Source organism: Pseudopipra pipra, chromosome 3 (assembly GCF_036250125.1).
Source record: "Pseudopipra pipra isolate bDixPip1 chromosome 3, bDixPip1.hap1, whole genome shotgun sequence".
Classification (NCBI taxonomy): Eukaryota; Metazoa; Chordata; class Aves; order Passeriformes; family Pipridae; genus Pseudopipra; species Pseudopipra pipra.
Window position 1 is genome coordinate 30038055 of NC_087551.1, and position 212954 is coordinate 30251008.

Below are 212954 nucleotides of genomic sequence, written 5' to 3' on the forward strand. Positions count from 1 at the left end.
CTCAGTGCACCCTGTCATAACAGCAGGGGCACAACAAGCTTAAACAGTACTAGCTGAGACACAAATCCAGCTGTCTCTACCTTTCCCTGTCCCTCCATACTGGCAATGCCATGTTTAGAAAACTTTCAGTTTAGCATCTCTATTTTTGCACTTATCCTCTTTGCTTCTTTGGGGAGTAGAGGGTACCCAAAATAGTAGCAGTGAAGTGCAGCTGAGTGCAAGTTCACCAGAAGGCATGGGATGGATGCTCTGAGACACTGCTGGGTTTTGCTCAAAGTGAAGCAGCACAACCAACCAGCCATTGCTCAGCTCCGTGTGCACAACCCAACACGCATGGCCATGGCCATCAGGCAAGCTGCCTACTGTCCCTGGCTCTCCATCCATCCACGCAACAGTTACTCCATGGAGCAAAGCTTCACAACTCATGATTGGTTTGCTTCCAGAACCCCAGATTAGCAGCAGAGACAATTGCTTCATCAATGACTCTGTCAACAGAGAGGGCATAATCTCAAATTCTGGAGAGCCTGCTCAAAATCAGAAACTCTCAGTACTACTAAACTCTTCCTGCATGAATTTAGTCTTTAAGCGCAACAGAAGCAGTCTCTTCTATACCCATAATATTTTCAGGGTGCCCAGCTGAAAGGACGCAAGGCCAGCAAAAGCAGCATTTGCATTTGCAAAGTCAAGAGCAGCTTGGCTGCAGTGTGACAGGAGGTAGGGGAGGAAGAGGAGGAGACAGCAGGAAGTCTAGGCAACTGTAAAGCTGTGTTAGTATTATGCTTGGAAAACAACACATGCTATCAGATGTATGCCGCTGCATTGGTAATGCCCTGGGCCAGTTACCTGCTGGTGCACGTTGTGGCAAAGCTGTCAACATCAGCAGAGCTGCACAGTGTCACACCGGCAGAGACTGGGCCAGCAGCATCTGCTGCTGGGGGCTGGCAGAGAGGGATTTCAGCTGCACAGTCTGACCTGCTGTTACTGCAGCCTTAATGAACTTAGGTTTCTTTATCAGGGTAATTTCGGCACTCAAAGGTCCCCATGTTCACGGTTCCAGCAAGGCTGGAATTGCTGTTGTTTGAGGCAGTGTGTGGAGCTACACCACCCGTTCCTCCTTCTCTCCTTCCATCCCCTCTCCAGCTGCCACCCACAGTCTCCACACTTCAGAGAGCTGCCCTTCCCCACCCTGTGCCTGACACTGAATGGAAATGTTTTAGCTCTATGTGGCTCACTTGGCTTCTGCAGATCAACCCCTGGGGCCATCCTCATCCCAGATCCAAGAAATGAGCTGAGGGAAGGGAATAATTTCTGCTGCCCCTGAAGCCTCATCTCTCCTATTGCAGCTGGCAGCTCAAAAGTCTCCATCCTGCCAAGACTGAATCTTAATTGAGATCAGTGGAAAAGACAAGCTGCTGCCAGGGCCGCCCTGATCCTGGGCTTATAGAGCACACTGGCAGAGCTCGCCCAGCCTCACATGAGAAGACCTTCACTAGGGTTTGCAAAAAATAAAATTCCTTCCAGTGCTGTGGTGGTATCAGTGGAAGCAGCAGGCTGAAGGCAAGGAGAGTAGATGGCTTAGCCAGGTAGTTTGCAGAGGAGGAGCAGGCAAAACCACATCACATGGAAAATCCTCCCATCCCTGCAGCCTGCTGGGAAGGGAAGCCACCAGCAAGGCTGAGGGGTAGCTGGAAATCCCCAGGCCCTGCAGTGAATTCAAATACTACAGCCAGCTCTGAACAAACATACAAAACTATCACAGTCTTACCCAGAAATGCTCTTGCCAAGGGCTATAGGAAAAAGGACAAGGTAAGTTTGCCATCTTAGGAGAGAAAGACTAGAGCAAAACCTCTTCAAGCATCCCATCTGCATGTGGCACCAGGATGCTACATGATGCTTTTTCCAAGCCACAGATGCTGACTTCAAGCCCACTTGGTTCAAAGACCCTGGCAGAGCTGACTCATACTTCTGTGATTAGGCACAGTCTAGCCATCCCTTTGGCTTTGAGGAGGCAACCAGAAGCAATACTGCCAACTCCTAATGCACCCAAGGTGGGTGCTCCTCACCCAACTTCCTTACGAACAGAGTCCTGTCATCTCACCACTGTCTTGTCCCAGCAGTAGCAGCAGCAATGCACAGCAGGAGCAGAGCAAAGCAAGTAGCCATAAGCCTGGGTGATTTTGACACCATTTGTTTCATCTTGCAGATTGAGGTGCATCTCCGAGTCCCTACATCAGAGCAAGGCCACAGTGGTAAGGTCTTGCTTGGACTGGGAGTTTAAGAGCTCCCCTTGCTGACTCAGGGTAACAGAGTTACCAGGAGCTTATGCAACAGATGCCATGTCAGAGCTGCTGGACCTGAGCAGTGAAAACAGTCTCTTGCTTTGGTAAAACATCTTTAATGGGATTTTCCAGCCAGCAAACACGCTTTGAGGGACACACCCAGGACATTCAGCCATCAGCAATACAACTGCATGCAGAAGGCTCTTGGCCAGCCAGACTGGGAGGGGTATTTAAACACAAGTTTCTTGCCTTCGTCTTTATAGCCTGCTATTTCTCTCCCAGCTCACTGAGGATGCCTCAGAGCACATCCCTCTGGACTGTCCCAGATGCAGCAGAGGCACAGCAAGTAACAGCCCATCACTGGTAAACCATAGCTTTTACAAACCTGTGCCAGAGAACTCTAGCTGAACCCCAGCAGCTGGAGGGGTTTTCATTTCCACTTCTCCAAAGCTGGTATTTCAAGGTGTTTTTATTTCTTTCTAATCAATGCACATGGCCAGCTCCAGAGGGGGCTGAACGAGGAGAGGGAGGCAGTGCAGCCACTGTATCTGTACAAAGTATTTCCACATGCAAGTGAAACAAGGCTCCACTCGCTTGGTGCGTGTTTTGCAGTGCGGTTACGGGCTGTCGTTCCGCCTCCACAAAGCTGTTATTTATTTACTTAAAGACTTGCATTCCATGGAAAAAGATGCCCCAAGATAGCACTGTGTTTCTAAAATTAAACCCAGCTGGATGGAGTGGGGAGCAAGCAAGTGAGCACTCCTGTGCTCCCACCAGCAGCACGAATGGCTCCCCATGTCCCAGAGTCCCCCACCCTCACTGAGCTGCAGTAGAGCCTGGCAAAATGCCTCCTGTGTCCTCAGTTGTGAGTGGAGGCAGCTCTCTGTGAAGCCGGGCTCAGACCAAGTGCCATACTCAACAACAGGTGTGCCACTGCTTCCCATGGCAGGGGATCAGGGCTCTGCAAAAGCCCCCACACTCCTGCAGGACAGCAGACACCCCACTATGTGCTTGACACAGATTTGAGTGTGGCCAGAAATCCTTTAACAGAATTTGTGAGGACAGACTGCATTCTTGAGGCTCATCTCCTATCTAATCCAGCCAAGATTTTCTAGTTTATGTGTCACTGGTAGCATCTTTCTCACACTAAAGCTCATTTAACCCTCGTTGTAACCTAAGTTAAGAAACCTGTTTTCACAAAAACCATTTATAGAGGGGAAGGAGAACACCCAAGTGTTCCTCCAACCTCACATGGCACCAGCAAGAAATCCCCCCCAGACACACTCTCGGCACCTGTTCCCCTGTCTGACACACACGCACAGGGGCCGCCTCTACTTCAGCAAGTGGCTCCACTCAGACACAAGTGCATCAGCATGTCAGAGCAGCTGGTGCTAGAGCTGCTACTCAGGGGTTTTACCAGGGCCTAGATTTAGCCTTATCCCTCAGACAAAATGTCTCCTCACACACACAGCTGAAGCTCTCCAAAGGACTGGTTGGATACTAGTGGAGCCCCCTGCACCCACTGGGGTTGGGAGCGCCTTAGAGGCGCTTGGGAAGCAAAGTTCCAGGGATGGCAGAGGTGGCTTTGCTGGGGAAATGGGGAGGAAGGTGGGGTTCAGCCTCAAACCTCACTGCTCTGCACAAATGTGGGACAAGGAAAGATGGCAAAGAAGTCTGAGCCAGACCCAGACCCAGCAGTGGAAGAAAGAGGGATGATGGCTGATGGGGATGGCTGAGCAACAAGAAAAATGGTGAAAACTTTGGTGAGGTCAGGGATGCAGCATGTGCAGCTGCTGCCCCCAGGTGCATGTGCCAGCTCCCCCATGGCTGAAGGATTATGCCCTCTCCTGAGCACAGGCAGGAGCTGCTGTTCCTTCAGCTATGAGCAGAGACAGTCTCTGGCATCATGAAGCCTGTTTCAACCAAGGCAGGAAGAAGAGGACAGTCCCACCACTACAGGCCTGGACTACGACCCAGGAGGATCCGACCACAGGGATGTGGGCCAGACCAACATGTCATGCTTGGTAAGTAATTCAAATTATTGTTTGCATATGGGGACACTAACATGACATTCCCATTGCTCTGTTCACTCAGCAGTGAGCACCTGGAGACAGATCTCCAAGCCTGAGTGCTCCTCATGCCTGACGTGCATCTGGAGAAAGTGATGTTTGCTACCAGACTGACAAGGCTGCTTTTAGCAAATGTGGCTTTTTCCCCTTGGTTTCTCCCAAATGTTCACAGAATATGCTGAGTTGCAAGGGACCCACAAGGATCACTGAGTCCAGCTCTTAGCCCTGCACAGGACCATTCCCAAGAGTCACACCATGTGCCTGAGAGCATTGTTCAAAACCTTCTGGAACTCTGTCAGGCTTGGTGCTGTGACCACTTCCCTAGGGAGCCTGTTTCAGTGCCCAGCCACCCTCTGGGTGAAGAGCCGCCTTCTAATATCCAGCCTACAACTCCCCTGACACAACTTCAGGCCCTTCCCTTGGGTTCTGTCACTGGTCACCACAAAGAAGAGATCAGTACCTGCCCCTCTTCTTCCCCTCACAAGGAAGTTGTAGACTGCAATGTTAGAGGAAGATTTCACCTCCCTGCCTCCCAAGGGAATACCTCCACATATACTGGTGATAACCCAGATCCTGTTCTAGTGACTGTGAGAGGTGCAGACATTCAGGGTGTCAAAGCTCATTGCAGAGCTGAGGGAAAGGGTGAGTAGGAGTAAGAAGGGAAGCAAGCTGGCCACCACTCCTGTGAGAAGCTCTCAGGAAAGAGCTTGTCCCTCATCAGAGCTCAGCTATTTCTGTGACTACGTTCATTTTCCCATAATTATACTGGTTCTGCTCTGTGCAGCACTAAGTCAGGTCTACTGATCCTTGTCCAAGCTCCTCCTGCCTTCCTGTTTGTATTAGGGCGCCAGCATGGGTTAAAAATTAGAGAGTAAGATTGACTCAGTATCTGATTTATCCCCTTCCTCTTCCCATCTCGATTTGGGATATGCTGGTCAGCATCCCCCAAGGAGAGGATTAATCAGGAACAGACAGAGAACTGGCAGCTGCCTGACAAGGACAAGATCACAGCTATAGGACAAGCTGCAATTTGGAATCTCTTTCTTTGACTCTGGTAGAAGTCCAAGACATGCTTGATGATGCACGCCAGCACTGACACCCCAGGAGTTGGCACAAGATCAGCACCCCCAAAGCCACAGCTAGCTCTGGTCCCAACGTCACATTGCCTCAGTGCTGGAGCAGCTTTTGCGGTGAAAGGCTGACCATCCCTGTGACTACAGAGGCAGCTGCAGCTCTCCAGCTGCAGAAGGTACCTCCTCTCCACTTACAGAGAAGCTATTATTTCAGGGACCAAAGCAAGGGAATATGTTACTGCCATTCTAAAAGGGCAACACAACATCTTTCACATTTGCTCCCTGGATGAACAAGAGCTGCACCACGAGGAGAACGACAGAACGTAGGACATGCTGTCCGATCTGCCTGCCAACTTCTTTCCCATTAGAGTGATGCCTGCATGTGAAGCCAGGCTGAGTGCAGAGCAACAGTGTTTGTACCACAGACAGTCCTCTGCCTGGGGCTTCACTTGGAGCCCAAGCTCCTGCAGCTGTTAATAGCACAGAGGTGGCAGATCCACAAGGTGGGCAAGCAAAGGATAATGGCAACAGAAAGGACTTGTGAGTACACAAGAGGAAGGTGAATTGGGCTCAGATGTTGAAGAAAACCAGGAACAGAAGCAAGGGTTACTTTACAACAGAGTGGGGCATGGTTCCGAAGAGTTATTTTCCTGCTTGGGAGCCCAGAAGGAAGGAAAAGCCTGGATTGGACAACCCTGGGCAAAATCAGCTTCTTCTACAAAGCAAGAGCAGATCCAGACTTGCTTGGGGCACAAACACAGTCTGTGTTACCCAAGGAAACTCTTGCCCAGTTTATAATACCCTGTGAGCTCAAGGGTAGCTCAGCAAGCACTTGGCTGATTCCTACTTTTCCCCCTGAAAACACCTTGTGACTATGCAGGGGCTAAAATGACACTTCCATCACACCCAAAGGCCTTCACATTCAAACAAGCTGCCAGCTAGGCACATCCTGCATCAGGCCCAATCACAGGAACACACAGTAGCAAAGAGATGCTTTAGAACACCATTTCTTACCTCTGGAATCCAGTGACCACCTAACCTTCTTGAGGTGGTGGGGAATCCATCTTTGTTTTTTTACAATATTGCCACAAGGCCATAACCAAATTAAAAATAGCTTAATCTTTAAGTAGATGGACATTCATTTTCCTCCTTTTTGTTTGATTCCTTCTGTGAGCAATGCAGCATGCAAAAGCTTTTGATCTTTTTTTTCATTCCTCAGTCACTTCCACAGACCACCTTCTGATACCTTTACAGACCACTGGCTTTCCAGGAACCACAAATTGCAAAACACTGACAGAGTATAATAATCAGAGCATGAGCTATGGATTCACAACAGCCAAGTTCTCAGGTAGTCTCTCATAGAGCATCCAAGCCAATTCTTACAATACTCCTGATATTTTAGAGGATGATGAAACATGAACTTTGTTCCTACAGACCTGCTGACAAGGGACATCCTTTACTTTCAAATAGACAAATAGCGAGTCCCTATTTTCCATGTCCCTCGGGCAGAATAATCCATTATATCAAGAAATATGAAAATTACAGTTCTCCCCCCGCCAATCTTTTAAAACCTCTGCAAGGAATATGGAGAGAAGGGAGCCCTCTTCCCTCCTCTCTGCAAGGACAGGCAGCAACATCACACAGTTCACAGCACACTCACCTCCCTGTCTGCCCCACAGGAACGAGTGTCCAGGGCTGATGTCAGCCCTGCTCCTCATGTCCCTGCAGCCTCCACATGACTGCTTTTGCTTTCCCTGGTTAGCAGCTGCCTCAGTCATTGGTGGAACTGCTCTGAATAGCCCTTCCATGAAGGGAAAGGATGACAAAGGTCTTGCTATAACACAACAGACCAAACCGCTACTAGTCATAGGCATTTCCACCAACAAAAGGCTTTTTCTACATCTCACACTGTGCAATAAATTAGGAAAGTCTTTCCCCCATTTCCTCCTCCTCCCATTTTCTGATTATTTCTTTTTTTTTTGAGCTAATGTGATTAGAGACAGGTTCTAGTTTCATGAGCACTGCAAGGAATTGGCTCAACACCACTGTACCCCACATCTAAAACAAGGTAAGCAAGGAACAATTCCTGGATTCCCATGCTAAACTATTCACAGTGTTTCAGACCCCTCTGGACACCCAGGGTTCAATGCTGTCATGGTAGGAAAGATGCAGCAGCTCAATCAAGGTAAGCCTCCATTTCACTGCAAACCCTCCACCTCACACAAAGATTCTCTGAGACCAAGTGGAAAGAAATGCTGGCTTGGAAGGAGAGAGAGGCAGGAGCACAACCAGAAAGAAAGAATAAAAAAAAGTCTACTAGTAACTACCTGATATGGTATCTCCAGGAGGAGACTGGTAAGCAGGCCATAAAAATGAGGCATACAAGAGCAAATGATTTGTATCTAGCCAAGCATTTTCTAAGCTCCAGCCCTGCAGTGATGTACAACAATCCTAGTCAACAGAGCAGGCAACATCTCATCTGCAGGAGACACTGTAGAGACTGAGGATGAGACTGGACACTGAGGTGCCCTGTTTCCATGGATAGGCCAGCTACTAGGGGACATTTGGCACCCCTTTCCTCACCCCAAGTAACCACATGCAGTGGGAAACCCCAGGAACCTTCCCATTCCAGAACTGGTTTCCTTAGCCCATGCACTGGGAGCTGTCACCCGCAGCCCCTGTGTCACCCCCACCTACCATCCAGCCCAGAGGCAGTAAATGAGCTGGAATTCCTCAATACAGTTGTGTCATTTTTCATGCTTTGATCATGGCTGTAAAGGCTTTTTTTAGCAGACAACTTCTCCTTGCTCATTAAGCATGAGAAGGATGAGGTGAGCTCAGCTTTGTGAGAAGAGACAAACACTTATCATTATAAAGCAAAGATTAACCCTTTGGGAGAATTGTATGTCCTTTCAAAGACACTTTGTTTTTTCTAAAAAAAACCCCAAACAATTAGAAACACACCTTGCCAGAAAACAAACAGAAAGATTAAACCAGGTACCCCAAGTGATGACCTACGCTGGTTTATTCCTCCTCTGCTTCATTCCCTCATCCAGGCACATAAGAGCTTTCTTAATCTATCTTTACATCACTATCTCATATTAAAGTTGAGTCTGCCAGGCTAGTGCTCCTACAGACCAGCATATTTCCAAAAATAGATAAAAAGCAACATGGCAGCAGTTACGTGGCTTCACAAGCACCATTGCGCTCATCTCCCCTAAGCAATCTGTGGTGAGCCTGGGGTGGGGAGAATTAGGGAAAAAATGGGAGAAGAAAAAGGCAAAAGGCACCAAAAAAAAAAAAAAAAAGTCAAAAATGGAAAAAAAGGACCTTATCTCCTGATGAGTGACCAAAGTAGACATACATAGCAACTATGTCTCAGAGAAAACAGCAAGAAGCTTATTAGCTACAGAAATATCAAACAAACAAACAAAATCTAACACAACAATGTTAAAAACCAAAACTTTTGGGCTTTGTGAGGGAAAAAAAAAGAAAAAGGCTTCAATTATTTTATTTCCTAGAGGTAGAAATCTAGGGCCAAGCAGTTTTCTCCCAGAAAGCTCCATGTCTGCTATGGCAGAGACAAAAGCCACCTTTGTTCAAACAGAAGTCAAAGGTTAAAGAAAGGGAAAACCAATGAATAACAGATTCTCAGCAAGAGCAGAGAGCTTCCCTTACACTCCAGTCTCAGTCATTCAGGGCAGCTAAATCCCAGCACTAGTTTTGCTCAGAAGAAGCCATGAGGCACTTACCTTGATTCTGTGCAGTGATAACAAGGACAAGGAGGTCCATGATCATGGGAAAGATGTCAACCAGGAAGATGGAAGGAGGCTTCTGTGCTGGACCCATGCTGCAGGGCAGAACACCAACTTCTAACTGTGTGCTCCAATCCCACCCAAAATATTAAAGAAGAGTCTTCTTGTTAGAATTCAGGCAGGATATCTCTCTTGTTCAAAACAGACAGAATTCAAATGCCACTGGGTTTTACCTCTAACAAGAGGAAAAGCAATGGTTTGACCTCTCTACCAAATGCCAGCTGCGAGGGAAGAGAATCCAGGGAGGTCCCTGCATTTTCATCCTGCCTCTTCCACTCACACAGTGCAAACGTTACAGAAACATCCCTAGATGCCTTTGCCCTGGCATCTGTAAAGCAAGAATCTCAGAGTCAGAAGTTTATCAAAGTGTGAACCAAACTGATCAAAACAGAGAAGCTGAGAGCCCTTTTAACAAATAAAACGCAAGAACTTTCCCACAAACCACTCAGACTCCCATCTGCTGCTTGTTGATCCTCAGCCTGTGCAAGCAATTACCCCCTGATTACTTTTGCTCATTTCCACAATTTTTCCCACCTGAGAGCCAGAACCAACAGCTGGGGCTTTGTCTGGGGTCCCTGTGTGCTGTAGGAATGTGCTGTACAGCCAGCAAGGCTCCCACTGGAAGCATGAACTTCTCAGGAGCTCATGGTCAAAGCATTGCCCTTTGATGGGCTGAAGATAAGCATGAAATGTTGTGGCTTAAGGATGAATTTTTGTCAGCAGCCTATTTCCGTTAACAGAAAAGAGGAGATCCATGTGTAAATGAAACAGCTGCACACATTGCGTCTATGATGAGAACAAGGTTCTGCCTCTGAGCTCCAAGGAATTCCTCAGCACATCCCTCAATTCAGCCACAAATTAGCTCTAGCCCTTGTGTGCATCTTGCTTGCCCTGCTGTCCTGTGTCTAACTTCCCTCCAGTCCCCCTACCCTGCTTTTCTGAAGTCTTCACTCCTCATGTTGGCTTTCCTGGCTTCTTTTCAGCTGGCCTTATTTAACTCCTTCCTTTGCAGCAATCCTCTCCTGCCCACTCTTTCTCTGAGTCAACGCTCTTGCTGTCAGGATGTTGTTCAGTTACATAAGGGAGCTTATGGCCAGCACTGCACTCTCTTCCTCACTTGGACTACTTATGTCCAGACACGGATTATGAACCCTTAGAGAGGTTCTGTTCTTTTTCCGTTTTAAGTGAACTCCTATGTACCACAGTCCTTTTAAGAGGACCCTTGGGTTTGGTAACCTGGTGGCTTCATTATCAGCTCTTCATCATTGCATGGTGTGGGGAAGATGTGCTTGTGTTTCACTGTGTTGCTTATTCCCCCAGAACAACTTGTGAAGTTTCTCACCAGCTCCGCAGTGACTGTGTCACCTAAAGAGCAGCATGCTCTTGATCAAAGAGAGAGACCCACAGTTAAACAAAAAAGTGCACTCAGACTCCAACTCACCTTTAAGACTTTTCAGCAAAATACACAGAAATTGAAACTACAAAGAAATTTACAGAGACGCAGTGGGGGCAATATATCTTTAATTTTTTTGCTTTTGTTTTTTTAGTATTACAGTATATTCTTATAAAAAGATACAGATAAAAAGGACACTACAGGATTTGTACATTTAATTCACTTATAGTCTTAAACTGACTAAGAATGAGGATACGCCAAGGCATTACAGCAGCACACAACCTCCCACTTCAATAAGCAGCACTGTACTTTCTAGCTGGGTGGGCAGGGGCACCTCCCAAAGACACCTGCGAGTTTCAAGCTGAGCAGGCTTGCAGGGGAGCAGAACAACTGAAGGTGGGGATGGTTTGGAAGGGAGGTGTTGAGCACAGAGCAACTCAGGTACCGAACATTCCCTTACAATTCTAAAAACTGTGAAGAATTTTAAAGAGCCTGTTTGAGGGCAAGCACGAAGCGGGAAAACAGCTTGTCATAGAGGCTTTTGTAAATCACTTGGGTTAGAGCTCCTAGAGGTGGAAGCTAAAAGGACCAAGCCTTTCATGAGCTGTGTAGAACATCTTGTAAACAGACAAAACTGCCTGAAGGAAAGTTTTAATCCAGATCCTACTTTGAATTACGCTGGTGTAAAACCAGAGCATCTTGCACTGTTTGCAATGGATCTATCCTACATTACCACCTGTAACCGAAAAATGGTTTGGAAGCATCCAGACTCTTTGATGAAATGAGGTGCCAAAACACCATGCTAGAGTCATGGCATCCTTCTCAACAGGCACAGTGAGCAAAATCTGGCCAACTTCAGGGAATACTGCTCATACAAACTACTATTTAGAGTAGGAGATAGCTTTTTTCATATATTATATATATATACGTTTTTTGGGGTTTTTTCAGTTGGCCAAATTGTGTTACCCAGGTTGTCCTTCTACCTTTATAACAGAAACTAGGGTGGCCAACAGAGACTACCTGTTTGGAACGAAGGCAACCAGAAATCTATGTCAAGTGCAGAAGCCAAGGAGCAATGGCCAAACACCTGGTGATTGCTGGAGACTCTACGGGTAGAAAACCAACTCGCAGAAAGATTTTTTTTTTACCCTGGATAATCTGGGGAGGTGGAGTGGAGGGGGAAAGAGAGGAAGTAGAGGAAATCCTTATTCTTTGGCTATGAGGACAGGAAGGAATATTAGCTCTGAGGAAGGAGAACTGTCCCAGTTTGTCTCACCAGCATGTTAACTCTGGTGAGAGGTTACAGGGCATGAACCACTTTTGGCCATCTATCCAAGCTTCTCTGGCATTATGGACAGAATTTGTGTGGAATGATGAAGTTTGAGCGAGCAACTGTGCACCTTAACTCTTCTCAATCTTCTCACCATGATTCATGATGAAAAATAAACAGCTTTTGTAGAAAGTGTTCTAAATTACCCAACCTCCATCAGTTCAGGATCACCAGGGGCAGTCATTATGACAAAAGCAATAGAGAAGGTTTCTTCCTTCCCTCCCTTCTCACTCCAAGGCTGCTCACGTGCATCCCCTCGCTGAGCTCAGCCTCAGTGGTGCAGCAGCCCAGCCAGCTGTCTCTAGCTGGTGTAATGCCCTGGCACGGTCTCAATAGTCCTTGCTGTAATGCAGTGTATACATACAAACATAGCAAACTAAAATAAGGCAAAATAAATAGAGGTGTCAGATTTACAGGTTCCCCTTAGAGATTCCTAAAACCTTTTTTAAAAAAATCATTTAACCCCCAAACAAACAAACAAACAAACCCCAAAACATCCAACCCAGAAACGAAACTGCATATATCATGTACATCATCTACTGTACAACAGATCTCTTTTCCCCTCACGGAAATTCCTGATACAAGCTTCTCCCATGCAACCCAGCTCAGAGTGTGAGCTTTCCTAAAGAAGAGGAAAGATTCAGTCAGTGGGGCTGATCATTATGGAAACACCTGCCCCACAGTCTCCCACCAGGATCCCTTGTGATTTCCCTTCCTCAGACATTCTGAACACATTACAAAATTTTTTCTGAAGGATATCCAGGTAGTTTCCCCTGTAAGGAAGTCCCTTAGCCCTGAACACAGGTCCTACTTCTGCTTTCCTAGGGAACCAGTGCCTGGACAATAGCTGTGCTGCAGAGTCTGGAAGGGCCTTGCTGCCCTGAAGTCACTTTACCTTGCAGCATTTCTAGAGACTTACCATCGACTGAGTAGAGTGACTCAGATCAAAGCAAGTGGGAGGGGGAGGGAGTCTTCTTCAGTCTTTTCTGGAATCATCCTAATGCAACCTAGTTAGCCACAATGCAGAGAAGCAGAGGTGAGTGAGTGAGCACTAGACCTCTAGGGACAAAGTCTGGATAGTTAAAAAGTACCTTCTCTTCTAGGTGTGAGGAACTTCATCATAAAGTTAGCAACGACTACATTTCTGCAGGAAGCAGAACAAGCCCGTGATTATACCCTTTCTTTCTCACATCTCCTCCTCCACTTACTTCCAAAACCAGAGTGGCTTCTCTTAGAATGCTGGTGCTAGGCACAGGTGCAAGGACAACAGCAGACCCCAGCTGTTCGCCAGCTCTCAATGCAATGTTAGACCTTGGACTGCTTGCTATACCTGCTCAGAGTCAGATTTTCCTTTCCTTCAGCACTCAGCAACTCAACCACAACTGCTGAAGAATAGAATATTAGATGTACTCAGAATACGCAAGAGATGAGAAGCAAGACAAACTTGGCTTCAGCAAGAATCTGACACTAGGCCCTACAGCAGAGCCAAATTTTTCCTTATCTTCTGCATGGGCAGCCTCATCTCATACAGTAATTAATGGGCCTCTCTGCTTGTCACCGCTTCCGTGAAATGAGTGCTTGACTCAGTGTGAAACTGAGCTTTTCCAAAACCTTATTTATGAACTTTCACCACGGAGTCAAGAGCCAGGGGGACTGTCCAGCACACTGAACAAAGCTTTCAGCCACCATCACAGATTCAAAACAGGAGTCTGGGGAACTGGAGTGCTGAGAAAGTTTTGCTGATGAATCAGGGACATGACTTCGAGCTTTCTGTCCATCCCTGTAAGTATCCCACAGCTGATTTACAGGAATTGCACAATCTCTCATTATTTATGTATGAGTCAAAGAGGTGGCAAAACTATAGTAGTTTTCTTGGGCTCTCAGTGCTGCTGGAGCACTGCTGCGTACCATCATAGAGGATCTCTTTAGATCAGGGTTGAACTGTACACAAAGGGACAGAGGGGCATATCACTCTCTGCTTTTGCTACATTTGTGGCTTGGCAAAGTGACTTCAGTTTCAAAAAGCACAGCACAAGCCTGGTTTGACAAATACAGAGTGGGGGGAATGCTGTATTTATATTCAAAGTGTTTGCCCTGAGGTGTTTCTTCTCTGACAGCACTGGCAGGCTGACAGTCTGCCTTATCAAACAAGTACCTGGGGAGCAAGCAAGCAGCTGTACTTGCACAGAGCTATGAGTCACATCATCTTGCACCAGGGCTGACCTTGGCACCACACCTGAATTTCTGGGTGAGTCCTAAACCCAGGGAGAACAAAGGCGGGGGGAAAAAACCCTACAATGTTCTAATCCCTAAAAGCATAATCTTTGGAATTCAGGGATTATCCAAATCTAAACTCAACTGTATACCAATTTGGCACATATTACCACCTCTCATATGGCTTACATGGCATAGGTTACATGGCATGCTTTAAAACAAGACAAACAAAAGGGCTGGGATATATAGCAAGTCTACTTCAGGGAGCAGCAAGGAGCTTGTTAATATAATTTACAAGAGACATTTCTAAAAATCCATTTTGTAATTTAAAATAAAAATGCTTAAAAAAGTGAGAGTTTTTCTTAAACTTTCAAAAACCTTTATGAAATACAGTCTTTCTTCTACAAGGTGCTTGTGTCCACTGCAATAGGCATTGCTGTTAATAGCTAATCCCAGAAGGGGAGTGGGGTGGTAAGGGAGGAGAATGCACCCAGCTCTTGTAAGATACCAGCTCTTTACGATGAGTATTATACAGAGGCGCGGCAGTCTGGAATGTCGTAAATAGGGAAGTTCTGGGGTGGGAGACTCAAAATTCAGTAAACAATGAAACATTAGGTTTCAAAGTGTTCAGAAAACCAACACAGTTTGCTTCTCCAAAATCGTAGTGTATAATACTGATCAGGCAGCGTGCATTGCAGAGGAAGGTCTGTTCTGCAGACTCAGTGCAGAGCCTGAGGTTAAGTGACATTCAGAGAAAAATCAAACCAAATTATTAAAGTGACAAATAGAGCTTTTTTCACTTCCCTGGGATTCCTTGACATTTTGTGCTGTTGACTAATGATGCATAGTTTGTAGATGGTGGGTCCCTCTTCTGAAATCTCCTCTTTCTTCCTATCTATGAGGAAGAATCCATCATCATTCTTTCTTTTCCTCTTTTTCTTCTCCAGGGAAGATAATAAAAAAGAAGACAAGATGAAAAACAAAAAAGTAAAAAGAAGTACAAAAAAAGCCCATAATAGCCCACACAGTCCAATCCCTTTCTTAGAGCCATGAAAACACACAGAATTCAGGCCTCTTCTTGGGTTCTTTGCTTTTCTGCTTTGTGCTTCATACATGTAGCCTACATACAAATTTATTTTTTTCCTCATGAACTAACCCATCTCTAAAGCCTGCTTGGCTTACACAATTCTAGGTCCCCCTGGAAAAACTTTCAGCCATAATTATGGGACTCTCCTTTGGTTTATTCCAAGTGATCTCTTCAAAATGAAAAAGTCCATGGGCTCGAAGGTTCATCTTTGACACCATTCATATCTTACTGAGTTAAGTGATTCCCCTTGGTAGGAGTGGGGCATGTACAGTGAAGGTCAGTCAGCCTGTTAGACAGAAAGACCAGTTCATGCCAACAGCAATCACAGCTAGCATCAAGTGGAAAAGAAATCTCATTTCTTGCAGGCAGTGACCCTGTTTGCTTTTGCTTGAGACCTGCGGATGATATGAGAGAGCTCCTGATTTCCATTGGGCTGCACTAAGAAATCTTGCACAAACAGGTAAGAAATTTTCCACTGATTCACTCCCAGCCTCCAGCAATGACAACAGGCTCCACAGTCATCTACTTGTAATCCCAGCCTGGCAGTGGCCTAGTTTTCTAAAGAAAAGCCAGAACTTCTTCCTGAGAAGATGCATTTCATAGCTTCAAGACTCAACCACCAAGAAATTCCAGAAAACTCCTTCTAGAAAAGCAGAATCCAAAAGACTTTTGCAAATTATTCCATGTTGATCCTGATTCTTGAATTTCAATTTGTTCCAGAATCTGAAGATTTCCTTCTAAGCATCACTTTGGACAGTGTAGGCCATACAAAAATACTATGCAGGACATGAGGTCAGAAGAATTTTTCAGGTGCTAATCAATGGCTTATAAAATCCAATTCTAGAAGGGAATTGTAAACTTCAAGAACCGCATCTCAACAAACCCCTGAAGGCCAGTCTAGATCCTGAAGAAGTGACAGGTTTTACAGAGCTGCTCTGAAATTAGTCTTCCTTGTTATCAGCAAGATGAAGATCATGACTATTTTTTACTTTGGCACACAGAAAATTATCTTGTTCCAGCTGTTAGGCCCTTTGCAAGGCCCAAGTACTTTCTGTCATCACCATGAGGCCTTTGATGACACAAAAAACTCCTAGAAGCAAATCTGTCAGCTCTGCATGGCCCAGTCACAGGCCCTGCTGGCTCCACAGAGGCACTTTTATAATGGTTTAAATTAGGAGCACAGAAGAGGGATGAGAGGAAAGCTGATCACGGAAAGGTAACGACTCTAGCCACAGTCCAAAGAAATCCTTTGGGGCAGCTGTCAGCCAGGCACCATCACACACATTCATCTTCCTTCTTTTGCACTTCTTCATCACCTTCTTTTGGTTGATTATTTTTCTTCCTCTTGTAGTTAATAATTTAGTTTTGTCACCACCCGCTCCCGGCTTGTCTCTAAGCCTTGGTTGCCCGAACGCTTGCGGTTACGCTTGAGCTTGGATAAGTCTTTGTCAAAGACTTCACCCGACCTTAATGCTGACACCAGGTCATCAAACTCCCCACTCTCTTCAGAGATGCTTCCAGCTTTTGCTTTCTTTTGTCGCCTCTCTTTTTCCCTCTGCTCTTTTAGCTGTGGAGAAAGACACAGAGCTTTAGGATTAGCTAACCAAGATGCCAGATCACTAGGTACACTGCCAAGAAGCAGCTAAAATTCATCAGCACAGATTAGGGAAAAAAGAAAGCAGGAGCTTATTTATAAGGCCATCGCCTGGTGCCAAGAGCAACAGGAGACAATGTGGGACTTCCCTTTTGCAGAAGGCAAGCAGAAGGTAGGAGAGATGAGGAATGAGTAGCACCGTGTGTCTACCTCACAAAGCACTATCACCCTGCAGCAAAGAGGACGCATGGGATCTATCTGTGCTGCTGCTGTTTTGCACTGATTTTACAGTAGGATAGTGCCAGTAAAGTACCTGTGCCAAATGACCAGCTACAGGTGATGCTGGCATAGGTAATTACCCAGCTTCTGGGACCTGGCTTGCAGTGACCTTAGTGTGCCAGCACCTACCATGCTGACTGCACCTAACCTAGTGAGTCTGAAATGAGTTGGGATGTGTCTGTACAAAACAGTCACAAACAACTTTGCACTTGGGGCATAGCTAGCTAAATTGACATGCAGAAAGGCTGAAGTCCTGCAAAAGGAGGAAAAGAAGAAAGGAAAAATCCTAGAAAGCTACAAGCTAGATATATTGGAGAATGAAAATTTTCTGAGATATCAAATTATTAATAGAAACCCTATGCACCAAACAGCTCATGTTTGCATGAAGGCAGCGTGTTGCACTGCTGGGAAGATGAAGACACATTGCCTCAACTCTGGAAAGAGAAACTGATTATAAACACAAAGAGCAGTGAAACAGAACTGCTGATTTTACAAATCATTGGATAAGTCCACCTGTCAGTGTGATGCCCTTGGTCTCCCAAGGGTAGCTCCAAGGAGCTAGGCTATCCCTTTCGCACTGCTCAGCTTCAAACTCAGTAGAAATGCCAAGGGATAGTCGTGACTGTCAGGAAGCAGATTGCTTGCTCTGCACACTAGCTCCACGTTGCAGGAAGACTCTTTCCATAAGCAAACTGCAGCCTTCCTCATGGTGTATTAGCTTATGAAACCACCCTAGTTTTTTAGCAGCGGGCTTCTGCACTTCCCAGGCTGACTGAGAGGAAACTTGAGCCTAAGCCCTGGCATTTTATCCTTGTGTCTAACAGTAAGGCTGCTGGCATCCTGGTGTTTTACCTCTCTCTTCTGAAAGGCATAAACCAGTGCTTTTGGCACAGCAAACTTTTAAATCATCAACTCCCCACAGCGAGGCCTGGGGCCATGGTGGCAGCAGGGTTACAGGGCTGGCAGAGGGGAAGGAGGCAGGGGACTGCCAAGCTTCTCAGGCATCACAGAGGCTGAGGTTAGAGGGGGAGGCTGGTTCACATGAACCCCTGGGGGAACACACGTCTGTCTCCCAGCAGCAAAATCCATGATGCACAAAAGCTCTCTTGCCACATCAAAGCTGGATGCAGCCCCAGTAATCAAGGCATTAAGGCTGCCAGAGAGAAATACTGCCAGTGTGGGCTGCAGCAGGTGCCAGGGCATTTGACGTGTCACTGTATATTGTCAGATGACAGGCACACAGCAGATGATGATGGATTCTCACTGGAATCTGACCAGCTTGGCAGGAGTGAGGGAAATCTGGCTTCTTCACTTTCAGCCCAAAAGCAGAATACTCTGGCATGGGGCAGGGGCAACACCATTCTGCAAAGTGCCAGGGCAGAACTACTTGGGCTAGATTTGGTATCTGAATACAAAAGAGGGTAATTTAGGAGCCAAACAGTATGTCCTTGAGAGTTGACAAGACAGATAGCAGGAAAATGTCATCATTTGAAAAGAGAAGGTAGTAGGGAGAAGAACATAAAATACTGACAGTGATGGCGCATGAGCATTGAAATTGGCTCTGTCAGCCTTTCTCTCAAGACATGAAAAGGCAACACTCTCCTGTGCCCAGATCCTCACCATAGCCTCCATGCGTGCCCTGCGCTCCTCCTCTTCCTTTTTCTTCCTCATATTCTCCAGATCTTGCTTGGCCTCTGCAAATGACTGTAAGAAAGTGTCGAAAATGCCAAAAAATTCATCTGGCTGCATCTTGCCCTCGCCCTCTCCAAAATGCTTCAGTGCCTTGGCATACTGTCAAGGGGGCAAAAAACAATAGAGCAAGAATTAGGCAGGCAGTTTGGTGAAGACAGCAAGGATAGCTTATGAGTAACCACACATGCAATTCAATACCCTCTGAACATTCATGTGGTGAGAGAAGAAACTACCCCCAGCAACAGAAGCACTTCTCCTTAAGGCAGGTGCCTCTATCCCTGAAGAATCTTCTCTCCCGGATATCCTTTGGGAGTCATGGGGCAATGGTGCTGGAGAGCACTAACTGTCCACTTATACAACGCCCTCCCCCATGTTTAGTGCCTGAGGGTAATAGAGTTAATTTCAGAGGACAGCCGTCTGGCCACATCTCAGCTGCAGCTGTGGGACAGCCAGGGCATGGAAGACAGTGAGCTAGGTGGGGAAACAAGAAGTTTTAGTCCATACTTTCCCCTTCCACCTTCCCTTCAAATCCACTTTTAAAATGTTTTGAGTTAAAGTGTTTTTTGCAATAAAGTTACAGTCTGTCCTCTCAGAAAACTTTTGCCATGTCATCCATCTCTCTGGAGTCCTATGAGTCAGGGTGTTGCCTGGGAGAGAGGAGACTATAGACAGACAAGGCATGAGAGAGGGGCAAGGAAAGCAGCCAGGGCTCCCGGGCAGACTTAAAAGACAGTGAATACATCACAAGTGGTTTTTATTTTAAAAGGCAAATGTTGAGGCTGCAGGATGCATTTTGAGGCAGCCAACTGGCAGAACTTCAGTCACAGGGCAGTTCTGATTGGGATAAATTCACAGCAACCCCTGGCTCTTGGGCATCAGTCCTGCAGGAGTTGTACTCTCTTCTTTGCACACTCACACTTAGAAGCATGCCTTGTTACTCACCAAAATGCACTCAAATCCATGCACATACAGTCTGTCAACAGCATGTACACACACGACCACTAAGCGCTACATAAGGACACACATCCAAAAGCTGTAACATTGTCCAGCTGCCTTCACTCACACACCTCTGTATTGCAACAGGCAGCACGAGAAATACATTCATGAAGGTACTTGTGTCCTGATGCACAGCTGTCCTACCTTGCACACCACCACTGAGCAGCTGAGCATCCTTACAGACCTCAACGTTCACCAAACCAAATCCAGACTCTCCCAGGCTATAGTCTGCCTTCAAACTCTCTCAAGGTCATACTAACACAGCCTAGTTTCCCTTTCCTTATGTGGATGCTCCTGCAGAATGAAAGACAGTAAGAACCGTTCACTCTCCAATCCCAAGCACAAAATGAGTTTGGAAGCAGGTTTCATAAACCCCTCTGGCCCTGTACCAGGTAAAGCATAAACAATGTCTCCCATTCAACTGGGAAGAAATCTCCAAGGAAAGCAGCTTCCTTCTGGCACGGCCTGAGAGATTCAGCATCTCTCCTTCTCTGCTTTCCCTGCCAGGCCCACAAAGTTTGAAGCAATAGCTTCTTTTTTATTTTAAACAGGCTGTGTTCTCAGCCAGAAACAAACAAAGAAAACCAAAGAATCTGGAAAAAAAAGTGTTGGAAGAAATGCAAGTTGCCTTGAGCTACCAAACATGGCAGAAGTTGAAGGAAACTCTACATGGAAACAGCAACAGATTACTTCTCTGTTTAACTCCTTTTCTCTGAAAGCCTCTGAAGGTACATACACAAGTATGCACACCTCTCCCCATCCCTCTGTGTAATTTTATCTGTATGTTATGTACACATAGGCTGTTTGAATATAGGAAAGTGCAGCAGTCTCACAGTAACCCACCCTGAAACAGTACCAGCTCTTCATAAAGAGAGAATATAGGCTGTAAATACCAGAGAAGGAGATAAAGCATCTCCATGTGCTCTACTTTCTTATCTTGTTTGCTCCAGTGTGACAATCAGTCAGGGAGGCAGAAGAGTGCCAGAGGAAGACTTCAGCACAGGCATTGCCCCTACTGCTTGAACACACAGAGCACCTGAAGCTCATTACTCACAGGGGATATGCTACCTGGAATCTCTTTCCACTTAATTTGTTGTTAACTCCTGTGAAAACTGGAAATAAGGCATAAATGAAGAGCAGTGACTAGAGCTGCTAGCTAGAAGGAAGGCCTGTCGAACTCCCGTGAAGCCTGAAGTCCATGGGCAGCCCAGAGGAGATGGCTGTTGCCCCTTGCAATGCATTGTGCCCCTCCCTTGTGTACCTCCTGTGCTCAGCAAAGGTGAGTGAAGGGGCACACAGAAACCGAGCTGATTTGAGTCCATAAATGTCCACTGGGGTTTCCTAGTCTCTTAAGGAATCTGGGGGTTGGAAAGGCAGGGGCCCTTGCCTCGAGGATCTTCGATCCTACACACGTGGAAGTCTCCATTAGAGGGTGGTGTTGTCTGCGAATGTCCTGCACGTGGCCTGTCACCCAACTACTAGCATCAGCTAGTTCATGTCACACTGGCAAGAGGAGCTTTTGCCACTGCCTCCCCACTGCCACCCAGAGAGGGAACAGTGTTGCTGTGCTGGAAAGACTGAGCTGCCTGAAGGCCTTCCAGAGACACTCTGGAGTATAAGGTGTTGTGGTCTCTAAGCAGCAGCGAGAAGTCTGAGAACAGCCTGTCTTTGGTGCCCTGTAACAGAGGGCTTAGTAAGTCACAATCACTTACTGTAAAGCAGTGAAAGACAAAAAAACCCAAAAAATCTGTGAGCTAGATGTACTAAAATAACTACAAAAGAAATATCTGCAGTTCACTGAAGTAAACATTTTCCTTCTTTCTCTACCCCCTCTGGAGAAAAAGCTGACTGAGCAGAGGCAAGCAAGTCAGGAGATCCAGCCTCTGTTGCCAGCTCTGCCCATGATGTGGCTTGGGAACTCATGCTTCCCTTCTGAGCCTTCCTTTCTCCATTCATTACAGAACAGAAAGCATTGCCCCACTAATCTGATATAGGAAATGGCAAAAAAATCAGTTGTTCATATCTGTAGGGCACTGCATCAAGAGAGACAAGCTGTCTTTTCACTGTTTAACAGACCCCTCTGGCTTCATTACTTCTATTTCTCTGTAAGTCTGGTTCTGCAACCATATATGCTTTTTCAAAGCACTGGTGCTGGGATGAGGAGCAACGAGCTGCTGGAAATGGCCTACCCAATGCTGTTATGAAGCCCAGGCTCCTGCCTGCCCACAATGGCTTAAACCACACTGCCTGCCTCACTTAGGGTCTAAGAGGCAGTGTGGCACAGACCAAGGTGCTCTGGACTCCAGGTCTCTCTTCTGCTCTCTGTCAGAGGATTTGTGTCACCCTGTACAAATCACCTGACTGCTCCATGGGCAGATTCTCTGCCAAACAGTACCTGCTGTCATGCACAGTTGTGAAATCTGCAGCTAAGTCTTCATGTGTCGAAAACACTTTCCAGAATTTTGTGATGTGCTGTAATATTGTGGAACAAGGGCTGAAACTTGCTTACTCCCGAAGTCATTTGGGGACAGATGAGATGGGCAATAGCAAGATGGAAAACTGTGTTTCAGCAGGTTTTCCACTGTAAAACAGGATGGTATATCTTTTTTTTCATTAAAAAGTTCATTTCCACACCATAAGGGCCCCCAAGCTCCATGATATAACAGGTCCACGAGCTCAGTGCCAGCTCTGCTTCCTCTGCCAAACTTTCCACTGAATTTATCCTCTTGCCAAAGCAAATCGTTTAGACAGTTGTTTATTTTAAAAAGCCATTTTAGCAAGGAGAGGGAAAGCGGGACAGCAGCACATACGAACTCTGCTGTGCTTGCCAACGAAATGTTAAACAGTGGCAGAAGAGCTCTGGAAATGGCAGGAATGGGGCTCTATGAGGAGGAGGAAAAACAGCCACGATAAAAATTTCCTGCTGTCTGTGCTGTCTGCTGTTGCAGAAGGAGCCAATGCATGAATGAATTATACCATGTAGCCTTGCAACATGAACTGTCTTTCACAGAAAAGTAATCTTGAGTCTGTTGTTATGAAGACACAATTTCTGTACTGAGGCAGTTCAAATAAATGTCTGTTCTCTTTATGGGACAGATTCAGATCAGTTTATGCAAAGAGCCCTGCCAATTTCAGGCAGGGCTGGGCCCAGCTCTGCTTGTGCTTAAATGATCTCAAAGGATTCTCCCAGGAGTTCAGCAGGACTCTGGCAGTCACAAAATTGAGATATAGGTGCTCTAAACATTTCTCATATGTTAGATGCTGACCTGCACTGCAGCATCTGAAGTTCTAAGTTACTGTACAACAGTTATGTGATTTATTTACCAATGGCTGTTTCTGAAAGCAGGCTGCAGTGCCTTTTGTAACACACCTCATCTTGACTTCCTCAGTCTCTGTCCTGACCCATTCCTTATTCATCACCCTCAGTGGCTGACAGAAAATACCAGTCCCCAAAATGTGCAACTGAAGTGCGCAGCCTGTAACTGGCACTTGGCTCTGTGCTTCAGAGTGTTCTGCTATTTTCTTAAATGGATTTTTGTTTTCAATGCCTTGCTGTTCTTCAAAACAGTTACTATAGCTGCTAAGCTTATTAAATGTATGTCCAGATTCTGAATGCCTTTCTTCATCATGATAAACACTTGTTTGAGAGGAACTGTCATCAGAAAGACTGGAAATGGACACTTTTCCTACCTACCTCATCACCCTTGCCCCAGCAGTGGCCTCTGCTGTGCCTCTATAGAGAGGCTTAAGTTTAACATTCAGTACAGGAACGGCAATATCTGACTAAGCAGACTTTGTTCTCCTAAGATGATCCAAAATGTTTTAAAAACAGGTTTTTTACAAACCAAGCACAAAGTAGAACAGCTAAGAAACAGTCTAGTGATCTAAGTTCATACTGTCAATACTTAAGTACACAGTAAAGCTTCATATAGGGCAAATGTCACCTTTTTCAAGTAGAAAAATAAAATTCATACCATGGGAGGTTACGGTGCCTCTGCGTGGGGATTTTCATTGCTTCTCCAAAGGAAACAGAGAAAAAATTTTCACAAACAATATTCAACCTCATCTTTTTTATGTAAAAAAGCCAATTTTTTGTCTGTTCAAACATGTAAAAACTGGTGAAGGATTCAAGGGCAGTTTCACTTTCTCCCGCCCCCACCTTAAAGTTTATGGGAAATGGCAGAAAACATTATCCCTTGATCTAATGTATATACTCCCTTATAAAGGGGTATTGAAAGTGAGAAAAACACAAAAAGAACAAGAACCAGCTGTGCTAGGGAGCTGGTTTAAAGAGTTGGTCTAAGTTTTCAATCAGTTCTTAACCAAGCCATCTGTTTACCGCATGAAGATACGTACAGTCACAAGGCTTCCCCTGCAAACAGGGATGCCTGCATCTGACAACCTGGCCCTTTAAATTTAAAATATCACTTCCTCTCCATGGCCACTGACCATGAATGGTTCTGTTTAAGAAAAAAGGCCAGAAAAAGTACTGCATGGGATTCTGAAAAATATCATCTGCCAAGAAGGTCAGCAACACACCTTGGTAATGGATTGTTTCCATAACTAAAGAAATTACTTCTGCTAATACTGAAGAAGTTTAAAAAAAACCAAAAAACTTCCTAGGTTTGAAAAGATAACTTATAGTGTTTTAAATCCCAGCTGAGGAAACATGGCTCTGATTAACTCAGGGTAATCAATTAGCCACATCTATATTTAGAAGGATATCCAATTCCAGCTGTGAAAACTAGGGCTTCATTATTAATAATAAATCTGTGAATCAGACCAGTTCTTCCTAGACTCATTTGGATATTTTTCAAAGTCCACCCTGTCCCACTGCTTTTTTTCCCCTCAATTTGCTTTGCGAAATCAAAAAAGAATAGGATAATCAGATGTCTTGGTCCCTCTCTTCCTTTAATTGGCTAGTAGGTTTCCATGGTAAGAAAAAAGCTTGTGATTCAACAAGCACAGAGAGCCCATTGAGGTTGGAAGATGTTATAGGCTTTGCAAAGCACATCTGGTTTGTTGAAAATTTCCAGCTTTCTTTTTCCTTTTTTTTTTCTTTTTTTTAAGAAAAAAGAGGAAAAAGAGGAAGAAGAGAGGGCCAAAATAATATGAAGCAAACATGAGAAATAGCTCAACATCAGTAAGGACAGACAGTTCCCTTATAGAAGTCCAAAAGCAGCTTTTTGCCAGTGGAAGAACCAAAGCATAGGTTGAGCAAAAGCTGGAATGGCATGTGTTCAAACATAGTAAGGGTGTGTGAGGAGAAGGTAGAGTAACGTTTCCTAAGCATGTTATAGTCATTAAAATAAAACATTTCTTTATGTCAAGTGCTTTACATTGGCTATGTCTAAAAAAGCATGCAACAACTTCCAGACATATTGGTCCGTCTGTAGGGAGTTTCTCTGGTTATTTTTAAAGCAAAAGAATGGCATTTTTCCTTCAAGTGCCTGATCAGGAAAAGTTGCATTGCTGTGCTGGACATGTACCACTTGCTGGTTTTTAACCCTCAACTGAACCTGTAAAGAATCTACACTGGGCTTTTGTCCTAGTGTGCCAAAAAGGAACACCACCATCTATAACACCAAACAAAAAGTGTGCAATCTAAGCCACTGACATAGTGAATATCCTTCCAGAAATGTGTGCCTAACTATAATGAAATTGCAAAATTTACCCAGTCATAATACAGAAGCCCCCAAACCACAGGAAACTGAGCTTTTCTCAGTAAATTTAGTGGGGCCATGGAATGTAAAATATATTTTTTTGATTATAAAACTAGTATGTTGTGAACATTATTATACTTGAAGCAGTTTGAATCTTCTCAAGCAACATGACAACAATGAAAATGGATGTGTTCAAGGCCAGGCTGGATGGGTCTCTGAGCAATCTGGTCTAGCAGCCCATGGCTCGTGTCAGGGGGTTGGAACTACATAATCTTTCAGGTCTCTTTCAACACAAACCATTCTATGGTTCTATGAAAAAATTAGTCACATTATGCTCCACAGAAATTCTTAACAACGTTAGTAGTGTTAGACTGCCCAGCTTTGCTTTCCAAGTGTCCCAATACCTACTGCCCCACTGGCATTTGCCAGGGCAGCCCTTGCTGACAGTCAGTAGCTCCCAGTGTTTGCAGCTGCCAGTCACTATTACCAACTTTATCTCCACAGCAAGGAAATGCTTTTGAATCACAGAATGACATTACTGCAGAGGTACATGAGTGAGGAGTCTTACTGTTCAGATCCTCAGCCTATATAGTCAAAATCTAAGGCCTACTGATCCAATGGCACAGCTTTCATTAATAATGCAGTAGGTCCCTTAATGCTACAAGGACTGACACCAGAGTGGAAACAATTCAATCCAAAAGAAATAACACATTTGCTTTATAGAGCCAAGCACTTCTAACATGCCAGCCAACACGGGCAGATTTGCCATTACATATCGTTTACTTTAGAACTTGCTCTTCTCTAAACATTTTCATATGCCTATGATCTTTTCATATAAATTCTTCCTCATTCAGCTGAAAGACAGAGGGATTAGTGCCAGACTCCAGCCATCAGCAAAGAACAAGCATCTCCTTAGCTGTACAATTCTGGTAATGGAGATGCAGACAGTAAAAGTACAAAATGATCACAGCACCACCTGAAAAGTAACAAACACACACGACAGTGGCTGTGTAAGATGGATCCAAGAATGTCAGACAAACCACACATGTTTGGGATTTCTATCCTTGTACTGAAATGCATCCAATAACAGAGACGCATAAGTGGAAAAGATCAGGTATATCAGCTACAGCACTGCACCAGATACAAAGAAGAAAATTAGCTCTATCCCAGCTGAAACCAGGACACCAAACTACCCAGAGCACCTTACTGTCCTAGTTAGAACAGCTGGGACCAGTTCATCACTGGATGGGTGTAACCTAAAACTGTGTATTCTATAGCCTTCCATGCCATTTCCCAGAAACTGTTGTCAATAGATCATTTACACCCTCTGCCCAGAGCAGCCTGACTCCTCAGGCTATAAACTAGGTGTTAAGAGACCTGAGAGATAGGAGGGTGCTCTTGTCCTCACACCCACTGTGGAACTCCCCGCCCTGAGGGAAGTACTGGGCGTTCCTGCCTGAACTGGAGAACTTGGAGTCTTGGAACTTTTTTAACCACTCGTGGGATCCAGAGGAAAACTGCAGATCACCGCTCTCAACCAAACTGCAGACCACCACCCTCGACTGGACTGCAACCACCACTTCTCAACCGGACTGCAATCACCACTCTTGACCAGACTGCAACAGCACTCTCACCAACAGGTTTTCCCCTCTCCTTTTACTTTGGACTCAGGGGGCCCAAAGAACACCACTCTGTCCATGCCCCAGGGTGCTGGGTTATACATTTGGGTTTTGTGGGTTAAAACCAATTGTTTGCCTGTATAATCGTACTTATTGTATTATTTTATTAAATTTTTATTCTGATTTATAATCTCTCTTTTGAGTTGGGTTCATTTCCCCTGTCAGTTTACCTTTAAAACCAGCATACTTACCTTGTCTCTAGCCTCATTGAGAAGGTCTTCTAACTCTGAGAAGCTGAAACTTGCCACAGTGATGAAATCACTCATGACGGGAACAAACCTGTCCCCTGATTCCCGCATGCGTCTCTTCTGATAATCCAGTTCCTGAAAGAGAAACAAGGCAAGCATTAAAGATTCCTCACTGACAAGGAAAGGAGCAGGCAAGCCCATCTATTTCACTCACTGCAGAGCATCAGAGCATGCTCTGCTCCCACTCCACACACAGTCATCCAGAGCTGTAACTCAGAAACCACTTTCTCACTAAGTCAAAGGCTTTGCCTATTACATGTGAGAGAGGCGGTCAAGGTGGGATGAAGGAAGGTCTTAGTTACAGTTCCGTTTATCCTTAAACAACAACCACTCCCAAGAAAGCCATCAACATGTTGAGTTTTTAAAGCAACTTTTTAATTTAAATATCAAGTACATGAAGTGCTGCATTTTTTCCTACCCCAAATTACAAATAACAAAAAACTCTGTGTAGCAAGCAAATTTGGAATTTTTAATAGTGAGCTTCCCTCCATCCTCTCTTACCATGGTGACACAATATGCTGTATACTTGGGGAAATGTGCTCTACATCTCCCCTTCATTTCTCTGAAAAGCACTAAACAGCAAAAATTAGTTCTCCTGCTGAAGGACAAGCAGACAGACGTCATGTGCAAGATTTGCTAGCACCCTGCTAACCAATAAGCATTAGCTTGAATGTCATAAAATTCACAGAGTTATAAATGGAGGCTATTGCAATACAAAGAGTTACAGTAAAAGAAAAAGAAGACATAAAACCATAGAAAACTAAGTTCTATTTGTCTGCTACCTACAGAAAGAAAAAAAATTGTAAGATTCTTTCTTTCTGGCTAAAGATTTTTAGTTTTAAGCCAAGATCACCCATAGCTATCTCTTCCCTTACTCTATTCACCGTGCTTAAAGCACGGAGAGAGCTACAGAGCTCCTCAAACCTACTAAGTTATAGTGAGACTGGCAATCTCCCATGCCTGTGCTTGGCTTCTGTGCTGTTGACACTCTCATGGGGACAATGAAATCATAATCTGGGCCTCATCTTTATTCTCAGCTGAATAATCACTGGGAACGATAAAACATTACTTTCTCTGTAGGGAAAGCAGCGTGAAACAGCAGGTCAAGTTACGGTCTGACCCTCTGTTCCCTTTGGAAAAAAATATTTTTGTGCTGGCTGCAACTCCAGCTTGCATGGATGTTGGGTGCTCTCTGTTACTGGTCATCAAAATAGTAGTTCACCAAGCCAAATGGGTAGGTTTATAAGCATCTATGCTGAGAAACATCTTCAGATTTGCTCCACATGGTGCTGCTGAATGCCAAGAATTACTTTGGCCATCGACAATCTAAAATCAGACATGATATATGTTCTGGTCTGATGGGAGTTGGAAAGCGAATGTAACCACTACAAGAAAAGACCACAAGGCAGAAAAGGGGCAAGAAAAGCAATGAGCACGTGGCCAGAGGAAGTCCACTTTAAAGAAGTGCTACTTCCTGTGCTTTATATTACATCTCTTCTCCACTGGTTTTCCTACCACATCACAAGGGATGGTCCTGGGAGCACTGTGCTGTACAACACTTTGCAGTAACATAGTTTAGTAACATAGAATAGTTTCTATGTTACAATCACTTTGAATTGGACCTTACAAGTACAAGAACATGCTTCTAAGAATTACGCACATTTTTTTCAGCCACTCTCTACCATTCTAATTTTTAGGCTAATTTTAGCTGAAAGTTGGTCTACCCTCTCCTCCCCCCCTCCTCAGGCAGGCGAGTATAACAGTTCTGTCATTTTACTCCCTGTTGAAAGCTACAGCATTTGGGACTGTTACTGGAGAGCAATGTTTTTCAAAGTAAAATTAAGATTAGGAGGTCTGCTCTTCAATTTCAAATGCAGTTCTTCCCTGCAGAATAATTCTCCCAAAATGTACAAAAAAACTAAAATCCACACAATAAACCAGCATGACTATGTAATCAGCCAGAGAGCAATGCCACAGAATAACAGAACTCCTCCGTATCTTCTAAGAAATGGTCTCTACTAATCATAATAGCACAACAACAGAGGCCAGAACTGCCCCTGGTGGGCTGGGCTGCTGGTTCTCTAGAGGGATGAAATGATTCAACCATGGCAGCAGTTTCTCAAGCAGTGGTTATGATCTTCTTGCTGTGTGAGAGAAGGGCTGTGCTGACAGAATTTCCTTCCACTACTTAGCTGTCCTTCTGGGAGTGTCCTACACAAAGACAACATGAGCTGCATGAATGTCTCAAAAGTGAATATGTCTTATTTTTACAAAGAAGCTAGCTGCAAGTCTAGGAAGGCAGAATGTAAGTAGTACCTTTAAGAACATCTGACTGGGAAACTATTTTTAGCTTTCTATTCTTAAGGGGTCTTGAAGAAACACCAGTCACTGGAGCCAAGGCTGTGGTGAGAACACACTGGACTGGAATCAAGAATCGCACCTTCCCCTCCTCCCCCTTCCACCTGACAGTGATCTTCTATTGTTGCTATAGTGCTGCTTTTTACACACCAGAAAACCACAAATTGAGCAAGCAGACTGGGAGGTGCTGGCAGCCTCAGATGAAAAATACCATGGCAGGGAGAAGACTGAGGCTGGAAGATGATGATTGTATGGGAAGGAGAGGTTGCCCATGGAACCCACGTATGGCAAAGAGAAGAAAAAAAGGCTGTAAAGGCAAAAGGACAAAAAATACTTTTGAGAAAGCAAAACAGAATTAGCTACTTGCATTTCAATGGGGTGAATTGTCTGTCCCAGCCAAAAACTGGGCCCCTGTTCATGTCATGAAATCCAGCTCAGCCTTGCCTTTACAGGTACCCTTAATTCCAAAACACTGTACCCCATGTATGCAGTAGTATTCCTTTCCACTGCTTCATTATCCCTTACCCCAACAATCCAGAAATAAGGTTGGGAAAGTTGGGGGGGTTTTTGTTTTGTTTTGTTGGGGTTTTTGTTTGTTTGTTTTTTGATTTTTGGGGTGGTTTTTTTTTTTTAATGGGAGGATCACTGACTAGTTACATGATGAACTGCTGGTAACAACCAGACAGCCTGGGGGCTGCTGACAGGACAAAGATCCCCTCCTCTACACACAGAGGCAAAACAAACGAAGGAAAATAAACTTATTACTGTCTGTCTCATGGTGAATGAGGAGGACAGGAGGGTTCTGTGTTAGTTCCTTGTAGATAGGTAACCCTTGCACAGAAACCATTCAGTGCAATTTCCAACAACTGGCTTTCAGTAATAGCAGGAAAAAACCCTGCCATTGTTGCTTTGCTTGCCAGCTCAGCTGCTTCATCTTTAACTAGTCTCTGTCTTTTCCTCTGCTCAAGGAGTGCTCAGGATAGAGGTTAGGATTGCATGTAACAGTGCACTACCTGCTTACTACTACTCCAAGGGCCACGTGAAACACTCGCTCATCAGCCATCCATCCCCCAGTAAAGAAAGAGCAAGAATTTTATTTCTTCTTTCAGTCCATGCCATTTGTCAAACTGTCCTTTCACCTTCCAGGCAGAGATCAAACAAGCTTTTCATCAGGCTTAACTCTGCTAAGATCATCAGCAGTAGCTCCACATGAGAAGCTTTTATTTATTTTTCCTTGGTTAATGCATTCTGGAACGGAATGGAAAGGAATGAAAAAAGAAAGCCCACTTTCTCTTATCATAAAATATATAGTGCCCCTGATTCTGAGAGAGATATTTTAAGTATGGCATTTTGGAAACCTTCAGATACTTACAGCTTCAACAGCTTTCAATCCAGTCTTTATGTTGTTGACTTCCTTCTCCAGCTCTACCAGGCTGCACAGGACACAGACACAGAGCAGATAAAACAAAAAGAGCAGTGTTACACAGGGATACAGGAACTGTGCAGCAGAACAGGCCCATCAAGTCTGGTATCCGGCCTCTGGCACCAGCCACGCCAGATGATTAGAAATGAGGGGAAGAGGGTCTGCTAGTGCTCTGTGCTGCTTTTTCTATGAGATGTAAGATGAGGCAGACCCTGCTTGCCTGTGGTCAAACTAAAGACTGGGATCTTCCTGGGTAGAAGAGAGGGGTTGCCCTCAGAATATCCACCCTATGAGCTGGGCCTGACCCTTCAACAAGGAGCGCACACCACATGGCCAGCTTGCAGCAGTCAGCTGACACCAAGGATAACCAAGGATCCCAGCTTTAGAACACACATTACTGGAGTCTCAGATTATCACTATATATGATTCTTGAACCATATAACAACTAAATACCATTAGCAGTAAATTTACAAGTGATTTTTGTCTCACTCACAGTCCAAACATTGTTTTTTCCATCTGCACTTCTACCATATGGTAGTCTGGGCTAGTTTACACTGTAACTGAGAATATAACTGTACTGTTAACATTAATAAATTCTTCCCTAGACACAAGCAATACACTGAATTTCTGCTCATCACATACAAACAGGAGTTTCTTTTGTCTAGGACTTGTAAGCAAATAAAAAGACTTTAATTTCCAGATAACTAGTTAGTACCTATTTGTGAGTCAGCCTGCATCTCTTTCAAGTATTTGGTGAGTTACAGCTTGCATCTCAAAAACACCACTTAAGCTTTAAAAAATACTTTTAAGTGTGAAAATACATTTGTTTTTCACTTGTCTTTCATTAGTTGGACTAGTTCCTTATACAAAGAATCATGGCTGGGCAAATAATATGTAAAGGTATTTTTTGAGCAGTGCTTTGGAAAGAAAAAAAATGCTAGTATTTTGGGGGATGGCTTCTGTATTCATTTTTCACAAATTTCTCCAGAAACGGAAAAAAAATCATTGAAATTTTTGCAGAAACTATGATGCTTTCCCCATTTCTGTGTGAGACTGATTTGTGCAACAATGTTCCCGAAAAAGGCTTACTGTAGCCTCTGTGCCTAATTGACTCTGCTTTGGAAACAAACCTGCAATTACCCAGAAAAAATAGCATGACTTAGATGAATAACTATAGAATATGGTAAGTGAATTACAAACAACAGCCAGTCTAGTTACAATGTGTGATTCAGAAACAAAGTAGATATAGGCATATCTGAGTGAAGCTATCAATTTAGTTATCTACAACAAAGACATTTCAACTGTAAGGCTGGCCTTGACTTTAGAAGACAGAAATGAAAAAATTATGATAATTAAGCTAACAGAAATCACTGGGAACTCCAGCTCTGGGAACAAGCAATAGCACTGGACTTACTTGACTTTTGCTGCTTCTGGAAGATGCTGCAACTCGGACTGAATATCTAGGATATCTGGATAATTCTTTTCAAAGATCATAATTAAGTAGTGCAACAGTGTAATATTCCTAAGGAAAAAAAAAAAAGAAGGAGAAATGAGCAGGATGATGGTCATGAGAAGGAAAGGATGGTGGGAGGATTGTGACAAATCAGTGGAAAAGTAGGAAATGTGCTTGACTGAGCAAAAAAACCAATATATTAGCATTTAGGAGGTCTGTTCCTGAAAGAAAAGTACAACAGGCTAAAATAAATTAGTCCTTTATGAATCATCCTTCCTAAAACCTCAAGCAATAGATTGTATCTTCATTTGTTCTGGAAGCACCAGCATGCTTCCATCCAACTGGTAGATGGTATAACAGAAAAGAAAATTGCATAACACAGTATATTTGTCCCCTATACTTCAGAGAATAAACAAGTAATAGTACTAAAGTGACATTAACTTGCAAGGGAGAAGCAAGCTGTTCTCAGAGGCAATGTGGGAAAAAATTCCAAGAGTTAACTAAGAAGTGGAAAAGGTTACTGAAGACTGAAGAAGCTGCAAAGAAATCTCCTGCAGTAATGAAACAGCTTAGCTTATGAGTAGTGGCCAGTCTCGCTACCACAAAAGCAGTGGAAGCTCAAATAGGAGCAGATAGAATAGAGATGTATCAGGGATGCAGGAGAAGGTTTAACAAAATCTGTAAAGCAAACGATGAATTTTGCATGTAGAGAGAACCGCCAGCCGTAACAGCTACTTGAGGTGGGCGTTACATGATTAACTGGGAGGGAAGACAGCAGATGTCCACTGCTTCACACAGACTGGAGCCTGGGAGCTGGGAACTGGTGAGAGAACAGAATCTGCACAGGATGTTTAATATATGGAAAAACCAAGCCAAGCTACAGTAATGCAAAAAAAAAGTTCAACACTAGCTACACAAGTGTTAGCCTTGGAATACGGAAAGGACGTTGCAGTAGTCAAAACAGAACTCTGTTAGTTCAAACTCTATTATGTAGGGACGAATTTCCTATGTTTTTTCACTGCCATTATTTATTCTGTCACAGCCTGAAGTTATTTCACCACAACTATAGTCTCAGCAGGTCTCATAAGTCAAGGAAGCACCAGTGTAAGAGATTCCCAAGGAAAACTGTAGTGCTGCTAGAGTCCAAAATTCATATTCTCTCCCCAGTGACAAATGGATTGATTTCCAGATCAATCCAGATCATCCAGATGGGGATGTGGGGAAAAATATGGGGTAGCACTAAAGAGACCTGCAGTCTATGTCCATAAACAGTAAGCTCCACCTTCCTAAACCAGCTGTTTTCCTTATCTGCTCTAGATATAACCAGGATTAGCCTCTCTGAGCTATGCCTTGTGGTTCCATTACTGGTGTAGGTAGAGAGACAGTTTATGACAGTCCTGCATCAGAAACATATGCCATGTTTCACAGGAGACAAAACTGTGTTCAGAGTTTATTGTTTTCTTTTTTGCAAAACCATGGCCATAAAACTTTGGTAAAAAGGGCAAATTCCACAGAAATCCTCCTTCTCCTCAAATTTATTTCAGTCATTTGTGAAATACTGCATTTTGTCATCTTTGCATAGTGTTGCAGGAACACAATCCAACAACAGATGTGCATTATCCAGAGAAATAGCAGAATTTGAGTGCTGTGTTAATAGCCAGTCTTAATTGCTGCAGAATCCTTAAGAGAGAAAAGCTATACTTAAGTGCCAAATAAGACAATTTTCAGTTGCCTACAGAGCTAAAATCAAATGAAACTCTATTTTCATCACTATGATAAGAGATGCAGCAGCACATTAACAGATGCATTTACAGCATTCTACCTTACCTGTCTATGCTGGATTTGGTGTCTGCAATTTTGTTCAGGCTGGAGACTTTGAAGCCATAAGCACTTCCTCTTTGGCCCTTGTTCATGTAATTCCCAAAGGCCAGAACTACCTCCAGGAGTTGCCTCAAACGCTTGCTTCGGATGAGTTCTTTGGATGCCAGAAGAATGGCTTGAAAAGAGAGAGAAAAGCAGAAAATGTTATTTCTCAGTGGCTGTTTTTAACATGCTTGGGCCCATAATTTGAAGTACCCTTAAATGTCCATTTGACTATTGCACAACAAATGCTGCAACACCATCTCTGTGTGTACTGTCCTTCCTGCTCCCCCCCCCCCCCCCCCCCCCCAGAATCAAGACAACTGGAAGGAAAATACATCTAGCTTGTAAGAAGCTCTTCTGAACATAGGATCAAGGCTGTTCTCTCACACTTCACACTCTAAAAACAGAGCCAGTGAGAACAGGGGGGAAGGCTTGAGTTCATCTGGAAGATTACAATACACTCTTCTCTGCAGTAACTATGGATGTGGTACAGAAGCCATACACCTCCCCTACTTGTAAGTTAGACATTCCAAGAATATCAGTGTCCTGAGGCATCTATTCTAAGTGCTCTTTGGAGAGGGAAGGTACAAGGACTTGAGGGTGAGAAGGGAAGGCTGACCTGCACAGAAAGACCATGAAAGACGAAAGTTTTTGGCAGCTCAGCACAGCCTGATAGCACAGTCACATCTGTCAAGTCATATTTACAGAGTAACAATCATGAAACTGACTGTATTAAGTCAATGAGTGCAAGAAGACTGTCAGACAGAATTAACTACTTAGGATATGACATGTCTTGGGCACTGCCTCTACAAACATGGCACACATATAACAGCATCTCTTTTGAAAACAAGCCTTTCTTGACCTTCCGTGCCCCTCTACCCAACTCATAGCGAAAGCTTTATTAACCATACCTTCCACTTTTGGTTTTGCTTCTGCCAGCCTCTCTGGAAACTTCTTCTTAAAGAATAATGCCTGAAGCCGTTGCTGGTAGTGGTCAATCCTGCATGAAGGGTAGAGGAAAGCCAACATTGAACTGGAACTCTTAAAGCCCAGGGCAAGTATGCTGCCCACATAATCTAATGGTTGGATGTTCAGTCCCATGAGACCCAGGCATGGGATTACAGATATAGTTCAAACATATATATAACTGCATAATCAACCTTCTTATGAAAATGGAGGACCTCAAGTCATGTTTTGATCTCAGCTGAAAAGCAGCTGGAAGAATACCCATGACTCTCAAAATATGAGTCATGGGAGATGCCAGCTGCACCTCAATTAGCAGAACAAGATGTTAATCCCGATCATGGGTGTAGTAAAGCTGGAACAAGAAAGAGGGTCAGAGGATGAGGAAACAGGATAGCTGATTGGAAAAAGGGATCTATATGAAAACCTGACCCCTGGCTACACTACATGTATGTATCCATACTTGGATATGAATTCCTTTTTGTGAACAAGTTTAGGCAGAGGAGACAGATTTCTGCTTGCCATCAGAGGACTGGACCTTATACACAGAGACTGCTTATGCTTATCGTCAATAAAAAGTTTGTGTCATGAATGGAAATACTTGTAACGTTAGGGGGCTTCTGGCAAAAGCAGGGTGTAATGCTGGCCCAAAATCTCTTGCACATTCCCCCCAGCGCTGGATGATCCATTTTCAATAACAATTACAGCTGCTTCCAAGAAGTCCTGCGTGCACTTTCCCATAATGTATCAAACAGACCTGCTCATCTCAAAGAGGAAACGATCCGCACGGGCCATGCGCTCAATTTCATGTTTATGCTCCTCCAACAGGTCAGTATCGCTCTTTTCAGGAACGAACTTCAGTAGCTACAGTGAGAGACACAAATCAAACACTGAGATATAAGATCCAAGGAAAATGAGAACAGAACAGAGAGGCACAAACAAACCCTGATGGAGAGAAGGCCCTCAGATTTCTCCGCTACCATGGGGAAGAATTACATTGACTCAGCCGTGTGACCATAACTTCAAAAAAGTGCAGCTGTGTCTACAGAACTGACCTTTTCTAAACCTTTGCTTGCTGTTCTGTCTTTATCCTTCACTGACCCCATTAAGATTAATTTTTAATTCTACAGGGAATTTCCCAATTCAAAATCCTAAAGGCCAAGTGCTACTGCAACTTACCCAAGGGGAAGTACAGAAAGAACTTGATTCCCACAGCATTACTTGGAGTTTAGATTGGTGCAAACAAGAGCAGGATGTGTCCCACACACTGTGAAGTACCCATCATGCCTATCATAGAGTACACACAAAGCCTCATCTATCTCTCTCCTGGGTATGCCCTACACTGCTGAAACAATAAACAATAACTGAGCAACTGGATATGCCTCTGACACTGGCTGCTATTCATATGCTGACCTTAAAAGCCCATACTTTGACAGATTTTTGACATATCTCATTGTAGCTGTGCTTTAGTATGGTCATAAATACTGTCATGCACACAGCCTCACTGCACGCCCACAAAAACTGCTCACAAGGCGTATCAAGCACTTTGCTTTTTACCACTTCTTAATATTTTACTCCACTCTACAAAAATATGATATTCCAAGGTGTGGAGCATTAGGATCTTGCAGTTAGTTCTGGAGCAGCTGTGAGCATTCAGATAACATGACAAGTAGGCTATAAATTTCCAGAATGGAAAAGCCTTTTGTACGTGATTAAATACTATGTCTGCAAAGAAAGAAGAAATAATATTTGTTAGACAGTTCATAATTACAACATTTTGCACACTCCTAAGGAACTTTATCATCTTTGCATCTTTGGTCAAAGCATGATCTGTCACCATCTGCAAATGGGGCAAATAGGGCAATGGGAGTAAATAGGGCAGTGGTGGTTTAATTGTGGGGGGTTTTTTCTTCACAAGTTACATAGTCAACCAGGTGCCAGGGATGTAAGTCCCTCACTCCCTTTCTAACCATTCCAGTTCAAATGCAAGATCCTTTCTAGTCCTGGTTCTAACCATTGACCTACATGGCCTGGTTCCTGGCGTTTCCCAACAGAAAAGCTTCAGGCAAAGAAAGGAGATGAAGAACAGAGAAAAGAAGAAGAACAAAAAATGGGAAAAATTATGAGAAAAGAGAGACCATGAAAATAAACCTCATACCAACTGTAATCATGCATATTTTGCATCAAGAAGAGAAAACTCATGAAATCAACCTGATACAAATACAGTTACAGGACAGAGGTATACCCCAACAACACTGGGAAAAATACTTTTCTCATGGTCCCATGTGCAGCTCCACCGACATGGCAGGGCCAAGTTCAGATCTTCAGACAGCACAATCAGTATATATATCCACTTGGAAAAAGGCAATGAAGGACTTAAAAATAAGTTATATCCAAATGCAATCTTTCTCACCTGCTCAAGCATATCTTTTGCTAGGTCTTCTTGTTCATCCATTTTCAATATTGCTTGTCTGATTTCTTCATTAGACAGCTTCAGCCTTTCAAAAGTATCAACATTGTACCATTAGTTCAAAGCTTAAGTAACTCTGACAATTCAGAAAGCAGGAATCCTGAAATACTGCACTAAACAGGCATGAAACAACCCTGGCAAGCTCTGCTGTGAAGTTGCTACTCTAGAGTATTCAGTAAGATGAACAAATCAGTCCTAAAGACAGAGATTTTATAGATCACATGTTTTTATCCTCTTCAGCTAATCAAACACACATCAAAAAATCAGATGGTGATTAAGAACAATCAGTTCCTCATAGATTTAAAGTGCTTCCAGCTTCCCCCATACCGGATACCTCCCTCATCAAGTTCTTTTGCTATAGTAAAACTCAAATCCATGTGATTTATGACCGTGATCCCACGTAACAACCTAACCTGTGAATATTAAAGCATCTCACAGAGTAACAAATAATGGGACTGAACATTCCCTTACTGAGAACAGGGTTTCTTGTAAGAAGACTGGTTGTGCTAAGTTGACTCTTTCAGCAGCGACAGCTGACGAAGGGATAGACAGCATCTACATATCCATGTTTTATAGCCAATATGAAACAAGCTCTGAAAACAAGGGCTTATTAATGTTATCTAAGGTACTAAAATTACACTCTCCTTACCACCTACTCCTGTCCATCTGTGTGCAACGAGTAGGGGTCATCAGCTACAATTAAACACAGAATCAATTAAAAAAAGTCTTGAGATCTCCACTCAAAATCCAGGGCAGACTAGGAGGAGCCAAAATTTGTGATCACTGAGATGTTACTTGATGGATAAATGAAATTAACTTGGTGGTTCTCAGAGCAGATGTCAACAAAGAAATGCACACTTTCACCAGTCATTTCAAGACAGTAGAGGAGTTCCAAATGAACCATAAAGGAATGGCTGTCCACAAGAAAATCTCAATTTTGGGACTGAAACAGGACAGTGTGAAAATAAATATCTGAGGACCGAAGTCTACAGTCTCCATGGACCTTTTACAATCATCATAATTAATTAACAGCAGAAAGAGGAAATGCGAATACAAATAAGAGACAGGCTGATGCATGAGGCAAAATGTTTTTGTCTTCAGTGCTAAGAAATTCCTTGTTGAAATTTCACATTGCCATTGACATTTGGATAGAATCATATTTTTGGAATTAGGTAAAAGCAAAAGAAAAAGCTTTATTTTTATAACAGGAAATATTACTAAATCTAAGAAACTTAAAACATTTTAATATTGCCCAATATAACCAACAGTTGGAAACTAAAATATGAATCAACAGACATTTGAAAGCTTTTACATATTACATCTCTAAATTAATTGCTCTTATTCTTTTCCTAGATGGTCATCATGTCTTCTTTTGTCAAGGAGGGCAAACTGATACCAGCTAAGCAAGATTACATACCAAATTTCCAGAAAAGCTACATAATTGGACCATGCTTGGATGAGATATAAGCATTAAAAGTTTTACAATGAAAAGGCTGGAAACTTTTTACTTCAAGTTTGACTGCAGATCAAAGCAACAAACTTCAGTACATGGACTTCTGCATAAAGTTCTACAGCCTCAATCAGAAAATGGGTTACTTTTGGCTTAATAATGAATTGCTAAGTCCATGGCTGTGTGACCCTGAACTGACTGAACACCGTGACCAGATGAGGGCTGAAATTGGTGGCTGTGGGTCTGGTTCCTAGCAGACACATATTACACATCCCAAACAATTTGGCGCCTACATTTTTTAAAGTGTTACATTTTGTGAGTTATTTTTCCTTTAGAGAGCACCTTTGCATTTTTCAGAATCTGGAGTCTGAAGATTAGTGTGTCTCATAACACAGGCACACAGTCTGTGAGAGGGAATGCAATAAACCAGTCTAGTAACAGCAGCGTGAAGGGGTTTTTTGTTGCTGCTTTCATTGAGGTTAAAAAGAATGAGGGTGAGTTTCATGTTTTTTTCCATGCAAACAACTTGAGCAATTACTGCACTGACCACCCACTACACAGTGCAAGTACCTCTGTGTGTGTTTGGGGATGCAGTAAACAGGACCGAACAAGCAGATTTGAGGTACATCAACACAATGATGTTGTGCATATTATTGCTGATCTTGCTGTTCAGTTCAGGAGCCCGAGGACTTCAGACTCCAAGCTCCTCTGTTTGCTGCCATTCATCAGCACTAAATACACTTCAAAACATCTTCTGTTCAAAAATAATTGAAAGCCCCAAGGACAGACAGTTATACAAACACACTGATTTCTTGGATGATTCTGTGCCCTCTGCCATCAGCAGAAGAACATCTGGCTTGAATGGTTTAGCTTGCAGTAGAGAGAAGAAGAAAGCCTGCCAGTCCCCTGCCAAGAAGCAATTTAACTCAGTCACTTACAGGACTGTAACAGGGTCACAGTGCCTGCAGGTGTGCATTCTAGATTATTACCAATCTAATTACAAGTATGGAAGAATGTACAGCAGAACAATCTTACTTTTCTAAAATGGATTTGTTCTTTTTCTGGGACAGGATGCATTTCAAGAGCATCAATGGCACAAAATATAGATCTCCCCACTTAAAAACTGGCTGAATAACTGGCCAAAGAATTGTTAATCAAGTGATTCTTCTTGTATTTTCAAAACTCATGCCCAGCCATGCAGTAGATCTTAAAGATGGCCAGTACTAATGTGAAACAGATGTGCTGCTTTTAAACAGAAACAGGTGAACTGATTAAAGAAGAACCTAAAGCAGATGCGTAAAATCTTTCCATTTAAAACTGAATAGAGGCATCCCTCAGAGCCTAAAACTCATATGAGACAGACAGCAAATTAAAGTGGGATTATGGCCCAAAAATTTACACTACAGAAATTACATTTTGATATCTCTTGGAAAGTCTGCAATGACTTTCTTATAAGCTTTGCAGATCCAGGCACTCTTCCTCCAGTTCCTGGAGGTAACTCAATTTAGAACAGTGTACAATTCAAGCTATATTTCCTCTGCCTTACACTTCTCTAAATCATGTATCCTGGGATCATGATTCAGGAAGTAAATGTGACCAGAACAAAACACAGTGCCCCTTTCCTCAGCTGCAGCACATTCATTCATAGCACAGATATTGGCTGTTTTTTCCAAGAGCAGCCTGACACTGGTCAGATGACAAAAGGAAAGGATCTTCATGGAGAATACTCCCTCCTTCTTCCCTCACCCGTACATCTGGTGGCAGCATATGGAACTCCAACTGCTTGAGTCATCTTCAAGCAATGTTAAAGCTCAACAACTACCAAATAACTTCTGATATGGTACTTAGCCTGCCTCCCTCTATCCCCTCTGGCTTCATAAATACTCTCTATTGACTCTGTAGAGTAATTCATCACTAATCTCCCCAGGACACCTCGACTGATTTAACACCAGCTTCACTTGCAGACATCAAGTGGTTTATTGTTTCGTCCTCTTGGAGAACGCTGGCAGCCTGACTCAGAACATGCCTGGGAGACATGTTGCAGTTTTACATCAACTTCCCTTACAGACATCTAGTCCTCGCTCATTTTTCCTCCTTAAATATACCCATTGATTTAACTCACAGTAACCTCCCCCCTTCATTTCTCCCTCACATGAATCAAAGCAGAATACTTGTCACTCATTAACCATCTCCTCCTCTGAGGAAAAAGTGAGTTACATCATGGGCTTGTTCCTTGGATCTTGCTTAGCTTTTGAGAAAGAAGAATGCCTGCTCACTAACAGAGGACCTGCAGTTTTGTTGAACCTATGTTAAGCTCCCATACCACAGGGATCGCATTCCCACTCTTACCTTGGAGAAGGGGACTGATTATCATGTATCAAGGCCATTTTATAGCTCTTACTGAACTACAGTGCTTCCAAAAGATGCCAAAAATAGTAGCTGTGACAGTGAGAGGCACTGATTGATACTTAGCTACATCCTAAGGCCAGTTTGTATAGCTCACACAAATCTTTTTTGCTGACTGCAGAATTCTCCACCTCCACAAGTCATTTCACACAGGCTACTAGTTAATAATTCATTTCCAAACCTCGTGATTGAGACATAAGCTTTCTCTAACTCCTGAACTCTCCTAAGGCTCTGTACAACTGCCAAGCTACAGGCTGTTCAATATCTGTGTTTTGGGAATATTCATTGTCACTATCCCATGAAGGCCTCCTCTCAGAAGCAGCATTCAGGAGTCAGGCTGGTCTAACTGCAGACTCAGACAGAAGACAGAAAGATGCAGCCACTCTTCCCATATCCTCAGCTTGTCAATGAAGGCAACAGTGCTTTAACTTTTGCAGCACAACAGATGGGACATTTTACCAGGTACATCTTACACCATTATATCAACATGTTGGGAAAAAAATCCACCAGTGCCTTTTCAGCACTTCACTGTGAAAGTATTCTGGCAAGTGCATAAAGAAACAGGATTTTCTTTTCTTGTCTTCCTTCAGCAAAAGCTCATGAGTGACCAAGCCACTTTTTATCCAAATACTCTCCATTTCCTTCCAAGAAGGATCTGGGGATGACCATCTTTCTGAGCCAAAAGGAGCAAAGCAGGGCCAAACTTGGGACTCCCCAAATTACAGTGAGATATTGATGAGGGAGTGGTTCATCTTTTATCCCAACCCTACATCTTGGTTCCTAGTTGTGACCTAAGACAAGATGGTATTGACTAACATGCTCAGTTTGCCTTTGAGTATCATACTCAGGATAGCAGGTAAAGCCATTTATTGCAGACCTTCACTTAAAAGCAGGAAATCTCCTCAGGAACCCAGGAGGGTTTGTTGCCTAGTGTTTTTCAAGACAGCACATTGAGGAACTGAATTGCTGAGTCTGATTAGCTGTTTCTGTATCAAGACATGATCTGTATCCCAGAATATCATACTACTTCGAATCTACTTTGAAATAAGGGTGAACACTGTACTGTCACATGGCAGAAAGGCACACAGGGACTGGGGGCAGTGCAGAGGCAGTACATGGAGACTGACATTCGCTGAATAACTTGTCCTCTTAGTGTCTGAACTGAAAGGGTTTGAAAGCATGGAAAAGCTACAGTGATGTGAGAAAAATACTTGATCTCTCTAACATTCTCTTTGAAAATTCTGCCCAAGACCCTTTTCTTCTCCCTTATTGATGTTTGAATTGAAAATCAAGAAAGCCACAAACATTTGGTAAAGCTGTCTGCCAGTATCTATCTACTGTCATATTCATGTTTAAAATTACCATTGTGTAGTCAGATTCTGCCTTCTGCTACTATTGGTTTTATGACATTTTGCTAGCACTCCTACTGTTTCCAGTAACCTTTCTCTTTAGAAGGTTACTGCTGACTCACCGGGCCACAGGAATAACAAACACATCTCAGAAGAACACTGATATAATTTTTTTCTGGAATTCATGCAAAATAAGTTGCGGAAAAAAAGTTCCATAAGTACATGTTCAACTTTCTTCCAAACAAGATGTCTTATAGAACTGAATCTCTCCAGAGCGTTTCACAGAGCAAGACAGTAAGCAATATATAGTTTGGACATGTTCTGCATTTAAAGATATGGTACTTTACGCTCTACTTTTACAGTAGAGCAGTGAAAATATTACCCATTACTTAAGTAATGGAGGCAGGGAGAAGCCATACCAATGAGAGAGGTCAGAGAAATTTCCAGCTGCTAGGTGAAAGCAGGGAAACATGGGGATATGGGATGACTCTTTCAGACCACACAAGTCTGACAGTAAATCTCCAGCCTGGTGAAAACTGAAGACATCAGGAAGTTCATGAGAGATAGCAGATTTCCAGAGTGACAGAAGCAACTGTATGTTTGAAACACCATTAAGAAAGCTAAATTTGAGGTTGGTTGGGCACCTGAACTCACCACAAATAGATGGTTCCATGTCCTGGTTGAACTATGGCCTACTGGAAATACTGTGAAATAAACTCATCTTGTGTGTGTTCAAACCTTTAAAGTGGGCCTATGGAACAGAGCTTTGTTTTAGATCCATCAGGCTCTGTTAAACAAGGACAATTTAATTCTTCCTCTGCAGGAACACTGAAAGATCTACTACTATCAAGTAGTTGAAATAGAGCTTTTTTTATGGAAATAGAGATGGGAAGGGGGAGGAAGGCTTACGAATATGTTAACTGTCAGCAAAAATAAACAAGCAATTCAATTTTCGTCTCTTTTCAGTCTACCTTGCTGCAGTCTCTCTGCAAAAGAAAGCAAGAGACATCTATTTCTCATTCTTGCTAGATTTTGGCTTGTTGGACCATATGAAATATGAGCTCTGCCTGACCCCTTCTAACACAGTGTTAGTAAAACAAAAACATTTGAGTAGGGGAGGGAAAGAAAACCCAACCCATGCAGCTATTTTACTTTAAAGGACACGACAGTTTAGTGTAAACAAAGGGGGAATAAACTACGGGGATATATGCACAGTAATAGTCAATTGGAAACAGCTGTTGGCAGAGAGTGTGGCAACCTGAAAGCTCAGGGTTGCAGAAACTCTCTTTGTTTGTCCCCAGTTTAAAATCCCCTGCCATTGTACATGTGTGCACACCCCCATGCACATGTGTGTGAGGTGTGCTGCAGGACCAGCAAGGGCATGGCAGCAGACAGGAATGGTTTGGCTGGGAGTGTCTCTCCTTTAGGGTTTAACCTAAAGGAGGAAGAAGTGGGTAATGAAAAAAACTGCAAAGGGGTCATAAAACCCTTTCAATTAATGTCTGCAGCAAATCCTCCCAATTGCTGTCTTTAATAAAAGAACCATATAAGCACAAAGAGCAAAAAAAGCATGAATGTTGAGGTGTTATTTTAGTTCTCAAAGATTTTTGCTTCTCTGGTTGCATTTAAAAGGGAAATTTGGGGAGGAATACCAATCCTGGCGCAAGCTGTAAGATATTTCTGATATTCTAGGTATAACACTATCTGTTAAAAACTTTAAATGATCTAAGCCAGTGATAGCCCTGGAAACTGGTGTTTCCAATAGCACAGCACAGGAAAGTTAACAGGGCACAACACAAACTGGCAGGCTCCTTAGGGACAGCTCAGTCTCCAAATCTCTATCATCCATGTTAGGCCTGCTAACAATAAGGGCAAGATATTTCCTAGTGGAGAAGTTGACAGTGACAAAAAACAGTTTTTCACCTCTGATTTGAGTCCAGAGGAGCAGTTTGAGGTGGACTGAGTTCATGTCCCACCTGCAGTGAACACGTGCTATCTTGAAGTGCAAGTTCATGCTTAGTGACACTGCTGCTGGAGATACAGAGACTGTCCTTTCTCTCTCACTGTATAGAGAGGATTCTCCTCTGGTAAGAATTGCCCAGACTTGCATGGCAGAAAGAGGTAAATGTCGAAAAACACATATTGCTGCCATCCACACAGTTTTTGTTTTGGAGATTGAAGATTTTTGTAATAAATACCTAGTGCCATACCAAGTCATGGACCAACTTCCTGGATTATCCTCAGCCCAGCAAACTGCACACATTATATTACCACTTCTAGGAAATGTTCCACCTGCTTACATGAGCTAACCTGAACCCCAGACACAATTTAGTAGGTCCATCAAACAGCATGAAAATCCTGTTACCCTGGTGCCTCCCCATTCCTCTGCCCTCAGTCAGCTGCCAATACCAGCAAAGATATGAACTGGCAACTGCTGCAGAGAGAGAAATGTAAGCCTTCCCTCACTGAAGGTTTGGATGGTGGGGGTCCTGCTGACATGCAGGCTAATGCCCCATAAGTAGCATAATGAGAGCCTCCGTGGGTTTCACTAAGCAATGGAAAGAACTCATTTCAGTCCCGGTGGTTTGGCCGCAACTTTGCTTTTAACTGTTAGCTTGCTGGAGCAGAAAAGCATCACATCCATATGAACACTTATTTTCGACTGATCATTGAAACAGTTTTTCTGCTCAGTACTGCCACAGCTTTACTAGGTTCTACCTCCAGCCTCGCTGTCCCTCCTCTGGTAGGAAAAGCAGCTTTCTCAAATTGATCAGCATCTGCACAAATTTGATAGCTGGAGACAGACATCCAGGCCAGTGCTTATGTTGGTAGAAAGACATGAAAAGATATAAAGGGCCCTGATGTCACTACATTTGAACGCATTAGTCATTGCAGGAATATGCAAAGGGAATGCTGGCTTCCAACACCTAATTTACAAACAGAAGACCTAATTCTTGGATATGTCTGTCTATGTTTACATTGTGTCTCACCACAAGTCAAAATTGACAAAAATAAACATCATTCTCAGCTCTTCTGTATTCCAGGGAGATGCTCAGAGCAACATTTAGAAAGAAACACGCAAAACAGAGACAAGTGACAGACAGAGAACATGGGGGCACATCACCTAGAGCAAAGTGTCAAAGACCTGCTTTCATCTACCAGTGAGTTTTCTGATGATGAGTCTTCAGGTACATGCTGGTGTTCAGCTGTTTGATGCACAAAATGTGTCTGCACACATATTTTTATTAAGTGAGATAACATGTTGGACAGACGTGCTTTTATGAAACCATAAGAGAGGTTTATCTAAGGCCCTGCAGGTATTAGCAGGTCTAGCTGGAAAAAGAAACATGTCCACTTGTTTAATTCCCTCCCCTCTTACCCCTGCATTGACCATGGCATACCCTGTGAGCTAAAGGTTAGCACACTTACTTGGAAAGGAGAATGACACAATTCTGGGCCCTCCGGCCATCAATCACAGAGAGCTCTTTCACCTTTCGCGTGGAGAGGTAAAGGTCTTCTGTTGAGCCCATCTCTTTCTGCATGTATTTCAAAAGGAGGGAAGACAATCATTATTATGTTTCTCACCCAAGACTGATAGCTTTAGCTGAGTGTAATGAACAAACCCATCCCAACTTAGAAAAATCCACCCACATGGTAAGAAAAGGAGACAAGAAGGGTAGAAAGCATGTAGGTAGATCCTGTATTACTAGACAAACAGCAGTAATTCATTAACACCTATGAGATCATCTTTCATCCCAATACTGGACCTGATTCTAACCTATTGGACTCACTCTACCAATAGTTATGTTATTATACTAATGTGAAAAACTGGCATGACAGGAAAATCAGGCACATTATGATAAAGCCCACTGGTGTCACAGCACATCCTTCAGTGGATGCACCTCCTGCAGGGGTTACACAACAGTCTTGTAAGGCTGCAGCACAATCACTAAAAATCCTTCTGTCATCTCTTAAGGCTGCCATTGGACCTACCAATCCAGATTATATGAGAGATGAAAACAGTAGGGCATAATGGCATTTATATTACTAAATGGTCAAAATCTACATCTAAACTATCTTTTTTAAAAACTAATATATTTAATTGTACAGAAACATTTTCCAAAGTTCTCTGTAGTGAGCCACCACCAATACCAAGTGGCATTTATAAGCAGGTACAAAGCACAGCTGAAGCCATGCACACAGTAGTTCTGCTGGATGTGCCCAAAGTAACCAGCTTGGCAGGAAAAATATTGCAATGTTACTTGATACATCAAATAGTGTTTCCAAACAAAGGAAAAATTAGCTTTGGGCAAGTTCATTATTTCTGAGAGAATAACTAACAATGTCAATAAGCAGAGCACCCCCAGTATAACCTGGCATGTAGAGATTTAGAAGTTTTCCTGAGTTTTCTGAGTTTGTGGGGAGGAAGATGGGAAGGTGGAGATGGGCAGTTGTTGAAGGGAAGAATGGTACTTGTTGGTCAGTGCTCTTGGTTTCAAAGTTTCAGTGATCCTCACTAGTTAATGTTGGCACACAAGTGCACCTGGATAGTGACAACCAGCACCCATTCCAAGGGAAAAAAAAAGTTTCAGCATTTGGCTGTGTATGTGGGGTGGGGGTTTAGTCAGCTTCTCTTAAAGCCATGCAGCATGGATTGGTACAATAGTCTACATGCCATTTCCAATTCCCCAACCCACAAGGTTCAACAAATAACTGGAACTATTCAGACATGGCCTACTCCTTGGTCATAAGGATTGGGCTAGTCTCATCTAAAAATATATTCTCTTAAATTCATATTGAGGAGAGAGACATTTATAGTTACTTGGAGTTAGGTGTAAGCAAAAGCAGATGAAGCCTCAAGTTTTACCAAAGCCAGATTCTAAGCTTAGATGAAGGAAAACAGATTGAATATAGACTATCCACATTTTCTCAGAAACCCGAAAAGCTGAGCAAGAGGGCAGTAGTGACTAGCTTTTGTGAGAGAGGCCAAGACCTGAAAGCAAAAACAGTTGGAGCTATGGCCAACCTGACAGACAAGATGCCTAAATTTTATCCCATCATTCTTTATCAACTTTCCATCTGGAATAACATTATGTTATGTGCTTCAAAGAGTATTTCACAGTTGATATTTTAATTGCAAATTCAAAAATCAACTAAAATTTCAGTGCCAGAATGACTATACGTGTTCATCTTATTGCTGCCTTGTTTCAAACAGAGTTTGATTTTGGTAAGCTGAAGAACTTGTGGCCTGGTACCATGGCAGAACCCTAGATTCTAGTAATTATCAGTACTTTAGGGAACTATTTCAACCATATTGACTTGTTTCTTGGTGTGCTGCCATGGTAAAAGGCCCAAAGCCATGTATTAGCTTCCCCCAGTGGCAGAAATCCTGACTAGACTTTCTGAATACAGTTCCCTGAGCGCTCATGGTGAGAACTACTTTCTTCTGAAGCCACTAGAGACACTTGTGATATCTGAAAAATCCTCTTCCCATAGCATTGCTCTTACTAAAATTATTGCCAGAATCTTAAGTTAAGATGCTGAATAAATTGAGAGGTATCCAGTTTAAAGACATGTGGGCAATACAATATCTCTACTTATCTAAACACCATTTTAGTCTTGTGCTGAATTTCATTAGGGCTTCAGCAGTCTGAAATGCAGCTTTCCTCCATTCTAACCCTTCCACTCCTCAGATGGCACAAATCCTTCTGCCAACCCAAAGTGCCCAGTTCTACACAAAGAAATATTTCCTTTATCAGAGAGTCTGTGGCTAGTGGATGCATCTGAAGACTTCAGTAGTTCAAAGCAGATGGACCACAGATGGGAGCAGTGGGAGTGAAGGCTCCCTGAGAGCACCTTTTGTTCTCCACTAGAGAGACAATTACTTTGGTTAAGGAAGAGTTCACATTCACATTCTTCTTTGTCCCTGGCCTTTTTCCCTCAGGATCATCAAAAAGGGGGATACAGACACCAGCAGAAATGACAGTGGGATTATAACTAAGTGAAAGAACAGGAACTACTTCCTATTCTAGAGCTAATACAACTAAAGGAAGTTTTTGTACCACCTTCCCCACCCAGAAGACAGAGTGCAAGGATGTGTGAAGCAGTAGCATGAGAGGAGTCATGACCCCATAATGTCATGGTGTGGGACTTCACACACACTGCAAGAGGATCAGGAGGCAGACAATGATACTCACCTGCTTACAGGAGGAGGGGTTAGTTAGCAGGTCCTATGCAGGCAGCAGTCGCAAATAACGAAGAAGAAAACATGCCAAAAATTAGTCACAGGGAAAGATATCAAGTTTAACAAGGCAGCTGAATTTAGACACACACTGTTTTCTAAGAGCATAAAATGCTTAGCAAGTAATACTGGCCCAGATGGTTCAAAGGTATTTCAGCATTCCTTTGCATATTTTAAATCAGCAGATGTTGGGGACCTAAGAGTTCTAGGTCTTTTCTGAAAATAATAAATTTAGTCTCCAAAGCATAAATCTCTTAGGTCTTGAAATATTAACTAGGATAATGCATAAATACCTTTACAAATCTAGTCCAGAGCCTTACTTAAAGAACTGCCAAGGTTAAAACTTGAGGGTCAGTTCTCCTCTCCCGATGCACAGGCACAGTTTGCAGTTATTAACAAGTATGACAAGTAAAAACTTGTTTCAATGGCACTAACAACTTCTAGCCAAGTATTTTGAAAGGACTCTGCAACTGCCAAGGAAGCCTTACAGTACTGCTGGGTGACAAACACCAAATATTTCACAACATATTCCATACTCCAGGAAAACACCAGATATACTGAATCCAAAGGTCAGTATAGATTGGAGCAAGTCAAAAGACAAGAATTCTTGGTCCAGCATTCTATACACTGGACAATTCTGTTTTCCCTCATAGCCACCAAAAACAATACACTGGGCTTGAGAGAGGAGAAGAGACTCTTTGTCATTAAAAAAAAATGAAGAAAAAAAGAAAAGCCGTTTAATGTAAATGAAATTGGAAAAAAATACGAAGATCATGTTAATAACAGCAAAGAAAGAAATACTTTTATCTCTACTCATTCAATATTTCAGATGTAAAAGAGCAGGTCTTTGCACTGACATTTTTCTTTACAGACATTTGGATGAAGTTTAAAAGTCACAAACTCAGGGTAAACACTTGGTCATAGTGGAGTATTTCCAAAAGTAAAAGAGGAGAAAAGACTAAATGTGAACTGGAGAAATTCTTGTAAGTTTTTATTTCAAAAGCAATTCTGGTTGCCTGGTCTTTTTTTTAGAAAAAAAAAAAAAGAAAAATAAAAAAGAAAATTTATGAGGACTTGATGATTGGAAGCCAGTTCACACTGGAGTGAGTATGGATGAAAAAGAAAGCATTACAATGGAGTATTTAAGGGAAAAGAAAAACAAAACCACCAATGTAAAAGCCTTAACAAAAGCTGGAAGGGCAGCAATACATCTAACTACACAAAAATGTGAGTATGTTACATAACTGTTACTCTAGTGTCCAGAGCCACTATAATAAAGTGTGTTTAATGAGGATGGAAGGGTACTGTTCTGAGACCCATGGAGGTCGCTCTGAAATGATGGCTCCATTCCAGTGGGCAGGGGTAAGGGTCAGGTTAGTTTATAGTTGAATAGCTCAGACTGCTTTTCAGTGATTGGTAACATAGCCATAAATTTTATGATTCTAACTGAGACTCATCAGACCAGGACAGCTTTGGCTTTGGAGGCCAAAAGGAAGCAAAGCTTTGCAAGGTCACTTCTAGTGAGGAAGCTGCAATGTTTGCACCTGAAACATCGGAATGGAACTTTGATGCTGCAGCGGCTACTCATGTGCACAGAAGACAGTCTGGCTACTTGCGAATCAACTGAGAGCTCACCACCACAGCTAAGCTGTTGGCACAGGATCTAAATCCAGTCTTGTAGCAGCACTGAAGTTTCATGTGCCTTTCTTCCCCTCTATGAACTAAGATCTTTTTTCAAGGAATGGGATTCACAGAAAGAGAATCTACTGATCTACTGAAACAGCGACAGCTATTTGCAGGAGCAGAATGAGAAATGAAATCTCATCATGCAACAGGTAACATCACATTCTTCAGAGTTCAAGTGGGGATGCCTAACTATTTGGCTGTGAGCTAGTAAATTAGAAGAGTTATTCATTATGCTTATTGGATTAAACAGAAAAATGAAAGAGAGAAGGGAACAGATGGAAAGTCCAAAGACAAGGGTTTGTTAATTTTAAGGTACTGAATAAGTTAATGAAATCGTCATCATCACTGTAAGGCATAATCATAAAGGTTGTTTATGGCAATCAAGTCTGTGTCTTTTCCTAAAACTTCACAGCAATGATCCAGTTCTGCAGCGTACAAGGGAATGAACATATTCCAAACACAAAGAAAAGCTGGGGGAGTTGAGGGAGTGCAAGTACAATCTGTCTGCTGCTAAATCTCATTCAGTAGAGATAGACAGACTGCAGGTGACTTGCTTTCCAAGAAATAGAGGAGGGAAAAAAGACATCCTAATAAATGGCCACTTTTAAAGTACGCTGTTTGTGTTATAATCTGTTATTTGGACAGTTTCTGTCATCTAGCCAGTTGGGTCAGTTGGCTGTTTTAGAAGAAATAGACAAAACGAAATTTTGTCAGCTAATTCAGTCACCTTGCTCAGTACTCAGGCAACTACAGTCTTTTTCTCTAGATGAATGGGAGAAATAGAAAGATTGATATGTAAACATAAATATCAAGCTCAGGAGGCTTTGGAAGGCAGTGGCTATTGAGATTAAACAGAGATTAAATCTACTGGAGAGCTGACATTAGTGTGAAGTATGTCAATAACAGAAGGTTATACTCTGCCCTGTATGTCCCTCCCCACTTCTTTTGGTCTTGTGATTTTTTTGAACAGTGGCAAAGTATCAAATGATACAGCCTGACTGTAGGGAGACAAAGGCCCAGATGTGTCATGTGTTCTTTTCTCCTCCAAAAATTCAAGGAAGACAAGGCATAGAAGAGTTCACCCCTACCTGGTGTCTCTGATACGCGGAGAACATCTTTTCAAAATCTTCTAGATCCAGCACCTTGAATGCCTTTAAATCATCAATCTCATTCCAGATTGTGCCATGAATCCTCTCCTAAAAGAAAAGGTCATATTTTAATGAGATAGCAAAAACTTTTAGCTAAGAACATCCAGTCCCATTTGGATAGATCATACTCTTGTGTTCAGTGGTCATATTCCTATGTACTACTCCTGTCACTTTAGAGAGCACATTTTGTTTCAAGAGTCAAAGGAGAGGAAAAATAGTGGGGGTTTTTGTTTGTTTTTAAACATACTATTTTGTATTTTTCATCACAGCAAGCCTCTGATGGAAAGGCACATTCCAAGACTAGCAGACAACATCTCAAGCATTATCCATGATCCCACAGCATACTTCCTTTCAAGAGTGGCCATCTGTCTAACACAAGGATTGTGGTCATGCTGAAAGAAGTTTTACCATGAGGAGGAAAGAGCTTAGGAAAGCCACTGATGCATGACAATCCCCAGACACATCTTCCCTCTTGCAAACTTTGCCAGGTTCTGTTATAAAGCCCAAAGGGTGCATGGTTTTCATTCTGCCTGCCTGTGAAATTTTTATTTTATTTTATTTTACTTTTAAGGCTCTGAGTCTTTGAAGTCTAATTGTTTCCTATCACATAAACTCCCTTGTCTATATGGGGTCTCTGTCAACTCAGATAGACACAGACTATACTCAGATCTCTGAAACAGCATCATCCACACTAACTGGAAATGTTCACAACCCTTGTGATGACACATTATCCTGAATGCCAGGGAATCCTAGCTCTCTGGCAGAGGATTAGCATGGAGTGGGACAGGCACAGACTCCTCCTACTTTGCTGTCCACCAACCCCAGATCAAATAGGTTCTCACAGTACATGAATTGGCTAACCAGCAGTCATCCTAAACTAGATGAAGGTCTTGGGTCTCCTGCTGACATTCTCAGGACAGATACCCTTGCTGGCAGAGGACACAAAGATTGAACTACCTTCTTCTTCCTACTGACTCTTAAGGTGCATGTTGTGTGGGACAAGCTTTGGGCAATTGCCCATTTAGAAAAGGAAAGGAAAGCTTGCTCTTCACACCTGACAGCACTATCTTTCAGTTCATTTAGTTAATGAGGCATACATTTATTGTACTTTAATGAAAAATAAGGAACTCATTGATTAAAAGAAAAAAGAAATGGATAGAAGGGATTGTAAAAAAAACCTAAGCAAACCCCAGGAGATGAAGAGCCAGAAGAACACTGATGCAGAGAAAGCCACGAACAGCAAGCAACAGCAATGAAACCCTCACACAGGCTCCAGCTCAGAAGTACCTGACTTGTACCTCCACAGCAAAGTGCATTAACACTTAATTATCAGAACTAATTAGGAACAGGCTCTACTTCCCATTCAGAGTCATCAAAGGAATGAGGGAAATGTGGTAAGCCACAAGGCTCAAAGAGCAAGGAAAAAAACTGATGGGAGGATAAAATGAGGGGGAAATAAAAGTGTGAAGTGTTCTGGAGGAAATTCCTGGCAGGGCAGAGCTGTAGAGGAAAACCATCACCCTCTCTCCAGAGATGGCCTGTGAGTGCCTGAGGGCAAGGAGGGGTGTCTGCAGTGCTATTTACAATAAGAGCATATCCTAGGTGGGAGCAGCACCCATCCCTGAGCACGCTCACCAATATCATTGTATCATCCCTTGCAATCAGTGTGGCTCTTTTTTCCGTAGTGGGAAGAACATAATGACCCTGTGACTGTAACATGGCAAACAAGTTTGTGAGGCTCATCTCAGCTAAAGGAATAGGAGACAGAGTTAATTTTCATTTTATCCTAATCCTAAACTCTGCTGCCAATCTTAGCCAGAAGCATTCAGACGGAGTGATCATTCTCATTCAATTTCCAGGCTGGCTTCATAAACCATGAATTATAAGTCCTAAGGGATGTATTTGAACAGCAGAGCAGTTCTCCCAGTGCCTCACTGTTTCAGATTGCCCCACCAAGCACTGAAATGGAAGAACATTTCTTGACAGGAGCCAATGGACATGACTTCAGAAGCAGTCTTTAGAGTCATCATTGGGATAGAGCCCTGAGGAAGCCAAAACCTGTATTCTGTGTTTGGCACAGGTAGGATGTGACTCTAGAGACAGCTACTCATTAGAGTTTTGCACATCTACCTGTCCAGCTGCAAAACTCTCATGGGAGTGAAGTTTCCTCACTAATGGCAAGAACAGTGAAAATGTGCTACAGAACAGTCTAGTCTGAATGAACTGCAGAGGTGCCAGAACAGGAAGTTCTGAGACTCAGAAAGGGATTGCAGAGACTAGTTCTTGTCCATACTTTCTGAGGAAAACAACCCAGTGAAAATTATCCTAATTTGATTCAGATTCGTTTTAGGACCCAGGTTCAATCTGGTCCTCTGCAGGATGGTATGTATGCTACTTGTAGCAGAAAGAGAGATTCCAAAGCAGCACACATTGCAATGGCGTGCACAAACAGAACTTGGACCAAAGCAATACAATTTTAATGTTAATCCAGTCAAAGAAAACTCAAGGCAAGCAGAGGTATAAATAACCTTTGTTACACAAAACACTAGCAATGGGGGCATCCCTTCTATTTCTGCCATCAGCTCTGTCCTTGAAACCTTTCATATTGCTGCCAGATAATTTCCTACACTGTGCTCTTGATACGCAGTTACGGATTAACTGGCTGATAGTTCATTGTCATCAGTCAGAGAAGACTGAGCATTTTAAGAGAAACAGACCTGCATCATGCGGTTACTATGATAAATGATTCCTTCAGCACCATGAAAAATACTTATGGTCCCTAAATAACAATTTAAAAATAAATTCTTTATTCTTTCTTTCTTTTTCCTCTGTCCTTAAAAAGAAAAAATAGAAATTAAAAAAGAGAGCAGACACTTCATCTGTAACATGCTTTTCTTTCCATCTTTACTTATTTATTTATTCATTCATTCATTTATTCACTCTAAAAGTCTTCTAAGATCTGTGGTTCCTCTGCTTTGGAAAGTCTTGGCCTGCTTTGAGAAGCAAATCCTATGAAGCACACTTCCCAACATCCTCTAGCAAAATGGTTGTACATATAAAGGCAGGAAACATCTTATTATCAGAACAAGTATTGACAAGCCATTTGTTCCATCAAGCTAACTTTTTGGTATGTTGCATTTAACAATTCACTCACTGTAGCTGCAACAGTTACATCATTCCACCCTTATAATGAATCCCAGTTTGCTGAGACCAACCAAGATTAGAGAATGACAGCATTTCATGGAGCTACAAGTCATATCAAGTTGTCCTCTACTACATCTAACAGATGATTTTATTTACCCCGAAAGATATAAATAATGATATTCTGGAAGCCATCAAAGACCATCATGCCTCAATAACCTCACAGCATGAGTGAAAATTTACAGTAGTTTTGTTTGACCTGCAGGTTCAGAGAAGCCATGGAAATGATGAGTGTCTTGTGAATACTGGAGTAGGCAATCCTGCTTATTAATAGGTTAATATTTGGAGAATATTAACCAGAAAAGTGGAAGTAACTTAAAATTTTAATTCAGAAGTCCATTAGGAATTTGAAAAGGTGATATGAACACAGCACATTTTCCAAACTTCTCTCTTGATATCACATCCTTTCTTCAGTGTAAGAAAAATCCACTTTGAGCAAAAACTGTATTTCTGGCTTGTCTGTTAATTAAGAAAGCTGCTTTATCTCATTGTAGGACTAGGCACCACCACAGCTATTATGAGTAGCTTCACACTGAGATTTTGTAGAACTCTTTCCATTAATTTTGAATCTATGGCAGCAGTCCTGCATCACTGTTTGCTGCGATACTTTTAGGCTGCTTTTAGGAAGAAAGTTCCAGAAATTAGAATCATCAATGACATTACAGAAACATTTTAAAGAAAAAAAAAAAAGTAGTGTCAAAATGAACATTTCTGTTTCTGTGATTGGTTGTTTTAGGTTTTTGGGGGTTTGTGGGTTTTTAAAAAAGTCCTATATGCTATGTAGAACAAATATCTTTCTCCTGAGACTGTTGTAGTCAGGTCTATTTAGAGGTGGCTAAAGAAAGTCTCCCTGAGATCACTGACAGGAGTCATCACCAGCCTTACTCTTAATGGGAAGCTGCTTCTCCAGCCACAAGATAACAAACAAAGCAGTTGAAGGTTGACTAGGTTTGCTCTGAAAACTTCAAATCTATATGTTTATATTTAATAAATAGGGAATAATTAATCCATACTTCCAGTGTGCTTGAAACCAGTCCATCATTTGGATAAATCATAAATGTCTGGTCCCTGATTGACCTTGGGTGTTGTGTAAAATTCAGAGAGAGAGAGCATGGCTGCCCCAGAAACAAAGAAAGGAATCTTTCCAGGATATTACAGTGGTTACATTGCAATATCTTTTTCTGAAAAAACTGAGATCCTTGGCACTAGCACTATTGTAGTGCTGTATGAATGGAATTCACAGACGATGCTACAGTGCTGTATGAATGGAGCTGTGGTGTGGAAGAGCTTCATCGGAATTCAGCCAATCCACTCATCTAAATGGCTTTGCCACTGATCATCAGCTCACATCAAAGCTAGTAAAAAATCCTTAATTCTCAATGGAAATTAGGGGGTTGGTGAAGTTTCCTTGTTAGAAGCACGGATACTTTCCAGTCAAACCTTTTCTCGTGGTGCCCATGGGAACTGTGGACAATCTGTTATTGTCAACTGCTAAGAATTTGGCTATATTTGATCTTTCTCTTAACACCCAACAGCTCAGTTCTTTCCTTCCAAAGACAAAATCAGCATTGGGAAAAAAGGTGTCATATGACTTGCCCTGGAGAACTGCCTTGATTCTGCTACTGAGAAAGTATATTACAGACAAATCTCTCTCAGCCAGTCCTGTCCACATTGCTCTTGGCCTCTGTTGGCTTTCTCTCGCTCCCTTGAGGCAGGCTGCATGGATAGAGAGGAGTTTGCTCTCATGTGGGCTGCCTTAATCCTGGCATCATTTTCACACTTACTTGAGAAACCTTAGTAGAGAGACTCTGTACAACCTACTTTGAGAAGGGTGGTCTAAACAGTATGCAGAGATACCTAAGAGCTGAATAACATATTTGACCTTGTTGCAGCCCTAAATTTGTGTACAGCTCTTTCCAACACTGTGTCCCCTCACCTTGCTGTGTTCCATGGTGCCTGCGCTCTTTGCTAACTAGAGGGGTCTTTTAAAATACAGAAATGTAAACATAGTGTTAATGTATCCATTCTTTAAAGTCTGGCTACTCTGACAGTTCAGGAGAGCACCACAAAAGGGCTGCAAAGGTAAAAAAAGGCATGATGAGGGCATCCAACCTACCCATGGACATGGTTCAGAGGATTCATATCCCTGTGAACGGAAAGTAAGTGCCTGATAGGGAAGTAGGAAATCTAGGATAACTGATGAAGATGACCAAAATGTATGTGCTCCTGCAGCAGTCAGTCAGATTAAATGATCCCACAACAATGTGTAACCCAAGTAACAAGGTGAGCCACCTGTGTTGGCACCATAGCCTCTGCTGTTTGCAGAAACCTTACTAGGTCAAAACATAACACCGGTAGACACCCCAAAACTAAGGCCCCACCCTCTTATGCCCCATTTTCCAACTATTTTGCCTTCCTCAAAATAGCGTCTTTTAGCCACTCACCACGCAGGTCTTCAATTTTATTAGCACAGCTGCCTTCACTCTTATCCAGAGGGCAGGATAAGCCTACAGTTACTGTACACTAAACAGAAACACCTGTGACTCTCTCTTTTTCATACACATTCATATACATATATTAGTTATTATTTCTTTTCTTCAGAGCACTAAGTCCCATGTTCTGCAAAGGAAAATAAATCCTTGTCCTTACATTCTCTCCCACACCCCCCACGTGGCCTTGATAGACAAGCACAGACGGTGCAGCAAATATTTCACTTCACTTTATTTTAAAGAAAAGGAGAGAGGGGGAGAGAGAATACTTGTGGCATTCCAGAAGTCCCTGGACACTCATTCCAAATGCCAGAGTTGGGCCCTGGGTGAGTTTCAGTCTAAAAGAGAACCTGGGTTTCTAGGCAGCTATCCAAACTCAACACAGACACTTTTTTTCTTTCTAAATCAGTTAAAAAAATTAAGACCTAAAGAGAAGGGGAAGGGAAAAAAAAAAGGAGACTGAGAGAGAGAGAAAGAAGAGAGAGAAGTGAAGGGGAAGGAGACACAACCAAGGTAGAAGAAAATGAGTGCAACAGAAAGAATCAAAGTCCTCTGTTTGGTTTTTGTCAATTCAGAGTTTTATCCCCAAGAGACAGAGTTCTATCCATGCAAGGAGAAAGGCAGCTTCCCTCATGGGCATGAACAGATGGTGAAGTGAATCAGGTCGCCTTTCTCTCCTTGGTGATGGCTTCTGCCAGAGTAGAGGCAGTTGGTTTTGCAGCTGGTTCTCACCATGTTTTGCCCACATTGGCTCTGGTCGTCCTCTTCCCTGGTGCACAAGTGAGGGCAGCTCTGGCACAACAGTCCTGGAGATGTCCAGCTCTAGCTTATGTATTCAGCCCCACTCCAGCTTTGCTTAACCAATAGCATGGCCAGATCCACTGCAGCTCAATCTAACCAGCACCTTGGTCACCACAGGAGATACAATGCACTGCTGGAGAACTGGGCAGACTTCCTCAAGACAATTAATGACACCTACTGACCTCAGCCCACAGAAAGCCACAACATAACTTGGTTCTATGACTTGCATTCATGGCATTAATCAACAATGAGGTTTAATTAGAAAGTCAGTTAATTGCCGAGAGTACTGCAGTTTCTTACCTCACTCAGCTTAGCCCAGTTGAAGGATTTCAGTGGGTGTGAAGGCTGTGGGATAGATTTCTTCTTCAGACTGATGCCACTGGTGCTGAAAGTGGTTGTTGAAGGGGGTGGCACTCCCATGCTGAAGAAAGGTGGTGCTCCTGGTGGAGGAGGAGGTCCTCCTGGAGGAGGTGGTGGAGCAGGAGGAGGCGGACAGCTGGAGAAAGGCAAAGGAGGTGGCAGTGGTGGCAAATTCTCAGACATGTGAGAAGAGGACAAAGCTAATGGGCCGCCTGGAGGAGGGGGTGGTGGGGGTGGGAAGGAAATGCTGCCCCCTTGCTGGAAAATAAAAAAAAACAGAGAAAAAGAAAGCAGTTTAAAAGGCACAATAACTCCATGTTGCCAGCTGATGTGATTTTATTACGAGTCTCAAAATATTTGATGTTTTCTTTAAAGCCTCCTGCACTCAAAGCCATGCAATAAAGGGAAGAATCTCAGCTTTCATTTAAGAGAAAGTTTCAAGCCCTTGAAGTTGTGGAGAAGAGCTTGAAAAAAGGAACCATAAATGGCTCAGAAAAACAGAAAGCTAGAAAAAGAAGCCAAAATGTATTATTTTCTCCTTGTGTATGAAAAAGAGAAAAGTTCAATCTTATGAACTTATGAACTCCTGGGTTTAAAAGCTAAGGGTTTGAAATACTGAATACCTGTCATTAGGCCCCACTAATGGAAAGTGGGAGAGGGGAAGAGGGAATGAATCTGCTTTCTGCAGTGTCTAACTTCTCAGGGCTGTGTTCTGGTAAGTTGTGGCTCAGGCACACTGCTGGGATAGAAGGAGCAGCAAGCAGGAGGGAACAATTGCAAATGTCACTTTCACAGAGCTTCAGGGCAGTACAGATGGCTCTTGTACCATGATGAGTCCTGTTTCTTCACTAAATATACTTTCATATCTGGGAGGTTTCTCTCTATTCTACTGAAACAAAGCCAGGGCCACCCCACTCAACAGTAAAAATTATGGCTGGAGGAGGACACGTGTGCCTCAGAAGCTCCTACAAGGAAGGTGGCTGAGGAGGAGTGGAGCAGCCCATGCATTAACCATTCTATACCACCAGCTCAGGGATACTGGTCTTAGCTAAAAGCTGAGCAGCTTCTAAGTATTCTCTACAGTGACCATGGAAGTGTCTCAGCCACAATATGCTTTTGTTCATCATTCACTAGTTAGCAGGCTTTAAACAAGGGTGGGGAAGACTCCCAGTATCATACCGAGAACTCATTAAGCTGAGCCACCAGGTCATTCATCTGGTCTCGGGTCTGGCGCAGCTCCAAGGATTCCTTCTGCAGCTTGTCCTTCATTTTGTTCAGTGTCTTCATCATTTCATCTTTCTCCTGGGTCTTTGTTTCACATTCCCGCTCCTTCTTCTCTAGCCTGCTCATCAGCTCAGCATGGTCTAGGGGGAACACACAAGTGGGACTGATGAAATAAGCTCATGAACAGCCCCTGAAGATGTGCTGGTTATGATGAAATAAAGCTGACAAATCTGTCAGTTCAACTGGGATGTATAATGAAAGCAGGAAAAAGAAAATAGAATTTGATTGCCTTGACAATGACCTTCAGTGATCAAGACAGCAATGTTCAAGTTTCAGTTAGACTGTAAAACCAATACACGTGAGGACTAGGGGAACTCCCATCCTATGAAACACACAAACTGATCACCATAAGAAAAAATGTACACGAAGGAACAAAGCAGGGTTTGTCTGCAAAAGGAAAAGATGTGCCCAGCTCTGCTGCTTGCTGTTCTGCATATGGATTGGGATCAGTCTTGCCTCCTTTTTTTCCTACCCAAGCACAGAGGATGCACTCACCTTTCCGGAACTTCTCTGCCTGATCCCTCCACTGCTTGACTTCATTTTCGTTCACCAGCCTGAAAGATGAAATCAGATAATTTAAACTTGTTCTGAGCTACCTAAGACGAAAGGCAAGTGGCCATTATGTGTAGTGATCAGCAAAAAGCAACCTGGCGAATGTACATGTTTAGGCAGGATCATGCCAGTGGTCAGCCTGGATTCAGATTTTGATCCTTAGCCAACAGCTAATATAAATGTGATGGCTTGTTACTCCAAGTCATTAAAAGGGATAAAAGAATGCCTGGGGAAAAATCCCAATACATTCCTGTCTTCAGGTAATACCTTCAAAGTGCCAAGTCTACTTATTTTTAAAGAGAGAAGTCATCTAAAATAATCACAGCTGCTATGGGTCACAAATTACCACAACCTTAATATGAGACCACATTGCCATTGTTTTTTCTACTTTCTCTGGTTCTATTTTTTTCTTTCTTCCAAGGAGGGAGGATGCTTATCTATTGGGTAATATATCAGTAACAAGGCAATTCTCATATCTCATACTGGCACAACTATTTCCTATTACTGACAGAAAATATGCAGGGCATGCTGGGGATTGATTAGATATGCAGAATGAGGAGTAGCTATGAAAGTAGAATGGGAAGATCGGGCATGAGAACATTTGGAATGAAAAAAAGGCACATGAGGAAGCCTTGTTATGAAATTGTATTTTTTATTGCTCTTCTAACCAGCTTAATATTTAATAGAAATTAGAAGTCAAAGGTAAGGACTTTGCTAGAAAATACTGCCAAGTTAAGATGTCATTAGAAGGAAATTATCTAGAAGGCTAATGAGACAATGAGAAGCTGTAAGTTAAAATAAAAAGCTCCCCACGTATGATATTCTAATTATTAAGAATCTGCATACTTATCATATACTTATACCTGCATAACAGAAATAAACAATAATGCAGCTTACATTTTAATGATATTTTTGACATTGAAGTTTTCCAATGGAGCTATGTCTGGATCATCGCCTCGTTCATCCTGAAGAACAATTTGTTGGAGTATTCTGTCCAACAGCTGCCACTGCTGGAAGTTTCCTCCATTCCTCTTATCTGTATGGAAATAGACCAACCCATGAGAACTTCCAATTCCATGCCAAAGTGCACAGACCTGCCAAGAAACTGGCATTCTTTCCTTTCCACCTTCCATCTCAATCCTGTATGTAATAAATAACAGAACACAAAGCCTAACTCTGAACTGTCGCTAGCAGATTATTTACAAACACCTGGCATATTGTAACAGCACGTAACGGGCATGGGCGACTCGGTGCCTGATTTGCACATTCAGGCTGTGCAACCCTTTTGACAGATTAGCTCTAACTTGCACTTTAAACCTCTAGGAAAGTGATTTTTTTGTGATAGCCATTACTCGGTATTTTCTGGGGCTTGATGCTATTTTTTTTCTCTGGTAACTAGGTAACATCATGATCAGGCACTGTAAAAAACAATCAGATGTTCTATCTGCATGCTTGGTTATCTACAGGTCAGCAAAACTCAAATAGCATAAAAAATTCATACAAACATGACCAAACAGTGTGGAGATAAAGAACAGAAATTGAACTCAAGGGACTGATCCCATGAATATCAAAACAGCAGAGCCAGAGCAACATAGAGTTTACCTCAGCTTGCTAAGTTACATAACCTAGATATTTAGATTCTTTAAAACTGCACCAGCCTGGCCTAGCAGGATTTAGCCCTTCTGCCACCAAAAAATCCCATCAACATGTAAAGCTCAAGTGCTGTCTTAAGGAGTAATTATCAAAGAGACTACTGAGACAAAGAACTGCTTGAATTTGTGCATGGCAGTACCTGAATCTAATGAGAGCCTGAGAACATACCACTTTACTTTCTTAAAAGCACACAACAGTACATCTCCCTTATGTTCCCTTCTCAGTTTGACTGCTCAAATATGGAGAAAAGTAGTGGAAGACCAGCACAGGATCAAGGCAGGCAGTTCTTTAGTGATATTGCTATGCATTTGCTCCGTACAATCCTAAACATCCACTGGACTGATTACATGACTAATGCATCTGTTCTTGAACAGGCAGCAGTTACGAGTATTGAGGCCATGTTGCTGAGAACACAGCTGCGCTGGGCAGGACACGTCTCAAGGATGAAGGACCACCGCCTCCCTAAGATTGTGCTCTATGGAGAACTTGCCACTGGCTGCTGCAAGAGAGGAGCCCCAAAGAGGAGATACAAGGACTCTTGAAACAATATCTCAGCTTTGGCCATATTGATCATCATCATTGGTCTACTCTGGCCTCCAATCGGGAAACATGGAGACACACCATCTATAACGCTGCTGCTTCTTTTGAGAACGCACGCAGGATCACTCTTGAGGAGAAAAGACAACACAGAAAGAACTGTGTCTTGCCAATACTGCCTAAGGAGACATTCCACTGTGCCTTATGCAATCGGACTTGTCTATCTCGCATTGGCCTTTTTAGCCACCAGTGTGCTTGTAGCAAGCATGGATAGAATCCTTCTCAAATCTTCATTCGCAAAGCCTAGCCATGATGACGATGCATTTGCTCACTCTGCTACACTCTGGAAGCATAACTGAATTTTTTTATTACAGTTAACAAGAAGATTCCTATCACTTCTTTTGGAAAAAAGTGCCAATATTATTTTTCACTTTGAGTTCAGGAGCTCTCCACTGATGCATTGCCATGAGATAGCAGCCTGAAGACTTACTGTGGAATTTCCTAGTTACAGAACAGCTTTCAGTACCGTATTGTTCATCAGAAAAATTCCTCAGTGCATTTTTTTAGTATTCAAAATGCTATCTATTTCTGGGAATTTCCCCATCTAGAGCACAAGGACTCTTTTTTAAAACTTCTAATTTAAAATCATTGAAAGCTCTGTCAGTGACTAACTGGAATGTCTCAGCTACTTAATTTTATTTGCAAGTACCGAGGGGTCAAGCTGCAGCCTTAAATATTGCGACAAAAATCTGCTGGATGCAGTCAGTGTAAGATACCAAGTTCATTAGCCACAGCGAAGTTCTGAATAGAAGACAAGGGCAGTGTGTGCCCTGCTATCTGTGAGCTGGTACCTACCCCAAAGCTTCACCTAGTTCTCCAATACCCCCGCCTCTGGAAATTTATAAAGGTACTCACATGGCATCTGCAAACAGTGCTGGAGGATGGATAACAAATAGGGATAGGCATCTGTGTGCTTCAATCTCTTCTTGATCAACTCAAACATCTGAGAGGCACTTTTTGTATCAATGTGGATCTGAAGTGAGAGGAGAGAAAAACCTTCCACAGTGAAAGTCTGATTAACTGTGAAAGATCCAAACAACACAAAGACATGCAAAGTCTCCTGCCATGTCCAGCTGCAGGTTCCAGTGAGGAGCATATACATGGATCTTGGAGACCACCATTGTCGTCCCTACTCCAATATGGAGAAAGTCCCCGAAGTAAAGGGCTACAAAGGTAGGAGGCATGCAAAGCCACCAAGAGCTGCTCTGGAGCAAGCAAAACATTTGGGTCCTAGAAAGTGCTGGCACAAACAGTATAAGCTAATCAAGAAAGGGATAGTTGTTCTGTATCAGTATGCAGCAAGAGCTGTTCATGAAGAAAGAGGAGACTATAACTATTCTGGACCCTACAGCTTCTTACTGATGCTAAAGGTTGTGGAAACTGTCCTTGTTTTACACTCATCTTTAAAATCTGCCCATTATAAAATAACATTCCTCTCCACAGGCCCTTAGTTTCCTGCAATCTTGGGAAAACAGCCCAACTCTCACCCATACCCCCGTAAAGGGGATATCTGAGACTAGAATGCAGCTGGATCATCAGGACTGAGAACCTGAGTGCAGGCTTGAGAACCTCCTTCACTCCTGAACTTTCAGCCAAACAGAAGAAAGAAGTTTTTATCAAAGCTACTTGGCAGAAGTCCTGTGTGTGATCACTGTTTTCATTGTTCACACATCACAAACCTCCTCCCTGCTAACTGAGAAAGAGTGAAAACAAGAGCATCAGCCAGTCTCAGCAACAAGTAAAACATTATTTTCAGAGAGCACAAAGGGAAGTTGCACCAAACATCCAAATTGGATGTAAATTCAGCTTTGTTGATTTCAGGTACTCCAAAGAAAAACTTACCAGGTCAAACCGCTTGGCAAGTTCCAGGTCATCTTCATTTCTGACCATCTCAAAGAAATCTAAATGTCTAGGAGAAAACAGAACAACAAAAAATTTGCCAATGTTCATTGCATAATTCAGACTTAAACTAAGTGTGTCACTACAGAAGCAGCAAGACCTCATTTTCAGCTGGAACACTTGGACATTGGCAAGCCTTTCATATATGAAGTGCTTGCATAGGCATGCAAGGCAAGGGGGTCAGAGACAGGCCAAAAGAAATGGCTGGCACAGGTACACGTGCTGTGTAACTCCTATGCTAAGTCACTGTATTGAGGTAAGGTGCTAAAAATAAACATAAGATAGAAAAGAGATATTCTATTTGTGATGAATGCAATGCCTGCAGTGATAATACATTCCTAAGAAGTCCACACCACACTTGTTAACCAGATGATAGACTATTAACAAGTTGTTTCCTTCAAACAGTGAAGCAGAGACGCATTCAGTGGATCAGTTAAACAGCAGAGCTCATAACTATCTCTATATATGCCTATTGATAAGCACAGCAGCATGCCTATGTTTGGATCTGGTGGCCTGGTGAGTGATACATTTGACCATCTGGACTTCTCTCACACAGAGACCAGAGCACAGTACATCATAGAATCATAGAATCAACTGGGTTGGAAAAGACTTCTGAGACCATCAAGTCTGACCCTTGATCCAACACTGCTGTGGTTACCAGACCATGGCACTAAGTGCCACATCCAGTCTCATCTTAAAAATCTCCAGGGAGATTCTCCAAGGTGAATCCACCCTGGGCAGCCCATTTCAGTGTCTGATTACTCTCTCTGTAAAAAATTTCTTCCTAATATCCAACCTAAACCTCCCGTGGCACAGCATAAGACCATGCCCTCTTGTTCTAAATGATGTCCTAAATGTCCTAGATGATGTGGAAAAAGGCTGTGGCACATTCCCCTGTACAGATCTATTATATGGTCTATGTAATCCAGGCATCTGAGATCTTCCCAAACTTTTGTTATCATTCTCATGGCCAACCTGTAAATCTAAAAGTGCCCCTAAGCCCCTCCTAAACACTCCTGGTTAACTGTCCAAAGGAACACAGATTACCTGTAGGACAGATTCTCTTCTTGCTTATAAAGTTTTAGATCAAAAGTAACATTCCTGCTCCCAGCTCTGCAGCAAAGCACAGACATATGACTGTATGCACTCTTTCCCTGTGACATGAATACCCATGTATATGCCTCCACCTGCTCAAAGGTGTGAGGCCAGTGTGTATGACAGCAGCTGGTGCTAACTGGTGTTTATGCAGAGTCTCAGGCACATAACATATGCCCCCAGGGATAGTTCTATCACCCCACAGCAGTTCTGATTGGAAGTCTGAGAAAATGGTGCCTTGAAAGCTGCAGGCATAGGCCTGATCCACAGGTTTTTCACCATGTGCTTTGACAGACTTGACACTTCTATTTAGGAAATCCCAGATATCAGAGAAAAGAATTAGATCATTTTTTATATTTTTCATTTTGATTGACATCCCCAGAAGAAAAGCAGTTGAGGAACTCCTTGCCACAGCCTCTGCTAACTTTGTATGTATGTTTCCAACTTCATCTACTGATGTTAATTTTAAGGATAAATCTAAATTATTTTTTTTAAAGGGTGGCAGTTTCAGGAAGACACAGAGACAGCTGTCTCAGAGTAGAGTTTCTAAGAACTCTTTCTGTTCATCAGTAGCTGTTCTCAGAAAATATATTTTACCTGTCCAGTGTGGCATTCTCGTGTCCTCTTAGCTTGTCAATGACAGGTTGAATTCCCAGCATTAGAAACTCATATCGTAGGTGTAGTCGGAACTCCAAATTGTCCTTAAAAAGTGGGGGAAAACCAAGTTATTTGGTTTCAAAAGCTGTCATTCACATTTTTAAAAAATTTACTTAAAACCTCAGTTGTTCCCTTTTTAATATCCTCTATCCTGACACCAAATTCACAGGATGATTAATTCCAGTAAAGTAAGTAAAAGAGAAATTAATGCTTTTGTCTCTCTTTCACTTAAACTACAGCCCTTGCTTACCTACTATGAGTTCTGTATATGCAGTCATAAAGACAGCACACTCCATGTTGTTCCGTAAAGAACAGAAGTTATTCCTGCTAGTCCATTACAGGTTCATCTCCTTCTTACAGATGACCATTAACTGCAGTCTTCCTCCTAGTTTTTACATTTACTTATCATATAACCACTATATGCTCTTGACAAATTTTCTGACATCTATTCAGTGGGATGTTACAGGAATGCCAGAGATAAAGACAAATATATTGTCAGACAGCTCTCATGAGCTTGTTGTCTGTTGTGGTTTAATAAAAAAACCCCACAGAACAAAACTCAATGTAACAAAAGTAACACTTTTAATGAAATAAATCAGTTTTAACTATCTTCCAGACTCAAAAGGAAGTCTTGTTAATAAAAGAAAAACATCTGGGGTTTTTTTCTGAAATGTCTCCATTTGATATTTTTAAATTAAAATGCTTTGAGTTTGGCTTTGAGTCAAAACAACTTAACATTTCAAAACATTTATGAAGGTAAACCAAAACGTTTTCTAAAAGGCTGAAATAAGGAGGTAAATGCTTTGCACTTCTTAAAAAAAAACCCAAAACCAAACCAAACCCCAAACAAACTAACTAAAAAAGAAACAACCCAAAGTAATCACTTGAGTGTAAATAGTCTATGTTATATTGAAGAAGCTGGGAATGAAATAATATGGAAGACATTGTAAGACTGATCTTAACAGTTAAGCGTTATTTCCCACAAACTATATCCACTCAGTATGACAAGATTTGTGACTTAATCTACTAACCATTTCCAAGGTTAATTAATTCAAGCATAACATTTTAGAAGGAATTTCCAGGACAGTGACTCACCTCACCAGCACCTGCATTCAGAACAGCATTGATAAAGGACATGATGGCTGTTTTGAGGTTTACTTCATCTCTGTATCGCCCCATGCTTCGGTCTAGCTCATTTAACAATGACTGAAACAGAAAAGCAAGCTGAGTTAGAGGACATAATCTAATTTCTTGCACCACTGTGCATACTGTTGAAAGGATATGCACTTAGTCTTCTTTCAATTTGCTATATATCTGCTTAAAGAAATATTTATTTTTTCAGACAATGTTGTTAGAAATTTTGGACATTCACAATAAACAAATGAAGAATAGTAATTGGAATAAAATGCCCACCTGATCCTAATAAAAGTTTTGTTTTTTTTAATCAACCTATTATCTGAGAAAAAGCAGATGCTCTTTACAGTACTTGCCAACATGATCTAAGAAAGCAGCAGAATGATGACCTTCCTTCACTCTGTATGGTGAATATCACAGATTCATAGAATCATAGAACGTTTTAGGTTGGAAGGGACCTTAAAGATCATCTAGTTCCAACTCCCCTGCCACAAGCAGGGAACCTTCAACTAGACCAGGTTGCTCAGAGCCCCATTCAACTTGCCTTTATACACTTCCAGGAATGGGGCACCCAAAACTTCTCTGAGCAACCTGTTCCACTGCCTTACCATTCTCTCAGTGCAGAATTTTTTCCTAATATGTAATCTAAATCTTTTCTCTTTCAGTTTAAAGCCATTCTTCCTTGTCATGTCACTACATGATCTTGTAAAGACTCCCTCTCCATCTTCCTTGTAGGCTCCCTTCAGGTACTGGAAGGCCACTATATGACAGGGAGTTTATACACACAGAAAAACAGTATCGGATCCATACATCGTTTCTACTCACATCACTCAAGTAATTTTCATTATTTTCTTGGATCTCAGCAGGATAGATTGTACTTATGTATTCAGGGGAAGATAATTTTAAAAAGAAGCTGTCTTTTGAGAAATAAAGCCTATACCCAAACCGTGAAAGATTTCTCCTTGTTTTTCACTTACAACCATTTAGCATGAAACAGACAATTATTACCTCTTGGTAAGCTCCTTTTGGGGATTTGCTAATAACAGGAATACCCCCGTTCATACAGCTCCAAAGCTCAAAGGTGAGTTACACATCCTCATCGGAAACGCAGTTAAGCTCCAGTTTCCTTGTTACAGACTTACAGAATGGTTTTGGTTGAAAATGACCTTTAAAGTTCATGTAGTCCAACTCTCTTGCCATGGGCAGGGACATCTTTCCACTAGACCAGGTTGCTCATTCAGCCTGGCCTTGAATTATTCCAGGGATGAGGCATCTACAGCTTCTCTGGGCAACATGTTCCAGTGTTTCACCACCCTCAACATAAAAAACCCTCTTCCTTTTATCAAATCTAAATGTAGTCTCTTATACTTTAAACCCATTAGCCCCTGTCTTGTCACTACAGGTCCTGGTAAAAAGTCTTTCTCTGTCTTTCTTATAAGCTCCCTTTATATATTGCAAGGCTGCTGTAAGTTCTCCCCAGAGGTTGTATGTTCTCCTACTAACCAAATAGGGTGGGTATTTAGCATTCAGGGGGTATGTAGCACAGGAATGCTTTTGGTCTAATTTCTACATACATATAGATATTTCACTACAATCTTGTGAACATCAGGAGGCAGAAGAGAAAAGGACTAGACAAATAGCATTAGTAGCCTTTGTCTTATTTAGGATTAATTCCACTTGAATATTTACCAAAGAGGTTATATGCAGAAACTGATTAGCCATGAAAGCAACTCTACTTTTAGCTTTCTGCTGATCACCATTAATCTTCTCTCCAGGATCTTCTTTGATCAGTTCATAATTCCAAGGATGATTTTCCTTACTGGAAGAGTAACAAATTCCGCTTGAGATCTGGCAGTTCAACTGTATAAGACTCACTCCAGCATTAATAATAAATGCCACACACTCATATATTTGTTTTGCTGTTGCACTAAAAAAGAGAGAATTCTTTTACTCTTCCCAAGAAGTTTTGACCATAAAGGGATAATGAAGACAAAAATAGCTTTTTAGTGTTCAGCTCAGCAGACTATCTAAATAACATTTTTAAGCTATGATGCTGAGTAAGGAAGTCCATTTTCTTTTAGTCAGTCTTTTGTCCGTGGCTACTGAAAGTGTTAATTCATAGCAAAATCTTTTTTCTGGTAGTCATCAGTTTCATAGGTCTATCTTGTTTCCTGTAGAAATCCATGGAGATATATCTCAAGAAACAAGAGGAATATCCTCCTATGCACTCTTTGGGGGAAAGAATAACCTGGCTTCATGCTTGGTTTTGTGTAAAAATATTTTGACCTATCATACACTGCTACTGAAAGCTGTTTTTACATCTGAGTATAGTATGTTCACTATCAAACAAGCTTGATTTCATAAACTCCTTTTTCTTGCTACTTCTTAATTTCCCAGATGGAATTTGCAAATATCCCTAGTCCTGGCATTTGAACTTTGGTCACATCCAACTTCCCAACAGTTGTGTTATGACCAAATAATATTTTGTTAGAAATGGGAATGAGTCTTACATAAAAATATATGAAATGCCCTACTGAGGCAGACTGGCAGTCAGTTCAATCCAGCACCCTATCTCTAACAGTGACAATAGGAGACTATTTAAAAAGTCTTTAAATTCACCAACAAAACCAACTATCCAACTTGATAAATAAGCAGAAGTGAAATAAATGAGATAATTTAGTTCTGTTACTGTCAGATTTGACACTGAAATCCAATGTACATGTGTCTTCTTGGAATAATTTAAGCAGCCATCACTACAGAAGCATCAAAACCAGGAATGGTTTTGCTGGTTTTCTTCAGAGCCTTCATTCCTACCATATTTTCTCATAGACTTCTAGGAACATGCTAGAATATATGCAATAGCATATCAGATACTGCATCCAGACAGGTTGAAGGATGTCAACAAAAGTTTTCTACCCAGCATTTTAGAATGCTGAACTAGGAGCAGAATGCAGTGAGGGCCAAGCCAAATTCAGGGCAAGAGCAAACAAAACTCTGTGTTGCACGAAGCTAACTGAAAAGTAGCACATCTTCATGCAATTGTTCAGCTTGAGAAGGAAACACTGTAAGTTCACTCGATTCCTAAACATCAGACTCTACACCCGCATACCATGGCCAAACTCCAATATCTCCAATCCTTTGCAAATGGCTGGGGTTCAAGTCTTCACTTGAAAATTTCCTGTAAAAAAGATTTCACCACACCTCTTGGCAGACAGTTCTGTGGCCCAATTGATCTTATGGTTATAAAGGTTTTTCCTACTATTTTAGCAAAACTTTCCTCACTTAATCCCATTATTCCTCATCACTGACATACAGTAGGGTTTCATTCAGTCTGCCGGAAACCTCAAAAGGCTTTGGTTGAGCCCTAAAGGGAAGAAGCAAATCAAGAGGGAATACTGGATTTTAATTTGTTCCTTTTTAGCTCCTCTACTATAATTCCAAATTGATCAGATTTCTCCCTACAAATTATGGTCTGTACTGACAGTGTTTAACACAAACCAGGCAAGGGGGCTCTGGAAGGCATGCTCCTAATCTCCACCTTTTCAACTGACAATATCAAACTTCCTTTATTCCTTCGCCTCAAGCTTCAAAATTACTAGCAGCATTAAGGAGGGAAACAAGAGTGTTCTGCCCAAAGCAGCCTAGTTAACTTACCACCTGAAAGTGAAATCAGCTCCTTTCAGACAGTATCTAATACCTAGGTTCTCTCAAGACTAAAAGGAAAATTCTTTCTCTCCACAGGGATCCACAACTGGATGAATATTTTAAATAGCAGGCTAGGCTGGAAGAGCACTGGAACATCCTGATAAACTTTTCTGGGCCAATAGAGAATTATGACTTTGCAATGTTAGTTTGACTCAAAATACAGCATGTTAAAGAGCATTACATATTACAATGTCATAACATAGCATTGACTCCACAGGAAAAATGAAGGGAAGCAACAAGCATAACAATAATCAGAAACGCAATGGCTTAGGGAAGAGTAAGACTGTGCCCCTTTAACATGGGAAACCAGTCGTAAATAGGATAATGAGACATGAAAGTCTACGAAATCAGAGACTCTTCTTTCTCAGTTTTCATAGCATTCTATAAACCTGCATCTTCACAAGAAAAATACCTAAAAATTCAAGCAAAAGTAACATTTTCATGGTCACACAGTGAGCCAGTGACAGAATTACACTGATTTTCAATACATTACATGGAAAAAAATCCCAGCAAGGACACCAAGGACTCATCTTCCTAATTCCACATTTCTGCTTTGAGGGTTTATTGTCTGTTTTCTTTCATCTCTCTTCTTTAAGAGGCAGAGTGGGATTTTTAAGCAAAGAAGTCTATTTCAAACAATTGGATGAAGACAGAGCTTTTCCAGATTGCTTCAGGAAGGCATGCCTTTATACCATTGTGGTATTTGAGTAAAGATAGAATGCTACTCTGAAGAGGACATTCCTCTGAAGAGGACAGTTTTCAAAGAATATCTTAAGAGGAACTACAGGCTGCATGTTGGACATTAAAGGGAGAATTATTCTAGGAAGAAGGACATTACAAAAGAAGGCTCAACAATTAAAGCAAGCAAAGGGATAAGCTCAGGGAAGAAGATGTGGCAAATGTGAGACAATAGGAATAGCAACTATGTAAATTGAGACACAAACATGAAGTATAGAATCTTGTTGCAAGTGCCAAGACAAAGATGATCCTAATAGACCTATAAACACACTGAACATCAAAGATACAGGGTGAGGTTACAGTACGAAAAGGCACTTGAGTAAAGACTGAAGTCTCAACAAAGAAGAGTAAGTTCTGGAGAATCTCTCCATGGCTTTAAAGTGAACCCTAACTGAAGTTAAGGACTGATAATTGTAGTCAGTAGATGAAATGCTGGCAATTTAGAAATAATCAATATTTCACATCAAAGTTTCCATTCAGAGCAAAATATGGTTATTATGTTAAGGAAAGACTACTTCATATTCATAGAAGTTCTATCTATATTTTCCATTAACTCCAACTAAAAAAAAAAAATAAACAAACAAACATATCAAGAAGCAAGGACCTCCTTTCCAAAATATTTTAGTTTGATTAGTGGTCTTCACTTGGTGAAGCAATTTGATTCAATTTGATGCAATTTGGTTAAATTGAGATTGCAAGTGTTTATAATGCTCAGGGATCTCACCGTAATTTGAATGTTGACTTTAGCTACACTAGTATAAAACTGTATGTTTCTTATTCAAATAATAGGAGTTATTGCGGGAGAGAGCCAATGCAAGTTTAGTAAGAACCATATCTTAAGTCACAGCTTTCCTTCTCCACTAATTCACCCGTTGCTGAGTCCTCTGACAACTTTTGGCTAATTGTGCTTAGAAGGCTGACCAGCAAGAACTTCTTATATTCAATAAAACATGCCATGTTTTATGTTACCATGTTAAATACATGATCTCTATTCTACACCAGTCTCTAAACACAAGTATTAGAAAATGGAAACAAGAACACATCCCTTCTGCTAAATCATTTTGAGGTTTGTGTGGGGCTTTTGTTTGTTTGTTTAAGAAAGAAAAAAGAGCAAATATCCATTTATCTTTCATTTTTTTTCCCCAATGGAAAAGTATTTTGACAAGAGCAAGTTTTCATGCAAAGTACTTTTCATGAATGTAAGAGTTGGTAACCACCTGCAAATCAGTCAACCAGATTCCTCAAAAACTCAGCTGTACAAGACCTGTGCTACCACACTTCACCCAGCAATGACTTCTATCTCAGTAATTTGATGACTTTTAAACCAATATAAAAAAAGAGAGACAGAGAACAACCAAATAAGAGACACTGAGTAAACTCAGCATCTATCTCCCATATGGGCTTATTAGAGCAGAGTCAATTGGTCAAGTAAGGGCAAGTTAACACAGGACTGCAAGTGCTGTCAGGGCTCTAAGTTACCACTGTTTTTTGGCAAGCATCTAAAGTTATCCCCACGTCTCCCAGGTATATAACAATGTCAGATTAATTCAGGAAGGATTCTTTACTTCAGCTAATTTCTAGAGAACAAGCTGGTTTTAAAGTTTTTCCTTCTCTCTTCCACAGGCAGTCCACAATAAACTGCACATCATAACTCATGTACATGGCTTACTTTTCTGCATCTGCATCCTGCTCCTCTACTAAAGAATGATGACATATCCTTATGACTGTAGCTGCAATCTCATAATCTTCCAAGTTTTACTGTAATTACTATTTTCTCCATTGAAATAGCCTCAAGAGCTTTCAACTGAGACCAAAAGGCCCCCACTTCTGGAGTCACACATCATACATGTCATACCTGAGTACTGAAGACATGCATCAAGTTTGAATAGGCAAGAAATGCAAATGGGGCAGTGTCCATAGAGGTATGGACCTGACAATGCCAAATATACGTTAACAACAAACCAAGATCTCCTGCATCCCTGTCTCAGGTCTGAGTCACGGCCAGTGAATCCCATAGTGCCTTTAGTTCTAAGACAAACATTGGCAGCTACTATCCACCAGCACAGACTGTTTCCCCATTCACTTTTACAGCAATAAGCTCACTGTAGCCTAAAATCCACTGATGCATTAGCTGAGAAGGAGGTAGGAGATAATGACTGTCAGGCATCTGGATCCAGGGCCTGTTGGCTCAACATCACTCTAATCGTTTCACCTAAGAAAGAATAGTAAATGGGCGAGATTATCCCAAAGTTTAGAAGCCACAGCTTCACACAGAGCAACAGATTCTGTAATATCTTTTTCTAAAGATGATCAGTTCACTAGGAAGAGGGACATTATAATAGCAGCTAGTAGTATCCACAATAAAACTTGTCAATGATGTACTGACCTACTTCAAAGTCTCTGAGACGGCGTTTCCCTTCTATGATCTGAATGGGAGTTATTTGAGCCAACAATTGCTAAGTCGCAACAATTCACAAGTTGATTGCTAAGTGGCAAGTGAACTGCCTCCACTATATATTATTTAAGTCATTGTCTCCATTACTTAATCCATAACTCTTTTATTACTAAATTAAGGATTTAAAGTAGGGACAGAGGCTCCTAGAATTTAGTGGTTTCAGTTTCTAGGGCAGAACAAATCATTACCACTCCAGAAATGCCATCAAGTTAGAGTATGAATAGATTAGCAGCTCTCACTTAACATGGCAAACTTCCATTTTCAAGTAAAATATAGGAGATTTTAAGTTAGCATTAATGACAAGCAACAGGTCTTGAAATATATATATATATATATGCTGATAACCTATTTGAGGAAGTTCCCTTCTTAAAATAAAATGAGAAATATTGCCTTTTTAATACTTAGCACGTTTGCGGTATATGCACTGTAAAAATCACTCCCTGCAGACATTCATCATACTGGGTATTTATGTCAAGGTATCCTCCTTTTACCTGGAATCTTGTCCTTTCTGCAGCATAGACTTGGTAGTGAAGCATGGCTTGCAAGACTTTTTTGTGACCATCTGGTACCAAGCAGACAGCCCCTAGGATCTCCAGCACAGCAATCTTGGTCTTAATGTTCTCAGTCCGTAAGCTCTGGGAGATGATGTTGATGCTTTCTGGATGAGCCAGAACATGAGCCCGTCCTTGGGAGTTGTTCATCAGTGCCTTGATACACCCTATAACGGATGTGTGTATACGGCTCTCTGAGGTCTCATAGTCCATGCTCTTTAGGAAGTTCAGCAAACAGCTCAGGCCATCCAGCTCAATAAACCTGGTCACAAACCTGAAAAGAAAAAAAATCAACCAAAAAAAAAAAAGGTAGAAAAAATAAGGAAAGCAGATCAAAGGCAATTTATTCAAATGATAGCATATTATTCAGCCCTGCATCTTTAAAAGCTGGCTAGTTTTTAGCCTAAAATTCACAGAATAATTCCCAGGTATTTAAGAAAATCAAAACAAAACAAAACAAAACAAAACAAAAACGGGGGGGGGGGGGGGGGAAGAGAGAAAACAGATGATGTGTTACATAGTTTAGGGTAATTATACTATGTCACCTTACAACGCTACCGTTTGGTCTCTGTGCTCTTTGTTGCAGTTACCACCAAACACTGCTGTGGTTCACCTCAATATTGGCTGCATTTTCAACAGTGAATGGATTCTTTCCCATTTGCATTTAAAGTTCTCAAGCTCAGAAATGGGGATCGTTAGATACTTCCTAATGTACCATCTTTCTTTTTCTGTCCATAAGTGAGATGCTGCTACTAAATTCATTAGTAATAAAAGCACCATGCTGAAAGACTGAATTTCACTGGTCTCTGTTCATGTGTCTGTACCACCAAGACAAATCTGAGCCATACTTATATTTCTCTAGATAATATGGATTTAACATATGTATCATCTTCTGGTGGCTACACTCCACGCCACACAGGAATTTTCAGGGTCTACCTGAAAGTTACACTCACTATGCTGATAGATTTGTCAACTTTCAGCTTATTTGGGCCAGCAATTTGACCAAAAATATGGAAAAGCCTGGTGCTTTCAAAGTTTTGGTCTGAGGTTTGGGTTTTGTTTAAAATTGGGTTTCAAAGTGAATATCAGAGTGAGGGCAAGCACCCACAGGAACACATGCACATCAAAAATGAAAACAAGGTTTAGTTGAACCCTCCTATGACAATTTGCCAAGTTTCACACAGGTCTGATTGCACATTCTTTGGATGTATCATCTTGTCTACCCTAACAAATCATAGGAGCAAAAGCTTCTCTTTCTCTGGGCCAGAGAGCAGAATCAACATTGTGCACCAGGAATTTGGTAAGCTACCCAAAGCAGTTTGTTATTCAAACTGATTATAGAAAGATTAAGACTTAGTTCAGTTTCTGTAACACATTTAGCTGCTACCATGACAAAAAAGACTGAAACTACAGCATTCATGGCAAAAAGAGTTGCTGCTGGGGATGTGTTTGGAAACAAAATAAGAATAAACTCAACCTGTTACCAAATATGATGTCAATGAATTCTGATCAATTCCCTGAGCCTAAAAAGTGGAGTTGCTCTTTGTCTCTACTTACAGAGGCATTGTCTAAATTCTCCTTCTTCTCCTTACCTTCAAAGTTCTATTCTATACCTTAGCTATTCCCTCTGTCTTTTAGGGGAAGAGAAAAAAAGACTTTCTTTTTCCCCTGTTTTTCCAGTTCCAGGGCTGAGGGAAGACTTAAGGTTGATACAGTTCTGAAGATATGGAGCAATACTGATAGAAACATTCTGAAGAAACAGCAGAACAAGGGATCCCTTAAATGTACTTTTATATAGAACACATAGTGTTATGAGAAGACAAACAAGGCACTACAACCTTCACATATTTAAACCTGCTCTGATGACCACATGAAAAAAAATGGTAAAGGCACAAAAGTCACATTGTCCCGATTAAGCACAAACTCTCACTAAATTCACTGGCAGGGCAATTTTTCTAGGACTGTTAGGATGAGGTCATTCCAAAAAGGAGGCATGCGCTGAAAAGTGGTGTGTGTCACAAAACTTGATTAATGACATAATTTAAAACAATGTTGGGACTTTCCTATACTTTTCCTAGCCCAGAGAGCAAACAGTGAGCATTACTCAATAGCAAGCAAAGCCAAGTTCCCTTCCATTTCAGCTGCAATCAGAAGAAGGAATCAAATTAGGATTTTCATCCTCCTTTTTCTAAACACTTAGTTCCCTATTCTCTGGAAACACCAGAAATCATGCTGGGAGAGGTAAAGAAATGGCAAAAGCAGTTTCTGGGCCAACAGATACTCTCAGTATGAGGATTTGCTCAGTGTGGGGAGGTGTGTGTATAAATGTCTGTAGAGGAGAGAAGAAATGCGAGTTTATCTGACAGGCTGAAAGCCATAATCCTCACACTGTTTGGTGTTTGAGCCTCTAAGCAGGTGGGTATGTGGGGGTGTGTATGAGTTGGTGTGTGTGTATGTGCAAAAACAAACTCAACTTATACAAGTAAATTGCCTACTTCCTCACAGTATGCACATGTGTAACTCACTTCCATCTTATTCAGCCTCCATGCTGCAAAGTAAGGTCTTGTTCTAGACTGGAAGGTGTAAAGTTAAACATATTTGCCAATGCATTCTGGCTAACACATTCAAATACTCAAGTGTAAATAAAGTAGTGTTTTAATAGGTGCTAAACAAGCAAATTAAAACCTCAGACTCTCACTTGACCAGTTTAGCACACTTTAAAAGGCAGGGCACCTCTTTGCCTTTCAAGTTTTAGAGACTACTGATCAGAATGAATTATCTAGCTCTAATAATAAACCTTTCATCCAAACACAGGTGAGTTGGCCTAACAGGTACTGACTCACTGATGGATTCCAAGTGTAGGGGGTACAGCCGCCCTGTGAGACTCAATCCAAGTCAGGAAGGACAGAAAAATCATATGCTGTGGGTGTGCAGAGAGCAGGATGTTCCCACCCTGTTGACAGGCAAGGCTACACTTCCCTGCAGCATCAGTTTTTGAACCAGGGGGCACGCATAATCCTGACAACTACTGAACTGCTGAAAAACTCAGCATAATGGATTTTGCTTGCTGGATGCATAAATGATCATCTTCAGTATGCACCTGGATGCATCACTGCTAAATCAAACAAAATTAGCAGGAGGTAAATCTGAATAAAACAAAAGGAGAAAAGCAGACAGTAAAGGGGATTAGCGATGATTCAGACGAAAGGAATTATTTTTCTAGGGTTCCAAAAAGTTATTTTTTTCCCAGTCCCCTCTAAGTTTTTACTTCTGTTGCACTTTTGAATCTCCATTTTGGGGCACTAAAATAAAAGCTCTTCTCTTACAGCTTCTGTCCAACAGTTTGTCATCACACTTGTTTATAGTCATAAGCTTTTACAAACCTGACAGAAAATGTGTTTCTTGACAAGATGCAGATGTGGGGGTTTTGTTCTCTGAGGCTGGGATTGTTCCTCTGTGCTAGGACATAACCTGGCTTTATTATTTCAGGGCAGTTCCTAAATACAAGAACAAAATGCGCTTGCTCAAAGGGGGCCAACTAGCTGCCCCAGGGATGCTTCTATCATCTTCCTTGCAAAGAGGAAAGGAACTTGAGTTTGGGTAGGTCTACTTTACTTTTTATTGTTAGAACTGGTGGGTTGGAATAGAGACACAGATTAGTAACACTGCTGTGCATTATCTACTAGAAGAGGCACAGTCCTACAGTAAAATAAAACAGACAGCCAAAGACTTGCATTTTTCTTCTTTTGATTCCTCTAGATCAGAGAATTCAAACAGAAGAGCCTATTGGTAAGCTGTCAGAGCCCCTGTGTACCCTATCATCACAAATAGATTCCAGAGAGCTCATCCTGTGTGAATTTAGGTTTCTCTTTTCTTCAGAGGGCTGATGAACAGAAGTGGCAAAGAAAATAGGATTTGATATCCAAATTAAACTAGAAAGACTAGTATTTTGAAGGCTTGGGTATCATACTGCCGATGAGAGGGATTTGATGGAGCGGAGGGCCTCTCTCCTGCAACCTTTCCATCAAGAAGAAATTGGCTTGTTGATCAGGTATTGGCATGCAGCCCATTTGGCAGCTAACGAATTGAGTCGCTGGAAATTAGTTGAGACACAGGACTTAAGTCAAAATTTGGCTTGGCTTAACTGTTTTTTTTAAAAAAGCCCCACAACCATCGCCAGTGATTTAGAAGAGAACACTTTATAGGGCAGCCCATAGATGCTTGTACTGAAGCCTGTTAGGGTTATTATAAACAGATGAAGCAGCAGCCTGTTGTCAAGGGGATCCAGCAGATGCAATACAGGTTGGAGAAGGAAAACCTTGCAAGGCTTTAAGCAAGAGACATTTCTTTTTCTTCATCTCTATTGCTTTGTCCTGGAGGCTGGGCTGTCCTATTCAAAATGACAGAGCAGAACAACCAACAGTGGCCAGCAAAGTGTTTCAGCTGGACAAAGCAAAGAGGCTGTTGTGGCTACGCTCAACGAAAGCTACCACTTTCACAAAGTAAGCATCAAATCAGCTCCATATTTATGTAATAGAGTTGCTACATCAAGTCTCAACAGCACAGGACTTTAGTTTTTTAGTGTAAAAGCCTTGTGAGAGTTGGGAGGTTGGTAGTTGTCTTAGCTTCCATTTTAACATGAAACTAAGGCAGCTGCATTTTACTGTGTTCTCTGCTTTAGGACAGTGATAGGTGTCATCCCACATCCCCTTGGGTGAGGTCTCAATATAGGCCATGATTTCTCCACTGCCATGTTAAAAGCACTCACCCTACCCACATGTAAAGTTATCAAGGCCTGATAAATCTTTATGCCTGAGGAGCACCAGAAGCTGATTTTGTGCCCTCTTACAGCCCGTCACAACAGGAGGTAAACAAGAGGTAAAAAAATTAGGTTTAAGCTAATGTGTTCTACCTCACACGTGCTGTGAGGTGAGAAGCTGCACACAGTCAATTTTTTAAATATCGTGAAAGAAAGAAGCACAATCAGCACTTAGCTCTGCAAGAATTCCCAGAAATATCTTCACATCAAAGTAACTGCAATGCAAATTCTTTGAGATAACTTTCTGGATTGTTTTTATTTATTTACTTATTTATTTCATTGGTTTGGTTTGGTGAGGGTTCCTCCCAAAAAGAACCCTGTTTTGCTAGGCATTACCAAAGCTCTCTGAAACTATAACTTCAGCATGGGGTGGATGCAAAAGTATTTGGCCAGGATAAAAGAGATTCAGAAATTTTTTCATGTAGTGCTTCCTGAGATCGTATCAACTACAGTTACTGCTTCTGCACAATGCTCTTCTAAGTGCTAAATTGAAAAGGTTTCTGTGCTAGTTAGTTTGCTATTGTTCAGAGTTTTGTTCCCAGAAGAAGAAAGATGACTTTACCTTCAAAGACAAGTACACAATAAAGTCTCTTAATATTTTTCTATGCCACAGTTACACATAAAACAGGAAGAATGCCAAACCAGGTGATGTCAGATGGATTAGCTGCTTTGAACCAAACAGTTCACATTACTAAAGATAAGAGGAAGCTTAAATTCAAAGTTCAGAGTAGAGGCTGAGATTTTGCCCAACATGAATCAAATTACATGGGACGTTCAGAGGGCTGCGAAGACTAAAATCGGATCTTCATAGTCATTACCAGTGTTTGCGAATATCTGCCACAGATTTTTCACAGTAGACTTTGTCTTTTATTTTCCTGAAGCTACATGCTTCAGCGTTGGTGTGCCCTCCCAGCTAGGCAGGTTCAGACCAGGGACTGTAGGGCTCTCTGAGGATTGTCCAAAACATCAGAGAGGCTTGTGTGAGGTGAGACAATGAGGTTTCTGTCCTTACCACTCTTACCCATGTCACATCTGACCGTACAGACGCAGTGAATTGCGACGAAAGACGAACAACATTACCTCATGGGCTGAGTCCGCAGAGCTGTCTTCAAGTCTTCGACTATTTTATTTTTCATTTCTGTTTCTTCTTCGTCAAAAGCATACAAAGTCTGCATCTGTTCAGAAAATAAGATGACAATTAGGAAAGCTCGAGCTGCCTGAAAGGTAAGAGATAGGCCAAGAATTATGAAAAAGAACTCGCCCGTTAACACAGAGGTGTCTGCCGACCTCTCACCAGGAAAGCAATGCCTCAGCTACAAAACTGAATCCAGATGTGGCTGTTCATGTGGACTGGCAGCAGTGTATACCACTTTGCCACACTAGCTAAACTAGGCTTCTCGGATTACCCCAAAAAATCACAGTTGCCAGCATGCCCGCAGAAAACTGTACCTAATTTGGAACAGCAATCCGCTGTGGTGATCTACGGATGTGTGAAGCAAAGTTTGTAGGGAGAGGCAATATCTTTTATTAGACTGACATGACTGGAGGGATTTGGGGGAGAAAAAAGAAAAAAGAAACACAGCAAAACAGACTTATGTGTCAGGTTTCAAAGCATAAAATCTTTTTCTTCAAGTGACTACACAGCCTGCAAGTACCTTGAATTACATTTTGTGTACATACAAGTTTGGCTTTTCTTCCCCATGTAAGTATATCACCTGTTTTAAGATAGCGATGTTCCCTACAGACTTTGCCCTTGATAATGAGGAACATTTACTTCAAAAAGTGGAACATCATAAAATCCCTGACCCTGTTTTTTAACAAGTTAACTGAAGCACACAAAGACTAGATTTTCCCCCAGTATGCATCTTGAGATAACTAGAGCTTGCTGTCAACTGGAACTGAAGTTGCTGTGGTCACTGTAAATTAAGCTGGGAGACAATGAGTGGAATATACACAGAAAATATGATTCTCAAAGTCATACAAAGCCATTTAAAAAAGTGATATATCAAAAAATTAGGGTTCCAGATCTACACTCAGATCTACTACCTACTACAACCTTGTCATGTGAAGCAAAACTCTTCAGCACCCCTTCCCTTACATACATCATTCAGACTCACAAGTCCCATGTGTGGCTTTTTAAAAAGTCAAGACTTAATGGTCAAAATTCTTAGCCTATAGCTATATCTTCTTAGTCACTTGAACTGTAAAATGAGAGGATAAAGACTCTTTTTGGCAGGACTTCTTCTGGATATCATTCAGTGGTATCTGGAAAGCAGCTCTGAATCCCTTCTCAAATGAATAACCCAATTAAACTAGTATCATCTATCAGGGATCTAATATTATACCTCTCTGTGGTGGAATCTGAGTAGCTACAATTATGGCTCATTACAGCAAAATATTTCAGTCTTTATTTTACTGTTTAGCAAGCACCAAAGAAAACCTTCCTCTCACTGGAACTTCCTTTAACCTTCCCTGCCCCAGCCACCAGCCCAACACCTCACTTCTCTTGGAAGTGCTCCCACTTTGCTTGCTTTTGCAAGTCATGTGATGCCAACACATGTCAGATCCTGAGGGTGGTCATTTGGCTACATGCCGTTGCTGTCTTATGCTGAACAGCTGGCATAGGGAGATGTGTTTAACTCTAGGGGTCCTCTCTCTGATCCATGCTAAAGTCAAATTCACTCAGTAACAGAGCAAGCTATTTCCTGCCCTAATGGAATGACAGAGCGCTACTGATGGAAAATGAGCTGATGATGTTTTATCTTTTGCCAGCATCCCCCGACAGCCAGAAACATAAATTGAAATGCTTAAGCCAAGCCATATATGATCCCCCTCTTCAAAAAATAAACAAATCCTGAACAGGCCTTATGGAATCTCAATGGCAGAGTTCTCGGGTGTGATCTGGGGCTTGATTTGTATTTTCTTGGGTGACAGCCCATCTGGTCATCTTTCCTTTGGCCCATAAATGCTCCTTTGAAAAGCTCCCATTCCTCCAATGGCTTAATTTCTCCTCTGAGCCATAGTAGGGGAAAAGTAAATGGATGGTAGGAGGGTGCTCAACAGTATTTCATTCAGAGTGAAAAAGGCCCATTTCCAAATGAAACAAATACAAATAATCCTGCCTTTACAACAGAGGGTGATTATGGAAAACCCCTTTTCTAAAGCTGCAGGCAGCCAAGAGCCCTTCATTTTTCACTCCTGTGTATGGCCAGGAACTCAAATCTTCATGCCCTCTCTGAAGACAGACTGGTCATGCATTTGCATTGTGAAATAGCTTTTGCAGCAAGAGTTATAGAAAACATAACTGTCCCTGGGAGACAAAAGGGAGGGAACTGTCGTTATGTGATGTTGGATTTCGTTAATGTGGCTGACTGACAAATTGCTTTCCTGAAGTACAAACTGCACTCAAGGACTAATGTCTTCTGGGCTCAGGGTGCAGCTAGGTACCATCAGTTAACCAAACCTATCAGGAAGAGGAAGCAAATTAGTGCCAGGTCCTTATCTGGTCCCTAAAAAGTGGTATACATAAGGCTTTTTTTTTTTTACAAGCACATTTTGTATATTTAAAGTTTTCCGGATTAAGTGTATCACCTGGGAAAGTATAGCATCTAGTTACTTGATTTGCCAATTAAAAGGATCCAAGAATTCGTGAAAACAATAATTCATGTGGAATTTTAGGTGTAAAACTTCAGGTAGTGTAAGGAATTATTTTGAAATTTTGGCTCCATTTAAAATGAAACACTTAATTTTTTTTTAAAGCACATAATAATTTCCACACCTTATCATAATGGTTAACCATTCCCCAAAACTGCTGGAAAGGAAAATACAAGGACCATAACGACAGTATGTTGGAGAAAGAGAGAAAAAAAGGAAACAAAAAGGGCATAAACTAGCATCAGCAATACACTGTATGACAGACCTAGTTCTACTTAATACTCTCACACCTGTTAAAATAAAAAGGTAAGAAACAGACAAAATAAATAGTGAAAAGGCAACTTGGATGTTCTGATTTCTCATTATAGTCAGTTGAAATTCAAGGTGCAGCACATTTCTAACTACATTAAGGTTGAACTAAAAGAATATCTATAAATCACAAACTATATATAGATGTAATTTAAAAAAAACTTTTAAGCAAGTAAGTTTAAAGTAACACAGATGTCATCTAACTCAGATGGAAGAGACTGTTATCATCCACCTGCCAAATTCTGCTGAAAGATATATACTTTTAACCTCCTGTGAAGCTGCTCTGCTTTGAACAAATGCTTTCTGAGTCAAGGAAAAGGGCCTGGTTTCAGCTGTATTTATTAATCTTGACCCCTGTCTCACAGTCTTGACCGAACCATCTCTCCAGAAGAGCTGGATCTTCAACTACTGTTCACCTGAAAGTCTCTCTGTGGAAATGCATACACAGCCAAGATCATAAAAGCAACACAACGCTGTCAGAGCTTTTCCTCCCCAGTAAAGTGAGAGCTGTGTTTATTTGTGCTGCCAAGCAGACAGTTACATGGGGTGAGGAGGGTAGGAGGAGCACAGGGAGGATATTAACAGGGCAGCTGCACTATTCTCAAGAAAAAAAATTTTGCATGTTCATGAATCAGCAGAAGATGACAATGACATTGATAATGGAAACAGTCTTAATTGTGGGTGTGCAACCTGTGCACATCACCAGTAGTATTTATAGAATGTTGACATTAGAGGACTAGACAAATTTGGAGGGTCCTCTTTCTAAATTAGACATCATTAGCAGCTGCCTCTTTCTCTTAAGGACTGGTCTAGAAGACAATCTACCAATGTGCTACTCAGCCCCTTCCTTTCAGTCTGGAGGATGGGACAGTGCCTCCACAGGAATTTCACACTATGGACTAGTAAAAAGATACAGTTTTGCTGTCATACTCTCTTGAGAAAATTGAGTTTAAAAACTATTAAAATCTGAAAAGTCATAGTAAGAGAAACAATTGTGGGAACAGAACTGTGTCTAAAATGCATGGCTTTTTGAACTGGATCAGGACTCTGTGACCTAAAGCGCTTCCTAACACAGTGGTCTAAGGTTACAATTAGGGAACGTCAAACACGTCAGGAATCACCACACTCTCTCAGACATAATCTATGAGGGGCAGATATGACGGTAACACTGCAGCGGGTCTTCCAAGAAAATAATTCTCGAGCACAGGAGCTTTGGCCTGCTGAAATCCACAGAAAGATACCTAATGATACCAGCAGGATAAAGGAGCCATTTCCACACTATCAGCAAGTAGGAAGAACATTTTTGCCAAGCTAATATATAAAAAAAGAACTTCGTAATTAAACAAAAGGATAAAGAAAAAGATGTGAAAGCTGCATATAAAAAGATTCTTATGCAATGAATTCACAGGAGATGAAAGAATTCAATTTTATTAAAAGCAGGATTTAAGGCATTTGAAACTAACACTTCTGTGATTATTACTACCATTTCAACAATAATACTTCTTGTAATATTTCTAATTAAAATATTGCAATACCTGATAGTGCCCAAGAGATACAAACTGAAATAGACTAGACAGTGTCAGGAAGCAACATGAAACATAATTTTCTTTCGCCACTTCAAAGTCAACTCCACTTGGATGCAGTTTAAAAATAATAAGTTCAAAAAAACCCACCACTAAATTTAGAACTGAAATTATACGGGACCCAAAAATAACTGTTTGAAAGTTAAAAATCTCAGAGGTCTAAATAATAATGAACAGAACATGTCTTTTAAAGTGTGTTGGAGCTGGTTCTCAGCTGTATTACTCCAGTTTTCCGCTGATACAATTTCTGTGAAAGTCAACTAAGTTTCACGTGCCTAAAAGTGAAGCAACTAAGTAGTAAATCAGAAGTAAGGGTCATAACCTCAGTGTATCTTCTCAAGACTTCAAGCATAAGAGTAAAATGTGAGTCTTGAAGCCAAATAAAAGGTTATCAATAATTCAGCATTGGCATTCAGGCATGCAAACAACATTACCAGGGCTGGTGTTTATTGGTGCTCTTAAAACATGTTTAAAATTAGAAACATAGGCCAAAATATAGACTCATTCCATGGAACTGCTCCAGATTTACAACAGTGGTGTGTATACATATTCACTCCAGGTTTACATCAAGATCATTTAAAGACTAATCCAAAAGTCACTGAAATCAATGGAAAAACTTCAGTAGATTCAAGAGGCCTTGGATCAAGTCCTACCAGAAGTATTTGGCTCAGTGACATTGCAAGGTTTCAGACTAACTTTTTCACCTTAATGGCCCTTGTAGAGTAAATTTGTTCAGTCAGGAAGTCAAAGCACAGTGTCATGCCAGTCAGTAAAGCTCAATGTCTTTTCTCAAAACAAGTCCATGTTCTTTCTATTCCATTAATCTGTCCCATGAAAATACGGCATGAAGGTAAGGTTATAGTTTTGTTTATTCGTGACTCTCAGTAGAAAGCAGTGTTTCTTTTATCCTGTTACAGTGAGTGATTATAACTTGTAAACCTTAAGTTGTTTTACTGAGCAAGACATATTTCACCAAGAAAAACGCATCATTATTGACACATTCAGCATCCATTAAGACATTATTTTAATTGAATTATTTTATAGCTCAGAGCCACAATACAGAAGGTGCAAAGAAACCTTTAGAAATCAAAAATAAAAGCATAAGTTAACAAGCAAGATGTGCTACCCAGGATGCTAGGAACAGAATCCCATTATCATTTCTGCACAACTGCCAACTAAAGCTGAGTAGACTCTGTGCATAAGCAACTGGAGGCAAAATTTGACTACCAAAAATCAATAAAAAGATCAAATTTAAAAATGCAAAATCTACCATATCAAAGGATAATGGTGTATGCAGGTGTTCTGATTCTACTGGATGCTTCAGAGGAAGAGACATTCTATGCAGCTATTGAACAAGGACAAATAAACAAAGTTTACTTCAAATACCTTGCTGGTTTGTATCTAATGTCTGAGGTGTTACAGCCCTATGTTCCTCTATTTATATGCCCTTATATAAGTGGATAAACAACTACCTTTTCTTGAATTCTTCTACTAAACTAATAGCCCAAGTGTTATTTCGTAGACTAGTTACAAATCAATTTGAAACCATACAACAAAACTTTACCTAATTTTCAAATAGTTGCTTTTCTGATTCATCAAATAATCTCTTGAATTTTCATTCCAGACTCTAATTTGATTGCCTTCAGAGCTCAGTATTGGAGAAACAAAAACTGGAAATATTTATGGTTCTTTCTAATCTACTGTGCTGCTAGAGCAGGGCTGTTTCTGAATCCACATACTCATCTTCTTTTGAAGTCCTATTTTAAATCAGTTACACATTTGGAACAAAATTCTTCTCCTCTTGGGATTTCTTCCTAAAGAAACACATCTCTGTGGTAGGAAATCTTCCCTGCTTTGCAGGGGAGGTAACTTACTGCTGCCATGGAATTGATGCGGTCAATGTAGTAGTCTGGCCAGCTGGTAGCAAGCTTATTAGGATCTTCTTGTTCCTGAAAAGAAAGTTAAGCAAGGTTACACAAGTAGCCTCTACAGGATGAAATGCTACTCTAGAACCACCTGGGATTCTTCACTGCTCTGCTCTTTACTATGTTATCTCCCCCATATTCTTGTATAATGCACATAGATGTGTGGCATTTATTACAAACATTTCTGAGAGTGTAAAGTTAGCACTGTCACCATGGTGTGTCAGATAAAAAGAATCTCCTTCAGCTAAAATCATTAAACACAGAACAATAAAGTTTGAAGGAGAAACAGTTATCTTTGGCATCTAAGCAACAAACCTCAGTCCCTTAAACATATTATGTTTCCCAGTAGAAGGATAGCCCATTTACAGATAGCAGGTTTATATTTTTTAGCTTTACACTGACAGATCTTATAAATTATTTGGCTTCTTTACTGCTAGGGTGATGTTGGAATTCACCAGCAAAGGGGTTTAACATCTGCTATGGAGAAAAAAATCAAGTCATGGAACCTGAAAAGAAGCCAAAAGACTGCATTGTTTTGATGCGATAAACAAAAACAGGTCCAGACTGGACATTAGGAAGCATTTCTTTACCAAGTGTGTGGTCAAACATTGAACAGGCACCCTAGAGAGGTGGTTGATGCCTGTTGGTATTTAAAAGGCATTTGGACAATGCCCTTAACAATGTGCTTTAACTTGGTCAGCCCTGAATTGGTCAGGCAGTTGGACTAGATGAATATTGTAGGTGTCTTCCAACCAAAATAAGTCTATTCTATCCTATCCTATCAAGTTAAGCAAAATGTCAGAACATCCAAAGGAAAAAAACAACATCCCCTCAATTACAGTAGAGTCAATATTAATCCCTCCCTCCCTCCCTCACAAATAATCCACCTTAAATCCTCTTCACTAGACTAATCTCAATCAATCTTCTAAAAGAAGGACAGGAACCAGTTCTTTCTCATTCCTTGACTGCTCAATGGAAATGAGATTTCCTTCTACTAAGTCTATTTATCTGTAGATAGGTGTAACAGTCATGGGTAATATAAGGATTGGTTTCTAGGATTCTAATCTCCCATTCTAAACTGCCATCATAATAACTAATATTAAGCTTCCTAGCATATGATAAGAGATTGAACTACTTAACTCATCCTAAAGGTGTCCAAAGACGTATGAAGACCATGTGGATCTCACCAATGCTGTCTACGCATGAATGCTAGAAAAGCTACTCTGGAAGATATGCATAACAATACTAAAAGTGTAGGTCTATCAGATCACCTCAGCTATTCCAGAATATTTAATTTAGAGATGAGAAACTGCTCTACGTGCTATTAAGCCATGTTCAGAAAACACGTTGCTACCTGACAATTTCCTGCCAGGCTACACACCAAACAACACATGGCAGCAGTTCTGCACAACTCAAAATCTTCATATTTAGAACTAAAAATAAAGTCATGACTGATATTTTCATCTTTTCCTCTCTTTCTTCCACTGGTTTTTCAATATGTAAACTAAAGAAGCATCTCCATTCACCATACTGAGAAGCAACTTTGTTCTCATCTAGAAAATGACTGCAGAACAGACACATCAAGACAGGTCATATAACTCTTTTTCAAACCCTTGTATCTAACTGAACAATTAAGAAGAGCAGAAGATTGAAATCAAGCATCATACAGTAGAATACCTCTGTATAAAAAGTATGAAATGCTGGCAAAGTGGTAAGAGATACCAACTACATCCACAGTTGCTATGCCCCCACCACCTCCTTATAATAAATTAAGAACAAGGCAACATTTCTCAAATTAAGTGAGAAGTTCTGCTGATTTTCCTTACTTTTTTTCCCTTTCCTGACCACAACGATACCAGGAATCTGGTGGACTCAAATCTATATCAAATAGCACATTTCAGAAATATGCAAACCCTGCCAACAGCCAGTTGGAATTGCCACACTACATGTTATTGGTAGACTGCCTTTTGCTGCCCTTTTCTGTGCAGAATAATATCTAGTGGCAACCATAACCCTGACAACGGTTTCACACTTGGCAGACCTTAACCTTCCATGCAAAAATCAATATATGACCTTGATGATGGAAAAATAAATAAAAACCATACAATAAATAAATACAGCGTCATTTTTATATGATATTCTTATCACCCTCAAAGAGAACAATAGAGATGAGGAGCCAATCTAAAAGTAGTGAAGTAAGGTCACTCCTCAGGGAACCAGGGTGAGCCACTGATCTGAAGGGCAAGGAGTGCTCGTGTGCCCTTCTGAAATTTTTCTCTGCAGACAATTATAAAAGTCCTAGTGACAGCTATAATTGTTTGTAGACTACATGTGGCAAGAACATTGTCAGAACATGGAATACATGTATTCTCTATACTTCTGTCTCCATTCTGAATTCCAAGTAAAGAAACAAACATACATAAATCAAAGAATGCCTGAATTCATCCTTTGTATTCCAAAATAAGTTACAATACTTTTTCTCCTTAAAATTTGTTAGGGAGAAAAATGTATAAATGCTGGAATGGTACAGCTAACATTTCTAGATGTCTGTGTTAGATATACAGGCCAAAAAGCATCAGGATAGATACAACAAAAAAATCAGAATTCTGACTAATTTTCTACCTGAACCCAAACCACTAGAAATCTCACAATTAGAACCAAGGACAAGACGACTCTTGTCTCCTAAAGTATACCTGTATATCCAGTTAGCTTGACAATTAAGGCAGGGTCCTTGGTATATCCCATTTTTGACCATTCTCCACCCACTACAAACTGGTCTGAACTCTGAGTCTGCAAGTCCTATGGTTAGGATTTAATTAAAACTGGGAGAAAATTTGTTTCAGTGGAACACAGTAAGCGTAAGATTTTTTCCTGAATTAAAGCCCAGACTGGAGATGTACTGCAGATTCCTGAGGTTAAAAAAGTTTTAGCAGATACTTGACAATGCAATTCCTCACTTTCTGAGGTTGTTTTGGTCTAGAAGCACATTAAGCAGAAGAGTCCGTTCAATCTCAGTGTTATTCTACACCCCCTGCTCACACCAGAATTCTGTGGCTGTTAATGTGTGTTTCACTTCACTAGAATAAATGATTATGTACTTACAACCTGGCATTCTATTTCAAATATGAAATCCCAGAAAGCTCCTTATACTCAGGATGAGCACAGAGATTTTTAATCAGCCCCATGAAGTCCCTAGGTGGCAAAGTGTTATTTACAGCAGTCATCTGGGCAACATTTTGAAAAGAGAGTCAAGTTCACACATGTAGCATCAGAGCAGTTGGAAAAACAAAAACAAAAACAAAAAACCAAACTAATAACCCACATTTAACTGCCTAAATAATGTGAGTTTTGCCCTTGCTAAGAAATTGCTGTACTAGGCCTTCTCTCAGAGAGGGAAAGATAAGTCGAAAATAGAAAGCAATTCAGGGCGTAGTGTGGGGTGCAACAACAGGATGCTGGGGTTTCTGTGTTTTGTTTCTAATATATTCAGGGGTTTGACCCTCAAATAAAATCTCAGAGAAAACTGAAAAGCAAAATGATGATAATGGTAAAACCCTTCCCTTGCTGCAGGAGACACAGAGAAGGAAAAAAACCCAACCAAAGGAAAAATAATGAGGCTCTAATATATAAAGTCATATAGGTATCAAAAGCTGGAAACAATAACCCATCTGTATAAGGGAAAACATTAGCTGAAGGAATCTATTAAAGCAAAGCCTTCTTTTAGCTCCTTGAATAGTGTAAATATTACATTAAAAAACAGGCGTCAGCTTGTAGACTTTATAAGGGGCCATATCATTCTTCACTGGAGTAACAACTATGTAACTGCTGTGAAAACAGGATCTTGATACTATACAAGCCTGCAATATAGCCAAGGTATTATACAGGCTTTGACACTAATTTGGACAGGCTCCATGACTTGGTGGAAAGTGGAACTTATGACTTCATCCCAAATAGGACTTAATGGAGTTCTGCAAATATTTGGACCATCTGAACCAATCAAAATGAAAGAAAATAAAGCAAAGAATTGTGTGCACAGCTCAGCTGATCCCAAAAACCTTTTTGCAAATCCTGGGAGACCTGATCCATCAGGCAAGCTGTTTCTAGAAAGCAGAGACTTTTAGTGGATGCCATGTCAGTGGGACAAGCATTTGCAATAAGAGACTTAAGCAAGCATTGTGGACCACTGCCTTTGTTGCAAAACATTTTAACAAGAAGTACCAAACACTAGTGTTACAAAAATCATGTGGAAATGCCAGATATTCATGGCTGAGTGGATCAGAAAAATGCAAGATACTGTTCATATGGTGAGTGTTTCTTTCAAGATGGTTTCAGTCTTGAAAGAAACAGCACAGGAAAAGCCTGTATGGTAACTGCCTGCATTGAAGCTCTTCTGAGGTGAGCACTGGGTTTCAGTTTCCAGTGATGACACATTGCTGTTTTACTCTGCAGCAAAATGACTGCAAAAATGCTGAGAAGTTCTCTAGAGCATGTCCTGAAAATCTGAGCACATCAAAGCATTAATGAATACATTAACAAAATTAGCAAGACTTTACAGGTCTTCCTTCCTACAGGTGGAGACAAAGAGGCATATATGCTCACATGGCAATTAAAACTCATCCAAGAAAACAAACTGTCAGAGTTAAGAACACTGCTCTAACACTGAATCCAGCACTCTCTCATTTCCACCCTCATTCACACCAGGGTGCTTTTATTCAATGGAGACAACTACCAACTCCCTGAGATCAGCAGATGCTTGCCATCCCTGGGTGTCCAACCACTACATGGACTTTGCCACTACCTGCACACACGCCCATGTGATAAATTGCCAGGGATGATGACTCAAGAAGCCCTTCTAATGTGTATACTATAAAATAACACTTCCTCCCTGAACAGATGCATCAAGAAATGCATCATGTGTTATGGATGTCATAGGAAAAGCATGGGTGCTATTGTGATGACATCTGTTCATTGGCAACATGACTTCCTTCTCGAATCTGTCTCTTCAGAACAGCCAACAGCTGTTTTACACTGTTTAGAACAGAATGGGAACAAGCCACACACCTGATGCTGGGAAATGCGGTTTTAAAACCTTTCTTGGACAAGAAGCCATGATATTGTTCATTAGACTCCTCTCTATATCAATAAAAACAGTGTGCAAATACAGATGAAGAATAGGAAATGAGGCTACGGTAATATAAATTCCTGTTCAAGCTTGTTCACTGCATCGTGTCCAGACACTGCATGCTCAAGTTCATACTTAGGTCACAAAGAATTGCATTTTCTTGCAAAAGCTACATTAAGGTTAGTGTGACTCCTCCTATCAAAAGCCCTCATGCATCATTCTAGTACATCACAGAGCTGAAAGAAAGGTTATTTTCCCTGGTCTGAAGGGTCAGCATCATCACATACAGTTCAGAAAATACAAATCATAGAGTTCAAGTCATTACAAGAAATATATATGATTTAAGAAAAAGTAAAATATGTCATTTATCATACTGAGTAAGCCCCTGTAGTTATTTTTTTCATATTTCCCATTAAAAAGCAATAGTAATGGAAATCCTGATTATAAATAGCTGAGCATTTTTCAGTTTTTTTGTTTTGTTTTGCTTTGGTTTGTTTGGTTTGGTTTGATTTGGCTTTTTTAATGCCAGTTCACTCAAACTTTAACATGACTTTCATCAAATGAGATGAAAGCTTTGCTGGATAAAGATTCTCTATTTCTGGTTGAAGCCCTCCCATACTCTTCACAATAACAGCTTAGCTGGTAAAAGGTTCATCTGAGATGTTCAGGATTCAGACTTGTGTCCGTGTTCCATTTCAAAGTGACATGCATGACCCTTGCTCTTCACACGAATATTCTGTCCACCAAAAATAAGGTGGAGTTTTTGTTTGCTTGAAGGCTGGAAGATGGTTATCACTGGTGCTTGATTTCCCACAAGTGCTACTCTTTTCCCTTTAGAGACTTAAAAACTCAACTCCTACCATCATCTGTTATTAATGCCAAATACAATACGATCTTGTAACACCTGGCACTATGCACTGACAAAGGTCCTTAAAGAAATTAATGTATTGTGTTTTTTCAGCAACATCAGCAGAAACAGGGAAAACGGGATGCAGACAATTACACAGTTCCCAGTTACACAGGAAATCTGTAGCACAGCCCAGAATCAATCCACACTGAAATTGTACTGCACTCCCATCCAAATCAACATTTTCCCTTTTTTCATGACTGACCCCCCTTTTTTCATTACTGACTTTTCTTCACTTTAAGGAGTTCAGCTTTCAAAGAAACATTTACTTGTTCATTAACACACTGTCCATTCTACTGGCTATATCTCAGTTCTGAGCAGCCAAAGTTTTGCAAATAAAAAGTAGTTTTATTAAAAGACACAAAATGTGTTTGATCTGCTGTGGGATGAAATGTTAATCCAGAAGTGGAGCTAAAATACATCTAAGCTTTTCAGACAGTTTATGCCTCCAAAAAGTCAACCATGTCCCAAGAGATGCTAATTTTGAAACAGGACAGACCAAAGGACTGAGCCATTCACTGTGGTCACTGTTCCATTTCTCAGACTCCATGACTAGCATTTACACAAATATTCTCAGTTTGGGGAAGGATGCTATATCCAAGCCTTTTGAGCACAGTTTACCCATATTGAGAAAAACAAACATTACTTCTCTCCCTTGAATTAAGCTATTGATGTGCAGATAATAATCCTTATGCCACAAAAGCAGTCTACTGTATAACTTATTAAAAGAGAATATTCATTAATTACCAGCTGGAGCATGCAACTAAGTAGTTTCCAATTGCCTCTCACAATGGTCAGGTTATAGCCATACATGCTTCCAGTTCACTGCATTATGACACAGGGATATTTTACCTAACAGACCACAGGGTGTTTTCTGAGGTTTTTTTTAATTTTTTTGCCTCATTTTGCCTCAGCTCTGTCCTGCTGCCAGTAACGTGACAGACCTAATAATGACCTCTGATGCTGGTTACTAACCAGCCTTTCAGAAGAAGAATCAAAGGGTTCATATTATTATTTATATTACAAAATGCCTTAAAATGTTGAACTGTTGAACTCAGTGTCAAAAATATAATAAAGTTTAAAAGCACAAAAGTGAAAAAGGGATACATTTATGATAAATGAGGATTCTCTCTTAGAAGTAATTTCTTAATACTGAGAGAAGCTTCAGTGATGCTGAAATCCTTAGCCTTTAGAAATTAAAATGGACTATCAGTCATTTTTGAAAGATGGTTGGCTCTACCACAGCTGAAAAACTTTCCAGTTAAGTTAAACTTATGCTTTGTTTTGAATTGATTATGCCATCTCTCACTTTTTTTACTTACCAAGCACCCATAGATATAGAATCTCCAGAAGCTGTACATTGTATACACACACTGGGTGTCATTTTCAATCTCCTCTAACACTCAAAATCACTTCAAATTAATTATTTCTAATTAGTATCATTCTAAAGGAGATGAAGACCATGCTTTTATTTCTTATCCTCCAGAAAAAATGTGAGATCCATTGCATATACATACAGAGATAGTTTCTCACAGAAAATAGACTGGAATGACAAAACTGGCAGGCAAAAAGGTTGCCAGTACAGCATTATGAGTCAAAGAATTAATGTTTTCTGAAATCTCAGAAGTCTCAATTACTGATTTCAATGTATAACTGTAGTGTTTAAACCAAGAGTAACTTTTATAATAAATATGTCTGGCACAAGACTTACAATAGATTACTGATGAAGAAAGTCCCATTTTAAGGAACTTTCTATTTTAGCAGGATTGCATTGCACACTTTTGGTTTTAAGATCCTGTCTTCTCTTTTTTTGGCTTTTTATCATTTTCCTTAATATAGACACTTGTAAACTTGTTGCCAGCACTGACTGCAGCAGCCTCTTCTTACATTTTCAGATCATACAAGTCTGTTTGTCCCTCTTCAAATATATTTAGCCCTGCTATAGGATGGGAATCACACCATCAGCAGGCATTAATTTAGGAGTATAGTGTGTGCAGTGACCAAGAGGATAACTTGTCCCTATATTTACAGGACTACTTAATTGTACAGCTGAGACCACGCTGAATTATCCAGTGATTTTAGCCCTCAGGACAAAGCTTACTTGCCAAATTGAAGTCTACCATTATTACACATTGTTCCTCTGCTGAATGTTTAACTTCTGTCATGGTAGTTGGTCTCTTGTTGGGTAAGTTCTCCTGACCCTGTTGCTGCATAAAGATCATTCTGTCATATTAACTGAAGTTCATACTCATGTGTAATACCTTTTATGTGCTCTACTTTTCACAAGTCCCAAATCAACCAATATTTTGCAGTTGATAAGTGTGTAATCTAAATAATAAGCTGCCAAATAAGGTGATCCATGAATTCCCTGCACTTCCAATGAACAAGTTCTCAGAAGCCCAGCTGTCTTCAGCCCATTCTGTATGCTTCTTTGGAAGGTGAAGGGAAATCCCCACTATGGAGGATCCTACCAGTCAGAAGATTGATTCATAATCTTTCTACTCAGGGGGTCTTCAGAAGACAAAACATTTCTCATGGACATGGCTGGCTCTCCAAGTGTGTGGTTGTGGACTCAGACTGTATTCCTGAACCACAGCTCTGTCCCCACAAACCTGCAGCAAGCTTGAGGTCAGGGTCAAGGTTCTGCAGTCATTCCTGTGGCAGGTGAAGCCAACAATCTGTCACTATCCCAACAAATCCTAAGGAGCAGCAGTAAGACATACTCTATTGTCTCACTAACATCCAAGCTGTGCATTGTCCCTACTACTTTTCAGTCTGTGTTATATATAGTAGTGTGTGTACGTTTCCATGCTAGCATTAACCCTGTTCAGCTTACAATCAACATGCTGTGGATACAGCAGGGACAGAAAGGAACTTTTTCCTTACCCATCCGCTTTACCTTGACCCCTTTCCAACAGCACTATTTTCAGCTGTATCCCCCCCACATTAGAATGTTGCCACTTGGACTGTCTCCCTCCTCACTTCCTTTCCTCCTCCTCTGGGCATTCTTTAGGCAATGTGAAAAGCCACAGAAGAGCCCAGACTGTGTAACTGAGCCTCTTGTCTCCCACATGCCTGCGCTGCAAGTTTATCTTTTTCTCCTACTGTTTATCTCCAGCAAGCAATCACTTACGAACTTTTGTAAATAAAATGAAGTCACCTACCATTCATGGCAAACACCCTGCACGTTGCTTGATGATGGGAATGAAACATCACTATTTGTGCTCAAATACAAATGGAACTACCTAGGACACACCTATCTAGAGACAGCAGAGATATTTAGGACAAGTCCTTCTGGGAGCACATGGAGAATTTGTTAACACCAAACTCTAGAAGGTGTCTCTTCATTGTTCATAACATGTACATTGTCTGTTTTATCAGTGATGCACACTGCTTCTTGCTTTAGTTCACTTCTGCTCTGGGCCCTTTACCAAGTGTGATGACAGATGGTCAGAGCAGCCACATATTTTCCATTTTTCTTCATCATTTAACCCATCACTATTGAAAAAACAGCAAAGTTAGGAGTTGTTGGACAGGTGAACAAAGGAAATAAATACAGTCTGATAGGCACACAGCTTTTAAGCTGATAGCTCAATATTTGAGTGTATCACTCAGTTCCTTTGTCTACCTCTGCCCATTCTACAAACTCAGGTAAAACTGTTTCAATGACCCTTCATTTCTCTCTCCTATTACATCTGCAAAATGTTTGGGATGCCAGGTGCCTTTCAACAGATGACTGAATATCATGGAAAACAATGTGATTTTCACCTCAACTAAGGTGCGTAGCTGAAACTGTCACATGTGACTGCAATGAAAACTAAACAACTTTCCAGAACTGTAGAAGAAAACTTCTTTCTTTTTATTCATGACTGTCACTATATCCTGGCAACAATTCTTTACCGTGCTCATTTCTTAACTATTCACTGAAAAGAGAGGAATTCAGCAACTCTTCCTGCTCAGTATTCACTGGTTTTTTTAAGGGTGGTGGACACTCAGTGAAATTCAGAATATGGAGAAGAGTGAGCCCTGGTCTGTACCAAACTTGCTTCTCACATACCAGAGAAACAGGCAAGTTACTTATATATTCTTTGCTCTTGCTTATCGATGGAAGACTAATTTGAACAATGAAAACTGCATTGTATGGCATATATATTACTATTATTTTTGCACACCGTCAGCAGGACTGACTCATATTTGGGTTGTGGAGACACAGAACTTTTGCAAGAGGACAGACAGCACATCATCCAGTGGCAGCAACTAAATCACGCAATCAGCATTTACACGTACTTCCCATATAGCAGAATGGGATTGCTCACCATTATTTTGTTCTTAAGTACAGTAAATTACACCATGTTAGTAGGATGACAGCTGGATAAATGTTTTCTTTTTTTTGCCCCCCTCCCCTTTTTTTTTGGTTCCTTCTTTTTTTTTCCATGGTTAGGTCAAATCTGTGCCCACTGAGCTTTCCTAAACTCCCACTGAATGCAAGCCAAATGCAAAACACAGCATTAGGCATGATGATGACAATTTTCCAACTATTACTGTATAAACTCAGGACTATTTTGGACCTGATTTTTGGTATGTATTGAGTTCTAACTTCAACTGAAGCACCAGTAGCTCACCTAAAAAATGCAGAACTGCAAGATGGACACACAAATTCTACATACTCAGAACATCTATAGCAGATAACATGGCAAGTTTTGGCATTTATGTCTTCAGCAGTTTGAATTAATGAGCTGGGAAGACATTTTCTAAGCAACAACTAACCCTTCTTGTTGGAGAGAGAGAGGAGTGGGAGGAAGAAACTAAAAATATTCCATGCTGTTCCCATGGAGGGGGGAGGGCGTGGAAGAAAATTCTTTTCAATTATACATAAATAAATATATAATTTCAAGACCCTGACCCAAGGTAACCTCTTATACCAGGATAAATAAATGAATCTGTAATTGTTAGCATGGTAACATGGAAAACACAAACCAAGTAAAGCAGACAATTTGGAAAAACTTATCTCCCTTTATGCCTGTTAAAATGTGGTCTTCTAGATATCATGATTCCAAACTGTAATAATGGTATATAATCTGAATTGTGCATGCATTTTTGCCTCCTTGACATTAAACTTATACTTTAAACCATTAAAAGTATGACCTTAAGAAAAAAAATAATTAAGAGGAGTCTATCACATTATTAAGCCCACAGTATTGTTTCTTCAAATATGCACTTTGAGGTACTTGCTATAGAAGGGAAAATATCAAGGAAAAAACACAAAGAAAGAAATACAAGAACTTAATGATAAGCCATAAAAAATGGGCAATGATTCTTCTCAAGTATGCTGACCTACATGAGAAATAATAGGGCAACATCAACAAATTTATACTTATATGAGATGAGAAAAAAAAACTAAATTCATTATACGGAACTCTAAAAGAATGAGATGGTGTCTTACATGAATCTCAAGTTTTATTCTCCCAGTGAGAACACATTCTCTGCATTAAATGGTGTAGAAGGAAATGTATATCATTTTAGGCTTTACTTTACACTGTATTAATGATGTTGCCCAAATCTGGGAGCTCTTCCTTCAGTCTATGACACAGATTAACAAGTACCATCAATCAAACTGCTTTTTCACAGTGAGACACCCAAGTACACCACTAATGAGGAAATGAGTGTATTTGTTGCATTAGTGACACTCTTGCTGCATTTTGTTGTTTTCCATTACAGTGCTTGTCCTGTGGTTGTCATAGGCCAGAGCTTCTCAATTTACTGCTCTAAAGCCTACCTGCATTTATAACAAAGTAATTTTTGAAGCCATGTGCCTGTCTGCCATACCTAGACTAAAGATACTGAAATGACCCAATGTCAACATCAAGCTAACAAATCATCCCAAACATCTGAGCATGAAGTAATTTTGTTAACAGAAAAAGGAACAGATGCTGGTGGGAAAAAAGCAAGTTAACTCCACAGTTGCTGGCATTTTCCAAACATCCAGCTGAAGGAATGTCGTGGTTTGCAAAGGGCAACATCCTCCCACTGTGACTTACCAGTGTTATGAGATTTCCAGTGAGCCCTAGGCTAACTGAAAGCAAGTCTATTTTCAGAGAATTCATTTGAGAAATTCCACATTTCAGATTGTTTCACCAGCAGCCTTCTGAGCTAAGGAAGTCACGCAGTCTTTCAGACAAAAAGCAACCATGGATCCCAGGCACTGGGAGGGAACCAAATAACATCTGCTACAGCCTATTTCAAGGAGTTGGTCTCATAGCAGTAATATAGGACAGTGTACAGTAGAGTGCATAGAGCCTTAGTGTTGCCCCTTTTCTTTATAGGGCCAATCAGCTGCTTTCCTAATTTGATTTATGGTCAGTTCAGGGAACCACAAAACAATTTAGGATGGAAGGGTGCTTGGGAAGAAGGGACTGCCTCAGAGCTAATTTCAAAGTTAGATCAGGTTGTTCAGGTCATTTTCAAGGTTTGAATATTGAGTCAAATTAAAATGTTGACTAAAGAGCTGAACCTCTGCCACAAACTTCTAAAGTATCAGTAGGAAAAGAAACAACTTTCTGATGCACCAAAGACTTTATCAAAGTCTAATTCTACATCTCCAGTGGGGCTTTGCTGGCCTTTGCCCTGTGGTCATCAGACATACTCATTGTTTAGCCAGCAATACCCTCACATACTGCCCATTCTCTCATGGGCACTCAGCCTCCAACTGCTTTTACTTTTAGGCTCTTACACGTGCTGTGAGGGTTACTGTGCATTTTCCAGACTTCACAGTAAAGAGAAAGTAGAAGCACCCACCCCCACACCCATGCACACTCTCCCCCAATACTTCATGCTAAGCTGGGAGAAAAACTTCCATCAAGTCACATCCAAGCCTCATCAAACTGGCACTCATTACAAATGGATTCTCAAATACTGCAGCAAATAATCTGGTGTGTTCCTGTCTGCTCCCCAATACAGCATATGAAATAACAACTCTAAAGAAGAGAACTTATAAGAGACGCTTTAAATGCTCCTTAAAGCTACAACTCCATAACCAAAACAGTTTAATATTCCAAATCAATAACAGACTCTAAGAGTATTTCAAAGAGGAAAAAATACTGCAAGAAGATAGAATTGAAAACAATACAACTTCAAACCACCCACTTCATTTATTACGAGACAACCACGTGCTTGGCACTCTTCATACAGAAAGGATGAACTCCAAAGGCTTTTATAGCTGAAATCAGACAATACAAAACCAAAAACCCACACTCAGACAATACAGTGGTGTGATCTTCATCTGGCATATTGTGTCACTAAATGAGACCAGATGAAGATCCATTTTCTCTCTTCTTTAGGGAATATCTGTCTTCCTCTGAATATCTCAGAACTGGCTGAATGGCAGATCCCAGAGGGTCATGATCAGTGGCACAGGGTCTAGTTGGAGGCCTGTCAGTAATAGTGCCCCCCAAGGTTCAATACTGGTCCAGTATCATTTAACTCATTCATCGATGACTTGGATGAAGAGGCAGAGGTCTCCTCAGCAAGCTCAATGATGACACAAAGCTGGGAGGAGTGGCCGATACCCCAGAGGGCTGCACAGCCCTTCAGAAGGACCTTGACAGGCTGGACAGGTGGACAGAGAAGAACTGTTTGAAATCCAAAAAGGCAAATGCAGAGTCCTGCAACTGGGGGAGAATAACCCCCTGCACCAGTACAGGCTGGGAGGTGACCTGCTGGAAAGCAGCTCTGCAGAAGAGAACCTGGGAGTCCTGGTGGACAACAAGCTGTCCATGAACCAACAGTGTGCACTGGCACCAAGGAAGCCAGTGGGATCCTGGGGTGCATCGGGAAGAGCATTGCCAGTAGGTCAAGAGACATTGATGAGGTCCCCTCTCAGCCATAAGTATTTGAAGGAAGGGTGCCAAGAGGATGGATCAAGGCTCTTCTTGGTGGTGCCAAACAATAGGACAAGAGGCAAAAGGGAGAAACCGATGCAGATGAAGTTCTGCCTGAATACAAGGAAGAAATCCTGCGTCATGTGCTCTAGGAAGACCCTGCTTGAGCAGGGAGGCTGCAGCAGATGACCCCACCAGTAGTCCCTTACCAGTTCTGTGATTCTGTGGTTTCCATGTATATCTTCTACTTTAAAGCAGGAACCTAAAGAAATTAACTCCTATCTAAATACAATATCTAAATATCCCTGGTAGGCTAAGGTAAATACATCAAAAGCTACAAAAGCAGCTTAGATCCCTCCAGTAGATTATAAATATATATATCTATATTATAAACATTATTAAATTTTATATTTATAGTTTTAACAGGAGGATGAATACAAAGCATAGGGTAAATTGCACTGTCTGGAAGCTGGAACCCCAGCTTCAAGTTTCAAGCAGGGTTTATAGCCATAATACAGCCTGGGTTTTGACTGAAAATTTTAATCTGCAAGAATCTGAAGGCAGGCAGGGGGATGGGGATGGAGGACTTTTTATGGTGACGTTTTGCTGATGATTTAAACCTCAAGGGCAAAACTCAAAGCAAGACTCTCAAAGAAAGAAAAAAACAAAACTGGGCATGTAGACAATATTTTCAGTAATGTTAGATAGCCAGCATGGGACCAAAGTGGGAGTTTGTGAAAATGAGCTGCAAATGGTATAAAAAGATGGTGGTAAAACTACTAGAAGTTAGTCTGACTAATCCTAGAATTCTCCAGAGATTCTGAAGCCTATGAGGATGGAGCCCTCATTTTAGAAAATGGAACTGAATAAAAGGTAATGCTGCTTCTTTGTGGGAGAGATGTAAATCTTCTCCAGAAGGGCATCTGGGGCTGAGGCACTCTTCACCTGGACTGTAGCCTCAGTGGTTTCAGCACTGGCCTGTGACCTCAGTTGAAAGGGCTTGGACTCTTTGTGTAATGTAACATGTAGTGCACAAAAGTGCCTTCTACTCCATCCTTCCCGCTCCTTGCAGTGAGCTCATCCAAACCCAGAGATTTCACCACGAGAACATCTTAGAAGACAGATAAGTGCAGTGAAGAAAAAGAATGAACAGCATTTGAACTGAAAATATATTCAGATCTTTAAGACTGTATCTTAAAAAAATGAACAGGAAAAGTGGGAAAGGGGAAGGAAAAAAGAAAGGGAAATGGGAAAATGAAAAGGAATGTTGTATGCAGCCAAGGCACGTGTAAACAGTGAAAATATATGAGAGGATGGCACGGCCAGAACATTTCCAAAAAGTTTCCTAACTTTGCCACTCTTTCATTCAGGTAGAGAGAAATGCATTTATGTGTAAACATAAGAACGACTGTCATGGTTTGAGGTCTTTGTAATTATACAATAATTTAAATCAAACACTTTTGGAAACAAGGAGTTTCCTGACTCCTACTTGCATATTCAGTTTCCTAGTTCTTTTATTCATCAGGTAGATGAAAAATATAATTGACAGATATTCAAAAAAACAATTGCAGGGGATGGCATCATAAGGAAATTAATTTCTTTTCTGCCTATTGACTGCTACAGACTATGGTTTAGATAAATTTTTCTCAGCATTTTTATATATTATTTTGCTATTGTGGAGAAGCTTTTCTCTAGATCTCTTTCCCATAATAGAAAAAGGAGAATAAATTTAAGGATTATAAGCATGTACTCTTTTTCAGATGCTGTAAATGCCTAGTTCCAGAAAGTTTCAGTGTGCTGGTTATTACTTCAGTACTTGAGTTTGAATAATCTCACTTGAGTAGATAAAGCATAGTCAACCCTAAGCAGCTATTCTATGGTACAACTAAAATCCCAAGAATGCAAAATAACACTAAAATATCTAAGAGATGTCAACACAGTTATTAGGATTGAGACTTTTGTTGGGTTTATTTGTTCGATTGGAAAGAAACTGTAGGATACAGCTAGTCTAGCCTGACTGTACTTTGGAAAGAGATTTGCTACCAATTTTTTTCCTCAAAGAAAGACTGGAGTAAAAAAAAAAACACCTAACTTGTTTAACTCTGCAAATATGTGTGCTTACTACTAAAATCTGCTCAGCTGAAGGCTTACAAATTAGTCTCTGGAGGCAGGAAAGGCCATAAAAAGAAAACAACTTGACTTGCTTTCCAATAGCAAAAAGTCTAACAGCTTGTAGGATTATTCAGAAGGCAATAAGCTATTGCCCATACAATGAGGCCTCATTTTCAGAAACACAGACTGCATCCAAAGCAATGTGTACTGAAACAGTGGAATACCTGCATTTTCTACCCTCTTGAGGATCCCAGTAGAAGCTCACTTATGGATTAAGTAACTGAGCTCACAGCTTTTTCTCTCCATATAATTATTTGATCAGTATTTAATGAGATTATATACATCAGCATCAGCTTCTGGTAAAACAACACTGAAGAACAATGGTGTTCTAAATTTTTACATCTGAAATTAACAAATAAATACATCTGAAACCTCAATCTAGTGCTTGATCTAATTCCCGCAAAACTTATATCTTGTAGGAAATCTAGAGATAATTTTACAGAAAAGAGTTACACAAGTGCATTTATGTTTTATGAAAGTCTAAATTTCAGCTTATGGTGAGACATGAAAACTATTCTAAACAAAACCAGAATAAAGTACCTGAACTAAGGGAGAATGTCATAATTGGTATAGTCTACATATGGCTTTACTTAGTACTCAATATCAGGGGAAATTCATACTACAGAGGAAGAGGCAATCTAAAATATGTAGTACTGGTATTTTGGGTAGAATGTCAGGGTCCACCAGTGGTGACTAATGATTGTTCTGATGCAAATTAAGACAACTGCACCTCTCATTGTCCACCCTATACTGATTAATGGTAAGGTAGAGAACAGCTGAGATTGAGAACACACTGGTGTTTGCCAACAGAGCAGCCTTTATTCCTTGCAAGTAGGAATCAGAGCAAAATCAGAGCAAAGCATTCACTATAGTTGGAAGTTAAAGCTACTAGAGTTTCAGATAGGAATCCAGAATGGCCGGAAGCGACCAAAGCAAACATGGCTGTATAACACTGTGTGAATGCTCCTCTGTAGATATCACCCACAACTATGAAATCTCAGTCCAGAACCAAACCTTCTTTAAGTACTGAGGACTGTTGACTGGCAAGTTGTACCCCTGGCATATAACTTTCAAGGCACAGACATACCTGTCTTCCCTCACTTCTTCAGAAAGCCTTGGTATCAGAAACAGGTGGAATGAGTTTTTTAATACAACAGTGATTTTCTGCTAAGATATTGGGATCAGGTACCATAGAAGATGATATCTAAAGTCTATCTGCCAAGATAAATGTGTGTCTAAGGCAATGACTGATCTTCATTTTTGCAAGTGACATTTGGCAGCCCACTAATGTCGCCACCTTTAGAGCAAATCAGGAAGCTCCAACTTTCCATTACTTTTAAGCTAGGAAAGGCACCTGAGATTCATGATTGTGAACAATTGTCTCAATCTGCACTTGACCTTCTAGTTCATAGTGTTTTCAGTTGCCACCTTACAAAGCGTAAAGCCCACGCTTCCCAGAAAACTCAAAGAACCCAACATCAGCAAGACAGAGCTCTCTGGTGTCTTGTCCTGGATAGCTGGTAGTGTTCTGCAAAGTGAGAAATTGGACCCTTTGTGGCTAAAATTAGATTACAAATTCTTCAGTGAAAAGGCAGCCTTGCTTTAAAACAAAGCCCAGAATAAGCTTCTCTTTCACTGCAAAACACTGATGATAGGTGGATTAAGTAGTAGGCTAGAGAGAGATGTCACACCTATCATCTGAGTGCCTGTGAGGGAAACAGTGAATAACATTGGAAAGTTAAGGTTTCAAGTAATTGAAAGTATCTACAATGTAATGAATAGGCATCTGGCAATGGTATCCCGTTCCAGTTAGCACATGATTTTGGATAGCTGGAGTTCAGTTAAATGAGGTTGCACTATAAATGCATTATAAAGATTTTCCAGTACGCAGCTTCTTTAACTCTGGAGGTCTTTAAGATTCTTATATCAAATCCACTGCTTTAGAAAGAGGGGAAAAAAACCCAAACCAACAACAACAACACTCCCACTGTAATGAGTGAATCCAACTAACATATTAAATACATTAAAGCACAAATCTTCCTGCCAAGGCACACTGGTCTGGGAGGTGGAATGTGGGGTTCTCTAAGACAGCTACAAATAGATCCTCTCCCACCAGAGCTGAAAAATCCAGCTGAGCTGGCCAGCAAAAATGTAAAGCAGACATTAATCACAGCAGCCTGCAACTTCCCTCCGCTTGCAAGGTCTGTGTACCAGCAGGGAAAAAGAATGGAGAGAGCACTAAAGACAACTGAGCCTAGACTGCTCTTATGCACGTCTTGAGTTATCGCTAGCTCAGAGGCACTAATTAATTTATTTCTATTAACTTCCCTGTATGAAGTTAAAAACTAACCAAACAAAAACCCTAAATGCAAAACATCCATCTGGCTGGTCTGGTTTTCTTTAATTACATGGTAAGAAACCTCATTGTCCCACCTCGAGGAAAAAAGGCAGCAAACACAACCTCAGAAGGACCATGAGCAGAGTTTTAATCTGCCATGTTCAGTATTGGAATCTAAACTTCCTCTTTCACCTTCTGTTATGCAAACTTATGTATAAAGACTGATGCTCTCACAGCATGACTTGCACACTCAGGAAATAAAATTAACCAACAAACACACTACACCTTTTTTCCTCTAACATTAATGGCTAATAAATACATGCTATTGGGGCCATCTTTGTTTCCAATTGTCTGTTTTCCTAGAGCAGCAAAACCTTTCCACCACGTCATTATTGCAGAAGTTCCTCCTTTAGAAGTTTCACAACAGTGATACAACTTATCAATTCGTTTGGCCATCATTCTGCCAGCAACAAAATTGCCAGTATGATACATCAACCTCTGATTTACTGTTCCTTTATTGGTCTGTCAGAAATTTGAAGATCTTGAATGGAGAAGTATTTCATAGAAATTGAGAGGAGCAGGTCATCTTCACTTTCCAGTGCAATGGGGAACATTTTCTACAAGCTCTGGAAGACCTTGAACTACCAAGTTTTAAGACATCACTATTACACTGTACTTTTCAGATATTTGAAGACATCCTGAAAGAATTCAGCAATACTTTTTTTATTCTAAGCAGCCTATAAAAGTTTTAAAAAATTCCTTAAAACATTTTCATGATAGCTTTTCTTTCAGCTCAAAAAAAACCCCAAAACCAAACAACAAAACAAACAACCCTTAAACAAACAATAAAACAAAATAAAAACCCCAAACATGTAAAAAATTCAAAATGGGACATTAACTTTTTTTAAGCATACACTACTTATAAGAAAATTGTGCCATATCCATGCTGATAAAAATCCTTACATCACTTAATCATGTTCTTAGTAAAAGGTAAATAAACACATAGCTCAAATCAAGATGCAATTATGGACATGCACACAGAATTTATTGGTGAGCTACTCCAATCAGGACAACAGTAGTACCTTCTTTTTGCTGCAGTAAATCTGCCATTTCTTCTCTGGAGGGAGTGCAAACATAGCCTCTCTGTTCTTGTCTGTGAGATCCAATTCATCCTGGAGATTGTGAAAAAGAAAAACAGAAAAAAAAAAACAGTCAATAGCTGCATTGGTAACTGTTAGGAACCTTGAGTTCTCCCTGTCAGAGCAGAACCTATGAAGAGAGGCAGCCAGAACAACTCCCATTTCAAACTTCCATTATTAATGATCAGTCAAGAATGGGAAAGATCACATTAAAGTCATGAAGTGAGAAACTCAAAGCACTGGATTATGTGACACAGACATTCATTATGACACTAAAAGAAATGCTAAATTCCTAGCTGGCAGTACTAATTTGCTCTTCAACAGGAAAACATTTAAATTACTGCGTCTTTTAAGCAAAGTTCATGAGACAGTTGTCTAGTGCCAGTAATGCCATCAGCAACCTACAGGTTGAAATGTTTTTCCAGATGTTTGTCCTCTGAACCACATAGTCCCTATCAAAAGACAATCATCATTTCAACATAAAGAACATCTCTCCCCACAATGTCACATTAGGTTGATCAGAGCAGCAAATTCAGTGTCTGTTAAGAATAGCAAGTTCAGTAGAACATACCCTCTTAGAGCCAAGCCAACCTTACATTAGCGAAACGAAAGATAATGCTGTGATCTGGAACTGACTCCCAACTCTGTCAAGAGCACCCTCTGGATACACCACCAAATTCCCCAGCTTCAGTTTCTCCTCTGTAAAAGGTGGATAAAAATAGATTCTATTCCCATACAACATCTCTCAGAAACCATGAAAGCAGATATTGCTACTCCCTCTGTGTTTATGCAGCACTGACCAGAACAGGGCTACAATCACAGCTGCTAGTTTCAGGTGCTTATAATGGAATTGATCAAAAAAGAGTGGTGTTCAGAGCAAGCAGTCTGCATGAGTAGAGATGGATGAAGAGGTATAAATCAGAGTTTCATCAATATAAAGAAAATCTTCCAATAATATTTCAATAAATCGATTTTGGCAAGGCTTTGGTGTGTGTCCCCCCCCCATATATTTGAAATGTTTGGAGAAGGAAGAGCCCAGGGGTCCAACATCAAATGACATTGTAGCACAAAATCGCTGCACATGCAGATTCTGGCACCCACACTAACCTTGTCCAAGCAGAGACAATACCTCTTTAACTCAGCCCAACAATGGCTCATTTGGAAAGCATTCAGGGCTGGGAAACTTGTGAAAACAGTGAGCAAAATTGCACACTGAGCCTGGTAGCGGCTGCTGACAGATTTAAAAGCCCATAGAGATTTAAGCTGCAAAAAGGTACAAAAGAAATGCAAACAGTAACAAGGCGAGGTCAGTGCCAGCAGCCCAAGGTAGAAGAAGCTGGAGGGTTATTTTAAACAAGAAAAAGTTTAAAGGGAAAAAAAAAGTAGCTGTGCAAAAAGAGTGCAAACCATGTGGAAATGTTTAGGGTGAGTTTCCAAACAAGGGGGCAGCCAAGCAAGGCAAGGAGTTTTATCCCTGCTATACACAATTAGCAAGCTCAGTCCAGGATCACATTCTTGGGGGGAGAGGGAGAGTGAAACGACATGTAAGGCCTTAAGACAAGCGAAGGAATGCTGTTGGAGGTCAAGCATGCGGGAGGAAAAGGAGGGGCAGACAGGGAATCAGAAATGCCAGGTTTAGAAGAAGCACCAGAGGCCAGAAATATATCTGAAATGAGCTAGTTGGGCTCAACTAAATTCTTTGAAAAAATTATGATTTTATTGAACTGCTTAAAGATCTTAACACTTTTTTTTTCCTCTCTCTCTCTCTCTTTTTTTTTTTTTTTTTTTTTTTTTTAAATACAGGGTAGCTAACTTGATTGTCTAATCCATTGAGCCCTTTTCTGGAGTGCTCTTTCTGCTTCTGGTGGCAGGTCAGACAAGCAGCAGAAGCTCTAAACAGAAGCTGTGCACAAAACTGAATGACGTACCCAAACAATATAGTCCAAGACAACTATTTCATTAAAGGAATACTCCTATTGACTAAAACCACTCAGAGGGCAGGATTCTGACACTGCAGCTTCTAGACACTGCCTTGGACACTGGCAGTATCAAGGGCATAAAGAGCAATCTGCCTTTCCTGGGACAATGAGAATATGCAACTCCCAGCCATGAAATTAAGTATTCTGATACCATGACACGCTCTTCAGGACAGAGGCATAGAAAGTTAGTTTGAAAAGATGGAAGATCCAGTGGGGAAAAAAAGTGCATCCACACACTAATTTATTGTGACTCAAGAGGGTAGATTAGGTCAAAAGAAGTTTAGAAGCCATCACATTAGATCAGGTAACATAGTAGCAAGGAAACTGCTCAGGTATTGCAAGCAAAAGCATATTACCAAAGGTACACCCAAACATATCTGACTGGAAAATAGCACATGGAAGGAAAATAGCTTACCCTTAATTTTGAAAGTTAGTGTTTGTTAAGAGGTAAAATGCTGGGTTCTAACCTCCAGGTCAGATGGACAGGTAGCAAGCATGAATATTCAGCAGGGAAAGAAATATCTTCTCTAGAAGGCAAAGCAGCAGTCAAACTCTTCAACTTCATTTCCTGAAATTAGTCTTCAGCAAGTGTGCTCCTTCACTGAGAGGAAGAAAGGAGTGGGAAGAACTGAAGAGGCCTACATGCCCCATCACCATCAATCAAATCCTACCCTATAAAAAACCTGCAAAATACAGGAGACATGAAGCCTTCTTCTGGAACCCTCCAAATCATCTTACTTCTCCCATCCCTTTGCTCTTCCTATAAAAGATGAACAAAAGACCACTGTGACTGCACAGGAAAACTCGAGATCTATCTAAGAAAGAAGACCCTGGATTAGGCGGACCATTTTTCTATTCTCATTCAGGATCCTAACACAGATGGCACATAAGGAAACTTACTGCCTTGGAAAGAAGCAGGAGGAACAACAGAAAGAATTAATTTCAGAAGGACTGGTCCATGAACAGGTCATTCTGACCCAACAAGAGGCAGATCTGTCAGTATACAGAGATTTAGACCTTAGAGTTAGTTCAGTGACAGCAAGCAGCTATTGAAGGAGAAAGCAATTGCCAAGTTTGGCATGAAAGGTGAAGAACTAAACTCTGAATGCAGCCATCAAGACTGGGGTTGGAGCCAGACTAGGGAAGCCAACATGACCAAATGCCCTGGGTGCAAATGTAAAGGGCAAGAAAAAGGTATGGACAGAACAAAGCAGAGAGAACTCCCTCCTCCATCACCTGTTCCAGTTTCTCTGCGGAAATGTAGTAACTCTTCTATCCCTTGGAAAGGTGGCTCAGTTCCATTAATTCGTGCCAGCGTGACCCTGTACAATGGAGCTCAGCCTCCTGGCTCTTAAAAATACTTGAAGGTGGAAGTGTTCTCATGAAACGCAGATTAAAAGGACATTTGCCAGGCTGGGCTGAGGGAGATGTAAAGTATCTCCAGGTAATATTCCTTACATTTCTCTCCTTTATCTATTTCCTATTTTATTTTATATACTGAGAGTTAATTCAGTTAATTTCAGTTTCATGTGGACTTTTTTTTTTTACGTACACAGATTGAATTTCAATGATAAAACATTTAAAATGTACTGGAGCTGGATTTGAGGTTCGAATACTTCCAGTCCAGTTCTTAGGCCAAAAGGGAAGATGGCCCTCATTCAAAATGGCTACAACCCAAGGAAATAAGAGACAGAGAGAAAGAAAGGAAACAAGAAGGAGGAATGAATAGGAAACATAAAACCAGTACTTTGTGGGATTTAAAACCACATTATGTCCCTTTTTTGGGGGAACGTTTATCAAAGCATGAAAGCTGGATTTGATGCTGGGCAGCCATCAGCTCAATAATACTACTTGAAGCTCTAGAAAAGCTGAACGGAAAGGCATTTCTCAACTAGACTGGGCAGTACCTTTTTTAGTGACACAAAATTAAATTAATAAAGAGAAAAAGTAAGATTTTGGGGATGCAGAAGAGTGGTTCACTTGGAGAGAGACCCACTAAAGGAGAACTTTTAACACCTACCAACATGGCTGCCTCTCTAAAGGAGAAACCTCAAGGCCTTAAGTACACAGAGAATCCCAGCTTCTGGTCTCCAGCATCTCTTGACTTAAAGTCAGTGTTGGAGACCAAGAGCTCCAAAATTGGTCCTCCCTCCAGGGATGTTTGGACACTCATGGGAGGATTCCGTTCTACTTGTCCCAGGTCCACGGGCTGCTGGACTTACTGGTCACCGGGGAGTTTCACACTGGCTTAAGGTTAGACAGCTGCTTTGTTTTGTAAAAGGCAAAAATCAACAAATCAATCCTCACAAGCTGGTGGAGTTGGTTTTTTTGGGGAGTTGGGGTTTTCTTGTGGCTGTTGTTTTGTTTTGTTTTCCTAAACATATAATGAATCATGCATAGCATTTCCAGCATTATGAAACACAGAATTCTGACATGATATGTTTACTGCAGGCAATAATTTGATTAATATGGGCATAACAAATATGTTGCCAGAAAGGAGATTTTGTTTATTTTCTTATGTTTAGTTGGATAACTGTCTTGTTTTATCACTTTTTTATAATTTCAGCTACAGAGTTGAGTTACACTTTTAATTTTTACCTGTAGGTCACAGTCTCTCTTACTTAAAATGCTCTTGAAAGCATATCCTTCCCATAAGCATTCACCCCAGGCCTGTTTTTCACATTTAATGGCTTTTTTATGACTGAGAGATGCTAATAACATATAGAAGCAAATTCTGACTTTTTAGAAGTTTATTTCTGCCTACAAACATATTCAGACAATTAATAAAGAATTATTAAAAAATGAAATGCATTTACCATCCTCAAAGGATGAAATCAATCTTTATTTTTCACCACAGAATCCAACACTAAGACATAATACATAGGTAAATAGGCTTCAACACTTCTACTGTTTGGAGATGTCTATTGTGACAGTCTGATTACAGCTCTGTTGCACTGACTGGTTCTTTAACAGCGATGGGTACTCAAGCAAAAGGACAGCCAGGTCTTGGCATTAACAGGCTCCATGAGAACCAAATCTTCAGATGGCACAAACTGGCAAAGCTTCACAGGAAGTTTAAACTCTACTTTCCCTTGATAAACTCAAAATGGAAACTTGGGAATTTCCAGAACAGATGAAAGCAGCAGTTATCTGACCTGTGACCAGCACCAAAAGTTTCAGAGGGTTATGCAAAGCCCTGCAAAAGTACAAAACCACAGACCAAACCCCATAGATGGTCAAACACTTCCAAGTTCCCTGCCTCAAAAAACAGGCTGATTCTGTGATAGATCTGACTTAATGTCCCTTTCAAGATAGCAATGGTATTTGCAAAAATTTTTTTCGCAGCTGTGAAGTTTTTCTTTTGCTCAATCAAACCAGCATTATCTTAATGGTTCTTCATGAGTCATCCAAAAGGGAAAACTGAGAAGGCAGGAATTATATCTGGATGCCTTCACACACTCTAGAAAAAGCTCCAAAATTTGAAGACTTTTTATTTGAATAACTTGCTTGCATACTCACCTCAAAAATTTAGGTTCCAAGGGTACAATCATTTTTATGTTATACCTTGCATTGTATGAATTTTAGTTAAATGCACCACTCTTATCTTGCTTCCTGTTCATATTCCCATTCCTTCTTTTTTCCTTTTTCTTGCACACATCTTTTCTTTTTCCCCTCACTAATCATCTTCTCATTCCCCTTGACCCTTTTCACCTGTCATGTACAAATGCACTCTCCCTTATCCACCTCATCAATCATTCTCTCTCAGTCTCTAAACAGCTTCAAATCCACCCAAGTTACAAAATGAAGTACAATACACCGCTGCCAGTATAATAAATTCCCTGTACATTATGATACCTGTGCTTCAGGTTCCCCAAGGTGGTTTATAGAGATGTCTGTCACCATATCCCCAAAAAGGCCACATTCCAGTTACCACCGATGCTCCCAAGTGGCATAGCACAGCTGACAGCCTTATGCTCTGGATGAATTTATTTAAATCTTGTACGAGTAAACAGTGACTATGACACACCATGGGGTCCCATCCAGCAGCCACTGGCAGGCCCCAGAGAAGGTTCATGTTCATATGTAATGACTTAGACGGAATAAGCAGTGGGTTAACCAATGCTGAAGTACAACTCAAGCCACTTGACATGCCTGGGAGTTCAGAGGAAGAGGAAGCAGTGGAAAGAGATCAGGGAGAATGTTGTCAGCAGCGCACTACAAGCTTTTGCAACAGAGAATCCTGTCCAGCATAACTATTACAGCTTTAAAAAATGAACTGAGTAGGACCACATTGCTAAAACATGGCTTATATTGCGTGAAAGCTACGCTTTTACATTAGCAACAGCCACAAGAACCTTTATATTTCAGTTCCTGATGCCTATGCCAGGTCTTGTTGCCGAATAATGAGCAAGTTAGTCTGGCGGCTCACGTGCAAGTTTGCCTCTGCCCACCAGGGAGGGAAGTCAGGAAGGAGCAGAGACACTCTCATCATAAGTACAGAGGCGGTGGTCCAAAAAGCTGCTTCAGAGATAACTTCAGTGAATGAATAAAGAAACCAAAAAAACCTAACAAAAACCAACAGAAAACCCCAAAATAATGTTCTTCAAATCTCAGTCTCTTTGTGAAGAGCTTCAGATAGAAGAGATAAATCCTCCTTATTTAATCACTGTGTCCACCTCCAGGGGACAGTATTGGATTGTTCCCCTACAGTTTTCCTTCCATTGCTTTGTTCATCATAGCTCACCAGCCTGACATGTCAGAGGCAGCCTGCTGGAAGAGTGTGCATTTCCAATACTGAGGAGGTCGATGAGGCATTCTGAAAGACTGCCTGTCTGAATTGTCAGTGGATGAGACTCATTAGACTGCACAAACTGCCTACACCATTGTACAAACTGGAGCAATGAGCAGTGCAAAAGTCTTCAATCAGTCAACAGCACTACCACCCACACAGCTAAGCACAGGTCCGGATGGACATTGGTTAAAAGTTTCCACTTGGGCACCTGATACATGTGCTGAGTCTACTGATAACCCATGAAGAAAAGGCAAAACAACCCAAAACCAAATCAGTCCTGCCCCTCAAGCTCTTTCATTTTGTGCTAATCCTTGGAATTAAAAGCAGCCTTTGTAAAGCACATAGAAACAGCACACAGTGAGAAGCACGGGAGTAACATTTTGATCAGTTTTACATTTTATAAGAATTAGGTGGATCACAGCAAAACATCGTTGAGTTTCCAGGTATGTGTGTACGCCACTCCCACCGTACACACACAAGACATATCACGTAGCATCTACCCATACCACAGTGTTTTATCATTGCATTTGTGCACTATGAAACCACTATGCACACATGAGTTGCTAACACAGCCTGTTGGCATAGGAAGTAACGTTTACATTCCAGCTACTGCCACAGATATGACGGTAAAGCAGAGAAGCAGACAAACAAAAGGCTGCAATTCCCATTACACTCTTTTTTCCTCCTTGCTTTTTCAAAAAGTTGCAGCTTTAAAACCCCTTCAGTTCTAAGGTCCCAAATCTCTTGATCCTCAGTCATAACAGTACAAGACAGAAAGCACCTGATGTTTACATACTGGAAAATGTGTTTTTACTCTACCCTGCCAACACAGAAGTTACTCATTCTTAAGGCTTAGCAGCAGAGTAAGACTTTCATCCGTCAAGGGCACTGCTTTTTGATAGAGAAATTTATCTCACAGAAAGTCAACTAATAGGCCCCCCTCTTACCCTCAAACACACTCCTCATTATACTGCTTCTTTTTTCGCTTTTTTAATCATTGGTTAATTGCTTCCTTGTTTCCTGGAGAACAGCTAAGTCCTGTCCCTCTCCTACTCCTCAGAGCTGTCTGTGACTTGGCAGCACACGAGTACACACAACCAGCAAGACATATTGTGGCAATCCCCTCTCACAGGCCACTAGAACCAGCATCTGCTGTTCATCTTTCTGTCCTTCACAGGCAAAACACATGCATGACACAACAATCTGCTGGGCCAAATAGAAAGACTGAGGAAAAGCAGTACTTGTTTATGCAATAATACACACAGATGTTTAGAGAGAGAAAGAGATCAAGGCTTAGACGTGCACTTTCCCATGCAGGGCTACAATACAGGTAGAGCGAGACGGACATTCCATGGATATGGGTGGGCATATGAGGACAATAATGCAAAGAGCTGACTATTAGCACTGCTTTTTATGTTAAGGTGGGCTGCATGTCCATGTCAGTGAATTGAAATGAATCCAGTGAGAGGGACAGGGATGAAAACTGAATAGTCAGGCTCATGTCTAGTCTAAATCCCTGCTGCTGCAACTTAAGCCTATTACTTCCGGCCCTATCAACTACTAACATGGGGAGCAGATTTTTTCCTTCCTCTTGATAACAGTTTTTCAGCCTATTAAAGGCTGTTTTAATGTCCCTCCTCAGTCTTCTTTCTTGAGGCTAAACAAATCCAGCTCTTTCAGTCTTTTTAGAGGCCATGTCCAGCACTTCTGGCCTCTCTTCAGTCAAAGTACATATTTCTTGATTTGCACTGTTCAAAAGTGGGTACAGTGTTCTAGCTGAGACCTTACCAATGCTGACTGCAAAGATTATTTCATGCATCTTTCAGACTGCATTTCTGGTTACATATTCCATGCAGTCAATTACTTTTTTTTTTAATAAAAACCCTCAAAACCTGAATGACTTATGTTCACTCTTGATCCACTATAATCCCTAGTTTCTTCTCTGAAGAAGTGTACCTGGCTCCTTTCCATCCTGAGTTACCAGACTTGCTATTTAAAGGAGTTTTAACTGTCCCCATTGAATCAGATCCTTTTTCACACAATTTCTCCATCTTATTTTAAGCTTACCTTTTAACATATCCACAGTATGGATATGTGCCTAGTGACACACTCTAGAGAGATGTGCTGTTTACTGGTGAGGACTCATATTTGGGATGTCACTGAGAAACTACCAAGCCTCGTACAGTCCACTGACTTCTATCCACTGCTGTTGTTTCATGTGGGCATCAGTGATACAGACAGCAGCAGTCTGAGAAGTCAAGAAAGGTAGTTAATATATGAAAACTGCCTCCTCCAAGCTCAGGAACAATGCATCCCAACAAAGAGAACGTCAAGCAAAAAAGCCAGGAGGCCTACATGGATGGACAAGAATGTCCTGGACAAACTCAAACACAAAAAGGAAACCTACAGAGGGAAAATAAGGAAAATAAGTAGGTGATTGGTGACAGTCAACGTGGCTTCACTAAAGGCAAATCATGCCTGACTAATTTGGTGGCCTTCTTGTGATGATGGATAAGGGGAGAGCATGTCTTGATCTACATGGACTTGCGTAAAGTGTTTCACACTATCCCACGTGACATCCTTTTCTCTAAATGGAGAGATGTGGATGTGACAGATTGACCACATGGTGGATAAGGAAGTCTCTAGATGGTCACACTTAAAGAGTTGTGGTCAATGGTTTGATGTCCAAGCAGACACCAGTGGTGAGTGATGTCCCTCAGGGGCCAGTATTGGGACCAGCAGTGTTTAATATCTTTGTTGGTGACATGGACAGTGGCAGTGAGTGCACCCTCAGCAAGTTTGCTGGTGACGCCAAGCTGTGTGGTGCGGTTGATACGCTGGAGGGGAAAAGCTGCTGTCCAGAGGGACCTGGACAGGCTTGGAAGGTGGGCCTGTATGAACCTCAGGAAGTTCAACAAGGCCAAGATCAGTGTCCTGCATGTGGGCTGGGGGAAGCACAAGCAAAAGTACGGGCTGGGTGGAGAATGGATTGAGATCAGCCCCAAGGAGAAGGGCTGGGGGTGTTCATTGAGAAGAAGCTCAACATGATCTGACAGTGTGTGCCTGCAGTCCAGAAGGCAAGTCCAGAAGAGGACCATGAAGATGATCAGAGGCTGCAGCACCTCTATTATGAAGAAGGGTTGATACATTTGGGATTGTTCATCCTGGAGAAGAAAAGGCTCCAGGAAGACCTTACAGCACCTTCTAGTACCTAAAAGGGGCTATAAAAGAGCTGAAGAGGGACTTTTTACAAGAGCATAGAGTGATAGGATAAGGGGAAATGGCTTTAAACTGAAAGAGTGTATGTTTAGATTATACAAAAAGCTCTTCACTATGAGGATGGTGAGGCTCTAGAACGTGCTACACAGTGAAGCTGTGCATATTGCACCCCTGGCAGGGTTCGAGGCCAGGTTGGATGGGGCTCTGAGCAACCGGGTACAGTGGAAGGTGTTCCCTGCTCATGGCAGAAGGGTTGGAACGAGATGATCTTTAAGGTCCTTCCAACACAAACCATTCTATGATTCTATGATCTGGAAAGTTAATAGGTGTGCTCTGTATTTCACCATGCAGTCAATTAAATGAAAATACCAAACAGAACTGAAGTTGTTAAACCTCTGCTTGATACATTTTTTCACTGGACAGGTCGCAAGTCCTCTAGGAAAAATACCGCATTTACCTCCACATTCTGATTACACACACTGTACCAAATACCTCTCGCAAACAGACCTTCTATTATCAGCATATATAACACTAAATAACAATAAAATCTGCTGTTTCAGCACAGTGCCCATTTTCCGCCCCTCATTTCCTTTCCTTCCCCTCCCCTCATTTCCCTCCTCCCTTCCCCCTCCCTGTGCCAGGGTTTCTTTTTCATGCCAAGGTCTTTTAGATGAGACCCTGTATGGGAAGGTAGTTGTGGGAAAGGTTGTTAGGAAACTGCCGTCTAAACTGCTACCTTTCCGGCTTCTCCACCCTCTCCCTCCCTACAAAGTGTCCTCTGTTCTGTTTTAATACTAATGAGTTCAGAGAAGGTTCCTAGGCTAGAGCAATTTACAGTTTGGACTGTGCCAAAGCACACAGGCACACACCTCTCTGATCACTTCCTGCCCAAACATAGTCCTGCTGGCTCAACCCTCAAAATGTGGCTTGGGGATTGCTGCTGCGTCCCTGTGCCAAAGGCAGGCTGAATTTCCAGGGGCATCAGTGCTACCTACTCCTCTCCTCCCAGCTTTATCCTCTTGTGTGCATCCTATTTGCCATATGCCCCTACAGAGGAAAACAAGGGTAAGTCAGAGCTTGGCTGACCTTTAAATCTCTGATAAAATATTACGTAAAAGGGCAGGAGGAACTGGGAGGTTGGTTAAGAATTTAATGAGCAAAATTAACTTCTTGTTGAGCTTTGTGCAGCTAAGACACACATGCTCAAGTTTACACATACGGTAAACTCAAAGGAACTCCAAAAAATCAACAAAATTTCTGGTGGAAGTTCAGGTTTACACAGATAAAAGTGAAACCAGAAGCTAGTTTTAGTTCTTCTCTTGCTCTCTGAATTAGTATTCCAAATTTGGTAGTGCAAACCAGAAATCAGAATGCCCCTAACTCCATTAAACTGAGCAGACGTACTCTGGATTTACCCCAATGCAAAATATTGATGAAGTTGTCCCTTTTAAATTGTCAGCTAGACTGCCAATAACACTGGCTCATTCTACAATCTACAGCACAAATTTCAGACATAGAACAGATTGAGAAGTCTATCAGTCCCCTTTTTGCTAGTTATTAACTTCTACTTCAATAAATGGAGTATTTACAGTTCAGACCAGCTAGAACATCATCCACATACTGCCTTCTGTTATCTCCTCTGGGTTGAAGTGGAGGGCAATTCCACAATTCTCTTCCCTTGTACAAACTGAGTATTTAAATAGTCAAACAGTGAATTGAAAGCATGACAGTATATTTGGTTATTCACTCACACCCTGTCCTGTCTCATTGCTCAAATATTCTGATAATCAGAACAGAAACTACTGCACTGACATCACTGGGCTTAAGAAAACACCAGCCAAGATGTCTTTCTCTAAATGTTTCTACTAAAGAAATTACCAGAAACTTTCACAAAATACAGCAAAAAAAATAAGAGAAGAATGAGCACGTGCCTTGCATCATCTTCTAACAACAAATCATAATTGCATTTACTATCTGGTTAAGCATTTGCAGTCCAAAAGCTCTCCCTCATCATTAATGTAGAAGCCAACAACTTCACACCAACCAACTAACTCATGCAGCTGTTGCTCTTTATCCAAGAGGTAATGCTGAAACATAGCCACTAAAGCAATCCCAATGGATTTTCCATGACTCAGGGATCTCCCTGGACACCTTCCAAACTGGGAAACTGCAATCTGCCTTCCCCTTGTAATTTCCTTTGGAGAAATTATTCTTCAAACCTAGCAAACCATTGCATAATATTGTTGTGCACACTGCTCTTTTCAAAAGGTGGTTATTGTGGGCAGCCTTTCCCTTTATGTGGTCAAAAAATGATGGGAAGCTGCAAAATTAAAAGACGTCCTTAAGTGCCTTTAATGTAGAAGTGCACAGAATATACAGATGTTGACTAGGGCCTTTTTGCATACACCACTGGGTCAACATGTGAAAGTAAGGGAAGTCTGCCCAGGAAGGCAGTAGAATCTTGCATCATATCCTCCCTAATAAAAAAAACAAGTAGAAAAGAGCAGGAGGCAATAATAGAGATTTGCTCCCAAGTTCTTCAAATACAACACATTTGACACTGGAAGACTCCTGTACTGCCTGTAGCCTACATGTGCTGCATCTTTTCAGCACCTTTTCAATGTGGCTCCAATTCTGTATTAAAACTGGGTTAAGAAGCATTACTGTTTCTCACAAGGGAAACAAATGCACAAATGCATGAATTTAGCTATTCTTGTAAGCTTACACAACTAGGAAAAAGATGATGTTCTTGAAAAGTTTTCCTCCCAGAAAGCTTATAGACTTTTCATTTACAGAAAACAAGGCAGCTAGCATTAAAAGCTTTGGGTCAGTGCTGTTCCTGTGCCAGGTGGAAGGCATCTGTCTGTACTACTTCAGGATAAAACATCAAAGCTAGAGCAGCTGTGGAGGCAACCCGGTGTGATGAGTGACAGAAAAAGCACCTTCTGACACTTGCTTTCCATGTGCTGCTCCCACCTCATGCTGAAGGATGAACACAAGGACCTCTCCTGTAAATGACACCAAAATCTGCCCCTTACATAGCGTGGAGCAAGATGCCAGGAAACTGCTGATCTGAAAACCTTGTACCCTAAAAAGGTGTACTCCATCCAACCAGCCTCCCCTGTGGCACCTTGTGCTCCTCACTTTGGAGCCTTGCATACCAGGCAAATGATAAAAAAAGGCTATTTCCCTCCAATACTGGAAGAGCAATCCCAAATTACCTTAACAGGTCCCCTGAATAATAAACAACAAACCTTGAGTACTGTTTGAAGATAGAATCCACCTATAGAAGAGCACAGAGGTATGACATGGTTATACACCCTTTCCCCACACTCTTCTTCAGCCTATATGATACACCATCTGAGCAATTATTATATCTGATATAAATTGTTACTAGGTGAGCAACTACAGAAAATAATCTGAGTCAACATATTAAACAGATGATACTTCATAATTGTTATCTTCTTCTCCATTCAATTATCTTATTTTTTTAACAGTTCCTCTTAAACCCCTGCTAGACTCTACCTCCCTAGGGATAACTCCTGTCCTGCAAAACACTTACGTCCCATCCTCTTTCCCGGCCTTTTCTCTTCACTGGAAAATTTCACTGCTTCCCCAGCTTTGGGTGGGAAATTATTATAAATTATATAAATTACTATAAATTTTATAAGGTCTTCATCAGCTGGATGGACCTGGCTTTCCCTTTCTTGCTGTCATCACCCTAAATATCAAAACATACCTCCTGCAAAATCTCAGATCTGGCCCTTCCTCTATGAGCTGCAGAAGAAACAATTATCTGTCATCCAACCTCCCCCAATTACCACACAAGCTCATTCTCTTCAAAAGCGCTGCCAAAAGATCATCTTGGTCTAGCATTTGTCCCATATCATATCCATCTTTGCCATCCATCTTCACTGTGCCTTCAGCACCACAGCTACTTCATTTGTTGCGTCCTTTTCTTCAGCACTTTGGAAAACATTGTTCCTCCTTATCACAATCTTCTGTCCAGTTACAATCTGGCCAATACGGTCTTTGTAAGATGTAGTACTTTCCTCTGTCATTTCTCACAGGTGTATCTCCAGCTGGCATGTTTTCATCCCAAATTACCTTTCTTATCTGATTTATAATAGTCTCCCACCCCTCCTCAGGAGACCAAATCTAGATTTGAATATCCTCTCTAGAAGATGAGGAATGAGGTCCCTATAGATTTTTTAAGCCATCAAATACAGCTCTGAAAAACATAAGACACTAATACAGAGAAGTAAAGGAAGGATAGAAATTGCAGAAGGGCAGAAATCATACTCAGAGAAGCCATTCCAAAGTGCTGGAGCAATAAGACATCCCTGTACTACTGCTGCTGACACTATTTCTACTGGAGAGGGCCCACTCTGTTACTCTAAGTCAGCAGGCAAAGTGGCAGGAAATATATGAGAACGCTGGTTCAGTTCTAAGAGGAGGGTAGGAAATTGTCTACTCTGTATCCAACTGTAGCTGGAAAAGCTCCAGAAAGCTGAAATAAAGATAAATTAATTTGATCCTTCCAGCTAGCAAGGATGACTCCTACTATCAATATCATCTCAGTGTTTTATCACTTCAGCAGCCTTCAGGCTCAATCCAGAAAGTTGCTGACTCTTTGTTATAGTCATAATGGAACAAAAAAAACATTAAAATATTAATTACATTTTACTAAGGAAAAAGGCCACAGTAGAGCCTTACGTTATTTTTTTATTTTTATGTCATGCTGCCTAACACTTGCAGTTATGCCAAAACACAACAGTATTATCAAATCATCTGATAAGGTATTAGAACACATGGACCCAAAATTTCTGAACTAAACATACCCACCTAATCCATGACTTAAGGGAGAGGATATCCTGACAGCTCCCAAGCATTCAATAGAGGGAAGACATAAGATTGGCAACTCAGCACTTCCATTCTCTAGTGGCAGATCTGTTCTTTCCCCTCCTTTTACATCCCAAGCTAGATATCTGTGGTGCTCCCAAAATCCAGCACTTCTCCTCTTTTGCCCTAGATGGACTACATGCATTTCCTCAATCATGGAACATCAGGATTACTCTGGTAAAAACATGTAGTCCTGTGAGTTCTTTCTCAGGTGTTTCATGTCTAGTGTAAGTAAATCATACTAAGAACACACTCCAACATCCCTTCAAGTATTCCAACCACAACCGCAACCTTTCCCACTTTTCAGAAAGGCAGTCAGCATGCTGCTCTGCTTGGGATATTCAGAAGCCAACAATCACCACAGACACAGAAAATATCACACAGGCCAAATTTCAGTCAATGGTGAATGATATAATTCCACTACTGTCTTCAGTGGAACTCAACTGCTTTTCATTGGGTAACTATCTATCCATAACTCTTACAGTAAAGCAACAAGATCTAAAAAGACAGTGTATTCCTGCACAAAAGCATTAAAACGACACAGGTACTTTGGTAACACCCCCAGCTTCTTCACACGCAAAATCCTGCACATAAGACCAGGCCTGGATTTACATTTGTTTACACAACCTTATTGATTCTCAGACATGGAGTGTGAGAGCTGGCTGCCATCTTATGCTCCTTACACAGCACCTGTGTCTCACCCATTTGCAGCATAGGGACTGCTCCTTCTTACACAGCTGGTCAGGGAGCTGAGAGCTGCCAACCAGCTGCATCTGCTGGAAGGGAGCCTGGAGTGAGAAAGCGCTGGTTCTGCACTCAGTGCCATTAGCCTGTCCCTATCATAGCACTCCATATGTAGGTGAGCACCCGAAAGGAGAAGCTGTCTCTGCAATGAAGCCTAAACTGCAACACCTCTTATGTACTGCGACTTGAATAACTACAGAAAACTGCTTTTGGTGGTATGTGCATTAAAATCAGAGACTTGTACACGTGTCCTGCACATGGGACACATGCAAAGCAGACCCAACATTATGAAGAAGTCTCTCTCTGTAGAGCAGGAAGAAAAAAAGTATCTTCTGTGTGGAAAACTAAAAAGAAAAGAGGTATCTGGGTACGTACAGTCTTGGACTGAAGAACTGTGCTGGACATAAAGGAACTCTGTACACAACTAGACAGACTATGATATCATGAAGAGCTTTTGCCTCCCAAGCCTCGGTACCCTAAGTGCTTCAGAAATCTTAAACCACCTAGTTCTTTTGCCATTATTATAATAGAAGACAACTGCATCTGAGTGCATGAAAAATGTTAACCTGACAACTATAATCTAATCTGAGAGAAAAGAAACTTTTTGTGGCCTGGTCACCATCAGTGAGGAGAGTGATTTTCTGCCTCAAAGCTTTGCTTTTTTTCTGCCTTTAGAGACAGTGTCTTCTACTTAGAAGGTGATGTTAAGGCTTCTTCCTGGATACGAGCCTCTGGTCATGAAAATTCTGTCTTGGTCTCATCAGCAGCATTTTCTTACAGCCTCCACTTGTTTATTCTCATTAAGTGCAAGAAAGGAAGTAATAACTGGGGTGGGGAGTCTCCATTGAGCTAAGGCCAGCAAAGCCTCCTAGTTTGCTCAAGTCAGAGCTCATCACATACAAATAAAAATGAAGGACCTCTCCAGATGTTGACTGCATTTGGCACTACACTTCCTGACTGATTAGGTAGACTAATTCATTACAAAAGAGCACAGAGAGGATGAGGATGGGCACAGGAAATTAAATAACTTCCTCTTATGGGCAAAACAGAATAGAGGTACTTTTAAATTATGGTTGCAGAGAAATTTGCAATGATCAACAACTCTAAGCCACAGGCCTGTCAGAGGTGTAGTCTGAAACCACGATTTACATGCAGGGCAAGTGACACAGAAAATAAATCCCTTTATTCAAAAGAATCCAGCAAAAGGATAGAATGACTCAAAAGACTTAACATTTGAAACCAAAATACTCAAATCTTGATAACACGCCTGAATTTAGATGTGAGTTAATACAGTTTTCAATACACACGACACATGTTTGGGGGTTGAAGCGAGGACCTAAAATGCATGTCTTTCTAAGCCACAACGTTTCAATGAGAAACTAAGGACTTAAATAAGCTTCAGACCTGGAGGATACTTTTCTGGGAATGTGGTGCTCCACACTGGGAGCCAAGAGACAGAATAGGCAATTCTGCATCTCTGCTTCCCAGGAACTGGAAATAGGGAATTTTGTTCGCCAAGCTCATTAACAAACACAGAGAAACACAGCTGATGCCCTCTTGTGCCTCCATACATCGACATATATTGTCTATAATCACATGAAAGGCCACAATGGAAGCATTTCTTGTACTTTATACCACATAAATACTCTTGCAAGTTTCAGAGCCAAAAAGGGGCCTCACGAACACTGCCACAGCTAGGACTTGGCAAGCTTGAGAGGGACTGGTGATATATGGGAGTACTTATTCAATGTGGTGAAGCTTAGTTTTCATCTGAGGTTTATGTTGTATCCATTACATTAAATGGTCTGCAAGGGAGAACTAAGCATGAAGGGAACTTGCTACTTCCAAGTCAGCTGTTTTCAGTGGGAAATACTACTACAGTTATTTAGGTTTGGATCTCATCTCCCTGTGGCTCTTGAAGGTATGTTATCTAGTGTTTGCCAAACTGATGCCTAGCTCAGAAATTGTTTTCCTTCCTTTGATGAAATAAATAAATGAATTCTCAGATACTTCTATGCTTTACCTTACTTACTTTCAACAAAAAACTCTTCCTTTCTTTTGTCATCAACTTTTTCTGCTCTGGGAAATGAGACTGTAATCACTGAATTTTATTCTCTGTTAAGGTAAAGAAGGAACAGATGTAGAGAAATTTCACAGCAAAGAGCAGAATTTTCCCAAACTTTATGTTATTGGACACTTCATCCGATGCTACTAGAAACATGTCCATGGTGACCCCACTGCTCCTTTGTTTCTGTCCTGAGAGAACTAGCATAGATTCCAGTCACGTGTGGCTCGTGTACTCAGTACACCAACTCCTTTCAGCATTTTGTAACTAAAGCACTAGCCTGTAGTTGCTAAAATACTACCAACTACTACCCTGGTGTGTTGAGAAATCAAGGGAGTACAGCAAAATATAAAACAGCAGCAAATATCACACTAATATCACACTAATTCCATCAGGACAAGATGAAGACACTGATTTACTTAGAAAGAGATTAGAAATGTGCAGAAAAACTGAGACCCATGTGGTAGGAGAGGACAAAGGAAAAAGACAAGAGCAAAAGGTACAGTAAAGCATCTGGCATCTTGCTCTAGATATCCTCCTTCCTCAGGTGACCTAAGAGAGAAAGTAAGAAGCATTGAAAATTTCTAGTCATGGTTACAGAAATTATCAGACTACTCAGAGGTTACCAAGTTGCTCCCTCTGCTGCTTGGACTCCACTGCCACATCTTCTCATATTTATCATCTTCATGGGAGTTTCTCTGTACAGCTCTTATTCCAAGAAGACTGAAGGAGAAAGAATGATATTCTCTCTTCTCTTTACTAGCACAGTCACTGGTATTCTTTCCAGCTAGATTACTGAGCTAGCTCATCTTTAATTCTGAAATCAAGCCAACTTTGATGTTGTGGCAGCCATTAATAAATATAATGGGATCAAAAGTGACAAGGGGAGAGACTATGTGTAATTTAGGGTTGTTTCAGTAAGGGACACAGTTCCATGTTTTTGTGGTGGCTGTTATAGAGCACTGCAGACAGAAACCAAAGTTAAGGTTTCAATCATGGTTCCCAGCATGGGCTGAGGGAAGGACAGAGATCTTGATTCAGCACTTGCTTCCATCTTCATTTCATTGCACTCAGGCAATACTACAAGAGAAAATATGGGTTTGATTTCCAGTGGCCTTATTGTTCAGGAATACATTGTAGTTCCATATATCTTCTCTAGAAAAGCTGAGGCTTTGCAGTAAGATCTCTTCAAGAGAGAGAGCGAGAGAGAGAATGTATGCTGCCTCACCTGAGCAGCAACCTACCTCTTTCAGAAACTGAAGAATGACAGGACCTCATATGGAACTATCATTTCAACGGAAAAGAAGCTTAAAGGCAGGCCAAAAGAGATGCTGGATAATTCTACATTTTTCAAATATAGACAGTTCATAAGTACTTATGTTGCTCCTCAACAGTAAATAATGTACCTTAATAGGTACTTGTGGTGTCATGAGATCTAAACTTTTGTTCTGGAAAAGCCTTTGAGGATGGTAAATAGTATTATGGTTGAAAAGCTTTTGTGAATCTGTAAAGTCAGCAAAACTCCTTCTTTAGGGACTCTGAGAGGGTGAAAAAAAAAAGAAGGAAAAAACCCCCAAACTAAAAATTGAAGAGATTCAAATGGAACATAAGAGAAACAAACCATGACAGGAAATTCCAGTCAACATCCCACCTGAGCTAAATACCATAATGCTTCTTACAAGACCACAAAGGTATAACAGTAAGCATTTCTCAAATCTTTCCCAGTATAAGTCTGGATCATATAATGATACAATCAACTTCAAAAATGTCAGCTCAAAAGACAACTCCACTTCTTCCCCAAGGACCTTCCATCTTAGAATAGACAGTCTTGAACTCCACCTTCTCAAATACCATTACCATCTCATGGCCAGTAACAAAAGAAATAAAGAGAAATAATAAAAGCACAAGCTCTTACACTGCTCTTTCCTCTGTGCTAGCATTCTTCACATTTTTCTGTTTTTCCTGATTTGCCACCATTTAAATCACCCTTCTTGGCATGGTCTGAGTTCCTATCTGGGATTATGTTGGTGGTATAAGAGAGATCTAGATGGCAAAATCTTTAGTGCCAAGCAGCGTATCACCTTTAACCAACAAGAAGATTCCAGGATTCTAATACTGAGCAAAGGGAATTCACTGTGACAAGAACACACTGTTCCTAACAAATATGAACAAGGAGATGGAGAAGCTGTTCCATGAAAAATAATTATTTTCCCTTGCCTTGGAATAGTTCTTCCAGATTCTTCTATAGTTCCTGTTCAGTCAATAAATCTGTGCAAGGAAAAACATGTGTGCTTAGCACAGACATTTTTGCCATCAGGCACAAAACTGGTTTAGGGCCTGACAATAGACCACCAACTGCAACAGCACTTTACTACATGGTAGTATACACAGTGCCAGCTGAGAAGAGAGACTGAGGAAGGAAGCAGAAGTGAAGCTGTGATGCCTTGATGGCCAGGTAGGGCCGGTTTTACAATTTGCAAGGTACAGGACCAGTCCACACCCCTTAATTTCTAGAGCCTCTCTTTTTTGCCTGTTCACTGAAGGAGAGACACTAAAGCCACAAAAGTGGCTCTTTGAGGGGCAAGGTTTGTGGTCACAAATATTTTTGTTTGCTTTGTGTTATGTGCACCTAAACTTCTGATAAGGACTTACCTGTACTGTTACCATTGCATTAATCCCAAGTCAATCCCTGCCAGCAGAGAGCTACTATATCTTCTCCTGTCTCAGCCCCAAAAAATCAGACCAAATCATCCTGAGCTCATACATGTATACCTGCCTCAGTCTGAAGACTACACAAGTTTGAAAGCTATGAATGGGTCATGTGAATCCACCACAAATAAGGGATCCCAACACATTCCTAAATCCTCTTCTTGAAAAATGGACATCTCCAAATTCAGTTTTCATGGTACTAATTTAAGTACCACAAGAACAGGAAGAGACATGCTTCTGGTCCTCAAAATGTCAGTTTTCTTCAGAAAGTCAGGTAGAAACATACTGATTGTTTACTGGAATGGAAAATGCATCACAAGGAAGGCTTCTCCAGCACAGCTAGGCTTAGCTTTTCTTGTCATTAACTCTTACATGGGAAAATGCCCCAGATTTTAACTGCAACGAGGGAAAAAATAAGGCTTTTAAAAATTCATTCAAGCACATCAATGTTTCATTATACCCTTTGTAGAGCAGATGGCAAGATGAGGCTATACCCCCTGGGCCTGCTTCAGGGAGCCAACACAAATGCTTCTCTCACTTTGGATCTCAGATGATGTTGGTGTCATCATTTCACTTGGGGATTTAGGTCAAAAGGCTTTACACTCAAATCTGGTTTTTATATAGTACAAGTGCACCCAGACTAGGCCCTAACGGATAAGCAGCAGGGAGCTAGTACACAGCACAGAGCTCTCTCAGGCACTTCCAGGTCGCTGATTTACACTGGTGCATTTACAGGCTGAATCTTTCTAATCCAATTAGAATCTCATCTGAGCTGTCAATACAGATGTAGCCTGTTTTATTTTAGTGACTCATAGAACATGCATTAATCTGGACCTATGGACAAACTAGCCCTTCTAGGCAAATTCTGCATTCTGCCAGCCCAGTTTCTAGCCCAGGTTTTTTCCTCTTATAAAGTCCATAACTGCTCTTATGTTACCTTTCTAATCAGGAACTCCTATGGACATGCACTACCATCCTATCTGACTGCTTTATAAAAATGTGCAATGTACACCATTAACCTTCTGAAAAACAGCACTTTTCTTTCCCAGCTCCCTTCTCATGCAATGATGGCTAGGGTACTATCATTAAGTATAAGAACTGAATATGATCTGTTTTCATTTCAATAGCTTCATTTGTTTGAAATGCATATGCCAGTTATAAGCTGTCAGCACATTTAATAAGTTATAGCATAGACCAACAACTCTCAAACTACTGGGGCCAAAAATTTTTACAGATCATCACGTATACTTGTCATTAAATTTTGCACCAGAAACATTATAAATTATACTGTTTAATAGACTTCCATAAGGCAGCTGTGAGATGTTTTGCCACAAGCACATGGAACACCAGCATTTGCCAGACATAAAACTAAAAGCACCATTAATACCACCGCAAACTCTCAAACTCCTCATAAAACTGATACCCTTCTCAGTAAGCAAAAGCCCAGCAGCAACTCAAACAGGTCTTTCACTATGACCCGAAGGTAAACAAGCTCCAGTTTTAGCCAGTCAGGTTCAGGAGCAAAGCACATCTGTTGGTGACATCTTCAGGAAGGCTGGGTTGAATGCTTCAACGGATCTTCGTATTGGACAGGCATGAACTTTGATACAGCAGTTCAAGCTTTGCATGTGAAAACCAATACTTAAGCAGCATCCAGAAATAAATTGTCAGCAGAGCAGATTACAGATTACACTCTTACTCATGAGAGATATCCGTCACCATGCAGAATTCTCCACAGTCAGACAGCTGCATTTTCTGAGAGGAATTCAAGTAGTCTCACATAAAAGGCAAACTGACTTAAATATAGACCAGAATTCTGTGAAATATTTCCATAAGTGAAGATTCCTCATCTGCTAATTAGTTTGAAGCAAGTAGACTCTCTTCTGCTGCACATATTATTCTTCCTGAAACAGCTGCAAATCCTATTGACTCCTTTCTACACCCCTGCCATAGAATACTGAAAAAGCTAATGGGTGCTAGGGAAGGTGAAAACAGTTAATGGAAAAGAAATCCATACCAATTTACTATGTACACAGAAATCAACTTTTGACTGATGAAGTCCTTGAGCTGAAAATTTTTAGAGGGTTAGAGAGTATCCTGGAAAAGACTACCCTATGGCCACATCTTATATTCTTCACTAGGCATCTGCTTTGGACCCCATCTTGAAACAAGAGCCTGGGCTAGGTTGTCAGACCACTGATCTGACAAACTACAGCTGTCCCCATATTTGGTATGACATACTATAGTTGCCCATATATTAACTTCCACTTGCATACCCAAATTATATGGTTATTTTCATTGCTGCAGCACTTTGAAGCTATGGTCATGGATAAGAATTTAATGGGCTAATGTTATAGTGTAATGTAGAAAGACTACTTGCAAATTCCTCTAATTCTGAGATCCAATATTTTCTGTTCTATTCCTCACCTCAGGCATATATACCCTTACAGATATCTCACGTTACATAACCTCCAATCTGAGAATGGTAATGAGATATCTAATAAACTGCATCAAATGGGCATCACCTTTACAACACAGATTGCAAAACAACCCAGCCCTATGACCTCTGCCTGTGTTTTGCATGCAGGCTGAACAAGTAGGCAAAGACAGTGAAGTCGTTTGATGCCAGGCATGAAAAGCAAGTGTCTGGCTCCTGGAGTCTGCGACATTTACCACAAAAGCAAACAACAAAGTTCATCTGAAATAGTTCCTTCCCTTCCTGTTTATGGTTTTTGCTGCAACAGCACCGTTTCATGGTTCAAAGGCAGCTGGATGATGAAACATAATTAGCATGGTCATCTGATTCTTATACCTCACCAGCAGAATGTTACTGATCAACAAAACAGAATAATCCTTATTTTATAGATCCACAAACCTTAAGATTTTCCAGCGTAGTATATTATACAGCAGATTTTATCCCAAAATTGTTAACAAGAAATTGACTGTCAGTTCTCTCTAGAGAACTTATGAGGTTCCTTCTAACATGCCCAATCCTACACCTGGAGAATTGCATAGTGCTATGAAAATAAATAAGCATATTTAAGCATTTAGTTGTACTTATACCCAGTGCCACTATCATCCATCCTGTCACTTGCTGCCTTTGTCCCACCAAGGAACTTGTCATAAAAGAATGAAAAAGAAAAAAAAAAAAGCTTCAACAGAAGCTTTTTTCCCCTATCTCTAATAAATCCCTTAAGTCCTTTTACTCCTCTTTTGAAGGGAGGAGTTCATCCACCCACTAAATATATCAATCTGTCAGCAGAAACTTACCACAAGTTCAGAGAATCTGGCATTGAGCTCTTCTGCTGGTGGGATTGGGACAGAAAACTCAAGGAATTGGAGGGGATTATTGTCCTTGAGGTTGATTTCAGGGAGGTCACTACCCCCAAAACAACAAAGAAATCCCAAGGCATGACGATTCCGCTTCCGGGGGGCCATGATCATGGTGTATGATGCTATCTTCTGATCATGTTCTGCAGGGAGAAAAAGAAAACAAACAAAACCAACAGACATTAGATGATTAACAAGACTGTTGAATCTGCACAGCTCTCTGCAGTTACAATGGCTGTCACTGGAGTAACAGCTGGAAGACAACAGAAGGAGCTGATACACAAAAGAGCAAAATAAACACTCCACCTAGACAAGGTAGCTAAACTTTATTATGGTATATTAACACAGTGTAAAATCACTTCTCCCAGTGTTTCTGAAAAGGCTTTACAAACCCAGTGTGGGATTTCCCAGATTTATCAGCAATGCTCAGTAGCCAAGGTTGAATTCTACCACTGAATGCTGGTATTGGCCTTTCTCTCACTACTATAATAAAGGAACCAAAGTATCTGAAGCAAAAAAGCATGTGCTGGAGAATTTACCCAGAACACATGGAAGAGTCTTCCAAAGGTACCCCATTTGATCAATGTAAAATGAACAACAAAACAACGAAGTAGAAATCAAACTTTCTATCACTCTGGAGCCAGACCACCAAACATTCACTTTTCCCTTTATGACCAGGACTATCACAGTAGGACCATTTCATCTATCCCATTTTCAAATGCATGTAAGTAGTTTGGGCTGCCTTATGTATTCAGGAAAGAAACATAACAGTGCTAATGCATGCTTTCAAATTTACATTTGAGCTGCCAGATCCCATCTTGACAGGATCCAGGCTTGAGGGGCTTTGGTATCAGGAGTATAAAGGGAGGTCTGAAGGAGAAGCTGGGAAGCGACAGATTTCACTACCACACAACACCGTTTGTGAGCAGCCCATCCAAACAGGAAGTCTCCTGCCAGCAGTTTGAAAGGAGGGATCTGTGCAGTGCACAGAGAGCCACATATTTTGCCCTTTTAAGGGACTTGTTGTTTGACAGCTCAGGGGCTTATTTGTGTTATATTTTTAAGGACTTCACTTTTTCACTTAATCTGCAGAATAAGCTATATCCTTAGAGAGTAAATAACTAAAGCTTGTTGTGACGCCCATCTCCCTGGGCACGGAACAGGGGAGCAGAAGAGAGGTGGCAGGTGAACCACACCACAGAATCCTGGATGCTGTATCAGCAGCAACACAGCTGAGCTTTGTCATCAGAGCAGCTGCTGCCCTAACCTGCCCCACAATGCTCTGGTCTGTTTGCCTGCCAGAACAAGGCTGCTTTGAGCTTTCACAGAAACTAAGTAGCTGTGCAAGGAAAAAGCACCTTTGGGAAAGCAGTTGCATAGTGGGACTTAACATAGAGCGCACGGCCAGAAGCTCTCCAGGGACTTTTTGTGCAGAAATCAGCATGCTCACTCAAGAAAAACCTAAGCAACAAATAGCAAAAAAAGTGCCCAAACCACCCAAACCTCCACCCTTGTGGCACTGTGTGCTTGGTAGAAATCACCTGCCCTACTTTGCGCTGGGTTTAATTTATCAAGTACCTTCTCTTATGCACTGGAGGGGCATCAGCTGCAACTCTCATGCAGCTGAAAGGAAAGCGAGCTGCTACTAAGTAGTCTTTTGGTGTGCCCACTTTGCTTTGCTCTTTGTGCCAACTCTGCAAGGGGTGGTATGTTTCAGCAGGACTCAGTAGGGCAGGATGTTGCTGGCTTCAAAAGCCCATTCATAAGAACACTGGTTCTCACTAGGAGATGCCAAAGGTCAACTTGAACCGGTCTTTGACACAGCTTCAGTCAGTAAAACCAAAATGCCCTCAAATCTATCACAATAATGTGCATGGCAACTTCTGTTTCCTATCAGTAATGGAGACATAAGAGATTCAGTTGTTAAAAGATTTCATGAGAGAGCCTCAGAAGTTAAACTTGTACGCTACAGACCATCCTCTCAAGGATTACTCCAAGTGCAATGCCCTTTATGGCCATCTGGTCATGAATGAGATCAGAACCAATTTGTTTGACAAAACTTTGTTTTGGAAGGAACTCAAATCAATGAGACAAACCTGATTTACATGAAATATAATAACGTTTGCATCAATTCAGCTGTACCCAAGCTCTGGCCCACTGTATAAAGGCTTCCTTACCAACCGCCAAAGGACTAGCATTCTCTGGGGCATCCTTGGAAAAATTGGCTGAGACACTGAAGTGATAGGACCATCTTCCTTTATGAGCTCAGGTCAAGACTTTGGTATAAAATCCTCGAAAAGAGGTACCTTACCAGGAAATGAGCACTACATGAATGGATGTGGAGGTCAGCATTTTCTATGGGGTAAGTACTGCCCCGCTCAGGCCTCCACAGGTTGTCCTGTACTGACATTTCATCACTTAGCTTTCATCTTAAGCAGGTTCATCTAAGAAGTGAACAGTCAGTCTCCAGTCCTTCTTCTTCCATAATGCTGAGAAATACACAAGCTAGTGTTGGTTACTGTGATGTTTTTACAGAATCAGCAGTTCCTTGGGATCCATATTTGAGAAACTCCCAGCTACTCAACTTTTACTACTCTGCAAAAAGGTGCGGAGCTCACGTGAACAGTAACCTTGCCTCGTGTGCTTTCACAAAGCATCATTCCATCGCACAACTCATGCTCAGAACACTGGCATTTTCCAGGTCCATCCCTAAGCAGCATGTATGAAATTCATACTGGCACAGAGGGGTAAAACACCACTTCTGTATTGCTACAACACTCTAATTGTAGATAGGTAAGATGTCTAGATGCTTTCAAAATAAGAACAATTGAGGACTGCTAGAGAGGAATCTAGCACAGGCATTCTAGAATTGAATCACTGAATGAATAAATGATATTTCTAAGTGGGACCACTGTCTCTCTAAAGGTTAAGCCTACCAGTAACAGGACTCAGAAGGACATCTACTTAAGTTGCACTGTTTGTGCTATGTAAGAATTAATTACAACTCTATGATTTTTGTTGGTAGCCATAGTTTTTTACAAAATAAATATTTTCCGATAACCTCCAAGTTAATTATCTTTTCCTTTTCTTTCTCTTTCTTTTGACTTTCCTCTGTCAAGAATCAAATGTGCTTCCAAATGATGGGGCAGGTGGGGTGAGAGGCAACAAAGAAAATGAAGAAAAGAGCATCTTTCATTTTCCTGAGTGGTAATTGATAGCAAGGCTGACATAAAAATTGATGAAAATAACAAAAGGTGGTGGTTTTTTATTCTAATGAAAGCTCTATTGTCTTTCAACTTCTTGCAAGTAAAAATGAAATATGTGAAATTATCTATTTCTATGTATACCTCCAGTGAGAATCAAGAGGAAATCTCTCTCTGGAGAGAATCCCACTATTACACATAACTCCCTCCCACAGCTCTTCTCAGTTCCACTGTTTTGCCCTTTTGCACAACACAAACAAGTTGCTGTCATTTCAACAGCTAACCACACACCCGCTCCTCGTAGCGATCCCTCTCCTGCTTCCCAGCCCCATCTGTGGTTCAGCTCAGGTCAGGAGTCACAGCCTGGAACTTTGCCCAAGGTCTAATTATAACAACGTCCTCTTCCTCTGACAGAGCGTACGTGTTCATTTCTAAACCATTTGGCCCAGTGACCAAACATAATTAAGTTAATGCAATTTTTCCAAGTCTTATCAGAAGTTTTAGCCACATGGGATGGGATCCATGCTAACTACACGAGGATCCTCTTTCAATTGCTTTCTAAACTGCTGCCTCAGTCTCACTCTTCATTCTCATCTCAGAAATCATAATTTTCATGCCAACATATGCTAACTAAACAACGTTCCACAAACAGTAAGACACCTGAAACAACTGCTATGCCAGCAGCTGTCCTATACGAGAGAGCTGATTATTACAGTTTTACCTCACTGTTCTGTCCTTCGATACAGCGAATAGCCAGAGCACAACGGTAGCTAAAACAGAGAAAACTACCTTTGGAAAAAAGGAAGAAAGATAACTCAGTGGCTTAACTAAACACACGCAGTCCAGCAAAACCCATATGCAATGTAAGGAAACATTAATGGAAAACAGTTCCAGAGCTGAATCTCCACTTATCATCAACAGACACACAATGTTGGTAGATGCAGCCACAGCTCTCACCTGAGTGGGAAGCATGGGACTAAATATAAGATGAAGAATCATTGCCCACACTGATTTATGTTAGTAGGAAAGGAATCAAAGTGAATAATTTCAGTTTCCCTGTAAATCTGTCTTTCTTTATGGCAGGATAAAACATATAAATGTAATGTGTGATCACAGAAGTAGAAAGAAACCTGAATTCAGACTGGTTTGGAACATAAACCAACTCACCCTCAACCCCCAAATCCAAGTTCAGTCTCTATACTATTCAACTATTAAATAATAAACCACAAGAAATTCATGGTAATAAAACAGCTACCTTTATTGTAATTTATTGATAATGAAATCAAGAAAATAAGCACCATGCTCAAAACAGTCCAAATATACACATTGGATAAAGCTAAAGAGCTTCATACTGATCCTATGTTCAGTTCTCTGGACCATATTACTTCTTCAGTACTTCTTCAGATGGTGAAACTATGAACTTTACAGCATGTTCCAATTACCATGGGAATTTTCCATGTATGTCACATGTGATGTGACAGATGTCAGATGCACTATAAGGCAATTGCAGCATGGGGGATGGGGAAAGGAAGCAGACAAGCAATCCATTTGTTGCATCTGTAATAGTAACCCAACTCCCCTGGCTTGGATTTGTCGCCAGACTAAGGAGCCTCCTGGTCTCCAGGGCACAAAACAGCAACAAAACCCCATGAAGTTAAAATCTTTTTTTCAGGGAGGGTAATGCTTTCTGAAGATCACACCTGTTTGCTATGTTGGACAGGAAGGCACTGGACCCAAAAGAGATCACTGGAAACAAGCAGGGTCCTGTGCACAAGACCCTGGAAAACTTGGAAAATGAGCATGGTCCTATGTAGCAATGGCCACTCAGTCCTAGTGAGCCAAGCCCACTTACAACAGTTCCACCACAGGAGAGAGGGCAGCTCGAAACACTGCATTTTGAAGCCAGTTCACAGATTTTTTCCTCCCACAATACATCAAAACAAGAGTCCAGGTCTCTCAGCTGTTATAAGGACTTTGCAAGACAGTTCAGGCACTCAGCTCTGGTCTGTTTTACATACCTTCCCATTAAAACTGAGATGGTTGATAATTTCAAAGCATTTCATAGACCTAAAGATTGTCTCCTGTTATATACATAATATTATATGTTATTAATATTTATTTAATTTTTATTCATGTCTTTACCTCGGAAGTATGTCCTGAGGTAAGAGAAAAGGCAAGGACTATTTGAAGGCTGTCAGGTGTAACTATATCCATGAACCTACCTAATGCAACGTGTCTGTCAAAAATCTCTTTATTTTTAATACTTTAAGGATGCTCAGGATGTGCTGGATGACTAATGACCACTAATGTTAGTCTGTTAATGCCCACAAATCCAATATGTCTTACCTGATACCAACTTATCAACACACAGCAACAACAAAAAAAGCTAGAGTGTAGGAGACCTTTCCCTTCTGAAAGATTATTTTGCAACACTTTCTCTGTGAATGAGAGGAAAAAAACTCTACAGAAAAAAAACAAACAAAACCAAAAACCTAACAAAAACCCAAAACCAACCAATCAAACAAAAAAACCAAAAACAAAACCACAAAACCCACCAAACAGAAAAAAAGCCAACAGAAAGAAAAAAGATACCAGCAGGTTCCTCGAGTCCCTCCTAATCCATTAATTCATCCAAATTGTGTTCATAGGAAAACAATTTAAAAAGAACAGTCACATTCAAAATACGAAGTGAAGTGAGCAACAAAGCAGTAAAAGTCAGTACCATGAATCTGGTTAGTAATAATTTATTATTTTTTTTACACCTTTTTTCCCACACTTTAATCAAGTACAGATTAATAATTTTGTCTATTTAACTGAGCTGGCCAAACAATCCATTCACTCTTTACCTGCTAAGAAGTTTTTTTTTTATTTTTGCAGATGTATTAGTTTCCTAAAACTATCACTCCACACAGACATTTGCAAGGTCAAAACTAATCTATCCTCCTAGATACCAAATTCTGAGTCTTATTGCAACTCATTAGATACAAGTAAATCTACATATCTTTAACGTTTCTGAATGGCAATGTCACTACCACATCTTAGACTGCAAACAAAACAAGTAAAATTCACCACCTAAGTGTTTATCGAGAATATATATGTCCTTAATCTGCTCAGTGATTGTACCACAGATTCACATTCTAATTTCAATTCCACACTTAGGCATGCTTGCCAACAGTTCAAACCACCATGGTGGTGGAGCGAACAGGACTGCATACTGCCTAAATGTAATCAACCTTTCTGGTTTGAGTGCAAGTCTGGAGTCCTGTCCTTTCCTTGCCCACACGCTCCACCTCCCATACTATTTCTAAGTTCTCTAGTGTTGCAGCGTTGCAGTTTGAGTAACATCTACTGATAACCTCCACTTCCTTCTCAATCAGAAAGCAACTGCTACCAAGATCAATTTTCCCGTCTTCCTCACCATGAACTACATTTGTCTAAAGATTACCAATTCTCTTCTATTAAAAAAAAAAGTTTCTCCTTCACAGTCTTAGTTCTTCCTTTCCATCTTTTCTACCAGTTTTATTTGTATTCTCTACTTTTTTCACTGTTTCATTGCAATATCTACCATTAGATTTGAAAAGGCTTCTTGTAGCCACTTACTCTGCCTCAAACTGCAGAATTCTTTTTTTTTTTTTAAGGAGATATTGAAAAGAAAAACAATCCTAAAGAGACACCTACTGCATGACACAAGCTGTAAAGATGGCACCACACTTTGAGTATGTTTTACTTTTGTTATATTTTACTTTATGGTCCTAGCTGTGGCACTGAGGCCGTAGGTGCTCCAGTGTAGGGTCTTAATTACCTGCTTAAACCAGTTATTTTACAGCGTCAAGTAGACTGAGGTACTATACAGTAGGCCAGCAAAAAGGTAATCACCTGGCTGGAATCTGGCCAGGACACAACAGGTTCACACCCCAGTAATGATGCTGCTGTAGAGGCAGTGCTTAGCAGTGTCCACAAATCCAGCATGGATAAATTCATGCTTTAAGAAATAATGGAATTTATGCAATGATTTTCCATACCACAGCTACACTAGATGGGTTGGTTTGTTATGTCATTGTTGATCAAATTGCTGTGACAGTAAGAGCCAGTGGGAAATACACTACATAAAAGCAAACAGGAAAAGAATCCCACAACCCTCCCAGATGCCACCCCAAGAACCAATTCTGACTAAGACCATGCAGCAGCAAGTCTTTTCAAACACTGTCTACAACATCGAGATTTTACTTTTGAAATAATTGAGATCCTAAAAAAGTTATTTTTAAAGCTTGTCAAGAATAAACTGTAATCCTAGGGCTATAAATTCAGGAAAATACTATAATCCCAGTTCATATCTGTTCTACTCAACAGAGGGGGTCTGAACTGTGTTTTCTAGAAGCTACAGATCTAGATAGCAGAGCCTAAGTTAGACTCTCAATTTACTTTCTTTTGGTGATGGGTACAACACTGGGATGCAATTTTACAGAAAAAAAAAAGTGCCTTGGAAGCTGGAGTATGAGATGAAGCCTTTATTCAATATAAGAAATCACAGAATGAAGATTAAATTGATCATGATAACATCAGTCAAGCAGACATTCACACTGACAGCCAGAACCAGCACATCGCTCCTTCAGTTTCAAAGCAGAAGATTATTTTTCTCTAGAGAAAGATGAAGTCCTGTGCCTTTTACAAATCTGTGGTATGAAATATCTTTACAGTCATGGGTACGCAACTGGCTCTAAGAAGTAATGTTTGTCAGTTCTATCCATAAGATCAGCTCCCAAGGATGAGACATCCACACCCCAGAGCAAAGTCTTTGATCATCTTAAGAAAGAAGCCAAGGGATTGAGTGATATGGAGAACAAGGTGTCCCACTCAATCTTCTATGCCAAAAGATCAGGAATACTAGTAAAGCAGATTACTACTTTAGATTAGTACTAAAGCTTGGTCTGGTTACTTAAAATCTCTGCAATATTTCTATTGGGAGGAGTGGGGTTTAGTTACAAAGGAAGTCAATCCAGAGTTTCCCAGTAGCACTAATAACTGCCACGTCAGAAGAATGAACACACAAAACCCCATTACTAAGGGCGTCCCTGTCTTGTTTGAGTCATTGTAATTTTTCCATTCTGTCATTGCCCAATTATTTCCAGACATGATGTAACTATTTTGCCAAGGGATTTGGGAGTCAAAATGTTGCCGTTGTTGTCATCATTATCCTGGGTGCCTGAATTTTCCAGACAAAATAAGCAGCTGAGGGCATTAGAGTGCCTCTACTGAGAGAGAAATACTCTGTAAGAACTGCCAGTGTGCTCCAAGAAAAACAAACAAATGGTAAAGGTCCAATTACATCTTCCCAAACTCCAGCTCATTTCCATGTGAAATGCTGTTTTCTTATTCAGACAATCAGTAGAAGAATATTTCATATGTTGTCTGATGTTATCATAGCATAAAAAAAATTGATTTCCACTCTAACACTCTAATCAGGGCCACTATGGGATGTTAAAACTCATGGAAATATGCCTTGGTTATAACCACTGGAAACTAACCACAGATGTAGGTGTACAAGTGCTATCTTCACTATTGACAGGTAAATCAACTACCTGCACCAGTAAAATTTTCCTGAAGTTCCCTCACTGGAAAAAGCAACTCAGTCTTTATAGCAAATGAGTATAACTGGGGGAAAACCCAGCACTGCAACCATTTGGACTTCTACGTATTTTTTGTGGATAGTACCAAATCACTTCAAAACTAATGTTCATCGAGGCCACCTGGGAAAGCCAGGTTCCAGGCTCCAGATCTGTCACTTTCCTATTTAGTCCCCCAGCCAAAGTACAGTGTACTTTTACACGTCACTGCAAACTTGTCTATAGTAAAAATGGTTGTTCTCAGTTTGATTCCATATACTGAAAAGCCGCCAGTGGGGATGATAGTTAAAAGCCTTCTTTAGTGATTCACTAAATGGAAGAAACAGCCAGTAGACCCATTCACAAAGGGAACGGTTTGGGGGGTTTTGGTGCTCACTCCATCTTGGAGATGGTTTCCATAGGTCAAGACACAGACACTGATTTTATATACTTATTTTTTAAACTACTTAGATTACAGAGTTGTCAATCTGGCACCAAAAATAAATTCACTGTAGAAAATCAAGTTAAGAAAAGGTCATATTTTATTCCAGCATTATTTTTGTTCAACATTCTGACCAGGGATATTCTGGGTTCAGTGCCCTGAAACCTCAACATTACGCAAGTAGGTTTGAACTCCAAGCCAACAGCTTGGTGAAACTGTTGAACTTTTAACCTAACGTGTCTTCATGAAGAATGGATATTTGGAAAGAGTTTTGCTCAAAACTTTTGGGTTGTTTTCTGTGTGTATTTTTAAGTAGCATCCAGATAAAATATATTTTCTGGCTGCTGTAATATTTACAGGAGGAGACTTTACACCAAGACTGAAAGCTGTTTTCAGAGCCATGACTTAACCATCCCAAAACGTAAAGCAGTAAGTGTTTCATTGCATTAAAGTGAATAAGGCCTCATCTACATTTAGGTCAAAATCTACAGAGCTGATGCTCTGAGTGACACAGGTAGTGATTAGTTTAGAGGATCTGAAAAGAAAGTGCTGCCTAAAACCAGTCACCTTCCTTGCATGGCGAACAGCATTATGTTCAAAACAGTGGAGTAAAAGGAGGGACAGGGAGGACTCCCCGTAAATACCAAAATATGAGGACCTTCTCTACAAAGTGTTGTGTATCCATGTGGGCTAGAGCATATAGTGCACAAGGGTGTGGTTCCTGTGCCAGTTCCTACCAACCCTATCTACTGCACTCTTTGGACTGCTGATAGCTGGTAGTTCTAGTCTCCCAGATCCTCATGGCAAGGGATCACGTCCACATCAAGGCCCTTAAGGCTCATGATCAAGAAAAGTTTAAGAACTGAAGTATATCTAGGGAAGATTTCCTAGAATTGTAACTGACCAACACACTGTCCTCTCCCAAGGATAGGTCATTTTTAAATGTATGCTTAGATACCCAAAGCAAACTGCAGAGAAGCTGCATACAGCAAATGTTTGGGTAGTCATCTCCGGACTTCTAAATAACTACAGCAAGTCAGTAGCCTGCCTGAAGACATACCAAATTCTTTCAGCTTCTGAGCCCAATCTACTTGTAGCTTGTTGACAAAGACTGAAGCATACTTCACAGAAAAACAGATTGCTCTATAAAATTCCCTCAGCTCCCCACCACAGCTGCACACAACTGGAAAAAAAATTAAAAAAACAATCTTGCTTCTAAACAGGTACTTGATTTGGATACATAGTCCTCAGACATGATCCAGAAAGAAGGCCCTTTGTATACAAACAGAAGTCTACCCTCTATCAGAGAAGGAACATGTTTATCCCCTTAGGTTTGCAAACATCATTATTATATCCAGTGATGCATGTCTTTGCAGAACATGCACCAATTTCACTGCTTGTTGTCCTTTTCTACAGCACTGACTTATTTGATAGGTTGTATAGGATTTTATCCAAATCATCACCTGATACAGTTTATTTTGTCTCACCTTTTGGAAGCATATTTAAAACTTATTTAAATCATAAATTTTTGTTTATTTTATAATCTTATATTTATGGATGGAATACATACAAATAGAGACTGTAAGGAGTCATATATTGCCTTGTACAAGTTGAGATCTTGGCCCTGCTGCCATGGTCAGGCAGGGATATTTATCAGATAAATACATATTATGCAAAAATATCTCTCACTGCAAGAAAGGTTGAAATTGCTGTTATCTCCATTTTCTACTAGCTGAAGAGAAAACATAGCCAATCAGAACCAAAATCTTTCCAGTAACAAAAAGTAGCAGCCTTTGCCCCTCTCCCTCCCAGAAACCCATTTGAACAAAGCAGCACTCTCAATTTTCATACAACCTTTGCACCTACCTCCCAGCAAAATAAGTGGGAACTGCAAAATGTCAGAAGCTCTGAAACATCAAGACCAACTGTGTATTTGGTCTGGATGGCAAATCCAAGAAAAAATACTTTATATGTAACCCAACAATTTGCACACTAGCTGCCAGCCTATCACTAAATTTTTCCTATTGGCTGTTGGACCAACAAATATGAGATGAAAACAGCACTAATACTATGGAATCCTCATGTTTTACTTCCTCCCCCCAGTCATTCATATTACAAGCAGAGGGTCTATCACACTACAGTAGCGAATGTGTCAAACAGATAAAATTGTACGGAGAAGTGGATCCATCTCCAAATGTCTGAAAAGAAGATAAACTAGGAGATGTATAAAGCAAACACTGACCCCATACCAATGAGATACTCTTCTGGGTGAACTCTTCCCTAGTGCTTGTTCTGTCCATATCAGTCAAACACAGCCTGAAAGAAGCATGACTACTGCCCAGGAAATGTTCTTACTGCTGGGTTTACAGTGTTATCAGCTATTAATCACAAAAAGCTCCACTGGGACAACCCCAGAATTAAACAAATTAAGAAATGCACATTAGGAGAGTGGAGTTCGTGTGGGAAGTAGTGTTAAGGAACATTGTTTTGTTTCCAAGAAAAAAAAAAGAGTTCTTTAGACAAGAGTGAGTCCACAAGGTCTTAGACTATCCTGTTCATGCTGAGATTTCAAACACAGGCAAAAATTTTCTACATTTTTAAGAGGTCATGCATGATAAGGAAACAGTTCATCTCCTATAGGGCCTACTAATTGCAGCACTAACTCTCCTTGATTCCCAGAGCACATTTCATATCCGTATCAATATTGCAGGACACATTTCCTGCATCTGCTGGAATACTCCTACAGTAAGTGTTGGTCTCCACTTAAATTGCAATATTACGACGACACAGCAAACAGCTCACAATCATCAAATCCCAGCACTGCGATCACCAGGTCATCCATTTCCCAGAAAGCTGTCCACAGTTAGAAATGCCCTTCAAGAGAGTTATTTCCATAGCACCTCAGAAAATGCTGTGCAAAAGAGGATGTCCAAAAGAAAGCAAAACAACCCCCCACAAAAAACACTTTAATGCTGTGACTGGATCCACCTTGAGAAGCAGTTTTGTCTTGTTCATTTGGTAGAGAGAAAACAACATTTACAGTATCTTGGAAATGAGATCACTCCGTGCCTTCTAACCAAGTACTCCGGACCAAAGAAAGCATTTCTCGAAGTTGGAAGCAGTGTCTCTAAGGATCAAAATTTGAGCTTGAGTTACTAAATAACTGAAGAGAGGGAAACCGCTTATCACAGGAACTAGAGCAAAACGCAAGAGGAAAGATCAGCTTTCTATCTGGAAGGATGCTGCATTCTGTGGGTGTATCACAGCAAGTCGCATGCTGTGGAAGGAACCTTGGTGAGGAGGTAGTGCCAGTGGGTCAATGAGCCAATAATTCAGTCAAAAAAAAAATATGTTTTTGTATAATCAGTTCTTCAAATATTTAGGCTGAGGTTACTCCAGAGGAAATCTCTTTCTTATCATATACTAAGGGGTTTATATTCTGTAAAGCAAAGTATTTCAGACCTTTTTTTGCCAGGGAATCCCTCAAAAATCATATTTATGTAGGCAAAGTCAGCAGCAAAAGAAAGAAAAGGATAAAAGAAACAGAAAAAAAGAAAAAAAGAGAAGCATTTTATCCTTCTTTTCAGAAGGATATTAGAAGGTATACTCAAAATTCTGTTCATCTTATCAAGGCAGTAATTTCAGGGTGAACATACTATTCAAATTAAGTCATGGAGACTTTACAAGAGCCTTTCATTCCTCAGATGAGTGAACAACATACATTCCCTATCGTCTCCTCTCCATGGGTGTAACAGACCCCTATTAATTCTGATGGAAACACGTAACCTCGTAGAGCAAGAGATTGACTTTTCAAGAAGAACTCAGACAGTTAATTTCTGGTGAAATGGCCCTTACTGAAAGTGTGCCAGGTGGGCACCTGCAATTTATTTTCTTTTAGCCTCCCCAAATATTTCATTTTCTCCAAAGGCCTTTTGAGCTGAATTTAGCAAAGTCAATCCAAAGTATCCAGAGCATCCAAATCATGATTTCCTGACTCCTGTGGAATGTATTTCAAGTCATATAAAAACTTCAGTAGGGGCCAGAATGAAAAACTGCATTCACTCCTGCAATTTCTATAATTAAAATTTGATGGTGCTAGCAACAGAATTGATAGAGAAACTTTCTTATTTTAATAATTGATTTTTAAAATGAATAGTTAGATTGAAGATAAAACACCTTTTCATTTGGGCTTTAAAACTGTGTTCTTCACTTGAAGAGGTAGGCAGAACAGTGAGACAAAAAGCTAAGTCTAAATTGAAGGTAATACCTCACACTGGAATAAGAAGGCAGATATGTACTTGTTCAGTGCTGCATGGAGCTCTTGCAGCCTGGATGTACTCAAAACAGGCTTGGATTTTAACCTTAGTCCTAACTCTGTGTCTCTTGACTACAGATTCAGAAAAGCAACATATGCTACATGTTTAGTATTTTTATGTTTCAGCTACACTTCCATGCTTCTTCTTAAATTTTCCTTGCCTAGGTATACTCTCCCATGCTCTTTATAACAGCTCAAACAGTTCGCTTCAAATTAGAAAGAACTTGAGGGCAGAGTTGTCACTACTTCTGATACCACTAAGCAGAAGCTGCTCTCAAGCTGTGCATAGTCAAAACTTTTCTTTCTCTCTAGGCCCTGGGCAGAGCCTCTGCACCTCTACCAGCCAGTACCAGAGTTCAAAGTTGTGCATCATGGACTGCTCTGCAACAACCTTCAGCTCTCTTTATTCTGCACTCCCATCACCACCACCAGCAAAGACCTACATGTGGTTTGCTCACTGTTCATGCTCACCCACAGATTTTCAGTGTATCACAGGGCAGCAGTAGATAAGCAGTACTGGCTCTGGAGGGGATAACTAACACAAGACACATAGGAGAAAGCAGACCTTTTCCCCCCACTGATGGAAGGACTTGTGGGGATGTGCTATGGTTCTGCATGCCTCTTAGTTGGCTTCAAAGAGACATTTTATGTTCTTTTCTTCCTTCTATTTGCAGATTCTCTTCAGTAGCTATATCTTTGGCACTCACCTGCCTATCACTTCTGACACAACCCCATAGAAAGAAGCTTATGCCAGCACACTACCATTCAGAAGCCATTCAACAGCCCCATATAAGCTGTTTAGCACCAGCCATCCACAAATAACATGCAGCCATCCATAACCCTAGGGACTTTAGACTGCTGGTGAATAGTAAAACAGTGTCCTCCTGTTCTTATGGTTGGTTGAGCTCTCACAAGCAGCTTGTGAATAAACATGTTCTGGACAGTAGAACATGTACTTCAACTATCGAAATATGAGTCAAAATTCTAACCTTCTTCCCCCACTTTGGTAATATATCTTTGGTTTTCAGTACAAGGTGTTTCTACACAGTAAATGTTTCTGGGATCTCAAAACCAAACACACACCACCCCCAATGCAGCTCTAGAAGAGAAAAACAAAAAACTTCCATGCAATTCTTCCTTCCTTTGCTATCTGAAAATCATGAATCAGCCTCAGTCCGGACTTCTGCACTCTCTTTCAAACTTCATAGACTGCTACTGTAGCTAGTACTCCACCTTAGTTCAAGCTCTCTGTCCCCACTATATAAAGCAAAAGGATTTGCAATTTATCTCAGAAATATTTTGCTATAAGGAATTCCCTTCCACTAATTTTACTAGAACATTGAGAGCACAGGCTTTTGAAACACCTCTTTCCTATCTGCTTCCAGTCAAGGAAGCACTTCAGTAAGGACACTTAAAGATAGAGAGCCTAAAACAAAGGTTTATTATGGTCCACATATCTGTATATATTTATCTCCCTTCCTTGTTCTCATTCCCACCATCAGACATACTCAAAAGCCTACAACGTTTTGATAAACCAAAAGAAGCTGAGGACATAAATATGAAAACATGTACAGCAAGTTTATTTTATGCTGTTTTGTTTTATGGCTCCCCTCCAGCATTTTGGACGCACAGCCCCAGTAGGGTCACAGTACTAAAATTTTCCTTAAACAAGTCCCACTCAGAGATCCAGGCCTCTTTTTCTCTCTCCATACTACCTGCATCTCAACATTCCTGAAAGAAAATAGAATTTATCCAGTGCAGAAAAGAATAATGATGTGTAAGTACATCCCCCTGTATTGAGTTCTCTCCTGCTTGGCTATGGTCCATCACACCGTCCTTCATCAGTGCTGTTTCCCAAGTACTAAGTGAGGAGTGGTTCTGTACAAAGCTGCAAAGGTGACTAACTGCTTTAGCTCATCAGATCCAAAAGTTAGTGGGATTGCAACTGGAGAGTTTTGAAACAAGCTCAGCAAAATAGTTGGAGCAACTTGGTCCACTCAAAGCCTGAGGCGGATGAGACAAAGGTCAGGGTTCCTTCAAGTATTACATCCCACAAAGAGCCCCATCTCAGAAGGCTCCAGTGCTCCATTTTATGCTTCAATCCATGTTTTTCCATTAAGGGGACATTAGAATCCCAAATCACACATTTTATTCTGTCCATGTCAGAATGGTGGAAAAATTTACAAGTCCACATACTTTTACCAGGCAGTAGAGGCTAATCTCTATGAAATACATGGAAGAATTGGGGGCTGGCAGATGAGACAAAAAGTTAAAACATTGCCTTCAGCTTCACTGAAGAAAATTTATGTGCCTTTCTCAAGGAACAGTGCTTCTTTCACACACTTATAAAGAGAGTTTTCTTACTTTGCAAACACTCTAAAACCAAACAACTCTCAAATTAACAAGAAAGATCTGACAGGTTTTCTTTAAGATGACAGGTTTTCTTAAAGAGGCAGGCCAAACAACTCTTGGAGCAGGGTAGCAGTCGGGTGAGCCATGACACACCTTTTATTCAGAAGCTGACAAACGAGTTCTGAGCAACTGGTAGAGGAAGAAAAAAAAGAGAGGAAGAAAAGGAAAGTGTGAAATAATGAGTCAAAATATCCCCTTAAAGAAAAAGGTAAAGTTTCCATGTGCAAGAGGGATTAAAGACAACACTTAGAAGCAATGTATACTACCCAGAATCTTTTCAAGGGAAGGCCCAGCTTCCTGACCCCAGAAGCCACATGCTGAAAACTTTCACATGATCAAAAGCCAAGACACACACACACCACACACCTTAAAGGGAAAGCACTAGGAAACTGTTCACAGTCTAGATGTAACAATAAATCCTCATGAATCCTGCTGCTCCTTTTGAGATATGGCTGGGCCAGGCAGGTATCCAGTTCTTAAAAAAAATTCTGAAATACTGATCTCAGCAGCTGAATCTGGAAGGGGCCTCTCCAGACTGTCTAGTCCAATCTCCCTGCTCAAGCAGAGTCAGCTAGGGCAAATTGCTCAGGACCATGCCAATTTGGGGTTTGAAGAATTCCAAGGATGAAGCCACAATTTCTCTGGGCAATCTGTGCCATTGTTCAGACATCCTCACAGGAAAAAAGTTCCTTGTGTTCAGAGGGAATTTATGCTCTTTACCTCTTGTTCTGTCACTGGGCACCACTGAAAGAGTTCACCTTTCTTAAGCAAAGAGTCAAATTTCTCCAAAGTCCTCTTATCAGCATTTACAGCTCTATGTAAGCATTTAGGGAACTTATTCCTATGTTTAGATCTAGAGTGTGTTGCATGACAACAGAATATTGCAGAAATTCTCTCTTGTGCCAATGTCTGCTAATGACAGAAAAGAACAAGCTGCAAAACAAAAAACCATGCATAGAAGAAAAGTTAGAAATTGTGTTAGAAATAAAAACACCAGTACATTTTCCATAAGCAAACTCATTATAGGTTCTCACAGCACAAAAAAAAAAAAATAATCACAGAGAGGGTGTCAGTCAGCCAAAAAAAGACTCAGATTGCTACTCCACTGCATTGGGCAACTGCCCCATCCTTTCTCAAAACCAAACATTAATGACAACACAATTTTGCCATTAATATTAGAAGTTGTGAATCCCCAAACAATTTAATACCAGTAGAAGCAGCCTTAAAGAAAAGCTCTTGACTAGTAATGCGTACCAAACTCTGTTAATGACAAAACTGTCATTAACATCTGTGGTTCCCCAGAGGATTTAACAAATAGAGGCAGGCTTACAGAAAAGCTCTTGACTGGTAACACTTATCAAACTATTGTTTTCCAGTTCTAGTGCTATCCACAACATAGATACCATCTCTGCATTAACACAGTCAGTGGCAGTGACAAACCCAGTGGACTTGTACACCTACTTTTTCCCATACCAGGTAAGGAAAAGACCATTGCCATCGCACTGGCTTGCTCCAAGACATTCCCTAGACATGCTAGTCTACAGTTTCATTACTTCTCTGCTTGAGAATAAGCCTTCATAACTGGTGATGATCCAAACAAAGCAAAACAAAAAACCACCTTGAGTTTGGATTTGGATGCTCCAGAAGTTAAGGGCTTTGCAGAATTTTTCCCTTTGTATGTTTCAGCTGTTTGCACTGAAGTCAGCGGAAGTTTAACCACTGATTTCCGTCGGAATGAGATGGGATTTTAGCCACAGCAGGACTGCTAACCACTGCCACCTAGTATTTGTCCTTCAGAAGCTTTTCAGGGCAAATGCTTAGAAAGTAGTTGAATTCATTTTTTTTGTAAGCAAAGCCCCAGAAAACCCCTTTCTCAGAGGTCAAGCTCTGTTCCCTGAGGCCTGGGTGCAAGCTGTCTTGGCAGGATTTCTCCTGAGCCTGTTGTGTGGAAGATAAGGAATTTGAATTATTTCCTGCTCAGCAGCATGCAGCTCCCCAAACATTTGACAGTTTATGTACTAGGGATCATCTCCACAGAAATCTGCCTAGAGAGACCATAATGCTGAAAATGACTGTTATCCAGTAGCAAGCAGCTCATCTTCACTCCTTCACACTCACCATCCTGTACTACTTTCTAACTACATTTTCTTGCCTGTGGCTCTCCCAAAGCATACCAGCTACTGCATGCCTCCTCCTAGCCAGATCTGAAGGAAAGGTATTAACTCCCACAGCAGTGTACCAGTGCTGCAGATAAAGCCACTCCCCATGGAATCATTAAATCAAACACACTCTCCTGTTCACCAAAATATCATGTGCCAAATGAGGGTACACTTGGCCCTGCCTTGCCACCCTCCTGCACTGCATGTATTATCTATCAGATAAGCCTCTGAAAGAGTCTTTGGGTAATGTCTTTTTTACACTGTTTTCAAAATCAGAAGGGCTTCCTCTCAAGACAGCTTGATTTTTATCTCCAAAGACATAAAAAAACAGGGGAAAACCAAAAGCAACATTTTAGATTATCCTAAAATAGAACTGCCTGCAACCCTATGCCAGAAAAACAACATAGCCCCCAAGGAGCACGAGCCAGGTATTCTCTCTCTTCAGGCAATCTTTACCATACAGCTGCTTGATCTCTTCAGGACACTCACCTGCTAGACTGTACCCAGGAGATGCTGCGAGTAAGGTTACTTCCAGCCCAATTGCCCAACATCCCTTGGGGCCAGGCCTATCTCATGCAGTAGCTCAGCTTATTCAGCCACATCCAAGTGGTAATTTGGTACAACAGCTCTAAAGGCTTACCTGAAGTGATGCCTGCAAAGACAGCTAGCCTGACCTCTCCGAGGCAGACGTGGCCCTTCGAGGCTTTCATTCAAAACAGGGATTAATTGAAGAGAACATCTCAATTAGTTGATACTTTTTCCATTCAACTGCAGGTCGTTAAAGGAACATTTTACTATTTAGAGGAAATGCAGGAAATCCTTTCTCTAAATGCACTGATCTTATCAGTCTGCTCAGCAGCCTAGCACTCTTCACCACTGTTGCTTGCAAAAAGAGTGTTATATACATAATCTGCAAACTTCACTTGCCATGCATGCACTTGAATTTCAATAATAAGATTTTAAAGAGACTTTTGCTCTTGCCATCAAGAGCAGATTACACAAAAGTAATCAGTTTCCATTTCAATGAAAAACAGGAAGCAAATATCCAAAAGGAGTGCAGCTTACTGATCAAAGCTGGTTAAAAGAACTGTTTTGAAAAAAAAAAAAAGTCATTTTGAAAAAAAAGGCAAGTTATTCTCGTGTTGGGAATGTATTTTGAGATTTCTTTTTAAGAAAAGAAAAAAACCAAAGACATCTCCCTTTTCACCAATATTTTTCCCCTCCTACCGAACAAAACAAAAAAAAAAAGGAAAAAACACAATCAAACAAAAAAAAACCCAAAAAACCAAACAGAAAAAACAAAACAACAACAAAACAAAAAAAAAGAGAAATAAATATAATAAAGAAAATAATTTAGAAAAATCTATCACCATTGATTGCATAGCATTCAGCAGCATAAAAAAAAAAAGAGAAAGGAATAGTTACAAATAAATACATGTTTCTGGCTTGATTTATCACAAATTTTGAAATATCCAGCACTCATAAGAATGTGGAAACATTTGGGAAAATCTGTGTTTTCTTCAAAATTTGGCAATTCTGAGAACAGACCTTTTCAATGGGAAAATCTTAATGGAAAAATTTACATGAGACATACTGAGCTCTTTTGAAAGTAACCACCTCTGTGAGTAAGGGAGAAGAACAATTACCAAGATCTAATCTGTTTTCTGAAAATAGTCACTCAAACAGCCAAGTGATTGTCCTCTCCAACTTCAACACCTGTAGGCCATTACCAGCTGCAGTCCTTCAGCAACAGCAATCATTTAGCAGCTAGTTTGGTCAAGAATACGGAAGTTCTACTTTATCCCTGAGTTGCATCATCGACTCTGAACCGGTAGTATAGCACATAGTAGGAGACAGAATAAACAAGACCCACTGGGCTAATTGCCTTGTGCCATAACACAGAGGGAGGAAACTAAAAGCAAATCTCTATCCGACATAGGATGGGGAGCAACTCAGCAGTCAGGGATCCTTTCTTTTGCTGAGCAATTTTGAATGCTACAACGCTTGGGGAGAAAAATTAAAACAACATAAATAAATACAAATACATACGAATGCCCTGTATCAATGATTGCCAAAGGAGAAGCAGAGCAGGAATGTCCAACTGTGTCCAGAACCTGAAGGGTTCTGAGCCTTTTAGATCTACTCAGACTTTCTCGCTTTTCAAATCCCATTTCAAGAAAACGAGCAAAACAAAAAAAGAAACATCCCACAATTTTAAGACATATGGGGAAAATACTGCAGATTGGTAGCAAGCTAAGTGATAACCAAGCACTGATAAGAAGATAAAAGCAACACAGGAGGATATTTCCGTGTGTTAGCTGGGCAACAAGCGAATACAGCCTGGAAGCATGAAGGATGTGAAAGGCGGCAATGTAAAACTCTGGCCTCAGGTTTATTCGGCTTTCACTGGCCTCAGTGAGACTTACACTCACAAATCTGATAGAAAATCTTATGAACTATAAAGTTGAAAGGGTTGTACCAATCAGCTAGTCTGACCTCATGCATAGCACAAGCCACAAGATTGCCATAAATTAATTCCTGCCTGAAGTAGAATATAACTTTTCAATAGGCATCTCATTTGATTTAAAGATTTCCAGCAGTAGAAAATCTACCACAACTCTCAGTAAACTTCCTTTCACTGTAGATATTGTGTTTCATCTGCCAAGTTTCAATTCCCAGAGCCTGGCCCGGACTTACTTTTTCTAGACTGAAAAACACTATCGCCAAATGTTCTCTGTATAGCTAATTATAAATGGTGATCAACAAGTCACCTTTTAAGTACCTCTATATATAATTACAGGATAAGCTTTTGAGTCTTATCCATCAATACCTGGGATTAATCAACGTTAAATTCCGTAACGTTCCATTTATGACCTCTGCAGAAGCCTTTCCCATGGTCACTTCAAAAACAGCTCAGTCTTGGATCAAACGAGTTAGTCAAGTTTAAAACAGAAGTAGTTATGTCTCATGGCAATCTGGCAAGATACAAGGATATCACAATGCAGGTATGAAGAGAATGATGGTCTGCTTAAGATCATTCAGCAAGTAAGCATCAGAACCCAGAGTAATGATAGTTAATTCAGATTTAAAATCCTCATCCTTGCTCACAGTGTCATCTTCCTGCACAATATAAGACAGAAACTATTCTAAAAACAAAACAAAAAACCACATCCTGGAATCTCTCCAGATTTGAATAAAGCTTTTGAGCTATTTGCATGCAACTGAAAGCAATATAGAAAAAAATCTGCATAATAGCATCCTTTCTGATTATTTCGAGGCATAGAAAACATACCAAGTAAATGAAACTCTCAGGCCTGCACCCACAGCAGGCCCACTCACAGATTCTTATTCTTTTGCAATTTCAGAGGTGCTTGGCAAGACCAGTTCCAGCAGCCTAATAAGGCTTTACTATCAATTTGATTTCTAAGAACTAAGTAGTCAACAAAAAAAGTGTGTCCAACAAATTCCAGTTTGCTAATGTAAACATAATAAAAAAAAAAAAAACAACCCCACAAAAACTTTAAAAACAAAATATTTGAAAGTCAGTTTCCTTTCTTTACTAGCTGCCAAGAGCAAAGTTCAGGGCTCTGTGCTTCTTGAGTTGATGAAATCATTAACACCTACAGCAGAGTCAGGAATGTTACTCTGCCCTCAGGACTTGGTAAGTAATAAGAAACTGGTGTCAGTTTCACATTTAAAAGCCAGTTCCAAGTAATAAATTTCAAATTTCAGATCCGGATGGAAGCCCAGCCTGAGCAGCATAGCAGAGGCTCAATTTAAAGCACTTCACTCAAAAGGTATCAACACTGGCAAGCGTGCCAGCAAGATGCTTGTGAAAACAGCCAGAAGATGCCTATCACAAAAATTATGCCTTGCTGCAAAATGCATCCAGCAGAGTGTGCGAAGAGTTACTGCAAAAAACAGTCAACAATACTCACAGCACAGAAAACTTGATTAATTTTCTCTTTAGCCAGCCCTTTTGTTGCTACAGACGCCAGAGCAAGACTTAGGGAGACCTTGTGTGGCAACATCAGGCAGCAGGCAGCCAGCCTGGAAGCTGGAGAGCCAGCAATTACAGGGTCTGTATGCATTTAGCAACTTCAATAAAGAACTCCCTTTATATTCATTACAACACAGTTCTGTCTTTGCTGCTACCGGGGGTGCTACAGAGGAGGCACTAACAGCTGGTCCTCACAAGAGTCAAGGTCTTCTAATAGGATAAAAGTGGGGTGCAACCCTCTTTCCAACAATGTGGGTCTCAAGTGCCCCACAGCACATGGTGATAGCTTTGCCGTGGCTCATCTCCCTCTTCCCCAAACACAGTACAGGCACCAACCTATGCAAGTTGTATGTGCCCATTTCCATTTCATGGGAGAGGGAACTATGACTGGAAGTTCAACACCCATTCATTTATTTAGGGCTGCCTAAGAGAAGCACAGGCAGCTTTCCAGTGCATTAAAACACTTAACCAACATTTCCCTGACTATGCTACTTCCCATCCATGCCCTCCAGGCTTTAGGGCCGGTGCAAAAGATTCCACATAGTCACCTCTCTTCTGTTTTCATGTTCCTCAGGTGAATTCACCTTTGCATTATAAGGCACAGAGGAAAATAATTCCCACAACGATAACCTGCCACTCACTCTGCCTATATTTCAAGTTCAAGGCAAGCTCTCTATCTTTCATCCCATTAGTACGGGATGCACAGAGCATCCTAACATGCCAATTTTCCTGCAAGTTTCTGCATATTTTGATGTACTTCTTTTGACACTAATGCTATGTTTTGTTCCTTCCCACAAACATATGTCAGATACCCTTCCTGAAAACACCCCCTCTGACGTGTGATCCAGTGCACTGCTAGCACTATATGCCAGTCTTCCTGTAAAATCCACTTCCCTGTGTCCTACCAATAGCCCAAGAGTCCAGGATTCTCAAGTCATTTCCGGTCCCCTGGATTAGCATCCAACGATGTCCTGTTTACATTTCAGGGCTGTGATGGAAATAAACACCATAATGTCAGGACATTCCATCAGCAGGATTCCAGCGCAACCATGCTGGGCTGTGAGTAGAATGCTGAACCAAGTATGGTCTGACTTTTTACTTTATCTTATTTCCTCTTACTTATAGTTCCATTACCTACCAGAGGACGCCTTCTAGTGAGTCAGTCCATGCAAGCACATACTGGAAGGGTCTTTAAAATCGCAAAGTTACTAAACAAGGGAATTAACAAGTAAGCAAATAAACACAGCAAGCAGGAAAGGGGTACTGGATCACAAAAAAGGATTTTATTTCTTTATCAAACAGAATTTCGAAGCAACAAAATCATCCCTCTATCTGCCAGATGATGAAATTAAGACACAGATAAGGAAAAGCCATTTCCTGGTTAAATGGTTGTAAGGACTAAATTCTGCTGTCAGCTATGGTAGCAGTAAAACTAAAGATGAGTCAAAATTAATAAATTAATTTCAATTATTCTTAATTATATTTCACCTACTTAAGTAGCAATACTTGAATAATCAGAAGCATAAATGCATCTGCTGTTAAATCTCAGCCAAGAAATATTTATTTTTATTTAAGTAGGTTATAAAATTTCCAGACTAGAAAGCAGCCTGTTAGCAAAAAGGCTATTCGGCAGTATGATTGAAAACTCTCTGTTTCTCACCCCAGTAATGTACAAACAAATGCTGTCTTCTCCATTCCAATCAGAATATTAAATGTAAATATTATGAAGAAGGATCTCTCAAAACACACAAGTTGGATGGCTACCAAGGACAGGCTGAAGGATCTGAAAGCAACGCTTTCTATGATGCACTGGATCTCTCAGAATCAGAGACAACAAAGAAATGAAAGATATACCAAGTTTGTATACTCTATCTGACCCAGTGCAAAAAACCTCTGCCTGATGATATTTTGTTGAGTTGCCTGTTCAATCTAAATTTCAAGTGTTGCCATTTCATGCACAGAAGAGTTACTGTACAGGTACTGATCCTTGAGGGAATATAACTGGAAACCAGACGATTGTGCTGCTGGAATGAATGCTTGCTCTTTGGGATTGAATTAGCACGGAAGCAGCTCCCTAACACTTGTGTAAGATTCTCATCTTCAAGTTGCAAACCAGGCTAGAGCTGTCTTTAAGACAGTTTTGTATAATGCTTTAGTCCCACAGATGTTTCATTTACTAAGATTGATGGCCCTGAAGACTGTTTGGAGACTCTAGCGAGTGTGATGAGAGCTGCAATCTATCTAAATAAAGCAAGGGAGATAAGACCCATGTTCCAGGCTTGAAATCGTCTCCTTCCACACTTCTAGGTAGCAGTTATTAGCCACTATTCATCAAGTGAACTAGACCAGACAGATGCCTTAATATGACAACCACTTTGAGAACCTGCCTCAGGTACCACAGTGCCACGCAGAACATTTTCCATTCTGTGAAATTTGATCAAGAAGAATTGTATGGAAGCCTAAGCCTCATGACATTTAGACCATGATGCAAAACTCACCTCTTTGTCCAAAGCATAGCGTGAATTGTAGACTCAGAACCTCCTGGCACTTTTCCATGAGCTGTATTTTTCTTTCTCCCCGTCCCTGAAGTTTACAAGCACATTGTTGGAGGCAGGTAGGGAGTTCTAGTACTTTTGCTCCCCCTATTTGGGAAGCTGTTGATTTAAACCATGTGCACACAGCGAAGTCTCAACAAGGACATTATGAATGCATGTAATGATGTGATGGCTGCTGGTGATTAGTGGAAAAAAAGAGAGGGAGGAGGAGTTTACTGGGTCTTGGGCCAGCTCCTAATGGACAAGCTTCCACATCACAAAACCAAGGACTGCAGCTGCCACAAATCACATCCATCAGCCATCTCTCCAGAACAGCCAAGCAGCAAATGGACAGGCATTGACCATGCTGCTCACTCCTAATGTGCTTCCACAGGACTCTGGAGTGCACTGCCAAGACAGGCTGTGAACAAATTTGATATATATTGCCCACGCTTTGCCTGCCACTTTAGCATCTTTAACAAATACTACACTAACTTTAAAAATAATCAGTGGGCCCAAGTTAAAAATAAATTGCAAGTTGGCTTTCATGAGAAAGCAACTGAGCCAATACCATTTATAGTAATTTGACGTGTCACTGAATAGCATCATTTTTATAAATACACTGAAAGCCGGACATGAAATAACTGGTTAACAGCTCCCTAATCACAAGGGCTTCCTCTGCTACACATTTTTCCTATTTATCCAATGGCTTCTGTTTTATATCTAGTTTGCTAATGGAAAAAGGGGAAGGGGGAGGGGGAAAATTGGCCTAAACTGATCCAGCAGATGCACGGAGCTGGGGCCTCAAACACTGGCTTCTTTTCTGCAGCCACTAAAGGGCGGTGGGGGAGAAACATTTCAGCAAAATTCTTTCTCTGCAGTAACTACCGCAGAAACACATTTCCCTCTGTTTGGAGCCACTCAAAATAACTGCAGCTCAAATGCCAGAAGAATATTTTGTGCTCCCTGCATTTAGAAGAAAAAGAGATGGGAAAATACTGAAGAAAGTTCGTAGTACGGTGGTCTCAAAACAGCCATAGAAGGCTTCCAAAAAAGTACACTCTCACAAAGAAAGCAAAGCAAATCTAGCCCCAAAATATTTGTTATTTAATGATCCCAATGTGTTTTACAACCATGTATAGGAAATACATTATTTTATTAGACCACTCATCTTCTAGGCCATGCAAACCATTCAGAAATTTAGAACAACTCTCTACACCAAATTTCTCACAACTGCCAGGAACACCTTTGCAAGCATGACTGTGTGCAGCAAAAGCATCTGCCATAATTTATGCATGTACTAAAATAATTAAATAAAAATTCCTCAGGTATATTGACTTCTGTCTGCACTGCTTAGGAAATAGGATGCACATTGAAGCCTGTGCACTTCCATAGTGAACATCCTGCCTTGTGTTACTAAATGGATGGGAGACCATTTCATAAGACCATGAAACCAGAAAAAGGTGAGGGATTCACCATCTACTCAAAACTGCATCCACCTTTGCTCTGTCCACTTTAATTTTAAGATACTTGTTAAATACTTTATGTTTTTAATCTACAAAGGTGGATAAGGGGGGCACTATACATGCAAGCAGAATGTGATTGCAAAAGTTGTCAAAATTCAAGTCAGTAGCAGAGGCAAGAAGCAAACACCGGCCTTGTTTTTGTGTCCTCAAGGCCCTTAGCTCCAGTGAATAAAGTTTCACTGGATCCCCTGTGTCTCTACTGCAGTATTAGCGCTAGAAAATAGGTATGTAAATCTCCTAACCAAACTGTAAGCCTCTTCACATTGAAACTATGCCTATTTCCTGAGTCCTTGCAGTCCCATCATCAGCATCTAAAGGGAAAGTTTTCTTTCAATACAACTGTGTGTTGTGATGACTTATTTCCTAGTCAATTGTCAACAGTTTGTCTATCCAGAGCGGAAGGGAAGAGAGTAGTGATAAAGATGGGAAGGCTAGTGGCATTGAAATAATCTTACCTCTGTACTCACTGCAGTGTGGGCTGGTTCTAGCCTCTAACCTATACCTCTTAAGTGCTTAGGATAGCCTGTGCTTAAAGCATCTCCAGGTCTGGGTCAAAAGCATTTCTCTTTCTGAACAGTATGAGTGAATTTCGGAAAAACTTAGCAATGTATCAGTAGGAATTGGGCTCTGAAGATCACTTCAGACAAACAACAAATGAAGTTTATTCACATGGTAGCTTTGATCCACGTTATGAAGCAGGCTGTTTATGGGTAAGTTTTATAATTCCCCCATAAGGCATCCTGACATAATAGAAGACAATCAGATTTAGGAATGACTGACTGCAATGCAGGACCTGTGCCACCAGTAGAGTAGACAAAGGAGAAAGAAAAGCAAGAAGCAACTTTCAGTGGAACCGTGGACTCATGCGAGCCAGGGACACCATGAGATCTGTTCCTTTTCTTCTTCCCCATGGCTCTCGATTTCCTTTGCAATCAGAGCACAGTGTTCACAGGAACAACTCACTAGGTTTAGTTCTATAAAAAATAAGGTAGTATTTCAAAGAGTAGTTCCTCTCCTCTTGCTAAAGGCTGAGGGGAAAAATGTTACCCAAAGTGGTTGGTATTGCTGGTCCAAATGAAGATGCTTTGCCTTGTGCTAGATAAAATCAGAAGATGACGGCCCAGCAGCTATTGCCTTGATGAGCTGAGGGGGATTACAAACCAAGGCCTGCACTCTGTATGAAAAAGCAGCAAGCAGACTGCCAAGACCCCTCTCTAAATACATCTCAAAGTGGGTTATTGTGAGGAGTGTGAGCATTATGATCTCAGCTGCCAACAAGCACTTCTGCGGGAAGCAATTTGCAAGCAGGAACTCATTCTCCCAACAATCCAGGCTTTGACCCATATTCGTGCTGTGCAGTTAATCTAAGTGGAATTAGTGCTGATGAAAGAGGCCATATGGACAGCCCTTGACACAGAAATCTTATTTACCCACAGAAATTTCCGCGGCCAGCAGCATTGTAAGATACATCTTACATGCATGTGCCAAAGACACGTGCACTTCTCTCCAGCTGCCTTAAACAAGTAACCCTGGACTATCCAACCCCAACTTTCTGTAAAATGGAAGGGAAAAATTTTGTGATTCCTAGATTCATGAAAAGCAAATAGAAGAGTGACTTTAAAGCATTTTTATATACCACGCAGAACACCTACTTGTGTTTTCTGATTAGTGCCATGTTTGTCTGGGTCTGAACAGAGGATATCCCAGAACAAACCTATTGTTATTCTGGTCCAATTACAAAGCAAACACAATGGGTAATAACCAAAATGTGTTTTTCCATACTACTACATATTTGCCTCCCTCTCTTCTCAGTCTACAGCTCCTTTAGTGCTAGCCCAGAATTGCTTAGACCAAAATTTCTATTTAAGAACTCCTTAGCTCTTAGGAGAATGTAAGGCATGAGAGGAGCATAAAGCCAGCAAAGCAGGAGTTATGCTTGGACTTAGATCTTACTTTTCATGGAAAGTGAGGCTTGTAACATTATTCCTTTATGTCTTCACAAAGCACATGGATTGTGTCTACACAAACTTTGGAGGACTCCATGCATATTCCTCACGTGCAAGATAGCAGCATATCACACAGCTGTCAGAGAAGCATCCTTGTTAACATTCTTCAGTTTGTTTTATGAACTGAGATTTTGCAAAGGAGAAAAGCGAATAGAATAATCTGTCCAAAATGAGCACTAAATGATGGTACAAGAGTAGAGACGAGGCAAAGGTAGGTGCACCAGAGGTCCATGCACTGACTGAGTAAACAAGAACTTTTTTTTCCTCTGAGTTAGATTATATGTGCTGGGACAGCTATGGTAGTTCAGGACTCTTTCATTTCTTGAAATGCAATGGCAGATGGTGTTAACAAAGCTGCAGTTGGATTCACTGTTGTTCAGCAAGTCTTAGCAGAAACATCATCTGGTGCCCTTCCTTGTATTTCTTTAAGTTTTCAATAATAAATATTCCTTATTTAATTACTTTCTGGCCACCCTACACACACTCCTCTGGTGGATTCTTCTGCAGGAGTGCAAGTTGAAGTATTACAGTTCATTGCCTTTCATATGCTTTCATGTTAACCACTGAAATTCTGGATTGACTACTATTGACAGGTACAGAAACAATTCAAAAGCTCATTGTTGCAGACATCCTAAAACTACCAGGTAAGCACAGAGCACATACACAATGTCACCAGCAGAACAGGTACAGATCAAAGACAAGCAGAAAGCCTCACTGCTTTCCTGTATCCTGTCAGCCCTGACCACCATCTTTGCCTGGTGAGAGGACGTTCTTTCAGAAGAACATGCAGAGAGAGCAGGGGCAACATTATATCTTGAGTCTATCCCTGTAGGAAGATATGCTTATGTTTGCATGCCCTGTTGCACATTCCGGAGCCAGACTACTCAGGATTCATTTGTCCCTGGCTTCTACAGTCAGGGACAGGGCTGTATGTTTGAGGAGATACATTAGGGATCCACTGTATGGATCCACTGTATGCCATCAGGCCTGCAGCCCTGTGGAATGAGGCTGGCACAATATTCAATTCCACCTTTCTACTGAACTTGGGGGTAAATTGCAATTCAGTACTGAATTAAAAACATTTTTCCCAAGAAACTGGAAACCAGCAAGTGTTTATATTGGAGCTAAACCCTCCATTCCACCAAAGCAGTGTGTTGGAACAGTTATGCACCAGGACAGTCTTCTTAGATAAGAAGTGTTTGGGGAACTCCCAATAATGCCTTCTCCAGCCTGACATCCCACTTGGACAAGGATCGTAAAACACTAGACCTTTTCCCCTCCAAGTGGTAAAACAGTGTTAACATCTCTTGGATAAAAGACAACTCCAGTCCTGCTTTTGCTTCTTAAGCTAGTACTGTTCCCACAAATTCTGTATCAGATCCTCAGCTTGTTTACTCTGAAAGTTCCTTGGAGCAGTGGCAACTTCTCCATCAGCTCCCCCACTGGGGCTTAGCTATGAAGAATAATAGTCAAATCTGCATTGGCAACATCTTCTATGGCCAGGCATCAGGCCCAGAGAAAACATCAAAAATTCTCTGACTTTAAAGATATTCTCCTATGCTTGCTCTGCATTCTTAATTACATCATCGTTCACCTCAGAGGTGAGTTTGCCTTTGAACCCATTGATTATGATCACATTTTCACAGCAACACCTTCCAAAAACACTGCTAATACTGGACCACCCAGAATGGTAACAGAATGAAAAAATAGATAATGGGATGAACAAAATTAATACAAAATACTAGACACTTAGTTCACTAAACAAGATTAGCACTGCTACTTATTGGTTACAATATCTATACACAAAGGGGTTTATGCCATGAGGTCATCCATTCCAAGAATATAAACACTTTAAAAAAGATGGCAGGAAAAAGCCAGGTACAGAAAAATGCCTGTACTTCCCCCTTCTGCATTAGATGCCCTTGCAAAAGGCCATTCTCCTTCCTCAAGCCTAGACTAAAGGCCTCCTGCAAGTGTTGTTCTCCTTAGGATTCAGGTGATGATTTGTTTCACACACAAATTCAGCTCTAAACTGCATGTTTTATGGATAAATGCACAGCCCACATTACCCAGCACCTGATGGAAAGATACTCCTGTAAGATGAAGGTCAGAATGGACCATTATGATCACCAAAGACAACTTCTTGCAGAACACAAACTGCATATCACCTAACAACTTCTTTTTCACTCTCTCTCATAGAGGTGGAAACAGACTTGTCACTGCATGGTGTAATTTATTTTCTTTCTAACTCCCATTTACAAAAGGCCAGGAGATGTCTCTTAAAGACACTTCGTCAATTCATGTTTGATGACCATTCAAATTCTGGATCAAGCTTACTCCTTGACCCTCCTTACCCAAGGATCACTAAATGCTTTACTAATATCAGTGAATTTAGTCTCAGGTCATGGCATAAAGGAGTTCTCTTTCCCCTATTTCACATAAAGAAAGAGAATTAGAAATCATAAAACTACTCCTATACAAAGCAGTGTTTGAAGAGCTACAGGGACAAAAAATGACAAAAAAAACAACACACAAACCCATCAGACTACAAGGAAATTCACTGTACTTCAATGCCTCTAAAGGTCTTCCGCCTTTGTGTAAATGTAATCTAACCTTAATTCTGCAGGATACAGGTTTCACCACAAGAATTCTTTCTGCAGCTTAGCAAACATCCACTGGTAGATCCAGTTCACTGGTAGATTACCAAATTGCAGTTGATCAGATAGCGTTGAAGAGAAAACATTTAGGAATCTTGCTCAAATATAATGTTCCTCTTAGTCTAGTAAGTATTTGTGACTGAGGTAACCAGAAAACATCTACACTACCACAAAGCTAAAAAATAGCTACAAGTTTGATGCCTCTGGCCAAATTCTTTGCTCAGTTAAAAGAAGGACAAACACGTCTGGCTTCAACAGGATTTACTGAGTATTTCAAAGGTGCCCTTGGTCTCCAGTGGGATGCAAGGTGTAAAACAGCCAAGAACTTTACCAAAATTTGCCTACAGTCATCAAGACTCAACTACCAGGTACAATTACCAGTAATTTTTATTGATGCCGTTATTTTGTTCCCATCAACACCACTTTCCTTTTGACTTGTTCAGGTGATTCTTTTCATTTTCCAGGCTGATCATAAACCCTATTCAATGTTCTGAGAAAGATACAGTCCCTTCCTCTAATTTGCTTTTGAACAAAACTAAGCACTGTGGTACTGCTCTCCCAAATCCCATACATTTCACTTAGTAATGAGTTCTTCTCTCAGAAACATCAAGTAGGCTCCTCCATTGTGCATGATATGAACTGTTTGTGATCTCCACTGTAGACAATTATTTCCAAGGCCAGAGAATTCCTTTATGTGCTGTGGCATACCATGGAAAAGAAGAATACCTAGAGATATAAGATAAACAATGCAACTAGCAAAAATGTCTATAAAAAACAGTATTTGTAACAGTATTTCAGGATGTTAGAGCACCCTGGACAGGAGTCAGGAAGAACATGCCCTCTCCAATCTGGGGGGAGGGAAAGAAAAAGAAAAAAGAAAAAAAATAGTAGAGAAGGAAAATGTTTTCCTTAGACTGGAACTATGTTGAATGGCTCCAGCACATGGAGAAGAAACACTACCTATACCAATAAGTATGAAATATGGCAATCTTAAACGGTGTGATTTGTATAGGATGACGAGGATGTAACACCATGAAGTTTAGTTCATCCTTTCCTCAACATAATGCTTTTCTATTTTCCTTGCCAAAGCCATTGTTCCTCATGATGTAAGTTGACCAGAAGCCGAGAGCAGGGACAGCTACCCTTGTAACTGGCAAGTAACTTGTGCAAGGAATGCAGGGGAGTATGCGCTGGCTTAAATGAAAGACAGTATTCCAGCTGAAATGATTACTTGGTCCCTCTTGGCACGGTTGTTAAACAGCTACATTTTGCTACTGTAACAGGACTTTCTAACCTTGCTGTTTCTATACCAATTTAATACTGATTTCTGTTGAAGTTGCTGCCAATGCAAGGTCCTGAAATACTGGGCCCCACCACAGTCAGAAGAAAAAAAAGGTAAAATGGAACCAGGGAGGGGTTAAAGAAAACACAGAGAAGAACATTGTACTTGGCTGTACAAGTAACTCGTGAATACATCTCAAGAAATGTCCTGGATTATCAACTGTAATAAAATCTCTCAATGAGGAAAACAGGGATGTCCTGGAGAACTATGAGTTCTGTTTTTCTGTGTTCACTTCATGCATGGTTTGAAAATATTCCCTTTATACAACTGGAAAAAGAAAAAGGGGAAAGAAAGAGAGAGAGAACAAGAGAAAGAGAGAAAAGAAAATGAAGCCACAGAAAGCTCACTTTTCCCAGTGCTAGAGATAGATTTAAGCATTGCCCTTGTAAGGAGAAAGACAGCAAAATACCATTTGGAACATGGATGGGAGAGCAAGGATACTGAAATAAAAGGTTTTTATTTACTTCTTATTCACAGTCAAATTTAGGTGGGAGACTGACAGCCCAGTTGTTAGTTTGGGGGCAGCAGTTCCTCTATAGGAATATATTTGAAGAAAGGAGGATGAAATGGAGCTGAAATAATGATCAGAGAACAAAATGGCCTACAAATTACACAAGTGTATGCTTAAGGTGGGCAACCGGTTGTCAGTCAAGACAACTTTAGAAGCAGCAGCAAAGAACTCAGATTTTTTCCTCTCAAAGTTGGCATAGCATGATTCTCTATCATCTGCTATGGAGTAATCTTTTTGCCTATCTTTAAGCAACAATTGGTAATATCTGTAAGATACAATCCAGAAACAGCCTTCTACACCATTACAGTACTAATTACTTCCTCTGAACTGAGGAAGACTCTCCAAGTTTCCACATAAATTCCTCATTTCCTATTGAAACATAATGGCTTAGTATGTGAACATTTCTCTCCCTCCTGCACCTGGATTTGTTTGAGTAGGAAGAAGTAATAGCCAAGTTACTCCTTTATCTAAAGCAATAGAAGCCTCTAATATTCACATTGATGTCCTAGGAACTCCACATGCCAGAAACATAGGATGAGTGACTGCATGCACTTGGATAAAAGACTGCTTGGGGTTTTTATTATATTTGCTTTAGTCCTGTCTTGATATGGTTGAAAACTACTTCAGCTTCCTACCTGTTGGGGTTAGGCTGGTATGTTTACTATTAACTAATTTATTTTTTTTTTTGCAACAGCTAAGACTTAAAAACTAGTCTATTTTTTTTTTATTATTTTAATCTAGTAGTCTGCTGCAAATTCTCATTAAGGGGCTAAACTCTGCTTTATCTCAGGCACGCTTTTAGGATGCCTCAACTACGTGCAGGGACAAAACACAGTAAGTTTTAAGAAAGGAAAAAGAGTAAGCAACAAACTTTATCTTCCCATCTTCATCATAAAAATGCAAAGCTACCCATATGGCCCACTGCAAAAGAATGCATTTCCTGGAGGCACTGTGCTGTCTCACTAATGCACATATACAAGATGTGCTGTACAGATATAGGCTGGAGGTCACAAAATCCCACTGCTGATCAGCAAAAAAAAAACAAAAACAAAAACCCCCCTCATATTTCACAGTCAGGAGGTTCTCACAGAGCCACATTTCACAACACAGCAGCTGAGTAAGGATTTCTAAAAACAGCAAAAACATCAAAGTATGTTTAAGGTCCCAGATACATGATTTCTGCTCAAAATAAAAACTGCCTGTTCCCACTGTTTAGAGGAAGAGAGAATTGGATGTGGTTGTGGGTTTATACAATGACATGCATGCACAGCATCCTGCTAGGAAGCTTGCAGATCCATGATGAGGAGCATGAGGATGTGTTCATGCATCCCAGGACAGAAGTGTGATTGCACGCTTATTCACATACTCACATGTTGATCAGGCAGGATGAAGGCAGAAACACGAGTTCACACACATGCAATTCTTACCTCTTCTCTGTATACAAAACAGATTTAGAGCCTGAGTGCAATAACTTGGCAGTCAGAAAAGAGTGATATTTCTCATGCAGAAAATACCACCCAAGTTGCAAAAGCCATTTTTCTTGCTACTCTTCCATTCCATGTGCATGTTGGCACCTCATGCCGACATGAAGTCATAGTATATTCCAGGAACAGCTCTAGGATTTTTTTCTTTTTCCTTTTTTTTTTTTTTTTTTTTAAAGAAGGAATAGTAGAAAGTTTACCAAAATTGGCTTAAATCATGAAGACCAAGACCCTGAAAGATATGTAGACACTTTAATCACAGGACAACCATCCTCCAAGAGAAATCTTGGGAATCTGTGGGAATCTGTGTTCCTGTGAACACCAGCAGAGTCAAAACCACAGTGAGGTCATTTGATGACTGTGGAAGAAGACAGAGGCTTCTGCAGGCTCTTATCCAGTGTTTCTGCACTGTATTAATAATCTGGGACTTCTGGCATTCATAATGCAATCGAGTAATTTCTGATAGACACAGAGGAGAATTATGTACCTTTCACTGTATATGACAGCATTAACTGAGGCTTTGAAATGACATTGTGGGTCTTGGATGGCTTCTCTGTGCTTTTAATCCACTGGGTGCTTCAACTGGAACCCAAACAGTGCTTTTCTGTGATCTATCTTCATTCATAGACAATTATTTTTTAAAACATTCTAGACCATTTAATGACACAAAGGATTGGAAATGTGAACAGCTACTCTGCCTGCCTGCTGATTGCTGCTACCAATCTAAGATTTTCAATGACCCTAAAAACACAGAACCTATCTTCTCCAGTTATCCAAAGCTGTGCCATAGGATCTATATCTTCTCCCTCCAACTTTTAACCCACTCACCCTTTTAATAGAATGACAAGAGCCTCAGGCATTAAAGCATTTTTCAGCAGGCACCACTGGAATTCTAGGCAGAGAATTAAAAGCTGGTTTTGCTTTGTAGTGAGAAGAAATACTCTGCAGAGAGAAGAGACGAGAGACTTTTCCTGCAGAGGAAAAATGAAGAAATATAAAGACAGACATATGAAAGTAAGATATTTTTAAATCCAGTTGCTATAAGAGAAACTATGATTATTTCTAGCTTTAACAAAAGGTCTGACTGCGGCACATTAAGTCATGGCCTTCTAACTTTAATTTAGGTTTCTTGTGTAAAACAGCACTGAGAGATCACAGTAGAGCCTTTTGCAAAAGCTATATAAAGCCTACATAGAAGTCAGGGTACTTATATAGGTGGCTAACATATTTTCAAGTTCAAGAAACCTCAGGTTTGCTACCACTGACCTCTTAGCTTTCCAGACTAAAGTTAGCTCAGATCTGTCTGTGTGCATCATGCATTTCCTGTTCTAAACAGTGGTGCAAAAATACTACACTGGTAAGTTGTCGTTGCTTTCCATAACTTCCTTTCAGCATCAGCTAACATGCTAATGGTTAGAGATGGAAGAAAAGCAAAGTGTAAGGTGTTCAGTACCATACCTGTCATGGCACGGAATCAACTGGTGTTGCCTCTATCCAATGGCAGTAATATCATTTCACAGAGACCTGCTATGTCACCAAATCAACTGGTTGTAAAGGACTTCAGAATTTAAAGTCAATAGCCAAGAGTAAGTTTACTGTTTATGTTATGAGGTTCACTAGAGCAAGTGCCTGTTTAAAACATCAAGCTTTGCAAATTCATCCACTCAAGTGGATATGTGAAGGGTTATTTTCTTGCTGTGGACTTCTGGCAAATCTATACCATTTACACTATTCCTCTACATGGAAGGTTCAGACAGGAGGCCTGAATACACACACAGATAAGCATAATCTGGGAAAAATGTCAAACGCAGAAGAAAAAGAAGAAAGGTGATAAAGGAAGACTAACCAGAGCCAAAAATTCTCAGAGGACAAACATTTCAAGAGGTCCCAATGTGGAAAAGCAAAATCAGTAGCTGTTCAAGTTCAAATGAAAGACAACCCTTCTAAAGAACAGACAGCTGAAAGAATGAGACAGAAGACAAACCATAAGGCAATGACAGAAAGAGTCATTCAGGATCAGATAAATATGGAACTCAAGAAATAACAGCCTATGGGAAAAAAAGTGCATGAGATGAATTTGAATTTTAAGGCTGTAAAATTCAGACAAGCCCAGTAATCTGGGAAGGCTGTGGTACTGTTCAGAGGCAGAGCTCTTAAAAAGCCTTCTCCCACTACTTGGCAAAGAATTTGATGCCTGTGAAACTTCAGCGGAGTGTAGCTCAAGACAAAAATGCCACAGAGACAAGACAATATCTGTGACATGACAAGGGAAAAATTTAGTCCAAGGTTTCTGGAAGCAACAGAGAAGGTGAGGACACTTTAAATGAAACTTAAATCCATGGAAATGGGAATATATGAAGCCAACAGAGAAGTGAAAAGTCATCTGGGTCACCCCTACATCCTCTGTGCACCAATTCCATCAACCTGGCAGATGCTGACAGATGCAAAAATAAAAAAAAGTGAAGGAAGAAAAAGTAACACTGAAACATCTGGGGTTATGGAAGCTTTTCTGATTTTTTTGCTAAAAGGTATCAAAAATCGAAGAGTATATTTTGACTACCCTAAAACTTTCATTTTGGACAACTAGGATGTCCAAGTTGTAGCTAAGTTGGGCAGAAAAAGGTAGGAAACAAACACTCCTGTACAGCGTGATTTGAAGACGTGAGGAAATCGTACATGAACTGTAAGAAGGGAGAGCTTGTGTATCTCTGTGTGTGCATACATGCATGTGCACGTGTATCCACCCAATATAAAAGCAAGGATGAGTGAAAGTTTTCCACAGAAAAATTTGAATCTTCTAACCTAAACAAAGAATCTTCACAAAAAGAATGTGAGCAATGATTTTCAACTCTTTTAATTAGGAAGGGAGCTTTCAAAATAATTCACCATTTTTCTTACTGTATTATATTTCTCTCATCCTAGAAACTCTCTAATTCAATGGAGTCCACCAGTTTAAGTCTACCCACTCTTGCAGGGAGAGAAAGAGGAGGCTCAGAGAAAAATGTTAACAGACTGTCAAATTTTGGAAAATATCACATACATCTGCAACACGTAGGGCAAATATGACTGACTGATAAAAAATTAGCCCCCAAAAAGATGACTACATAGAAATCAATCTCATGGACTGAGAGAGTATAGACTTTCAGAGAAGCCAAAATAAGAGTGCTGGCACTAACTCTGATGAGATCTGGATCCCACTCAGAATAGATAAGTGATTCATAGTTAGGCAGCAAGTCAGTCTTCAGAATCACACACTGCTATTCCACACCACACAGACAAACACAGAGGATATACTTAGTGAACCAAAAATCCAAATCACTCATCCTCTGGTCTAACTGTTGAGCCATATTCCCTCCTACCTCATCCCAAAGCCAAATACAGAGTCAGCAAGCCAGGATTCCCAAGGCCCTCTGCTATTCTCCTGAAGAAGGACTGAAGAGTGCAGTAGTGCATAGTTTCTTCTGCAAGTTCCATTGGAAAGGTAAGACTGGAGTACCACCAGATATTCATCATTATCTCTGTCTGCATAAGAGAATGTGTTCATAATTAAATTATAATTATGTTTGAAGTTAAAACAAGAGGGAAGGAAGAAGAGCTGCTTTTGGGCTGTTCAAAAGAACTGGGATAAGATAGTTTAGTTTTGGTTTTTTTCCAGACTGGGGCCAGAGATGCCACTAAGAGATATTTACTCATTTGTAAGAAAGGATAAAGTGCCATCATTTTTCACTTCTCTAGTTACAGAACACACCCAGAACTGGACTATGTTCAGACAGGTTGGGCAGGGTATAGTTAGTGTTGATAAAGAAAAGACCCAGTAAGCACTGCCCAGAAAGTGGCACTGAAGCCTGCCTCAGGAAAGCTGAGCTCCATTTAAAACCACTTAAAAAGGAAACTCTGTACAAATTAAGACTTAGTAATGAGTAAAAGAAGATCAGAGGCAGAACTACATGCTGATTGTGAGAGAACTTAATTAAGGAAATTGTACCCATCTGCACAGTGTTCAGATGACAACATGTTCATTTCTAGAAATACGAATATTCCTATTTCACAAGAAAAGTCAGAATAGTGCCCAGGTTAAAGCCAGTTACATAACCTAACAGTGCTGTCTATGTATGTTCCTGATCTCTATCTTCTACATTAAGCACATATAGCAAGCTGAAGGTTCCTTGTAGAAATATTTTCAAGCAAAAACAAGGTCTGAATGTCAGACTCTGTATGGAGTTTGCATGGCAAGGTTTTGGTAGCACGGACCGGGGGGGTGGCACTACAGTGGCAGCTTCTGTGAGAAGCTGCCAGAAGTTTCCCCTATGTCTGACAGAACCAATGCCAGCTGGCTCTGAGTCAGACTCGCTGCTGGCCAAGGCTGAGCCCATCAGCAATCGTGGTAGTGCCTCTGGGATAACATATTGGAGAAGAGGAAAAAAACTGCGAAACAGCAACTTCAGCTGGAGAGAGGAGTGAGAATATGCGAGAGAAACAGCTATGAAGACACCAAAGGCAATGGGGGAGGAAGTGCTCCAGGTGCAGGATCAGAGATTCCTGTGGTGAAGACCACGGTGAGGCAGGCTGTTCCTCTGTAGCCCATGGAGGTCCACAGGGGAGCAGATATCCACCTGCAGCCTGTGGAGGCTAATGGTAGAGTAAATATTCACCTGCTGCCCCTGGAGGACCCCATGCCAGAGCAAAGGAGCCTGTAAACCTGTGAGAAGCCCATGCTGGAGCAGGATCCTCACAAGACCTGTAGACCAAGGAGAGAGAAGCCCACACTGGAACAGGTTTGCTGGCAGGACCTGTGACCCCACAGGGGACTCACACTACAGCAGTTCATGAAGAACCCATGGGAAGGACTCACACTGGGGAAGTTCATGAGAACTGCCTCCCACGTGTGGAACCACAGTCTGGAGCAGGGGAAGGGTATGAGGAGTCCTTCCCCTAAGGAGAAAGGAGTGGCAGAGACAACGTGTGTGAATGTTCCCCTGTGCTGCTTGCAGGAAGAAAGTAGAGAAACTGAGAGTAAAGATAAGCCCGGGAAGAAGGGAGAGATAGGGGGAGGGTGTTTTTAAGATTTGGGTTTAGTTCTCATTATCCTACTCTGATTGATTGGTAATAAATTAAACTAATTTCTCCAAGCTGAGTCTGTTTTGCCTATGATGGTAATTGTTGAGTGATCCCTCCCTGTTCTTGTCTCAATCCATAAGTCTCTCATTGTATTTTCTCTCCCCTGTGCAGCTGAGAAGAGTGACAGAGTAGCTTTGGTGGGCACCTGGCCTGCAGTGAGGGTTATCCCACCCCATACATAATTGATCAAAGGAGTTAATAATTTTGAAACAGCTAAATTTCTGTCTTGCATAACAAATAGTCAGAGCAAAGCTCTAAAGCATATCAGTAGAGTCAGATTTTGTCCAGCTTTGTTTGACAGCCGACTCTATCCTTCGCCACCATGAATAGATCCAGTCTATTTCCCACCTAACTGTGTAATTCAGTTGTTTCATAGGCGTAGTCTTTATATAGCACACATTAAATATAGTCCTGCATAAGATCCACCATCAGATTTTTCCTGTCTCCATACCTGATAACAGGTGTGGCCATTCTGACTCCACACTTGGCATTGACTGCTGCCCACAAGTCAAGGGCAATCCTACCTTTTACAAACATTAAATGCCTTTGGTGTTGTCACCAGGAAGCACGTCAGAAGTGACCGAGCAGTCCACTGTGCAAAAAGCTCCCATAACTATATCTCAAACACACAACGGGGAAAGATAACAAGAAGGGCATGGACAAAATCATTTAGCAGAAGGTCCTTATTCAGAATGAGAAGATTTCCCCATAAACACAAGGATAAAAATCATGTGGACTCTAAATTGCTAATATCAGAGAGGCAAAACCCCCCCAACATAGTCTAAAAACAGTGCTACTAAAAACATCGTTGTAACTGAAAGCCTCTTTAGCGCTGAAATGTTCACATTACTCTCTTTTGACAACTTAACTAGCCTTTCAATTTAAAGCACTGCATCTTGATTTGGTGAATGGAGATGCTGTTCTTTTAAACAAACCATCAGGTTCTTGCTCAGGCTACGTTCAGGTTATGTATAAAGAGCTAGATGGTAAAAAAATAAGTAAACAAACCCCCAAACAAAAATAAACACAGCAGAATGCTATCATTATATGGCAACCTCTTTAATTAAAAAGTATTTATTTTCTGCTAAGACCAGGCTTTCTCTTCTTCCTCATATCACTGCAACCAGCTACTACATTACTTTTCAAAACACAATTAGTGCTGGCATACACCTAGGAGCTTTCAGGCATGTCTTTTCTTAGAATCATAGAATCTCTGAGTTGGAAGAACCCACTAGGATCATCAAAGTCCAACTTCTGGTCCCACACAGCAGGATACCCCAAGAATCACGCCATGTGCCTGAGAGTGTTGTCCAAATGCTTCTTGAACTCAGACAGGCTTGCTGCTGTGACCACTTCCCTGGGGAGCCTGTTCTAGAACCCAAGAAAAACCTTTTCCTGATATGTAACTTAAACCTCTCTGGGGTCCTGTCTTTGGTCATCAGAGAGAAGAGATCAGTGCCCAGTCTGTTTCTTCCTCGAAGTGCCCCATTGGAAAAGGGTCATTTTGGTCATTTGCCTTGGCCTTCTGAATGAATGGCAACTGTATGATCAGACAAACAACTGAGCTGCATTTGCTTACTGTAAGCAAAGCTTACAGTACCATGCACAGTACACTCAGTGTATCACATATGTATACATTTACTCAGGAATTAAAGAAAACATAGCAGGAATGCTCATCATCAGGCCCTCAAAATTTGAACCTGTCAAATGCGTCCAATATCACATTTGCCAAGGAGGTGTGGGTGGGTGGAAGGTAATAGCAAAGAATTTTGTCATTCCTATAAGCTGAATGCAGCCGTTTCCTTCTGTGGACATTATATGGCCTTTTAAAAGCACATTTATTTCTAGCTCTGCCGGTCCAGTATGAACCTCCACCCCAGGATTCCAGAGAGAGAAAGTAGAACTAATCCTGACCAAAGAGCTCTAATGAGAATTACCAGCAGAACTCAGAGAGCAACCTTTGCTTGTCATGACACTTCTTCAGTTTCTGTGCAGCAAGTGAGGAGCCAAAACGACAGAACAGTAAGGGACTGTTTATTGATCTTTTTATTAGATGCCCCAGGAAGCCACATTTTGGTGTACGGCTGAACTTCAGCCTCCTGAGTCCTTGCAAGTACTGACCAAGCACCAACAGCATACTCACTCTCCTCTTTTTCAGTGTCCCAAGAACTCCTTCAGCACCAATTGCCTGCACACAGGGCTCAGAGTCCTCACTGTGCCTTCTGAGATGGAACCATTGGAGCTGCACAAAACTTGGGTTACCTCCATGGGAGGAGTGCCTGGATACAGGGAGCCCAGTCAGGCATCCTCTCCCAGTTCCGCCACATAATTTCAATGAGAGAATGGAGGGATAGGTATATTACAATTACTGTAACTTCTCCGTCATCTTGGGAGACTATCACAAAAGGCAATCAGAGCATAAGAATAGAGTCAAAAAGGGAAAGATTTTCAACCCGCCTATTTTCTAACTAAAGTAGGGCCCATCATTACCATCCCTATTTTATAAATTAACAAAGAACCAATAAGTGACTACATAGGCTTGTTGTAAAACAGAAGAGTATACTGGATGCTGAAAAATCTCCTAGGCATAGGACATCTCCAGCCGGCTCTACTCGGTCTATGCTGACACTGACTAGATACATTTGTTACCTGTAAACTTAAGACTCTTCCTGCTGAAGATCATTAGGATGGAAGAGAAAAGAAAGAGACCGGTTCTGCTTCTTTGAATACAATCAAAGTCAATTTTAAATATACTTAATATATTTAATTATGGTCATCGGAGCATAAGCACCTCATGCGATGAATGATTAAGGCCGTTTAAATAGATCTGTTGGAGAAGAGGAATGGCAATTATTTTGAATTAGTGATCAGCAAACAAGTCCTAAGTATTCCTTTGCACCAGTCCCGAGTATCTTCATTCCAGGAGGATTTCTGAGTTATGTTATTTGGTAAACTCCCAGCAGTGGGGTAATACAAGGAGTGCAGGATACAGCAAGCTGTCCTATCTGTGTGTGCATACCTCTTAGCTGCAGGAGCAGCAGAGACAAAAAAAACAGGGTAGAGATGAAAAAGTGCTCATGAAAAAAATGCAGATGAGAAATTTCTTTGGTAATCAAAAATAGCTCAATATACACAGAAAAATAGAGACACCAACTTCAGAAGAGCTCAGAACCACCATATTCACCTTAAGGTGATAGGTCTGAACATAAATCACACTACTCTCACACCATCTGCTATGCTTACCTACTACCTACCATTTTCTCTAATAGAGGAGACAGATCTTTTGTTTTGGCTCTCCCTCCTCTCCTCCTTTTGTCCTCCTGCCCCAAAATTCCACCCTAAACCTCAGACAGTTTGACTGAGACTGGTACTTCCCTGCAAAAAGTCCTGGTTTTGATATATTCAGCTAAATAAAAAGCTTTCTTGTAAGAGACATCCATCCTCAATCCTAACATTTTAAGACCAGTAGCATCCTGGTAAGGACAGTATAAAGTAGAATAGCATGCTGAATGGACTATACATTTTTTTCTACTGAGTTTAAGGGCATTTGAGGAATCTAGTAAATGATGCCATCAAGCACTGCCCGGAGAGAGAAGCTGCATGGGAACATATCAAGGTCACAGCAAACCTTACTCAGCTCTCGCTTCCCTCCATGCCCGCCCTCAGCTGCAGCTTAGCGTGGGATCCTGACAGCAGGAGGTTCCCACTACAGGCCTTTGGCTTCATCTCTCCGTCAGCCCCCGGTCTCTCAGTTCTTCTCAGGAACTCTCCACACACTCTGAGGAAGAAAGATCCCAGGCATTTGTTTGGGGCTCTGGGAGCCACTTGCCTCATTCCTTCTGAGGAAACAGCTGGAAAGTTGCCCTCAAAAACTCATTCGTAAGCTGCATCCTCTCCAAAAGTTTTATCAGCTGGCTCATTTCAAGCAGGTTTTTACAGAGCAATGGGAGAGCTGGACTGGATGAAAGAAATGGATCGATGCTTTTGCCTATCTCAGGCATCAGATTCTCCGACCCAAGTCATCCTTCACAAAGTCCCCAATTAAAACTTTTTACAGATGCAGAAACATACAGGTCACTTTTTCTTTCTTCCCATCTCACACTCCTGCCTTCAGAGTTTACAAAAAGTTACACATACTCTCTGTCTAGGAAAATGCATACAGTCACCTTTTCCTGCTTCTGTCTGAGAAATCACTGGAAAGACTATAAAGCTCTCAAGTCTGAAGGTTTTACCAAACCAAGGCACAATGACACTGATAATAAAGAACATAATGAAGAGAAGCACAGTTTTAAATATCTTCCCTTTTAGGGAAAAACAGAAGGAGAGAAAGTCAAGAATTCTCTTAGATCACAGGAGGATTATAAGAAAGGGGAAGAACTATTACAGTTAGAGACCAGTGTTGGCACAAAACCAAATGGGCATGAACTGGCTATGAACAAATTCAGTTTGGAAATTAGAAGCAGATTTCTAAACATCAGAGGACTGAGGTTCTTGAATGGTTTCCCAATAGGAAGCAAGAGGAGCAAAAGCTGTTTAATTTTGAGACAGAGACTGATAAATTTACTAAGGGAATCCTGCAACATAATTTCCTGCAATTACAGAAATGCTGTACTCTGTGATTCAGGAAGGCTCTTTCAGTCTTGCATACCTCCTCCTATGCTTAGCCAAGACAGGATAGATAAATAAAGCAAAAACAGACAAGGTACAATAGAACTGGAATGTTAGAGAGGCAGATAGAATAAAGGTGAGTCTGTTTTCTTTAGTAAGTAAATTTATGGAAGCTTTTTTGAGTGGCATTTATTCACCTGTAGGTACTTATGTATTTTCAGGTAAAAATTTGGATCATAAAGGAAGACTGAAACAGGAATAAAGTTCTGTGATATTCATGACCACCTGCAAAGACTAGTATGAAGGTGAACTCTCTCACCTATCACGCAATCATTTGATGACATCGTGAGAAATTATCTTCACAGACCTGCATTCAGGGGTTAAAGTTGTCAAAGGAACTGTAAAAAGAGGTAGGTAAGTGAGAAAATTAACAAAGAAAATCATCCAGAAAGAATACAAGCGAAACAAAGAAGTTTTTTAGCTGTGAAATGTGTGATGGGTATAGAAATAATCACCTGTCTTTTTCAGACTTGATTGAAATTTGTCTGGAAAGAAGTCTCAGAAAGCATTAAAAAGAGTCAGCAGGGAGAAATCTTTTCACATTCTATTTCTATATTGAAAAGACCACAATAATACCACCCTATTCTACACACAGGAAAAAAGCTAAACCCATGAAGCTGAAAAAGCATGAAAAATATAGCACTGTAACATAAGAAGTCATCTGTGAACTCTCCTGTAGCACATCTAACATGAGGTATTCATTCATTCCCACAAGTGGAGTCAGTGTTGATCTATAAGCTGCAGCTCCATATTACACATTTCAGTTTCATGATAAGCTGCAGTTCTGTATTACACATTTCAGCTTCATGCATTTAAGCCAGACAAACATTCCCAGGGGATTGAAAGAACCCGCTACAGTGAGTTGTGGTTCTATTTCGGATCATATCACAGCATAACAAATCAGAGTTTCAGACACTGGGATAAGGGGCTCAATAAAGCAAGTAGCATGATAACTTCATGTATATCCCTTCCACACACACAGCCATGTGTAGAATCAAATCCAGCTCAGGTCCTTCAAACTGTGCAACTACAAAGCAACAATCCCTCTCATACCTACAAGTATCCATTATTCATCAAAATACATATTCATAAATACACATTTACTACATATTGTACAGCAGTAGCTACCCAACCCTCTCCACACACACCAAGACTGTTTACCATATCTGATCTCTTTCATTTGAGAAAAAAGAAGAGAACATCAGTGTTTAATGCAGAAAGTTCTTTTGGTGGTGCTGGTTTGTTCTGTTGTTTTTTCATCTGTGCTCCATGCAAAATGGTCCTCAGAAGCAGAGTCACTAGATCTATTTGGTAATTCACCAGCTCCCTATGACTGCTATCCCACAAGACATTTTGAGTGCAGAGAATGCTGCACTGGCCCCATGTTGGTCTATCACATTTTTGGAATCAAAGATGGTTTGTAAATTAAATAAAACTTCCAAAAGAAAAAGTCACAACTTAATGGTTGGATTGTAAAACCAGCCATATAGCAAGTACCCTGTAGTAGAACTCCAGTCCTGTTGATCTTTGCTCTGGTTCCCAAAGAAATAATGTTAAAACATGCAAGGGCATTAAAAAACAGTTTCTCTTAATTAAAACATCTTACAGCACCCTGTGCAGATTAATAAGTTCTTCTGAAATATGAAATTACTTTTGTTAATAACCAAGTAAAGATGAGAGACAAGACTTTCAAGAGAGTTCAAATATTTCTGAGTTACAAGATGCTATATTTTCCTCAAGAATTTTGCACATTAGATGTTTGACTATTCATGTAATTTTGTTCTCAGGCCGAGAAATTGAAAATGTAACTCTGAGCTATTTTAATTGACTATGCCTTGGGACATGAAGTAAGTCAAAGTAGCAAGCATGAGCATAAGTCTCCAAACCCTCGCAGTCACACTTTCTTGTTCTCCCTATTGTGCTCAAAGTTGAACCACTGCAATAGTTGCCTTCTTTTCAGCTAATTAAGGTGCCTTGAAAAGAAAAATGAAACAGGGAAAAATAACTTGTCTGAAGTATGTTTTCATTTTTCCATTTTAATTTCACCTACAAGTCAGCCACCTTAAACATGACATTGGATAGCTGGCAAAATCACAACATGATTGACTAAAACCTAACATCACTAGAACTCATTGTTTGTTCTTGGATATCTTTTTAAGTGAAAAAAAAATTAAAAGGTTTTTCAATATAAATAAATCCCTGCAGGGCTTCCAATCCAAGCACTGTACAGTATTAGACAATGAAAGAACTGTAGGGAAGTGAACGAGAAAGTTGGAACTACCTGGCCAAGTTTCACTCTATAACCTGAGTAGCGTGTCATAAAAAAAAATAATCAGCATGAAGAGTGAAAAACAGCTTCCAGTACAAATGTATACTTTTACAATCAAGTTCTCCATAGACAGAAATTAAAGATTTTTTTTTCTAGAGAATATGACTAAAAGACAGTTGTTGTTTAAGTTTCAGGGAAAGGGGGAAGAAAACATATACAAACATAAGAATACAAAGTTTGCATACTGTTTAAAAACAGTACCTCTTTTTTAAATACAATATCCTGCCAAAAGGTTTAGTCTGTACTACAGTTAATACACATCCTTTCAGGTACTACAAGACCTCTGTTCCACTTTCACACATAGTCCCTCTGTCCCACCTTCCAGCCTGAAAGAAAGCATCTGCAGTTCACAGTCTTTGATTTCTAGCCCACATGCAACTTTCCAAAAGGCCTCTGAATCAGGAAACGAATGCAGAGCCTAAAAGCACAAGACTTGTGTAATGTAAGTGGAATACTGAAACAATCCTTTCTGGCGATTGAATGGTTCACAGGGCTGGTAATGGAATACAGTATGTCCTTTCACCAGGTCACTAGGCTTAATCCATTCTGAATAATGAACCAAAAACATTCCCATTTGATTGCTGTTCATGTGAAATGAATTGATCAAGGCTGTTCTGATATGTGAGGAAGTTTGCCACAACACTATTTGTCCCTTGAAACAAAAAGATCACAAGGACTTCTGCAGGCATAACCTAAACAGATTCAAGAAGCAGCCATCCCAAATCTAACTAGTAAGCCCCTTGTTGGCAATCTGATGATGCTGGCCAAAAAAATGAAGTTGAACAGAAAGATGCTAAACTTTGGGTTTGATCCTCTGACGACCAAAACACATTGCTAGAGAGCAGCACTGGAGGAGCCGACTCAGCCATGGTCCAAGGTATCACTTGTTCTGTGACTGAACAAAGGGACTGTAGTGGTCCAGGTCTGTCAGTTTAACAGCTTTCACCCAAACTAAATTAATTTTACCTTCTTAAAAAGAAAGCAAAAGAAACCTAAGTCATCAGTGAAGCTGTTCAAGATTTTTTGAAGACAATAATCCTTCAGCTTACTGCAATCTGCACTTAATAAATAGATGTGGGTGCCAAGAGGTAGTTCAGCCCCACCTGCCAGTGCACCTTTCTATTCCAGCAAACCCAGCTTCCTGCCTTTTAGCACACACAAATTTGGCACATTTAATCAAGTAACTGTTCATTTTTATAAAGTATTAAATTCCCAGAAAAAAATATTTTGCTTGCCTACCAGAAGACAAAAATTGAGCCTTTTGCATGTTTTCTTTAAAAAAAAAAACAACAAAACAACCAAACAAAAAACCCACAACCAAAACAGAAAAAAGCACTCGACCAACAAAAAAGTTGCCATCGTGATGCAAACACTAAAGTTTTTAACTTTATTTTGGGTCTCTTTCAGCTATTGTAAGATGTACTAAAACAAACAAACTCCTTCATCCACCCCTGTCTCCCTGCATCAAGTCCTGAACCTGAAAGTGTAGAATAATTCCCAGTCTGCTGTCAAAGGCACAAGCTGCCAGTATGAGAGTGAAGCACTGGTGTAGGCATGCACATACATGCTCACATACACACACAGTATTTGTAAAACCACTGCTGTAAGGGATTTGGTGTTTATTTTTTTAATTAACTGAAAATGATAACACAAGAGCTTTTCATTTGGCATGAGCATGGGTTTCATCAGCTGCAGAAAACATTCTTGTGGAGAAATAAAATTACAATGTTTCTTCATATACTTTCCAAAGATTTCAAAATAAACAGAGCTATATGATTATGCCAGTTAATAAACAGAGGTAGGTAAAGTTGCAGGTACATCTCGATACATCTAGAAAGAGGCCTGCACAGCTAGACCCACACTCAGGGTAATGTATCATATTGGCTAAATAACAAAATGCCCACTGAAAAAAAAAGTGAAGCACAAGTGAAAAGAATTGGGAAGGGCAGTTGCAAAGTGCCATTACTCTACCTGCTGCCCCTGGATATTGCATTGTACACAACATGGCATAAAAGACAGTTCATTATTTGATTCTCCTTCTGCCCATCCACATTTCTTACTGTGTCATGTTTCTCAAACAGAACAATGTGTGACAGCAGGAAACCAAAAGTGATGCAGAAAAAGACTTCAGAATTGCTTTTACTCTGTGCTCCACTTCAAAAGTCAGCAGTTGCACTGTGAAGCAGTTACACGCCACAACCCACCCCCTCCTCAAAGGGACAATTTAATAAGATGGTAATAAACAGTCCTGATTATAAAACTTATTCTTTCCAATGAAGGCACTGAGAAGTGCAACCCTTACTAAATAACAGTACTGACAGCTTCCAGTCTGTTTTTTTCTCACATAGAAACTTTACAATCCATGGTCTCCTGAATTTATCTGATTATAAAAAAAGGAGGTGGGAGGGTATCTCAGCAGGGCCTTATTTTGTCCCTAGGGATCTAAAAATTTTTACCTCTTTTCCCCATTTCATGCTACAAAACACATCAACTTGATATATACTTTTGCTTAAGTGCTCAGAAGATTATTTCACCGGTTTCAGGGCGTAGCAAAGAGAACAAAAGGGATTTCGCCATTGCTTTGGTTTACTGGCTGGCAAGGTCAATGCAGTATTTAAATGTGATAATTTAATGATATATTAGGTCACTACCATGTTTTTGTTAGTATAACTAAACTGGTAGAGTGCCTAAAAGTTTTTTAAAGACTTCTTATTCATTATTTTTTATGTTTAAGAAATAACACTCTCAATAATAGATGGAGATTAAGGAGAGATTGATCTTTTTTCAAGGATTCAGATGAATCTGGCTAAGAAGAAAAGAACTTTGGAACTACATACAAGAAAAGAAACTGCTTAGTCATCAATTGTCTCAGACACAAGATGACTGATGTACATATGTGAAGATGAAAATAAATTAATTCTTTGGAGGATGCTTATCCACACGAGCATTGACAGATCTGACGTAGACCCCCTGGAAGAGTCAGCACTAGCTGCATAGATGTATCTACTCCACTGAAATTATTCTTTGGGGAACACATTCCCGCATTAACTGCTTTCCATATCCACCTTCAGAGCTAAATTACAGTAAATGTTATTTACTTTCCTTCACCTTCTCTGCAAGTTAACATTTTTTGATCTTGCACAGGACAACATCTTGAGAGGTCTCCACTTGTAGAGATAAAATTGTCCCATGTGTAATGGAAAATGTGGAATTCCAAATGATTGCAAAAGTAGAACCAGGCAAATAAATCAGGCATAAAATCACATCTGTCACTGTTCAGTGCAAAAAACTATGAAATCTGTTATCAAAGCACAAGGCAGGTTACTATGCTATCAGCACAGCGAGCCTTTGATATGAAACTGAGGTTTTAAGTTGGGATCCTGGTTCTGTTATATGAGGCAAAAAGAAGCTTTACCTACAACACAGAATAAGGCCAGATTCACCTCAGTTATGTCAGCATCACAAGCCTTCCTAACTTGTGGCAACCGGCACTAAATGAAGCCAGAAAAATGCTAAGAGGAAGGATTTTGCAGTAGGCTTCATCAAGTAGACTATGATAAGATGCTCAAAGATGAATAAGCAACAAGAACCTGAAGTTCTCCAAACAGTGACCAAAACAAATTATATTAGAAACCAAACTGACAGCAATTTGTTAAGTAACCATGAGTCTCGTTCTAGATAGATTCACTTAGCAGAGTTACTGTCAGTGTAAGCAAGTAGTAGACAAGTGCTGCAAGGCACAGAATTTATAGCACTGCCAACATTTTAAGTATCTACTGGCAGGAAAAAAGATTAGTGGTCTGTAATGAAAAAAGCTATTCAAGGAAGCTCAATTTCTTTAATTTGGCATAAATATAGGGGGAGGATTCCTTTACATTTTAAATATCACACACACATGTCATATTAAGCTACAATTTTGGGAACTCTGCAGGAGTTAACTGTATGACCTCAGCATCAGCCACAGACAGACTTACATTGTTGACTCTCAGGTACAAAGTAACTCAAAGCAAAACACTTGGGAGCAAAATAAAACATACTGAAGTGAATTTCCATACCACACAGTAAAAATCAAATCAGGTATATCAAACAGTCTCCTCTATTTGTCAAGCAAAGATTTTAATTTGAAATATAAGCAAGTAAGAGAATTAAACTGAAACAACTTCAACTACCATATTAAACATGTAATTCAGACAAATTCTGAGGAGATGCAACTGCTAAGACCTTAGCTGAACATCAGTGACGGTGGAGGAGACACACTTTGAATGCACAAATTAGCTTCCTACCAAGGCAAGCATCTGCTAGGCTCAGATGTGTCTCAGAATGTCTGATAGCTCTATCACTCTCAATGAACTTGCTCCACTGCACAGGGGTTCAGTAAGTCCTGCACCTCACACAGTGGACAGCTGAGTAGTCCCATCAAGCAGTCTGCTGAAAGGGAATTCAAAGAGACTCCTCAGTAAGTTACTGAGACAGCAGTTAGACACTTGACTAATGCTTGCTAGTTTGGAGAGGAACTGAAGAGGGAAATCCTTCCTCTGATCTAGTAAATCATTTCAAAGGGCCATTCATACCTGGATGTCTTATGAACCTTGAGGAATATAAAGAAGTGGCTATTTTTTTCCTGAGAAACTACTAAGATCACAAGGATGCACTGCCCCATAATAACTGTTTAACTGTCTCTTGCAGGAATTAAAAGTTGACTTCTGTTCACTGATTCAGCAGAGGTAGTAGAACTCTAAACTTTTCAATGAGGCATAATAATTGAAAGTCAGAATGACTGCGTTCCATATGGTCATTCAGTTCCTTTAATCTGCTTTGCCCAGCATGCCTCACATTAAGGACTCAAAATCTGCAAATCTTTCCACTCCACTGCAAGTGATTTTTAAGTAACAGGAATACAGTCAGACAGAAACATCTTGTTCAAGGCACAACCAAAGCACCAGGTCACAACGGAAACATCAAGTTCTAACAGAGGTTGAATCAGAGGGAAAATTGGCAACTCTGATCCTTCTCTACTCACAAGAGAACTGCACTAGTTAAAATAATACCTTCATTCCTTTAAAAGCCTTTGAATTAAGGAAACCCAAATTCCTATTCCACAAAACCAGCTGAATATTATTATACATGCCAGGTTATGTGTAAGCAAGTAGACACACACAAAGATAAGGACATTTTATTGCTGTATATTCTAATTCTTTGTTATATGTGGGTAAAATAAGGCACAACTATCAATCTCTTGTACCTGTAGTGGTACTGGGATTTCTATGAGCAAAGCTGCCTGGACATGACCCTCCCCCTTACCTCAAACTACTTGAAAATATGCAGTTCAGTCATTAGGGTTTACCAGTCTTATTCAGCTTATAGGTCTCTAGCCTCTGCCACACATCTGTACTGGATACAAAGGATATGTTGTCATGTCAGATGTCTAACTCCAGCCTGCAACTTGATCAACACTGAGTGACAGTTCTTCCTCATCTCCCACATCACTACTGAAGTAACATTGTCATCAAGATATTCCACACTTTCCCTTCCCTTTTTAATCTACTCTGACCTCAAAAAATACTCCAGAAAAGATAAGAGGGTCATAACCAGGCTCTAATACATTTCTCTTTATAATTCAGATAATCTCTTTTAAAACAATCAAACAAAAAAACTGAACTGTCTCAAAACTTAAGGGAACAAAAACTCAAAACATTGGCTACTATAACTGGATACTGTGCACTGGAGCTTTCTGCACGTGTGAACAATTTCTGGTTTAATTGCTTAAAACATCTCGCCTCTACTCGATTTTTCTCTTGAATTTTTACCAGCTCCCCACTTCAGGGAGGCTGATGCCAGGTGCAGCAACAGCGCCCTCTGTCCACTGCAAGGGGAAATGGCATCTCGTGCCTCTGCCCTCCCGGGGCTGCCGATGGATTTAGTTAAATTTAAACAAATATATACAACATTTGCCCGGCGATACTTTGGCACGGGGATTCACAGTGATAACACAGTTTTTAAAAGTTTCTTATTTCTGTTGCACAAATATCAGTGCGTTTTAAAACTCTTTAACATGAGACTTGTTTTTACTCTGGAAAAGTAAGGGACAAGTCACTTCAAGATTCTTGAAAGTCTGGGGGTTTTTGTTTTGGTTTGGTTTGGGTTTTTTTGTGTGCGTGTGTTTCAAATCTCCCTCTTTAATCATCTCCGCGAGAAAAGCCAATTACAACCCATACTAGCTTTCTGTCCCCCCACATGCAAAAAGCACTTGCTGGTTTCTCCTTCCTCACTCTTGCAGCAAAGCGTCAATGTGGAAAGAGGATTTTAAAAAACAGGAGCACAAACATTCACAAATCCTCAAAGTTTTTCTACACTTTTATTTTGCCTCCATGTTTTCCCAGCTGCACTACTTAGAAGACCAAAAAAAAAAAAAATGGCTTGCAAAGAACATTAAAATTAAGAAAATGAAAAACTGCAACCCAAGGAGGAGGATGTGACTTTAGTTTGACTTACCAATTTTATCCAGCTGTATATTTTCCTACTTGCTTTTTACAGCGGCTGAGCTCAGTGCTCAGGAACGTCCATCCCGTGTCAGAGAGCCAGGCAGAGCGCTGATCCCCACGCTGGATGCTGCTGGGCTAGTGGAGCTGGGGTGCGTGCTGCTGCTCCTGCTGCGGCGGCAGCGGCTGCTGCTGCTGCTACGTGCGCTCCCTCGGACCCAGACCAGGAACTGCTTCCCATTCCCCAGCCCCGCTCCAGCGCTGCAGGCTGCGGGAGGCAGGGCCGGCCCCTGCTACTGTGCTGTGCCTTCTTAAAGGGACCAGCCCCGGCCTGGCAGGAGCGCACGGAGCCGGGAGCGACCGGCGCTGTTGGGGCCGGCGCGGCGAGGGGACGGGGGGGCTCACCGCCGCCACCCCCCGATAGCCATCGCCGTGCGAGGCGGCTTCCTACGTGCCTCGGGAGCAAGGACAACACTCTTCTACACAGCTTTCCTTTCAAGGCTTTCACGTGTTGCGGTTTTTAATTTTTGCTTACTTCACACCCTCCGCAACGCCGGTGGGGCAGGAGGCGGCGGGGGCTGCCCCATTCCCCAGGCCGTGGGCTCTGGGACCCTCGTGGGGTGCACTGCACCCACTCCAACCTCCCGCTCCGTGCCTTAAGCTGTGGCACACTGTCCTCAGCCCATGGTATGCAGCGGCACTGGGATCAGGGATATCCCTGGACATTCGGCTCAGTTTGACCTTAAGAGGTTTTATTACCTGTAATGGAGAGGATATGATTTAACTAAATAAAAAGCCCTCATTTCCTAGTTTTTCCTCTGCATCCTTTTTCTAGATAGCTTTAATCCCGTGTAAACCACTGTTTCTAGCATGTGTTCTGTTTTCTGACTTCCCTTTCAACTATATCTGATATTAATAGCTAGATTAACATGGGGGAGTTGTCTGCCTCGTGTGTGTTGCTGTCTGCAGTGGAAGAAACCACATTCTCTGTTAAATAGAAACACTGAAGTTCAGAGATAGTAATACCATCTGCAAAATCTCTCTCTCTCTTTTTTTTTAACTCATGGAAATATATGGTTTGCTCTCTGTATGTGTAAGTCATTTGTTTTCATTACGATAACTGAACTCTCATGATGACAACATCAATCAACACGTATCACAAGGCAAAGTCATATATACACATGAATATATGTATCTTTAGTGACACATCTAGAGAAAGCAAGTTACAGGGGAAAAATACTGTCTTCAAATTGGCAGGCCAAACCAAAGAAGATGAGGCCAAGTCACCACTGTCCTGTCCTCTCTGCCTTAGTTTACACCAATGCACAATAAGCACAGAATGGCTACAAACTGCTAGCAAGCCATGGTGTCCTTCTATTTCTTTGGTCTTATGGAGAAGGACATGGGTACAAAGCAATCCAGCCCTTTTAATGATAATTGCCCATCACAAACAGGCTCAGTAGGTATCCGCTAACTACTAGCATGTATACCTTCTGCCCCGTAAGCAAAGCAGCCATTTGGCCACATTACTAAATTATAATAGGCCACAGCACTATTAGCCTTGTATTAAACCACAGGGACCCATCAGCGTTTCTCTAGCATGAGCTGTATTATGTTCCTGCCTTTTTCAGCATAAAGCCTGGGAAAGTTTTATGCGATTTATACATGCAAACTACATGTGATTTACGGTAGAAAATCACATCCTCCCCTCCATTCACACATACCTGTTGTCCTATTAATCTTCATTTCCCACTCACATCTCTTCCCACCACTTTTTTCATCTCATCCTCCAAGTCCTTTCCCATTTATTCCCTGTTCCCCCTTCTGCCAGGTACATCTGTAGCTGATTTCTACCTTTTGAGCTCCACCTAACTGTCTTGATCCTCCCCTTCTCCCCTCTATACTCTCAGCTGCTCATTGGAAGAGGAAAGAAGAACTTAAAGGAGACCTGGGAAGGATAAACTGATTCCTTCTCTTCCATCTCTCCCCTTCCTCCAGCCAAGGTTCTGGAGCCAGAGAACTGTATGCAGCCCTAGAAACTAACTTGCAGCAGCAGGCCAAGGGACAAGGGTTAGGCAGGCACATGTCCAACGCTATCTCCCTTGTCACTTCAGCACAGTGAACCATTTATTATGATACAATGTAACCAAGGTAAATAGCCCTTGTCCATTAGTTAAAAGTTAACAAAACACCCATCTTGAAGACAAAGCTGGTCATCCATTCGATACTTTGGCTAAGGTTATTGGGATATGTTCAAAACAGGAAGAGTCCATCTATGAGACGACAGTGTAAGGTGCTGCAGTGGATGGGGAATTGAATGGCAAAGACACCAATGATGGAGAGAAACTGGGGCTGGGGGGAGCTAAAGTGATGCTCCATTGCTCTGCACACACAAAACAAGAACATGCAAACCACCAGAAAGTGCCTAGCAGGAAACAGGTTTGTGCCACTAGAAGAATGATCTAATCACCATAAATGTTAAGATAAAAAATGAATATCTGCTGTTCCTTACATATGTTGCTCCTTACTCTCCTCATAATCCCACGTGAAAGCTGGCCCTCTCTCACTGCAGCATCTGGATGTTCCATTGACAGAGCATTGTCTCATGGTTACAGCACAAGTCCTGGTTTCTATTACTGGCTGTAGGAGAAATGTGTAGTATATTAAATAAAGGACATAGAATTCAGATTCTGCTGCATGCTTCGATATTTAGTCATCAGTAAATGAAACTAGCTAAATCACTGGTTCTTTCTGTGACTTTGTTTCCCCAATAAAAAAGGTACATTAAACTCTGGTGTTACATATTTCTACTTACATTAGTAATGGCTTGGGATGAAAGCTGACAAAGAAGCCAGCATTTCATTATGAAATACTGAACTGGAGATACCTTAGTGAAAACTGAAGTGTTGCAGTTCGCAGAAATGTTTGATTCTGCAGAGTAATCCCCTTGGAGAAGAAGGGACATTTAATAGGAGCTATTTTGGTGTCTTAGCTTACAGAGGAGAGAAAAGCCAGAAGTCATGCCAAAGTTACCAAGAAAGAAAAAGCTGCATTTGTCTTTCTGAACAGTGTACCACATAAGGTCTACTTTTCAAGACAGCACAAACACACCTACAAAGGCAGCTCCTTCTGTCTTTAGGAATAAAATGATTAAAGAAATCACCTGCCTATTTTGACAAGCATTTTTAGGTAGCGAAGACCAAGGTCAAAGCCAAAAAGCTGTATATAAGGGCCCAGGATAGTAAGGAGTAAGACAAAAGGGGAAAGGGACATACAAAACCAAACAGATTATTTGCTGCTCAAAAGCAGATTCCCTTCAGAAGGCAGAAGCAAAAGCTCCTCCGAGATGTTGCTCCACCTCTGGAGATATAAACTCTTTGTTAGATCCCTCGTCAAAACAAAAGGACATGGATATATTAATCTAACAACAAAAGAGCCCATTGTGAGAGGAGACACAGTGCCAGGCTGCCTGCTCCATCCGACAATGAGATTAAACACCATGGCTCTGTGCACTTGGCTGCATGCCTTGCCTGACACCACCATCCAAGTGCAGCCACAGGGTCTGCAGCTCGGTCACCACAGGGTACAGAACCAGCAAGACTTTCATACCCTCTCCACAGAGTTTTTTTCTACATATCCTCTGGTCTCTGAAATGCCACACAATGTTTCCAGCATCTCTTGAGTGTGACATGTAGAGCAGTATTGCTACTATACACTGACATTGGATGTAACTCTGTGTTGGAACCATCACTATCCTTATTTATCAACAAACCACAGGAAATTACCTCCTATTTCTGAGGGGTTGAAATTAAGCATATATAGCTAATACAATAGAAATACATGTACATTCATTTTGTTAATGTAATTTTTCTAAAATTATTATTATCTTTTGGCTCAAACCACACCATCAGATCTAAGGGCTGGCTTCCACTCCCACTGACTGCCAGATGAATAAGAATGGAACTATGCTCCGATTCAGGGTTAAAGTTTCCAATTAAAGTTTTTCAATCCTAACAAACATCTTTAATGTGTTGATGCATGGTTTTGAGAGCTTGCTTGGAAATTTAAAAAAGTAGGGATCTGGACAATGCTCATCTGAAATAACATTCATTATTAATTAAACACTAAGACTGTTAATGCCACCAGATTGTTTTGCACTTGATGAATCATAATGCGTGCACATACCTGTGCATGCATGTATGCACTTACACATGAGTATTCATACAGATATTTGAGTGAAACTGTGACAGAACTTATTGCTGTTAAGGTTAGCTTGAATCTAATATATTGCTGGTGTCTTTCTTTTTCTGCAGCATTCCTGACACTGTGGAAAAATATGTTTTATTTAGCTGCCTCTACAAACCCAGCACAAACATATATTTTTGGTGAATTTATTTTCTCAATTTAAAAAAAATGTTCAAGGTAAATAAATTGGTTCCTAGAAACTAAACCTTATCAGATCTGCAAGAATTGTGCACTTAATGAAAGTTATGGCACACAGCATGAAGATAATTTCCTGACAATGCCTTAAGTCAATGTACTAGCTATCAAACTAATTCTACCAATTGTTGTTAGATAAAAATATTTGGTTTCCATTTTATAAAATGGCCCACACCACAGAATTTACATCAACTACAACTACATTAAAATCTGTATCCATCATAATAAGATGTAAGATGCTGGTTTGGACCTTCCTGGAGGCAGCACATTTCAATTTTCACCCATTTCCCTATGTTTTCCCTGTTTACAGCTCCTTCTCTTTCACTGGCTTCTCAAGCCCGTTATAATACTCACCCCTGTATTGCTTAAGATTTAGTGAGTGGTCTGCACAAGTTGTCTGCTGACAAGGGAGCATGCCAGACTGAAAGAAAAAAATCAGTATTTGCTGCCTCTTCGATAACAGCTATGGAAAGAGGAAGGATATTTGCCCTTCAAAAAGGAGACACTTAAAAGCTTTTAGAAAGTGAAAGTCTGCTTTACTCCAACTGAAGGGTAAAATAGAAAAAAAAAGTGACATTTTTACAGGAATTGTTTAATTTTTCCTTTTAGTTTTGCTTAGTATTTCTCAAACAGCTTCAAAGTGTATCTCTGTTTTCAGATAACAGCCCAACTCAAACCCAGATATCTGAAGGCATGAACACAGAGATGTCAGTGACTTCCAGGAAAATCAAAACAATGTCAATACAGGGAAAGGCAAAGGGAAAGAGAAAGGCTACTTCCACTTCTTATTCTGACACAGGGTCTAGGCCAGGTTCTTTACTCTGGTTGACATCTGGTTAGCACAAAACCAAAGTGAAGAACTAATGTCAGTTTTTGAACTGCCCTTCTAACTCTGTGGTTTATGAGCTGATGGAGGTATGTTAAAACTGATGCCAAGTTAAAACAGCCTTGGGATTTTGTAAATGATAATTGGTTACTAATGGATCCTGAAACAGCTGCTTAGCAGGCATGGAGCTCCAGCTAAATATCCTCCTCTTTACAGAACTGGGGACAGAGCTATCACACTGCTCCTATTCTAGCTAGGAAACTCACTTCCTTCGAAAATGACTTCAATATTGCCAGTTCCGTGTGCTTCTAAGTGCTTTGTAGCATCTCAGTCGAAAAAGGTACCTGGAGGAACAAGTCTTGGCTCCATCTCTGATGCTGGGCAGGGGACAACATTTGCTTACTGTGTATTCTTTGCAGAAGAGCCAGAAGGATTAGTTACCATTGGTGTGGCTTGCTAAACTCTGATTATTCATATTCTCTGAAGTTTACATGCAAACTAATCATCAGCACTGATCCCTTAGTAAGAAGCTGAAATCAACCAGGAAGGCAGTTGATCTTATTATAGCAATTAATTGCAAATGACATTTAGTTTCAGTATTTGATGGCCAGGCTCTTTATTCTGGCTTTGGGAGCTTTGGTGTTTTGGTTTGGTTTGTTTTTTCTGTGTTGTTTCGAGGTTTTTTCCCTTCCCTTCATTACACCACTGTTAAGCTGCCCTGATTTTTCTTAGACAGAACTTCCATCACATTGAATCTGTCCTATTTTGTGACACAGACTTTCCTGGAGAACACTTGACCTTCTTTACAGGCATTCCTGTAAGCTTAGGAGTCCTGGAAATGGGACAATGTTCCTACGGAAAGGTGGCTCCTTATTTCTATGCAAAGGATGCTGAATTGCTTTCTTGGAAATCTGCTTGACTGCAAGGGTGAGGACAGGAGAGAAAAAAGATGTAAGCCATCTTTGTTGTACTTGGCAAGAGTATTCAGTTTACTGGGAATGCAGAGCACCCATGCTCCAGTGAGGTGCTAAGCAGTATATGTAGGATTACCAGAAAGACTGGGTTGCTCTGGAGACACAAAATACATTGCTTTCTCTGTGAAGCAGTTGACTGAAGAGGGGCACACCCAGATTCTGCAAGGCTTAATTCTGTCGTGGTAGTCTGAGCCAGAGGGAGGCTTGGTGCGTGCCAAGAGAGCAGCACATATTTAACTAGGTAGTGGCCCTGATTCTGTGCAAGATGTTCATGCACAGAGTCTGGGCTCCTAGAACCATTGTTTGCTTCTAATCCGCTGCACATGCAGAAACTTGTCACCTAGAGGGATGTAGCTAATCAAGAATGAATTAGTCAGTTTTCCAGAAGACTTCAAAGATGTAAAATGGTAATGTTTTAAAATTATGGGGAGTAAATCTGTTCCTCTTGAATACATATTCATACATAGCTAGAGAACTGGAGCTGTGAGCAAAACATCACATTTCATTTCACATAATAGAACCTAAAGTTTAGCACTTGTATTTTCTGTATTGGTTGTCTGTGAGGTTGTAACAGTAGTGGAAAGCACTTAGGATATTGACAGAGGGAGAGTATCATGCCTGTGAAGACAGCTACAGGAAAGTTACTGCTCAGTGCATCAGAAGTATGACTATCTTTAATTCAGCCACACTTTACACTCATGAAAATACTGCTGCAGAGTTGGAGTCAGTAGGGAACTGGTTAATAGGACTTCACTGTATTTCAGATCCTGTAAAGTGAAAATATCATGGAAAGAAAAGGTTTCACATTATTTTGTCTCTGTAAATGACTGTTGCAAGCACTACAAGAGAAACAGAAAGGACACTGAAAATCATGAGACACTAGATGTAATTAGCCTTCATGCACAAATCGAATGCACAAGTTCTTAATAGACTAAAACACTGAGGGATTCTAAATTGCACCAAGGAGAAAGACGCTGACATTAAGTTTTCTTCTAATTGTCGGTCACACTGGAAGAACGAAGAATAGAATAAGGAAAGATAGATGAAAAATAGAGCATAAAATCAAGAACATTACTAAATTACCATTTCCAATAAGCCTATTTACTAACTTACAAGAAATGCCTCCAGTTTAGACTATAATTACAACCAAAAGCAAGTTAATATACTTAGACTGAGTAACAGTGTGACTAACACTTGTAGCATGATCTAGATATAAGTTCTATTCTGTTGAAATGGTGATGGGATAAAGAGACAGATGGGGTATAAGATTACAATTTTTATGCCATTAGGATATCTGTTGCTTCTAAACACACTTTGTTTGTCCATAACTGGGGGATAGTGAGGTTCTGTTTGCTGTAACCTTACTCTAAAGTTGAAAAACCACCTCACCACTTTGCAATAGGCAGAAGATTCCTCTTGCCTGTTGAATGTAGGTAACATCATACATGCTTAAGAAAAAAGAAATGATAGCTAAAATTCTGTTCTTCTCCTATTCCCTACATGCAAATCAGAACTAACTTGGATGATCTGTGTAGTTTCTGACTTGCCCTTCTTTGCCTCTCTGTAGGTCTCTGTTCAGTTCAGATTCTCACTGTGTAGGAAGAGCCTCCCTCAGATGAGTTAGTACAGCTGATTTGACCGAAGAGATGGTCTTTTGGACAAACAACTGCAATAAATAAGTCCTTTTAGCTTTCTATCAATATAAAAGGCATCTTCAATGTTTTTTGACTTTCAAAAGAAATTACAGAAGAAATATCTACAGAGGTTCCAGTATGGTCTCTTTTAACTTCAATAAAGGACTGGTCTTCCAGTGTCTGGATGAAACTTTGTCTTAAACCAGGATAATTTGAAGCACATGCTTGACACTAAGCTAGAGAAGATGCAGGTAGTAGATACTATTTGGGAATATATCAGCAGGAAAACATTTAAAGGCTTCTGATCTCTTCTCTGTGGTGACCAGTGACAGGACCCATGGGAATGGCCTGAAGTTATGTCAGGGGAGGTTTAGGTCAGATATTAGAAAAAGGTTCCTCACCCAAAGAGTTAGTGGGCACTGGAACAGGCTCCCCAGGGCAGTGGTCACAGCACCAAGCCTGACAGATTTCAAGAAGCATCTGGATGATACTCTCAGGCACGTGGTGTGACTCTTGGGGATGGTCCTGTGCAGGGCCAAGAGCTGGACTCGATGATCCTTGTGGGTCCCTTCCAACTCAGCATAATCTGTGATTCTGTGATTCTTTACTGAACTACTCAGCAGCGCTCTTAATACACTCTACAATCAAACCCAGTATAAATATCTCACATGTACCACTATATCTTCAAATTGATTGCATCTGCATTGCAGACAAATTGTTGATTTGTTACTCTACACACTAGCTTGACTATAGGGATCATAAGTGATCACTGATGAAGATAAAGAAAAAGAAACAATTTTTTCTGCACAGAGTGTGATTAACATATAAAAGATGGTTTTCAGCTGATACAGAACTATTGGCTTTGTATTCTTTCTATCAGCTGCTCTAGACAGATGACTTCCAGGATTTAGGAGGAAATCTGTTATGAATTATTTGCTTTTATCATTCAGCTAATTTTCTTGTTGTTGGGTTTTTTTAATTATTTTTTATTAAAGCCAAATGACTGTGCTCCAGGACATTCCACAAATGCTGCTGTACTGTCATTTTAGGAAATACCATTAAAGCGACCTTTTCCTTGTTTGCTTCCCATGGTATTTAACTAAGCTGTTTTAAGAGAAACATCATTAGAATTGTCAGTTCCTCCATGTGTGCCTTAAGGTTATTCATAGACACTGTAGTCTTTTGGGGATAACAGAAAAACAGGGCTTTGTTTTCCCTTCATTAACCCCATTTTCCACCAAAGTAGCAATATCAAGTTTAACACAGGTCTATCAACACTGGCCAAATTCAGACTCTCTATTTTTATTTTTTTTCCTCTGTAAGAATTTGATACTAGTGAAAGATACTACATTAGAAACATAAGAGAGTGAAGTCCTCTATCCAACCTCAAATTGTATATAGCACAGGAAGCAATTCTGCCACTCCCCTTTCCCCCTAAAAACCTTTCACCACAATTCCTGATTTTTGTTCTAGCATGACCTATTTTAGGAGGATGTTGGACAGTAAATCCCAATAGCACTTGACCCAAAATAGTATGTGCTAGCTATGATCACAGTTCTTAGCTGCTTTGGCTCAGCCATGAGAAAAAAATAGATTAAGGTATGACAAAGCACAGAACAGTTGAAGTTGGAAAAGACTTCTGGCAATCATCTGCTCCAAACCCAGTGCTCAAATGGGGGCTCAACAAGAGGAGGTTGCCTGGAGCCCCATCCAGTCAGGCTTTGAGTATCTCTACATATGAAGCCTCCACAATCTCCCTGAGCAACTTGTTACAGTTTTTTGATCACTCACACATTGAAAGTTTTTTCTTATGTTTAAATGGAATTTCCTATGTTTCAGCTTGTGCCCATGACCTCTCATCCTGCCACTGGGCACAATAGGAAAGCATCTGGCTCCCTCTTCTTTACTCCCTCCACCATTAAGTATTCATACAAATTGATAAGCAATCCCAGGTCTCTCAGACTCTCCTCATATGCCAGATATACCAGCCCTTTAATCATTTTTGTGGCCCTTTGCTGCACTCCTTCCTATGTGTCCATCACTCTTTTGCACTGTGGAACCCCAGTGGAACTGGGCACAACACTCCAGATATGTCCACAAAAGCTGAGGAAGGATCACCTGTTTTAACTTGTTGGCAATGTTCTTCTTAATACAGTCTAGAGGTCATTGGCCTTCTTTGCCACAAGGGTACATTTGAGACTCAAATTGTTGCCTACCAGAACTCCAGGTCCTTTAGCACAAAACATTTTTCCAGTGGGTTGGTCCCAGCCTTTACTGATGCATGACGTTTTTCCTCCTCAGGAAAAGGACCTAACATTTTTACTTTGTTGAATTTTATGAGATTCCTATTGAGGTGCCTCCAGACAGCAGTATGACCATCTATCTATTAATCTTTCTTTCCAGCTTTATGTTGTCTTCAAAGTTGCTGAGGGTACACTTGGTCTCATCATCCAGGTCATCAAGGAGGTCTCTGATCAGGCCACAGTCTACTCTCCTGAAGTCCATGGTTGTGATCCTGGGTTTTGTATTGCTCCCTCCTCTCAGGATCCTGAACTCTACCATCCCATGGTCACTGCAGCCAAAGCTACCCTTGATTTTCACACCCCCAAACCATTCTTCCTTGTTTGTAAATGCCAGAGCAACTCCTGTCTTCAGCTCAACCATATCTGTGTTAGGAAGCTGTCATCACTCCAGAAACCTCCTGGGTTTCTTGTGCTCTGCTCTATTACTCTTCCAGTAGACATTGAAGAGGTCATGAGCCTCCTCGAGTTGCCTAAAGAAGGTGTCCTCTACTCACACTTCTGATATATAACAGACATCCACCAAAGCATTGATCTGGTTTATTATCCACAAGCTCTCAATTAGCTTACGGTCCATCACCACAATGAGGTGGTGTCAAGCAGATGCTATCATTGGAGAACTATTTCACAGCAACATCAGGCTCCTCCTCTGTTGCAGTTTTTCCTTTCTATGATTTCCAAGGAACACTCAGAAATGCAAAGATATTCTGTTCTGGGAGCCCTCATGCCTATTTAAAGCAATACCACAGCTCAGGGTCAACTTAAAGCAGTTTCCCTGCATACCACACTTCCTTCCCAGTTTGCTGGTGTTGATATTTCTTTTCCAGACTCCAGTCTTGCTGCCTGGGACTTCACCACACTGACACATGGTAGACTTGGACCTCTACCTTCCTAGAAAGAATTTCTACAAAACCTTTTCAACTCATCAATGTACAGAAACCCTTACATGGTCCTGGTTACCTTGGGGCTTTCAGCTCCCTAAAGAGCAATCCTTAGCCATGCAATTCACATGGCATTACATCTTCTCATGCCTGAGTCTAAATCTAAGGTAGCTTACTCTATGACACTTGCAATTGCAACATTTTTTCATTCTGATGAACAAACTGGATTTTAACAGGTGACCAAATCTTTGTTCAGCTACATGTAACAACTATAATCTTACTTATCAAGCAGGCCTGCTTATTTCTATAGCATTACTTTTGGTATGGAGCATTGTCTGATTCTGCATTCACATCTGCATCTATCAGTGCCACAGCATCTCACTGTGCAATGAAGTGATCCTTGTTTCCACCTTCCTCACATACCGTGTAAGACACCCAGGATGTAACATCTGACAAAAAGCAACAGGCATGCTTCTGTGCAATCCTCATTCATTTCAAAGAAAATTCCTGCCCAGCTGACACTAAAGCAGTGAGTGTGTGGAGTTCTAAGCAGCATTGCCTGGCACGTTATCTATATGCACTCCGAAGTGGTTTTCTCAAAAGAGCTGGCAGAGATGGAGCAGGAAAAGAGAGATTTAATGCCAAATTTCTTCACTTGATGCAAATATCAGCCTCCTTGAATAATAATTTGACATTCCTTAGCAAAGACACACTCTGCCTTTGAAATATTTACTATTCCTTTACTTTTTATAACCTTAAGAAAATTTGGGAGGAACGTGAACTGTTTTGGTTTTTGTCTTCCTATGACGGCAGAGATTTATTTATAGACAGGAACTGCAGGACAGTTCTCACGTGGCTGCTGAAAATTAAAACAACATGTAGAGTTTTGTTATGTTTTGCTTTTATGCCTTTACCGCTACAATCTCTCCCTGCGCTCCCTAAACCCTTGTTATTGTAACCGGAGCCACATTTTGCATTGCTACAATTGCAGGGTTATGTAAATTCCAAAGGCTTTAAAGGAAAGGGCCTTCAGATTCTACACAGGGACATAGGGAAGTTGACACAAACAGTTATGCCCAACATCTAGAGAGAGACAAAGGCATTTATAAATTGTCAAGAGACAGGAAGCAAGTCTCAGCCTCAGCATCAACCTGAAGTTTTCTAAACCTTTAGAACTTACTGGTTTCATTTAAATTGATTGTCCTCTCATTTTCAGTGTTGTGATTTGCCAGGGCCAGGCAAATTTCTTTCAGTCATTTCTGAAAATCTTCATATGTCCTCTCTCACTTTCCACCAGTGTGTACTGGTTTACCCAGGAGGGCCAACAATAGAGAGTTCTACACATGTACAAAAATTTTCAGACTTGAGGAACTGTATTTTTACAGTAATGATGAAAATGTGCATGTTGAAATGCATTACTTTACTGACGATGATTTTTATACTAAAAAGAAAGTCACAATAAAAGAGAAAAAACATACTCATGAAAGTCATCAAGGTAATAAAAAGTATGCTCCTGACTCCTTGCAAGCAGTCTTTATGGCACTTAGAGATGGGAAGAAGTGCGATACATGTTGCACATCTGTGCACTTCTGAGTAACAAAACTGTAATGCTGACACTAGGTGTGCATTTCCGTGCGGTCATGGGCAAGCCAATTCATGTTTCTGACTCTGTACTCTCTAAAAGAAGATAATAATGCCTGACTCAGACTGCATAAGCTCATCTTAGTCTCCAGTGTTTATTCAACTCATCTAAATGAGAAAAATGTTTAGTCCACTTCTCCAGCCTTGCTTCTATTTCAGTTCTAAATCACCATTAGGCAAATCATGCTTAAACCTCAGACAAAAAACTATATTACATTATTCCTGAAGTATGTGGAGGTTTTGCTCAGCATGGTGCACCTCAATCACCAGAGTGTGCTAATGAGAGCTCAGGGAAATTACTGGTTTTGTGAAAAGGTGCAGCCAGAACTCCCTAGCCAATTCAGCTGACACTATAAGAAAGAATGAGGCTGTGGTGCCATTCCAGTATGCTTCTTTCTATAACTGTTGAGTTTTCTAGGAAACCTTAAACTTATTGCAGTGGATACATTAAAAAAAAAAAAAAAAAAAAAAGAAAGAAAGAAAAGAAAAAAAAGAAGAAAACAACGAAAAAGAGCAGGGCTTGCTGCATTCTTCACCCATATCTGGTACAGAGCCAATCGTGGTAAGTGGGAAAGAAAATGAAGAAGCACTGGCTCATACTTTGCAACCAGGTAGATCAGTGCCAAGTCAACATAAGAGCAGCATTCCAAGCAATTCCCAAGCTGTGATATTTTAAAAACAATCACTGCAGTGTAAAAAGATGCCTTCATTAGTGTACAATAATTCCTACTCCCTTGGTAGTTACCGTCACTGCACAGGTGGCAATACATATTATCATTATAAAAAGGTAGCTGTTTAAATCTTATTATGAAAGAGAAGACTCATTTCTGAAGGTGCAGTTATACAAGATGCCTCCACAGCTGAGAAGTTTCTGCCAGTTTGTCATGTGTGTTTATTTACTTGGAGGCAGAACCTGCCCTTTGGAGCTCTGATCCTGACTATCCCTGTGACATTGGTCAAGTGACAATGTCTTTGCACCCACAACTCTTTTTGAAGTCAACCGGTGATGTGGATGCTCACCAATTCTGGGGAAAAAAAAAAAAGCCCTATAGGCCAAAGCCAAAATCTGTTTGAGTAGAGGTGTTTTGGTTCACATCATAAATTATATAAACTTTCAACACAAAAACTGAAGCACCAACAGATAAGAAATATTTTTGTAAATGTGGTCTTGTAATTGTAGCAGTATAACACAACTCCCAGACACAGAACTGGGGAGTCCAAGAGACCACCTATATTAACATTTTTTTTTGGAAGAGGACAGCATCTGTGTTGAGTCAGAAACAAGCATCCATAAGACACAGAGAAACTAAAAATCAAAGCCATATTAGACTGTGTCCCTTTAATTATAAGTATCTAAGAATATGCATATTACTGAACAAGATAAAGTACTGACCCAAACTGTTACTTTATTTCATAAGTTATGTTTTCTAATAGTTCAAACTCTTGTATTCTTTTTTCAAAGATTACTAGTTTAGTGCTCAAAACCACTGTGGAACACAGACAAGAAACTCTGATATCTTATAATATAAAATTCCTCAGATTTTGGTCTTAAACCTGAATCAAAATTGACACACACCTCTAAATGATCAGCACTGCTTTGTATAGCCTTTGGTATCTTATCCAAGTATTAAGCAAGATGGAGTTTGCTTAACTTTTGGGACCTGTGAAGTCTGCAGCCTGTAATTAATTATTGGCCAAACCAGCAGCGAAGCTCCTACCTACAACTCATTAGTTTCCTTGAGTTGACAAAGCTCTTCCAATAGATACTGCTTGGCTCAGCACAATTAGCAAAGCAAGCAGGACAAGGGGCTGTTTAGTCATCTCTTACATATTTTACAGCAGAGAATTTCCAATAGCTGACACAGGTCAAGCAAGGCAAAAAAAAAAATCAGAAAATACTAATAAATATAACCACACAGACTTTTGACACATCGGACAAACCAAATAAAGTAGAAGTCTAAAGAAATTCTCCTACTGATTCTAAATGACAGTAAGAAAATAAAAGGCCTGTGTAGCCCAGTGGTTCAATGTGGTCAGGTATAATTAGGCCATATTAGGTCCTTGGGACTATGACTATGACACTCCTCTCCCAGTTAAAGAAAGGAGGACAAAAGAAATGAACGGATGTAAACATATGGATAGAAGGTACTTAGTAAAAAAACTGTGAACCAAACCAAACTGAAAAAACACCTCCCATAAGCAAGAGAAACAGAATTAGAACAGTTCAGTTGGAAGGCACCCACAATAATCAGCTAGTCCAACTGCCTGATTGCTGTAATGCTCTCTAATGACACATCACAGGTGAGCTGCAAAAGGCAGACTTGTGTTGTCCTCTCTCCCTGCTGCAATCAGCTACACCCAAAAATATCTGCAGGGAAAATGACATCTGACACAGCCATGGTAAAAATGACCCAAACTAAGAAGTGGCAACTCTGAGGCTGTGGGAAAGTCTGCAAACAAATCACTGGGTGTGTCAGATACACAGACGCTAATATAATGCAGTGATTACTATGTCTCTGCTCAGTGAATATGTAAAAGTGAGCTTGGTGTTTCAAGAGCCATGCACAATGACCGATGAACAAACTCCAGCCTGAGTGCATTTGCCTGGGAGCAGTGCAACATTTGCTGTGACTCTGAAGCTTCATGGGACACTCAGATATAACTGAAGCCCAGAGATGATAAACAAACCCAGCATGGCATCTTATTCTACATGGAGACTTTTTAGACTGCTTCTAAGTATCACAGAACTGGGAAAACTGCTTCTACAACACCTGTGAGTGAATTTCTCTGTGAGCTTCACTGAGGTTACAGGGCTCATTATTCCCCACCCTGTTAGTGTGACGAGATGCAGTGCGTACGATCCACATTAAATAGCAGAATCCAGCCCTAGAAACAAGCCTCCAAAATTCTGGTGAGAAGCTTTAAAATTCCAAAGGCAACAAATGTAGGAACCTAGAGAGCTCATGAATTTAGGGTCGCAGAAATGGAACAGGAGACCTAGAAAATAAAGCTTATACATCCATGCAGCCTGGGCCACTCCTTTACAAGCAAGCAAATAGATAGATAGATAGATAGATAGATAACACACTGGAAAGCACAAACCCCAAGTTAATGTCAGGGGTCAGCCATCAGAAGCAAGCTCAAGATTAACAATAGAATAATTCCTAATGGAAGTCAGAGAGTTTTTCCCATTTCCCTGGAGGCGTTGCCCCCCAGTCTGGCACCAAACTGCCCAGCTCCCTATAGCTTCTTTGTGAATTGTTTATTCCTGAAGGACCTAAAGAATCCCAAGAGACCATGACCAATGAGGGCTCAAAGAAAAAATGACACTTGCCTATCTCTCCCCTTCACTGTGTAACCACTTAGCATTAAGTACCCAGAATTGAACACAGCCTTCCTAATGTTGTTTCATCATAGCTCAGAGACATGTTTCCTCAGCAGCCTGTTTGGATCAAAGACTTAAGGCAACATCTCTGAAAGAAAAGAAAAGGTAAAACACAGAGAGGACTTTTTTGCCATGTGCTTCCATTTTAATTTGCTGCACTCCCACATGATGCCAGAGCCTGTAGGGTGGTCAGGTGGGTTCTGGGTCATGTGCATTCATGGCAGTATAAGACTACAAGGTCATCATGTCCTGTTCCCTACAATCACAAACAACTGTGTAATAGACATGTAGTCCAGCAGACTGCACAGCACATTTATTCCAATACTGTCCCATATTAACATGAGCCTTTTCAACTGACCAGTGAGAAACAATTAGATAAATTTTCCAGTCTGAAGTAAGCCAGCCATTTTCATTCTTAGTTTAAAGCAGGTGGCAGTGACAAATCAGATATTGCATTTTACAGAAGTATAATATCATCTCCCTGGCCTCTGATTCTAGAAATCATAATTTAGTCCACTCTGTGGATAAAAATAAATAAAGCTACAGATATTTTTTATATATGTCAAAATGAGAAAAAAAATATTGATATGTATGTAATCTGAATTGTATGTTGATATATCTTGCAGAAATTGAGGCCAGTAATTGAAAAACACACACTCAAACTAATGAAGTGGCATTCTTATACTGTTTCTTAATAAAACTACAGTGATACCATATGAAAATGTTAATATATTATGATAGGTCAACTCTAGCTTGTATTTACAGCTAGTATTTTCTTAGATAAGGCTCCCATTTCACAGTAGCTTAGCTACGCTAACAGATGTGTAAATGAGAAAGAGTACAGGCCCCTGGAGATGTCCCAATAGATGTGAACATACTAAACATCACCACTGAAAATAAGCAGGGGATGAGGCAGTGAGTAGTTGCTTGCTAAATTTTGCCTCTGATTAAACATAAAATGTGTCATGAAGGGCATAGCAGGACATTTATAGCTTAACACATCTCCCCCAGCAGGTACATGAAGCTATTCTAGATAAGCCCAGACACAGCTGGAAAACAATTCATGGGTCCCCCAAGGAAAATTTCACCTAGTCAGAAAATGCATCTGTTTTTCTCCCTATAACTTTGTAATGGTGAGTGCCAAAGACTTCATAACATTCACACAGACTGCCTGAATCCTGCTGATGATGAAAGGCTAAGGTCAAGCTTTGTACTTCTGTCATTGGCAACACATTTCAGGACCTCTATAACAGAGCCAGAGAGATTCACTCATTGGGATGCCTGACCCACAGGGCAGTAAAAGTATGAAACAAGCAATGAGGGCAAGTTCATATCTCAGTAGGGCACAGTTGGAAGACAGTTCATACTGGCAGGGCCCTCGCATGGTTATTACTCTATCCCTGCATAACAGTGCAGGAGGATGCTGACAGATCAGAGCACAGGCGAGAACAAAACCAACCGTCTCTCTGTGCACTCAGTTAGAAACAGTTTAATTGGTTCCCGCTGTATACACGGCTGCAAAAGTAGCAAAGGACTGAAGTTCCCTCATGTTTGGTCAATATCTTGCTTTCTTTCATCTGTTGTGCAGATGCTGATGGGGGTCGCCTGCCTGGAAGGGGTCAGGATTCTGCCAAAGGGATTTAAGCAAGGTACTCACAGTCCAGGCATCCCAGCCTAATGGTCAGTGAGTCAGTGAGAAAACCAAGACTGTCTGCGCTAGTGGATGGCTCCATTCCTGATAACGTTTGTAAGGAAGAATGATATCCTGGCAAACCCTCTCCACACATGTGTGCTGTTTTATCTAACAAATAAACCCATTTGGCTTAGTAGGGTAGTTCTCTTACAATCAGTATCAGCAGTACCTCAGTTCCATATTCTCAGTACAGGTAAAAACCTAAATGAAGGGTGGAGAGTAGGAGCAAGAAGAATCGGGACTTGTAACTATAGGCTCTGGGAAGCAAAAACACAGATATGGGGGAGGAAGTAAGAAAGGGGAGAAGTATCCACTCTGTAGTAGGGTGATACACTTGCATTCTGGGAGAAATATGATTTTGGTGAATATATGGCTTGTCTACCAGGCAAGAGGCTAAGTGCAACATAATAATAAAGATGTTGTCATATATTTAAGTTTAATTGCTATGGCTTTGCAACACTAATACTTGAGAGGACATAAAGTTACCTGAAAAAAAATGGGTCTCTAATCTATCTGCAGTGTGAGTACTCACATGATAGTACAGACTCTGATAACTTTGCATCTGAGAAAGCTGTGCCTCGGTTTTCCAAAATGCTAAATCCATTAGTATTGGTAAAGTGCCTGGAATTTTCCAAAGGAAAGCTCTGAACGCAAAGAATAAATTGCTAACTCTATGTACCACACATATGTGACTTATCCTCACATGTTTATATAGTATATGATTGCAGACAATAAAATATTCTCATCATTTAATTCCTACTGGGTGAATAGGAACAGTCCATTGACATTGACCCAGCCCTATCAGAAACAATCCGCCTAATGGTCATAAAATACCCACAGCATTTAGAGTTTGATCTTAAACCAGTGGAAAGTACAGAATTTGCTGCATTGTAGGCCGATGATTTATTGATTACATGTTTTTAGAGGGACTGGACTGTTGTAACATACTTGGGGGAAAAAATAGCTTCATGTTAGAGGGAAATCACATTACACCTCTAGAAGAGTCCAGGAAACTTCTGTGCACAGATCAGCAGAAGCAAAGATGCTTGTACAGTTCCACAGTTGTTTCATTCCTTCTTGAAAAGGTTGTTCACTTCGACCTGACAAGGAAAGGAGCAGAATTGGCAGGCTAATGCAGAAGAACATGGAATTCCCACGTATTTCTGTCACAGCCTTCTGAAGGTTTGAAAGAAAACAGATGGCAGTCAGTACAGGACCAAGAGCGTGCAAAGAGATTAACGATTTTTCAAGACCAGCATGAAACATTTTAAAATAGCCTAATTTTTTTATTTTTAAAGCACAGAGCTTTCCTGGAAAATGGAAGAACCAAAATATTTGTTAGTTATGAAAATATCAGCAATAATCATCCTATTGATGAGTAAGCCTGTTAAAAATGTTTAGATTTAGAGAAATGTTTAAATGCAAAAGAAAATACAAAACATTTCCAAAAAATAACTGGAGGGGGTTAGCAAATGAAATCTTTTCCACAAAAAAATTGTCACTGCTTGTAATCCACTTTTCAACCACTGGACAAGAAGAGATGCTGATCTTTTTTTTAATATCCAAAAGACAGAGACAACACTAAAAATAAAGGTGTAGTTTCTTCACATGTATTCTTGATACTTAACTCCAAAATGTGAATAAGTTTCCAGAGGTTTGTGATGCAACTGGTCAGGTTCTTCAGCCCACATTTTACATATATGACTGTTTCTACCCTGCAGAATAGCTGAAACATTAGAGGATCTTCACAGTGTTTTCTTTCTCAAAGACCACAGGAATATAAAAGTGACTAAAAAGCGTCAGAAGTCCATCTAAACCATTACCCTATCTTCAAGTAATGGTCAGCTGCAGATGGTTAGAGAAAGGATATAAAAATACCATATATAGTCTAATCCTACCCCTCCTCAATCTTTTTAGTTGTTTAGGACTTGGAGATGGGAATACAGCCAGATTATCATGTTTAATAGCTACCAGCAGACCTGTCCTCCAAGATTTTTCATTTCTTCCCACAGCTTTGTCTTAGGAGAAGAGAATATTGACATGTGATATGAAACTCCTGAAATGTATTCTTGCATGACTTCTTCACAATAAATCCAACCTGGATTGTGCTCCTTGGCAGAAATGTTCCTTCTCCTTTGTGTGTGTGTGTTTGTATATTTAGTTTATGAAAATGTCCCAAGAACACATCTTCAGATCAGATCTTAAGAAGTTAAATTGGCCTGACCACATTATTTAAAGATGAACAGGGGACTGCTAAAGTTTCCATCTCTTAAGATTTCAGAGCTCAGTAATTCAATTCTTTAAACAGTTAAAAACATTGCCCCTCCAAGCAGCAAACAAAATGCAAAGCCCCCCACATCAGGCCAGTTCACTGCCTTGAATAATAAAAGCTATATCAGTAAAAATGAGTCCTTGATTATGCCTCCTTTAAAAAAGAAATATACCAAGGAGACAGAATAGAGTTGTCAGGTCTCACAAATCAGCTTTGTCCCCAATTCAAAGAAGAGCTGGGCTGGCACATAGATTGCCTGGATTTAAGTCATCTTGGGACAAAGTGAAGAGAAAAATACTCTTCAGCAAAAGCAAATATGAACTTAAAAGCTCATGAGCAGAAATACCAACTTCAGTGATTATTACTGGGAAGTCAGCAAGCACTTGTTATTCAGGGAAGAAGCCCAGTTCTCTCTTGCTGCCAAAGTTTTTCTCAGTTACTCAAGGTTACCTCTAATTCCATTTTCACGCAGTCTAAACACATCCTTCTGATTTCCTGGTCCCACTCCTTGAATTCCAGTAAGCCTTCTGATCTCCTCCCTTTCTACCTTCTTTCTACCTTAGGTCTTTAATTTGTAACTCCAGAGAAACCTTACAACTTTTATAAGCCTGCCATACTCTCAGAATAACTTTTTTACTAAATCCAAAACCCCCAAGCTTTTCCTGGTCAGATTTGTTACTCCATGTTGTCCCAAGTCTAGAAAACTACTATTAGAAGACATTAGCTGACACCATAGAGATCACCAGAGAGACCAAAATCTCAAGTGTTGAAATACCATGTGGAAACTGAAAATATAAATCTAATAAGGAGCACAAACTTTGGGCAGCAAACAAAGCAGATGCAAAGCCTCAGGGAGGGAAAAGCCTGTTTAAGCATTATCAAGTACACATTTAACACACAGCACTAAGACAGCTTGAGGCTATACTACCAATAGCACTGCTCAGGTTGTGATGTGTTCATGGGCATGTGGCTACGTAGTTCTCAGCAAATCAAAGCTGGGTACATTCTGGACATGTCAAGAAAAACAGAACATGAGTACAGGACTGACATACCAGAGGTCATGGGAGCTTCTGGCAACATGGGACACATTCCTCTGTGACTTCTACTGCTGTAAAACATCAGTAGCTCTACTGACCTTCAGAGAGCTACACTGCTGCAAAAAGTATGTGAGAAGAATCAAATGCACTGTGTAGATTTGCTCAAGTCCCTCGGCCAGCATTTCGAAAACAGCTTATAATTTTGGCTGTCTCAACTTTTGAGTGTCTTGGTGTCTTGAAAGACACTAAAAATAAAGAGCCAAAATTACAGGTTACTTTGCACAATTTGGGCCTCAGTTTCTCTGGACCAAATTCTGGTGTTACTTCGACTTATTTATAATTGCAGAATGAAATAAGTTTCTTGAACAATATAGAGGTACAGAAAACTTTGACTAGTACAGATGAGAGAAGACTTGCACTCTCTGTGTCTCACTCAGGTCACTTACTATCAGTATGAAGATGTTGGGCTAAATCCTCAGCTGGGACATATTTGTGATAGCTACACTGGAGCCTCCATACCTATATTGAGTGGCTGAGAATCCAACCCAATAAATCCCATTTAACTAATTTACATAGCATCATGAAATTTAATACCTACAGAGAGCTTGGAAGATAACAAATCCTCTGCCTGATAATGACTCAGAGTTGTGACAAACAGAAGTAACTTCACTGTTAGGTGGAATTGCAGAAATATGAGAAATTAATCAGACCAACTGCATGCTAATATATATATATTGAAAACTAGCAGTTTTCTGCACATGCCTCAGTTTAAAGGAGTGTGATATTAGGGAGAACCACTGGTAAATGGAAAAGCCACACAAGACACCACTGTCAATAACCAACAAAACAAAAAGCATGGGAAAATACATGTAAACTCTTTCATCCAATGAAAATCAGAGAGGTCAGCTTTCTTTTAATTTAGGAACATGCTGTGCTTGCCCGGGGGCTGCAGGGGCAGGGAAGGGAAAGAGGGTCAGTTCTCCATAGGACTGACCCAGGTTTGAAAATTCACAGCAATTAAAGTGCTGAAAGCCAAACCTCCCACACATCCTTCCCCTAAGTGTCAGGAAATAGTGTCCCCTGATTGCTCAATCTCTAAGTCAGATGGCTGGCCTGGAGGGACTGGATGGGTTTCTGGGATTCCATTGGACCCTGGGGGAATTTTATGTCAACTAAAGCAGATGGAGCAAAACCAAACTATGTGGGAGATGCCTTCAAGATGCTGTTCAGCTCTTGCTGAGCTTCCCTGCCAATGAAGTACAGTCAGTGCACACCATGTCTGGATGGACTTTGCAAGAAAACTTTCTGTGACTGATTTCAAGATGAACAGAATTACACGTATGGAGCACAACTAAAATGAACAGCAGCGATAGCAGCAGACAAGTGATACAGTGTTGTAAAGCCACTAGGATATCCAGGGAATTTGCTTACTCAGCTCTGTGAAACCATGAGACTACACTTCATAACACATAATATAGACTTTTAAAACCTCAGGGTTGCACTGTGACTGTCATAAGCTCCAACACTGAAAAGCTGTCTGCCTTGTCCATATTGTGTTTGTTTCTCTTGCTTCCAGGGTCAGTGTCCACCAGTAGTAGAACCAGCAATTTCCCAACTGGTATAACCTCGTCCAAACTCTGATGAGAGGTCCTGAGAGAAAACCCATGCATTCTCATTAGAACTAAATTTATCTCCTGCCAGATCAATATCTCCTTCCCCATTTCTCCTCCCATCCTTCCACTCAGTGTGCAACTTTCCTGTTGAAACACAACAGCCCACGAGGAATTTCCAGACTTGCAAACCCCTGCAGGTACTGTTGCTTACAAGTGGGATGCTGAGCTGGAGGACAGAGAGAAGACTAATGAAACAGAAGAGAAGCAGTCAGATTAGAATACCCCAAATATGGAATTATCTCCTCCTTAGCTTCTTTTCTCACCCTCTCAGCTTTCAGCAGTTCTCTATATATTCATCCTGTATTGCCCAATGCACTTCAGACAGACTAACTGCTGAACCAGATAAAAAGTGTCTGTGGGTCCCAGACACTTGTCTTGGCTGTGACAGCTCTCAAGTTTTTATTGGGGTATATAGGTTTCTAACAAGTTACTACATCCCTTAAGGATTTTTCTTTAGTTTTACATCTCCAGTCAATATTGTTAAGAAAATAAAGCAGCTTCTTGAAAAGGAGATGCTAGGCTACTGGAAACAAAACCTGACAAGAAATAAATTGTGGAGAGGAAAAGAATTCTAATATGTCACCGTAAAGGAGCTCAGATCCCAATACAATATCTTCCAAATCTGGAGACTTCACTTCCAAATTATATCTCTGCAGGATGTGCATTTGAGACTGCATTACACCATGCAGTCAGTATAGTTGTTTTTCCTCCTGCTCATGCTTGGCATGGCATGGCATGGCATCTTTTAGTGGGGCTTAGACCTTGAACATCTGCCTCCATTACATTAGCCAGCACAGTAGTTACATCACCCTATAGTTACTTTCAGCACAGCTAACTAAACTTGCTCAATTTAATTTTGCAGTGGAGATCCTTGTAAAACTCCCTCCTCCCAGTCCGCGCTTTTCCTCCTTTACTTCCTTCTCCCTGCCCCAACAACCCAACAACCACTCTGCCACCCTCAAAAGGAAAAGTATTCACAGACTTACTCCATTACCAGAACAGCTCAATGCAGGGAACCTTGACTTGCAGCCTTTCCTGTGACAGCTTGTTGGCTGGAGCCAATTGCTAACAGCATGGTGCATTGTACTATGCAATCCACATGGCTCCTGCTCCTCAGCCCAGCTTTGTGTTTATGCTCAAGGGCATCATCTCTCCTTCCAGCAATTGCACAGGCCAACAACGCTCCTGCTGGCAAAGAGCTTTCTACAGATACAAGTGCTTGCTAAGTATGTCAGCTTCACACAGGAGGCATCAAACTGTTCCACACACTTGGGGAAGCAAGCTGTTTCTGTTATGGGTCTCATTACAGAGGATGCCAATGAAGATGACAGCTGTGGAGGCAGCTGTCCCCAGAACTGCTCCCCTCTCTGCTTGAGGAATGAAGAAGGCACATCCAGGTGTGAGGTGGGGGAGGTAAGGTTAATTAAATGAATGCAGCACAGAATTTTAATTGGAAATAAATACAGCTGTATGCCCCACTGAAAACAACACCTACTTAAAGAGTAGGTTTGGGAATCTCTGGACTGTTGAAGTTTAAAAAAAATTACTAAGAATTTTACTTGGGACTTGGACTATGTGTCTGTATCAGCACCTCTGCAAGTTTTACACAGGGAAATTCTCCTTGCAGTAGCTGACTTATTCATGTATTACCTTTTTACAGCTAGGTCTTGGATGTGAGAGATACCTCTCCTCTGTGGAAGAAGTGGTTTCTTTGGAAAGCCCTTAGTATCAAGCGAGTACAGGCTCAAGGTGCTAAATTTGTCAGATTTAGTCAAGTGAATCCCCATACCTGTGTTAGGACGTGTTATTTTCAGTAGCCTGGCACATAGAGTGGGATAGGACTTCATTGTCGGGGCCAGGATATTGCACATCATCTTCAAAAGAAAAGATGAACTGCTTGCTGCACAGTATGGCAGGGTATTAAGAGTTAAAAAAGAAATCCCACATTGTGGAGTTGCCTAAGGAAGTTCGGTTTTGACTAAGGCTTATTTGGGATTTTGCTTTCCTGCTACCAGAACATGAACTAGCTGATTTTCAGTTAATTTCATAGTCTTCCAAAGATATGACCTTCCCCTCCTCTCTCTCCTTAGACCTTTCTCATCCCATCACCTCCATCCACAGATAGAGGAGTGCAAATGCCTGCACTGTCAGCCCCTGCATACCTTTGGGAGATGCAATCAAGCGAAACCTGAATCTGTATGCTGCCAAGCTGGCTTCAGGATATTTCAGAGAAGGGGAAAAAAAAAAAGAAAATAAAAAAAAAGCCATACTTGCAGGGATTTGTTCTTGCAAACAAGCAAAAACTTGAAAAGATTTTCTGCAGCAGCTGCACTTACACTGTAGTACCCGTGTCTCTGCGTGGATCCTCTCTGTTCTGCAGTCCAGTAATCCACACAGAAATGCTTGTGCTGCTCCTCTCTCTGGCACTGCTGCTGTAGTGAGACTGGAACTGCTGAACACTTTCAGACCATCCTTTCTCTCCAAATCCTCTGACGTCAGACAGCCTGTAAGAGATATTTATGGAATGAACAATCTAAAAGTTTCTCTAGGTAGAGTTCAGACTGCAGTTTGGGGGGAATCTGTAATTTTTACACTCTTGGATAGAAAACCCCTCCCAGGGGGGTCAGGGAGGAAACAGTTGGGAACCACAGATGTGGTTGTATAAGTCTCTGGCAAAAGACAATCCCTGTACTTTTCTGTGCATGATATATTATATCCACACCCAGGATGTAACTATCTGTCATGTAAGTCCCCATTTGGAAAGTGGTTTTCCAGTCTCTCAGCTGTGCCTAAAGAGGGTTTGAATCAAGCCTGACATAGAGGTCTCTTACAGACACACTCCTAGCCCACAGCCCCCTGCTGTGTCCAGACTTTGACTGGTTTTAACTAAAACAGGAGTGAAACAGCATCTTGTCCACATCCTGTTTCATTTTGCACTAACCCCTTCCAGCTGGAATGTTTTCCCAGGCATGTGGGCCATCTTCCCTCCTAACTTTAAAATACCTTCTAGAAGTGTCTCACCTCAGATGAATACCAGCTCAGAAAATTAACTTGATCTTTGATCTCCATTATGTACTGCCTATTTGCATGTCTCTTTCTATAGTTTCTTTGCTATGGTACAGTATGACACCTTTCACTTGCTGTGAAAGCCACTTAAGTGTTATGTAGAAGAGATGCTAAAGCAAAAACTGAAACAGTATTAGCATTAACATTAATCAGTACTTGAAGAGTAAAATGCTCTCATGGTATAATCCTGCTGAGGCAAGTGATGATAAATTTAGACTGATAAGGCTTCTTTGTTTTGTATTTAGAAGCTGAGCTTGGCTGTAAGCCTGTAAGTATCAGTAGTCCCATCTAAGAGATGAGGAAACTGAGGTCTGAAGGTGAAGTGATATATGGTGAAAGTCCTTGAATGAGCCTTGTGTGATTATAGGCACACCTTTTTAAGAAGTTTAAAATTATTCAACATTTTCTGGAGGAGTGTACAAATGTGCTGCTATTATAAGCAACTGTGCTTTTGCTTTTTTTTTTTTTTTTATACCCCATCATTTCCATTTGTAAGCAGTTATAAGAAGTATATGTCTCAGTACCACTTTTGGAGATGCAATTGCTATTTCAAAACGTGCCAAGGTTCTTTTCTGTGCAATATACTAGCAGCAAAAAATTACCATCTGGGGCTGTGTGGATTAGCTTTTTTCATATACATATGCTTTCTCTTTTCTGATCTACCATCATCACCTTTGGGCATGAGAGAGGGCTTTTTGAAATCAATAAAAATCATCTGATCAACTTCAAAAGGTTTAAAATCTAATTTGCTCTAACTTTCTAATGGCAGCTAGCCATACACTGTCATATCATTGCTATCACCAAAAACCTTGAGATACATTCCAGAAGAAAATGGCGTCTCTTTGAAGAGATTTCCACATTTAAATTTAAAAAGATGGGTCTAACAACCTGGCAGATGGAGGAACAAGAAAATTATCTCAGTTCCAAAGCAGCATTCAGTCAAGTAAAGGAAGCAAAATGTTTTCATATATAATGAAAAATAATAAAAAGAACCCAGTTTTGACAGTACAGTCCAAGCACTGAAGAAGTGGTGGTGATGGTGTTCCCTCTGGCTATCAGTAGCCACTTGTCTACTTAAGATCAACAAAGATCATTCAGAACACGAGTCCCCACTATGCTATGGTGCATACTGATCTTATTAAAGATCGGCTCTGGAGTTACATTGCTACCTGTTGGCAGTTTGTCCTATCCACAGGCAACTCTGAAGGGCAGAGTGATTCAGTGCTTCTCTGTAGGATACCAGAACTGTTCCTTATGGGTAGTTCCACATCCCACCAGCTTTCATTGACTCAGCTCCTTTAAAGCACAGTAAAGGCTCCCGGTGTTTGCTAAATATAAGATAGCTATCCATGAGTCCTACTTCCTCTGTTTGGTTTATAGGATTATATTACATCTTCTCCCTAGTGAGTGGAAAAGGAGGAACATGGAAATCCTGACTTTCACAGAGAAGTAAAGCATGAATAACCACAGCCTGTCTTACAGTATGACCCAAGCACAAATGTGATTTCTTTATTTCAAAAGACTTCACAGCAAGATTGAAATGTCAAGAGACTAAAATGCTCTCTTTACTCACACATGATATGGACACTGACAGCAAAATTTGCTACTAACCTGTGTCCCATAGCTCATTTTATTTCTGTCCTGGAAGGATATGCCCCTTAGCATGTAGTTGTCAGGGTAGAAATATCCATGCTACAACATTCCAGCTACTGCAGACTAAGACAGTATCTCTGTGAACCTGTTGCATTTCTGTAGGGAAATGAAAGGTAGAATAGCCAGTTGTGTGGTTGTATATTCATAACCTTTGCACTGAATCCCATAGGAGTCACTTCCACAGGATGCCACAGGAGTCCTTTCTAGAACACAACACCATGATATGAAGAGCACGAACATACCATCTGTGGGCAATCTGTACTCCTGTTTCCTATACAGGAGAACCCTCTCTATTACACTGGGAGTGTGCATGAATGACCAAAATTTTAAACAGAATTCATTTAAAACAGTACTTTTCCCAAAAGATACTAGTGGCAGGCACTTTCTGGAGGGCGAGAATCAACCTTGGGCACATGACCAACACAAGCATAGGCATTACTCAGCCTTAAAACACAGAGTTAAAACAGAGAATCGAGTGAGACCCTCTGCATCCCTTGTAAATGACTGAAAAAACAAGACAGCATGTGTTCCTCAGATCCAAGCCAGTCTCAATACATGTTCACATGAGCAACTATAGCAGTCCAGTTATCACTCCCTTAGTGCTACATAACAAAATAATAAACCAAAGGAAATGAAACCATATTAAAATACTATTCTTGCTGCCATAGTGGAACAGACCATTCAGCTCGCTAGTCTAGCACACTGCCTCAAGCAGTGGCTAGATACCTGATGATTCAGAGCATGAAGAATGGAAAACACACTACATCCAGCCAGTTGTGGGCTGGAATATTACATAAGAACCAAGGGGAAAAGAGGGAAGGAAAATTCTTTCTTGAACCCCATACTTGATCAGTTTACACCCTGAAGCATGAGGTTATTTCAGATGCTGATTTTTTTTTCCCATTGCTCTGGTATTGCTATGCATGTTATTTCTGCATATATTTCAGTTTGGGAACCTGCCAGAGTTTTTTCCAATCTACTGAAGTCAGGAAAAGCAAAGTTATGGCATATCTTCAAAGAATAGCACACACCAAAGCATGCAGAGAGCATCTGTGTGCATCTTTGTCCTCAGATGCACACAGCCTTGGCCCTAGTTTTTAAATCCACCCAGTGATTTTCCTTTCATTTTGCATGATGGAATTCTATTCTTTATGTAATCTTGGCCCCTGAATTTAAATCTCCATTGCACTGACCAGAATGAAACCACTTACAGGTCTCGTAGATGTTTTCATTTCCACGGCCTGAAGCAGCACACGGCTTGCCAGGTGCTAGTAAACTGTTCAAGTGATAGGAAGGGAAGCTGGTGATTTGTTGCAGAAAAACATGTGCCAGCAAGAAGGATTGTTCTAAGACACTGCCAAAGCTGTCTTTGTCCCATGCAGGGGATCACACTGTAATCAGGAAAAGAGGAAGAAAGCACTTTCTGGAGCTGTACCACAGTGTACCAAGATGTCTCTTTAGCTACACAGGATCATGCAGATTACAGTAAGTGTCTGAGTAGCATAATCAATACATAACATTGGATAAATCTGTATTTATGGCTAGGCAATGAAGTGACTGCATTTTAGACTCAGTTTCTTCCAGTATCAAAGCCAACACAAAGTAAGACTCAGGGAAAAATAAAGCTCACACAACAGAAGGGAAGTTTCAAATTAAAAGTAGTGCAGTATTAAGTAGAGTAAGACTTACAAAGCCATCAACTCTGCAGTACATTGTG

At 40.8% G+C, this 212954-nt stretch overlaps 1 protein-coding gene and 1 long non-coding RNA gene across 6 annotated transcripts; both read right to left on the reverse strand.

The window, feature by feature from the left end:
- Positions 1 to 10740: 10740 nt before the first annotated feature.
- DAAM2 (dishevelled associated activator of morphogenesis 2) lies at positions 10741 to 208973 on the reverse strand. Of its 5 annotated transcripts, none has more exons than XM_064648455.1 (26): positions 208855 to 208973; positions 130918 to 131120; positions 107181 to 107270; positions 87632 to 87706; positions 81292 to 81386; positions 75333 to 75666; positions 67905 to 68015; positions 66750 to 66853; positions 65001 to 65067; positions 64014 to 64131; positions 61806 to 61944; positions 60852 to 60910; positions 60252 to 60436; positions 59013 to 59330; positions 52162 to 52269; positions 49344 to 49376; positions 46576 to 46682; positions 37885 to 37969; positions 36229 to 36335; positions 35420 to 35508; positions 34473 to 34641; positions 32607 to 32714; positions 31142 to 31202; positions 27355 to 27486; positions 18754 to 18924; positions 10741 to 16827 (listed from the first exon to the last, which is right to left on the reverse strand). In XM_064648455.1, exons 2-26 carry the CDS (start codon positions 131089 to 131091, stop codon positions 16612 to 16614), a joined length of 3255 nt encoding a protein of 1084 aa, XP_064504525.1. In that variant the 5' UTR covers positions 131092 to 131120; positions 208855 to 208973; the 3' UTR covers positions 10741 to 16611. The 5 variants fall into 5 exon arrangements, with proteins under 5 accessions (XP_064504525.1, XP_064504523.1, XP_064504527.1 ...); XM_064648453.1 differs by lacking the exon at positions 208855 to 208973 and adding an exon at positions 183776 to 183995; XM_064648457.1 differs by lacking the exon at positions 208855 to 208973 and adding an exon at positions 182585 to 182603.
- Positions 157810 to 158684, reverse strand: LOC135411188 (uncharacterized). Its single transcript, XR_010429035.1, has 2 exons — positions 158219 to 158684; positions 157810 to 158145 (listed from the first exon to the last, which is right to left on the reverse strand). It is a non-coding gene; the product is annotated as an uncharacterized LOC135411188 (long non-coding RNA).
- Positions 208974 to 212954: the final 3981 nt, after the last annotated feature.

Bases quoted from the DNA above. Each gene is read 5' to 3' on its own strand.
- DAAM2 (XM_064648455.1), bottom strand. From the start codon at position 131,091: ATGATCATGGCCCCCCGGAAGCGGAATCGTCATGCCTTGGGATTTCTT. The intron at 61,945-64,013 runs GTGAGTACCTTT...ATTTCCATACAG, and splicing joins GCACTGTTTGCAGATGCCAT to ATAAGAGGAATGGAGGAAAC. The intron at 31,203-32,606 runs GTAAGTCCAGTG...TGTCCTGTGCAG, and splicing joins CCAGAAGCAGCAAAAGTCAA to CCTGGTAGAGCTGGAGAAGG.